General features: G+C 49.6%; 4 protein-coding genes across 22 annotated transcripts; 3 read left to right on the plus strand and 1 right to left on the minus strand.

The window, feature by feature from the left end:
- Positions 1-2954: 2954 nt before the first annotated feature.
- GNG7 (G protein subunit gamma 7) lies at positions 2955-131514 on the plus strand. Of its 18 annotated transcripts, none has more exons than XM_084614585.1 (7): positions 2962-3163; positions 29001-29077; positions 78526-78551; positions 109777-109960; positions 116307-116346; positions 121153-121271; positions 125444-131514. In XM_084614585.1, the coding sequence occupies exons 6-7, from the start codon at positions 121191-121193 to the stop codon at positions 125567-125569; spliced, it is 207 nt and encodes a 68-aa protein (XP_084470711.1). In that variant the 5' UTR covers positions 2962-3163; positions 29001-29077; positions 78526-78551; positions 109777-109960; positions 116307-116346; positions 121153-121190; the 3' UTR covers positions 125570-131514. The 18 variants fall into 18 exon arrangements, 13 of the variants coding, with proteins under 13 accessions (XP_084470706.1, XP_084470704.1, XP_084470703.1 ...); XM_084614582.1 differs by lacking the exon at positions 109777-109960 and adding an exon at positions 56727-56854 and having other exon boundaries at positions 2965-3163; XM_084614581.1 differs by lacking the exon at positions 109777-109960 and adding an exon at positions 13929-13980 and having other exon boundaries at positions 2966-3163.
- Positions 131515-187415: 55901 nt separating this feature from the next.
- GADD45B (growth arrest and DNA damage inducible beta) lies at positions 187416-189499 on the minus strand. The gene is made up of 4 exons (XM_084614573.1): positions 189226-189499; positions 188988-189089; positions 188501-188717; positions 187416-188220 (listed from the first exon to the last, which is right to left on the minus strand). Exons 1-4 carry the CDS (start codon positions 189267-189269, stop codon positions 188107-188109), a joined length of 477 nt encoding a protein of 158 aa, XP_084470699.1. The 5' UTR covers positions 189270-189499; the 3' UTR covers positions 187416-188106.
- A 13699-nt stretch (positions 189500-203198) lies between these two features.
- Positions 203199-210082, plus strand: LOC311513021 (uncharacterized protein). Of its 2 annotated transcripts, none has more exons than XM_084614556.1 (10): positions 203199-203376; positions 204908-204979; positions 205343-205462; positions 205646-205843; positions 206356-206550; positions 207060-207185; positions 208039-208107; positions 208732-208854; positions 209258-209347; positions 209792-210082. In XM_084614556.1, the coding sequence occupies exons 1-9, from the start codon at positions 203329-203331 to the stop codon at positions 209339-209341; spliced, it is 1035 nt and encodes a 344-aa protein (XP_084470682.1). In that variant the 5' UTR covers positions 203199-203328; the 3' UTR covers positions 209342-209347; positions 209792-210082. The 2 variants fall into 2 exon arrangements, with proteins under 2 accessions (XP_084470682.1, XP_084470683.1); XM_084614557.1 differs by having other exon boundaries at positions 209258-209343.
- A 6135-nt stretch (positions 210083-216217) lies between these two features.
- Positions 216218-220691, plus strand: LOC311513030 (cocaine- and amphetamine-regulated transcript protein-like). The gene is made up of 3 exons (XM_084614574.1): positions 216218-216475; positions 219370-219453; positions 220494-220691. Exons 1-3 carry the CDS (start codon positions 216353-216355, stop codon positions 220599-220601), a joined length of 315 nt encoding a protein of 104 aa, XP_084470700.1. The 5' UTR covers positions 216218-216352; the 3' UTR covers positions 220602-220691.
- The last annotated feature ends 3199 nt before the right edge of the window (positions 220692-223890 follow it).

The following is a 223890-nucleotide window of genomic DNA, read 5'->3' on the forward strand; positions in this document are numbered from 1 at the left end:
CCGTTCAGATTTCTCTCTGTGTGTGTGTAGCTGGCTTCCCACCTCCCAGGACATGCTCTCTAAGGGCAGACAGCCTCTCATGAGACCATTGCTTGATCCACGTCAGGGTTCCAGGGCGGGAATCACTATGCTCCTTAGCACTCAACCTTCCACAGTCCGAGGTCCAAATGTGACCCGTGAGTCAGGGAGACAAAGGAAGGATGCCACCCACCTAGTGACTCTGGATCTGCAGTGCCTCAGTCGCCCTCACTCAGTCATGATGTTGGCAACTGGCTGGGGGATGGGGGAATGTTATATAAAGCCTTGATTCATTCTCCAGCCTGGGAGCCCCAGGGAGCATGACTTCCTGCTCCTGAGCAGGCAGAGGAGACAGGCAGCTGAGTGATCCTCCCAGCCCCCAGTCTGATTCACAGGGCCAGATCCTCCCTCTCTCACCCAAAACAAGATCTGTTTCACTGGGGCCAATGAGGTGACACCTGTGTCCATGACCAAAGGGCCAGGCCCAAAGGAGAAAGTAAGCAGAGGTCTAAATAAGAACCAAGGGCCTGATTCTAAATTCCTTGGGTAGGTGCAGGGAGCCTTTAAGCCACATTTGTGCTCCTTATACACTGGGGCTGTGCAAGAGCCTACCTGAGCCTGGGTGTAAGTTAGAGCAGCCTCAGGGGCTGCTCTAAACTTACCTCTGTTTCCCCTGACCTTCGTAAGGAGTGTCCTTCCTGGGTTAGGATAAGGCACCTTGGTGGTGTGTCTTTGTCTGTGGGGCTGTGTGTGTGGGGGGCAAGCTTTGCCCTGCTATGCTTGTTCAGTGGATAATCAGAGGGCTTCAGCCTCTCTGGGGCTGTAAAAAGGGCATCTTCCACCAGCTCTCTGACTGCTGTCGATAACACCCCCCCTCGCCTAGCTAGAGAGCTAGACTAGGGAAGGGTGGAGGAGGAATAAAGGTTTTATTGGCACATGTGTGGGACGGTCCCTTTCCTCACCAACCACGGTGGGGCTATGTGTGGGTGAAATGCTGGTAAATTTCACACCAGCCATTGCTGATATTTAAAAGCACAAAGAAGTGAAATATCAAAAATCCTCCACTGAACCCTGAGCTCTTGCTCTATCCTGCTGGCTGTCTCTGAGAGAGCCTCTCAGACACTGGGGAAACAAAGCTGATGAGATGAGTGGATTCACAGAAAGGTACAGAAGCTGCAAGGCAGAGCCCAGGCATCTTGCTGTTGGAGAGGAACTAAGTCGGTTACAAACAAAGTTGCAGCCAGAAGGCTGGGATGCAAATGGGTTTGGTTTTCTGGTCTCCAGAGATGCTTTATAGCAGCATGAGCGCCTGTCTTCTAGTTGCATGAACCATGAGCACTTGCCAGGTGTCTCTGAAATGCCACCTTCTGGGCCCCTCCTTTGGAGGCAGCTGAGTCTAGTGGTTAGAGCAGGGGACTGGGAGTTAGGAAAGTCATTGTTCCCCACTCTGCTGCTGACTTTGGGTGTGAGGTTGGCTGTGTCACCTCAGCTCCCTGTCTTGGTTTCCCCAGTCTGTGGAGCGGGGTTATATTTATCTACCTTCATGGAGCGCTTGGAGAACCTCAACTGAAAAGCACAGCAATGCTAGGGCCAAGGATTTTAGTGGCACTGCTTTATTGTTCACTCCAGGAATCAGTGAGGGGCGTGTGGGGGGGTGTCTGTGCGGGTTTTCTTGTGCTGGGATATGTCACAGGGCAGGAGTCTGCCATCCACAGCGTTGGGTGGGGTGTCCAAAAAATAAATGAGTAAACTTCAAAATCAGTTATTTATTGGGGCTGAAATTCACCTCTGTGCATAGAGCCAGCACCCCAGACTACAAACCCTTTGTGCCCAGCCGGGACACAGTGAAATGTTCAACACAGACTTTCTAAATGAGCTATGTTTTCAGCAAAGGGACCACTAGAGGGAACAATGAGCACACTAGAGAGCAAGGGGCTGCACTACACTAACCTAAACTTTCTAATCTGTACTCTTGTCAAGCACTAGATGGTTTTCTCCTAAACAGGCACCGTAAGGAGAAGATCGGTTCATGGCCTGACACACCTGCATTCCTTTCGCACAGTCCGGTCACTGCAGGTGCAAGGGCCTCCTCCCCTGTAGCTTCTGACATCTGGGATAGATTTTAGGGACCTCCACCTCTTTTACTCTCCCTCTGACCCTGAAGCTCAGGCGGCATGTGTTTCCTCTCTTTCGCAAGCTCTTGCTACCTCTTTCCCCTCTGCTGTCACTCATTAGCGCTCTGCCTGCATGATTTCGCTCTGGAAAGGAGCTGGGGAGACAGATCGCATGAAAGATGGACAACAAAATAAAGGTGAATGTAGATTTTGGCTTCATGGCTGGATGTTTTTCTAATGGCCCAAATGACCTATTTCTAGGCGACTACAGCTGAACGCCGGTGGCCTTGCCCGGGGTCAGAGGCGGCATGGTTTGGGCCAGGCCTGCGCCGGCAGTCACGGCGTCAGGTCGTGGGCGAGGGACCTTTCCATCCCGGCAAAAGCCCCCGTGTAGACGCCGCGTTGTGCGGTTCTGGGGGGCCCTGCCGGAGAGGCCTTGGCCCTGTTGGGCAGGGGCGCGGAGCCCCCCCGGGGGCCAGGGGAGAGAACGATCCAGAACGGATCCCGGTGATTACTAAGAGCTCAAGCCAGGCTAACCAACAGATGTTAATTGCGTGAACCCTTAACAGTGAATAACTAATCAGGGCTCACATAGGGGCTCATTTAAATAAATGTAAATAACCCGCCCGCAAAAACACCAGTGAAATGATCACATGCCCTCCCCCCACCACCTTGCGGATCAATATTCATGAACTTCATTTGAATGCCCCGCCTTCTTTTGGCTCCTTGTGCTCTGATTGGCTAGTTCCTTTGTCACTCCCTGGCCCGCCGCCCGGCCCCTCCTCTCTTGCTCCCCGTTACTTGGAGGCCCCGCTAAGAAGGTTGCAGCCTAACCCGGCGGCTGTGCCGGGCCCCGCCTTCCCCGTTGGGGTGCTGGGCGCTGATTGGTCCTCCCGTGCTGTCAGTCACGCCGCGGGGCCCCCACCCCGTCCCCGGCTGGGGCTCGGCAGCAGGTTGGGTTGCGCGGCGGAGGTTGGTGTCTGAGGCGGCCGCGGGCTCCCCTCCTCCGCCCCCTCGGTGCCCCGCGCAGGGTGAGGAGGGGCCGGGCCCCGGGGCGGGTGGGGTTCTCGCCCAGCCCGGGGAGGGAGCGACGGGAAACCCCGGCGCAGGCCGCGGCCTGGCGGAGCCCCCGCCCCAGGGACCCCCTCGGGGCCCGGCCGGGCCGGAAGAGGGGCGGGCGTAAGGGGAGGGGTACGGGGGTGGGGAGGTTGGGGGAGGAGGGTACGGGGTTGGGGGGAGTGGGGTGGTGGGGGGGAGGAGGGTACGGGGATGGGGGGGTTGGGGGGAGTGGGGTGGTGGGGGAGGGGAGGAAGGAGGTGGGGGGGAGGAGGGGATGGGGAGGTTGGGGGGAGTGGGGTGGTGGGGGTTGGGGAGGGGAGGAGGGTACGGGGATGGGGGGGTTGGGGGGAGTGGGGTGGTGGGGGAGGGGAGGAGGGAGGTTGGGGGGAGTGGGGTGGTGGGGGTTGGGGAGGGGAGGAGGGAGGTGGGGGGGAGGAGGGTACGGGGATGGGGGGGTTGGGGGGAGTGGGGTGGTGGGGGTTGGGGAGGAGGGAGGTGGGGGGGAGGAGGGTATGGGGATGGGGGGGTTGGGGGGAGTGGGGTGGTGGGGGTTGGGGAGGAGGGTACGGGGATGGGGGGGTTGGGGGGAGTGGGGTGGTGGGGGTTGGGGAGGAGGGAGGTGGGGGGAGGAGGGTACGGGGATGGGGAGGTTGGGGGGAGTGGGGTGGTGGGGGATGGGGAGGGGAGGAGGGAGGTGGGGGGGAGGAGGGTACGGGGATGGGGAGGTTGGGGGGAGTGGGGTGGTGGGGGATACGGGGGTGGGGAGTGGAGTGGGCAGACAGGGTTGGGATGGCAGTTGGGGGTTAAGGGGTAACGGGGCATGTGTGGACATTGTGGGGATAAGAGGGTAACAAGGGGTACTGGGGTAATAAGGGAGTGACCATGTAGGGGGATAAGGGGACATGTGGAAGTCCTGGTTTAATGAGTGGAGGAATAGGGGGGTACTGGGTAATAAGGGTATATGCATCAGGGGAGAATGGAGGAGTAGGGGGCATGTGAGGATACTGGGGGAATAAAGGGGAGCAGAGGGTTGGGGAGCGGAGGGTAATGAGGGGCATGTTGGAATCCTGGGGGGAATAAGGGGGTGTTGGCATGTGGATGGGTGAGTTTGGGGTAATAAAGGGGCATGTGAGGGTTCTGGGGTAATAAGACAATAGGTCTGTGGAGTGGGGGAATAAAGAGGAATGTCAGGGTAATTAATGGAGGAATGTGGGGAGTTGGATAGGACCATTTTTAGATAACTGGGGAGAAGGTACTTGAGGATATAACATGGGTATCGGGGACAGCTGGAGAGCATGGGGGTAATATGAGTTGTATGTGGGACTGGTAACATGCGAATATATATGTATATGGTTATAGTGTGTTGGGAGGTAGCAAATGTGGCGTATTGGGGAGCTGTTAAAGATGTGGGTGGGGTATATCACAGGCAAGTAGTTGATGGCTGGTTGAAGGTGGTACTGGTAGCTTTCCTGTTCTTTTTGGAGAGTATTTTGGAGGGGTGTGTGATGGATTGTAAATCACAGGCTAGTTTAGGGAGGAGTAATTGTGCTGATCAAGGTTTTTCATTTTTATGAGGTGGGGGCTAGACAGGTAATGTCGGTGTTGCAGGCAACAAGGGAGGGAAATTCTCTTTCTCCATCTCCTTGTTGAATTTCAGGCTGAGGTGGTATAGAATTTGGTATGGAAGCCAAATACTAGCAGGTGTTCTGGGGGAGCAGGGGGGATTAGGAAGGGAAGAGTTTGTGGGAGGGGGGTGTTATGGCTCATTCTGGAGGCAGTGGATTTCCTCTCAAAGTTGTTTCATTAGGCTGTTTGTTGGAGGGTCTAAATACTCATGTTTTTTGTACTAGGCCATTGCTAGCAGATGTGATTTTAAAATGGAAACAAAGAGGGAAATAACTAATTAGGTTATAGTCTAGTGTTAGATTTATTCTGTTCTTTGTATCTTTTTATATTAGTGATTGTTTTGAATTATTCAAATTCCCTGTCAGTACAGCTTTTTAAAAAAATAGGGTGGAATTGCACTTGATGGATGGTTCTTGGTGAAATTGACAACCTAGAACTATTTGTTTATAGGTGTAGGTATTTAAAAAATGTACTCTGACAAATACAACTCTGGTGACTTTACCAGTAGAGGAGCTGACTTCCTCATAGGCCACAGGAAGCAGTAATTTGATATTTAATCTGAGTCCATCCAACTCTATAAGAGAACTTCAAGTAACTGTTCTTGTGTTTTTCTTTTGAAGCATATTAGCTTTCAGGACATTCTTAGCCTTACAACAGTATGGCAGTGAACTAACACTCATTCTGCAGATTTAAAGCATATATCTTAACTTTATGCACTGTGCGTAGTTCCAAGTGGGTATTTTTTTTTAGGTACTGGGGCCTAAATCTGTTTGCTTTATGAAGGTGTGCTATCTGCTGCAGTTTAACTTCATGGTGTTACCTAGATTACTTCAACCGTATTTATGGCCAATATAAAATATATTACACAAAATAACACTAGTTAAATACTAAAGTATAGCTTTTTGTGTTTAAGTTTCTCTCATGCATTTTGTAGCTCTAAACCAAACAGGAATAACACTTTCTTTGTTTGTGGTTTTCCAAGTGTTGTAACATGTTACAACTTCCATAGGAAGCAGTTTTTAAATGTATCTCGTGTTCCATTTGTAATGTTCCTTATTTTCCCCCTTGATGTAGTGTTTATACTCCATATAACTTCAAAATATTTTAAAAGCATTAACTAGATGCTCACAACATAGAGGGAGTTTTACAGGTGAGGAAACTGAGGCACACACTGACTTGTTCTAGTCTAGGACAAGCAGAAAGGATGAGTTGTTAGGCGCTAGCTTGGGACTTGGGAGACCCAGGGTCAGTTCCTTACCCTACACAGACTTCCTCTGTGACCTTGGGCAAATAATTTAATCTCTCTGGGTCATAGTTGCTCATCTGTAAAATGGAAATAGGGCAATGTTACTATCTCACAGGGGTACTGAGGATAAATACAGTAAAGATTATGAGGTGCTTAGATACTGCTGTAATGGGGGGCTGGATAAGATCTAAAGATATGGGAAAATAGTGTCAGGACTGAGAATTTGGGGAGTTCTAGCTCCTGACTCCCAAACTCATGCTCTAGCTACTAGACACTGTTCTCCTCAAACTTGAGCAGACTCTCTGGCCTTCAGAAAGTATTAAATGCCATTTTCCCCCCGCTGGTTAAAGTAGCCCACTACTTTGTAAAATGAAAATCACATAACTGAATTTGTCACTTTTAGTAATAGGGGGAATCATGATTCCTCATACTGAAAGACATCTTATTAGCACAGTGGCTGGTCCTTTGAGCCTTGGTGCTGGCAAAATGCCTCGGCTTAACTGGTTGTCATTAGAATAGTTTATGCTTTGTGCAAGGCTTGAAATAGTCACTTGTCCACTTACCAGTAACTAGTGGGAAGTTTTCCCTAATGTGTTCAGGAGGGGGTGGAGAGAAGCAGAATTTAAGCTGCCATTTAAAAAAAAATACCTTCTTGTCCTTTCAGTTGTGAAGAAATGTGGGCCTGTGTAGTGCTGTCTTACTGAATTTGCAGACCCTGGTGCTGTGTAGAATTGACAACTGATCAATTTCACTGCTGCTATCAGAACCCTGGGGGTAGCAGTAAAGCTGAAAAACAATCATGACAGTTTCACTGTCTTGCTGCTTGGAAAAAGGCAGGCTCTGGGGGAGAATGGCCCAAAAATGGTGGTTGCAAGAATTGTAGAGAAACAGTCCACAACAGATGAGGTATTCTGGGGTTAGGGCAGCTGAGGGGTAGGACGAGAACTCCTCTTTCAGAGCCGTAGGGGGACTTAATTTTATCAGACCCCTGCTAAGAAGATAGTGATATGAGAAGTGAACCCCTTGCAGAGTTTCAAGCGGGGTTCTAGGATAAGAAGCTATAAACAGCAGCTTGCTCCAGTCCATGTTTTTTTGCCTGTCAATGCTAAAGGTTTGCACCAATCTAACTAGAGTGGTGGCTAGCTATGAATGCTTGAAATCCTTTGTCTGCACAAGGTCTCGGTTTCCCCATCTCTAAAACAGATAAAAGGGTTGAGGCTTGACTGGCTACTGTTTGAACAGGTACTTTGAAGTGTAAAGTGTTAAATTATCATTTGCCTTGTCTAATGTGTTTTGACATGCTTTTTTTAAAATTGGGTGGTACCCTGACCAGTTGGTTGTCAGAAAGTGTTGAATTTGAAAATTGCTAGTATGACTGTTTTGTAACCCTCCTGATAGGTTGAGAGACCTAACAGGTGGTAAATACTATGTTGCCAAGGTGATGTGATGTTCTCCTCCTCCTTTGTGGGTCTGACATTTTGCACATCAAACTAAGAGAAGATATTAAAGGGGGGAGGGAAATGAAGATTAAGAAAAATGTAAGTAATGTTCCTTCCCACACTGCTCTGTGGTCTCACCTGGTTAATAACCTAAGCCTGTTAGAGGACTACCAGCAAAGCTGAAGAGGGCATAATTTTTACCCACGTCTTCATGCTGGTATCCTCCGCTTGTTAAAAAAATTATCCAAACTTTTGCAGCATAGATAAGATTCAAAGGGCCAAGTTCTGCCCTTGGATTCATGCATGAAACTTTTGACTCCAGTGGGAGTTGCATGTGCATTGCATATGCATATCTAATGGTAGAACTTGTACCAAATTACTCTGGGCTAGCCTACAATATTGAAGTGAGTGCTTTAGGTTTTATTGCTATCACGTAAGCATTTCACCTTTCTATTTGCTCCATCCAGGTCAGCTAAATAGGTAGCTGTGGGAGAGGTGCTGTGGTACTGCAGCAGCTGTGCCTCTGTTTACCCAATGAAGTCTTCAGGACACTTTGTTCATGGATGTGGCTTTGATATGGGGACTTCAGTACCTCTGAAGTCTAAGACCAACAAACAAAAAGAATCTTTGGGCCTGGTGGCTTCAACTTTCAGCCCCCTTCCTCTCAGGTGGTCCTCAGCTGCAGTGGCTTGGCTTAATGACTACCAGCCAGCTCCTGGTAACAAATCAAACTGTCTGACCTACCCTTCCGCAGGAAGGCTCTGGCAGACTGTAGTCTTCAGTCACCTCCGGGGCCCCACCCAGGCTTCTTTCTGAACGTGGGGACTGCCAGTCTGCTTTCCTTCCCAGTCAGGGCCAAACTGAGCTGTGCTCCCTCCTTTTAACACCTTCTTCCATGCCTGAGGCCCAGCACAGATGTAGGGGGCTGGTGGGGGCTCCATGCAGCTTATTAACCTGTTCCTGACCAGTGTGGGGTTTGTATATCCCATCAAGTAGCTTGACAAAATATACAAGAATAGACTGATAAACTTGGATGTATATGTTGCATTTTCTTTAAATACACCAGTTATGCACCTTTATTTCATGCATGAGTTTTTGAGGTTTCTAGTATTTAAACTTCTTATATTATGGGAAAGATTATCATGGGAAAGGGGTGTCTTTGTTTAGCCTTATTTTTAGTATTACCTGTATTTTGTAGGGTTTCAGACTAACAGCCGTGTTAGTCTGTATTCGCAAAGAGAAAAGGAGTACTAGTGGCACCTTAGAGACTAACCAATTTATTTGCGCATGAGCTTTCGTGAGCCACAGCTCACTTCATCGGATCTGATGAAGTGAGCTATGGCTCACGAAAGCTTATGTGCAAATAAATTGGTTAGTCTCTAAGATGCCACAAGTACTTCTTTTCTTTCTGTATTTTGTAAATCTTCTATTTCTTTATCCTCCAAAAAGATTAGAATCAAAGTTATTTTAAGTCAAGAGAAGAGACTACAAATGGTCAGGAAAATCAAGAGAAAATCTGCTTAATTTTGAAAAAGTTCAATATTCACTACACTGATTTATTTTAGTAAATAGAAATCTTAGAATTGTCTCTTGGCTTTCTTCAATGCAAATGTCTTGCTTGTGCAGAGTGGAAGCAATATTTAAAGCATGTGTGTTTTTGTTTTTTAACATGGAAACCAGATTATTTTTTTCCTGAATTGGGCTACATGTATGCTACTGATCTTAAATAAGTGTTTGTGACCGAAATAGCTCCAATAACTCATTATCATCTTTGGTCTAAACTTGTTCTAAATACTTTCTATGAACAGATTTTTAAAACTACTGTTTACAAAAAAAGAGGAAATTCAGGCAAACTGTTAGTGTTGAGACACAAACCAGGAAACTTAGTTAAGGCTGTCTCATAACTTGCCCTTCCCCCATCCACTCGAACAGACACAAGTGTGTCTGCCTTATCCTGACCTGTCCTATTATATATTGTTTTGCAAAATGTTAAGTGTTCAGACATGTACTTGGAAATAATTACTTCTGTTTAAAATATTAAAAGGTGTAAAATCTGAGAACTCTTGAGTCACCCATGTACTGTTTTACTTTGTCATTCCTATAGTAGGAGGAAAAAGGTAGAAAATGGATTTGTGTGAGTGTGTATTCTCTGAAAATAACCCACCCCTTTTAGTGTGAATATGACAGTAACTGAACCAGAGGTCTTAGTGCAAGCAGGATTTCCTTCATTTTCAGTCCTGAAGCTAGTGTTATGAATACAGGGCCTATGACAGTTGCAGGATGTGTTGTTCATCATACTCGATACCTTGCCCAGTCGTGCTCTGGTCGCTGTAGAGAAATGACAGCCCTCTCCTTTCCATTAGACCTCTTGGAACAATCAGCATTAGAAATTGGCATTCTATTAAAGTTCTTCAAATGGCTTTTCAACTTATCCCATTCAGAGGGCGTAAGGTCTATTTTTAAACATATAGAAGAGTTGATGGTGGTTTTTGTTTTTTTTAAATTTTTTTTCCCAAAGCCCTGCAGGATTTTTGTCCATTTCTGCTGGCTTTGCTCTTACAATTTAGTCCTTGGGTGTTTTCTGTTCTTTCCTCCTACTCTCTTCCCCTCCCCCCCCATGTGTTTTAACCTTTTCCCAGCTAAGTGCTTATTTTCTGATACTTTTCCTCTAAAATCAGACAAATGTTTCTCTTCAGATGTCATTCAGAAGTTGGTTTTACAGAAAGTAGTATTTTGTTCCTCGTTTGGTGGGTGATATCGTGATCCCTGCAATGTCCTGGTGGTGAAATTTCTGTTTTGGCTGGCAACAGAATGATGTTTTTGCTCTGTAGGTCATGACTGTTAGTGAAAACTAACTAGGATTACTGAAAACGAGAGCTGTGATACTGGCTGAGGTACACCACTTGAATATTCCCAAACACAAATTCTGTTAACTTTAAGATTACTATGTAATTCTTTATTTAAAAACAGTTTTGAGGGCAAATAGTTACAGAATTTAAATATAGAACCTTTTAAAAAATCCTTAGTTAAGGTTAATGAATACAATCCCTTCTCTGATAGTATTACTTTCTAAATTTAATAATAACATTTTCCTTTGGTAGTATCAACCACTCAAACAGGCAGTATTGCTTGGATGTTTAAGAGCAAATGTGTGTTTATTCCATTGAAGAGGACGATCAGTGGAGGTAGGATCAAACTTTCAAGAGGATCAGTGCTCCTTTCTTCCAGCCTCATCACAATAGGAAGTTCATAGTGTATCTAGAACAAAATGTTGGCAAATCGTTTTTCCTATGACCTATGAATGTACGGAGCGCCTCTGTGGGGGCATTCTACAGAAAGTTTTGTGCTAGGCTAATACAATCAGACAGATTTAATTGCCAGCTAATCCAGATTAAACATTGTCATCATTCCAGTCATTGAATCATATATGGATTTATGCTGTTAATCTTGACCCATAGCTTCCTATTGTTATAAAATTTTAAATCTTGAAACAAAAGGCTTTTTTTTTTCAGTGGGTTTTATATTAAAAAAGAGAACCATTGTACAGTACCTATTAGATCTAGGAAATAAAAGTGGAACAAATCTTTTGGCACTGGGGATGTTTTTTACTTGAGGAGAAGTAAAGCCATGTTGCTTGGAAATGGGGAAACAAGTGTTCTATAATTATAATTTGTTTATTTAAATGAAGTGGCGAAAAGCAAGTAGGGATCAGAAGAACATGCTGAACCAAAGGAATAATGGTTGAGCAGTTTTGGAGAGGGCTAGCCTAACAGGAATAGGAAAGACAATGGAGTCAAGTTTGGAAGGAAAGCTGTAGAACACTGAGACCACAACTGAAAACAAGTCCAATAGTTTGGAAGCTCATTTAATTCACGTGGTTTTGGGAATCTATCAATTTGGTTTTGTTGAAGTTTCTTATAACTTGCTTAAATTGTTGCTAACAGACAATGGCAGAAGTAGCCTTGGAAATCGTGATGAAATTAACATAGACATCATGTACTGTAAACTATGCAGACAGAAGCTTCTCTTGTATTCTGTATAAGGCCAGGTTTATGCTACAAAGATTTGTAGGTATAGCTATTGGCCAGGGGTGTGAAAAAACCATACCCCCAGCTGACACAGGTTATTTCTGCAAACCCCCCAGTTGTAAAAGCAGCTATGTTGACAGGGTGCTTCTGTTGGCATAACTAATGTGTATGGGAAGGTGGTGTTACTATAGTGGCAGAAACTCCTTGTATCAGCATATGCTGTCTACACTACGAGCCTCTGCCGATAGCCATGCTGATTAGCTATACTGGCAAAGCCTGTCTAGTGTAGACTAGACCTAAATCTGTCTTTTGTAATGTAAAAGTTATTGAGGGTGAGTGGGAAGAATGAGTGTTGAACATCATGAAGTGTAGTGAGGGTAAGGAAAAGTTCTGTCACACTGCTGTGAACCGAGCGTGAAGATTCAGGGTCTGAACTATGGTTCATTTAGTATGGAACCTTAATTCTAAATTTCTGGATTTCAAATAGTTTTTAATTGCAGTAATCTAATGTGTTGTGTTGATATGCTTAAAACTCTGTTTTTTGTCAAGGATGTATGTGTAGTAACTCAAGTTTCAATGACTCCATTTCTTCACGGTTCTTTAAAATCTTGATACTGTCTCTCTCTTTATGATAAGAAAGCCACTGGCTCTAATATCAGATAGCTCAGATGTTTCTCAGTAGGTTTCAGAGTAGCAGCCATGTTAGTCTGTGTCCGCAAAAAGAAAAGGAGGACTTGTGGCACCTTAGAGACCAACAAATTTATTTGAGCATAAGCTTTCGTGAGCTAGCTGTAGCTCATGAAAGCTTATGCTCAAATAAATTTGTTAGTTTCTAAGGTGTCACAAGTACTCCTTTTCTTTCTGTTTCTCAATGGTTTCTGTCAAACATTAAGTTGGAGCCTGGACAGACCTGGTACCAAAAAACCCAAACAAACAAACAAAGCCCTAATTGGCATTTGGCTTCTGGCTTTTCCCACACTCTTCCAGTTTACAAATCTGTTGCACTGTGTTTTACACTTTGCAAGCAGTTTCTATAAACTGCTATTTTGCAAAGTCAGGTGCCTCTCTCTCCATTGCTTAATCTCCAAAACCTCAAAAAGAAAAGGAGGACTTGTGGCACCTTAGAGACTAACAAATTTATTTGAGCATAAAACCTGTTAGTCTGGAGCAGTCATTATGCTTTCAGAAGAAAACACTTCTTTTCAGCCCCATGCCATTAGTTTGGAGGGTCTACTCTAGAGTGTCTCATGTATTTCTAAGAACATGCGTTGTTGTATTCTTTGCAGTATACTGCCATTTAGTTTGGGAAGTCAGGCAGCTGGCAGGCTCCAAGAATGCACTTTAGGGCACTAACTGTGCTGAAACCAGCGCTCTCCACTTAATCTCAATTTATCATAACCAAAATCCACCACATAACTGGATTTTTAACTAAGTCTTGGAGGGTAGGGCTTGGATCTAACCTTACATGAGAATAAACTAATGGCTCTCTGCAGCAAGGGCATGTATTAAAAGCGGCTGATGTGTTTTTAAAGAAGTGCATTGTTGCACAGGCTGAAGTACAAAAGGTCCTGTAATTCCTATATTTTTGTGGGGAAGGCAATTCTGTTGGTGGCTGCTGGTGAAATAGTAACTAGATTTATTTATTTATTTTTAATTCATGGCAAAGACATGCAGGGTGGGTGAGAGGAACCCTTTCTGGTAGATGCTTTAATTTTCATAAAAAGAAAAGGAGGACTTGTGGCACCTTAGAGACTAACACATTTATTTGAGCATAAGCTTTCGTGAGCTAGCTGTAGCTCACAAAAGCAAAACACTGCTGCTACTCTGAAACCTTTAATTTTCATGTAGATATTAGGTAAGGGTGTGAGAGCACAAATATTTGCTTTGAGTTAAGGAACAAAAGGGAGCATTAAAGCTTTACTTTAGTCAAAGGGAACAGAAAACACCAGTCCAGCCAGAAGGACTGCAGTAAATACCCAAGGGTTTCCTTTCCTTCATGAGCACAGTAGGTTGTCATTGATAGACTATACTCCCCCCTGTCTTTTGGAAGGAGGCATTCTAGGGTTGATGAACACAGCCTTTTGTCTGTGTTGCAAACCCTTTCTAAGCAGGGAAGGGGTTAGTCACATGTATCATTGCTCTAATGGAAAGCTGTTCCCTTGTCACATATAGGTAAGTACATCATGTAGATGCTTAATTTTATGATTTAGGGTTTTTTTGGGAGGTGGGGGTGTGATTGGGGAGAGGACCTGGGTAATCATTTTAAAGTTTGGTGGTGGTTTTTTTAAATCATTCTTTTACCTTTATGTGCTGGATGATAAATTTTGCTGATTGCTTCTCTTCCTCTTGTGATGAAACAGGTTTTAATTCTGTGTTTACTATGTTTGGACAAAATTAGGATTCCAGATCTAATTGCAACATGGTGTTTACCTTCTCCTGACACCCTTGAGGTAAAACAGTCTTTTTTGTGTATTCTGGTTTATTTTGCCTTTCACCCCAGAGCTTTCTAAAACTGGCAAGTTTGTATTTTCTTTTTTGTACTGTAACAATCTGAAATTACAGATGTTTAGGTACTAAGCAGTTTATATGCTGAGTTTTTTCTTGACATTGTCATTAGGTGGTTCTGATTTCTTTTGGCCCTCTTTAGGAGTTGGGCTGCTCTGACTGAATTTTCACTTTGTTAGTTCAGATTCAAGACCATGTATTTTGGCTTTTCAGCTGTTTTAAATCTAGTAGGCAGGGCTAGATACTGAGAAAAAGGGCATTCTGGGGTTTCAGTAGACAAAGTGAAGATCAAACCAAATTCTGTTTTCTCAGATACCCCACATTCAAATTTCCATGGAAGATGATCCGACTAGACTGAGGTCAGTCTGTAGGGCTATTATGTCCGTCACAAAGAATAGTGTCCCTCAGATTGTACTTCGTGTATCCTGCTCGTTTGTATGAAGACCTATGTTTGCTGCTGCTCCAGTGCCATGTATGTTTGCAAGTAAGCTGTAGAAAGAACGTCCAGAGTAGGAATTGCAACAGAATTTTTTTTTAAAGTTTTCATTTCAACTCCTCTGCAGCCTGTGCAATTGTGTGCCTCGTTTACTGAGGGTACGTAAATTCTGCATTCTGAATGAAGGGACTCACTTGCAGATGTTCTTCTGGGAAAGGTAACTCTTCTGCAGACATGTAGATGTGAGATCCTGATTTTGATAATGCTTTTGGCGCAGTGCCACATGGCATTCTCATAAGCAAACCAGAGAAATGTGGTCTAGATGAAATTACTACAGGGTGGGTGCACAACTGGTGAAAGACCATACTCCGAGTAGTTATCGAAGGTTTGTTGTCAAACACGGGAAATAACTAGTTAGGTCCCATAGGGCTCTGTACTGGGTCTAGTACTAGTCAATATTTTCATTAAGATCCTGGATAATGGAGTGGAGAATTTGATTATAAAATTTGTAGATGACACTAAGCTGAGAGGGGTTGCTTGCACTTGACGGACAGGATTGGAATTCAAAACGATCTTGACAAATTAGAGAATTGTTGCAATTCAGCAAGATGAAATTCAGTAAAGACAAGTGCAAAGTACTTCACTTCACTTAGGAAGAAAAATCAAATGCACAACTACAAAATGGGAAATAACTGGCTAGGCATAGTACTGCTGAAAAGGATCTCAGGGTTATAGTGGATCAGAAATTGAGTGAGTCAGCAATGTGATACAGTAGCAAAAAAGGTGAGTGTCATTCTGGAGTGTATTAATAAGAGTTTTTCTTGTAAGACATGAGAGGTAATTGTCCAGCTCTCATCGTCTTGATGGTGCCTCAGTTGGAATACTATGTCCAGTTCTTGGTATCACACTTTAGGAAAGATGTGGACAAATTGGAGAGAGTCCAAAGGAAAGCAACAAAAATGATAAAAGGTTTTAGCAAATCTGAACTTTGAGAAAATTTTTTAAAAAACAAAAAAAAAAACCTGGGCACATTTAGTCTTGAGAAGAGGAGACTGAGGTGGGACCTGATCAATCTTCAGATATGTTAAGGGCTGTTAGAGGACAGAGATCAATTGTTCTCCATGCCCACTGAAGGTAGGACTAGAAGTAATTGTGCTAATCTGATTTAGGTTAGATATTCGGAAAAACTTTCTAACTATAAGGGTAGTTGAGCTCTGGAATCCGCTTGCAAGGGAGGTTGTGGAATCGCTGTCATTGGAGGTTTTTAAGAACAGGGTAGGCAAACCTCTGTTGGGGTGGTCTAGGTATATTTGGTGCTGCCTTAGCGCGAGAGGCTGGACTAGATGACCTCTTGAGATCCCTTGTAGTCCTACATTCCTATGATTCTGTGCTTTCCAGTGGAAATACGCCACAGGGGTCCCATGCAGTTTTTTCAATAAATGTATGGCATTTGCCTAAATATACACCTATAATCAGGAATTTTGTAAAACCTGATTAAGGATTAGATTCTGTTTCTTAAACATGGGAATTATTTACAGGGGTCCTAGAAGCTGACAAACTTCTGTAAAAGGCAGCAGCAAGATTGAGTAACATGCAGGGTTTTGAGCATAGACTGCTGCGGTGAGTCCTAAAAAGGACACTACATTGGCTAGTACAGATAGAATAGGATCTAAGTGACAGCAGTGGCTCCATGCTTGCAACATACCAATGCAGATGAAACAAATGTTTGCCAAATGTTGTTCATATGGCAGACCTGCTCTGGAAAAGTGGCCTATGGGTTTAGAGTAGTAATTATTTTCTAACAGCCCTGTGGAGCAAAAGCTATTCAGAGAGTTTATGGAGGACAAGGAAAAGCTTGCTCCAGAATATTAGTATAAAAATGTTTGCATGTGAGCTGCAGTGGGTGACTGATTAGAATATAATTTGGCTCTGCAGAATTCTTTACACACACAGTGGAGGCTGCAGTCTTCCTGAATCTGAACCTGTATGCTGAAGAACCTATCTTTCTGGCTAAAAGTGTGGTGGAACTTGGGTCACGAGCAACTGCAGGGTGCAGTCTGCAAACCCTTGGTGCCACTAGGAACTGCCCATGTACAGAAGCAGCAAATTGCTTTGGAAAACTTCAGCCCTTGTTGTGGTGTCGTGGGTGATTTGGTAGAGCCCTTCTTCAAGAAGGGCGCTTTCTATAAATATATCAGAGGGGTAAATACCAGGGAGGGAGAGGAATTATTTAAGCTCAGTACCAATGTGGACACAAGAACAAATGGATATAAACTGGCCATCAGGAAGTTTAGACTTGTAATTAGATGAAGGTTTGTAACCCTTGGAGTGAAGTTCTGGAACAGTCTTCCAAGGGGAGTAGTAGGGGCAAAAGACACATCTGGCTTCAAGACTAAGCTTGATAAGTTTATGGAGGGGAGGGTATGATGGGATAGCCTAATTTTGGCAATTAATTGATCTTTTACCATTAGCGGTAAATATGCCCAATGGCCTGTGATGGGATGGGATCTGAGTTACTACAGAGAATTCTTTCGTGGATGTCTGGCTGGTGAGTCTTGACCACATGCTCAGGGTTTAGCTGATTGCCATATTTGGGGTCGGGAAGGAATTTTCCTCCAGGGCAGATTGGCAGAGGCCCTGGCGGGTTTTCACCTTGCTGGAGGATTCTCTGCACCTTGAAGTCTTCAAACCATGATTTGAGGGCTTCAGTAGCTCAGACATAGGCTAGGGGTTTATTACAGGAGTGGATAGTTGAGATTCTGTGGACTTCGTTGTGCAGGAGGTCAGACTAGACGATCATAATGGTCCCTTCTGACCTTAAAGTCTGTGCGTCTAAGAGCTCATTGCTACAGGATTTACAGGTTCTTCTCATTATGGACCCTAAACAAATCTATGGTTGGGAAGAGAAGAGGACCCTTATTTAATTGTGGTGTCTGTACTTGCCAAGAATGAATGTAAATAAGCAACTGTCTTCTGTGCTCTACCAAAAAGATCTGCACTTTGGACTAGGTGCTAATTAGGTATCTGACATCCATTGTCATATCACCACATGCTCTGCCTTTCTTTATAGGGATGGATCTAGGGCAAAAATTTCAAAAAGCTCCTAAGTCACTTGACAGGTTTCAGAGTAACAGCCGTGTTAGTCTGTATTCGCAAAAAGAAAAGGAGGACTTGTGGCACCTTAGAGACTAACCCATTTATTTGAGCATGAGCTTTCGCGAGCTACAGCTCACTTCATCTTGAGCTGTAGCTCACGAAAGCTCATGCTCAAATAAATTGGTTAGTCTCTAAGGTGCCACAAGTCCTCCTTTTCTTTTTAAGTCACTTGAGTGCTTTTGAAAACGTTACCCCTAGACTAACACAAGTGGTTCAGATTTCTAATGACCTTGGAGTTACATTAGAACCCTTGGAGTTACGAACACCAGAGTTACCAACTGACCAGTGAACCCCACACCTCATTTGAAATTGGAAGTACACAATTACGCAGCAGCAGAGACGAAAAAAGCAAATACAATATAGGACTGTGTTAAATGTAAACTACTAAAAAAATTAAGGGAAAGCAGAATTTTTCTTCTGCATAGTAAAGTTTCAAAGCTGTATTAAGTCGGTGTTCAGTTGTAAACTTTTGAAAGAACCACCATAATGTTTTGTTCAGAGTTACAAACATGTTAGAGTTACGAGCAACTTCTGCTCCCAAGGTGCTCATAACTCTGAGGTTCTACTGTACAAGTTCTGGATTTAATCAGAAAATTTTGTTTGAGAACATTTGATCTCCTCCCCTGTCGTCCCTGCACATCTCTCTGTTGAATCATATTGGTGCTTCCATAGTTCATTTGGTTAAACATCCTATGCTTATGAATATTTTTGGGGATAGGTCAAGTAGACTGATTAGACCTATGCCTTTTTGAAGCACATGATGGCCAATAGTATCTTCTTACATTTCAGTATGTGAAATAAACAAACAGTTTCATATGCCTCTCCCATTCTTTTTGTTTTGGAACTGGCACCCATTTCAGTATTAAACACTTAAGGGTTTATTTTAAAATAGGGTGGATAGCCACAAATTTTCTATTATTTTTTCCTCTGAACTAGGAAGGGAGGGCTTGGTGTTGCCTTGGGTAAGTTCATCAGTCTTTAACTGCTGGGGAAATGGGTTTGTGTTTTGGTAGTTTGTCCTAGTGCACATCTGAATATAATGCACAACTTCAGTACAACTTTGTCAGGTTCTGTTGGAGAGGCCCAGGACTTGGAATAGCAACAATTGTTATCGGCCAGGAGGGTGCTACATTGTGGGAATAGTTTACACAGTACCAGGGCCATGGTACCTGTAACTTAACTTTTTTCTAGAATCTCACTGATCTAGGAAAATAGGTGTATCACCTAATATCCTAAGAGATTAGTTGCTCTTAGGTTGCTTATTGCTGCTATAAGATGCTAAGTTACTCCACTCTCTAGTCTCTCATAAAAAGTTGCTGAGATTTAGCTTTAGTTTGAGGGTAACACCTGGGAGAGATTGTTTGGATAATACTGTATATGCTGTTACTTTGCAGGTGAAATATGATCTCTTTGCAGCTCAAGCCATTCCTTGCAGTTACCATGTTTAATACTATTAAAGAAAGTGCTTATTACCACACTTTCTAATGTTTTCAGATGGAAATTATGCTAGCATTAGAAAAATTAAAATCTCTCCACAATGACCAGGAAGACACAATCTGAAGAAAATTTGTTGGAGGACAGGAAATTTTGTTAAGCTTACCAAAAAGCCAACCGCTATAGGAAATTCAAAGTTGAAGTTGACACTGGCATGATATGAGGGTGCGGTTTCAGCTGAATCAGTAAGGCTGTGACTGACAAAAGTATTACAGTTCTGTGCCTTTCTAAATTTAACCATGTAGATTCTGATTACCACCGTTTCTGAAGAACTTTTGGCTCAAAGTATCCATACGAAGTTTTAGTTATATACACTAACTGCAGAAACAAGAGCTACAAAATGTATCCGAGAAGGCAGAGAATCTCTAGTGGAATTCTGGCTTTTCATGTGAACTTCCTGTTTTAGGTAACGTTATGTATTTAAGTGTTTGTTGTTGCACTACAGGGTCATTTTAGCTATTGTCCTCTATGTAAATAAGGCCTCAGTGCCGCAAGCTTTATGCGGGCTCAGACTTGTGGGATTGATGTCAGTGGGTTGGATTAACTCTCAGGAGCAGGGTGTAAATCAGGGGTGGGCAAACTATAGCCCACCAGCCGTTTTAATCTGGCCCTCGAGCTCCTGCTAGGGAGTGGAGTCTGAGGCTGGCCCTGCTCTGGCACTCCAGTCGGGGAACAGGATTGGGGGCCACTCCATGTGGCTCCTGGAAGCAGCAGCATGGCCTTCCTGTTATACCAATAAAATAAAAACCAGCAGGATCTTATTAAAGGGGAAAAGGCAAAATGCCACATTTATTGTGAATACAGAAAGAATCATAGTAAGCAGTTATCAGAGTAGCAGCCATGTTAGTCTGTATTCGCAAAAAGAAAAGGAGTACTTGTGGCACGTTAGAGACTAACAAATTTATTTGAGCATAAGCTTTCGTGAGCTACAGCTCACTTCATCGGATACATGCTGTGGAAAGTATCGAAGATCTTTTTATACACACAAAGCATGAAAAAATGGGTACTTACCACTACAAAAGGTTTTCTCCCCCCCCCCCACTCTCCTGCTGGTAGCTTATCTAAAGTGATCACTCTCCTTACAATGTGTATGATGATCAAGGTGGGCCTAACACAATTAGCAGCTTGCAAGTTTCACAGACAGAGGGAGAGAAACAGTACCAAAAACCAAGAGACCTCTTAATTAGTAATACCCTGGAATTTAAACTATGGGGAATCAAACTCATTTGTGATTTTAATACAGAACTTCTTTAATATGATCCAACACTTCTCTGGCTCCTACACATAGGGGAAGCCAAGGGGCTCCGCTTTCCATGTTGCCCCTGCCCCAAGCGCCACCCCTTCAGCTCCCATTGGCCAGGAATCACAGCCAATGGGAGCTGCAGGGGCAGCATCTGTGGACGGGGCAGTGTGCAGAGCTGCCTGGCCATGCCTCCGTGTAGGAGCTGGAGAATAGACATGCTGTTGCTTCCGGGACCCGCTTGAGGTAAGCGCCGCCCAGAGCCTGCATCCCTGAGTCTCCCCCTCGCCAGTCTGTGCATATCTTCAGTATATCCCTCCCTCTGTTTGGGATATTCAGGAGGCATGTACATGCAAATAATGTTTCATGAGAATTTACCTGTTCTCACTATTATCAAGCATTCAGAAATTGGGAGATTGACTTAAATCATGAGATTTTAATCTCCTAATTCCATGAGCTGGGCCTTTAAGAAAAAGCAGAGTATTTTGAGGGGCTGGCAACACTGTGATGCTTATTCCTCCTCTATAATGTCAGGGTACTGTCCCTTACATTCTGCTGTAGGTGATTGTTGTGGAAATGACTGACAAGGAGGAAAACCTAGGAGCAGGTGACCTTGTTACAAAACAAAACATTGTGTCTTAAATGTCCCTAATGTCTGCAAATCTTGTGATTTGTAACAGAAGAAATATGTACTATAAAGAATATGTAGCATTACCAGATTTGTTTCTAACTACTCTTTTCAAGATTTTCTGTGAGCTGTCGGTGTATTTTCTTACCAGATAACTTTGCCAGAAAAATCCTATTTATTTATAAATAGAAGAAAACTACTTGTGAATTTATAGCCCGTCTCTTGTCCTTGCTACCAGTATCCAAAAAATAAGCTTCATGTTCATAGAAAGATGTTTATTTGCAAAATTAGATTTACAAAGATCCATTGCTAAGCTGCTTTATAAATATTAGTTTACTTTGTCTGTAATCTGACATTGTAAACAGATCAAAATTAAGGAAGGAAATGCTTTCAAATGCTAGAGAAATCCCAGGTTGTTTTTTTTCCACAGTGGCAGCTGTTGCTCCTATTTTTTATGGGGATTGTGAAGTTAATTCCAGTTTTATTTGCCAGTATATGTGATTACTGTAATGTTATCCTAGTGAGATGGACAGAGTTGAAGAAGAAATAGCTTGCCCATAATCATCTGGTTTCTTGGGGTATTGCAGACTAACCATTATCTGTTCAGAATCTAGACTGACTGTAGCACACAGTTTTGGTTCTTGGCATCAGGCTGAAGGCTAACATAGATCATGGGCCCCTTCTGAAAGGGGAAAACCTGTAGCCAGGTGACATCTGGTTATTGTCCTGCAATGTTCCCCAAACTACTGCAATGTGAGTGGTCATTCTAGAAAAGGTGTCCAATGAAAGTGTTGCTATCAGTAGGTAGTTTGGCATGGGGAGCAATGATTTCAGAAATAATCCCAGTACCTCTGCAGGTCAACTGGAGCTCCTAGCAAAGGCAAGTGAAAACACAAGAGAAATACTAAACAAACAGCTGAACTCCAGTTTATGTAGGGAGTGGGGAAATGCCTGTGTGGTGGGGGGGGGGGTTAAGTATTTTGGGCAAATGCTGCAGAAGAGACACCAGTAAAGTTTCTAACAGGCTAGCTTTTATTAGAAGATGGCTTTGGAAAGCAGAGTTCTTTTAATTCTCTGGGTGAAGTATATGGCTTTCTTCTCAAGACCGTCACTAAGATTACAGGAAAAAATCTTCTTTGTTAAATATTTAACAGTTCTAGGGATTTCTGTTGTTAAATGGTGGTGTTATAACTTGCATTGCCACCAGATCCTATTGCTAGAGCTCTTGTCAACATACTGATTTGTTCACCCCAGCCACCTCAGTAGTTTTTTTTAATACCGTCAGTGGTTCTGATAAAGAAATAGACTCTTAATGCTTCTGTTTCATTGTACTGCAAGGGTCCTCATTTCACACCTGTGGATGGAGTAAAAAGATGCTAAAACCTGTCTGTTGCTTGTTGTACTTTATAGTTCAAGTTGTTCAAGAATTTCTATAGCAGGGGTTCTCAAACTGGGGGTCGTGAGGTTATTACCTGGGTGGTTGTGAGCTGTCAGCCTCCACCCGAAACCGTGCTTCCCCTCCAGCATTTATAATAGTGCTAAATATTTTTAAAAAGTGTTTTTAATTTATAAGGGGGGGTTGCCATCCAAGGTTTGATGTGTGAAAGGGGTCATCACTACAGATGTTGTTTGAGAACCACTTTGCTATAGGATTCTGTCACAAAGGCAACTAATTTCAAGAGCTGCCTTAAGCTCTGATTCTCTTCCAAGTTCTTCCTGGGCCCTCACTTATAGATGCATTTCTACTACACCATTCACTGATCATAATGATCAATATAATATCTGTTTATGATCACTAAAACTTGGTTGGATCGTCAGGCAGCTGAGACTTCCAAAACCCAGAACCGTGGGGAGAACAGTGATTACTTAATGTGTAAAGAGCTTGAGAGCCTTGGATGAAAAATACTGTCGAAGGGCAGGGTATAACTATTTTATAAATAGGCTTTTTGCATGTTCAGAAAGGGTCATTAGCCAGTTTATTTCTACAAGGCTCTCACACACAATGCAGGTTTATTTTTATCCAGGTATTTTCACTACATATACAAGACTTAGATTATGTGATCACTTTAAATGCAGTTCATATATATCTGCTTTAACAATGCATTATATGGTAATATCCTCTAATGCTGTGTGATTTATCCTTTAATATTACAAGGAGTGAAATACTGGAATAACCTGGGATGCCTAAGTCAGTGCTCTGTAGTTGTCAGTGACATTTCATTGCACAGGACTGTAAATCGAATGGAAATGGATAGTGCTGTGGTATGCCTTACTGCATTATATAGGCTTTTGTTATTGCATTAAAGAAAATAAAGCAGGTTCTTTATGGCCAAGGAAAGATGCTCAGTACTCTAGAGGCATCTCCTGGCAAATAATAATATGTTTACAGATGAATGAAGGGCCTTGGCCAGTGAGTTTCTTAGTTTATTGTTTAATGGCCAGAATGAGGCTAGTTGTACAGTGTTTCATTTTCTGGAAGTGAACCTGAGTTGGGTTATTATCATGTTACTTTTCTGTGTTTTATTAAAGAGATTTTACACTTCTGTTGGGTTAATGCTCCTTTAATTCATTTCGTGGCTGCTTTTAGTGATCATTAAGTCAGTTTTTGCTCCCGTTTGGAAGTAAAGTCATAAAGGGAGTCAAGTGGAAAAACCAAAGGAGGATGATACATGTGGTGCTCCGGACGCAACTTCCGTTCCTCTGCCTATTACATGAAACTTTATGGATTTTCCATATATTCTTGGAGGCATAGAGCAGCAGTTTACTGTGAGCAAAATTACATTGTTAGCTTGTTAGCTCTGTTCCAGTTCATGCTTTGTTGTTTTTGCAATCTCCAACAGCAATTTGCCTCCCCTCCGATTACCTATAGCAGTATCCTTTTGAAGATCCCAAAGTAGAGAGTTCAACATAAGTACCCATTCTTTCCTTCCAGATATTTGGGAGTCAACTTGAAGCTCCTGCTTACCTCAGGATTCCATATGATCTTTGGTGGATTTTACTTTTGATTTATCTCTAGACCATAATTTTAAGAGATTAGGATACAGATGAAAGGATACAAAAACCCTATTTTTCGATTTTAGTACAGTGGTTTGTTGACTCCTTTTCCTCCAAAGCTTCTCTGGAATTACTTTCCCTTGGACCTCAGATAACTGTTAATGACATGTGACCATGTTTACCTTAGCACCCTGAGGAAAGCAGTATTCTTGTAATGTCCTCTCTCCATTTTAAACCATGGCAGTGATCTCTGTCCAGACCTGTGACTGTTTCCAACTCTTGAAATTGTTTCCGGAGAACCTTCCTCCCTTGCAGTAGAAACATGGAAGATTCATAACAGGAATAAGTAAACTTCCTTAGCTTCCTGGTGATTATCACTAATGACTCCTCTGACTTTCTAAAACTTGAAATGCATCACTGTTTTACTATGTCCAGCCACCTCACTGGCTGCACATTGAGAGGTGATTTTTTTGTTTTTTTAAACTGTTAATGATTAAAGTCGTAAACAAGGCGTCTGTCTAGGAGGCAGGAGCTGTAGTACTTGCTATCGCATGAGCTCACAGCATCTGTATTTTCTGAACTGTTGCCATGAAGACTGAGAGCCTAACCATAAAGAATGGTATTGTTACATTGTGGCCTAGCAGGCCATTGATAATGTGGGTTGTTTTTTTTTTTTTTTTTTTTTTGAGCCAGGACAACAGAAAGCAAAACTTGAAGAGACTTGAGAAACTCAGAGTTTTGTCCTCTGCTCTCCCCCTTCCCCCCAATAAAATGAGTTTGGCACTCCACTGTACTCTCCTTTGGCTACAGTTAACATGTGTTTTAACTAGTAGATATCTCTCTCCTTTGTATGTCTGATATTCCTCCTCTTCTCTCCTTCCAGCCACCAAAACCTCCCCACAACTATAGGAGTTTTAGAGGGGGCTCAAAGTCACCAGCATTTTTTGTCACCATGTTCTCTAGACCTGCTCAGAGTAAGCATAGTCTAGATGTCTAAAGTGGTAAAAATGCAATTGCCCTGTTAACATGAGCATTCCCACCTATGTCACCCCTGGTGGAGCAGCATCAAGACCAGTGTAAAAGGAGACTTGCTGACACAGCCTTGGTGGAGCAGACAACTACACTTTAATTCATTTGTTCACACATGTAATAGGGTGCCCCTCTTCAGCAGAGGGTGTCGGTTTAGTTGACAAACATTGAACTGCATTACCCCAGGGAGGAGGACATATTAGCACCTATTTTACAGAGGAGATGAATTGAGGTCACAGGTCACACAAATCAGCAGCACAACTGGGAACAGAGCCTGGGAGTCAGAATGGCTGACCCTGTTTTATTACAGCAGATTCCCTCCCCTCCCTTTAAATTATCACACACAGCTTCCTGGCTTCTTGACTCAGGCCCTGTTGTGCTTAGATGTGTCAGCCATGAGACCTGGCCAATCAGGCTGCAATACTGAGACATGGGTGAGGAGGGCTGAGTTGAGAATACGTTCAGCAAATGCCCTCCATGATGCAACAAAGAAGCAGATCGGCAGAGCCCCCTCCAACCAAGACACCGCCAGCTTCATGAGTGGTTCCCTGGATGGCGAATTCGGGTGGGATGGGCGCGACATCCCTTCACTGTGGTCTCATGCTCACAATGCCATGCGTCGCCTGGGGAAGCGCATCGGCTGCTGCTGGGAGTGGCGCAAGGAGCGGCAGGAGCTGGGAGTCCTGGTGCCACAGATCAGGTCTGATGACAACACCATCGTCACCCCAAGCGCCAGGGGCATGCTGGAGAGGACCCTGAAGGCAGCCATCCACTCGCTGTACATGGAAATCCTGAAGCGTAAACCGGACGAGGCTAAAGCCTTCGAACTGACCAGCAAGTGGGATGCCAGCAACCACTTCTTCGCCGGGGGTGGCTTCACCTGTTTCACCGACTGGCGGTTCATCCACCGTGCCCGGCTCAACTGCGTCCCGTTCAACAGAGCCGTCCGCCACGGGAACCGAGACAAGTGTTACAGGAAGTGTGGCTACTCCGAGACCCTGCCCCATGTCCTGTGCAGCTGCAAGCCCCACTCCAGAGCCGGGCAGCTGCGCCACAACGCCATCCAGAACTGCCTAGCGAAAGCCATCGCACTGCGCCTGGGGGAGGTCGCTGTGAACTGCGCCATTCCTGGGACTGACAGCCAGTTGCAACCTGATGTGGTAGTCACTGACGAGGCCCAGAAAAAGATCATCCTTGTCGACATCACGATCTCCTTCGAGAACAGGATCCCGGCCTTCTGCGAAGCCTGAGCTCGTAAGCTGGAAAAATACACCCCTTTGGCCGACACCCTGAGAGCAAAGGGCTACAAGGTGCAGATGGATGCCCTGATCGTCGGAGTCCTGGGTGCTTGGGACCCCCGCAACGAGCGTGTGCTGCAGACCTGTGGGATCGGTCGACGCTACACACGGCTCATGCGACGCCTCATGGTCTCAGACACCATCTGATGGTCCAGGGACATCTACATTGAACACATCACCAGCCACCAACAGTACCAGGAGGTGTGAGCCGGTACAACATCGTGCATCCACTATGGGATAGGGACTGAGAGACTTTTTCCATTGGACCATATGAACTGGAACCATAAACTTACTGAACATTCGCAAAGAGAAAAGGAGTACTAGTGGCACCTTAGAGACTAACCAATTTATTTGAGCGTGAGCTACAGCTCACTTCATTGGATGCTCAAATAAATTGGTTAGTCTCTAAGGTGCCACTAGTATTCCTTTTTGCGAATACAGACTAACACAGCTGCTACTCTGAAACCTGTCACTGAACATTAAATCCCACCAAATGAGGGTAGAACCATCCCTATCATTGTATCCACTCATTATACTCCACACCTGAACATAGCCATTATATGGACGACATACCCCCATATCTCAATGTCTGTACTTTGACCGGTTAAACTTTCACCCCCAATCGGGGAGATTGCAGATTATGTATTCCTTACGCCACCCGTTCCTAAACCGAATTTCGCACCCTTTGATAATCTGTACCTTATTCCCTGATAACCAGAACCTTCTATGCTTAAACCCTGTACCATTTTCTTTTTACTTCAACATTATCCTAATAAAATTATTACTCTCCCTGACTTCTCTCCGTTTTAGATATTTCATTTAAGATGGTGGATAGTTTAAAGCCACACTGTCCAGAGTGGTAAGGCTAAAAATAGCATCTTCTGTTAAATGCTTTTCTTCATTCACGAATCCAGTTTCAGTGTCTTGTTCTCCCTTTGCCTCTCAATATCTCAGAAAATTTAACCTCTCCGGAGGGCTCCAGCCCAGGAGTAATCTTGTTGGCTAACCATTCCCTGGGAACATAGGGCTGTCATGAAAATGTTGAGGCAACTTCCTGTCATCATGTATTAAACGACTTCAATAACACTTGAAGCTGTGGACACAGTGTAAATGCAAGGAATGAAGTTCTGGCCCCATTGAAGGCAATGACACAACTCCTGTTGACTACAAAAGAGCCAGGATTTTGCTAAAGGTTTTTCATTGTAGTAGGTAATAAATTAAACACTGTTAACCTCATTTCTTGTGCAAAAACTTTTTTTCTCCTGCAAAAGCAGATATGGAGCTAAATGTTTGTAAAATATTAAACATATCTGATTTATATTACTAATAATTCTGGGGTCTCCGCTTCGCTGGCTGTATTTTGAAAACATGGTAGACATAGTGTTGCCTCAACCAGTCTGATTTGCGTTTGAGAAGTACGTAGACAGCTCACTTTATAGGGTATGCTATATTTCTTTGTCATACTGAATCAAAGAACCATAGGGGTCGAAGGGATGCAAGGGTCATCTAGTCTAACCCCCTTGCAAGATGCAGGATTTGTTGTGTCTAAACCACCCAAGACAAATGGCTATCGAGCCTCTTTTTGAAAACCTCCAGTGAAGGAGCTTTCACAACTTCCCTAGGCAATTTGTTCTATTGTTCTACTGTTCTTTCAATTTGATTAAATCTCAGGAAAAACCTATCTGCTATACTGTAGTTTGAACCCATTGCTTCTTGTCCTGCCCTCTGTGGCAAGAGAACAACAAAAGAGACATGCATTTCAGCAACTTTCCCTACCTGAAAACGTTCTGAAAGGTTTTATTTGCAAGTTCTTTTCTGTGATTTATTAGGCTTAAATCAAATATGCACTTACTATGTTTGCTCTGGTGAGGAAGCAAACAGGAATACTGCTGTAGGCGTGGCCTGTGACTAAATCTTTCTAAATTATTTTTCTCTTTTTAGGACAGTGTTTGTCTTCATGACAGGCTTTGCATTAATAGTTTTGGCTGATTTCTCTGAAATCTTCTGTCTTACGTCTTTAGAAAAGCATAATGTGTACATGACCAATTCCATAATTCCATTCTATATCACTTTTGTCAGCAGGAGAGAAGTTCTCTGTGATACCTCAGTTAATGGCTGACTATAAGCACTTGGAATATTTCTTCATTCCTTACATGCCTAACAATAGATTTAAACAACAAACAAACCCTGTATTTATGCATGATAGTTGTTTTGGTGAGGTAGCCATCTGCAGGCATAAGTGAGAATTACTTTGTCACAGAGCTCCAGCCTGCATTGATGCCAATGATCAAAGTCTCAGCCAATCACCATGAAACAGTAAGCTAAAATGTACATCATAGTTATTTAAATATTTTTGCATCATCGAAACTTAAAATGGTTTAATAGAGGGGGAAAATATCATCTATCCCACACAATCTCTGCTCTATCTATGCAAAGAGGCGCTCTCTTACCCACTTGGCTAGTAGCTAATCTGTTTGTGTCCTTCATATAATAAATGCCTGCCAAGTAGGAAATACAGTATCTGGTTGGGCTCAGCATCTTTATGCTTTTTAGTACTGCACAGGACATCCACTGTTCAGGGAGCAATGACAGCTACAAAGTGTATTCAGTGCAAATGATGTTTCTTGTCAAACAGAGTAACCATGTCTTGATCATTGTAAATTCTCTTCTGTTTTTTTTTGTTTTTAAAGGAAAAGTGTCTTCAGTCAAGCCAGAGAAATCAGCTATCTTGGTGCTGAAAACTGTAGTTTTGGCATCCTCTAAACAGGTACATTTTGTGTTACAGTACATCACAACACACTCCTAACATAACTGCTGTGCCTCTTAATGACTTGTCAGTTTCTTTAATCTGTGGATCCTGGAGTTTCAAAAACTGAGTAGCTGTTTTAATTACTCCTCCCAGTGGCTTGAGGAGAGTGGTAGCGATATGCTTAGAATCCAATCAGGGAGACCACCAGGGCTGATAGGACTTGCCGCAGGTTTGTCAAACGGTGATCGTATGTTCTGTTCTGGATTTTGTTCTTTTCCCTATAAAGGATATGGGTTTAGATGGAAAGATGCTAGGGGATATGGGGCAGGGAGGAGCTGGGGAGGAATGTATGTGTGAGATTGGGTAATGCCAGTTCCCTTAAAGGGTTATTTGCCTGCTGCCCTAATCCAGATGCTCTGTGAGACACTTGTTGCAAACTTTACATAGTTGTGTATCCAGCCGATTGTTGCAGCATCTTTGTTGCAGAAAGCTGTATCTATCCCTAAAAGTAAATTTTTCAATACTCTGCACAGCGGTTTATTTGAACAACTACCTTTTGTGCTAATAGCAGTTAAACACTAAATCTTCATGCATTGTGCTCGGGCTGCACCCTACAATGCTGGAGCAGCCATCTGCTGACGTCCTACAAAATGCATCATCCAAAGATGCGTTGTGACTGCACTTCAGGCATCTTTTAGTCAGAAAGGATTGTTACAATTTTCTAACTTTTGGATAATAGTATGACTATGATAGATATTGGGTCTTCTAGAGAACACCAAGGAGCAGCCTGAATTTAGCGTCACAAGGATAATTGATTGATCAGTATAAATGTTTAGGTCACATCTACAAATTTAGAATTTGTTGTCTCTGGAGCCTATAAGAATAGAGTGTAGAGACTTGTTGAAGGGCACAGTGCACAAACAGCCCCTTAATGTGAAACATGACAAAAAGGCCAACTTCTGTCTCTACAAGGTGTCTACATGGCCCCCTTGACCATTGTATCTGAATGCCTCACCACACTGTTGCAAGCAGGGAAACGTTGCTACCTGGGTTTTACAGACAGGAAACTGAGGCATGAAAAGACTCAGTAACTTTCCCAAGATCACACAAAAGAGTCTGGTAGAGCAGGAAGTCAAAACAAGGTTTCGCAAATCCCACGCTAGTGCCCTAACCCCTGCACCATCCTTCCCCTTATTGTTCCATAGAAAATGAAAAATGATGGTTCATAAAACAGTAATATTTTCCCATACCTGACTGCTTGCTTGCTTAAGTCATCTAGTCCATACCCAAGAGACAATGCAGGATTGTTGAACCCTTTCTCGTGCTTTGTACAGTCTAGTGTTAAAATCTCTGTTTATGGGGTGATTTCTCTGGCAGATTGTTCAACAGGCTACTGGATTGTGCTTTCAGATTATTTTCCTGTTCAGCCTAAATTTTCCACTGTATTTTATCCCATTGTGCTTGGTTGTGACCCCTGGGGGTTGTATCCTCCTAAATTCCTCTTCCTCCTTGATGTTCATGTGTCCCCTTTGCCTTCCACGCATTTTTTTCATCGCTTAGCCAAGCTTTGTAGTGCTCCCTCAGAAGCCAATCTATCCATTCTCTGGTGGGTTTTTGTTGGGAAATACAGGGAAGACTGTTTTCAAATACTAAATATTTGATTTGCCTTTCTTGATGTGTACCCGCTTCAAATATTTCTATATAGATTACTCGTTCATGGTCACTTTCTCAAGCAATGAATGTTTTTATCCCTTGGATCATAAAGTAGTGATATGGTGACTTAAAATACTGTTAAGGTTATTAAGTAAAATTGACCTGCCTTGTGGGTGATTCCTCTTTAAACCTGTCCCCTTCATTCAGGTGACCTATTGTCATACATTCTTTCTTTCTTCCAAACTAAGTCCTCATGGAACTGAAAGCCAAACATAAACTAGAAATCAAACAGATTGAGCTTGTCAGCAAGGAAGTTGGAGAGGCACTTTCACAAAACAGTTTGCTGGTTCTGACTTGCACATTTCAATACTTTTTAAGAGAACAATGCCATCGGTGGGGACAAGCACACTGTCTGTTCCTGCCACTGGTAATAGATTCTGGCTTAAGACTTCTTGAATTGCCACAAGAGGGCAGTGTGTCCATGAGACTTGTGCTTTGCAGCATACAGGAAAGCTTCTGTTTAGTGCTTTTAAACTAGCAGAATCAGTCATTTGCCAATTATCTAAGAAAGATCATTGGTCCCTGGATATGTTAGCAGGCATTTGCTCACTAAAATGAGGCCCAAGTGATGGTTGTACCAACTAAGTTTGGTTAGAGCTGTCCACGTTTGTATGACTGGCAATTCCCCCTGCTTTCTCCAAATGGTAGCAGAAATGGAGTAACTTCCTGTTGCTGTGTATTAACAACCAAAATGTCCCCCTAACCTGCTTCACTTCAAGGGCAGAATGTAAATCAACACTTTTTTCTTTTTTGTTTTCCCCCCTCCATTTCTCTATTGGCCACCTACTGTGCTAGAACTGATTTTGCTGTGCAGAAAATGTATCCCATGCAGCATTCACAGAATTGGAGGAGAGTGCCCTCCTGTGAGCCATAATGAAATGCTTGATTGAGTCAAAGCATAATGAAACTAAAAAAATGTAATGAAAACATTCATGGATTAATTTTCTGTTAATCACTGCATGTTGCATTAGTATCGGCTTGTCTGGCTCAGAGGTTAACATATTGTTAACTGGTAATCTCCCTAGTAGGTGCTAATTTTATAATTCCAAATGAGAAGTATATTTCAATGTATAGACACTGTCTGTGTTAAACCCCTGCACAATGAAATAAAAATTACGTATTCACTAGAGTGGTGAGTTTGGGCGGGGGGCGGGGGGGCTCATACGCTTTCTGTAGCTTAGATTCCTACCTCTGCTGTGTGGCGTTTTTTTCCCCCTCTTGAATTTATTCCTGAAGTAGGGCACATGTTTGAAATGTCACTGCTAGATTTGGCTTCTGTTTTCAGGATGCATTTAAGAGAACCCTTTTGTTCCATTCATCTCTCCTAGATGAATAACCAGTGCTTCATCAATGGACTCATTCAGAGCGCTCTGTACTATGAGTAGGTCTTTAAAATATAACCTTTTTTTTTTTTTTTTTTTAAATTCTGGTGATTCTTGTCCTCTTCCTGGAGTTAAATGAAGATTGCTCTGTTGCTGACCTAGATCCAGCAGAAATTATGTTGCCCTGTTCCAGTTATCACTGTTGTATCTGGAGTATTATGTGTTCCCAAGATTCATTAAGGCATTTATCTAGTTTCCTTATTAATTGACTCTCTGAAATAGCTCATTGACTTCAGATCAGTCTCTAGAATTTAGGGCACCTGAATAATATGAAAGCACATTGAAATGAAACCTCAGAAGCCCTGTCCTGGGAGAAACATGCAAATCTAATACAATACTGTTAACCTTGTTTCCATGTCTTTCCCTATTTGCTAAAGTTATTGTTTTTTCCTTCTCAATCTCTCTTGTAATCCCTCAATTCTATATTAAAGACTGAATTTTTAGTTTCTCTAATGATGGACTAAGGTCCATTCTGAAAGTATAGCTTGGGAAGGGAGGAGCGCCTTACTTTAGGCATAGTTTGATAATGGTTTGGAGGCAAAACAGACTTACCTCTGGTTCATTAATTTCATTACAGGAACCTGTGTGCCTTTCCATTTGGCCTAATATTTGCCAGTCTTAGTCTGGAGTGGTCACAATGCAGAGCACTGTATATACAGCCAGTCATTAGATGAGATCTAAAACCTGACCACTTGTAAGTAAAGATCACATGGTGCTTTAAGAATTGTTAACTTCATTGTCCCATCTAGGTTTCAGCCCTGGAATTTACAGTGTATCTTTTAAAAAGAAAAGGAGGACTTGTGGCACCTTAGAGACTAACACATTTATTTGAGCATGAGCTTTCATGAGCTACAGCTCTCCATCAGATGCATGATCACGAAAGCTTATGCTCAAATTTATTAGTCTCTAAGGTGCCACAAGTCCTCCTTTTCTTTCTGAAGTATGTATTATGCATAAAATTTTAATTTAAATCTCATCCATTACACAGCAGACATTTTTTCACTCTATTAATGAAAAGCTAAATAGACATAAAATTAAGTAGTTGAAAACGCACTCTGAGCTTGAACGTGTGCCAAATACAATGGTGAGTTAAACACTTTTTTTATGATGGAAATTGCAAAAGACCTTAGACTGAAGCTATTTTGCCAAATAGTGGACTGTCTTACTGTTTTATAACCTGGGCATGTTTTTAGTGTGTTTCTATCTTCTCTCCTCCCCACAACCCACTTTTCCCCTAAAACGGGAAAGAAAAAGGTTGCTTTTGATGATGATGTTAGAGACTGAAAAGATCTGGAAATCATCTAGTACATCTCTTAGCCAAGGAAAGGAGTATTGCTGTAACACACTTCTTCCCCTAGTTAGTTTTCCAACCAATTTGAGGAAACTGGCATCCCTGTTAATGTTTCCGAAAATAGTTTTCAGCGTTACCAGTGAAACATAAGTTCTGTTCTGTTCTTTCCATGGATGCTGTGCTCTCCTGAGTGATCTGCAGTGTTAGCTATTTAAAGCCTTGGGAAAGAGCGTAACAAGATATTATTAAGCAGGGTATATAACTCCAAGTATTTACCATGGAATTAGCTTGTCTTGTTTCTTTAAAGAATGAACTCTTGCAGATAGAATGTGGCTGTCTGCAGGGTTTATTATGTGTAAACTTTTTTCCCTGTTGCTCATTAATAGAAAGACACAGCCTAGGAGCATGGTTTCATGGTTGTATGCTGTCTCTCATTCTCAGTATCTCAGAATGCTTTACAAAGAAACTACTAAGATACTAGCAGTGAAATGACTGAGTAAGCAAATGTGGTTGCCATCATGTGCTTGCCTTGAACATCAGAGAGGGTGGTCTTTCTGAAGGGGTATGCTGGCTATCTCTTTTTTTTCACCTCTTCTCCTTTCTGCAGGAGCTCCAGGCTACTTAAATCCCTCTTTCCCCATAGCTATTCAGTCTCCGGGCAACTTCTTTATAGCTTCTGTTACCTGTTACTCTGTGCACCTTCCCACTAGGACCCCTGTTGGAACCACTATGCATGCAGAGATCCCTTTCTCCTAGATGCAGGGAGCACAGGCTCATCAGGCTGCTCTCCCTGTCTTCCAGCAGCTGCCCTATTTAGAATGTTTCCCACTGGCTTGCTGAGAAGCCCACAAGCAGCTGAGTGAGTCTACAGAAGCAGGTGTGACTGGAGCTTAGTAGCATGTTTCCTGGTGGTTTTGGTTCCTGCAGATTTCCATTTCTGAATATTGATCCCTTGATGTATGGATTACTACAAAGCAGTAGAAGAGGAGAGAGAAGGCCGCCTTTTTGTTTTCCTCAATCCCTAAGCCTTCCGTTTTCAGGAATCCGTTATCGTCCGAGCCAGTTCCCAGAACAAGCTTCCTAACAACTTCACAAATGGCAACTTGCTCTAGGATCTGACGCGTGCAGAATGGCTGTGGCAGCTGCTGCTTACTGAGAATTCTGGGTCACACGCTTGGCTTTGGAAAATGTGAAGACTTCTGGGGATGAGGAGAGATTCAAAAGTTGCTGCTCTTTTGGGGAATGTGGCGGTGGGCGGTTCAGCTCCCCTGTAATCAGGGTAAGCGCACTAGCCACGCAGTGTTGGCTGCCCGTCCAAACCTGTCTGACACTGCTGATTTTAATCGACTGGGCTGCTTAGAAAAGGGACATGATTTGTAACTTGGTTGGCCCCTAGATTGCTATCCACTACATACCAGGATTAAAAAGGCACTACATACCAGGATTAAAAAGGCACTACATACCAGGATTAAAAAGGGCATTCTTACTGTCCAATTAAGACAATTGTACATGGAATATCTCTCCTGAGCAACTACTCCTTCAGTAATGCATCCCCCGCCTTTAGGCTTACGTAATGCTGATGTAACCATGGAGTACAAAGTCCTGGTATGGGCCTTGGGCTAGTGACCTTCTAGCCTAGAAGTGAATATTCCAAGGTGAGCCATACTGACATCCAAATGGTTACCTCACATACAAAATTGCAGTATTACCGTGAATCAAAATCATGTGAGAATGTGTCCTGGTGTCTGAGTCAATTAATTACTATTAGTGGTGCTTTAATTAGCCTATTGGTACACTATGTAACATGTCCCTAAGTTACTTGATTAGTGATGTAGCAAGTGAATCCTATTTGCAACTAACAAGTAAACCTCTTGCCATCTGACATCTTCATCTTCCCTGAGCTGGTAACTGTTACATCTCAATGCCTGCAGCATTGTCCAGTGGCTGGAGCACTAGGGAGACCTAAGTTCCATTTCCTGCTGTGAACTTGGGGAAGTTACTTCACCCCTGTTTCCCCTCCACTCTGTCTATTGTAAATTCTTTGGGGGCACGTACTGTGCCTAGTGCAGTGGGGCTTTGATTTGGATTGGTACTTGATGCGATTGTGGTGCAAATAATAAACTGATTCACCATCTGTGCAAATGGCCGTTGTATACAATCTGAATTTGCATTAAAACATAAGCACTAAAACTTCAATTCATAATACTGCTGTCGAGCTGTTTTGCTGTTGTGAAACAAGCTGTCCTGCCACGGGGCTGGGTGGAGTGCCTGTAGCTGGAGTCAGTGCAAAGGATATATTACCAATTTCGCATGGTCAAAAAGCATGTCAGCCCTATTTTCCCCTCCCCTCCAATTGTGAGATGTAAAAATAAAAGGGGATGGTGGGAGGTTTTTTTTCCTGTTGGCCTTTTTGGTCTTTTAGGTTACGTTCAGGCCCATTTTCAAGCTTTTTTTTGAATCCACAAGGGCTAGAAACTTAAACCAAACCCCCAAGATTCTTTCATCACAAGATTCCAGAAGGCTGAGGCTTTAAAAAATAAATAAATGGCAAATATTGAGGCTTAACAAAATCCCAAGATAAAAATCAATAAAATCGCAAGACTTTGCAACAGAGATCTCCTGCTAATCTCCCTCCCAAGAGCTCTCGTAATGTGGCATTAGGGGTCTTTCAAAGCCTACTGGTAACAAGTGAAAGATGGAATGTCTATTCCATGCATTCAGTGTGAGGGCTGTGATAAGCAGTGACTGCTGCAGTTCATATACTGGTGGTCCATTTGCCTTCCTGCCTCCCTTTCACCAGCTAAGAAATGATGAGAACAACCAACATAGCCTGACGAACTAAAGCAGGAGTGCACCCAATGCAGTTCATCCTCTTCGCTCTGGGATTTTTGTTTTTTCCTGCAGGGATATTGGCAATAAACAGGATTTCTTGCTGTCATTTATTCTGTTCTCAATCAGCTTGGTCACATTGCATGATGTCTTGTGCTTTTTTTACCTTTGCACTGGGAGTGATGGTGTGGGGAGGGAGGGAGCAGTTTTTGTTTCAGCAATCCGAGGTCAGGCTTGTTTTCTCTCTGAGCAGGAACAGGCTAGCCCCGGGAGTGGAATTCTGCAAGCCCTGTAAACAAAAGGCTTATTTCTGTGGAAAACCCCAAAGGTGGCGCTCTGCTTATCAGGAAGATTTGAAGAGGGGTTAGTATTTCTGAGAATTGTTCCAAATTATGCTAACTCTCACCCCTAGATTTTTGTGTAGGCTTTTGGACTGAATATGCATGAAGATCACAGCAGCCACACATGTTATTAATCAGCCCTGTGTTTAGTATCTGACAGTGCTTGCACTGTTTACAAGCCAGTGAGCGAGCTTTTATTTAGAGTAAACAAAATAGCAGTTTGTGACTCTTAAGGCCCACTTACAAGAATTTGACTTTGCTAGATGTGTTACCTGGTTGAAGTATCTTGAAAGGACATATGAAGCTAGTAGTCCAAACATATGATTTGCCAGCTGATTGTAGGCATGTGCTGCCTTCCCTCTTCCTCATGAATAATGAATATAACCTCTATACTGGGGAGCCCAGTGGCTTCAGTCACGTTTGGGACCCCACAGTGCTAGCTGCTGTATAAATGGTACCAGCCCTGAAGAGCTCACAATCTAAGGGACTAATTTTAAACCCTTACAAAAGCATTTGAAAATATTGCCAAGAATCTGACCCTGTTCCTTTTTAAACTACAATAGGGAAATATTAACCAAATCTTTCCACTGCCCCTCTTCTCTCAATATGGCTTGCTGCAATTGATATGTAATAAGAGGTTTAACATTTTTTGGAAGGCTCTGGATTTTGGAAATGTATTTTCTGGGACTGGAAACTGGAGCTAGAGCAGCTGATTTAAAACCCTTAACATGCCACTTAGTGTATGGGGGAGGTTGTTACAGTTGAACTATTCCCTACATTGAGCCAGCTGGTCCAATAAGTGAATCCATACCACAATTGCATCTGCCTGCTTTGCCCTTCCTGTGTAAACTTTGGGGTCATCTCCCTTCTGCCAGCCAAAGATTTCTGAATAGCTTATGCATCTGCTGTTCACTAGATTAGTGGAAAGTAAGTAACAATTATACTTATCCAAAAGATGGACTGCAGAAAGGAACAGCCTCTGAAATTGCTCTAGGGCTTTTGTAATAAGCTGGCCTAGTACTCCATTATGGTGGAGAACATGGACCTGGTGATTGTAAAATAAATGAGCTTTATAACTGTTAAAAGATTACGGGTGCCTGTTGGAATCTTAAGAGTTTTGTGAGCTGGGTAATGCTGTTCATTCTGATGTGCGCTCCTTATGCCTGAACTGTTCATCAGCCTTGGGGTAAGGTACGTTTCTTTTCAAAATGGCACGTTAAGGAAGCTCTGATGATCACTGATAGAAGAGTAAACCTTAGGTGAACACTCGTTTATATCACTTCAGTTTTTCCATTAATTAGGTGTAAACATTTTAGGAAGTTGGTGTTTGGTGTTCATAACTTGAATGCAAACATATGTGCTTTATTTAACATACCTGCAGAGGGGGGTACAGTGCTTGTTCACATTCACTTGTTGAAATTTCAAAAAAGTCACTGCACAGGGAGCCTCACATCTCTTGTTATGGTCACATCCCATGCGGGGACCAGTTGGTTCTACTCAGCACAGCTTCATCTAGCCAAAAGGTAGATGTGTTCCGCTGAGAGAGTTAAGTCGTCCAATAAACCAACCCTTGCGCTTCCTTCTGCAGTTTGAAAATTGTGGTTGACTCCTTCAGCAGCTTGCTATTTATCACTTCACTATTTATCACCTCTTACTGAACACCAGAAGCATTTAAACAACTGTGCATACTTTTCAGGGTCCAAGTAACTTACTATTTAAATCTGTTTGCAGATTAGAAGCCCCTAATGTTCTCTGCTATTCCATGGCATGGTAAAACTGCATGCAGTAGTTCTGAGCCAGCTTTGAAATGGATGCTAATTTTTTCATTTCAATCTCCTCAGGAAAAGCTGAAAAGCAGTGCCTTGCTGTGGCCCTATATTACCGTGAACCAAACTCTGTGGTACAGTTATAAAAGATTGGGTAGGTTGGGAGCCTAGTGAGAGTTTTCTAGGAATCCAGGTATTGAATTATGATATTGTCCCTCTGGTGCTTTGTTCTTGGAGGGATGGCTGAAGTCTGTATCTCTGCTGACTGAGCTGCTTTGACTGTTATCACTTCAAATGTATTGTGCTGTTGGACTGGGCCTTAGAGAGATGGTAGTTTGGTTTTTGCTTAGGGAAGTGGCGGTTCATAGTAGTGGGCTGCTTAAAAGCTTTGCAGTTTGGGGTGGGCAGTACAAGTGAACTCTGACTCTAGTATAGCCTGAGAGTTAAGAGAGTAAGTTCTTTGACTTCATGTTGTACAGAGACATTAACTAGTAAGAGCTGGCAGGACATCTGGGAAAGCAGTTCATGCCCTTCCCTTATGAAACAACAACAACCACCCACTAGTTATTTCATAGAAATAGCCTAAGTACATAGTTGCTTATTGATATACTAGTTTACTGTAGTTTAAACTAACACCCTCTCTCCCTTTATAGTGATTTTAATTAAAGTTTAATTAAAGGTGTGTTTAGGTCTGCAGCCCTCGGTACTGGATGTTGAAATTGCCTCTCTAATGGTAATGCACAATGATTAGTAGATAGCACTGTCTTCAAGAACTTGTTTCTCAACATCCTAAATGGGTGAAGACACTTCTTGAGTCTCTGATCTTTAACTTGGTCTTTCCTGGAAGTAGAGGCAGTGCAGAGGTAGCAGGCAGCTCCTGCATAGTTGAATTAGTGTGCTGTGTTACACAACCCATTGCCTCTGTCACTCTCTCTCCTTGGCTTTGACGTAAGTGCTCACCTGACATTGCGAAGGAAGCTTCTTGAAACTCAATCGTTGGTGCATATTCATAGCTGAGATTTGAACTTGCATCAAATCAAGCAAGTCCTTGTTGCTTCAGTGAGAATCTGATGCACCAGCCAGCTCAAACGTTGCCATCTGTTCTGAAGAAGGAAGAATGAGGGGAATTCTAACCACCTGTTCTCCCCCTGCTAGCATTACTCTGGTTAATTCTTCGGAGGGTCACTGAGTCCAAGGTTGCCTCAGAAAGGAACGCATGGCCAATGTTACAGAAAGTTTAATTGAGTAAGAAATGTGGGTACAAGTGGAGCACATGAAAGTGACAAGATGGTGTCTTGACCTTGTACTCTGAAGAATGTCTAGGTCCCCAGTGGTGGTCCAAAAACAAGGCTTTTGAGAGGAGCCAATGTAATATCTTAACTACTGCCGTTTGCCCTTTACCTACAATAGCTGTCCTGGTGGTAGCATTCAGTTATATCCCATCTCTCTGCTGGATCTCCCAGTCTCTGTGACCCTGATCTCTACAAGCAAGCTTTTTGTGTTGTGACATGACCTTTGTCTCAGCTTTGTCTAAAGCCTAATTGGCCTTGCTTAGTACTTAGTGGTTTGGGGCCTGATTTCCTGAGTCTGCCTCTTCTCCTGTCATAGGTTACACCGTTATCAGTGGCGGTGCTGAGCTGGAATTCCTTCTCTAAAAGGGCAGAGGAGCTGTCTGTAACAATGAGAACCCTCTGTTCTAAACTTGCTCTCCTGACCCCTGAGTCATCCAGAACCTGGTTTTGTTAATCTTTCAGGTCTAATGCAAGGTTCTTTTTGAGGAAGGCATGGTCTGAGGACTGGAGTTCTTTCTGGGGCTTGAGGATTTTATGTTTACTTTGCACATAAACAGATTTTCCTGCAATGAATAATTAAGTGTCCAGAGAACAGGAAGGGGAACCTATTGATCATTGACATACATGCAAATGTGCCTATTAATAGCAAAAAGGTGACTGCATTTAATTCTAAAGGAGCTTTTCTACAAGCTCACAAACAGTACTAAACTGTTACAGTAGTTCTCTGAACAATTATCAAAGTCTCAAGTTTTTCTCTTCATCCCTACTTTAACTTAGAATTCAAGCAAGCAAAAGGGGAGGTAATACATATTATTTAGGCACATGCAAAGTTCTTTGCTATTCCTAAGTATCTGTAGTGATAGCTGGCAGTTTTGCCTGTGATAAAGAACTTGCAGCAATTACTATTGCATCACAAAATGACATTTGATTAGAACACTTCCCTCCAGCCAGAGTACAGAAGGTATGTCGCATTGACCAAGGTTTAAATAAATCGGAGGAAAATATTGGTGAAAGGAGCCAGGCACTCATGGGCCCAGATCCCAGTAGAGAGATAAGCATAAGTGACATGTTTTTCACTCCACAAAACAGTTTTGTTTGTGTTCAAACAGTAAGTGGGGGAAACAAGCTGACTTAGATTTCAGCTCAGCTGGATTCTTGGAATTTATCCAGAACACACACACATCACCTTTGTGTTTAGTGCAGTAAGCAGGGTTGACCGGAAAAAGATTGAGCAATGTCTTACTGGTAAGCAGGAAGTCTCTTCCTGAGGAGAGTCGGAAGGTGATGCAGGAGGGGAGCTTCTACATATAAAAACTAATTGTGCCTTTAATGCTTCCTCTCTGACTTTTAATGTTCTGTTAAAATACAAGTTGCTTCCAGGCCTAGAACGTCTTTTGTCCTTGCTGCTTGAGAAAGTTAGACTTGCCACCAGAGCTGTTTTTAGCCATCGTGACTAAAGATACTAAGGGGCTTCAATGTAAAAGCGCTTTTGTGTAGAATTCCCCTATCAGCATTATGTGGGTGCAAATTCTTCTATTATTTGTTTGGATTCCCTTGTAATGGGGACGGGACAGTGTCGGTGCTTCACCGAGCCTGATGATGGTGCACAAATAACTTAATCAGCCATTGAATGTGATCAGCTAACCAGACTGCAGAGAATTTGTGAGCAGATTGCTATTTCTAACTGAACTCACTCATCCAGTAGTTGAAATTGGAGATGACTGATTTGATGTTTCAGATGCTGCCAAGTCAGACTGAGCATCACAAGAACACAGCTTGAGCTCTAGGGCATGCACGTACATTATGTATTTTTTTAAAAAAAAATCCCTTGCCAATGTTTTTCTGGCATATTCAACAGGAGCCCTGATCAGAAATACTTAAACATTCAAATGAATCAACATGTACCTCGGTATACAAACTTCATATTCGTTGTGAACAAGCTGTTTTCATTGTTGTAATAAACAAGGCCCTACATTCACTTTGGTTGAAGTACGACTACAATAAAATCACTGTGTAAATAGGGCAAAATATATTGCCCCAGTTTGTAACATCTAATAATGCATTAAATGGATGATGCATTAAGTGACTGAAGCCTGTGAATTCCAATTCATTTTACAAAGTGAATCATAACTTTGAGCTCACAAACATTGACACCTGCTGTGCCGCAGGAAAGCTGGAAGAGGTTTATTGTTACCTGGATGACAAACAGGGGGACTCTCTAATCTTTCAAACCTCTGAGTGGCTATTTAGCTGTATTCTAGATTGCATTGGCACTAAGGTTTTGTCTGCTTGCAGTTGAAGGTGCTTCAGCATGCAGGTGTGCTGTCCGCTCTAGCATTGCCAGCCTTTTAGTCATGTTCTGAGCAGTTCTTGACTCTTGTGTCTACTGCTTGACTTTTCCAGCATCCTTCAAGCTGGGATTGCTGCTGACTTGAGACAGCACTGTTGGCTCATGTGGAATTGTGCAACAGTGATCACGCTGATTGATTAGGGATCAAGCTGGATAGGCTCCAAAGGATGTTCATCCCTCTTAGCCAGAAGTCTTACTTCACGGGGTGTAAAAGAGCTCTATGCTTCCATGCAGGAGCAAAGGGAGATGGGGAATTCTTCAATACTGGAGGTTTGCAGCCTTGGTAGTTTTTTTTTTTTTTTAAATGGTCCTTTTGCTAATCTTTTTGTGGATGAGTATAGTCATTTTGATCCATCCAGGATACCACAGCATCCATCCGAGGTTGCTTTCTGCCTTTTTTTCCCTCTCAGTGCTTGTAAATGTGCATTGCCGGCTGCCGCTCTCAAAATGTGCCCTGCATATTGGATCTTTTTTACTAAGATGTCTAAGTAACACTTACAGAGTTCAATCGTCTCCAGTGCTTTTGGGGAATTACTGTAACTGGGTAGCAGGGACACTTTAAAAAAAAAAATCAATCTAATCCAGTCCTCTTTGGAACCTGGTATTTGATTAACCAGTAGTACTGGAACAGCAACTATTGAGCACAGTGACTTTCAGCTTTAGTGTTGCAGGATTCATTACTCTGCACTAGACTACATGAGACGAACTGGAAATACCAGACCTTCCCCATCACTTTTAATTAAGCAGAATGGCTGCAGCTGAGGCAGCACCTCAATAAATGATTTAAGTGCTGAGCTTCTCTGAACATCGATGGTATCGCACTTAAGTCTCTCTGGGAAGTGTCTAGCAAAGCAAACTGCCATTTGTTCCATTGTTCTCCTCCAGTTGAGCATGGCATTAGCACCATATATTCTGTCAAAATTATTAAACCACCAATTCCAATCTTCTGTGTACACATTCAGCGTTAAAGTATTGTCTTGTTGTGCTGACTAATCCTGAAATAAGCAAACTCCAATTAATATAATGAAGCACTGTTGTAATTAAAATCCCATGCCTTTTATATAAGGTGGAATAACAAGTTATGTATCAGTAACATTGTTGAATCCTCCTGTAATTTGGTATGATGGTGGTGGTCTGGGATCACTCTACTCAATTTTACAGCCTCTGCAGTCTCACTCAAGCTCTTCAGACTCTGACATGGCTTTTCTTGCAGAGAGTTTTCCCTCTTCAAAATAAAATCTTTCTTGTGTTTTTAACTCTTAAACTGGAACAGTGTCTACAGCTGCAATTTATTCCTGGTGCTAAACTACCAATGAGAATTCATTACATTGAGAGACTGGCAGAACTAGGTGAGTGAATTTGCAGCCACTTTAAAGGAGATAAGAGATTAAGCATTGGGCTCACACTATATAGATTCCCTGGAGTCAGTTGAATCCCAACAGGATAGACTTGGGCTGTCTATCCCCCTGAAGTAGATCAGCTGAGTTTCATGCAGTCCTGTCCTGTGTGGATCTCTCCACCAAGACCCAAGAGGCTCTGTCTATTTTGTGTGGGTGCTGAAGATTCCCTGGGACTCAGCATGTCAAGTATCCAGGCCAAAATCATCTCTCCTCCCCCCGGCCCACATACCCACAGCTGCAGTACTGTACATCTAGATGTCATGACCTTTCATTGGTGTTTGCCTGTACAAATAAAGTGCTGAGATCCCTTTGGGGATGATAGGCTCTATGTAAATGTCAAATACTACTACTCTGGGGGCCACCTAATATGGAATTTGTGGCTATTAAGAGTTCTACAGCAGGGTAACTGACTGCAATGTGCAAGTGGAACTCCAGTAGTGTCCTGTTCCTTTCGTTATGGGCTAAGGTGTGCTCTCTTGTTTGGATCAATGTTTTAATACTTTGCATTTAACTAGATAGCTCCTTCTATATAGGAGTCAAAGGACTTTTCAGATATTACTTAAGCCTGGCATTAGCTCTGAAAGAGGCAAGTGTTCCCCCTTCTTACTGAGGCACAAGTGAAGGGACTTATGTAAGCTTAGACAGGGAACCTGTGGGAGAGCAGGGAATAGAGACTAGCTTTCCCAGTCCTATCCCTTAAGCAGACTGGTTTGCTTTTAATCAGCAATGTAGTGTTGGGGTAACCCACTGGTATCCTCTGAGCACCAGTCCACTTTTCTTGTAGGTACGTCCAATGAAACTGAAGCATTTGAGAAATTCATGCATGAAACATGCAGAGCACCATAAAATCGTTTGTAAGGTGTTCAGAGTCCATAGAGCTACATGAGATGGACCATAAAATGTACCACGGGGGAGAATTTCAAAGACACACATGGCAGCCAGGCACCCAGGTTTCTCTCGTGCCTTTGAAAATTTCCTGTCTTTACACACAACTCCTTTAGGTAGGAAAGAAGGAAAAGGCAGCTGCATGCAGTGTACCTATTTGATCTGCAGATGTCGCTGTTAAACCACTTTACTGGTTTCAGGGGTAGAAATGCTGCTCTTTTGAATTCAAAAACTATTGATACCGGCATTTTATCTAACCTTAAGTAAAGTATGCAAGCTTTTAAAAAAATATAAACCTAACCTGCTTTTGACTTGAGGTGCAAATTGCATCAGATGTTGCCACTGTGCACTGAATCTAATTGGCATGTGTGGGAGTTGCTTTATAACTGTTTGGATGCCAGAATGAATATGAATGAAGCAATATATTTAGACTTAAATTTTCAATAAAATGAGGAAGCCACCAGGTGGCAGTTCTTTGTTCTGGTGCATCTCAGCTGTTGTGGTGTTTCTGGCCCACAGATTCCAGAATCCCATGGACTGAACACCACAGTCTAGACTAACTGACAGACAGAATTCCTCTCCTGTTAGGTAAGCAAGGAGTAGACACCAATTATGCAGATTCTCAGCCATAGTCTTCCTTTTTAAATTTACATTTTTCAAACTGTCTAAATAAGGAAGCTGCCTTCTCATACAGTGAAATTCAGACCCAGAAACTAGAGTAGCTCGCAGCTGCACTGCCTTTGTGGGTTGGTTATGTTTTAAAGGTGTCTTAGTCACTGCATGCTGGGCATTTTTGCTCTTGGTGTTGAGTGTCTGCTGAGAAGGAGGTGGGATTGAAAAATGGGTAGCAATATAATACAGCAATTAGTTTAAGAAAACCCTCATAGCTAATGGATTTTATGTAATGCTGATTAGCTGTGCAGTGATGCTGAAGTATACATAGGGATGCTATTAAATACTAAAGCGTTATTCACATACTTGATAATGAATAGACATAGTATTGTTTGTGCTCTTCTATACTAATACTGGGAGTGACTCAGGAACAGTGTGCAGAGCTTTTTACATCTAGGCTACTGAGTCTGTACTGAGAAAATCTTCAGTTAGTATTTGACTATTCTGTGGCCTCTGTGAAATGAGTTTCTTTGTGTGTGTGTGTGTGGGGAACCTATTGCAGTTGATTAGTCTAGAGTAACCACGAACACTTAATTCACTTATTTGCTCTTGAGCAGGGGTGGGCAAACTACGGCCCACGGGCAGGATTCGGCTCGCCAGCCATTTTAATCAGGCCCTCGAGCTCCCACTGGGGAGCGGGGACTGGGGCTTGCCCTGCTCCAGTCATGGAGCAGGGTTGCGGGCTGCACCACATGGCTCCCAGAAGCAGCAGTATTTGCCCTCTCCCCCCCCTGCACTCCAGCCAGGGAGCAGGATCAGGGGACACTCCACACGGCGCTCTCGGAAGCAGCGGCATGGTCCTTCTCTGGCTCCTATGCACAGGGACGGCCAGGGGGCTCCACTTTGCATGCTGCCCCAGCCCCAAGTGCCACCCCCGCAGCTCCCATTGGCCAGGAATTGCAGCCAATGGGAGCTGCAGGGGCAGTGTCTGTGGACGGAGCAGCGTGGAGAGCCGTCTGGCCCTGTGTTTGTGTAGGAGCCAGAGAAGGACAATGCTGCTGCTTCTGGGAGCTGCTTGAAGTAAACACCGCCTGAAGCCTGCACCCCTGAGCCTCCCCTCACGCCCCAACCCCCTCCTCAGCCAGATCCCCCTCCAAACCCCTCGATCCCAGCCTGGAACACCCTCCTGCACCCCAAACCTCTCATCCCTAGCCTCACCCCAGAGTCCGCACCCCCAGCCAGAGCCTGCACCCCTTCCCACACCCCAGCCCTCTGCCTCAGCCCTAATCCCCCTCTCGTCCTCTGAACCCCTTGGTCCCAGCCCGGAGCCCCCTCCTACACCCAGGAGCCCTCACCCCCGCCCCAGACCAGAGCCCCCTCCTGCACCCTGAACTTCTCATTTCTGTCTCCACCCTGGAATCCACACCCCCAACCAGAGCCCTCACCCCCTCCCTCCTCCCAACCCCAATTATGTGAGTATTCATGGCCCACCATACAATTTCTATTCCTGGATGTGGCCCTTGGGCCAAAAAGTTTGCCTATCCCGCTCTAGAGGAATAAAATTGGCCCCCTAGGGCTGAGCCGCTCTGAGTATTTCTGTTCTTGTACGTGGAAATCTATCACGCCACTTAGTTCGTTCACCACACTTCTCCAGCACTCATTTTTAAACTTTCTGCCTCACTTGTCCCCTGTAGCGCATTCCCTATGTCTGCTCTTTGATTAAATCTTAATATTTCCTCATAAATTGAATCCTTCAGATGTTTGCCTTTTTTATCTAAGGAAGTTTTTCTTGCAGTACAAAGACTGTTATGTGCGTTGTCTAGTTCGGTGATTTTCAACCTTTTTTTCTCGTGACCCCATTGAAGAAACTTGTTGATGCTCCCGACCTAACAGAGCGGGGGATGAGGGCTTTGGGGTGCAGGAGGGGATCAGGGCTGGGACAGAGGGTTGGGGTGCAGGGCTGAGGTCAGGAATGAGGGTCAGGGCTCTGGGCTAGGGATGCAGGAAGGGGCTCTGGGTTTGGGGGGGCTCAGGGTTGGGGCGCAGGCTTACCTCGGGCAGCTCCCAGTCAGCGATGTAGTGGGGGTGCTAAGGCAGGCTTTCTGCCTCCCTTGGCACCGCGGACCGCGCTGCGCCCCAGAAGCAGCCAGCAGCAGGTCCGCCTCCTAGGCAGAGGTGCGCAAGCAGTGTCCGAGAAGGTAGGGACTAGCCTGCCTTAGCTGGGCAGCACTGCCGACGGGACTCTTAACAGCCTGGGCAGCAGTGCTGACCAGAGCCGCCACCACCCAGTGCCTCATGTTCTGTGACCCGCTACGGGGTTGCGACCCACCTTTTGAAAACCACTGATTTAGTTAACTGTTAGATGGATCTCTCTATGCCACTCTCTTAAAAGTCAACATCATTGAATCTAAAAGTTTATGCCACACTTGTGTGGTATAGAGGTGCAGCACCTGCTTAAGCGTCAGAACCGAAACCTGATCGTTCCCATAGAAATTACTCCCAACTCTTGCTGAAGACCTTACAGCATTAACTTGATACAGTGAGCTGGAATGAGAGATAAGTGGAGATTTAATAAAACATTGCTTAACTGGTCAGTATTTGGCAGCTCTCCAACAAGGTGAAATGGTTGCTGCCATGTGATGATCAAGTCTCTTCCCAAGAAAAGATTGGGAAGAGTCTTGTAAACATATTAGATTCGCTATAGGTATGTGGAGCTCTCTTGGCCGCCTCTGCACCTAGGGGTCACAGGTATATGCTGGTCGCTTCTGGGAGCTGCGTGGAGCCAGGGCAGGCAGGGAGCCTGCCTTAGCCCTGCTGTGCCACTGACCGGACTTTTAACAGCCCCGTCAGTGGTGCTGACCAGAGCTGCTGGGCATTCTGGATGCCTGGCAACCCTAATCTCGGGTATACCACTATCTTATTTAGCCTTCCAAAATACCGTGTGGGAAGGATGTCTTTCAGTAGTCTGTAGCACTAAAACCCTGAAACAAGTAATGTGTGTGATATTGCTTATTAAATAAAGTGCCCCTGTTACACCCATGACTCGGAACACAATTTCTAATCACTCTGTGGTGCTGGCTTCCTAACATGACTGACATCTGCAGACACGACTGACATAAGTACTCTGTAAACTCTGCACACAGTAAAATATTTGTCCTATTCTAGACCTGTTATATAAACCATCTTCAGCTCATATTTTAATTTGCAAGTGTGTTTAATGTCTCCTCTTTGAGATCAAAGATAATGTGAGGGGATGAGCTGTCTGCTGAGTCAGTCTTTACTGCCTCTTGTTTTTGCCCTCCAGCCCTCCTACACACTCCACCTGCATGCTGGTCTAACCTTTAGCAGCTGAAATCTTGATGTGGTTTTTCTCTGTGCAATGGGTAACAGTCAAGTAATCTTTGTTTTCCTTTTGCCTAAACGATCATCCTCCCACCGCAAATACAGTTTGGTTTTTTTCACAAGGAGAAATGGCTTGCGCGCTTTTTTTTTTTTTGGAGGGGCTGCTGCCGATGGAGAGAAGAGTGTTCCTACTAACACGTGAGCAGTTAGCCTTCCGGGGTGTCTCTGTGTTGGCAAACAGCCAGAATAATCCAAACACATCTTTCCTTTGAAACATCTAAACTCCTTGCAAATGTGGATGCATTTATATTCCAGAGGCAACCTAATTACCAGGCTGATACTTCACTATCCTACAACATAATGTGCAGAGCTTACAGAATTGGGTCAGTGTTATCTAATGGACTTCAAGATAACTTAGCTCAGTAATACTAGGAGAGTCCTAGATCACTCTGGAATACATTTGATTTCCACTTTTCCTGTGGAACATTAATAGCAACTCATTTCTTACTTGCTTGAAATGATGTGTTGTGTGATGTTGGATGTACATATCTGAATTGTCCAAAAAATAAACGATCGGTCTGTTGGCATTGCTTCCAACACCACCATGCAGCTAGTACGCTGTTGAGTTGGCCTATATTAAAACAGATTTGATTTTTTTTTGTCCAAATGCCAATAAATTCCTTAATTCTTGTGGCATCGGAGTTCTCTAAAACCTGGTCCATGTTTGTATTGTGCAAAATGCAGACTTCAGGCGTAAACTAAGCCCATCGTTGCAAAGAGGGTTAGGAAACATGGCTGAGTTGCTCTCTTTCACCTAGTTTACAGTCCTGTCTGAACTTGTAGTCAAGACAAGAAGACTTTGTCCGGCTGTAAATTTTTGGTCTGTTTTAAAATGCAAATCTTCGGTGAGGTTTTGCTGGTGGATTTAACTGAATAATCTAGCCATTGCACTGTTTTTATATTTGTCCTAGTAATACCTGGTGTGAAAGCGCCCTATCAAATGTCATACTCTTATTTTTGTTTAAGTTGTAAACGGTAGTGCATAGAATACTCGAGTTTGACAGGGCCGCTTGCTTACATTCTCTAGGTGTTTGATTTCTCTAAATATAGATGCATGTAAAAATGCTTCAGCAGTGTTAACTTTGCATATTTTCAGTCTGTCTCAGATCTGTGTTCAGGGTGCATTATACAGCCTTCCCTCCAGCCCCCCCCCCCCCCCCCACCACTCCTGTCTCTACGCACTTGCATTCCACAACCCTTAGAATAGTATTCCTCCTTTCCTCTACACTGGATCATTTGTTTAGGATCTGTTTAAATTTTGAATCCTAGGAACAGTCTCCAAATCACTTAAACTACCAGACACCTTTGTTAGTTACATTCAAACTTTTTTCCCTGTGGCATTTTAAGTCTCCTTCCTACTTACTAAAAAAAAAAAGTTGATTTTTGGCAACTTTAAGTTGCTTGTTGCTATAGTTCAGTGTGTGGAATTAATTTTGAATCCCAAAATACCATCTGATTAAGTGCTGTTGCAGTTTGTTTATTAGGCATCCAGCTCTTTCAGTTAAAGGTCTCAAGGGAAAGTTACTTTTTTTTATGACCGATGGCAGCTTTGACTGGAGAAATCAACCATGTCTTGAATTTTTCCTCCTCATATTGTGTATACAAGACCTCATGCATGAGCTCTTCTTTCCTCTGAGAAGAACTTTGCTTCACAGCCAGTCCTAACCAGAGGAACTCACTATATTATTATTACATGCCTTGTAGCTGTGGAAGGTCACAAGAAAGGTGTGTGCAAGACCAGCTCTGTGATTAACACTTCACAGAAATTGTTTGAACAGTAGGCTTTTAAATCTCTGGGGCTCCTCAGTTTTCCACCAAGGACCAGTGTTTATCATTGCTGATAACTTGGGAGAAAAAAGTTGTCCTCTGGTACACATGTTGCTCTGAGGCCATATAAGTCCGAACAAATGCAACTCCTCTCCTGATTCAAAAGATTTCAGTACATCCTGTTCTGCCAGTCTTCCTTGATGTTCCTCCCAACATGCTGGTTTTTATTTTTTCAGTGGGTTTGAAGATTGATTTGTTTTTGTTTTTTAGTAGTTTATGTATTCAGTAGAAGCAAACTTTGTATTTTACCTCTCTCTTTGGGTGAGATAAGCCATTTGGTTCTGACTTTCTTTAATTGCATTTTCTAGCATTTCTCATTCTGAAGGACACCAAGTGGTCTACAAAATTAACTAATAAATGCAGCAGGTGTCTAATACAGCACAGCAACTCTCCTCTGTGACTTTAAATTGTCACAGGCGCCTTGAGCCCAAGGTGCGTACGCTTTTTTTTGGATCTAAACTGGGTAAAACACTGCACAACAGTTCACAGCAGGAGGTCAGTACAATGAGGCTTCAGAGAGCCATAATTACTTGAGCGGGAGCTTGACCAGCTCACTGGTGTTAACACCTTCTGCTCCTCTAAAAAGCACGAGGAGATGTTTTTAACGAGGGGGGTCACACACTTGGTCGCTTGTTGTTAGCCGAGCTCCTTGCACACTCCATTTCCCACCGCAAAAGCTCCCTGGGGTGCCACCTTCCCAACCCCCTCTTTTTCAGGGACTCCCTGCAACTCCCCAGTCTCCCCCAGCTAGGGGCTCTGTTTGCCCCTCATTCCCTCTCCTCCCCACAGTCTACTAAGGACCATTATGCCAGCCAGAGTGACACACCAGGGTCTCCCATTCTCTGCCATACCAGCACCATTGCAGAGGCTCTGTGGGGACTAGCTTATGGGGGGGAATGGGGGCACAATTTCCCCCATCAGGTGTTGTGTTCCCCATTCTCCCTCCATGCCAGAGCGCGCTCTGCTCCCTGTTCACACCTTCCCTCCCTCTTCTGTGCCCTATTCCCTCATCCCCATACCAGGGTCCCATATTCCAGCCCAATATGATGGTATATATGCATGCCCCCATTGCTCTTCGTTCAGAGTACCAACATGTTACACTCTGTTGGGAGGATGAGCAGGGATGAGATGAGGTATTGTTGTTGTGGAAGGTGTTCATGGGGCCATCAACCAGGTGTTTGATCTATAGACAGCTACAGAGGTGCTTGAGGCTCTGTGGCTGTGCTAAAGAGTTTGTTGCGACTTCATGTGTTCCTGATTGCCCCCATCCCCTTCTGTTTTTTCAGTTTTTCCCCAAAATCAAGAGGATTCTGGCCATTGATTCCTAGAATGTTTCCTGAAACTTTGGAATTGACTGACCTTCAAAAGTTACCGAGTTACAGACAGAGAAATGCTGTCAAGCAGACTATAAAGTCTCTGCAAGCTCAACCCATTCTCACAAGTAATCAGGACCCCTCTATTGAAGAAAGATGGCATTTCCTCAGTGTCGTTAATCCCTTGAGTGCCATGCTGGTCCTGATTCTGAGGAAGTAGTGCCTCCCACATGAGTGATGCTTCCTGCAGCACCTCACTTTCCTTGAAGGCTGCTTTGCCATGATCTACCTGGATAACAGCACTTGGTAGATTCCAACAGATTTCTGGCCATTAATAAACAAAGGTTGGTCAGAGTCTGGCTGCAGCCATGTTGATGACCTGTATCAGAGACTCTTGTGCCCCTTTACAAAAAGCAAAAATCCCCAGGTTTTGCCTGCTTTTCCTTTTCCTGTTAATTAGGGCAGTGGTTCTGCATTTATGAATGGCACATAGCAGAGACAAGAAGCATAACCCCCTCACTACCTCCCAACTCCCATCAAAGTGAATGGTGGGTGTAGCGCTGAGAACTGATCCTCAGAGGTGCTGGTTTGGATAAATATTTCTGCAAATTGTCCTCAGAAATGCTGACTAAAGTCACTTCATTAGAGAGCCTCTGACACAGAATGCAGAAAACTTAGCAACAGGAGCAGTAATCAGATCATCCAAGATATTTCCTTAAGTGTTGGTGGGGCTGCAGAACACTGCCAGCATGAGAGGTCCGTACTGCCAGTAATTCCCCCTCCTTTTTCCTTTCTCTGTGGCAGTAAAGACTTGGTTTACGTGAAATCCACACCCTTGGCAGTAAGGTTTGTGTGGAGATTGCTGAGATGTCTGCAAGATGCAGATTCTGTAACTGTCATGTCTACAAACTCAAGAATAACACCAGGATTTTGCAAAACAAAAATGTTTTATCAAAGGGTGCATGTCACCCACCATGTAGCCATTCAGAGCAGCAACAGAAGTAGCTTTTCAGACAGCCCTAAAACAAAGGACATGATTCCTGAGAACCTTTGAGGCAGCGTCTTTTAACACCCCTTTTGTTATCCTCAATATAAAGAAGCCTAGGATCACTTACATTGCAGAAGCAAAGGACTGTAAAAGCAAACTAAGGTATGCTTCTGTACTACTTAACTCTGTCTTTCACTAGTTGAGAAAAATGTCTCTAACAGTTCTTCTGATTGTAGGACAACCTAGCATCCAAGCAACTATCCCTTGAGCTCCAAAGAAATACATTTTTTTCTTTTACTGTTGAATCGTGTTGAGTACAAACCAGATGCAAGAACCAAAGGCACCAAAACGTAATTTACTTTGTTTAATGATTCTGGGATGAGGTTGATGTGAGCTTTGGGAAGTTTAGTTCTGCTTTGAATTCAGTGTTTCTAACCCCTCTTGGGATCTGGAGCTATGGGAGATTGGGCTCATCCCTTAGGCCACTACACAAAGGGATCTCACAAAACTGGGTGACTGGGCAACAAAATGGCAGATGAAATTCAATGTGGATAAGTGCAAAGAAATGCACATTGGAAAACATAATCCCAACTACCTACACACACACACACACACACACACACAAAGATCTGGTGTTACTGTGAATAGTTCTCTGAAAACATCTGCTCAATTTACAGCAGCAGTCAAAAAAGCTAGTCATGTTAGGAGCCGTTAGGAAAGGGATAGATAACGACAGAAAATATCATAGTACCACTATGTAAATCCATAGTACATGCACACCTTGAATACTGCTTGCAGTTCTTGTCACCCAATCTCAAAAAAGGGCATATTAGAATCGGAAAAAGTACAGCGAAGGGCAACAGAAATGATGAGGGGAATGGAAGAGCTTCCGTATGAGGAGAGATTCAAAAGACTGGGACTGTTCAGCTTAGAAGAGAGACGACTAAAGGGGGGAGATGATTTTATAGACATCTATAAAAATTGATTGGGGTGGAGAGAGTGAATAAGGACATGTTGTTTACCCCTTCACATAGCACAAGAACCAGGGGTCACCCAATGAAATTTACAGGCAGCAGGTTTAAAATAAATGTAGGGAGGTACTTGTCTGCTCTTATACTGGTATGTAGTGTATGTGTAACTGTGCACCGCAGTGAAAGGCGGGCTGTGTCCCCACTGCAGTGCAAGGCTCTGGCAGCAATGGGGAGGCTGCAGAGAAATGCTCTGCCAGTTCCCTGCTCCTGGAGTCTTTCCCTGTAGTGAGGAAAGGGGTCCTGCTGCTGGAGCTATGCTCCTAAAAATAGCAGTGTAGACATGGGAGGTGCTTCTTAGGCACGTAGAGAGCCGTGTAGAGTATATACAGTAGGTTCTGCTGTATCTCTACTCGCATAAGCAGGGCCTTAGCATCTAAACAGCTGTTTCCCCTTGCTAGGTGGGTGTACGGTGTCTGTACTCTACATGCTGGAACAGTTGTAGACCTGCTTTTCTATTGTAAGACCTTTCAGGCAGAGACCCATCTTCTGTGTGTGTGTTCTGTGAAGCACTTAGCACAACTGAACACTAATCAAAAATCTGTGTTATGGGGAAATCGGCAGACACAAAACCAGATGCTGGAAGGGTACTGAATTCCAGTGTTAAGGGTGTTTGTATTACACTGTTGGACTCTGTATGGGAAATCCATGCAGTGCATTTATTTGTACATGGGAATGTTTTCAAAGCTGGCATTTTTCTGGTGGGATCATTACCTTCTAGAACCTCCCAGAAGTGACGCCTTCCATCAGTCTATCCTTTTAATATGTGCAGGCCATCTACTCACCTCTTCAAATGAGTTTACACCTTTCTGTTTTCACTAGCTTTGGAAAATGGCCCTTCTTTCCCACAGGAAGGTGCTAAATTTGACAGTTCTCTTTTCACTGTAGCCATTTCCCAGCCCCTTACCATCATGAACTTTGCATCTGGAAAATGCATTAATGGGAAAGGGTTTACCCCCAGACTAAAACTAGCATAACCCTTGGCTAAAAGGGCCACTTCCAATCTATGTTATAAACAATCGTCTTTGCAGATTTTGGCTTCGTGTAGCACTTCAGTAGTGGGGTATCTTTAAAATGGTTACCAGTGTGCAGTGTAGACGTACTCTTCTTTTGGCAGTGTGTAGAGTACGTACACTAAACCGCCCCTCTTCCCCTCCACCCCTCCCCAGAAAAGGTGTGTATATATAGCAGTGTAGACACTGAGGCGCTGCTTTGGTGACTAGAGTAAGGACATTCCTAAACCTTGTGGGGATGTACCTCCGTATGGACCACACTCTGCCAAGCAGTGCCTCCCCCCTGCAGTGTAGCATCGTGCTGCAGGGGTCTTTCCCTGCCACAGAGGAAGATTCCTGCAGTGGGGAAAGACTGGCAGCAGGAAAGGTTACATACCGCAGTGTGGAACAACCAGCTTTTCGCTATGGCATGCAGCTACAGGTATCCTACACCCTGTTGTTAGCAGTATGCAGTGTAGACATAGAGTAAAAGACCTTCTCCATGGCCTTGTCTACACCACTTTTGAGGGAAATTGCCCATCATTGTGCCCCCACTGCTGCAGTTCCAGTAGCAATGACTAGGGAGGCCTTAAGCAGCCACCAGCATTTAACCACCATACTCACCAGACCTCTTCTGAGCGGGGTTAAATGATGTGCTGGTTATGAACACCTGTGCCTTGGCTATGCTATCACTCCTGACATGCCTTCTGCCAGTGGGGGGGTTGTAACAATGGGAGACTTCAACAAAGAAGTTTAGCATACAATTCTAGAGATCAGGCAGCTAGCAAAGTTGTGATGCAAGAGATTTTATGCGCAGAACTTCTGAAGGAGCAAAACTTTCTACAGTGAGTCTTGAGCTAGCACTCTTCCTTTAATGTGAAGCAACAAACTTTTGCTGCAATGTAAACATTTGGCCAGCGTGGCTTATTTTGTGAATGAGAAACACAAGATTTGACGTGTGCCAAAACATCTGAGTGTAAACCATGAGTCTCCTGGACTCTAAGAATGAATTCCAGGGGTGGAGCCTAATGTCACCACCGGTGGTGAAATGAATTTCTTTTACACCACCTACCGTAACACTCTATGGACTGAAAATACATTCAATGTTTTCAGTTTGAGGGGGAGCAAGTGTCTCCTCACAGTTCTTGCCTGGCTTCTGTTTTAGTTGCCTTTATGGAACATCCTTTCAGGGGAAGAGGATGCATAATTCAGAGAAAATATGGATTCTTTTTGTTAATCTCTGTGCTGTTAATTTGGCCTGTTGGGGTGGAGGGAAGAGAGCGTGTGGGTGGGGGTGGGGGTTTGCCAATTTCAATCATAGATACAACCATCTTGAGGAAGTATGGTTAACTGGCAAACTCTGATTCGATGTACATATATGAACAGGTGTTGAGCAGTCTAAAATTCCAGTGGTCTAGGAAGTGCAGTTGTGGAGGACTCGCCAGCATGATCACATGGCAAGCATTCTTAGAGAATGGGAGATAGAAATAGAAATGTACAGTACAGAACGAATATTGCTCAGTACACACAAACCTTCTGAAACAGAAGATAAACTTCTTATCTAGACATTTATAGGCACATCACTGCAGCTAAGGCCAGCCTCTGGTCTGTGTACTCTAGCCTCCTTACATCTGTCAGGCTAGCTATTGTTACCCTGAATGTGCCAATCGGGCCCTCCTGGTAAGAGCAGCCCCACAGAGCAGAACCTCTATGGCTATGAATTTGTGATTAGCCATTTGGGACATACAGAAAAATAGAATTGTCTAACCCTTTCTCCTCCCTCTTTTTGGTAGTTAAGTGACACCAATCTCTTAAGTGACTCAGTCATAATACCGATGCTCACTGTGCTGTCACTCACTAATTCTGGCTTATGCCCTCTCTTTTCAAGGTGCGGGTGTACAGAGCTGGGCTGGAGGAGCACACACAGATAGGCTTCTCAGGCAGTGGAGTGCTACTCTGAGTTTCTGGCAAGCTTGGGAATTGAAGACGAAATGCTGCCTGTCCTTATGATAGCTGAGAATATGCCACAACTGTCTTGGTTGAAAACTGTTCCACTGTGCAATTATCTTTGCTGTCAGTTTTTCCTAATCAAAGCAAATTTTACCCTGTTTGAACTTCGGCCAGTTGCTTCTGGCTTTAAAATTGGATCCAATGCTAATAGTTAGTTTTCCTTTCAGGTATTAGAGTATCCCTTCACCATGCTTTGGTCCACTGTGTTTAAAAGAAATAAGCTTACTGTTCGGTCTTTCCCACTAGGTAATGCCAGCAGCCTCTTCTCAGTACTCATAAAGTATGACATCTGTTCTCCAGAAATGCACTACTTGAGCTTTGCTTTCCACTGATGTCCCCTTTGTGCTGTCTAGTTCTTTCCTTTTAACAAGGAGGTAAGAAATTTAACAAGTAATAGAACTAATAAGGTTTGTGCATGATACAGTTCAGCTAATGTTACCTTTGTTTTAACCCTCATCCCTCTCTTCCTTTGTTACCTTGTTCTTAGTTTAGAATTACATTGTAAAGGTTCTTTTCAGGGCTTCACTTCTGTTGGAGTGGTATTGCTCTGAGCATGCTTTGTCTTAATACTTGGCAGTTGAATGGGCAGAGGATACCCAGGGATGGAGCTAATCAAGCACAGTAGTTGTCGTCCCCCCCCCCCCTTTTTAAACTTTTTTTCCTCCAGCTATTTCAGTAGCTAAATTAACATGTTGACAGCACTAAAATGCTAAGTTCATGCTTACAAGATTCTGTCTGCTGCTGGTCCCCATTCTCTGAAGAGTACACACCTGAGCAAAACTTGTAGCACTGAGCATCTCTGTGATTTGCAGAGACTGTCTTAATGCAAAAGAAGCCCATTGAATTTTTTTTTAGCCTGTGGCTTGTAAATAAATAAGCCACAAAGCTCTGTTTGTTGGAAAGATTATCCCTGTCCAGACCCAGAGCCTTGCAATAGTTTGTCTCCTGTCGCTCTTTCCTTTTGGTTCCTCTCCATAACCTTGGGTGCCTTCACCGTGTCTCGTGTCCTTCCAGCGACATTATGTGGTTATTTTCTAGACTGGGGTTTTTTTTTTGGTTTTTTTTTTGCATTCAGCATTGCTCTTGGGTCTTTGGGGGTGGAAAATCCTTCGGGTTTTCAAAAAGATGTTCAAGTCTATTCCCATCAGTGGTAACTCTGGGAACTGCAGGTACAAAAGGATTAATGGCAAACAAATATAGTACATGTGCAGTCCCAAGTGGAGCAAAAATATTCGGCATCACAGCCACTGCTGAACAGTTCAGAGCCAGGCCTGTATACATTGGCTGCTGTTCTCAGCTTAGCACCAACAAATAAAGCAAATGGATGGGCTTCCAAGAAGGGCCTGAGAAATGGCTTTCTGCTGTGGCCTGTTGCTTTTGCTGCTGACAAATGAAGTGCTAAGCATGTGACATCTGGATAACCATAGTCCTGTGCCAGTGTGTTCACATCTGCTCACAACCCAGTGGGTGTGAGGGAGAATAAATAAAATTCTTATTTCAACAAGGGCAGGTGCTGTTTTTGCCTTTTAATCAGCCTGAATGTAAGTTAGTTACACTAGTTCTGGTGGCAAGTTCCGAACTTAAGTGCAGCTTTTCTTCTAGTACTGCAAAAAGGCGCAGCTGATGTGTGTCCTCGCTTCCTGAAGGACTCTGAAGGCAGCTTTCCAGGAACCCAGATAGAGCGTGATGTTTGTTATATGCTCTCCAAACGTTGCCCTACTGTCTGCAGATTGGCATGCAAGAAATAGAACTACAGTGTACTGCTGAATGGTCAACTACAAACTAACTTACCTAAAATTTATAGGTCAGGCCTATTGAGGAAGGGGAGAAAATCATTTGCATTTGATTGCATGTTTTGGCACTGGTGTACCAGAAAGTACAAGGTTCTTTTCTGGTACTTGTATGAGTGGGGTGGCGGGGGGGGAGAGAAGAATTCCGATCATTTTGGGTAGGCAGAAGTGGTGCATGATCACCTTTTGGCTTTCCCAATACTGTGCTATGTGCTTTCACTTAAATCAGCCAAACAGATTCAAGGCTGCAAAGTTTTGCTTCTAGGTTTTTAATGTGAGGAGCTAGTGGATCATTAAGGCTGAGCAGCAGTAAGGGACTAGATAAAGCATTTTTGTTCTTGTTCATATAGATGGGCTTGCCTTCATAAATCCAGTCACTGTCTATGCAACAAGACAAGTCCATAGGGTATATTTTGGGAGCAGACTGCTGACCTAATCTGAACACACCTTTGTGTTTCTCAGGCTTGGAGCCAAACTAGCACCTTCCACATAAGGCAGGAGTCAGCTGGAAAGTTGCTTAGCACAGCCCCTTGTTGGGGTAGGCAAGAGTGGCTAATGACACCCAACACCTCATTTGTTCGTTTCTGGTAACGAGTTCCCCACATTGTTAGCAGGGCCATAAATTCGCAGAGGAGCTCAATTTACCAAAATCATGGAGTTATTTTGTAACAGAGAGAGAGATTTATTCTCCTGCCAGAGTCTGCAAAGAGAAATATGCATTAATGTAAGCTCATCGAGGCTGGGATCGTCTGTTGCTCTTTGTTAGACTTAGCACACTGGGGTCCCAATCCTGATGGGGTCTCTAGTTGTTCCCACAATCCAAGTGATAAAGTTTATAATTAGTCTGCTGCTGGGTTTTTTAAGTTTATCCATTTACACTAAGTTAAAGTCTCAGCTGTGCACACTTTCAAACAAGCGGTTAAGTTTCTGGATTTACAGCCCATCTCTCCAGTTAATTGCATGGATGAAAATTGTCCTGACCTTGGTCGGTCTGTCACAAAACTGCAAATCGGCTGTGGACTTCTTTGCATTCCTTGCTGCTGTGGGAGCTATAAAGGTCCTAGGGAGACTGTTTTCAGAGTAGCAGCCGGGTTAGTCTGTATTCGCAAAAAGAAAAGGAGTACTTGTGGCACCTTACAGACTAACAAATTTATTTGAGCATAAGCTTTCGTGAGCTACAGCTCACTTCATCGGATGCAAAGCATAGTCCAGTCCTTTATACACTGCAAGCGCAAACTGGGTTTTATCTATGTCCAAAGCAGTGGTTCTCAACCCGTGGGCTGCATGCGGCCTAGTAAGCGCACAGCATGCTTTTGCATGTCTTCCATGCTCCTTGCTACCTTTTTGTTAAGTTTTTGCCCCTTCCCTCATAGAACTCTTCTTTCAGGTATACTCCTTGCAACCCCCAATCAGAATAAATGTTTTAAAACTGTCAGGGCTAAATAAACTAGTGTTCGCAGACTTAGTGAAGTAACTTCCTGCAGTGATGCTATATGTGATCCTTCTTCACTAATCTGTGTATAAGATTTTTTTTGACTATTTCATGAGTAATGTTAATGCTATACAAAATATGGCTTTGCTGTAGAAGCAAAGCTTGTTGGGTTAGCAGTTGCTCATTGTGAACTGCCTGGCTATACTACAGCCCTACTCACAGCGTTGTGTGCCTGCAAAGGAAGACTTCCGTTCTGTCCTTGGTCAGAACACAGTCTGCTCTGCAGCTGTCTCTCTTCTGTACCAAAATAGACACGTTGTACTTCTCATTCAAAGTGGGTCATTCTGTCTGTCTGATTTACTAGAGGGACTCAAACACTTACAGCTCTGGAACATCTCTGGTCAAAAAGACACAGATCTATAAACCACATTAAAAACTGCCTGCACTGTATTGTCCAGTAGCTTAGAGAGGTGGCAGCTTCATTAAGAATCTGAATGTGTAAACACAGCTTGTGGCTGACTTTGATCATGCTAGTAGCCCCATTGAGCAAAATTACATGTGTGCTTAAGTGTTTGTGGGATTAAGCGGTAGGGTTGCTTCCAACTTAATTAAGAGCCACTTTTAAACTGTTTTTAAGAATATGCACGCAATGGCTTTGCACAGACTTAATCTATTTTTGTAAACAGATTTTTGCTAAATTGGTGCAAATTGTATAGAGACAACCTGCTACATTATTCTAGCTAGAAACTTGGACTCCCCATTGCACCTTATACAGTAACAATATTGGACTTTTGTAAGGTACAAATAACACCCCTTGTTCCACCACACACAGGACAAAGTCAGCCCAGTAAGTGTTAGATTAGAAGGCTAATTTTCTGTTACTAGGTCAAGCTTTCAACCTACTGACTCCTCAAAATTGGATGAAAGCCTTTTTTTTTTTTTGGTGAGTGTTCTACTTTTCTTAGCTGTTCTGTTTTTACTAGCTGTTCTGTTACGAATAAGTGACTTTTCCTTCCCCTGGAAAAAATCCGGTGGAGCAGTGTTGAGTAGGCTATTTAATATTGCTTAGGAGAAAAAAAGGAAAAGAGAAGAATTTAAATCTTACTTTTTCTGTTCACAATAACTACATGGGCTGAGCTGACAAGAACACAATTTAATGTCAAAGGTATTTCACAGCTTGCATTGCTGATGACCTTTAATTTTTGCTGGTGCTGCTTTAATGCACAGGAGTTTAGGAGTTAATCTGGAACAACTAGAAATTGATGTTTATGTGAAGATTAAAGCCAGTGACATTTACCAGACACTTACTGGAGAAGCTGATTGGGAGTCGATGGAGGTTTGGTTTGGTTTTTGAGCTGCCTCTTTGTTCTGCGGGGTTGCTAATATTCCCAAATGCAGTATGCTTTTATCAGTGGCATCTGTGGTGCACAGCCTCTGACTCATGTGCTCTTTGAGTGAGAATGACACAAGGAGAGCAAAGACAAACAACTCCCTTGGCTCAATGAGCACTCTACAGAGGGGGAAGGAGACAGTGGTCATCTTGGAAGGACCTTTTTAGCAGTACTCTTAATAATTACCACCCTGAAGTGGAGGAATTGTTTTTTCACTCATTTAGATTCTGCAGCCTGTGTGGTAGGGGACGGGAGTTGATGACGACCATCCTGTTCATTGATGGAAAACCCTATGTGGTTGAGGTCCCACTTAGTAGAGGCTGGTAGTTTGCAGAGGGGGAATTGGTCGGAAATTGGCCCAGGGACCTTTCTTTGAATGTTTGTGAAGCATCACATGTTCTTTTCAGCACCCTCTGAAATGTTCTTAGTGTAACTGAGGTTATCCTGTGTGCTCTGTGTCCTTACTTGGCTGATTCTCTCAGCTCAGAATTTTAATGTACCACACTGTAGCAAGTAGCACATCAAACGATTCAGCCCACAGACCATTCCTATTCTTCCAGCAGAGGTACTGACAGAAAGGGGAATACCCCTTTGGCACCAAACTACTTCAGTCAGTGGCACCAGGTCAGGTATAAATAGAAGATACAGATTGCTGATCTCTTAGATACGTTACTTCTGTTAAGAGGCTATAGAGAGTCTCTGCTTCCCAGCCCAATACATCAAAGATTGTCAATCAATTTATTAGCTGAAATTCCTGCAATGCACCTGCCCTGTGCAGTGCCTGTGTATTTTAACAGCATTTTAATTGCCGGATATCAAGTCAGATTCCATAGCAGTGCTATGGCTGGAGGGCTGTATTTCTCAGCTGTGATGCCTTAAGTGCAAGTGTCCTTTCTTTAAGTTGCTAGGACCTGGAGGCAGCTTTTCCATTATTGGGGTGAAGAGGCTTGCACTGGGCAAATGAGCCGCTAAATTACCTTTCAGGTGTATCAGTCCCACCACCCTGCAGTTGAGCTCTGTCTGTTCCAAAGATCAAACTAAAATCAGACCTTTTTGATGTCTGATATCCGAAGGGTGTTAAACCTCGCCTAGAAAATCTAAGCAAGGCTGGACATACTTCTCTGATATGACAAGTTTTGAAGTGTGGGGGTTCTTGAACCACACATCTTAATTACTTGCCTGGTGTCCTCCTTTAAGTGAGATGTATGATATTTTTACTCAAATATATTAATGTGTGGAATAGGCAAAATTTAATTCTGCTGATTCTAATCATGGCTTTACATCCTTGCAATTTGGTTACCCAGTCCTTTTGGTTAAATGTCTCTTCTTCTCCCATCACTTATCATGGTATGGGCGCTCGGAACACCTGACAGCAAAGGCCTGGAGCTGGTGATCTTGACATGTTTATGCTCTTGATGCATTGGAAATCTTCCTAAACATTCAGTTTGGTCTTAAATTGATCTTCTGTTCTACACACTGTGGCATAAATCTGAGACACTCTTCATACCTGTTGAGCAGAGGATTGTTGTTTAGCCTCTGCCAGAAAGTATAATGGCGGTTTGCCTTCTACTTTGAGTGGTAAACACACCAGTATGAGTCCTTAACTGACCCACATTGATGTTCCTCCATTGATGTCATGTATGTAGAGCTCTACAGATTTACACCAGCTGAGGATCTGGTGCATTGATCTTCGAGCTGTGATCTTTCAAAACAGAACACTGTGGAGCCGAAGTTTTCACTTTGGGAGAATTTTTATAGCCAACTTCCACATTGTGGAAATGTGGCCATGTTAAATACAACAGCATTCACAAATGCTGTTCTGCTTTCAGGTAGCTTTTATATTTGGGGGCTAGGAAGAATAGAACAACTTGGAAACAAGTTTTTTAATGCTATGATCTGAGATCTTGGCAAGATAACAGTATGTTACAAAGTCCCAATGCAGTGACTAATTATCCATGAATAAGATTTTATCACTTTGATCATCTCTGCACAGAAATTTTTTATCCAGTCTTCCACCATTGCACTAGCATTTTAATACTGCTCAGATTCCAGACAAATGGTAGAGAATTGCTGAAAATTCTCTGCAGACAGCCACTTTCCAGGTGAGCTCTTGTTGCCAAAGGAGTACAGTGAGTCTGCTGCAACAGTCTGTAGTTAGGCACATGGAGAGTACATCTTTGCCCCTACAGGAACCCATTGTGTTAAATAGCACTTAGGTGGCCAACTTTTGAAACTTAAAAGCCTCCAGAAGAGAATGGGGACAGATAGGGGAGTTTCCATATTGATTCATATTCTGAGCTGAAGTTGAGTATCTGACAGCCTTGTTGCATGTGGGTGGGGAATAAAGCACCAGAAGGGGGGTCTATAGTATGTTTCTGGGAAAGTGAAATATTAATTCTGGTGTTTGCTTAAGGGAGATTTACCCACAGGTGACCCTTCTAGGAATAGATAGCATGAAATCAAGCTATTCAGTTTCACTTTTGAAGATGTTGAATTTCAGTCTCTTTAGAATAGTTTTCTTTTATGAATTGTGGACTTTAATAGAAAGTCTTCTCTAGTCTTGTGTCTGAATATCACGCTGAGCAAGTGAAAACTTCTTTGGAATGTTGAATTCAAGAAATGCATGATGATATGGCTGTTAAACTTAAAAGCCACTAATGTGAAATTAGTTAATATTAGGACTCATATGAGTTAAGAATATACAAGCATTTGTGTGACTTCAGCAGAAGTGAAAACGGGGATTAAGTCTTTACAGTTGAATTGGATTTTCCAATCCATAAACCTGTTTTAGTGTCCATTTGGCTTCTATTCTAAGGCTTTGGGATATGAGAAATGTTCTCAAACCTTGTACCACTTTTCAGTGTCTTTGTTCCTCTGCTTCTGTAGAAGTAAGCAAGATAGTGACCAGTTTAATGTGCCTTAAAAAGGCCCAAGTTTTAAACCTGGGAGGGTGGGGTGAAGGTGGATTTGAAATTTAACTTTGACTAGTCTAATGGTCTGTCTTCACTGCGAAGTTAACCTGAATTATAATTCTGGAGTCCTGTCCTAACACACACACATTCTTCACTCGAGTGGTGCTGCTATTAACTCATGTTGGCTGGCCCATCAGGAGGCTTGGACTAAAAGCTTGAGTTAGCACAAGTCAGCTGCTAACATGACCACTCTGCAGTGTGGACGCAGGCCAGCTCTACTTGAGTGCCGCTAGTTCTCCAGTTCCTTCCAACAATTTCCCCTCTGTGCCCGGAATGTTCACAGTTTATCCCATAATTCACTGGGAAAGATAATTCCTAGAGGGGCTCAGTTTACCGCAGTGCAAAGAACCACTGGATATGCCCTTAGAAGTGTTGGCACCCACACATGAGTGGAAATCACTCCAGGATGGACACTGCAGCCCGAGTGTTGTTCACGGTGTGGGTGCTCTCACTTGAGCTAGGCTAACTCAACTTGAGTTCCTTCTCTTAACTCCAGTTAGCTACACTCTGCCATGAAGACATATCCTAACACATGTTTAAGTCATAGAGTTTAAGGCCAGAAGGGACCACCAGCTCATTGTCTAGTGGGCTGTGCTATATTGGAGGTCAAACGCCAGCCACTACCACACAACACCCAACAGCCAGAATCAGGCCAAACTATTACCAACCTCGGGAGACTAAACCAGACAATCCTCATCTAGAGAAAGCTGTCACTAACATGTTATCTCACGTTCATATCCTAGTCTAGACAAGGCCTTAGTGTTAACTAGAATCCCAGGGCAGCATTCTTTCCCCGCCCATATTCTGTACTAACTCCAGCATGGGACTATTTAGAAAAGCTGGACAAGCACAAGTCCGTGGGGCCGGACGTGCTGCATCGGAGAGTGCTAAAGGAGTTGGCGGATGTGATTGCAGAGCCATTGGCCATTATTGTTGAAAACTCATGGCGATCGGGGGAGGTCCTGGACGACTGGAAAAAGGCTAATGTAGTGCCCATCTTTAAAAAAGAGAAGAAGGATGATCCTGGGAACTACAGGCCAGTCAGCCTCACCTCAGTCCCTTGAAAAATCATGGAGCAGGTCCTCAAGGAATCCATTCTGAAGCACTTAGAGGAGAGGAAAGTGATCAGGAACAGTCAGCATGGATTCACCAAGGGCAAGTCATGCCTGACTAATCTAATTGCCTTCTATGACGAGATAACTGGCTCTGTGGATGAGGGGAAAGCAGTGGATATGTTGTTCCTTGACTTTAGCAAAGCTTTTGACATTGTCTCCCACAGTATCTTGCCAGTAAGTTAAAGTAGTATGGGCTGGATGAATGGACTATAAGGTGGATAGAAAGTTGGCTAGATTGTCGGGCTCAACGGGTAGTGATCAATGACTCCATGTCTAGTTGGCAGCTGGTATCAAGTGGAGTGCCCCAAGGATCGGTCCTTGGGCTGGTTTTGTTCAATATCTTCATAAATGATATGGAGGATGGTATGGATTGCATCCTCAGCAAGGATGCAGATGACACTAAACTGGGAGGAGAGGTAGATACGCTGGAGGGTAGGGATAGGATACAGAGGGCCCTAGACAAATTAGAGGATTGGGCCAAAAGAAATCTGATGAGGTTCAACAAGGACAAGTACAGAGTCCTGCACTTAGGACGGAAGAATCCCATGAACCGCTACAGACTAGGGACCGAATGGCTCAGCAGCAGTTCTGCAGAAAAGGAGCTAGGGGTTACAGTGAAAGAGAAGCTAGATATGAGTCAACAGTGTGCTCTTCTTGCTAAGAAGGCCAATGGCATTTTGGGATGTATAAGTAGGGGCATTGCCAGTAGATCGAGGGACGTGATCGTTCCCCTCTATTTGACATTGGTGAGGCCTCATCTGGAGTACTGTATCCAGTTTTGGGTCCCACACTACAAGAAGGATGTGGGAAAATTGGAAAGAGTCCAGCGGAGGGCAACAAAAATTATTAGGGGTCTGGAACACATGACTTATGAGGAGAGGCTGAGGGAACTGGGATTGTTTAGTCTGCGAAGAGAAGAATGAGGGGGGATTTGATAGCTGCTTTCAACTACCTGAAAGGGGGGTTCCAAAGAGGATGGGTCTAGACTGTTCTCAGTGGTAGCAGATGACAGAACGAGGAGTAATGGTCTCAAGTTGCAGTGGGGGAGGTTTAGTTTGGATATTAGGAAAAACTTTTTCACTAGGAGGGTGGTGAAACACTGGAATGCGTTACCTAGGGAGGTGGTGGAATCTCCTTCCTTAGATATTTTTAAGGTCAGGCTTGACAAAGCCCTGGCTGGGATGATTTAGTTGGGGATTGGTCCTGCTTTGAGCAGGGGGTTGGACTAGATGACCTCCTGAGGTCCCTTCCAACCCTGATATTCTATGATTCTATGACCTTAACATTGACAAACCATGCGCATGTCGTTAGCAACTCCTGCAAAGTTTCAGCTTTTAAGTGGCTTAGTACATTTTTATGTGCTAAAGATAGGCTTGGTGCGCCTGTGTATTGGCACTTTGTTTTAAAAGGGCTGAGTGCCTAGTCCTTTTGACACCATGCACACTGAACAGCACCGTGTTTATCTGGCTTGGAGGTGAGGGACTAGAGGCCTGAGAAACAGGACGTGCATGTTTCATTCCTCTGCCATTGACTTTCATGAGGCCTTGAGTAACTGGCCTCAGTTTTACCCCTTTGTGAAACAGTGATAATACCTAACCCAATGATGGTACAAGGCTTGATTAAAGCATTGTATATTAGACACTTTGCACTGAGTAGCACCTTAGCCCCAAGCATTCTGAAGGCTTTAAAAAAAAAAAATCGGTCTGTATAAATGCACATCTGAGCCTGCCACAATCTGAGTGTTAATTTCTTACCATTCACCAACAGTAGTCCTTTAATTGGAAAAAAATCTGAAAACAAAGGGAAGGCAGATTTGACTCTGGTTTTTTTTCCACCTTTAACAGTTACTATGGCCACCCTTTGTGTCAATTTTATTTTTACATGCTGGGGAATGGTTCAGTGGAATGTTCCATTTATTTTAATGGTCTGCAGTTGTCAAAGGAATGTGGAACACACTAAGGAAAACAAAGTTGTTGGAGCAGTGAACTCTGCTTCACTTTAGCAGCTCCAGCTATGAAGTGGCATAATTTTTTTTTCCCTACAGTAATTTCATAAGAATAAGAATGACAATAGTGGGTTCAACCAACGGGCCATGTAGTCTAGTATCCTGTTTTCTGACAGTGGCCTGTGCCAGATGCTTCAGAGGGAAGAAACAGAACAGGGCAATTATCGAGTGATCCATTCTCTTATCGCCCAGTCCCAGCTTCTGGCAGTTAGAGGTTTAGGGACCAAGAACATGAGATTGAGTCCCTGACCATCTTGGCTAATAGCTATTGATGGACCTATCCTCTGAACTTATTGAATTATTTTTTGAACCCAGTTATACTTTTGGCCTTTACAGCATCCCTTGGCAATGAGTTCCATGGGTTGATACTGCATTGTGTTAAGAAGGGCTTCCTTATGTTTGTTTTAAACCTGCTGCCTGTTAATTTCATTGGGTGACCCCTGGTTCTTGTGGTATGTGAAGGGGTAAATAACATGTCCTTATTCATTTTCTCCTCACCAGTCATGATTTTATTGACCTCTGTAAAAGTTATTCCCCCCCTTCCCCATCATCTCTTTTTTCCAAGATGTACAGTCCCAGTCTTTTGAATCTCTCCTTATACGGAGGCTGTTCCATTCCCCTCATCATTTTTGTTGCTCTTTGCTGTACTTTTTCCAATTCTAATATGCCCTTTTTTGAGATTGGGTGACCAGAACTGCAAGCAGTATTCAAGGTGTGCGTGTACCATGGATTTGCATAGTGGTGCTATATTTTCTGTCGTTATCTATCCCTTTCCTAATGGCTCCTAACATGATTAGCTTTTTTGACTGCTGCTGTAAATTGAGCAGATGTTTTCAGAGAACTATTCACAGTAACACCAGATCTTTCTGTGTGTGTGTAGTGGGGATTGTTTTCCAATGTGCATTTCTTTGCACTTATCCACATTGAATTTCATCTGCCATTTTGCTGCCCAGTCACCCAGTTTTGTGAGATCCGTTTGTAACTCTTTATAGTCAGCTTTGGCCTTAACTAGCTTGAATAATTTTGCATCATCTGCAAACATTGCCACCTCACTGTTTATCTCCTTTTTTAGATAATTTATGAATTTGTTGAACTACACTGGTCCCAGTATAGATCCTTGGGAGATGCCATTATTTATCTTTCCATTGTGAAAACTGACCATTTATTCCTACCCATTGTTTCCTGTCTTTTAACCCGTTTCTGATCAATGAGAGGACCTTCCCTCTTGTCCCATGGCTGCTCGCTCTCTTAATTAAATGTCTGGACTCTAACATGCTGTGTGGCAGGGGTGGGCAAACTATGGCCTGCAGCCTAGATCCAGCCCCTCAGGGTTTTGGATCTGGCCTGCAGGATTGCCCCCAGTAGTGCTGCAGATCCCGCACTGCTCTCAGAAGTGGCTGGCACCCGCGGCCCAGGGGGGCAGAAGGCTCTGTGCTTTGCCCTTGCCTCCAGGCACCACCCCCCGCAGCTCCCATTGGCTGGGAACGGGTAACTGCAGCCAATGGGAGCTTCAGGGGAGGTACCTGGAGGTGTGGCAAGGGCAGTGCGCGGAGCCCTGTGGCTCCTCACCCCACCACACCAGGGCTGTGCAGAGATGTGGTTCTGGCCGCTTCCCAGAGCAGGATGGGGGCAGGCAAGCAGGGAGCCTGCCCTGGCCCCAGTGCGTGCCGCTGCCACCCCAGAGCCGCTTTAGGTAAGCGGTGCCAGGCTGGATCCCAAACCCCTCCTGCACCCCACTCCCCAACTCCCTGCCCTAAGCCCCCTGCCTGCACCTCGCACCCCAATCCCCTGCCTTGAGCTCTCTGCCACACTCTGCATCCCAACCTCCTTCCCTGAGCCCCCTCATACACCCTTCACCCCTCCTCTGCCCCAATCCCTTGCCCTAAGCCCATTCCTGCACACCTCACTCACTCCCTCCCGCACCCCAACCCCCTACCCTGGCCTTGCATACAATTTCCCCACCCAGATGTTGCCCTTGGCCCAAAAAGGTTGCCCGCCCCTGTTGTAGACCATTTGGAAGCCCAGAGCTTCATGCAGTGCTTGGTTTTGCTTGGATGATTTTTGGCAACGGTGTGAGGAGATCTTCAGCTTCTATCAGATTTTTTTTTTAGCTTTGATTCACTCTGCCAGCAAGTGTATCGTATAAAGCTGAGTGTTTAGTCTTGCAGCAGAATATCTTTACTGCTGGTCTGCAGTTCTGAGCCACGGAGGTGTGGGTTTAAATATGCATCTTATTTTACTGTTGCAGTACAGGTCCTAAATTTCCCCCAATTTTAGTTGGCATCAGATCTTGACTTGTTTTTGGTGAGGAGTACAGAAGCGTTCTTCTGTTCTCAGTGATGATTCACTTCTTGCAGGTTTAAAGTACGCCCCATTTGAAGTGAGATACCTACCTCTAAAGTGACTTTTAAATAACTTTTTGTTTTTGTTTAATCTGCTGAGTTTGGGAGAGGGTGCCTGGGTCTAGTTCTGATTTTAGAGGGAGTGTGTGTATGGGGGAGGCATTGACAGGGTCCCCCCAGTAAAACCAAACCTGGACTCAGCTGTCCATTGCTACATTTCAGTGACTCAGTTTAGTTGTAGTATTTAAACAATCACTGCTGCTGCATGGTTTGCCATGAACTCCCCGTTGAAGCCTCCTCTGCACTATGTTTTTTCTGTTAAATCATGTTTTGAATTGACCTCTCAGCCAGTGGGTTGCTGATCTTTCAGTCATCTAGCCCCAGGCATCCCACTGGAATGGGGTTAGCTGATGCTTTCTGTCTTTTTCATAGCATGACAGAAAATAGTGTAGAACTGGACTTAAGGGAAGGTGTCTGCTTGCTTCTGGCTCCGAACAGTGCGTTGTGCCTTATTATGCTGTAACCAAATGAACTTTTATTTTTAACAAATCCTCTTTTAGAGACTAACAGAATCCTCACCCAGCCTCTAAATTTGGCATTGACTTGACTTACACATGGCACACTACCTCGCTTTTCTGACTATTCGAGTACTTGATGAGGCATTAATAAGCTTCAAACTCCTACTCTGACATTTCAGAAAATGAGATTTCTGCTGCATCGGAGTAGTCAGGGACTGAGCTGACTGACACTGATTCATCTGGTACTAATGGGTGTTTATTTGCAAATGGTGTGTATTTTCCCACAAGGTTCAGCTGTAGAACAATCCACAGCATAAAATGAGCTTGCAGGAGCATTGAGTCAGAAATCCTGCTATTCAGCTGTCCCCCTCGAACAGATCTTCAACAGGAGAAGCAATGCACTACAACTGGAGGCCACTTTAGATGTCACATGGCTCCTCCTGATTGCCCAGCTCAACATCCACTGCTTCCTAGCTATCTCACTGTGCTATGGTCTTGTGCCCAGTCTTGATCCCAGTCTGTCTCGTGCCCAAGCTTGTGATGCTACAGATGGACTAGCTTGTGGTATTTTTAAGTGTGGGGGATTGTGTAATTAGTCACTCTTGCAGAATCTGTAAACTAATGAGGCCAAAGAATGCACAATGCATAATGCTCTCTGAGCATTTGTAAGCAGCAAATTTGCTACTGTCAAAATTCTTTACAAATTACTAGCCATCACCTGTACCTCTCAGTAGCTAATGTTATGGGCAAGCACCCTAGAAATAGCTGCAGATGTTACCATAATTGGAGCAACTAGTATTCTACAGAGCCCTTGTATATGCTGGGAATTTTAGCCATAGCTTCTTCTGGGGCAAACCCTTGGTGTAGAAAAGCTAAGATGCTGTAGGCCACAATTTGCCTCAGAGGCAGTTTACCCCTACTTGAAACTGACATAAGCTTACTCTGGTGCTAATAAGTGGTTTATAGCCTCTCTATGGCCATGTCTACACTACCTGCCGGATTGGCAGGTAGTGATCAATCTATTGGCGATCGATTTATTGCGTCTAGTGTAGACGCGATAAATCAATCCGCACTCGCTCTGCCGTCGACTCCAGAACTCCACCACGGCGAGAGGTGGAAGCGGAGTCGACGGGGGAGCGGCAGCTGTTGATCCCACGCCGCGAGGACGTGAAGTAAGGGATTTTAAGTCGATCTAAGATGCGTCGACTTCAGCTACGCTATTCTCGTAGCTGAAGTTGCGTATCTTAGATCGATCCCCCCCCCCCCCCCCCCGTAGACCAGGCCTACATAAGAGAGCTGTACCAGTGTAAACCCAACTGTTGCTGTCCTTCACTGAGTGTAACAAAGGTAAATCCCCAGTATAGATAAGGCTGGAATTTCTGATCTTTTATTTGCCTAGAATTACTGAATGGGAAGAGGAGGGGGAGGTGCTCAAGCCTTTTTAATATAGTAACTTCTCTGCAGCTGGTGGTCTGGTGCATTTAGAATCTCTTTAAAGTATGGTTGAAAGGAGGCAGTTGGTGCATAGGGCACCTTTAGTCTAAATATCTGTTACAAGTGACAATTTGTTTTTGCAGAAAACTGAAGAGGAGGATTAAAAGCAGCCTTGTTAACCCTTCCAGGCTGGCCATTGAACTGTTGGCCTGGAACTAGTAGTAACTTCCCATGTTAGATGCCTTGAACTCTTTCGGGAGTTGAGCTGTGGATCTGATAATTGTGCTCAAAACCAATGTTCAAACCCAGAATATTTCTATGGGGAATGAAACATAGCTCACTTTTTCTTAGGAGGTTATGGAAGGATCTTCCTACTTGTAGTGTGGCAAGGGGAAACTGACCTTGCACAGAGGGAGCTTCAGGGGCTGTTTCGCCCATTAGTGGCAAAATTGAAGGATGTTTACATTTGATGACAAAACACTAGGGGTCAGAACAGACACATCTCATTACTACTGATTTTTGTAACTTGCCTTGTATTTCTGGCTAGGGCTTCCTTCCTTCTTGACAAATAAAAACACCAATATTCCTATCATTGGAGTTTAACCATTATTCCAGATTGAAAATTTTGTTTGCTGTGAGGCCATTATTCTCTTCCTACCATGCTGGGGAGCAGTTTCCTAGTGACCTGATCATCTGCCTTCATATTGTCAGTTCCATTCCATGGAAGCTGCTTGTCCGTTGTTAGAGCAATTACATTCTCCAGCAGAGAATTAGTTTTACTTCATTTACTTTAATGCTGGGCTGCTACGCACTTAATGTCTGTGGAATATTGAAATCCCTTGTGTGAGCATGGTGAAGGAGGGGGGTGAATGGATGCATGCACTAAATATATTTTGATTGTGTTTTAAGTCTTCAGTGACTAATCCCACCTGGCTTCTCATCCTAGCTTTCTGCGTCTCCTTTTACCTTTTCTACAAGCTAGTTGTGTAAGAGAAAGGAATGGTATCTGGGGCATTCACATTACATCCCCTCCATCGCAATTACCCACACTTTAAATTACAGCACGTGTTTCTATCCTAAATTAGGTGTTGACACAATGTGGAAGCAGGGAGGAGCTACAGCATCCTGCTGCGTTATCTGTCATCCCAGGCAAAGAATTTAACTAATCTTAAACGATTCCCTGAAAGATCATCAGTGTGTCTGAGTAATACTTAAACTTAATTGAAGGTTACCCCTTGCTGTGACCTATTCTGTTCTTTCAGGTAAAACCCTTTTGCTCTTTTAATCCAGAATTACCCTAAACTACCATACGCATAGCATCCTTTTTCTCCTTTTAACCTTTCTCCTCCACCCTGCTTGTAATTGTAATTAAAATCATTGGATGAGCCCAAAGGCCTGATCCTGTGAGATGCCAAGTACCCTCCTCCCACACTGACCTTAGCGGGAGTTGAAGGCACTCAGTGCCCCCACAGGATTTTGCCTCAAGTTTGGATGCTGAACCCTATAGTTCATAACCCACAACAGTTACAGCACTTTGTAAATGGTCAGAATACAGCATTCCCTGAAAAGACTTAAGTAGCTTTTTGTATGAACTTGCTCCTTCAGGATTCTGAGATCTGAATGAGTCTGATTTAAGAGAATAGCTTCATGGATTAAGATTAGATTTTCAAAGGCACCTAGTGGATTTAGAAGCACGTCCCAGTGGATTTTTTTAAATCTTCCCCTCAGCTCTGCCACGCACTTGTTGTCTGCGGGTATATTAAATATGAATCTCAGATGATGTATTTTCTTATTTCTCTGAACCTTTTGCTGCAAAAACAAAACCTCACGTGCAGTGGAGAGAGGTTTGTACACAGGGCACTGATTCCTCCAGGCCGGGGGAGTAGGCAGTGCGACTCACTAGCCTCAACTGCTCAGCTGACAAATGTAGGCAAAGTTTGACAAACAGCCCACTCTGAGTGGAATGTGTGGCAGTTTTACTCTGAAGTTGAACAGGATGGTGACTTTATAGAGGGGGTGGATAAAGTGGGAGGGTGGAGGAAGGGAGCAAGACACTGAAGACTTATGCATGTTCTTCCTGATGGTTTTTAGCCCTAGAAATACTTAATGTCAAAATAGCTGTCAGCCACCTCCAATGCACCTATATACAGGATCTTTTCAAAACACACAGTCTGCCCCTTTGCTGACCCTTTGTTTTAATTTTAATGTTGCAGACATTGGACGTTCAAGGTATAATCTAGTTAAGACTCAAATTGAGGTGAAATGTGAATGCCCATTTTTGCATCCAGTCTCAAATTGCAGTGTTATGATTGGTTCCTGTGCACTTACTTACTTTTTTTTTAAATGATGGCTCCTTTGTGTATTGTTGCTTCTGCAAGCTGCTGACCATAATCTCCACTCGGTACCGACAAGACGGCGCACCCCTAAGCTTTCACACATTCATAATTATTCTTATTTTGAAAAGATGGCTGTTCTCCAGAGACTGTTATGACTTTGTGACGGAGCAAATAACCACGGAGGCTGCCCTGCTTTTATCTCTAAATATAAAGGAATCCTTTCTTTCTGAGATGAACTACTGCTGCTAACAACTGTGCACTTCTCATTCTGGCATTCTATAAGCATGTCAGATATTATTAATCATGGTTACAGTAGTGCCTATGGATCAAGCATGATCAGGGCCAGCTTGTGCTAGGTACTGGGTAGAGCAATACACAGTCTCTACCCTGAAGAGCTCACTGTCTAAAGCTGTTTAAAAACACATGTTGAAGAGACCAGCTGATATTGCATTGTCTTCTCTAAACCAGTTCTAGTTAAAACAAGTGCAATCTGAATCTTATGAATAAACTTTCTTCAGTAGGACATTGCTAAGATTAGCCTGTTTGCAGGGTCCAAAATGTTTTATAAGCAGATACTTTCCCTAAACAGATGTCTCTTTAATCACTAAACATCAACGACCCACCCTACAGCAATAAACTACTGTGCAGCCAATAGAGAGGAAATTGTTTTAGTACAGTTTCCAATTACTATAGAAACAAAGTTCTTTGTTTTGAACTGTGGTAGGAAAAATACCTTAAATGTCCCTAAATTAAATTCAAGCTTTCTCTACTCTGGGGACTATTTTCAGAACTAATTATGCTATTTGTGCTGTAGATACCAACACTGATTCTAGCTTACTCTTGGGAACAAAACAGTGGCATAGCAGAGTCCATGTGCTTTCGGAGTTAAGCAATTCTGTTGTCAAGATCACATTTTTTTAATGTAAGGGATCTGTTGCATGAAACCAGTGGCCACACAGACAGACTAAAGTCATCTGTATGTTCACAGCAAAACTCCTTGAACGGATGTAAATAACTTGTGAATTTCTCAGTAATAATCTCTTATGGCACCATTTAGCAACCTCAGATTTTCTGGCCTATTGAAAAAAACGCCACTAACAAGTCAACATGGTCCATACTCTGGAATCGGATACATCGGATACGGGTACCTGTGGCAAATTAAGGTGCAGCAGTATTCTGAGTGGTGACACACTGCTTGTCTGAGTGGTTGCTCTTTCTCCTGCTGTTCTTCTTCATTTTCCCAGGATGAATAAGAAAAAAGTCTGTCCTGGAATGACTCAGTGTAAGTCATTACTGCATTATGACACTAGTGGGGTGAACTTTAGATCTGCGTCCACGAGGCTATCCCCAGACTCATTCTGGAGATCAGAAAGGGTTAAAAGAGAGGGAGGAAATGAGACTTAACTCCTGTTTTAACTAATTATTGAAATTTGAGGCACTGAGAATCAGTTTTCTGAGTAAAACATGATTGCTAGAAATTGCACTTCTGGTTTAGTTAAATCCTGTCTTTTTTGTATGCTTAAATTAAGTTCTGCAGACAGTCGGGAGCCAGTTGCAAAACAAGTCTCTAACAGGTAGTTAATGTCCTATAGTAAAATGAAATTGTATGGAAAAGCTTGGTGTTAAATCAAGTATTTATGCTGTAAATGTACTGCTCTGGCTTGCTCAGTTTGAATAGAAATAGTCACCTGTGAGTACAAGTTGGAGAAATCTCTGGTGGGGGACAGACCAGCATGAGGACCAAAATCATCCTGCCTAATTTTAACACACTAAACCAGGAGTCTCAACAAAGTTGCCACTGTATTGTGTAGACGCAGAAGGAGATGTGGGATTTGTTGTATCTTTTGTTCAGTGGCCACCCCTTGGGGGTCTCAAAGTGGAATTTAGAAGAACCTGTACGTAATGATAACTTGCAGTGTGTTCAATGTCTGTTTAACTTAGCATGTGACAGTTCAGTCCTTTGCAGTGTTACCTTTTTATTTAACCTTACAAACACACTGGTTTGCCTTATTACTCGTGTGTGTAAGTGTGTGAGTCAGTTTTGTCCTTTCACTCAAGTGAAAAGTGGTGCTTTGCTTTTGCTCTTCCTCCTCCTCCTCGCTGAGCCTATAGAACTGAGGACAAGAACAGTAAACTGAACTCACTGTGTGGGTAGTGATATACTGTAGGAGGGTTCCCCAACCCCAGAGCCTCAGCAGTGATGCAGCCCACTGACGTAGTTTTTCCTGCATCAGAGTGACTGTTGCCTAGGTGCCTCACTGAGCCTGCCTTTTTTTGTTTTAATGTTCAAGTACAGAGCTGTGAAAAGCCCACATGCTTTTTTACACTCTAAAGCAGTGTTGGCTAAATGCCTGAAAAACATTCTCTAGCAGTTGTGGGAAAAATTCCATTAATTTTTACAAATCTTTTTGTTCCCCCCTCCACCCTTCTCTTCAGAGATTTACAGTAGTTCTCCAGAGAACTGAAACCTCATCTCACTGGCAGAGGCTGAGCAATCTTGATCAACTAACTTCAGTGCTACAAATTAACTTTGACACTGAACCACACAGAAATTAAACATATATCTGGCTGTTTTTACCTATTGTAATACATTTTCCTCATCTCCAACCACTCTCAACTAGCTGAATTGTTGAAGGTGTATCCTCAAGAAATGAACAGGTGCTCTTCCTTGAAACTGGACTGCAGAGGGTTTTAAAATATTGAGTACTAGCACATGTACCTGACACTGCTGGCTGTTTCTCTCATATGCTTGTGCATCAGGTTTTAAGATGTAAGCTGCAATAGGGTGGGTGGGATTATAGTGTCAAAATTATTTTGAAGTTCCTGAGAAAATGCTGGACTGTCCATATCTTGTATTCTTGTAACAGCCGGTATTGATTGTATTTTCCATCAGCTGTAAGAACAGAGTTCATTACACTAGTTGAAATCAACTTGGCAGATGGCAGTAGTACTTCAGTTGTAAAAATGCACTGGTAACTTTTTGCATTGTAATTTGCTCTCCCGGATAAAAAAATTCCATAGCCAATGATCATGCTCATTTGTCTTGGAGTATTACAAAGCTAGGTGAATTCTGGGGAAGTTCGTGCCTTCCTCAGCAATTTACCCAACACTGGTTGCTCTTAGACACTGTTGTAGTAGATAGACCATTGGTTGTCTTCAGTTTGTCACTTTAGCAACACTGTGACAATTGCAAAATTCTGTTCCATGCGATAGAAACCTGTCTGTTTTGCTCTTCTTTTTTAACAAGTTAAATTAGAACTTCAAATTTCAAGAGTGCAAATTGGGGATTAAAGGGACATGGCCAGGTCAAATTTGGTCTCAAACTTTTTTCTTTTGAAATTAGGTGGGGTTTTTTTGCAAAGCCTACAGCCAATAGAAATCTTTCCATAACATGTTTTATATTGAAAAGGTTTTTTAAGTGACACTTGTGCCGCGTGTACGACCTAAACTTTATAGAATTCAGCTAGTGCATGAGACTGTGCAGCTCAGATGAAACTGACCAGTCAGTTAGATTTTCCTAATTTAAAAAAGAGACTGGTAAAAATGATGGAAAGATAAATTAGATACTTTAATGTAAGATGCACATATAAGGATGTACGAGAATGCATGGGTTATTAAACTTGCTCCTGCACCTACTGAACCTGTAGCAGGATGGCAAGCTAAGGTTTTCTGACATAAGTTCATAAGGTTCAGTAATACAGGTGTGTTTCTGACATGTATTTTGTGTAAATGATTTGAGTAAACGGGTAAAATTCCATTAAACCCTTCTAAGGCCACCCTTTTCCTAGGTCATGACAAGTGAGCTGATCGTGGGACATGAATTTCCTGTTGCCCTCATTGCCCCCATTACTCTCTGTGATAAAACAGCATGCCAGAAAATCAGGTGGTTTCCTGTCACTTGTTCCGTTTTCGGTTAATTTGCTTGATAGGGAGGTTATGGTTTTCCAGCTTTCAGCTTGCTTCAGGTCCTCTGCTCCTCCTTTTTTAACACTAGAGCCCAAAGTTGGAAGTACACAAAGCTTTTTAGCTTGTAAAGGTATCTGACACAGTCAATGTTGACAAGTGGAAATTTCTGGTTTAAAAGTTTTGCTTAGAAGTTATAGTACAGTCTCATTAAGCATCTTTAATGCCATGCAAAGCCAACCTGATTTTGCTTAAATATCTTACTCGGAGCTGTGGGTAAATAAACTTGATTCATTCTTCTCCCCCTTGTGTTTTTAAAACTATGAAGCAGAATACATTTTTAAAAAGACTGACTCCTTAAAGAATGCTGGTTATGTGAAAAATGTACAGTACTACAGAGCCATGCTGGTGACGTCCTTTATCTGCCCCCTTATCCCTGCCAACATGGAGTGCCTCAGGCATAGGCCCTGCTGTATGCCCAAATACCTTCTTGCCCTTGGATGTCTCATTGCGGCCTTCAGCTTTGGTCATCACTTCTATCATTTTGACTTTCAGCCCCTGGCTAGAAAGTGATTTACTGAATGCTGTACAACTGAAGTGACCCTTCTTCATGGAAGTTTTAGTTTGTGTCATCAGATACCATTAGGCTTCTATAACCTCAGGGACTTCCAGTATCTGATGTTGCAGACTGCAACATTTTGCAACATTCTGAGTTCCATTGTGAAGGGTGTAAGTGCGCACTAGATGCTAACAAGTGTTATCTTGAAATGATCACGCAGAACTAATGTCCAATGTTTTTTCTTTCAGGAATAATCCAGGAACAGTGAGGAAAGGTATGTGCACACTGGCCATTTTGAGCCCTTTTCTTAAAAACTATGTAACTAAAATTGGCATGCCATTCCATGGCATACAGCTCTGTCTGATAGGAATGGTTTCTGGTCTGTAGTACTGCTCAGCATTAACAACTCTGATAGTTCAAACAGAACTGAACCTTAAACTGACCATATCATTAGACCTATAGGACAAGGCTTCGCTGAATTGGTCTGTGCCCCATACACAGCTCTCTTCAAAAGAGGTCTTGAAAGGACTATTCTTAACAAGCAGAGCAGGTTACTGCTGAGTGGTTCTGCCTCACATGTAAACTGCATGGATCAGCTATTTTCCTCCTCCTGCAACAGGAAAGGGAGGCAGCTCACTGGCGCCCTGCTCTTGCTTGTGGCACATAATGTACATTGTGGGCCTGTGTCTAAATTTATTTGGCTCATATTTTATATTGCAGGGTATCTGCTTTCCTCTTATCTCCCTTCACATCCATAGCACCCCGGATGTGGCACTTCTGAGCCTTTATGACCAAGCTGTCTCTTATCTCCTTTCTGTCAAGTTACCTTTGTGGTTATGCCTGCTGAATTGCAAAAGATCCATATTGCACAAAATCTCTTATTGGCCACAGGCTGGCTAAATTCTTGTAGAAATCTTTAGAATTCATTAGGTTGCAGTAAGAAGTTGAGCAGGATGAGCAGTGCACACTGAAATAGCTTTTTTAGATCTTGCCAAATTCCCAGACATTGCAGTACATGCCAGAAAGCATAAATATAAGTAGTAGTGTGTCCTTGCCTGAAATACTGTGTGGGTATCTGATCTCCCTGCCTCAAAAAGAATACAGAAGAGCCTTAGGGTTGAATAAGAAGAATGATTAGAGGCATGGGAAAGCTCCATATGAAAAGAGAAGACTGGGATTCGGTGGGGGTAGTACACGATAGGTATACAAAATGAAGAAACGTAGAAAGTGCAAATAGGGGCTCCTAATTATCCTCTCCCACAAATTCACAAACAAGGAGATGTTCAAGAATGCTGAATGACCACAAACTTAAAACGAATGAAAGGAACTCCTTTTCTACACCACGCACTTCACCTGAAGAACTTGCTGCCCCTGGCTGTCACTGAAGCCAAGAGCATAGTACAGGGGAGGGCAAACTATGGCCCACAGGCCGGATCTGGCTCATCAGGGCTTTCAATCCGGCCTGTGGGATTGCCAGCCCTATGGTGCAGTGGGGCTAAGGCAGGCTCCCTGCCTGCCCTGGCCCCATGCCACTCCCGGAAGTGGCCAGCACCACGTCCCTGTGGCCCCTGGGGGGGTGGGGGCAGAGGGCTCAATGCACTGCCCTCACCTGCAGGCACCGCCCTCCCCCCCCCCCCCCCCTGCAGTTCCCATTGGCTGGGAACGGGCAACTGCGGTCAATGGGAGCTTCAGGCGTGGTACCCACAGGTGAGGGCAGCGTGCGGCAGAGCCGCTTGCCCCACCCCAAGGAGCCACTGCCAGACATGCTGGCCACTTCCGGGAGCAGTACAGGATCAGGGCAGGTAGGGAACCTGCCTTAGCCCTGCTGTGCACCTCTGCCACCCCGGAGCTGCTCGAGGTAAGCGGCGCCAGGCCACACCCCAACCCCCTGCCCTGAGCCCCCTCCTGCACCCTGCACTCCCTCCCATACCCAAGCCCCTGCCCCAGCCCTACATTCATGGCCCTGCATATAATTTACCCACCCAAATGTGGCCTTCAGGCCAAGAAGTTTGCCCATCCATGGCATAGTAGATTCAGAAAAAGATCTGATGAAAAGAACATATGCAGTCCCTTTGGAAAAAGGAAAAGAGATTTCAGAAAGGATAAATACACTCTTGTGTGTCAGCTCTTAAACCAATATTAAATTACAAGGATCAGTAAGAAACCTTCCCGCCCCGCGCCGCAAAAGCAGGTTATAAATCTTTCTTCCCTTCTACTTCTGAAGCACTGAAACATCTGGTACTGATAATTTTTATTTGATAAGCCACTAGCTTGCTGTGTATGGCAGTTTCCGTAGTTCTGTGTTCCACAGGCCATCGTGTAATTATGACGGGAAAGGCAGGTGGTGTAAGCCAGTGCTCTGTAGTACATGCGGTCCACACTGTGGAAGAATTTGAGTCCCTGTCCTAGGTGTCTTTGGAAGGTGGCACTAAGTTTAAAGTGCTCTACATACCAGAACTCTGACTCCTATTAGTGAAACCTAAAAACATCCTTGTCTTCCATTAGCAAACCAACCAACGTGAAAACACAAGCACTTCTCTTGCTCGGACTCTGTCATTAACACTGTAAGCATGCTAGCATACAGCATTCTCTGTGGCACAAAGCACAGAATTCTAATGGGATTGGTATTCCTGGCTCATGTAAATATGCCATTCAGAATATTCCTGGGTGTGATTTCGCATAAGGTTGTCCCCTAATAATTGATTTCTACACCTTGAAGTGCACGCTTTTTTTTTTTTTTTTTTTTTGGCTGGGCTTAGTTGCTAGAATTAGTGGTTTTTTTAAAAAAAAAAAAAAAAAAAAAAAAAAAAAGACCAATATGTTTGTATTTATACTTGAATAAAGCTTACATTTCTCTCAGGACAATTGCCAGACTTCAAAATATAAACCACTGTACAAAGAAGTGACTCTCCAACTTCGAATCAGGTTTATTGTGAAATCTAAAGAATTGGCGTTCCAAGTGCGGAACAGGGATGAGTAGAAACAGCATGATCAGTCATTTCCCTGTCTTAGAATGAATGATAGAGGCACTGAAACCCTTGAGAGAGGATGGAACACGACAGAAAAAGTAAATTACAAATACACTCAAAGTTTTCTAATACGAAGTGAATGAATGTGGATTGGTGATTGTAGGTTGCCCATCTTTAAATACTGATCATCCTTTGTATAAGATGTATTCTGTACATTTTTCAGTATCTTTTTTTAGCCATTCATTCATTATTTACAATTTCTGAAAATACATCTTCCACTGTGGTGTCCTGAAATGCGCCTGATCTCTTCAAGCCAACAAAGGGGCAGGTATCATGCCTTTATCATGATTTGCATATTTTGCTCAAACAGCAGAGGCATTTTATAAAGAAATAAGCTTCCTTAATCAACACAATATTGAATACATGAAAATTGGAACTTCCTTCCTTATTCCTAACAGGCAGGGCAAAGATCAAAAGAAAAGCTAACTTGCTTAAGGCTTTTTTAACCAGATTTTCCTTGCATTTTACATTCACATTTGTAACCTAATAAGATTCTGACATCCACCTCCAGAGATGTAGAGAAGTTCAATTATATATAAATAGTTTACAAAAATGCATCTTGCGTAGGAGGCCTGGTTAAAATTCAAACTGAAAAACCTTCTAGTAGTACATCCAAATGTGCACTCATCTGGGAAAATCCCTAGATAAGCACAGGATTCTGTGTGCACTGGGTGGTTACCCTACACTTGTACCAGTCTAAAGTGTCTGTTTTTGAAACTGGGGGCATTGATCATTATGTGAACCATACTCCCTGCAAACTAGATCAAGGTAACAATGCTATAAATGTGAGCCTGCAGCCTTGGAATTGGACCATTGTGGTAGGTTTTACTTAAACTGGAAGTGATTGCAACACAAATATGCAGAATTAATTGTTTTGCCTCAAGCCAGTCACTTGCTAGGCAAAGTAGGATCTACATTTGGTGGGTTTGTAGTAACTTCTTAAGAGAGCTATTTTAAATTTTTGGAACACATTTCAATCTACATCAGTCTGTTCTTATGTAAACTTTCTTTGGAGTTGAGGCAGTGGGACATAATTATTTTCAGCAGATTTAAGGATGGGTAGGCAGAGTCCAAGGGCTTAGCTAAATTTGAAAATTGTTTCTTACTAAGGTAGCATGTGAATTTAAAGTGAAATAGATTGATTGTGGAATAAATGTTTACACATGGGGTTAATCAGAAACAGTGAATCTGAAACAACTCCATGTTTAGACAAGCTTGTATTAATTAACTCATTTGCAGCTGATCAGTCTTATTTGTACTGAAAGGCTCACCTTTCCAAGGCAGAGGGCAGTCCTTTTTCTGGTAGTTTAACACTGAGTCTTCACTAGAAACCGTACTGTGGCACTGGGTTGTGACGCTGACATGAGGTCATGCATCACTGTTTCTTACCAAGGGCTAGACACATTGGTTGCCGTGACACTTACAGATGCCTAGACTGGATGCCTAGATTTTCTACAGTGGTTGTCACGTGAGTATGTATATTTGAGAGATACAGGTTTCCCAGAAAAGGTGTAGGAGGCTTGAAGTGTTTTGGTTCAAGGTGGATAAAAATCTGTTTAAATCAATCCGTGAGTTTTATTTGAATCAGATTTTTATTTAAATGAGAATAAAAAAAAAAGTAAACCTGTTTAAAGCTCTATTTGAAATTATGACAGCGCTGTTAAGGCCTAAATTTACTTCAACAAAATAATGTAAATGTGCTGCATCAGTGAGCCCTCCTAAAACAGCAGGTTTCAGGGTAGCAGCCGTGTTAGTCTGTATCCGCAAAAAGAACAGGAGGACTTGTAGCACCTTAGAGACGAACCGATTTATTTGAGCATGAGCTTTCATGAGTTTCATCGAAGTGAGCTGTAGCTCACAAAAGCTTATCCTCAAATAAATTTGTTAGTCTCTAAGGTGCCACAAGTCCTCCTTTTCTTTTTTCTGCTAAAATAAGTTAGTCTGCTGCTCCTCTATACAGAATATGTGCTTGGGGGGCATCATTAACTTTTGAGGTCAACTCAAGCATTGTAAATAATGTCACAATGTCACATACTGCATTAAGCATCTATAGCTTCAGTTGTTAAAATGGAGTGAACGCTGGTATTAACATTTTTTCAAACTTAAGTACTTTGAGTTTCTGAAGTGCAGAAAAGCTTTTATCTTAATTACTTTTGGCTGCATTCAGCTAATGGGTGTGGAGAGAATACTTCCTTCACTTGGACTAATTCATTCAAAGTTAAGAAACCGAGTGGGACTTGAAGCAGGAGAGCTCGTTTTCCCTCTTCAAATCTAGGAATTAAAATCAGGGGTGAGAGGAAGAGGTCTACTAATTCTAAGATCTTGAAGGACATTGGGGCCAGATTTTCAAAGGCACTTGAAGATGCAGAATAGGGACCTAGTGGGTTTTATAAAGTACCTATACTTAAGCGCTTTTAAAAATCCCACTAGGCCTCTATCTGCAGCTTTAGGCGCTTAAATACCTTTGAAAATCTGACCCCATGGGGAACAGAAACAATCTTCAGTTCACTTACTACAGTTAATATTTCTTTTCTTTAAATACAAGACATGTTTTGATAAACTTTTTATATATTCTGCACACTTAAAATAGATTTCTTTAACTAATTAATACAATTTTAAAAGGCCTGCTTTTGTACATTTTAATGGAATTCCAATTTCCATCCAAATGCAACTTGACACAAATCCCAAGTAAAATAATCTATGAAATAAGAAATGCATCATTTACTATTTACTAACATAATGTAAAAATTAAGAATCTGAATAAATGTATTAAGCTACATAAGAATAGCCATGCTGGGTCAGACCAATGGTCCATCTAGCCCAGTACCCAGTCTCCTGGCAGTGGCTAATGCCAGATGCTTCAAAAGGAATGAACAGAAAGAACAGGGCAGTAGTCAAGTGATCTATCACCTGTCCCAGCATCTGGCAGTTAGAGGCTTAGAGAGACAGAGCATGGGTTTGCATCCCTGACCATCTTAGTTAAGTCATTGGTGGGCCTATTCTCCATGAACTTACCTAATTCTTTTTTGAATCCAGATATAGTTTTGGCCTTCACAACATCCCCTGGCAATGAGTTCCACAGGTTGACTGTGTGTTGTGCGATGGAAATATTTTTTTGTTTGTTTTAAACCTGCTGCCTATTAATTTCATTGGGTAACCTCTGATTCTGGTGTGTTATGAAGGGGTAAATAACACTTCCTTATTTGCTGTCTTCACACCAGTCAAGATTTTACAGATATCTATCATATTCCCCCTTAGTTGTCTCTTCCTGCTGAGACGTCCTCGTATGGAAGCTCTTCCATACCCTTAATCATTTTTGTTGCCCTTCTCTGTACCTTTTCCATTTCTAAAATCTTTTTTGAGATGGGGCAACAAGAACTGCACGCAGTATTCAAGGTGTGGCCATAACATTGATTTATATAGTGGTACTATGATATTTTCTGTTTTATCTATCCCTTTCCTACCTGATTCCTAACAACGTTAGCTTTTTTGTTTGCTGCTGAATATTGAGCGGATGTTTTCAGAGAACTATCCATGATGACTCCAAGATCTTTCTTGACTAATAACAGCTAATTTAAAGCCCATTATTTTGTATGTAGAGTTGGGATTGTTTTCCAGTATACATTACTTTGCAGTAAAATGGCAGATGGAATTCAGTCATCTAGTTTTGTGAGATTCCTTTGTAACTCTTAGTTAAGTCCAAAGCAGACTGGAATCTCGAGTAATTTTGTATCATCTGCGAACTTTCCCACCTCTCTCTTCATCCCTTTTTGCAGATCATTTATGAATGTTTAACAAAACTGATCCCAGTACAGATTCCGAGGGGACGCTGCTATTTACATCTCTCCATTCTGAAACTGACCATTTATTGCTACCTCTCGTTTCCTGTCTTTTAACGAGATACTGATCTGTGAGAGGACCTTCCCTCTTATCCCATGACTACATAGTTTCCTTAATAGCCTTTGGTGAGGGACCTAGTCAAGGCTTTCTGACAGTCCAAGTACACTCTATCCACTGAATCATCTTTGTCCACATATTTGTTGACCCTCCTCAAAGAATTCTAATAGACTGGTGAGGTATGATTTCCTTTTTTAAAAGCTGTGTTGACTCTTCCCCCAACAAATCTTGTTCATCTGTGTCTGATGATTCTGTTCTTTACTATAGTTCCAACCAGTTTGCCTGGTACTGAAGTTAGGCTCACTGGCCTGTAATTACCAGGATCGCCTCTGGAACCTTTTTGAAAAAAATTAGCATCACATTAGCTACCCTCCAGTCATCTGGTATAGATGGTGATTTAAGTGATAGGTTACGTACCACAGCTAATAGTTCTACAATTTCATGTTTGAGTTCTTTCAGAACTCTTGGGTGAATATCATGGTCCTGGTGACCTATTCCAGGCATATAATTGATAAATGCATCAATTTATTCCAGGCATATAATTGCATAAATAAATGTGTATAGGCGGTGTCAGCAAAAAATACCAAATTTAGCTGGTTGCAAATAAAAACATGTTTTAATGACAGGTTTCAGAGTAGCAACTGTGTTAGTCTGTATTTGCAAAAAGAAAAGGAGGGCTTGTGGCACCTTAGAGACTAACAATTTTTTTTAATGGTACTGACCAATGGGAATGAGTCTTTATTTAGGAGAATTAAAAGTACAAATGCAGAACTAGATTGATTTTTTTATTTAAATCGGTAAACAGAAAACTGATTTAAATAATTTGATTTCAATCTACCCTGCTTTAGTCACCCTAGTTATTCCTTTATCTTCTCTCTCGCTCTCTTCCCCTCCCCCACCTTTTTTCTCTTTCTACCTGAAACTGAGCATTCACCTGAGTTAGATGCAATGCTGGGAAATAAGGAAATAGTGCTAATCTAGAGCATCCTATTAAGTGCTTTCAGGTTAGGTTGTGCGGGGGAGGAAATTGGGGGTGGGAGGGGGAATGAGGTCTGTTTGTTTCCAGGATAACATCCTGCTGGCCTTTTTATCATGCTGCTGCTGGCAGCTGTTCTATATCTAGTGCTGTATGAAACGTCTCCATTTGCGACATGCACTTCTGTATATACAGATAAATTGCTGAAGTCTAAGGCACAGTGTATTATAAAAGCAAATCTCTAAAACTACTAGTTTATAGGTCAGATCAATATGACTATTTCTGCATTTTTAGTTTTGTGGGACAAACTACTAAACCAGCATCTGTTACAACATGTGTTGTCTAAACTGGGAGAAATTTGAATGGATTTATATTCTAGTCTGTACTAATCGTCTAAAACGTGTAGCTCTACAAAAATTGGTAATTGTATAACCTGTTGTGTAATTCGTCAGTTACTTTTCTTTTTTGGTCTCCCTATCTTTCTAGCCTGGAACTCTTTCAAATTAGTAACAACTACCCAGTCCTTAGCTCAACTCCTGAACTTATTCCAAGCCAACGTGACTTGACTTCCTGTAAAAGAGACAAAAGAAAGCGACCTTCTGCTTCCTTTCCCTGCCTAACAGATTCCATGGCCCATGTGGGAGTCGCTCCTCAGTTGCAAATCCTCACATGATGTTGCAGTCATCAGCATTACCGAAAGACCCAGGCTTCCGTGAAAACATCTACACAGACACTGCAGTCACATGCTGGAGTGTAATCACTTTGATGGATGAAACAAGTGGAAAGTAGTCATCGAGTCAATCAAGCTGCATTTTAATCTGGTTTAGGGAACAAGTATCCTCATTTTTACTTGCATGCTGCTAACTTAATTAAGGGATCTTGGTTTCACTGCTAATCTATTTTGAGTCCCTTGTGGGCACCTCATTTTTTGCCCTCTGCAGACATAGCCCTAATGAAAACAAGGTTAGTGTATGGAAAGGGAGTGAGAGCGATAGTCACAAGACTGCTCTCATACCAGTATGTTTTGTTTTATATAACGTGAACAAAGCCATTAGCGCTCACTGTCCTCATGTGATGTGACCACTACAAAAGGTCAAGCACATTTATAGTGAAATTACCAGGAGCTATATGCATGGGAGTGAAGCAGTTTCAAAATATGAATGAGAAATCTTTTCTGCAGTCAATTTATGTTAGTAATTGAACCTGGCAGAGGAGTTAGCATGTGAAAGAGTTGTTTTATTCCGCTGGCAACTTATTGCCAGGCTTCTGGGGCATCTTGCTTAACCATTCATTGTAAACTTGCTTTTCCATTATTGAAGCAGTATTAATTGGGGCATGTCAAAACAATTTAGTGGCTAAGGCACTGGATTGGGATTCAGGAGACCTTGGGTTCTTTTCCCAGCTCTGCCACTGACCTGGTGGGTGACCATGGCCAGGTCACTCCCCCTCCATGTCCCCACCCACCTTTTCTTTTTTCATTTAAATTGTAAGCTGCTGGGGGCAGGGACTGTCATTTTAGTATGTTTGTAGAATAGTGGGGCCCTGGCATCAGCTTGGACCTGTAGGCACTACCGGAACACAAATATTAAAAGAAATCTCTTGGAATCCCTGTCATATGATTAGAGGGAGATGCCAACCACTGCTTCTCCTTAAAGATGTCATAGATACCATAAATCTCCAGCCACTTCCAAAGAAATAACGTGCATAGGAACTTAAGTTTATAGGTGATCTGGTTTTTCAGTGTCGTTAATAAATGCACTTTCCTATGACATGGGCAATTACTGCTATTATTATTATTGCTGTACTACCTACAGGCCAATGAAGAATGGCATCCAGCTGTGCAAGGTGCAGTACAAACAGAGTAGTAGATGGTCCCTGTCCCAAAGAGCCTGCAGTCTAAACAAGACAGATGCTGGGTGGGGGAAAGGTAAAACACAATCTGAACTGCATCTTTAGGGTAGGTGCTGCTCTCCTTTGCTTGGCTTTACTTATACAAGCTTCACTTTTTTCCTTGTAAGATCTTAATTTTAATATAAGGGCTTCAGGAATGTTGTGTTGGCCTGGAGTGGAATCAACTGTAGGAGGCTTAAGCATGGATTAAGAGGGAAGTCAGATCTGCAAGGGTGAAAAGAGGAACAAGAGGAACATAAAGGAACAAGAGCAGATGGATTGAAAAGGATATTTTAGTACATCTTGATTGCTGTTGCTGTGTGAACTTTACTCTAGTAGTGATTACTGCTGAGTGAGACTGAAACCTGATAAGCAAAGGTCACCTCGCAAAGATGGCATCACAAATGAAATATTTATAAAAAACTGGCATTAAGTCTTTCTTCCTTTCTGCTTCACTTGGTTCGGCTTACGAGCAATAAAAGGTTATTAGCGCTACTCAAACATGTCACTGTGTGGCTCTGCCTCACTGTAGGTAATAGTCATTGGTGTGCAAAAGTGCCCATTCAGTCATCCTTTGTCTTCCTTTTTATTTAAGTCTGTAGCCGTTTTAACATGTTCTCCTGCAAAATGATGTTTCCTCTCTGGCATGCTGGGCGCCACTCCTCCATTCCTAGCTTCTTTTGGGCAGACAGCTCTTGAATTCATACTGGGGAAGGTGTTTAGGAATTTTACTGTGCTATAGGTTGGGCTTTTCAAAAGCATCCATGGGGAATTATGGATCCTACTTTTCCCAGTGTAGACAAGGCCCCAGTCTCTCTGGTTTATGAAGACTCTCTCTCTTGCCTTTGTAAAGCCCTGTCAGCTGCACAAGTCAGGGAAATAGGTTAGCAAAAGAAGTATTCAAATATGGTTTGTTAGAGGTGCTAACACAGTTTCCCTGTCAGTGTGCACAGAGCCTTAATGATTTCCAGAGCAGGCTGGTTGCTTAATTCTCTTGAATCACTGTCTTCCTAATTAAGAGCTTTAAATAGTACTCTGCCACCAGATGAGATGCTGAATCTACCAGGGATTGCAATTGTCTTGACACAGGGTCACTGAGGGATTCTCAGGGTTAGGTTAGAAAGTAGAAACTGCCTAACTCACTGCTCGAAGTAATTTTAGTTGGTGTCCGGATGTCTTGCCCATGGCTTTGCAGTAATGTCTGGTATTTTACTTATTCTGTTTTGCAATATTTAGCTTTCTTTAGCAAACAGACTGTCTTGGTACCCTATTTTCAAGGACATGGTCACCTCAATTCATGCTGCATACATTGTCAATGGCACAGCAGTGTTCACAGAAAGAATATTGCTCTGGTATTCTCTTTTTTTTTTTTAATTGATTCTTATGGTTCCCTGAAGGTTAGTATGTTGCTCCTCTTGGAAATTGCTTGTCTAGAAATCTGCGAGAATTTCAGAGAATTTTTTGTGTGCTCACATATCCCCATCTTCTTTATTGTCTTTGCTTCACATAGATTGAAAAAGAGCTCGTGTCTACATGTCAAGGGGTGGGGGAGGGGGATGAGTGCACCCAAAGGGCACATGGGATATACGTGTCACTGTTCTGGCTTAAGCTAGAAGTCTCCATTAGTTGAGCAATTAGTCTTTTTTCTTAATGCCTTCTGCTATGATTCTACCACCCTCTTAGTTTAGTTTCACGGCCTGTGAAACGAACACCTGAAAATATGGGAGTGTCCCGTGTTGCATATGAGGTCAATATTAAGGAGACAGTCCATGTATTTTAACTGAGCAATGCTGTGAACTTAAACAAGCACAGCTGTCATAGAAACAGTGTGTTGTATGAAGAGACTGTTCTTAAGTTTGAAATCAGTGTCCTTCTGGAGAAATCAGTGACATTTGCTCTATGTGCTCTTCTAGGAAACTCTTCTGAAGCAGTCGATTTTATCAAAAGGATTCCTGTTAGGGCAGTTAACTCATGAGATTAACTCAAAAAAATTGTGATTCATCGTTGTTTTAATCGCACTGTTAAATAATAGAATACCAATTGAAATTAAATATTTTGGATGTTTTTCTACATTTCATATCTATTGATTTCGATTACAACAAGGAATACAAAGTGCATAGTGTTCACTTTACAAATATTTGCACTGTAAAAATGATAAACAAAAGAGTATTATTCGTGCAATCTCTTTATCATGAAAGAGCAAATTACAAATGTAAATTTTTTGTTACATAACTGCACTCAAACAAAACAATGTAAAACTTTAGAGCCTAAAAGACCACTCAGTCCTACTTCTTGTTAAGCCAATTGCTAAGACAAGCAAGTTTGTTTACATTTACAGGAGATAATGCTGCCCGCTGCTTATTTACAATGTCACCTGAAAGTGAGAATAGCTGTTCTCATGGTACTTTTGTAGCCAGTATTGCAAAGTATTTACATGCCAGATATGCTAAACATTTGTATGCATCTTCATGCTTCGGCCACCATTCCGGAAGACGTTCTTCCATGCTGATGATGCTCGTTTAAAAAAAAAAAATGTTAGTTAAATTTGTGACTGAACTCCTTGGGGGAGAACTGTATGTCCCCTTCTCTGTTTTACCCGAGTTCTGCCATACATTTCATGTTCTAGCAGTCTCGGATGATGACCCAGCATATGTTGTTCATTTTTAAGAACACTTTAACTGCAGATTTGACAAAATGCAAAGAAGGTACCAATGTGAGATTTCTAAAGGTAGATACAGCACTCGACCCAAGGTTTAAGAATCTGAAGTGCTGTCCAAAATCTGAGAGGGACAAGGTATGGAGCATGCTTTCAGAAGTCTTAAAGGAGCAACACTCTGATGTGGAAACTACAGAACCCAAACCACCAACAAAGAAAATCAGCCTTCTGCTGGTGGCATCTGACTCAGATGATGATAATGAACATGCGTCAGTCCGCACTGTTTTGGATAGTTATCGAACATAACCAGTCAACGTCATGGAAGCATGTCCTTTGGAATGGTGATTGAAGCATGAAGGGACATATGAATCTTTAGCATATCTGGCACGTTAATATCTTGCCATGCTGGCTACAACAGTGCTATGTGAATGCCTGTTTTATTTTTGAATGCAGGTTTTTTTGTACATAATTCTATATTTGTAAATTCAACTTTCATGATAGAGATTGCACTACAGTACTTGTAATGGGGGAATTGAGAAATACTATTTGTCTTTACAGTACAAATATTTGTAATTTTAAATCTAACGTGAGCACTGTACATTTTGTATTCTGTGTTGTAATTGAAATCAATATATTTGAAAATGTAGGAAACACCCAAAAATATTGAAATCAATGATATTCTATTGTTTAACGGTGTGATTAATCACACGATTAATCTTGATTAATTTTTTTAATGGCTTGACAGCCCTAATTCCTACGTATACTATATATGCTCTCCTTAGTTTCTCATACAAACCTCCTTTCAATGAACTCAAAATCCCGTAACATGGTAGTCTGGCCAGTGCCTAAACCTGGGGTTCTCAAACTGGGGGTCATGACCCCTCAGGGAGGTCACAACGTGGCTACATGGGGCTTGCAAGCTGTCGGCTCCATGGGGCTGACAGCCCTGAGCCCCCATTAAAATTAAATTCTCCCCCATTTTTATTTTATGGGGGATGCTCACACTTAGAGGCTTGCTGTGTGAAAAGGGTCACCAATACAAAAAGTTTGAGAACCGCTGGTCTAAAAGGTGTGATATTAAAGATACAGCATCAAGGTTTCTGGACCTAAAATCTTGCTTGCTTTTTTTTTTCCTGGTTTTCTTGACCAGAAAAAACACGTACTTATTTGTTGGGGAGGGAAAATCCTTCCTTGTTCTTTTCTTAGTGAAGTCAATGCCACACGCATGAGAGCAGCTCACAAGAACAAAGTAACCACACATGATGTAAGGGAACAGCTCACATTGCAAACGTCCAAGGAGTTGTAATTAACAGGGGAGGTGGTGTTAATGGAAGGGGAAATTACCTTAATTATACTATGCAGAGGTGCCCAAACATTGCAGGGCACAGGGACACGTGGCACCTTTCCAGAGCCCCGAGGACAGCACCGTTTTTTTTCTAGCTCCCCTCTTCTGAACGGGAAGTGTCACACCCTGTGTGAATGGATAAACCATACAGACAAAAAAGGAGGACTTGTGGCACCTTAGAGCTGATGCTCAAATAAATCGGTTAGTCTCTAAAGTGCCACAAGTCCTCCTTTCCTTTTGACAGATACAGACTAACACGGCTGCTACTCTGAAACCTGTACAGATAGAGAACGTTGTGTCCTGGCTTTAGTTTGCTTCTCCCACTTCAGTTCTTTACATGCCTTTACTTTCTATCCCCTCTTCTCTCCTTCCCCATGTCTGCACTCTTTCCTACCCTGATCCATTCTTAATTCCATTTCTTCTTCTCCCCATCTTTTATTCCAGGCGGCCATCAGCAGCCATGCATGGCTTAAGGCTGAATGGGGCTTGAATCCAGCAAAAGAGCTCATAGCACAGCTGGCTCCATACCTTGTCAATGCTTCCTTCTCCCCGGACCTCATGGTAGACCCAAAAGTGTCAAATGGTGGAGCTCATGGATCTTCCCTTAATCTACCCTGCCATCTACCAAATAGGAGGAGCAGCAGGGAGCATAGCATGCTGGGAAATGAAGTCCCAAAATCTCACAGGCCGCACTTCCTAGGCTAGCATTACCTTGGGTAGCAGGATGTGAGCTGGAGACAGTTACTTACCAATGGTAATGTCCTTCCTCCATCATGTCAAACATATTAAAATCCATAACTGCAATGCACAGTGGCATCAAAATCCCTGTGCCTACTCTTGTAGGAAGCATCAAATGCTAAGTGCTCACAATGTTCTGTTCTCCTTTTTGGTCCTGTAAGTGATCGTCTTACTAAAGTAGGACAATAAGACACAAGAACATAATGGCTGAGCAGTGATGGGACAAGAATCGGTGACATTTGTTCAATGACTTTTGTAATATAACTTGAGGCTGAGCACTTAGACTGTTCTAACCAGGCACTGCAGTCTGTGAGATGAAGAAAAAGGACCCTTTCTGTATGAGAAATCTAAGTCAAAGATTCTGAGAAAAGAAATATACTCCTGGTGGTTGTGTAAGTTTGACTGGTCAAAATGAAATCTACTTCTAAAAATAGAGGCTGTCAATATTAACTGTGAAACATTTGTCCTTTAGAATGTGAAGAAATGTGGGTGTCGACAAATTAAATCATGTAATCTATGGGCAAATATACACTCCGCATTTAAATTCATAGAAACTTCTTTGTGTGAGAATTCAGCCACCGTTCAATGGTTCAGTAGAGATTGTCATATCAGACACAACAAAAAGGATTTTGTCCTCTGTAGTTAGTCAGGTTTTTGTCCCACATTTCGTGTGAAGTGCATTCTGATGCATGCTCAGTGAAGAAGAGAAAAACACTCTGGGCTACTTGTCCCAGTAACAGCCTTTTGTTCTTTAACCCCCTGCAGTACTTGTGATGTAACTCCTAGAGGGGCCTGAGTGCATGGTCTGTTACTGCTGTCTCCCTCTCCTACTGACGTGGGTGAAAGTGCAGTTAGTCAGTGGCTTTCAGAACAACACACACACTTCTGCATCTAACTTGCTCACCCTGACTCAAGAGATTTCTCTAACAGTCAGTATTGCAAATTCAACCCTGGTTCTTCAAACCAAACTGGTCTCATTCTGCCTCTCACATTGTTACCAGTAATAAAGGTTCTCTAATGGGAATTTACCCATACACAAAGCTGTGAGCTAACAATAGAATTCAGCAGCTCATTCTTCCAAAACTGTAGTGGATCTGCAGCAAAACTTCGTATGCTTGGCAGTGCTGCTGGCAGACATGACCCAGACGCACATATAGCAGATATGATTAATAAGGAGGTGCCGTTTTTATAGTCACTTCTGACTACAGCTGCATTGTAAAGCAACAGAAAATGTTCTCATGAAGGGTCAGAGTTCAAACTTTAATATCTCTTGTATGAAACTGGAAAACTAGCTTTTCTGTGCTTGTGCCAGATTAAAGCAAATGCCAGTTCACACGAGCACATTAAATATTCTGTTCAATTGAAAGGTATTGGGAATTAATACCAAAAAGGCCCTTTTGGAAGATTGTCTGACTCCTAGGTACATCCGCCCACTATAGATATCTCTTAGTCTGGTAAAAATGTTGACATCAGATTACACTGATGTGCACTGGATTGCTTGGCAGCGAAGGGCCATAGCTGCACATTCCAAGACAGACATCTCCTTGGATTCTTCCTGTGAAGCAGAACAGGGGAAGCAATTCCAGTAATTCTGATAGTTCTGGGTTGGCTGGTCCCAGCTCTGCACTTTAGAGTCTGCTTTTATCTGCTGCAACTGACAAACATTTTCCGAAGAAGCAGTAAATGAGAAACCCCACTTGGTGTTAAAATGGAGTAGAGAGAAAACAAAAGGAAAAAGTTTCTAGCTGCTATGATTGTGCAAACCATGTTGGCTGGTTTGGCCGGTCTGACCTTCCACATCACTGTACTCCTGGCAAGCACTCTGTCATTAGGAGCAAAGTGTTCAGACTTCGTATTTTAAATGTAGTGCTGTGGTCATAAACACTCCTTACGAACATACAACGTGCAAAGGATTATCTGTGACCAGCAGAAAACATGCTGTGATTTATACTCTTCTCCCCCCCCCCCCCCAAAAAAAAAAGTCGGTTTAGAGCTGGTGTAGCTGACTGTATATCAGGTTTGTCAAAGCACATGGAAGAAGTTAGTGTATGTTTGGTACTCATGTTCTTGGAGAACTTTTTTATGGGCGTGTACTTCACCAAGGCACATCCAAGGGCTTGTCAGTATTTTTCTTGTTTGCTTAGCATCAGCTGAATGCTGGTTCCCAATAATATGAAGCTTGACTGAGAACAATTGAGTCAAGCTGGTAGTTTATTTTGCCCTAAACTGAGACATAGGGCTTTTCATATGAAATAAATATTTGTCATAACATCAATTTTTGAAAACTTTTTGCTGGTAGATGTCTAAGCCAGAAGCCTCCTTGCACAAGTATTTGTAAAAGACTGAATCTGTGATGTCCAAACCTTTTTATAGTGGATTATGTTTATCTAATCTGTGTACTGTATGGGATTGTCATGATTTTATAGAGGAGGCTGTTGCTTACATTTTTATTTTGGAAGCTGCAGAAAATGTGTTAAAGGGGGAAGACTCCACCCTGCACTGACTCTTTACTTACTAAAATATGTTCAATTGCACATCTCTGTGCACACTAGTCATGTGAGGGACAAGTCCCAGAGCAGGCTACCCTTAGATCACTTATAGACAAAAACCTGAAAAAAGACATGTCTTGAACTGTGCCCTAAAGGTTAACAAGTTAAAGCGGTGCTGGACCAGATGTGGCGAACTCCTCTGTGAAGAGTATCTCGTCACCAAGCATCTGTTTGCCTAATCTTAAAACTGGTAGATGGCCAACTTCTGGGACAACTCAGAGATGATGACTTCCTGGTTCTTAACCACTTAAGTCTTTATAGATCAGTTTGTAGACTTGCCTACAAAGTAAATGGAAAATATTCTTGTAGTAAGAAGTATCTGGCTCTGATTTCAAGTGAAGGCAACCAGCAGTCACGTGGCTTGTTCTTAAGTTTATGGGACCTGTCTTTTATTAAATGGTTAAGCCTCCACAGTTCCCACTGACTTCAACTGTGGATCTGTGGGTACTTCTGCAGATCAGGCTCCTGGTACCTTGTCCAGAGGAACCAGCCCTCCTAGATGCTTTGGAGGGCTGTATGTAGATGGTACCTACAGCTATCCAGTACCACATAGGGACTTTGGTTCAGCACTGATCTAGAGGGAACACTGTTGCTTACTAAGCCACCAGTATTGATTCATGTAGCACCCTGGATATCTCTAATCTCGGTACCGACCAAGCCTAATCCTGATTAGAGTGGGATATCCTAATGGATCACCACTGAAAGCACAATAACTTCAGGCTAGTAGAGAACAAATAAGCTTTTGTGTACTACTAACATTTTACTGTAACAGAGTAGTTGGAAAAAACATGTTTTTGCTACTTTGAAGTCTTTCTGAGAGGGTCAGCTATCCTGGGATTTCAGTAACATTTTATCACAGCTATGCTCCTCCTGAATTGATACTTAGGCCAGAAATACCCTTACTCTGTTTTCTAGTACCTGTAGTGCAATATAATACAGAAGCCAAGGTTTCTTCCAGTAAGTATTTAATAAAAAAAAAAAGCTTTTATAGGCATATTGTGCCAGTGAAAGTTTTAATGGTTCCGTTACCTCGAGTATTTACCAGTAGTCTTAGCATCTCACGTAGCAATGACTGAACAAAAGATTGTTATGCCTAATCATACAATGAGGATATTATAACTTGTGGTTCTGATGTCATTCCCAGCAAACTCACTTTCCACAGTCAACTTAAAATCCTATGAAACCAAACGCCTTAGCCTTTCCATTCCTCTCATACAGAGCTGTGCAAAGTTTCAGTAAATATGCCCCCTCCCTTTTTTTTTCTTGTGGTGTATTTATTCTCCAGAGCTCTGACTGTCCCAGTGCCATTTGTAAATCAGTGCTATAATAAGAATGATGCGCTCTGGTGTATTCCTCACAGTAGTTGCTTTGACTTATTTGAGTGTTGTACAGGGTATTTTTATATTCTCTCTTTAATATGTGGCTAACTTGCTTTGTAACAGTATGATCCTATTTCTAGGAGAGAATAAATTTGTGGAGCTTTTTTTTTTGTGAAAAGCAAAGCATTCAGCTTACAGATGCTGAGCAAAGATACTTGACACTTAATTCTTCAATGCCTACATACCATGTAAAATATTTTTTGCATAGATCTGCTATATATGAGGGTAGCTGCTTTTTCTGATAAGCCAAATTGGTTTGATGTAAGGAAAGATGTGTTTTACAGACCATAGATAACCTTTGTCTTCCAGCTACAGTGACATAAACAGATATAGCTTAGTTTTTGCTGTGTTACTATAAATGGCATGTTACTTACCTGGGTATTTCTCTTCACTCCTGCATCAAGTCCACCAAAAAAACACCTGAAGAACAGCAATCTCATTCAGTGTCTTGAATCACTGCCTTCATCCATACATTCCCTCTCCCCTCCAATTGGTAAAATGATGCCAAACTTTTCTTAATCTCCCAAACGCCAGCTACTCTAAGGGCTCACGAGTAATGATGTGTTGGCATCTAAAGAATAGTGCAGGCAGGCATTGCCCTTCTTCCACAAGGGTTTGGCTTCAAAATGTGATGTGCCGTCTTAGGCCATTTTGGATCCATCACGTTCTTGGTGGATAGAGAACGGTCTTGTTATGTTATGCCTGGTGTATGTTTCTGTCCAGTTTTACATTGTATGCAAGTTCAGGTGCAATGTAGTGCTAGGCTGCTGCTTGGCTGCTGAAGGTGAGAATTTTGCAAATGCATGACACTTAACATTGGCCTCCATTTAAGACCTTCCTTGTAGGGAAGAAAAACAAATGTGGCTACTACACTTGGCGGGGTTTTCCCCTCCTGGTGCACTTGCTCATCTTCAGAAAACAAGATTCATTTCAAAACCTCTCCACCCACTCGGAGCATGCACAGGAGCTGCAGAGCAGCGAAGGAAAGATGAAATTTTGTTTTTGAGCTGGTGCCAATTTAGATCTGGGACAAATGACTCTAAGAGCAGCGTGGAGCAGAATTATTAATTTTAGTAGGTGGTGGCAGCTTTGTATTTTTAATGGCTTTGTAAAATCTCCTACTTTTCTCTTTGCATAGTACACTTTTTTTAACTTGCCTCCCTTCTGTACAAATCACAGACCTCTTGATTCTCCTAATGTGTGTATACATGTTCAGTCCAGCACATTGTTCAAAGCTTTCTTCTTCCCACTTTTCTTTTAATGTCTCAGAGGTACTTCCACTATTTCCCAACTCAGGTCAAGTAGACTATGAAAAAGTCAAGGGAGGTTTCCTGATGTTCAGCCTAAACTTCCTTTTCCTTAATCTCGTCCTATAACTCTAGCAGCGCCCTCTTGTACCACTCTAAAAATTCCCAAATTCTCTGTCTCCCTGCTTAATGTTTACACATGACAGATAGTTGCAGAGTTACTATCAAGCGCCTCTCTCCTCTTCCCTCCCCTCCCTCCCCCAATTTTCAACCTCCATGGTGGCTGAGCCAAGCTGTACATATTCAGCTCTCAATCTGTCCACTTAAATCAGTCCCTCCTTTTGGGCTCCAATTCAGGACAGTATTTAAGCATGTGCATAATTACGATCTTGAACAGGGTTGCTTTCCTAAATCAAGGTATAATGACTTATGCAGGATCATTTTTGGAACTGTGGTGTATCAAAGTGAGAAGTCTGCTTGAATGTAATAGGCTAAATAGTATAGAGCTGCCTTTCTGGGATGCAGTACTATTTCTTCTTCCTAACATGGATTGTCGCCTTCTTCCTAAAATGGGTTCTTTTCTGTATATACTATTATCCACTTCTGTGTTTTGCTGTACCTCCAAATGTCATTGCAGAACACCAAGACTAAGTTTTTGTAGGACTTTCAAAGAAAGATCCTATACATCATTTAGTTATACCATTGTATAGAACTGTCCTAATAAAATGTTTTGCAACATGTATCTAGGACAGGTTATTAAAAAATCAACACTAATTCATTGTTACTTCCTGTTCAAAATATATTACAGCGTGGTAACTGGCTACTGCTAACACTCTGGTATCTGGCAAGTACTGCTCTTAACAATAGCATGAACACCTGTAGCTCACAAAAGCTTATGCTCAAATAAATTGGTTAGTCTCTAAGGTGCCACAAGTCGTCCTGTTCTTTTTGGGAATACAGACTAACGCGGCTGCTATTCTGAAACCTGTACAAATGTTCCTTTACTTAAAAATTACTGCTCCTCTTCAACATTTAAAAATAACTACCCAACCTTCTTTGTACAGTGTATCTATCTTCATAAAGACTATTACCCTTTTCCTTTAGGCAGTGTCACAGATTTCTTTGGTTACAGGTTACACATGCTGTTACTGTATGTATTGCTCAAAGGTCATAAATGTCCTTAGCTTTAAAAGCCCTTATGCAAAAGACGGTTTAATATTTAGCAGACAGAACTATTGAGCAGTTGTGCAGTTTATTATATCACATGAGCAAGTCTGCAAGCATAATTCAGGGAATTTACTGAATCAGAGGGAAAAGGAGGAACTATCCTGCTCCTCTCTGCAGTATGGATTCTTGAGCACCATGGATGAAATTCAGCCCTAGACGCTAATAAGCCCTCAAAATAGTACTTCTAAGTGGGACATAAGTGATTCATATTCCTTGTAATGGCCCTCTGCACATGGGTGAATTTCACCACAAAATTTGGTTGTATAAGGCACAGGGAAAGTAGCTGAGAATAAACCACAAGCGATCAAAAGTAGGAAAATTTAAAGCAAGTGTTACTCCGGTACTAGAGGGGAAGCATTTTTTATGTCTGGTTACACAGCATTGCAGACTGTGTGGCCATAGCAGTGTTGTAGTTTTGTCTCTGATTTGCAAGGCACCTGTTACTGCTGAGCTACCACATTATAGCCATTACTACTCAACTCACAGGCCTCTCTAGCATATTCCTTTTGCTCTTTTCCCTTCCCTCCCAGCCAAAAATGTAATGAATACTGACCAAGACCCTCTAGTTCTGCAGCTGTTCCAAAGGACAAGGAGAATGAGGAATGCTGTGGCCTGATTTTCAAAGGCTCTGAGCACATGCAGCTCCTATTAAAATTAGTGGGAGCTGCAGGTACTTAGCACTTCGTGCCCAAGTGGGCAGGTTTTCAGCATACATTATCCCTTGACTGAAATTAACTAAAATGCACACAAGGGAAGATGTTAATGTTGAAAGTCTTGCTCTGCTCTCAGATCCTGACTATACCTCCTTCCAAAATCCAGATCCTTCAACTTCTTGAAATCAAAGACTTTTAGCACAGGTTAGGTATTTAGTAGTCTAGCCTAAATTATGTAGTGGAGCATTTATAATATAACTAGCTCTTACACCGTGGACTAATATTAAAAACCCTGTGGGGTAGCTTCAGATCTTTAGAAAAACAATCAAATTTATCTACTCAGATGAGGGAGCTGTGTTGGCTGGTTTCAGGAAGGGAGTAGATATGTTAACCACTCTGATTGTTCACTTCATCCGATGAAGTGAGCTGTAGCTCACGAAAGCTTATGCTCAAATAAATTTGTAAGTCTCTATGGTGCCACAAATCCTCCTTTTTCTTTTTGTGAATATAGACGAACACGGCTGCTACTCTGAAACCTGTCACTCTAATTGTGTGGCTTTCATGCATGGGAGGACTTGTAGGTATCTGGGAGGTGGCTGAAATAGGCAGCCCATGTTGAACATGCATGCAAAACGGAAGCCAGCAGTTGCTTCTGTTCTTGCATTTACGTGATTAGTTACAAAAGAGCTCCTGGGTGGTGAAACCAGGTAGTGACTTGTGCACGTATTCAGCTTCATGCTTTTGCTGCTCCTGCTGATTTTAATATATATATATATTGGATAGACGTATAACTGCTGTAACACCTAAGTACCTGGTGGCACGGAGTTCAATAGTACAAACGTTATGATTGTGTGAAAATGCATTGTCACCAGAAGTCCCCACCTACCTGACACCAAGGGCTTTTTAATGATAAAATGAAAAGGGAGGGAGTGTTACTTTTAACGCCAGGCCTATCTGCAGTAGTATATGTGCATTAATCTTACTCTTTTCTGTGGAATCTTCAAGTTTACCATGTAATTTTGCAAATAATCATATTCTAGTACAATTCCAAATCTGTATTTTTTTTAATTCTTGTTTCAGAGTAGCAGCCGTGTTAGTCTGTATCCCCAAAAAGAAAAGGAGTCCTCCTTTTAATTCTTGTGTCTTAAGTGCCCTGATGCTGTCTTACAGAATTTCATATTCTTGCTAGCAAGTAACATCTTCTTTAATGGAAAGGAAATGGAGCTATAGACCTCTTAAGATGTAATGTCCTCCCAGAATCCTTTGCCAGTCTCTTGAACTGCTCCAGTTTCTAAACATTTATGCAAGTAATGGATCTTATAGATGGGGCAGTTGCTATTGATCCACATGGGCTTTTTCCATATATTATCACTTAAATTGATGCTAATGTGTAAATTAGTGCCCTGAAAGAGGAAAAAATCCACTGGATAGCTTAAAAGGAACTCCATGGAGCTGAAGCTAGAGAATAGGTCTGATTTGTGTAATTGTATTCCCCTCCCCATCTTGTAAATGTGCTAATCCCCCTTTTCTCCATGGGCAGTGTTGCCAGGAACAGAGCTTATACTGCTTCCCAGAAGAGGAGAGAAACACATGTTTTTGGGTAAATATTCTAGTGACCTTGCATAATGGCACTCAGTCCTGTATTTTTAGCATGACCTCACCTGTGCTTACTGGCTGATTAAATCAGGCAATGAGCATTCATTTCAGTCAGTAGCTACATTGAGATCTCTGATGTCAGCAGTAGACTAGCCTCTGATCTCTCATGTCAGACTGGGGTAGTGCCATTCGAACACTTTGGGCTTTATCTGTAAACGCCAATGCCCATCTGTACACCTTTCAACAGTCTTGTATCAATTAACGCTCCCTTTCCCTCAACACAGAAGCTCTTGTTTACATCAGAGAAAACTGCTTGGCGTTTTTACAGGGGTTGCACAGTTGTGACTTGGCAACCATGTTAGTACACACTTTCACTGCAAAGATGGGTCTACAAGCTCCTCTCCTGCTAGCCGCATGTTTACTGGGGAAGTGTATCAAATAGTCAGTTTGCTGTCTGCCCCTTATTCACTGAAGTCCTTGACTCCTCAGTTCAGAATTGCAAGCCCTTATTTGCTTTCTAGAATAACAGGAAATGATATTTTTCCAGCTTGCTATATGTGAAGTCACATATCTTCAGCATATTGACTAAATCCTTAGGATGAAAAAATAGCTTTCTATCTATCCTAAAAGTCACTTGCTTATTTTATTTTGCTGATCTACTAATCGAAATCATAACTAAACCCAAAAAATCAAACTCAAAGCAACAAAATAAATGATGTCTGAAATTCACTAGTGTCTGGATCTGGGGGACCATGATGGAAAGCAAATACCAAAGGCAGGGGTCCTCAAACTATAGTCCGGGTTCTAGCCTCTATTTTAATCCAAGAACTGTGCATCAGACCATATACCCATCAACCCCAAAAGGAAAAGTGATAGCCAGCCTCAGATACTCAGTTATTGCTTGGATTCCACTCATCTTGAAACTCTTTTTGGTCAGGGGTGTAAAAAAACACACCCCTGACTGACATACTTTTTACCAGCAAAAGTGCTGGTGTGGACAGTGCTATGTCAGCAGGAGATCTCTCTCCTGCCAGCAAAGAGCAGCTACACAGGAGACCTTACAGGGGCACAGCAGGGCCTAAATTCAATAGCCGAGCCACAGGAGATCTTACAGGGGCTCTGCTATTGAATTTAGGCCCTGCTGTGCCCCTGTAAGGTCTCCTGTGTAGCTGCTCTTAATTGCGAGTCCTAAATTGCAAGCCCTCTGGGATGGGATTCTCTAGGACAGTGGTTCTCAAACTTTGGTATTGGTGACCCCTTTCACAAAGCAAGCCTCTCAGTGCGACCCCCCCCTTATAAATGAAAAACACATTTTAATATATTTAACACCATTATAAATGCTGGAGGAAAAGCAGGGTTTGGGGTGGAGGCTGACAGCTCGTGACCCCCCCCCCCATGTAATAACCTCATGACCCCATGAGGGGTCCCGACCCTCAGTTTGAGAACCTGTGCTCTAGGAGGTGTTCAGTGCCATGGAGCCCTAACCCTAGATGAAAAGGAGGACTTGTGGCACCTTAGAGACTAACCAATTTATTTGAAGAGCTGTAGCTCATGAAACTTATGCTCAAATAAATTGGTTAGTCTCTAAGGTGCCACAAGTCCTCCTTTTCTTTCTGCAGATACAGACTAACCCGGCTGCTACTCTGAAACCTCACCCTAGATGAAACACTTGGTTAGAATATAAAATATTTGCTATTAGGAAAATAGACTAGGTTAATTTCACTTGCTGGTCCTCATGCATGAGCACTGTGCTGCAGCGTTTGGGCTGTAAACGCTGCGGGGAAATGTTTAAGCCCAAACCAAAATGCAGGCACGTCTCTTGCGTTTGTTAAATCCTCTTAAACAAAAGTGAAATGGGGGTGAGGTGGGGCTTATCTTTACCTGACGCTGTCCCTTTAAGTCTGTGTGCCCCAACCCGAAATATGGCTCTGTCTGCAGAGATTCTTGCAGTGCTCTCACCGTGTATTGTTTGTCACACCATAGAAATTTGGAGGTTTAAAAAAAATTACAGCACTCAGGAAAAATTTCAATAGCTCATTCAGCTGCTGAGCTACTGATGCAGGAAGTGTAAAAGAAAAATGGAGCCTGCTTTGTTCTCCCGAGACAAGAAGTAAAAGCCATCAGCCAACAGCCACTCTCTGTTCCAAAAAAGCATGAGGTCATTGTTAAAAGAAATAACCACCAAATGAGTGTACACTCAGTTACCAGTCTCCGTCCCCCTCCTCCTTTCCTGAAGCACCAGCCTTGCTTTGGGTTAAGACTGGTGCTAAGAATCAGTTCAGTAACATGTGCATTACCTCATGTCAAGTCCCGCTCTGCTTCTCTAGTTGCTGCCAGTGCACTCCTGGCTGTCATCCAGGAGCAGTGTGGGAAGAGCACTTTTTTCCTCCAGGGTCAGTGCAGGTCAGTGATCTACAAGCAAGGATTTTCTTTGGAGACCTGTCCTCACTTTTTTAAAAAAAAAAACATGTTAGGAGACACTGTGATTTAAAAATAGTTTTAACATGTATAAGAAAAGCAGATTGAATCCCTATTGTTATTAGAGAGACGAGGTAGGTGAGGTAATACCTTTTACTGAACCAACTTCTGTTGGTGAGAGAGACAAGCTTTCAAGCTACATAGAGCTCTTCGTCAGGTCAGGCAAGACCTGAGTAAGAGAGTCACAGCTAAAGACAAGTTCAAACAGATCGTTTAGCATAAGAAGTTAGCACATATTCTAAGTTTCAGAGTAACAGCCGTGTTAGTCTGTCTTTGCAAAAAGAAAAGGAGGACTTGTGGCACCTTAGAGACTAACCAATTTATTTGAGCATGAGCTTTCATGAGCTACAGCATCGGATGACGTGAGCTGTAGCTCACGAAAGCTCATGCTCAAATAAATTGGTTAGTCTCTAAGGTGCCACAAGTCCTCCTTTTCTTTTTGCACATATTCTAAGGGACCATTTAGGGTGAAGTGGTTTGTTAACACCTCTGTAGTCCTAGGACAAAAGGGGGGTTAGTGGGTTATAGATGGTTGTAATAAGACATAAATCCAGTGTCTTTCTTAAGACCATGATTTTTAGTGTCTAGCAAAGTTATGAATTTAAGCTTCCAGGCTCATCTTTTGAAAGTGTTTCAGAGTAACAGCCATGTTAGTCTGTATTCGCAAAAAGAAAAGGAGGACTTGTGACACTTTAGAGACTAACAAATTTATTTGAGCATAAGCTTTCGTGAGCTACAGCTCACTTCGCCGGATGCATACTTTCCACAGTATGCATCTGATGAAGTGAGCTGTAGCTCACGAAAGCTTATGCTCAAATAAATTGGTTCGTTTCTAAGGTGCCACAAGTACTCCTTTCCTTTTGAAAGTGTTGCGCAGGTTTTCTTTGAGGATGGGTAGGTCAGATACAGAGTGATAGCTTTGTGAAAAGTGCTCACCCACAGGTGATACGGTGTTTGTCTTTTATCATCTTCCTGTGTTAGGATTATTCGAGAGAGCGTTGTGATTGTCTGGTTTCACCCACATAGTTGTTGGGGCAGTTAGTGCACTGTATGAGGTACGCCACATGTTGACAGGCATGTGTAGGACCCATGGATCTTGAAAGGAATGCTGATCATTGTAGCAGTGGAGATATGTCCGCAGGTTTTGCATCTGTTCTGGCGGGGTCTGGTGCTGCTATGAGTTGGTGTGTCCTGGTCTGTGGGGAGCTTGTTTCTGATGATGAGGTTGGGGGGTTATTTGAAGCCCAGAAGAGGGGATTCAGGAAAGATTTTGTTCAGGATGGGGTCCCCATCGAGTATGGATTGTAATTGTTTGATACCCTGTATGGGTTCCAGTGTAGGGTGGTAAATGACAACTAGGGGTGAAGGCGGTTTTGAGTGTGTTAAGGTGTATATCCGAGACCTTCTCCTCAGAGCATATTCTGTGGTATCATGTGTGGCTGTAGATAACAGATTTCTTGGTGTGTTTGTGGCGGTTACTGGATCTATGAAGGTAGGTGTGGTGATCAGTGGGTTTCTTGTGTATATAGTTGTCTGTAGTGTTCCATTGCTGAAGCTGATCATGATGTCCAGGAAGTTGATGCTGGTGTGGGAGTGTTCTAGAGAGAGTTTAATGGACAGGTGGTGGTAGTTGAAGTTGTGGTGAAAATCTATGAGAGTTTAACACCTGTGAAGAGGATGTATCTCAGATATATAATTGGTTTTGTGGTGCATTTGGCGAGAAATTCCTATTCAAGGTGGCCCAGGAAGAGGCTGGTATATTGGGGAACCATCCTAGTGCCGGTGGCTGTTCCCATGGTTTGGACAAAGTGTTTTGTTGTTGAATTTAAAATGGTTATGGGCAAGGATGAAATGGATGAGTTTGGCAGTGTGTTTGGGGTAGATATCTGAGGGCTGTCCATTGTCTTGTAAATATTTGAGGCAGGTAGCTATGCTGTCACTCTGAGTGGTGGTGGTGTATAGGGAAGGATTGGTGGATAACCTACTGCTTTGGCCATCTTTCAAGAGATGCAGGACACAGTATCTACACTGTTAGTCTCCAAGGTGCCACAAGTACTCCTTGTTCTAGTATCTACACTGAACTACAGGAACTTCAGAATCCAGGGATTCAGTATGCTCTTCCTGAACCACAGATCTGTGGATTGTTTTGTTTTTGTCTGGAAGGAGCGTTGTGTTCACTCTATGTGCTACCCTTCTCCTAGCTTGAATTGTAGGTAGGAGTAATGTGCTCTAAACAATGTTCTGAGGAAGCCATTCCTAGATGTGAGAGGATTTTCAAATTCCCCAGAGTAGTCCCAGCAAGCAGCAATCAGGGCCAGACTTTCAAGTGCCCCATATCCTCAACTATGGGGCAGATTTTCCAGAGTTAAACTCCTGTTTGGCCCTTAATAAGGGTCAAATTTTCAAGAGCTCAACTAATCTATCCACTTATATTTGTATCTAAATAGAAGCTGAGCTCTTGAAAATCTGGCCCTGGTTGTGGGGACTCTGCTATTGAAAAGCTTGGCCCTAAGAATGTGTTAAGAAGGTAAAAGTGGGTGGGTGTATGTACATACTGTAGCATTATTTGATGGTGCCTCATCTCAGACTTGTTCTGAGCTATAAAACTGGCCTGTCCCCTCTATTGAACACTGCAAAATTAAGATGTTTTAAAATGAGAATGTGTCTTTTCAGGGTGTTAATCCTAACTAGCCACTGAGTCAGGCTTCCCCATCCTAGCTTTTAAACTACATGCTTCCCTATAGTCTTGATGCCTTTTTAGCTTGTGCCCTTTGTATCTGCAATTAGAATGTGAGAGGGGAAAGGGAGGGAACAAGGCTGAATTTGCAGGTACCCTTTTTCTGTAATTCCCTGATGGTTGTCCCCTGCTGGGCACAAATGAAGTATAGAACCTACTTCAGACTGCCAGACAAGATTGCTTTTATAGTGTAGTGCTGATGATGAAAGCAGTGCTAGGTCATTGATGCAAAAAGATGTTCACATGGGGGACTGGCTTTTATGTCTGAGTGTGTGAGTGTGCACACTTCTACACAGCTCCACAACTTGCGAATAGTGTCTTACCTGTACTAAACAGGTTTCAGAGTAGCAGCCGTGTTAGTCTGTATTCGCAAAAAGAAAAGGAGGACTTGTGGCACCTTAGAGACTAACCAATTTATTTGAGCATAAGGTTTCGTGAGCTACAGCTCACTTCATCGGATGCATTATGCTCAAATAAATTGGTTAGTCTCTAAGGTGCCACAAGTCCTCCTTTTCTTCGTACTAAAGAGTTTTCCTGTCCTGAGGTGGAATTACACTCTGCTGTAATACTTACATGCAGCCCCTGGCTTACAAATTGCAGTAAATTAGAGGCAGTAGCCAAAGGAGATCCTGAAGGAGCGATATGTTCTTCTCTCTCAAACCTCTTTCTCTAGACATCTACTTCATAAATAGACTCCCCAGGGTGCAAATGCTGAGCTTATGCCCTGGCCAGTTCCATCAGCTCTTGATGGTAGGATGTGTGGGAGACAGTTCAGTCAGTTTCAGAGATTTGGGATGTGAAACCAAAGCAAAGCTTCCTCAGCATCACAAAGTGCATTCTTGAGATGCTTTTCATGTAGCATGTTGAACTCCGTGACATCCAGAAACATCTATCAGAATTAAGTTATTTTTATTTAATATTTAAAAAAAACAAAACCCCAACATAGCTTCAGCAGTTAACTCAGATGTTAACTTGTTTATGTAGCCAGCTAGGAGTGGCTACTTCCCAGCTATGAGAAGTATGGGAAGAATTCTGAAACCAGAGGGATCAATGCATATTTATTTCCTACTGTAATACTTCCTGTCCTTAAGCTTGAGAGCACCCTGTGGGTGGGAGGGTGGAGGTGGCACTGATTGCATAGAAGAGAAAGGGATTTGTTGTTGAGCATTCCATTTTATACAAGGTAAAAGATTAAACTGCTTTGAATGTCACCTCATACCTTGCAGACAAAAACATGTCAGGACAAGTCAGGTTTCTCTGTAGTTTTTCCGTGTATGCTTCTGAGTGTTGCAGCTTCATCCTCTTAATTTGGATGCTGTATATTAAACACTGCACTACATCAAGAGAACGCCAGGAGGATTGGCAGGAGGATCATGCATCACTTTGCATGCTCTTGATGTTGGGGGAAGAATGGAAAAACTAGACTCCAAGATATGCAGAAAAATTTGCCACTTAACGCATTTGCCACCACAGTGATGTTACAGTACTGAACAGAGAACTGAACTCAGGTCTCTTGCTCCTGAGCTAATTTTGAAGACTATATTCAGACAGGCAGGGTGTTTTGATGGAAAGGAGTCGGGGGTATGAAAGTGGGCAAATAATCCTTAAAAGCCAAATTAAGATGGAGTCCGAGGGTGTTTTTTTGAACCTTGTTTTCCACTCCAGTACTCTAATGTACTGAGTCACGATTTCTCACAGCTGAATGCAATAATCACTGGTATCCCTGCATTGTTTGTGACTCAGCAAAGCAATCATTCTGCTATAAACTCTGAAATCATTAGAATTGTAAACTACCTTGGGCATGAAAAATTGCTTTGGGAATAGGGAAACTGTAGTGAGAAACTCAGAGGATTCTCTATAGTTCATGGGAATAACAAACCAAACAAATTTGAAATGATCCCAGGCTTTGGGGACTCTTGTTTTTTCATGACTAAATATCATTTTTCAGATGTTTGTTGCATTGCAACTTATGGATCACAAATCAACATGTATGTTGGTGTGTAAGCAGTAATAAACATTGTGCTAAGCATTTGATCAGAACTTAAACTCTGAACAAACTGTTAGGTTTTTGAACCCTTTAAAGGGAATTTATGTATTTTAAATAGAGAAACCTGCTTTTAGATCAGCCTTATTTTGAGCCTTTACTTTGTTTGATTTATTGATGGAACTTGATTTTCTGTCACAATTACATGGGAACGTTTCTGCAAGGATTTCTCCAGCTAACTGCTAGCCAGTCATTAGATCAAAAGAACTGGTTTGTGGGGCAGTGGTGTCAGACTATCACATGCCTCTATACACCAATGAGATTGTTTTATATCCTGTGTGAGAGATGGGTTTCAAGTTAACTGATCTGCATATTTTGTTAATTGAAAACAGTGGATTCTGGCCTTCACACAACTCAATCTAGCTTTGCTGTTGGGACTTGCTCTTTGTTTTTCATATCAGTTTTGCTGTTATCTTTTGCCTGGAATTCATGCAACCCTCCCCATATCAAAATTCTTTCTGCTTGCCTGCTCTGTTCCTGCTTCTTATTTATTGCTGCTCTGTCCCTCACCCCCATTCTCAATTTACTGCCTGGTTGCTGCAAGACTGTACAGTCCTTCCTCACTGCTTTCAACACTTGTTTCCTTAAAGAGATTCCAAACATTGCCAGTTAGTACAATACCTGTGTTGTATTTGCGTACACATTCTTAATTTCGTTGATCGCCTTCTCTCCCAGCAGCTGCCTTCGTAGTATTTTGCTTGCATTCAGGAGTGTGCAGCAATGCTGTTCTTTCCACAGGTCTGTCCTGCTGCTGCTATGTGGGAAGTGTTATTACCTTGTTGCTGTAGCATGTGTCCTATGCTTACATCACCTCTTCAACATGGAGTTTTCAATGACCGGGGTGATCATGACCTGTAGTTTGTTCCCTTTCTCACATCTTCAGAGTGCTGTGCTGTTGGAGATAGGCAGAGAACTTCAAGGCTGCCTAACTTTCTGAAGCTTATGACTCTAATCATGCTGTAATTGCTCACATGACCACGTGAATATACATATAGGAGTGTTTTAACTTTGCATGTACTAATGCAACGTTTCTGAAACTCAGGCTGTTTTCCCTGCAGAAGCACTGTCTTCCGACTCCATCTCTCCCTTCTCTGACCCAGGACTCCAAAGAGTTAAAACCTGCCTAGGCAAAGGTGGAATGAGGCAAGAGATTTCTTTCCAATTGCATCGCTTTGCTGAGTCATGAATGGAAAGCAGTTTGCAGTGTTGTAGCCTTGTTGGTCCCAGGTTATCAAAAACAAGGTAGGTGAGGTCATATCTTCTATTGGTGCAATACTTACATTGTATTTACATACACGTTATTAATTGTATTGATTGCCATCTCTCTCAATGGCTGCCTTTTTAGTAGTAATAAGATATATTACCTCACCTACCTTGTGTGTGTCATATCCTGGGACCGACACAGCTACAGTGCTGCAAACATGAAAGATACTGAATTTTGCTGTTTAAAATGGAAACTTCACAACATGAAGAAGGAAGTCAGAGTAAACAGAAACATCTGCTTCCTGATGCAAGAAACAAAACATCATCCCCAGAGGACTTACCGTCTTTATCCCTCTGACCACTCGATATAACTTCAAATATGCTGAACAGCTCTGCAGGAGGACTTCAGAAAAACTGAGGAACCATCTCCTGCACCTTACATACTTCAGAAGGTACCCCTTCAAATAAGAAATCACCACATGCTCCCATACACGGGAAATCAGAAAACCTGATACAGAAGTTGGTCCAATAAAAGATATTCCCTCCTCTACCTTGTTTCTCAGCAAAAGCAGAACAGTCTATGGAATGTGAACAGTCTTCAGTTCTGTTCTGCCTTTGCAGAGTCATGAATAGAGATGACACAGAAAGGAAAGGTCTTCCTAGACAGAAGTCTAAATATTCTTTCGTGCCTCTATCTATATTCTTGTAATGTATCATCCCTGACTTACAGGTGAGGAACGTTGGGTGGGAGAATTATTTGCCCAAGGTCATACCACAAATCAGTGGCAGAGATCTGAGAACAGCCCAGGTGTCCTGACTGTTTTGTGTTCCCTTTATTCTCTTTAAAATTGTATTCCCAAGTACACAACACTTTAAAAATGTTCTCCTTGGGGAAAAAGAGGGAGGATCAGATGTGGCCTAAACCTCATTCCGATATGAACTATCTTAGGATCAAAAGTGCTTTGCTCAAACATACTTCCATAAGGTCTTCTTCCAAAGGATTTCACGCTGGGAGTTTACATATCCATTATAAATCTACGGATGACATCTTTAAAAGTTTATTTGGGCTTCTTAAAGGTCCTGAAACAGTAATCCAAGCCTTTCATGTGCTATGCAGCAAGCTGCTGGATCTTTTGTGTTCATGGTTTCCAGTTGCTAATGACGCGTTTAGTCAATTATTTACCAGGGTAACGGAAATCTTTTTTTCAATACTTGTCTGGCAAAGCAGTCCTGGAATGTGACCGGTATTATAGCTTGGCTACCTGAAACTTTCCAGCAATCTCAATTTGAGAGGCAATTTAACTATCCTCCACCTTTTCAAAGAAACTAATTGAGATGTTCTTAAAGCCTGGGAACACACTGCTACCATGCAGCTCAGACTGGAAGTATGCATGACCAGATCTGTAGTTATAGCAGCCTTTTTAGCTTGCTTAACAAGAGGGGACTGCTATCGGTGGGTGCAATGTGTGTGTTGAATGGGGTGCATGTTGGGGCAATGGAAGAGCAGCACATATGCATTGTAATAATCTGAGTTGCATAACTGCTTTATGCTCCAGTAGCTGAGGGATTTTGTATTTGGCTAAATCTCCAATGTAAGTCTACCTGATGTGGAAATAAATACTAGCTTTCTCATTGAATTGTTTACAATGCTGTACTAGAAATTGGGCTTGGAAGCCATGCAGTGCAGCTGAGGAAATGCACCCAGCTGCAGTGCTTGTTTCTTAGGCCGCCTGTTTTCCCTCCAAAGCTGCTTTTTCGTTTAACTTCCAGTGCTGCTGCTGCTTCTCCAGCAGTTGTAGTTGTTCCTGCAGAGGAGCCCAGGTGAGCAGCTGCTGGCTGACTGACCATAGAGTCTGGAAGCAAATGACGAATGTCTAAGCAGTTATTTCTTCCCTACACTTAGAATGAATCAGCAGTAAGAAATCATTGGCCTTCTCTACAGCACCTTTTCTCCATAGCGCTGAGGACTTTACGGAGGTGGGTTAATATGACTTTAATATCCTAGTGTATTAAAAAAATTTAACTAACCCTCAATATCCCTATGAGATGGGCAGGTATTTCCATTTCCACTTTATAGATGAAGAAACAGGCCTGAGCAGGTTAAGTGACTTGCCTGTGGTCCCACCAAGTTCTTTCTAATCGTAGAGGAGAGTCCATACAAGCTCCCCGCCCCAGCAGCTACGCTATTTGGTAACGTTGGCTGGTGGGAGTGCTACTGTCAACTGGGGCTGCTGGCCTTCTAACAACTGTCCTCTAACCCTCCCCAGAGCAGGTCTAGACAACATGCTGACTGCCAGCACCTTGTCTATGCTCTCATCAGTGCCACGTCCAGTGGTAGCAATGATAGGAAATAAGAAAAATCGGTCTAGTGTACACAACCCCTAAATATCTTGATCTACAGCATAGCTCCCAGAGTTCCAGTTCTTCCATAGGCTGTGTTGAATTTTTGCATTTGTCAGCCTTTTCATGTAAAGCATCCTAGATTATAACAAGGCATGTAGTTCCCTTGACGAGAGAAGCAAGGTATTCAGTTTCATAACTCCATATCTTAACAATGGCTTGGTGCACCTGCACTGAAATGCCGTCCAGGCTTAGAATACCGGCTGGGTCTTTGAGATGAAGTTTCATCATCCTGTCCCCATGACTCCAATTGCTAGGTTAGAAATGAAAATGAAGTTAATTTAGAAGGAAGCTAAATGCAGGATAACTGATAATGGTCAGTGAAATTTAACTTTCCCTTTCATCTGGCTGTGAAAGTAAAATGTAGAGGGGCCTTTACTTCTCAAGTGTACTTCAAATGTACCTTCTTGAGTGAACCAGAACATATTGAGCTTTCAGGTGAGGCTGATCTGAACATTTTATTCAGATACAGTACAGGTATTAAGTGCACTTGGAAACGTTCGATGCATGTTGTGCACGAAGGCCAGAGGTAGCATCTGAAGTAGTTTTATATAGTAGAAATATTCAGTGGTTACTCTTTTGAGGGATGGGGAGGAGACTCTGATGGTAGAAATGTGTATTTTTAAAACAAAAAGAATCTGGGCTTTGAAGAATTACACAATTAACACTCAAAGGCATGAACAATGCCTGTCTCCCTTTGTTATGCATGTCAGAGCTCCAGTTGGTGTGTTTGTTCCAAGTAGTGATGTCAAACCCCAGAAACTGGCAAAAGTTAACAGAAATTAGGATGGCACATAGCTTCAAAAAGTCCCTTTGCATACTCGTATTAAGGAAACCTAGCTGGGTTTCTACAAACTGGAGCCCATGCTCATAAAATGGGAGTTGCGGGCTCTTGACCCTTTGCAGAGTTGGGTCCTAAATGTTCTGCACTGATCTGATGAGAATTACAAAGCAACTCTTTGGTCAGATTATCTGTAGATAATCCCAAGTGAAACTAGGATTTTTCACCCATGGTCCTACTAGATATAATAACTATCTGTGTGTATGGGGGTGGGGGGATGTGAGAACCTGGATTTATGCAGGAAATAGCCCAGCTTGATTGTCATGCACATTGTGTAAAGAGTTGTCACTTTGGATGGGCTATCACCAGCAGGAGAGTGAATTTGTGTGGGGGGGTGGAGGGTGAGAAAACCTGGATTTGTGCTGGAAATCACTTTAGATAAGCTATTACCAGCAGGACAGTGGGGTGGGAATAGGTATTGTTTCATATTCTCTGTGTATATATAAAGCCTGCTGCAGTTTCCACGATATGCATCTGAGGAAGTGAGCTGTAGCTCACGAAAGCTTATGCTCTAATAAATTGGTTAGTCTCTAAGGTGCCACAAGTCCTCCTTTTCTTTTTGCGAATACAGACTAACACGGCTGCTACTCTGAAACCTATCTACACCTTCTTTGTTAATACATGACCGCAGTGCATTAACAGATACGGGGGGCATCAGTCTGGGGGGTTCAAAGCTCAGTCACTGCACTGTCAACCTGTGGTGATGAGTTTAGTGCAACTCTGTTGTAAACGTGTGAAAACTTCAGTTTACTAAGGTCCAAAACTCAAGCTAAACCAAACATAGTTTTGTATGTAAAGGTGGTCTGTATGGCGGTGATGGGGGAGGGGAACAATTATTTGAATGCCCTCTATAAAAACTATGGGCCAGTCTTGCACCCTTATCTACCTGATATTCCCATTGTGCATACACAGTTCCTGCAGACTTCAATGATTTCAGGATCAGGCTTTAATGACTGTAGAACACAGAGACTGTGTTCTTTCACTTTTCATGCCATGTTCCTAGCCAGAAGTAGCCACTCTGTTCTCCAGAAAACAAAAGATAAAGGGACAGATTCAAGTGACAAAATCATAGTTGAAGCCCATTTTCTACCTAATTTTAGTATTCAAGCTACAGAAGAACATCACAACTTTTAAAAATCTAACTTGTTTTTCACTATGCATGTGGCTTACACGTGTGTGTTCGTTCTCAGCTTGGACAGTCAAACTAGCTGAGTCACTTTCTGGTTCTCATGCAGTAGCTCAGCACTGTAGTGTTTGGGTTGCAAATGCTGCTCGGGAAAGGTAGTTCTTACTATTCCTACTTGGTGAATGTCACCAACGTTTTTTATGTTTACAGCACCTCCATTTCGGATGGAGCTTCATATGACGTGTCCAACTACTATAAGAACTGCTCTGTAACAAGGCAAAGGTTTTATCTCCTTTACTGTGCAACTGTAAGCTCCCATACCCTTATGCGTGGACATATTTCCTTCACTACTATCATTTGACAAGACAGGCTGCTTCTCAGTCTGTTTAAACAATACAACAATCATAAGTACCTGGAATACTCTTTGAAGCTACTAAAGTAATCAGACTGGTCCTTGGCATTTTGTGGGTAGGTTTTCTTCCTTAGACAAGTGCTAGCTTTCTCAAGAGACCATTATTTTGACTTAAGAGCGCTGCTTGACTTGCACACCTTGTCAGTACAAAGAGCATCAAGATCTATTACACTAATTCACAATCTGTCCCACTGCATATTAGGCCTGGACTTCCTTGCTGTATATAAATTTCACTGTCATCTTGTCCAGACAGTTGTGAATCATTGATCTGCACTGTCAAGCAACTGCCACATTCCATTGCAGAGAATTTCAGTGGTAGATTGTAATCCCTATATATTAAGGCAGTGAACTGTACTCAGGACTGGGAACCAGGGAACGTCAGATTTCTAATCCATGCTCTGTCACTTTGTGTGTGACCTTGGACAAGTCCCTTTTCTGTACATCAGTTTCCCCATCTGAAACATGGGGCTATCATCTATTTGACCAAGACCTGAGCAACATTGGTCTGGTCTGGTGTAGTTGCTTTGCCAGCACTTCTCTGGGCCCCGCTAGTTTGTGCAGAATTTAAGCTTTCATTTAAAAAAACTTCCCAGCTTCTATGACCGTGAAGAAAACTCTCCAAATGTGACCTCATGCAATACTTGTCATTTTGACTCTGCAGATGATAAAGCAAGACAATTAATCTCAGTTAACACTGAAGCCTCATTATGACAAATGTACAGTATCTATCAACTGTGCTACCTTGATCATTTTAGCAGAACCATTCAGCCATTCTGGAATTATTTTAGGTAGAGAAGTTGTCCCACTCCTCCCCCCCCCCCCAGTTTGACTCTTGGACGACAGTCCTCTTATGAGGTCTAGTTGATATTTTCATAGCACTTTTTGTTTCCAAAGTACTCTAGTCATGGTAAGCGTTTATTTTATTATGCACTTTGGAAGCCTTTATGCTGAAAAGCTGTATAGAAATGTAGTTTTGATCTGTAAACATTTTATCACTGGTGGCATATAGTGCATCGTCTCTACTCTGACTTATGTTTCTTGCGCACTGAATTGTTGCTATTCGTGGTTATTGCTGTTGGAATCATGTTAGTTCTGTCATATACATTTCACAATACAAAGACACTGTACCCCCCTCCCCCCAAAACAGAGCAGATTATATCTCAGCATCCTCCTTTCAGCCCTGAAGCTGCACAATCCCGGTTGAGATGGCAATTGTATCCCATTACAATAGGCAACTGGTTTCATTGCACGTAGAGAGCCATATGGATTTACTTTCATTCACAGGAATGCAGTTAGACTATGAAAAAACTGGTGAAGCAGAAAAGACGCAAAATAAAAAGGTGGTGTAAAGTGACTTGCAAAAATGATCTTTCTACCATGATAACTGTAAACCGGGCTTGTCATTTAAACATGGGTTAACTTGGTTCAAATGCCAGTCTGTTTCTGAGCTTGCATTCCTGGGTGTACCGAGGCAACGTGGACCGTTTCACAGCCCAGCCATAAGAACGCTGCAGGGTGCCATCACAGCGCAGAAATCTACAGGGTCCTTTTGTTGTATGCATTGTATTGATCTTCAAGATGCTTGATCTTTATTTTTCTTTTGCAGTGTTGTAGCTGTGTTGGTCCCAGGATACTAGAGTGACAAGGTGGGTGAAATAACGTCTTCTATTGAACCAATTTCTGTGGGTGAGAGAGACAAGCTTTCGAGCAACACAGAGCTCTTCTTCAGGTCTTTTATTTTTTCATGTCCTTTTCTAGTTATTATTTCAGTGTCTTTATTGCTTGAATAAGCAAAGCAAGGGTTACCATATTCATTAGGGTGTTCTCCATCTTTAGCAATTGTTCCTCTACTTGGGACTTACCAGAAGAACATTCCTAGGGAAATATGATCTTCAGCATCAGTTTCTCAACAGTGTTACAGTAATATAGTTCATGCCTAGCCTGCTGCCTTCTGGTGTTGAATAGTTTCAAAGATGGGTTTATATTGCTCTCCATTCTTTATTTTAAGGGAACCTTTAGGCTGCACTTTCTCAAACCATTAAATCGCAGAAGCATGCAGATGTTGGTGTGGGCCAGTACTTCATGCACTTATCTAAGCAGAATATCCTTATGATTGTATTCCTTCCTCCCTTCTTGGTGTCTCATCTAAAACTTAGATTGGAAACTCTAGGGCAGGGCTGTTTTGCCTACCTCATCTTTTTGTTGCAATAAAACTAATAAACATACTAGCAATGGCTCTTAGTGGTGGTCTGCTTTGAAATTGGTAGGACGTGGAGTATGTTGCTCTCTAATGTTTGTTTGGTATGTCCTATTACTATACCCATCAGTTGGGGGAGTTTTTTGTCACAAAATAGTATAGTGCAGTGGAAGGAAATCTGCCTACCTTCAAAAGAATGAGTTATTTGTGGGCTTTTCCCAAATTAACCATTAGAGGGATTTCTTCTGCACTTCCTAAAGTGACTAAATGAAACATCACCTATGGGTTAAAAGTGAAGGACATACACTCATTAGTTCTGTGTTGCAAACTGTTGCTGGACAGTGTGTACCTGCAGATAGACCCTCTTAAGCCAGGGCGAGGGAGGAGTAAGGACTCTTACCCTTTGCAAAAGGTTTAGACTTTTGGCTTAAGAATTGTAAAGCTAGCATGAGAGGCAGATAACTGTGCGGTGCGGTGCATCTGTCCTTTGCTGTGTCAGATTTATGTCCCTCATCTGGAAACTAAGCTGAATGTTATGTAAATAAGCTCAAATTTGTGCATGATCTTGCACTTCTTAATACAATGCACTGCTCAGGGTATTGCTATAATTTCATTAAACAGGCTTTGGCTGATTCACCAGTGGTGTTCCATAAACAGAAAGCTGTAAAGATACAAGCAGGTGACTTGTGCTATTGCAAACGTAAAAGGCATCTGATTGCTTGTATTTCCCCCCTCCAACTCTGTGATAAGTCCTATCCGGATGAACAATTAATATTTTAACAATGACTCTTTGGCTACTTTATTTGCAATAAGGTCTTGCCAGTTCTCTTCCCTGGTCCTAATACCACTGCATATGCTGTAGGAAGTACTCCGCTGTAGCTGCCTTTTTAATAATGGTCCTGCTGCCTAATAGGCTATTTCACCAGGCTATAACTTACTTTCTTTAGATATGTAAATGAGACATCACTGATCCAGACACACTGTTGGCTGCACTAAAACCAGCAAGGGGCAGGGGAAAACTAGCCTGCCTTTTGCACTGTTAATGCCACAGACACGTTGGCAGTCTACTAATTAATACCTAACTCTGGCTTAATTTCCTATAAGAGCTCAGTGCTAAATAAGTTTGCTTCCTATAAATGATACAAGGTTGCATCACAGGCCACTGGCATTCCTATTCTGAATTTGTCAGTATTTGTTAGGGAGACTAGCAGTTCTTGTGTAGCTCTTCACATGACAATAGCAAACTTTGTTCAAGGTAAGCTGCCCTTTGCAGCTACCAGCTTATGCTGGTACAATCTAGAAACGCTACTTTTTAAAGCAACTATTTTCAAAACTCTGTATGTGTGAGCGGGTGGTGGATCTGTGGTTGCTTTATCATGGGAAAAGATCAAATCTTGGAGCGTCCTACGCACGCGCTCTCCCTAGTCAGACTGGGTCTAGAAAAGTGCTGAGTCATAGAAGTTAAAGCTGTGCCAAGCACCCTTAGAGGCAATCTCAAGCAGGCAGATTGTACTGCGGGGAAGCAAAGGTTTTAAGATTGTGACATTTGGGTCTTGTGAGGGTAGTGTGCTGAGACAGCTGATTAAGATTTTTGTAGGATCCCACCCCTTTTTAATTCCAGATACCATTATGCTCTGATCTGCAGAGTTTTGAGTTTGGATTTGAGTAGTTGCAGGAGCCACCAGTTTGGGGCAAGACCTACTTTCTGTTGTAAACCACCTGGATTTTCTCTCTGTGGCTTTTTCTTTTCTTGAGAAACCAGAAATTCTCCATGAGCTGACTTGCCTCCACCAGCTTAAAAAAAAAAAATAGCTTTGCCTGCCCTTTTAAAATGTTGTTGACTACAGATCCTCCAGTAACCGTATGTTAAGGGTTGGTACCTTGCCCTGATAATGATAACATGTTCCAGTGTATAGGGAAGGAAACTTCCAAATAAATTCCTCCCTACTGCGTTAGGGAGTAGTCTAATAATAGAATTAGTAATGTTGGCTGAAACACCATTTGTTTTTCTTCAGCGTTGGATGTTACAAAACAAAATTCATGAGTAGAATTTGTCATGGATCTAAAAGTTCAGTGTGGATTGCACAATTCTGCCAAACAAAACATGCCCAGAGCATGCCATTCTGGTCTAGAATACACCCTTTTAATGTCTATATTTAGACTGAGAGAGATATTTTTAAGCAGGACAGATGCCTGTTTTTCCCTCTTAAAAAGAGCACTTTAGTGTCTGCTTTGAAGCTGTCTGAGTTGGAAAAATTGTGGATTAAAGCTAGCACACCAGGATTCCCGTACGTGGCTGACTAGAGATCTGGGAGTGTGGTTCATCTCCAGCCTGGTGTTTGGTCTGATTTTAAGTTCAATTGCAATTATCGGGGGTTTGGCAATCGGCATGGGAGTTGTAAGAGAGGAGGCAGTGTTGACACCATCCTTCCCTCTTGTCTCAGTTCTCTACAGTTTCCTTCAGGTCATGGGTAAGTCACGGTCAGGAGATGCCCAGGAGGCTCTTTTGGATGACCCCTCTGTAATACAAATGTAGCAGCACCCTGTGGGACTGTTCAGTGGCTGGTATCAGGGAGCAGAATTTGCCAAATGGGTCAGGCTGAAACTGTAGCAGAGGGTAACACTACTGGATATCGCATACTGCGTCCATGAGCGTACACCAGGGGACTGCCAAGTTGCTCATCAGCAACAGACGTGGAAGGCAGTAGCAGAGGTTTATTTTAATTTGAATAAACCTGCTGATAAGTAGATCGCACCCAACATTGTTTTTGTTACTTTCTGGCCATTAAGAAGGGGTATTCAGTTACTCTGCTTTGATTGCCCTGAATTTTACTGGCCTCTGCTCTGCAAATTCATTCACGGGACGAATGTAGTAGTCCTGGACAGTGTTAAATTGTTGCCTCTGCTTTGCTGTGCAGCCCCTTGGAACCATGTTTGTTCTGAGCCAGGCTACAGCCTTCTTAAAATCCAAGGCGGTCATATGGTTGGAACCTTGCTTGTGTCTGCACTGCACAGCTAAACACTGTGAGCTGTGGTGGAGCCTCACCATGTCATAAGAGTCCCCCAGTGCATTTGACTTTCTGCAGCATTGATGGTACCCAGGTCTCAATCCCTTCTGCGCTGGACCCTCCATCCAGGGCAGCTGAGCAGGTCATACTTCAGAAAACGGATAATAATTTTGTTCATGTTGCTGTCTGTGACTCTGAACCATGCTGCCACCTTTTCTGAAACATGTCACCTCCACTGGCACTGTTCTTGTGCACTTGGCTTTCACGTGCACTCATGTCCTTATTTTGCAAGACCTCATCTGAGACACATGCTCTAAATATCCCTGTAATTGCCTTGCATCAGCTCATCTGACTGACTTCTCTGCTCCTTGTCTAGCACTGGCCTCCTTTCTGGTGTGAGAGCCTTTTCTTTTGTTGTTCCTGCAATCTGGAGGAACCTCCTTGGGTCTCCTCCGCTCCTTGACTATCCATCTAAATTCAGATCCCACTGGAGACTTCTCCCTTATGGAGCCATTTGAGCATCTTACTCTGCTTTTCAAAGACACCCATTTAAAAATTGCAGGGGGTGAGGTGGTGGTGGTGGTAATGTATGTTGTTTTGTATTGTGCTAGTGCCGAGGGGCCCTAATCATGGATCAGGGCCCCACTGTGTAAGGCACCATACACACTGAGCAGAGAAACAGTTACTTAGACTGGAAGCTCTGAGGCAGTGTGAGATGAGACAACTGGTAAATACAACAGACAGACAAGAGGAGTGGGAACCTCAGGAAACAATGAGACTCATCTAACTAAAAATGTTTCACCTAAGATAACAGAAAAATATTCCTGTTAATTTTTCAGTCTGTTTAATTTGTGCATCTGGCAGCACTTTCTCTATAGTCTTCTCACTTTCCTCTGTAGTTAGTAAGCTTCTCCCTTGCTGAAAAGACCCTTATAATATATAAATAGGAGCACAGGAATTACGTTTTGAATAAAAGGTATCGAAGAAAGGGAACTTGGGAAAAAATCAGAGCGTATTACATGGGATCTCTTCCAGAGTGATTATATGGGTGTCTTGTTGCACTTCTGAAGAATGACATCTTATGTGTTGCATTAGGGTCAGTGTGAAGAAGACAAGAAGTGGACAAGAAGGTGAAATTCTGCTGTTTTAGGACTCTCCCTGTCCAGCTTTCCGAGAGGATGTAGCGCAGAGTGAACCTTTCGATTCTTAAATCCACCCTTTCTCTCTCTCGTTTTGCTTTGTTGTAGCGTTCTCAAGTGCTGCGGGCTAGAACTGATGGCAGACAATGTCAACGACTAACAACATAGCACAGGCCCGGAAGTTGGTGGAGCAACTCCGTATCGAGGCTGGAATTGAGAGGATCAAGGTGAGAAGGGGATCAGGAGTAGCACGCACGAGTAACTTTTCTCTCCATGGTTATGAGGAGGGGAAGAGAGGGCCTCTATGTACAATGCTTGTTCACCTGTGCCGGAATGGGCTACGAAAACATAAATTAGGCCCTCTCCATGTTGCTATTGAATCATGGCCTTTTGCTATCAAGCTTCCTTTAACTCCTGTGGACAGACACTGTTTCGGAACGGCTGCATATTGCCCCTCTGGATAAAGTGCTGTATGCTTTATAGACTGCTCTGTTCATGCTTGTTTGGAAAAACGTTCAGTCACCTTTACAGTCATGCAGTGGGCAGAACCAGTTCTCTCAACTCTGCACTAAAAGTACCCTGTAGCAGAGGCACATGCTGCTGTAACCTCTCTAGTGGACTTGGGTTTTGCAGCACCTGTTAAGTGAATTTTGCTTCCTAATGAGTACCCCGCAAACCATCTCAACTTTTATTTCTCCCTACCCTGCCTGAACACCGTTCACAACCTCTGCAAAAGGGTCTCTGGTGTACTGCTGCTTCTCTGTCGTTGCTGTGTCTTAGAATACAAAATAAATGCAACATCTCTGTACACACACGCACGTTACGCTCTGATTTGAGGCATTTTATCCTGGCATTCTTGAAGAGTTTGTTTTGGGCACAGGGAATATGTCCTTTGCGCCCTCTTTCACGCCCACCATGCCTCCTGAAAATTGGAGAGTGGATCCTTAAGGATTTTACTCTGTTTTGGGATCCATGCTCCTCTCAGCCCTCCAGGAGGCTGCAGTATCTCCACTGAGCATGTGATTTCCAGTGGGCAGCTTTTGCTGAAGGGTACAGGTGCTAGTTTGTGCATTAGCATCTTGTACTAACTGGCCCCACTGGGCAGTCATTCTGTCTCGTTGCCTACAAACTCAGTCATCTCCTGTGACTTTCCTGACCTTTCCACCCCGAAGAACAAGACACGCAAGATCATTCTTAGAACCCTGGTCTTTTGTGCCCTGGAAGAACTGCACTTGGCCAGAAGGCCAGCAGTGTTGCTCTAATCTGGAAAATGATTTGCTTTGTATGCACTGGTTTTTAGGGGCAGGAAGGTTGTAATGTTTCTGCTGTCGGTGGCTTGAAGTGAAGCTCCCTGGGAGCAGAGGGAAGGGGGTGGGTGGCTGGGTAACTGCAGAGAAGTGTTCATGAAAAATCACTTCCTGTCAGCAAGCAGAGCAAAAAAAGCCTTTACTGTGTCTTTCATCACCATCCAAAAACTAAAATATTGGTTAAATATACATTAATTCCTCCTGGTTTAAGATTTAAATGCTTCCTGGTTGAAGAATGTTTTCTTTGACTGTCAGGTTCAGCAACTCTTGCAGGGATAGATTCATCATCTTGAGCTTTTGATGGGCGGGGGGAGCTGCTACTGCTTTGGAATTTCTTTTTTAAATCCAGCCTGAGGTTTTGTAGCTGTTTTTAGGGGCACCACTTTCCAGACTACAGTGATGCACTGATCTGAGAGACCAGTTTGGGGAAGACTCAACAAATTACAGGTCTCCCTGGCACAGACATTGCTGAGTCTCCAAGTATTACTAAGCATCTCTAACTTTCAGATCCAAAACCATGTGTGGTGAAGAGCAAGAAGGGTGTGGGTGTAGTTACCTATCTTTGTGCTTATTGTAGAGCCTTTGCTGGGGGAAAGAACAACAACGGCGGGACTGCAACATACCACTGTGTAACATGTATGGAGAAGATGTGCTGTCTAGGTCAGCTTTGGTTTGTTTGGTTTTTAAAGCCACGAGCCAAGCCTTGTCCAAGCAGTCGATCTGCTGGTCCTGTGAGATAGTGGGTCAGATGTCTCCCCCATGTCTTTTTTTTTTTTTTCTTCTACATCCTCCGTTTTCTTCTCTGGATGTTTCACAGCTAAAATGAGTGAAATGTCTCTCTGCATTGCAAATAAACGTGGGTGAACTCCTGTTTCTATTATGGGAGAAAAAGGTGGGCTTCCTAGAGGAGTGACTACTAAAACGTCAGCTGTGAAAATAAATGCAAATCCTATGCCAGTCCTCTGATGCTCCACTGCCAACGTTTTGTTGAACAAGTTGGGAGAGGAGAATGGCAGGATGGAGGATTAGGTACTCAGAGAATTGGGCAATGAATGACTTCAGCTGGACCTGACACTGCAAGTTTTATGCTCCACCAGTGCATCACAATGCTGATTGACTGCACACGTCTCTCCTGTTCATGAATAACTCACTGAGGCATCCAGCCGCAATAGTTTGCACACCTCTAGTACAGAATATCACACAGCATCATAGAACTGGAAGGGACCTCGAGAGGTCATCTAGTCCAGTCCCCTGTACTCGTGGCAGGACTAAGTATTATCCCCGTTGTCTCTCTTCCTCCTCCTTATTCAGTTCACTTAAACTGTTTATAGATCAGCTGAAAGGTTTAGGATCACTGCCAGGACTTTCAAGCCACCTACTGTCAGACTCCTGTCAAGATAATCTCTCTCCCCTCCGTTTGCTCTGGAATTAGGAGTCATTACTGTTCCTTAGGGCTTCATGTGTGAGTAGTTGGTTTCAGCTGGAGGTTTGACCTTATCACTGATTGCAGAAGAGAGTTACTGTCCCCTCCACATATTTGGTCAGGGTGGCTAGTGACAGTTGGTGTTAGAAACCTGCCATGACTCCTAGGGTTTCAGTACTTTTTGTATTATTGCACTAGTCTCTGAGACTCCAGCCAGAGCTGGGTACTGGCGCTGTGCAAATAAACAGTGATGGTCCCTGCCCTCAAGAGCTTATAGTAAGACAGAGGGCGGGAGAAAGTATAGCTGGAGAAGTGAGGCACAGATTCAGTGAGTTGCCCAAAGTCCCAGTCTGTGGCAGAGCCCGGAACTGAACCCAGATCTCCCGAATCCCAGCCCAGTGCCTCCAGCACCAGGCCAGCCTTCCTCTGGCTCTTTGTACACTGCGTTGTTGCTAGAAGGTTCAGAAACTGAAATGCACCAAATTGCTGAATCTTCCAATGTAAGCTCTCCTTCTGCAGGCTGTACTAGGATCCTGACTGCATCCTGGAGTGAGGGTATCGTGTAGGCTGTCTTCCTCCTCCTCCTCCTCCTCATTATTTACTTTAATAGATCTCACTGGTAGGAGTAATTGACTGAAATCTTTTCTCAAGGGCAATAGTGGAAGCCCCTTTGCTTAGGTCAATTGTACATGGTGTGGACAAAGCACTAGAAAGCAAATTAAAGGACCATTCTGTGCTACCCAAGGGTGTGGAATGGAATTAAATTGAATAGGTCTCTTCATTCTTAAGTCTGTGATTGTAGGTAGGGTTTGCAGTGGCAGGATCTGATGCTGAAATAGAAACCTAGAATAAAACTATTAAATATGAATAATTCACATCTGGACCAGAAGAGACCTCCCTGTGATATGAGGATTCTGTATGTTGTGTGTTAGCCCTTATGTACAACCAGCTGTTAAATCAGTAGCAAAGGATACAGCGTTAAGTACAGTCTCCAAAGCTAGCAAAACCTCCCTGACTTAAACCTAACCTAACCATGTATCCCAGGCTTCTAATTACTAAAAGGTGCATCCAAGTTAGCCTCCCCTTCCATCTAGTGTCTTGGTTGGGTTGTTACTCTGGGTTCCAAGTTCTCAGAATAAATCTTTGAACTAAAATAAGCAGGACTCTAAGTTAACAGCTTCTAATGCTTTCAGTGCTGTGGTTTTCAAAACCTCCATTTTTAGCAGCAGAGAATCACCACTTCCAGACATGCATTCTCTCCTAAAGGTCTGAAAGATGACAGAAATTACTTATGGGGTGGGGGACTATAATTTTAAAAGTGCTCTCGTTCTAGTAAAGAGAGAGCAAGAGAGTTTTCCCTTGCGCTTCAGTTTATTTTTATACCTGAGTCTTAAGCATTTCTTTCCACGCTCATTTCCCCTTTTTATTTCTGGTGATCAGTTTTGTAGAGTTCCCATTGTGAAACATTGGACTTGTAACTTCACCACCCCTAAAATTCCAGTCTCTGTCCCCTCCTTAGAACACTTGCTGCACATCTGTATAACTCAAAAACGTTTAAAAGCAGCTGGTCTGGTGCAGGCTGCGTGGGTTGAGTGCTGGCCATGAGGGGAATTTGTGGGGATATCCAAGGCATTTTCACTAAACCTGTTCTTTCTCTCTGAACATTTAGGTCTCCAAAGCATCTTCTGAACTAATGAATTACTGTGAGCAAAATGCCAGGAATGACCCACTGCTGGTTGGAGTACCCGCCTCGGAGAATCCTTTTAAGGACAAAAAGCCTTGTATCATCCTATAGCTTTCTTCGCTCTCGCGTGCACACCCTCTCTCAGGCAGGGCACCGTTCTGTATCGATTTAAACCAAGTCCCAAACTTAAAACTGCGCAGAGGGATAAACACTAAATGTTGGATTCAAATAGAACTTAAAATCTCAAATTGGAAGTGTTCAGAAAGGGGCTCGGGTGCTTCTGGGTGGTTTGCATACTGAGTGGGGTTCCAATTTACAAAACCATCGGGGGGGGCGGGCGCATTATTAATACTAATTCTGTTTTCAAGGGTGGTGGGAGAAACAAGAATTTAGCTGCATTTGCCAATGGGATTCATGGCCTTTTAAAAAGATGGAGTTTTGACCTTTTAAAGTATTTGGGCAAAGCTTTGGGTGTGCTTTTGATTCAATTAGTTATTCCAGTTGACGTATTCAAAGAATTTCAGACTGATTGCTCTGTTTCTTGGGGAGGGGTGGTGGTGGTGGCTGTTTGTTTAAAAAAAACAAACAAACAAAAAAACATTAAAAGTGGATATTACAAATTACTAAATTCAGAATTAGTGGTGGGGGAGGGAGAGCAAAGTGTTTGGCAGCTGCATTGTAATGTGTAACGAAATCATGAAACTTTCTCTCTCCATGAAATGTGGCATGTGGTTCTGAAGCATCATATGATCTTACGGTATTTGTTACAAATGAATCCCATTGTGGGGAGTATACTTCATAGAGTAACCCATCAGCCATGAAAACTGAAATGACTGTCCTTAAGTCGTGCTTGGCCCAAGGCAAAGGAGGTGTGGGTGTCTACACCCTCCGGTCACAATTTGGATTTTTAGTTCTGTGTGGTGTTACCACTATTTTCCTAGCAGAATTGCGATGTTGAGTGCATCGAGTTGGGTTTATTCTGCCTTTTTCTGATGGGTGGTGGGATTTGCTCTGTTCTGCAGTATCCTGTTGACACTTTTCTATCCTGGCCTTTCCGAGATTCTAGGTCCAAAACACTAGAACTGGCCACCATTAACCTCCCAGCTCTCCTTCCCTCTCATTAGTCATTAACGCGGATCTGTTGCATTCAAACCTATTCATTGGGAGTGGGGGGTGGTTTAAGGCTGTTAGAAAGAAGTATTAACTCCCAACAGTTCCCATCCCTTGGAAATAAGAAAATTAACTAATTTTTCATTTACCAACATAACTACGGGCACTGCACATTTGGGAACAAACTTGACACACAGCAGCAGGCAAGGGGGAAGGGAGGTAGTCGCTTCTCCTTTGCCTGTCACCTGCTGCAGGATGTAAGCGACAGTAATAACAGCTCCTAGGTGGACTGAAGGTAGTGCAGGGCCTTTTAATCTACTTTGTGGATCCTTGCTGCAGCATGCAGGTTCTGAGCACCCCCTCCCCTGCAATGCAACCCAAATGGTGCTTGGGAGAAAGATCAGAGCTCAGGGAAGTACTGCTGCCTCTCCCTGGTAGTTAGATCTATTACCATGAGGTGCATCCTGGGAACATTTTATAAGAACGCAGAATTCTGAACAGTCCTCTGGCACCGCCGCAGATTTGCGTACCAGCTTATAAGAGAACCTGTCCAATACTGTCCACTTGATCTAAACAGTCAGGCCTAGATTTCTTCCTACAAGAGAATACCCAGCTTTCTACGGAGAACATGGAGAAGCCGGGGGGTGGCCCACTTCTGAGGGATGAGCAAGCTTCTGAGGCAGCAGAACAGTTACTAATTTCTCATTTCTGAGGTAAAATGGGAGTTGAATACTGGCAAATTCAAGGTGCAAGTACTAATCGTTTTCACTTGACACACAGGGTGTCCATTTGTACATATTCTTGCCACGTTAGGGTCCAGATTGTCTTCAGGATGAGAAGGACAAAAGCCTCCAATATGGAATCCTAGGAAGCCTGCCACACTGAGCCATTTCCCCAGTTTTTTGGGTCTGTTTGAAATGTCTAGGCCTTTAATAGAAGCCCAGTGCTTTGCGCTTTTGGCACTCTCAAAGCCAGAGAATGCTTCCTGTCCCCAGGTCGATCTCTGTGCTGTAGACAAGAAAAGCTAGAGGAGAACCTGGGTTTGAGCTTTCATGGGAACTCTGAGGATTTGGGCTCTTTTGAGGTGCAGTTTGCGGGAGGGAAGACTTGCATATCAATAAGGGAGACTGTACACACCTTTTAATAGTAAAATGAGCAACCGGGCATCTGCCTTGAGCCCAGCCTAGGCAGGCACTGCTCCCCGGTTATGTTCCTGGCCCTCCTGTAAGGGAAAAGTGTTGCAGCATGACACTCTCGAAGGCGGTTCTGGAGCCCAGGCTGTGCTCTCTGTCCAGATTCATGATCCTGGCGTGCTATCCAACAGCAGTTACTTTGAGTGAAATGAAGGGTGGGGGAAGGGGGAGTTAGTGCCACAATACAGGGATAATAGCTGAGTCATTGACACCGGCCCTTTGCCAGAAACCTGGCTTCCATTCTTTCCAACTCAGTGCCTACACAGCGCCCATCTGCTTGGGGAGTAACACTCAATCTTGGTCCATTCAGCGTGAGATTTATTACTGGGGTGGCAGATGGAGGGTGGGGAGGGGACCTAATAATCTGAGTCTGCCTCTCTTAGATGCCACTCCACTCTACCTGCTCATGCAGCTGATTGACCGGGCTGGCTTTTGACAGGACGAGAGTGCCTCTTATGCAGGAGGGACACGCTCTGTTGATCTCGTGGGTTCCAGATATTTTGCCGGCAGCTTTTTATTACATGATCATTTGCCTTTTTAAACCATTTTTTAAAACAATCACATTTGTAAACACTACTGCAAACTGCCGCACATACCATACGTCGGGCTGCCGCTTTCACCTGGCTTTCTGGGGCCCTGTGCTGAGCCCTGCGCTGAGCTTCGACCTTCCACTGGCCTTTCCAAGGGCCCTGGGTTCCAATCCTGAAATCAGCCAGCAGCCTCATAACTAGTTGCCAACTCCCTTTCCTGCCCTGCCTTTGCTTGTGCGCCACAGGAAGTGGGTGGCAAAGGAGAGAGTGTTGCTTCCCTCTGCGATGAGCCTTCCCCAGGGCATGCTCATTAAACGCCTCTGGGCCAGCACGGCATTCCCGTTCCTCTCCTTTGCACTGTGAACTGCTGGCTTGCTGTAGGCCATCTAGTGCACAGTGTTAAACTTAATCTGTCAGCCAAGAAACCCAATGGGCCTCTCCTGGGGCAGCTAGCTGCCTTTGGGGTTTCCTGTAGGCTGAGCTATTCCCATAAAATTGGCGAGCAATGCCTTTGTTCTCTTTTGTCCAATGTGATTTAAAACTCTGTCGAAAGTTACTCCTGTCGTGGGAAATTAACGCTGTCCCAAGGGGTGTCTGGGTTTCTCCCCAGTGGGGCTTTCTCTTGTAGATTAAGGATTCCTTCTGTTCTTAACCTAGTGTGGTTCCAGCCTTATTTTTCTACTCCACATTGCTGATTCTTCCTTTACATTAGAGAACAGTGCATGGTGCTATGGTGGGCAATCTAGGCAGATGCATGAATTTCCAGGTCAGCTAGCAGACCTGGGTTCTTCATGTGCATAGGAGAAAGCTAGTGGCAGAGGTTACTGCAGTAGCTATCCACTTCTACTCCACTCCAGACCCAAGCGAAGGACAGGCCAGTGTCATTAGCTCGCACAGCCTAAGGAGTCTCCCAAAACCTACCCCTCTGAGGTTGATGCCATCCCTCTCTCTACTTCCAGCAGCCCTTTCGTGTCCCACACCAACTGCCATCTCCTGCCCAAAGCTCTTTCGAATTGTCCCTGGGTCAAGCTCTCACGCCCTGTACCATGTCTGCAGGGTTAGTCTTTAGTAATCATATAAACTCCAGACACTTGGTTCCCCCACAGGTCATTCTATTGTTGAATTCCACCAGCCGGTCACTTAATAGTTCAGCAAATTGGTGTCGATCTTCCTTTTCTTTTTCTCTGCCTGGCATATCCAGTTCGGCACCTTCACCTAATCTCTCTCTGTCTGAATCCCTCTAACATGCCAGCTGGTTTGATAACCGGGGAGGGTAGTCCTTTACACTATGAACCTGTAGTGGAGTTTAGACTGTGCCATATTATCCAACATGTGGAGAGGGGCTGGGGGTGGAATGGTCTTCTGGTGCAGGACACAATTTGAGAAGGTTAGGGGAGAGGGGACAGGACCCGTGTGCCAAGCAAGAGCCAATTCCTTTGATTCATACAGTTGATGTTTTTGTGGTTTCCCCACAAGAGCTATGCAAAGAATATGGGGAGGAGGGAAGCTGGGGGCAGCTGGCAGCTCAGGCCCCACTGATCCAGACCACGTTTTCATGAACCTTTCACAAATGCATGTCATGTGCTGTCTGGAGTCCCTGCCTCTCCTTGGTCTCCACGGATGCTGATAGAGGCGAATGGAAGTCCTTGGCACTATATAAGGGGAATGGGTGGGGCGAAGGCAGCTGGGTCTGAACAGCTATTTCCAAGTGGGGCGGGAGAATTGGAAGGAGCCTTGCCACTTGGGTATCTGATGTATCTTCAACTGGTGACTTGCCTCTAGGTGGAAAAATCCTCAACCTTTTTTAGTTTTTCCTTGTCTGAGTAAATGGGTGATCATATTGTAGACGTTTTTGTATAGCATAAATATAAGTGCAAATTACAGTAGCTGCTTGTATTTTGTTAGTGCATTTGCCCAAAAAAAAAAAAAAAAGACACTTTCAGGACTTTTTAAGTGCTCCAAAATGTAAAGGGGGGAGGAAGGTAGTGGTGCCTCTATTATGAGCTGAATCGGTGGCCAGACAGCCAGTGCCAGCTCAGCATTTACTCCACAAAGACCTTTTTGGGTGGCAAACGCATGTCCAAATTTGTCTGAGGTTTCTTTAGCATGTGGTGAAGCTGTTGCCCAAAATAGAAAGGTGAGGGATGTAATCTGTAGGCCAGCCCATTCCCCCTGCTCTTGGAGGGCTTCCAGCTGGGCTAGCAAGTAGCCAGGAGGCTACCCTGCTGTGTGCCAAGTATCTGGGCCCCAACAAACAGGTTACACAAGGACAAAGGCTGCATGATGCCTCTAGCTGGAAAGATCACGTTACTTACAGCCTTCCCCATAGATGGTCTCTGTACTTGAAACCAGGTATATGGTTGCCTAGGATTTGGGAGTATTTCCCATCCAACCCCCTTAAACAGCCCCCTCGTTATAAACGTAACTCCAGTGCTCTGCCTCTCCAGGAGGCATCTTTGGTCCTGTTCCTCTTAGAATAAAGGCAGCTTTCCTTACCTAGCTCCGACCAGCATCCTTACCTGTTTGAGCCAGGCTTATCTATTAGGAGAGCAGGGCAGCTGAGCACGTGGCAACAAGACCGTGCTTGCTTCCGTGCCCCCTTTGCACTCTGGTGCACTGGCATGCAGCAGCCCCAGTGACCAACAAGAGCACTGTGCTCTAGGTGCTTCTAAAAAGCCAACCCCTTTGATACTGCAGTGATCTCTGGGCCTCAAGCACTGTGTCCATATCCTTCAATTCACCTTCCAGCTGTGTGAGGAGGGGCTTTAAGGGTGTTCCGCGTTGCTCTTTGGAAGTGCTAATGGGGAACTCATCACTCTTTGCCCAGTTCTGAGAAACAAAAGTCCCTCTTCCTTTTACGAGAACTTAAAAAGTCAACTTTATTTAACTAGAGTAAAAATAACGCATTTCCGTCATCAAAACGGGAAGCCACGCGTCTGGCACTTTGCGCTCTTCATTTTTCTCTCTGGTTTCTTCTTCTGATTAATTTTTTTGCCAAACTCTGATATTGTTGCCAAATGCAAATCAAGAGTTGTAAAAACTGTATTTTAGGAAGTAATCAGTGTCTGTAATGTAGGTTCTTCAGAATGTCTGCATTTTTGGATCTCTGGTTTTTATTTCTGGTGTGCCATAGACCAATTTCTTGCACAGTGTTTAATATTTTGTGGAATTGTTGTTAAAAAGTGAATTGATAACACAATAAAGAGGCTCACTTTTCATTTTACCTGGCATGCTGTTTATCCTTCGTACAGCCACCTGCACTGAGAAGCCATTTCTGCTAGCCAGCTGCAGTTCCTGAAGACTGAGCAGAGTATTATCTTGAATGCCCGAGGGCCAGCAACTAAACACAGCCGGCTAGATCTGCAACTGGTGAAAATTAGAGCAGCTCCATTGACTTCAGTCCCAGTTTTTGCCAGCCGAGGATCTGGCCCAGTATGAACAAAATTGAAGAGAGGGCTACTATTGGCTATGGCTAGCCAGCACGATTTTGCATTTGTATTGTGGTGGTTTTAGCCCCAACTTCCCAAAGTGCTTTTACATGCAGGAATCTCTTCCCCTGCTGTGGAATCGCAGTGGCTCTGGGCGGAAGTGAAACCACATCTTCTAACTGAAATGGCAGGAGAAATGTGGGTTGGCAATAGCCTAGAAAGTGCAGCGGTAGGTTCCTCAGACCCTGCTGCGTCCCTGCACTCCGGTGCTGAGCTCCCTGCAGCAACCCTCTGCTGCACTATTCCTAGAATCCCTGAAACTGGAGAGAGCAAAGGTGACCTGAACTCCATCATCTAGTTCATCTCCCCCCCACCCCTGCAGCTAGTGCAATCTTGGATCACAGCGCCCTTGCCCTGATTTCCAATACCTCTTCCTGTTCTAGTCCAGAGATCCAAGAACCAGTGTGACACTGCATCTCAATCCCTTGCTATTCCAGCCCCCAGTTTTCTCTGGGAAGGCTACGTTGTGCCGAATGCTCTGGTGTGGGTGTATCCCCAGGAGAGACTTCAACTACCAGGCTAGTGCTTGTTTGTGGTGCGAGCCAGGATTTGAATCAGTTTCTCTAGAGAAAAATAACCGGGTTTTATTTCTGGTTAAGCACCTTCCCCGCAGCAAATGCCTTAAAAACCAAATAGTGTCAGGCATTTCCTTCTCTTATAAATGCTGGTTCCTACTCTGCAGCCCTCCCAGGATTGTCCAGAGGGGTCCAGCACAGCCTGCAATGACTTGTAAGTTTTCCAAAGCCACTGCAGCTAATCAGACTTACTTGGGATTCTCCAATAACCAGGCATTACTGAGATGAGACATTCCCAAAAGGGGCTGACACTAGGCCAGATCTTCTGCAGTCATTTACACTAGAGCAAAATGTTTGGATGCTGCTAAATGCAGGTTTTAACATACTTCTAATTGGTCTGGGCTTCCTTCTTTTATAAAGTCACTTGTCAGATTATCGTCGAACGACGTAATCCACACCAAGTGTTTATTTCCCTGGGGGAGAAACAGCTGGAGCATGGTAGCCAACCCATCCAACTTGTGCCCAGTTCTGAAGTCAGGGTTATTCAAGAGTTGGAGCATTTGGAGAGTATATTCAGTAACTGCAAATCAAAGCCATTGAGTCCCGTTACTGATTGACTTCCTTGCAGAATATGCCTGACTTGTGCTTAGCACCTTTCACGCAGGGAGCCTCAAACCACTTCCCACCCAGGAACCCTGCCCAGTTTCTGGGAGGCAGTGATCAGTTGAACCCACTTCTTACCCCCGTGGAAATGGAAAGTTACAGCGAAGTGACTTGCCCTAGCAATGCGTCTCTGGAACGGGGGTGAGAACACCGCCAGGCTGTTGCCCCCTTACTTTAAGTTTACACCTTGCCCCTCTCAGAGCTGGGAGCACACCCCCAAGAATCCTGATTCCCAGCCCCCACTTGGTCTGCTAGGCAAAGCTCGTTTCCCAGAAGCGGCGGTAGGACCCAGGAGTCCTGACTCTCCCTAGATTATACTGCATCTGAGTAAGAATTCTCGAAGATCTCCTACGTTCACTTGCACCTCTCAATGTTGTAACCTGTAAGGGAGAAATTGCCCTTATGAGGCAATTACAAAGGGAGCAGATTTCTAGTGTGCAGGTTACAGAGCACTTAAGGGAGGTAATACAGCGGAAACCGTGTCCCAGGGGTGACGCATCACCAGGGTGAATCCCAGCTGCTTTGCTCCAGCAGAGCAGGGTGGCGGTTTGTTCAGCTGGCAAGGATGGCTAAAGCTTTGAAGTGTCCCATCTTCCACCGCCCCCCGACCCTTTCCTAAGTAAAGATGGATCAGAGCTGGAGCAGGGATGCCACTGAGCCAGTGAACGCAGGGCAGTTCTTCCTGCCGTCTTCTCCGCTGGCTAATCACCGGCTGCTGCAGTCGAGTTCTACCTCCCCCTGGTCCCAGACAGGTGCCCTCTGGGAATCGCGGCTGCACCAAGGTCCCAGTGGGTGGCCGAGCCGGAGCACCCAGCCAGCAGAAGGCTAAAGCTGAGCTGCAAGTAGGGAAAGCTCCTGCAAACGAAGGGTCCCACCCACGGATCTCTGGTGAGCCTCGGGGGCCTTAGCTCTGGGGTGAGTCTGGGCTCCGAAAGCTGCCCTGCCCGTTGCTCCTCTCCCTCTCTGTCACTGCCACTCTGTGCTCCCTAGGACCGGCTGTCTTGGCACCTTTCCTGGCGTCCAGGTATAGCCACATGCCATATGCCAGCTCTGGAAATCCCCCCCCCCCCCCGCGTGTTGTTTCACTCCTCAAGCTTCAGAATTCCCAGCACATGATATGGAAAATCCCCCTCGTGCCGGCCATCCAAGTCCGGGAAGGGCTAGGTTGGGAGGGGCAGCCTGGCTCTGGCCTGGACCTGCAGTCTGCGCCTGCCTTTGCTGTGGCCTTCCAGCAAAACTCCCTGGGCCTCAGCAGTCACATGGGGATGAGGATCCTTCCTGGCTCGTCTCTTTCCATTGCACACCCTCAGGGCAGGCCCCCCACCCCGATCTTGGGGCACGGCTCTCATGCTGCTATAGTGCAAAGGACGTGGCCTGTGTTAGTCCCCGCCGGCTCCAGCCAGCGTAACCAGCGATGGTCCCTTTCTCTTGCCATGGAGGTGGGGATGGCTGCATGAAGCTCTGGTGTGCAGCTCTCCTGCAGTGACAAGACTCACCAATTATCACATCTGCCCCCCCCCCCACACACACACACAAACATCCACACCACCAGGGTGGGTGACTAGGCCATGGGTGCAAAGGGCTTGTGTTCTGCTCCATTTGCAGCCACGGGCCAGGGGTCGAGGGTGGTTTGGTGGTGGGGCAGCCTGGAAGAGAGCCCCATGGTGGCCGAGTCAGATAAAAGCCTCGTGCTGCCTGCCGCTTGCACCAGCTGAGTTGGATTCGTTCCTGGGAAGCTGGGGCCAGGAGGCTGCAGGCAGAGCCCTGCGTGAGCCAGAGTGGAAGCGAGAGCCTTGTTTCTTCCCAGGGCTGACGCGGTTCCTTTCCTCTTCTCCGAAAGGGGAAGTGGACTCTGGGCTGAGCTCCCCCTTCCTGTTAGCACCAGCTGCATTTACCGGCAGGCTCCAATCTCCGCCTGACCATGCCTGGCTGCCGCACCGGAAGTATGTGTTGGCTTTAAACCCGCCTAGCCAGGCTTGGGGTGCAGCGGGTGCTGCCTCCTGGGGGTGCAGGCTGCAGGGAACTTGCTTGGGCACGGGCGGCTGCTAGGCCTTGTCTCCCTTGGCAGAGCCTCCAGCTGCAGCCCCCTCAGCTTGCTGGGGCAAGCCATGCGGAGGAGCTCCAGGGCACAGCTAGGCCTCCCCTGCATGGGTCTCCCCCACCTTCAGCAGCACCGCCCGAGCAGGGGGCGCCCTCTGCCCTGCCAGGGTGTGTCTACGCTGCACAACCAACCAGCCCCAGGTCAGCAGCTCTCAGGGCCTGGGGTACAGACCTGCCTGCCCGGGCGGTGCCCGGTGACGGGGGTGGGTCCCCTACATGGCTGTTTTCAGTCCAGTACCATGAGCCCCACCAGCCCCAGCCAGATGAGCCAGGCTCGGGACTTGCTGCTGAGGTTTGCAGCAGGGACGGACCCTAAGTGGCAGTCAGACCCCAGGGGCTGCTTCGCTCATTGGTGCCTCCTTAAACAAGCCTCTGTCTGGAACACTGGCAGCCCCGTGCACTGCAACCTCCCCCCGACGGTGAGTGCTAAGGCCCCCCCACCCCGAGCACTGGCTCATCTCATTGAGTGCAATGCTGGTACCCCGAGGAGGAGAGGGCCATTGCCTGCTGCTTCCCGACGCCTTCCCCCTTTGCCTTCACTGTGTGCGCTCGGCTCCGCTCAGGATCAGGCCTCCTGGAGCCAGTGGGGGCGCTGGCCCCAGCTCTGCCCCGGGGCTCCCTGTGTGTCCCCGCTCGCTAAAGTCAAAGCGAGATGCCTGCAGCTGTCTCACGGTGGGCCTGGCTTGTGGGCTGCATCGCGTACAAACCACCCAGCTGCGTGCGGTTTCGGCTTGTAGGCAGGTTTGTACATCTCGCCCCGAGTGGGGCTGGGAAGGGGGAGACCCCCCCCCAGCTGTTGAGCCACGGTGGGGCTGGCCTTTGGGGTGATGCAGTGCAGCCCGCTACCGCCACTGGCTTCCTTGGTCTCAGAGCTCCCCTTAGCACCTCTCCCCGGCCTGTGCCGGCTGCTCTGTGCACCGTGGGGCCGCTTGCTGGGCGTGTGATGCTCCCTGGCCTGGCTCTGCATTCGGTTCCCCTTTGCTGCTCCTCTGGCCAATCGCCCCTTGTGTGGCAGGAGGCCTCCTGCTGGTGACGCCCGCCAAGATGAAGCCAGGTTGAGTTCCTGGAAGGAAGCCAAGTCTCAGCCGGCGGGTGTGGGGGAAAAACTTGGAGCGGATTCCCGCCCGCCCGGCCCAGGCAGGAATGTGTCTTGCGAACAGGCAGTCTGGGGCTGGAGCTTCCTGCAGATGCTTGGAATAGCTGGGATTTTTCAGTGTCTGCCCGGAACTGCTGAGCTGGAAACGGAGCAGGGAGGGTTGGAGGGAGAGCTGGAGCCAATCGCCCGCTGCATGACAAAGCAAAGGTCTCAAATGCAGCCGGGCTTGAGAGGGACCCACCTGCTGGAGCCCAGATGCACAGACAGGGCCACTGCATCCATGCCAGGTTTAGCTGCATCACCCCCGGCCCATGTCCAGCTAAACCTGCCTGTCTGCTTATCCGAAACCTAGCTTGGAAGGGGGGAGTCCCCCGAGGCTTGCCCCACTTCCCCACAGAGGGCTGGCCCAGGCTGGGCAGAGCAGGGTTCGGGGCCCTGTCATTGCTTTCCAAGCCTGGCTGAACAGCGAGCGTGAAGATGTGCTCGGAGCCTGGTTGCGGTCGTCCCCCTGCGTCTGTGGCCGAGGGCTTCAGCATCCACCCTGGATTGCATGAACCGGAGCCAAGCCTAGGGGGGTGGGGGGGTTTCTTTGCACAGTGGGATGCCCCTGTCCCCCCATCTGCACAGCAGGCCCAAAGGCTGGTGGATGGGGGTGACTGTCTGGTGCTGCTCTCTCTTCTGGGCGCTCACCAGCACCGGCAGGAATTCAGGCCCCGAGCCAGGGGCGTTTGGGAAGCCGTTTGCCTCATTTAACAAGCTTGTTTCCCCAGCTCCCGCGCGCGGGATGCCATCAAGCAGCGCCTGGCAGTGATTCAGTGGGGCCGGAGCAGCTTGCAGCCGCTCAGTCAATGCAGCCTGGCCCTTTCCTGGATCTAGTGTGAAACGGTGGAGCTCCTCCCAGGCGAGGCTAGAGGCCTGCTGGCTGCAAGCACCAGTCGGCAGGGGCACCTCTGCAGTGGCTCCAGCCAGGGTCGCAGCAGCCGTGACCTGCTCTCGCCTAGCAAGGGCCGTGTCCTGGTGCAAATCACAGGCAGCTGGGCTAGCTCTGGGGCCAGCTGTGACTGCATCTGCTCCCCCTCCCGCCCCCTCCCGGGGGAGCCCGGCACAAAGCTCAGCACTGGGGGGGAAGAGGGGGCTCACAAAGGCTATTTTGACGCCCAGGCTTTGACCCTTAGGGCGGCAGAGGCTCTGGGGAGGGTTGATCTGGCAGAGCTGGCCCCAGGGAGCTGGGCGCAGTGGGTTTGGGTATGAATAAAATGACCCAGTTGGTGGGGCAGGGGCCAGCTAGGAAGTACCTGATGTGAGAGAGAAGCTGGGGCATTGGTTGTGTCCCGTACCCAGGGCCCTGACGAACTGGCCATAAGTGGCGCAGGCCCCTGAATCTCTCTGAGCATCTGGCCCCGCCCCTGGGGTGCTGTGCAGGTTTTTCTCTCCCGCACACACAACACCCAGGAATTCCAGCGAAGCCGCGCTGGGGCCTGGCCAGCAGGAGGCGCTCACACTGCCCGGCGGCCCGCAGGAGGGAGCCCTGGCAGGGAGCCCATGGGTTTGGAACAGGCTCCTTGTGTGACCGGTGTCTTTGTGGCCAAGCCCGGCAGCGATGCATTATTGCTGAGTAACAAGTGGGCAATGGGGACTGGGTTTGGTTCTGCGGGAGTCAGCATCTTTACCCGCCTGGCCGTCTCCCTAGGGCCTTTCTAAAAATAGCAGCTGGGCTACCAGCATCTGCTAAGTGGCTAGTGCTCACCAAGATCCCTGGGCTGGGACTTGCTGGCCAAGGAGCCACCAGCTGGTCCAGGCTGCCATGGAGCAACCAGCAGGAGCCTCAGCTCATCTGCCCCCGTGGGGCTTCCCGGGGCTAAGGAGCTGCTGACCCTCAGTAGGTCTGGGGGGAGCCTCAACTGACCCCTAGGGCTACGCTGAGACAGCCGAGGGGCCGGGGCCCTGCCAGGGGCCACGCAGGGGAAAGGCGCAGGAAGGGCCCAACCCAAGTGTCTGCCAGCGGCCCTGTGCCCATGGCTGGTGCTGCTTCTGCCCTGCTGCTGGGAGGGGCTGTGCCCACACCTGGGAGGGAGAGGGAGGCCTGAGAGCCAGAGGATGCTACAAATAACCAGGAAAAGGCATGGGGTACAATCAACTCCATGCTCTACACAGGTAAACTGAGTGAGAACAAAGAATAGAACCCAGGAATCCTGTCTCCGTCCACTAGACTCCACTCCCAGAACCGGGGTGAGAACCCAGGAGTCCCAGCCGCATCCCACCCTGCTCCAACAGACCCCGCTCCCGGAACTGGGGTGAGAACCCAGGAGTCCTGGCTCTCAGTCCCACTAGACCCCCTCCCGCTCAACCCTCCTTCTTTTTTTGTTCTGAAAAACACTTCAAATGAAAAAATCTTTCTCCGATAAAACCCAGACTGGCCCCGGGGGCCGACCCTGCTGCTTTTATCCCCCTCCTCCCCCGGCCCCGGCTCAGCTCCCGGATTCCTGGAACCCCTCTTCAAAGGAAACCGCAAGGCAAGGCAAAAAAAGCCACAGCCCGAGCTGGCAAAGTATGACAGAAACTCTGGCCCCCCTCCCGCCCCGCGGGGCGCCAGGGGAACCCAGCTTGGGGGAGCTGGGTGGCTCAGGGATCCCAGCCCCATGCCCGGGTGGCTCAGCTGGGTGCCGTGTGGCCAGGAGCGAGGGGCCAGGCGGGCCCACCTGGCAGCCGCCCCAGCACCGGCCGCTGCGTGGTCGGGAAAGTTGCTGATGGAAAAAACCTCTGAGCTGCTGCTAAAAATAACCCTCCCTTTCCCCCCAGGAGGTATTTTTAGCCCAGCTGGGGCTAGAGTGATCGGCCCTTGGCGTCAGAGGCCAGGAAACTCTGGGCACCCCGGCCTGCCCAAGGCAGGAGCCTCGACACACCCCGGGCTGCTCTGCAACTAGCCGCGCCCCGGGCTGCAGAGGGACGGGGATGGGGGGCACGTGCAGGGAGCCCTGCCAGCAACCGCCCGCTTATTTCCCAGCCCTGCTGGGTTGTGGGGAGCACCTGGTCACCTCCTAGAAGGGGCCAAATCCCGCTCTGCTGCCTCAGGGCTGATGGGGGAAAGAAACGTGGGCAAACGGCTCCCCTTCCTCCAGCTCTGTGCCTGGCCCCCAGGTATTGTCCTCTGCCCTTCCAGCCCTGCCCCCCAGCTCTGTGCCTGGCCCACAGCCCCCTGCCCTTCCAGCCCTGCCCCCCAGCTCTGTGCCTGGCCCACAGCCCCCTGCCCTTCCAGCCCTGCCCCCCAGCTCTGTGCATGGCCCATGGCCCACAGCCCCCTGCCCTTCCAGCCCCCTGCCCTTCCAGCCCTGCCCCCCCAGCTCTGTGCCTGGCCCACGGCCCCCTGCCCTTTCAGCCCTGGCCCCCCAGCTCTGTGCCTGGCCCACAGCCCCCTGCCCTTCCAGCCCTGCCCCCCTGCCCCCACCAGCTCTGTGCCTGGCCCTCAGTTCCCAGGCATAGTCCTCTGCCGTTCCAGCCCCCCTTCCGCACCTGTCCCCAGTCACTCCCCCTGCTTGCTATTCCAGCCCTGGGATTTCTACCTGCCCCCCACCCACAAGCGCTGCTGATGCTCCCTAATCCCAGATATTTGTCCACAGCTGCCGGTGTCCATGTTTAGCACATGACTGTATGTGTGTGTGTGTGTGTGCGTGTGCGCATGTGTGTGTGTGCGTGTGCGTGCGTGTGCGTGTGTGTGTGTGCACATGCGTATGTGTGCATGCATGTGTTTGTGTGTGCATGTGTGTGAGTGTGCATGTGTGTGCGCATGTGTGCGTGTGTGAGCGTGCGTGTGCGCACATGTGTGTGTGTGCGTGTGTGTGTGCGTTTGTGTGTGCGCGTGTGTGCATGTGTGTGTGCGCACATGTGTGTGCGTGCGTATGTGCATTTGTGTGCGCGCGCGTGCGTGTGTGCGTGTGTGCGTGCATGCGTGCATGTGTGTGTGCGTATGTGCGTTTGTGTGCATGTGTGTGTGTGCGTATGTGCGTTTGTGTGCGTGTGTGCGTATGTGTGTGTTTGTGTGCGTGTGTGCGTGCACGTGTGTGTGTGCGCGTGTATGCGTGTGTGCGTGTGTGTGCATGTGTGCATATGTGTGTTTGTGTGTGTGTGCGTGCGTGTGTGCATGCATGCGTGCATGTGCGTGTGTGCATATGTGCGTTTGTGTGCGTGTGTGTGTGTGCGTGTGTGCGTTTGTGTGCGTGTGTGCGTATGTGTGCGTTTGTGCGTGCGCGTGTGTGTGCGCGCATGTATGCGTGTGTGCGTGCGTGTGCGTATGTGCGTTTGTGTGCGCGCGCGTGTGCGTGTGTGTGCGTGCATGTGTGCGTGTGCATGCGTGCGTATGTGCGTTTGTGTGTGCACATGTGTGTGTGCGGGTGTGTGTGCGCACGTGCGGGTGTGTGTGCGTGCGTGCATGTGTGCATGTGCGTGTGTGCGTATGTGCGTTTGTGTGTGCACATGTGTGTGTGCGGGTGTGTGTGCGTGTGTGCATATGTGCGGGTGTGTGCGGGTGTGTGTGTGCGCGGGTGTGTGTGTGCGGGTGTGTGTGTGCACGCACACACGCGCTGCCTGGGCAGGTGTATTTCTGTACCTGCATCAGCATGTCCTGGTGTGTGCGTGTGCGTATCTGCAGCCCTGGGCAGACGGGTTTGTGTTTGGGCAGGTCTGGGTGCGGCATGTGCAGTCTTTTAACACACAGGCACCCCAGGCTGCGGCCTTGTCTCTCGGGCACGTGCCCTGCATTGCAGACAATCTGCCCTCTGTGCCCTGCATTGCCCAGCGGGCGAGAGGCCACCAGCTGGGCGGAGGCACGGCGCACACGGGCAGGCACCGGGGCTGCTGCAGGCTCCTGGGCCCGGCTCGGCAGAGGAACAGGGGGCTGTGCGGGGGGGGGATCGCCAGCACACATGTTGCCATCTCCACCAGCTTCCTGCAGCTTGTTAAGGAGAGTTGGGCACACATCTGGTGCCACGGGGCTGGCAGCATGTTACTCGGGGCCATTTCTTTGCAAGAAGGATCAGGCTTTATTGGGGGCGGGATGGGGGCATCTCCAGAGCTCGGGAGGGGTGAGATCCTCGGGGGTGGGGCCTCGCCTGCCCTTGCAGGGGGGGCAGCATATCTTGATCCACCTTCTTTTTCTGGGCAATCCCTTCTCCTCCCCTGGTATCCCCGAGGGACGGGAGCTTGTGAATCACCCACATGCTGCGGAAAGGGGGATCCCTGGGGCCCGGGAACCACCCATGGGTGTGGGGGAGGCCGCGGTCGGAGCTGCCCCCAGCTGTGGTGAGGGGGATCACGTCCGTTCCCCCGGGGTGACGCTGTGTGGCCGCCAGGGGCCAGGTCTCCTCGGCGTGAGGCTGCTCCCACGACGCACTGGAACAGCTCAGGGCTGGTGCAACCCATGACGCCACCGAAGGCTGGGGACTTCCAGTTGTCACCCCCCCTCCCCGTGCGCACTGTACTTCCTGCTGGGGGTGGGGAGGGCTCAGTGGGCGTGTGACAGCGACAGTCATCCTGCAGAGAGACACCCACCTGGGGCCTGATCCTGCCCAGTTCACCCCCACCTGGGATCGGGGCAATTAACAGCCCCCTTCTACCCCTAAACACACCACCCACCAATCTGTGTCCACGCCCCCCCAGGCTGGGCAGCATGGGGCCCGAGCGCTTGGGTGGAAGGAGCTCTCAGGCTGGTTGCTGAGTGAAGCGTGTGTGTCTGCCCACTCAGCAGCAGCGTGGGCTAGTGGTCAGAGCAGAGGACTGGGAGCCAGGATCCCTGGGTTCCTCCCATACCGAGGTACCAAATGCCCCTCATTTGAATGGCTGCTCTATGAAAAAAGAAAAGGAGGACTTGTGGCACCTTAGAGACTAACCAATTTATTTGAGCATAAGCTTTCGTGAGCTACAGCTCACTTCATCGGATGCATGCCGTGGAAACTGCAGCAGACTTTATATACACACAGAGACCATGAAACAATACCTCCTCCCACCCCACTGTCCTGCTGGTAATAGCTTATCTAAAGTGATCATCAAGTTGGGCCATTTCCAGCACAAATCCAGGTTTTCTCACCCTCCCCCTCCCCCACAAACTCACTCTCCTGCTGGTAATAGCCCATCCAAAGTGACCACTCTCTTCGCAATGTGTATGATAATCAAGGTGGGCCATTTCCTGCACAAATCCAGGTTCTCTCACTCCCTCACCCCCCTCCAAAAGCCACACACACAAACTCACTCTCCTGCTGGTAATAGCTTATCCAAAGTGGCCACTCTCCCTACAATGTGCATGATAATCAAGGTGGGCCATTTCCAGCACAAATCCAGGTTTTCATGGTCTCTGTGTATATAATGTCTTCTGCAGTTTCCACGGTATGCATCCGATGAAGTGAGCTGTAGCTCAGGAAAGCTCATGCTCAGATAAATTGGTTAGTCTCTAAGGTGCCACAAGTCCTCCTTTTCTTTTTGCGAATACAGACTAACATGGCTGCTACTCTGAAACCTGCTCTGTGAAAATGACCAGTCCCAAAGAAGGCATCAGGGTGCAGGCTGGTGGGGTCCTAGTCACAGTGCCCTGGGCATCTGAGGCTGCAGTGGCCAGAGGTGGGTGTCGGGGTCCCCCCATCAGGGCTGATTAAAGGAACTTCCCCGCCTCAAGTTCTGGGCTCTCCCTCCTTCCAGAAACCCCCCGGGGGGAAGTCCTTTGCAGTGCTGGCCCTTGGGAGCTGTGCCGGGGAGGTTTCTGCTGAGCTCATTTCTAGCCCAGGGCCTGAGCTCTCCCTGGGGCAGATAGGGAGAGACCCCCCGCCCCCATGGGGGAAGCCCCAGGAGATGGGCCCTGGCCAGGGAATCCCCTAAGGCTAAGTCTGTAGCTCAGTGCCTGAGCTGCCAAGCCAGTCCAGGGCAAGTGCATGGACGGGAGGCTGCCGGCCACGCCAGGTGCTGCAGGGAGTGATGTGGGTGACTCCTCTGGGACCGCTCAGCATCGGTGCTGAGCCGCGAGGGGTGTGGGGTGCTGTGCGGCTGCAGGGACCCTCTCCAATGTGGGGCAAAGCCCCCGAGGCCCTGCCTTGTGGGGAAAGCTGGGATTCCCACCAGGGCAGGAGCAGTTGCTGTAACCCTCATGTCCCAGCCTGCTGTTACAACCAGCACACTGCTCTCCTTCCCAGCCTGGCCCACACTGCCCTGGTCACTGCCGTGCCCTGGACCTGTGCCCTGTTAAACAGCTGCCGTGCTGCACCCCAGAGACTGCTGCATTTCCGCACCCCTATAAACAGCCTCTGCTCCCTACCCCAGAGAGCTGCATTTCAGCACTGCACAAGGGATTTTGGTATAAACAGCCTCCAGGCCTTACCCCAGAGACAGCTGCATTTCAGCAATGGGCAAGGGAGCCCAGTAGAAGCAGTTGCCATGTGCTGCCCCAGAGGTGGCTGCATTTCAGTGGCGGTTATTTTGGGCATGAGCTTGGTAATTAGATGAGTTTGTAATCTCCCTGCCCGAGAAGAAATGCCAGGCAGAGCTACAAACATTGCTAGACTGGGCCTGGGGGGAGGTTAACTGATTAGCCAGGGCAGCGTGGGGCAAATCGGGGGGAGGATTAGGGGCCTGGTTTGCAAAGGTGCTGCCCAACTCCCCTGAGGCCAAGCTCCCATCGCCTTCTCCTGGCCTTGCAGATGCTCAGGTCCACAAAAGCCAGCACGTTTGGGTTTGCTCTCTGCCTGCCCGGGGCGAGGGGATCCAAACATCGCAAACCTCCCCTCCTGTAGGACGAGCAAACCCTTCTGAGCCCTGCTGCCTCCCATCCCCTTCTTCCCCCCCTCTGACACCCTGTCGCTGCGGGAAGGCTGGGCCTACTCAGCCCCCAGGGAGGGAGCTGCCCTTAGCCCCCCAGCCCATGGCTCTGTGTTTAGGGAATGGGGGAGGGGGGCAGGTTGTGACCACACATCCCCATGTTGCCTTTTGTGTCTCCATTGCACACATCTGCTCCCCCGCCAGCGTGTGCCAAATCTCCATCTTAATGGGCCAGACGGGCGCCTCTCACCAGCAGCCGGGAGAACCCCCACCCCCAGCCCGGCTGGGGTGCAGGAATGCCAGTGGTCCCCCTCCTGCTCCGGCCTGTGAAGGGAGCCCTGGGGGAATCTGCCAGCCCCTGTGTGCTCCCAGGGACGTGCCCCCCCCCCCGGAGCCACGTATTCTAGTGGCCTGGTGGATAGAACAGGGGACAGGGAGTCAGGAGGTCTGGCTCTGAGATGGGAGTAGCCTCTGGACGAGGGCGTAAGAACTGGGTGTCAGGAGTCCTGCGTTCAGAACAAGGGGGTTTTTTAATCTAAAATCTACAGGTTTATTCATAAAGGGAAAAAGACGTGGCTGAAAGCGGGAACTGGTTAAATGGAATCGATTACATCCAGAAATGGCCACGTTCTTGGTTCAGGCTTGTGGCAGTGATGGCATAAACGGTAGGTTCAAATCCCATCTCTGGAGTCCATCCGCAGCTGGGAGGGGTCTTTCAGCCCTTGGTTCAAAGCTTCAGTGTAGCAAAGTCCCCCCAGAGGTCTGAAGCAGGACTGGTGTTTGGAACAGGGGACTGGGAGTCAGGACGCCTGGGTTCACTTTCTACCTCTGCCACGTCGCCTTGGGCCAGGCTCTTCACCTCCCTTGTAAGTGGAGAGAACAGCCCAGATCTGCTCCCCCGGCCTGGCAAGGGGCCTGGAGAGCCATTGAAGGCCGGAGCTGGAGCTGCGGGAAGGGGGAGGGCAGATGTCTGCCAGCCAATGAAACCCGCCCAAAGCGCACCAGGTAGGACGGGGGGGACGGGGGGGACGGGGGGTGGGGGGGGGACACTCAAATGCTGAAAGGGTAGAGCCAGGGTAGAGCTGGAGCAGCAGCCGGACACTCCAGAGCAGCAAAGAGATTCCTACTCAGCATGTGAGATTTGGGGCAGGGACCATCTCTGCGTTCGTACAGCATCGAGCACAATGGGGGCTGGGCCATGGCTCTACCCACCCAATGGCAGCTGCAGCGCCCTGGCTCCCAGCATCCCCTTCCATTTCCCTAGACCCCACTCCCCTCACAGAGCCGTGGACAGAACCCAGGGGTCCTGGCTCCCAACCCCCGCCCCCAACTCACTAGACCCCACTCCCCTCACAGAGCCGTGGACAGAACCCAGGGGTCCTGGCTCCCAACCCCCGCCCCCAACTCACTAGACCCCACTCCCCTCACAGAGCCGTGGACAGAACCCAGGGGTCCTGGCTCCCAACCCCCGCCCCCAACTCACTAGACCCCACTCCCCTCACAGAGCCGTGGACAGAACCCAGGGGTCCTGGCTCCCAACCCCCGCCCCCAACTCACTAGACCCCACTCCCCTCACAGAGCCGTGGACAGAACCCAGGGGTCCTGGCTCCCAACCCCCGCCCCCAACTCACTAGACCCCACTCCCCTCACAGAGCCGTGGACAGAACCCAGGGGTCCTGGCTCCCAACCCCCGCCCCCAACTCACTAGACCCCACTCCCCTCACAGAGCCGTGGACAGAACCCAGGGGTCCTGGCTCCCAACCCCCGCCCCCAACTCACTAGACCCCACTTCCCTCACAGAGCCGTGGACAGAACCCAGGGGTCCTGGCTCCCAACCCCCGCCCCCAACTCACTAGACCCCACTTCCCTCACAGAGCCGTGGACAGAACCCAGGGGTCCTGGCTCCCAACCCCCGCCCCCAACTCACTAGACCCCACTCCCCTCACAGAGCCGTGGACAGAACCCAGGGGTCCTGGCTCCCAACCCCCGCCCCCAACTCACTAGACCCCACTCCCCTCACAGAGCCGTGGACAGAACCCAGGGGTCCTGGCTCCCAACCCCCGCCCCCAACTCACTAGACCCCACTCCCCTCACAGAGCCGTGGACAGAACCCAGGGGTCCTGGCTCCCAACCCCCGCCCCCAACTCACTAGACCCCACTCCCCTCACAGAGCCGTGGACAGAACCCAGGGGTCCTGGCTCCCAACCCCCGCCCCCAACTCACTAGACCCCACTTCCCTCACAGAGCCGTGGACAGAACCCAGGGGTCCTGGCTCCCAACCCCCGCCCCCAACTCACTAGACCCCACTCCCCTCACAGAGCCGTGGACAGAACCCAGGGGTCCTGGCTCCCAACCCCCGCCCCCAACTCACTAGACCCCACTCCCCTCACAGAGCCGTGGACAGAACCCAGGGGTCCTGGCTCCCAACCCCCGCCCCCAACTCACTAGACCCCACTTCCCTCACAGAGCCGTGGACAGAACCCAGGGGTCCTGGCTCCCAACCCCCGCCCCCAACTCACTAGACCCCACTCCCCTCACAGAGCCGTGCATAGAACTTAGGAGTCCTACCTCTCAGCCTTCCTGGTGTAACAACTAGCCAATACCCACTGTTAATGGTGGGGAGCAGGGGTGAAGCCAGGGCACAGCCCCCCCATCTCCCAAGGCTCCTACAAAGGCTCCTGTTTCCAGCCAGGATAGGTCCTTCACCTCTTGCTTCAGTTTATTTTGTATGTTTTAATCCATCATTTGCTTCTGTCCCCAGTGCCCCAATCTTCCCCCAGACCTGGCCCCGCTCAGCCCGGGACCCAGGGAGCAGCACCTGTGCCCTGCGCTCCTGGCCGGCAGGGGATGGGAGAACAGAGCCTCGGTACAGCGGGATGCGACAAGCCCTAATCGAGCCCCAGGCCCTGAGGAATGTGGTGAGTAAATCTGCCCAGGGAGCCGCCATTGGGGAGCCAGGGTTCAATCACCCCGTGAGACACCCCGTGGAGCCGGCCCTGCGGGGATAGGGGGTGGGGTGTGAGCTGAGAGGGGGAGGGCAGAGGGGTGGGAGAGCGAGAGCCTCAAGGCCACCTCGCACTGAGACCCAGGGAATTTAGGCACCTGAACTGAGCCTCTGGGCCTCAGAGCCTGAGATCTAGCCCTGCTCAGTGCTTCTCCGCCTCCTTTGGCCTCCAGTGGCTCAGAGCAGGGCCTGGGGGGCTCCGGACACCTGGGTTCCCATACTGGTGCTGTCCCGCCGTTTCCCCTTCTGTTCTCTTTGGGCAGGCACAACAGGGAGTCACTAGGCACGACCGTAATGACAACATGCTTTGCGATCTATTAGACAGGGAAACTGAGGCACGGCGCGTGGCCATGACGAGCTCCGGCTCACCCAGCAACTTAGCATCAGAGCCAGGAATGGGACCCAGGAGTCCTAGCTCCCAGCCTTAGGTCCTAGCCACCCGCCCTCGTTTCCCTGGCTGGGAATGGAGATGTGCCAGCCCAGTGTGGCTCCAGCCTGGCCCCTGCCCGTTCCTGGGACGAGTGGGAGCCACGGCTCGTGGCGAGGGGAGTCCCTGGCCCAGCTGCTGCGCCTGCCATTTCAGCTGCAGCTGGGGGTGTTTGCAAGGCAGGTCACGGCTCCCATTGTCCCGCTGCCTGCAGCCATCTGCCCAGCGCCCTGGGCCGGGTGGCCTGTGCTGCCGTCTCCATGAGAATGAGCCCCTGGGTCCTCCCGCTGCCGCCAGGCACTGGGCCCCCTGACCCCGTACAGCTGGCGCCCCGGGCTGGAAGCACATTAAACGCTGCACACGCCAGATGGGGGTGGGGTGGGGAGACATCTGTGTGATTGCGGGGGGGGGGGGTCCTCAACAGGGCCTTTATGTCTGGCCAGATCAGTCCTTTGCAGTGGAAATAAGCCAGGGACCCGGCTCCCCATCTCCCCCCACCCCATGGGCCAAGGCCCAGGCTTCTGGACCGGTTCTGATCCCGTCCCTGCCCCCCCCCCATTGCCTCTCTGTGTCTGGCGGGGCTGCCCACTCCCAGATGGGCGTCTCTCTCTAGCCCCCAAGTGCCCTGGGCAGGGCGGGTCTGGACCTGCAGGGACCCCGCCTGGTCCCGAGCAACGAGAAAAGATCATAGAATCATAGAATATCAGGGTTGGAAGGGACCTCAGGAGATCATCAAGTCCAACCCCCTGCTCAAAGCAGGCACAATCCCCAATTTCTTTTTTTTTTTTTCTTTTGCCCCAGATCCCTAAATGGCCCCCTCAAGGATTGAACTCACAACCATGGGTTCAGCAGGCTAATGCTCAAACCACTGAGCTATCCCCTCCCCCCACCCGCACAATGGGCTCTGTTTGGGGGGTCCCCCCACGCTGGGCACTGTCCCCCTGAGCCCTTTGTCACTTCACTCACTCCCCATGAATTCCCTGTGATATGCCCCCTCCCCCCACCCATGACCCAGGGAGATCCCAGCCCATCCAAAGCAGCTTGTGCCTTGCCCCCCCGCATTGTCATACAAAAGGCAGCTACCCACTACCCCGCCCCCACCCTGCTCCCCACTCTGACAGCTGTTTGTGGGGCCTGCATTGTGCAGGGCAACTCAGCCCGGCCCCAGCACACGCGCCAGCCCCCGGAACCCCTCCGCCCTTCTCTTGGCTGAAGAGAAAGGAAAGGGAGTTTAAAAAGGGGAGAAAACATGACTATAAACAATTGTTATAACCCCTATCCCCATCCTCGTGGGCATGACTGAGCAGTTGCAGGGTGGGGGGTCCGTGCCAGTCAGGAGGACAGGGGACTTGGGATTTTCCAACAGGAATGTAGCTGCATAGCTTGTATGTGCAATGGCCGTGCATGTGTGTACACATGTAGATGCATGTCTGTGGATGTGCACATTTGTGTGTGTGTGTGAGCGCACACCATTGCCCTCTGCAGGATGTAATCAGAAGTGCTCAGCTATGTGTCATATGCCCTATACTGCTGACAGCTAATGAGGATTCTCTTCTAACACTACTCGCAGAGGTCTCTGTGTGTGTGTGTGTGTGTGGTGAGAATGTACAAAGGGCTCTGGGTTTGCATTAGTGGAGACCCCATATACCTTCTCTGCTGTGCCAATCCGGCCTGTGAGCCACACTCTAACAGCCTCTCTGGTCTGGGGGCCGGGGGGGCAGAAGCAGCAGCAAAAGTGACCCCAGTTAAAAACAAATAAGACACTTTCTGAACCCCCTGAACATTTCATTTGGGTTTGGTTCATGGGGTGTTTCTATTTGCATCCACAATGGTTTATGTGGGAGAGAGAATATAATCGGATGTAGTCGCTTGAACAGCAAGCTGGGAGTCAAGACGCCTGTGATCTAACAGAGGGGGCTGGGAGCCAGGACTAGCCCCAGCACTGGCAGGGGAGTGGGCTCTGCCCCAAAGAGCTCCCAGTCTAAGCAGATGCAGGAAGGATCTTTCTCTCCCATCCTACAGCTGGAGAAGTGAGGCCCAGAGAGACTTGACCAAGGTCACATGAGTCAGTGGCAGAACCAGGATCTGTGCCCAGGTCACCTGAGTCCCAGCTTAGTGCCCTTAGCCCCACGGTCTCCCTTCCAGCCAAGACATTGCCTCAGTGCTGTTAACACTTTGCATCCTGGGTGGAATTTGGCAGTGCAGGAGCAGCCTCGTCATCCCTGCAGCTTAGGTCTGGTTTGTTGTGCTCATTGGCTGTTGTTTCTACTGTAGTTTGGCCACCCCCCAAGTGCCCGGGAATGACCCCAGCAGGCCTTCCCCTGAGCGTGACTTAGATATCCTGAGAACATGACTGTCGAGTCCTCCTTGGAGCCGCTCGAGCTCGCAGTCCTGGTTTTGTTGGTGTCGGTTTTTAAACGCAAGCTGAGAGTCTCACATATTCACCTGACTTAGAGGAAAAAATCCCCAAAAGCCTGAGAGTTGGCTACTGCCCCGGTGTGTGTGGTCCCTTTAAGGGGAGCTGTGGCCCCAGTCCACCTGTGAGGGGCTGTGTTAAGGACAAGGAGCCCATCTCTGTCCACCTGTAAGCAATTAACTGTGTAGGTGGCTGCTTGGCAGCTAATTGATGGAGAGCCCCTGGGCCAGGGTGGCATTGGAGGAGATGCCTGTAGAGGGGGTTGGTGGGTGGCTCCGAGGTTATTGTGGCCCTGCCAAGCTTTTGGGAGAAAGGAGTGAGTGGAAAGGGGCTGGCCTGGCAGAAGCTAGCTAAGGGCTACCACTGGCCCTGCCCTAGCAGGACAGCTGGGGGCTCCTGCTCTGAGGCATGTGAGTTTGTTTTGCCTGAGAATCTGGGGCTCTGCCTGTGGGAGAGGACTCTCGGCATTGCGCTGGGGCCAGAAGATGGGTGGGCTGGAGGGGCTGATCGGGGGGTAGGGGGTTGTACCCTGTGAAAGGAGCCAGTAAATGAGATGTGCCCCCTCCCCAAAGGGGGCAGGGGGAGATCTCTTGTTCTTGGTGGCTAATGCAAGCCCCAGGAGGGAGCTGAAGGCTCTTTGCAGGGCCCCGAGGGTGCATGCCTGGGGGCGAGGCCCCCTCCCAGTGCCCAGCTATTGGCTTTGCTGTTCCTGTCCCAGTCTCAGCCCCCTGGCGCACCACCCCAGTGGGCCATGTGGGGTCGCAGCACCTGCCTGGGCAGAGCAGAGGTGACATGGGAGCGGGCCCAGCCAGCCACCCCTGCCCCCAGGGGGTTTCGTAGGATCAGGGCTCAGCCGGCCGCTGCTGTGGTCTTAGGGTGCAGCGCTGGGCCTGTGCCCTGAGCCCCAGGGCCGGTGGGGGCAGCTGGGCCTGGGCAGTGAAATACGGTCCCTGCGGCTGGAAGCAGCTTTCCAGAGCCAGGGTCGGGAATGGCTCATCCTGCGCTCCCAGGCAGGAAAGAGCCCAGCCTCCCAAGCGCACGGGCCCCCAGGTCCCCCGTCTCTCTCACCCCGCAGCCCCCTCCAGCAGCGGGCTGCTCTGACCCCAGCGGGACTGATGGGGTTCATGAGGGGGGTGCAGGTCCCGCCCAGCGCTGCTCAAAGCTGGCACGTGCTCTCGCATCACCCGGGCCGAGGGGTCGGATGTTTTCAGTGGAAACTCCCTCCCCAAACACGCCTGCCCCTGGGCGACCCGGGATGGACAGGATGGGAAAGGCAGGAGGGGCCCTGCGCTCTGGTAGGTGGGTCAGCCCCTGTGAGGTGTGGCGGGGCAGTCGGAGATGAAAACAGGCAGTTAGATCACAGCCTGTCTCCGAACAGGGCAGGGCACCCGTGGCCCGCCCTTCCCTGACACTACAACCCTTCTCTTTGAACCTGAGCGGGCTGGAGCGGCTGGAAAAATCCTGGCCCCAGCCCCGCGGGCTCTGTGTGTGCTGAGGGGCTGGCGGCCGGGAATTGTGGCTCCACGCCACAGCCTGAGGGGCTGGCAGAGCTGCTTGCATGGTTCCCCTCCCCTTCTCCCTGGTGACGCCGGCGTGGGTCTGGAGACGCCAGCCCTGGAGCGGGGGCAATGGGCAGGCTGCACTCGTGCAGTGCCAGGGGCTGGGGCTGGGAATCTCTCTGAGGTCCTCTGCCAGATTTGGATTCAGTTTCCCCCTGAGAGTCCAGGCTGAGGAGTGGCTACCCTGTGGCACCAACGCCTGCCAGCCTGCTCTGGGTCACCCTATGCCTCTCCCCGGGGGTTGGCACTGTAGGGATCTCCCCAGGCCTTGCGTGGGTGCAGCCGTCAGGCCTGGCCGTGGCTCGGGGCAAGGGAATGGCAGCACTGCAGGGAGGGGCAATTGGGGTCAGGAAGTTTTCCAACAGTGCAAAAGCTGCTTGCAGCCCAAGCACTGAATGATACACCCCCCCATAGTCCCCGCAGACGTGGCCCAGGCCTGGTAGCTCATTCTCCAGCCCCGTCCCCCCACCCCATAATCCCTGGAGCTGTTGCCCAGACGTACTGTACAGCCAGGTTGTCTGTCACCCCAATCCCTGGGATGCCCAGATTCAGGGCTGCGTGCCCCTGGGGAAACTTCCCAAAGACAGAACTTCTGTCACCCCACTGCTCCGTGATCCCACCTGCGGTGCCCACCCCCCAGCTTGCCCATAGCTGGAGCAGCCTCTGGTTGTCAGGTCCAATTAGATGTAGCAAAGAAGGCTGGTGCAGTGGTTCTTGCCAGGTAAAGCCCTGTGCCATTTTTACCAGCTCTGCCTAGGGTCCATGGGGAACAGAGTGTGAATTAGAACAGCACCGGGGCAGCTCTAACTTACACCAGTGACAAAGCAGGTCCCTGCATAAAGGGGGCTTAAAGCCACCTTAGCTCACTGCCATCTCTGCCCCCTAGCCAGGAATGGGGTCACCGAGGCTCAGGCCCCTGCACTCTTTGGGGCTGTCAAGGGGCCTCCCCCTCTTTGAAAACCAGAGAGAAAACTCAGCCAAAACCTGCTAGCGTCTTAGTTCGTCATTCTTTGGCACCAGCCCCTCGCAGACAGAACAACGCTAACCCAAGGCATGGGCAGCACCACGCTGATACATGCGGCTTCCCCAGCCCCGGGAACAACCCTGCAACGTGCCAGCATGCACGGGGGAGGGGAGTGCGGAGTGGGAGGCGGCTCAGGCTGCAGTTCTGCAGAGGGATGCGGACCCCGGAGTCCTGCCTGCCTTGTGCCCCTTCTTCAAAGGTCTCTTGCCCTGGGCTGAGCTGCCACTGTAAATCCTGCTCTTTGGGGGTGCTACTCTGGGGATTTTTTTCAGCCTTGGGAGAGATTAAACCCTCCAGGACCTTAAACTTTCCCTTCCTCTGGGGCCAGGATCTACCTTTCTTCACTGTTGTTGTGCGTTGTTAAGCAGCTCCACCCCAGAGGCGGCTGCATTGCAGAGGCTGGGAGGAAGTGGTTTTCCTGTACCTGGCCGGAGAGAGGCCTTGGGTTAAAAGATGCCCTGGGCAGCTCAGCAGAAGCTGCTATTTGATATTATCTTGACTAATAACAATGCAAATCAGTCCGCCTTGGTGAAAGGGGTTTTAATGGGGTGGGGGAGGGTTGGGATGAATTCACTATGAGACCTGCAAATGGGGGAAGAGAGTTAGCCTGTCCCATCTCATTAGCAGGGAATGATCAGTCCCTTTTCCAGAGGGGCGGCCCGGCCAGGCTGGAGGGGCGAGGGAGGCGACCCCAAATAAAGCAGGTTGCCTTGAGCAGTCCCAGTTGATGGGCTTAGGTGTCATGGCCCTGCTTTCTGTCCCCTCCTCGCTCGCTACGAGCAGAAGCCTCTGCGCTGGGCACGGTCTGAGGTAGGGCCTGTCTTTTCAGTCCGTCTGTACAGCAGCCAGCACTGCTCCGGGGGCAAAGGCGAGGGAGCTGTTAATTCCCACTGTGCCCCAAGGGCCGTGCCAGAAGCGCACATTCTTACCATTCAGCTAAACTGCCGGTGGTCGTTCATTGTTTCCTGTTCACCAGCTGCTTTGTTACAAGCCAGAGGTGGCTGCACTCCAGTGGCAGGCAGAAGCCCTCCCTATGGATATTGGGTATTGCAGTCTACGTTTGGGATCCTTCAGGGGCAGAAGCTACCCAAGGAAGCTGGGGGCCGTTAGACCAGGTGAACGCAGGGGCCTGGCACTCCAGGGCTGTTGCCAACCCAAAGCTCTGTCATGGAGAGTGATTCTTGGCTGGGCCCCCGGAGCTGACCCTTTCCGCCTGCCCCCTGAGCTGCCTGGTTTGAGTTGGCCTGCGCCCCCGTGCAGCGTGCCCGCACAATGCGCCAGCCCGGACCTGTCCCTGCTTGTGCCTGGGGCCACAGTAACCTGAAGTCTCTGCTTCTCCCCACTGCTGGGGAAGTGGCCTGCCAAGGAAGGCTTTCACCAGCCCTCTGGGTTGGGGCAGGCCTGGCCCTGGGCTCCCAGCCCAAGCGGTGCATGGTTGGCACCTGGTTTGCTTCGCTCCTGCTCCAACCACCAGCCGGACTCGGTGCTGAGTGGCCGAGTCACTCCGGAAGCCAGCTTTTGCTGTGTGCTGTTGTTGATGTGAGCACAGCCCCCGCCCACTGCTTCCGCCACAGCCCGGGTGTGATGCCAGGCATGGGTGGGCCGGGGAGAGGGGTTGTTTTCCAAGCGCTGCGTTCTGGGAAGCGGGGCCCTTTCATCCCAGCCCTGCTCCGCTCCAGTCGCAGCTGCAAAAGGACAAATAAACAAGCAGCTGGGCTGGACCAGCCAGGGCCTGGGAGCAGCCTCTGGCCTGCCGAAGCCAGCCTGGGCTGCCAGGAAAGGCTCAGCGCTCCCCCCGGTGCTGGCTGGCCCACTTCCTCCGATAGGAGCAACCTGCAGGAGCAGGCGGGATGGTCCAGAGAGATCCTGGTTCCTGCAGCATCTCTCAGGCCGGAAGCTCCAAGTCCCCAGAGCGTTGGCGGGGGGCGGGAATTTGTGGTCCTGGTTTAGCCCCATTCCAGAGACTGGATCACATCTGAACTTTGTGTGTGTGTGTGTGTGTGTCTGTAGCTGGAGAATGAACCCAGAGCTGGGAGGAGAACCCAGGTGTCCTGGCTCCCAGTGTTCTTTTGCTCTAACCACTAGACCCTCCTTCCCTGCCAGAGCTGGACATGGAGCCCAGGGGTCCTGACTCCTAGTCCTTCCCAGAGTGCATGGCCTCTGCTACGTGACACTCTGAACAGGAATCACCTGCTGATGTCGCATCCAACCAGGGAGCTCAGATACCGGCCCGGCTTTGAGTGGGACGGGGACTCAGCGGGGGTGGGAGAGTTGAGGAAAGGCCGGTGCGGTGCACACGTACACACACATGCAGGCTCAGGGGCACAGTGCTGGGAATGCCCCAGCGAGTCTCCAAACCCGCAGCAGGCTTGGCCCACCCCTCCCAGCTGGGGGGTGCACGAGAGGGTGAAACAATGTGTTTCTGTGGGGCCTACTAAAAACATGGTGAACTTCTCAGACAGGTTGAGGGAGGGGTGGTGTCTAAACTTTCTGTCTGTCCATCCCTAGATCCTGTCTGTCTCCAGCCTCAGATGTCTGTCTATTGCTCCCTGTCTAACAACCCCTTGTCCGTCCCCCCTCCCAACCCCGAAATCCAGATCCTGGTCCCTGGCCAGCATGCACAGCGTTTCCAGGTGACGTCCCCTTAATCTGTTTTCCATTCTCTAGGCCACTCCTGCCCCTATCTCTGCTGGACCTTGTGCCAGGGGCCCGCGCCAAGCTGCTGCCAGGATGCCGCTGTCCTTTGACCTGTACTGCCCTGGGTGCAGCTGATCTCCGTGACCCGCATTCTTGTTAATCTCCGGCCAGCCTGGCGCCTGCGGCGAAGCCGGCTCCATGTTCCAAGGCCGCTGCGCTGGCTCTCGGGGCAGTGGGCAGTCGAGGGGGCCCAGGTCCCCCTGTAGCAGCATCTCCCGCAGCGGGATGGGATGGGCCGCCTGGCCAAGGGCACACAGAGAGCGTGATGGGACTGGGGCAGCCTGATCTCAGGGAGAACCAGGCTTGTCTAATCTCTGCCCCAAGGCCTCTTTCCTGGTACCCAGGGCTGAGAGCCAGAGGCCAAGCCTCGAAGGGAATGCCAAGGCACCAGCTGAGTCTGGGCCGCTCAAGTCGCCTCTGGGAGAGGAGTAGGGTCTAGTAGTAAGAGCAGGGGAGGGTGGGGGTTCAGGACTCCGGCCCCAGTTCTGGCAGGGGAGTGATGGCTAGAGCAAGGGAGGCTGGTCCCAGCTTGGGGAGAAGGTGGGGTCTAGTGGTTAGAGCAGGGTGGGACGCTGGGAGTCAGGTCTCTTGGCTGTGTCCCCAGCTCTGTCATTGGTGGTTTGACCTTTGGGGAAGTCTTTTTCCTCTGCCTCAGTTTCCCTGCCTGTGGCATGGGCATACTTAGCACTCACTTCCCCAGCTGGCAGGGGGGTGATGAGGCTCCGTTAACAAGATAAAACACTGGGGTGGGTGCCCAATGGCTGATGCCCACCATGATTGCTGCACATCCCCCAGCTCGGGAGGAGCCAGCCCCGTGGCTTGCTGGGATGCCGAGAGTGCCCCGGGACACACGCCAGCCGGGCCACTGACTCAGCAGGTTTCAGGGAAGCCGGGTTCCCTCCCACCAGACATTCCTGCACCTGCTCAGCAGGGTGAGGCCCTCTGCTCAAGGCAGCCACCTTGCACCCAGCTAGAGAGACAAACAGCCCTGCCCCGATCTGTGCCCCTGCACTGGGCACCGCTGCCTTCCTGCTGCACGCCACTGGGATAGGGTGTTCTACAGGGCGCCCTGGGGCAACCGGCAGAGCTGGAGCCGTGGTGCCCAAGGGGCTGGGAGCATGAGTCAGAGTCACGAGCACGTTACTAAAGAGCCGCCTTCTGCGGTGTGTGGCCCAGACCTGGGCCAATAGCTCCTGCTCCAGGTGGAAACTGCTCCCTGCTGCAGGCCGAGGCTGCCCATGGGATCTCCTGCCTGGGCCACAAACTCTGCTGCGTGCCCCAAGGCTGCAGCTGGCCGTGCTGGCCCAGGTTCTAGCCACTGCCCCTTGGGCAAGTTGCTTCCTGGCTTTGTGCCTCAGTTTCTCTGCCTGGATGGTGGCAGGAAAGCCCCTACAGCTGCTGTGGGTCAGAGCAGGGGCCCTTCTGGTCGCTGTCCTGGTTATGGGACTAGCTGTTCTCTGGGTGCCCCCAATGCCCACCACATTAACCCAGTGCAGTAAGGGTTGATATGCCCGGGGGTATAGATCAGGGTGAACTTGTGCCTGCAAAGATAGTGGGGTTAGAGTGGGGCTGGGAGCCAGGACTCCTGGGTTCTAGTCCTGCTCTGGAAGGTGTGGAGGGGGAGAGGGGTCTAGGTTAGAGCAGGGAGCCCTAGGAGTTGTGGGGGGCCCTGACTTCTATTCACGAGTGTGCCCTTGATTTTCTGTCAAGTCCCTTCCCCAGTCTGTGCCTTTGTTTCCCCTCTTGTGGACGGGGCCAGGTACCACCTTTGGCATGTCGCTGGGAGCCACAGGAAGTTGGCACCTGCGGGTGGGGCGGGGCTCTGAATCGAAAGCCTCTGGAAGAGGGCAGAGGAGTCTTGTGAGAATTCAGGAGGCTGTGGCTGGGAACCAGCAGGGTGCCTGCCCCTGGCAAGGTCTGGCATGAGTCTAGGGATGGGACGGTGCCCGCTTTCCCCGCCCGCTGTTCCCATTTCTCCCTGCTCTTGTTGCTAAGTTTCCCATTTCCTCTGTCGTAACCGGCCGCACCCTCCTGCCCCCAGGCCATGCCCCAGAATCGAGTGGCCACCGGGATGGCTCAACCCATCCCCTAGCGCTGAGCCCTGGAAAGCAGCTGGGCCCTGCCCTGGGCTGTCACGCGAGCGGGGCTGGCTCCCGATGTTTACTGTTCTCGCTAACACGCTCTCCGTAGGGCGTGTGCTTCCCCCAGCCCTGCTCCTGGCCGGAGCTGTCCTAGGAAGGTGGGTCCCTGAGGAGACAAAGGCAGCTGCTTCCCTTTGCCTCCGCAGTGGGCACCTAGAGCACCCACAGCGTTGTAGGGACGCTAATTGGGGCGCACTGGAGTGAGCTCAGGACTGGGAGCCAGGACTCCTGGGTTCCATTTCCCAGTTCTAGGGGGGTAACATGGTTTAAGGGAGAGAGCTGAGGCCTGGGGGTCAGGGCGCCTGGGGCCAGCACTCAGAGGGGCGTATGGGCTGAGGATTGGCAGCCAGGGTGCCTGGCGTCTGGTGCCCCCTCTGTGAGCACTGTGCGGTTGAGTGGAGAAATCCAAGGACAGGGAGGCAGGATGCCTGGGTTCTCTTCCTGCCTCTGTGACTGACTCACTGGGTGTGACCTCAGCTGAGTCAAGCCCCTGCTCCGTGCCTCAGTTTCCCCATGTATGAAAGGGGGGATCATGAGACTCGTGCACTTTGGCAAGGTGATTGGGGATGCACATGTGACTGTCGCTGTGCATGACCGTGATGGGCTTCGGAAAGCTTGGCCTGCAGCTGCTCTTGGGGTGGGAGGCTCAGCCTGGGGGTCGATGGAGCGGAGGCAGGGCTCCCAGCTGTCCTTTGGGGTGGGCGCCTTGTCCTGATCCTCTCCAGGACAGAACTGGACTGGGGCTGCTACCCATGAGGTACAGAACGCCGGGCCACCTTGAGCCCATCACCCTGGCCAGCGGGCAGCAGGGCCTGAGCATCCGGACAGATTTCCCAGGACGCTTCCCTCCAAAGAGGGACCATCCTGGGGAATTCTAGACAGGTGGCAACCCAGCCGGCTAGCAGGCTGGTCCCTGCGCAGCCTCCCAGGCCTGGAGGGAGCCGCTACAGGACGGTGCCATGGAGATGGAGTGTCTTGCTGGGGCAGGGACACCCCTGCCCCCCCCCAGCTCTCGGCGTCCGCATTGGCCTGAGCTGCACTGGGAGCGGGGTGGGGGGAACCGATCGTCCTGGTTAGGGGTAATGCCAGCCCTCCCCTCCTGCCCCAAAGCTGGGCTGGCCCAGGGGGGGTCCTGTGCCGGAGCAGATGCTCTTCATTCTCCCCTCCCTTCTCCCACCCCCGCCCAGTGTGTGTGTGTGTGGGGGGGGGGAACTGAGCCCCATAACATCTGGGTCCCAGATGAGGCCCCCTCCCCACAGGGGACACTCGCCTGGCTGTGCTGGCTTCCACTGGGACAGGGGCATGGGCAGGGGTCACACAGCCGGGGGGGAAAAGGGGGCATTCCCAGCTGAGGCCTCTCTACTCTGGACCCCCCCATCTCCTCCCCAGCGGCAGCAGGATCGGACCCGGGGGCCAGGGCCCCTCTGACTAGAGCAGGACAACCAGACGCTGCAGCTGGGACTGCACCAGACGCCCCCCTGCCCCAGGGTCACCTAGTGAGTCGGGCGGTTCTTAGACTGGAACCCGGGATCCTCCCGTCTGCTGGACTTTTGCTTCCCCACTGACAGATGGAGACGGGCGGGGAGCAACATCCAGGCCCCCCCCATATCCTTCCCCCCCCCCCCGAGAGAGTGGGAGGTCCCAGCCTGGAGCTGGGAGTGGGGGATGGAGCCGGTGCTGCGGGGTCGGGGACGGGACTGCGTGTTCAGGGCCCGGGCTCAGGGGCTTTGTGCCTGCCCAGCTGGGGCACCGTCCCGCCTGTGAAATGACTCAGTGGGCGGGTTGGCTCATCCCAGGAGAACCCCCACCAGGGCACCGGCTCCCCAGACGCTGCGGGAAGGGGCAGGCCGGCTCGGTGAGTAATCCTGGCAGTTGCCCGGCTGTGGGATGCAGGCGGCACCCGGAGTTACCTGTTGGGGCCTTCGCAGCACGCGTGGGAGTGGGGGGGAGAAGCCACCTGGCAATGGGGTGGTGACGACAGGGAGGTTCACCGGCGTGGGCAGGGCCCTGACAACAGAGAGATGTGCTCCAAGGAGAGGGGAGGGGGTGTGCGCACTGTGGGTGTGACCCTACTCACAAGCATGTGTGCGCATGGGCACTGTAGGTGTGAACCAACGTGCATGGGGGGGTGCAGGGGTGTGTGTGTGCGCACTGTGGGTGTGACCCTACTCACAGGCATGTGTGCACATGGGCACTGTAGGTGTGAACCGACGTGCATGGGGGGGTGCAGATGGGGGGTGGTGTGTGCACTGTGGGTGTGACCCTACTCACAGGCATGTGTGCGCATGGGCACTGTAGGTGTGAACCGATGTGCATGGGGGTGTGTGTGCAGGGGTGTGTGTGTGTGCACTGTGGCTGTGACCCTACTCACAGGCATGTGTGCGCATGGGCACTGTAGGTGTGAACCGACGTGCATGGGGGGGTGTGCAGATGGGGGGTGGTGTGTGCACTGTGGGTGTGACCCTACTCACAGGCATGTGTGCGCATGGGCACTGTAGGTGTGAACCGATGTGCATGGGGGTGTGTGTGCAGGGGTGTGTGTGTGCGCACTGTGGGTGTGACCCTACTCACAGGCATGTGTGCGCATGGGCACTGTAGGTGTGAACCGATGTGCATGGGGGTGTGTGTGCAGGGGTGTGTGTGTGCGCACTGTGGGTGTGACCCTACTCACAGGCATGTGTGCGCATGGGCACTGTAGGTGTGAACCGACGTGCATGGGGGGGTGCAGAGGGGTGTGTGTGCGCACTGTGGGTGTGACCCTACTCACAGGCATGTGTGCGCATGGGCACTGTAGGTGTGAACCGACGTGCATGGGGGGGTGTGCAGATGGGGGGTGGTGTGTGCACTGTGGGTGTGACCCTACTCACAGGCATGTGTGCGCATGGGCACTGTAGGTGTGAACCGACGTGCATGGGGGGTGTGCAGAGCGGGGGTGTGTGCGCACTGTGGGTGTGACCCTACTCACAGGCATGTGTGCGCATGGGCACTGTAGGTGTGAACCGACGTGCATGGGGGGGGGTGCAGGTGTCGGTTCATATGTGCTTCTGCCCGGTTACCCGTGCGTGCATATCAAGCCCTGTGTCGGGACGGGTGTGTGCACTTAGCTCTGAACGCGTGTGCGTGTGGTTACATGTATCTGTGCTCCATGGTACGATTCAGGTTCCCGTGTGGAAACGGGCATGCCTGTCACTGATGTGCCCCCCGCGCGTATGTATTCGTAAACCCAGCTTTAGCTGTGTGGCCTGCATTTGTGTGGTGCAGGTGAGCGCAGGTATCCGCGGCACGCGTGTGTTCCCAGGCCCGTGTGCGCGGACACGCCAGTGTTGGCATGCACCCGTGTGAGCACGTGCAATAGAATTGTCGGTGCTGGTGTGACATTCCCCTCCCCCACCTCTGAGAGATTAACCAGCCAGGGCCTGACTCTCAGCGGAGACACTCCTGATTTACCCAGAATAAGGGAGGGCAGAATCCGCTCCTTACTGCCTGGGCTTTGCCCCTTCCCCTCTGTTCTCCTGCCCGAGCTGGGACCACAAGAGCCGAACCCCGCTCCTCTGCTGGGGGTGGGGTGGGGGGGTGGATCAGTGCCGGAGGCGCCCTCCAGGCCAGGAGCCCTGGCAGTACGTGCAAAGCCCAGCACAGCGGGCCCCGATCCTGGCTGACTTGGGTCCCCGAGGGCCTACCGCCACGTAACTGTCACCGAGCGCGACCGACGCCTGGCGGCTGCTCTGCAGCTGGCTCGGCTCCCGGCGTCGGAGCGGGAGGTGCAGACAGTGGGCCTCTGTGAGCCGCGCTGTTTATAAAAGGTGTGTGTCTGCAACCGGCTCCTTCCAACCGCCCCGCGTCTGGGCCAGGAAAGACATGGAAAGACTGGAAAGGCCAGGAGAGGAGATCCTGAGGGGGCGGGCGGGAGCTGCCTGTGTGCTTCAGACACGGGGCTTTTCGGCAGCCTTCCTCCGCCTGGGGATGTGAGAGAGAGAGAGAGGAGGGTGGGCTGCCAAGCCTGTCTGGAGGGATCCTCCCCTCCCCTGACTGCTCCAGGGGTGTCCTTTGCACATGGAGTCCCCACACGAGCTGCTGCCCTCAGGAGCCTGGTGGCGTCCCAGGGCTGACCCCCCCATTGCGATGGCTCTCAGCAGACAGGGGGTGGGCCAGGAGGAGGATGGGGGTTTGCATGAGGCTTGGTGGGGAGCAGCGGGAGCCAGCTGACCTACCCCAGGCTGAGCTCCCCCCGTCCAGGAAGCTGAAACGGAGCGGGCAGCCCCGCCATGAGGCGTTAGACCTTCTCGCCCGGCTGCAGTCGGTGGGGTAGGCAAAGCTTCCCCTCCTTGCTGGCGGGCAGTGAAGGCGTTAACACTGCTGCCCAAGAATGCAGGGTCCACACTGACGCCCACGGAAAGGAGGAGGCCGGAGCCCATCGCTCGGCGCTATCCGTGCAGCTCTCGCAGCCCCAGGCAGGGCCCACCCGCTGCGCTCTGCAATCAGAACAGCTGGAGATGTTTCACCGTGAAAGTGGAGACTAAGGGCAGCGTGGGGGGGGTGTCTCTGTGCCCCCGGCTAGTGCTCCCCCCCCCCAGCAGCAGGGCATGCCCCACCACTTGGCAAACGCTGCTATAAGCTATGTCGCCCAAAGCCTTTCAACGGCTGCCCAGTCCAGTGTGCGCTGGGGTCACCGTCCTGCTGCCCGGGCCGCCACCTCTCCCCGGTGAGCCCCTTGCCCGTGGTACGGTGCCCCATTGCATCAGGCTGAGCTGAGATTCCAGCCTGGTGCCCTCTGCTTGTGGGAACTGGAGTGGTGCCAGGAGCACTGGGCCCGGGCAACCCCAGGCGAGGCCCTTCCCCTGCTCCGCCCCCCCCAGCCCTGTCAGCCAGCCTGGCCGGGGAGTGAATTTCGAGCATGCACTGGTTTCCTGAGTACCAGGAAGCTCTGACTCAGCACTGGCTGGCTGGAGGAGTCAGTGGCCACGCGGTGGGAGGGGTGTGGGGTCAGGTGAGCCATGTGTGGGTCAGGCATGTTCTCTTGGCCCGGGGGACATCGGTTACGGGGTGGGCAGCGCTGTGGCTGGGACAGTCACTGAGCCATCTGTCTGGCGTTCACTGGAGCGGCGCTCCAGGGCTGGCTGGGGCTCCTGTGGTTATGATTAGGGATGGAGCCAACCAGTTCAGACAGAGCATCACCCAGTCTGAACCTGCTCCTCCCAGCTCTTCACTGAACCCCCCAAAGCTTTGAGATCCTCAAAGGAAAGGCATAAAGCACAGGGGTCACAACAGGCACCGTGCATGGGCTCCCCGGCTGGGGGTCACAAGCACTCTGTCCTGCCCAGGTTGCTGAGTGGGGCAGGGGTCACAGGCAGATCAGGGGGATCCCAAGTATAGGGGATCCCTGCATGGGAAAGGGAACAGTCTGTAAACCGCTGGGTTGCCCCAGGGTTGGGAGCTGGGGTTCTGGTTCCAGCACGTTGTGTAGTCTGTTTGCAAATTTCCCCATCTGCCCCTCAGCTGGCCCCAGGCAAGGGCCCCCCTCCCCTGCCCAGCGCCTGGCAGAGGGTGCAGCAGGACTGGCAGGGGAACTGCATGTCTTGATGTGCACATATGGCGTTTGCACTGGCATGGCTGTGTGTATGTGTGTACGGCACAGGGCTCTGGCATGGCTGTGTGTGGGACATGGGAACTGGCATTGCCTCTCACTCCATCCCCTCTATTTCACTCTCCTCTCTCTTCCTCTGCCATCTGTTTTCCATCCCTCCGCTGCTGAGCCACCGGCCCCGCTCCCTTTCTCCAGCCTGGGGTGAGCTCCGGGCCCGGTGGGGTGTGCATGGACCCAGAGGGGAGGGGGAATCCATGCAGGGAAGATCTGGCTAACGTGCCCCAGACCAGAAAAGCCTCCAGACAAGCCATGAAGCAGAATCACTGTCTGGGCCAGCAGGCCCTGCTTGGAAAATCCAGCTCACAGGCCAGCAGGGATACCCTCCGTGTCCCGCCCCACCGCCTGGCAAGGACCCACCAAAAGCTGCTGAGTCAGATGCTTCCAAGCCAGATGGCAAGGGAGACAGCAGGGACCAGCCGGAGGTGGGGGGGAAGGGGCATGTCTGAGGGATGGCCCAGGAGGGGGCCCCCTCCTGAGCTGCGGTGAACACCCCCAGAGCAGCCCCCCTGTGTACTGTACAGAGCTGGAGTGAGGGACTCAGGGCTGGGTGCCCACTACTGAATCGGGGGCTGGAGCTATTTTGGGGGGCAGGGCAGGCGTCTACCACCTCACCCTGCTATTGAGTGGGGGCCTGGGAGGGTGCGTGGCTTGTCGGGCTGGCTCATCCCCCCCTTCCCCTGAGCCCTGTGATTCTGCAGGAGGGAATTGTCCCCCTTTAACATCCCTGTGTGTGAAGACCAGCCTGCACCAGGGTCCCAGTCCCCCTTCCTATCTCTTTCCTGACCCCCCCACCCTCCTTCCAGCCTGGGGGAGCATCAGTCACCCAGTGCAGGGGGCTGGTTGGGGGGCTCACATCCCAGACCAGAGGCCAAGGCCAAGAGCATCAGGGAGCCCCCCTGAAAGGAGGGCAATGAATCCCATTCCCCCCACCCCGGAGACTCCCATGGGGAACCAGGACAGGACTCAGGACTCCTGGATCCCATGTGCCATTAGATCATTTCCTGCCCCTCCAACCTCTGGAGGATGAGGGCAGCTGCCGTTTCCCACGTCCCTGCCGAGCACTCCCCTGTCCCGTGGGGCCCGCAGGGAACATGTGGGGGATCCCACCTGATGTCACTTTCTCATGTGGTTTCCCCACCGGAGAGGAGGGGCAAGGCCCAGCCGGGAGTGGGGAAGGGGGGCTCTGCTCTGCTGCTGCTGGCCAAGCCACACGCAGCCTCCACCCTGGGAAACGGCTGCGTTCTCACAGCATCTGTCTGCACGCCCGGCTGGCTCAGGGCAGGCTGCCACGGCCCTGGGATCCGAGAGGCTGAGCCACTTCCCGGGCAGGGCTGGGGCTGGGCACTGGGTCAGGACCGGGGGATGCAGCCATTGCGGGCCGGCTGTTTCATCTGATCTAGGGCTAAGAAGTACTGTCTAAATGCTGAGGGTTTTATCTACCTGTCTATCCCCAGACACACCTACCTACCTATCTCGCTCACCCTGGCAGCCGAGCTCACCCGGCCCATCGGGCCGTGAGCCTGGCTAGTTAATGCGTCCAGAAACCACCTTTTGTCCTAGTCTAGACAAAACCTTAATGAACCAACCCGCCTTCCCCCCACCCCCTCCGCAAGGATGACTTAGGGTCCAGATCCCCTCTTCCTCCAGGTGGAGTAACTCAGGCTGTTGCTCCTGATTTACGCCAAAGGGAGCGATTGGAGGATCAGACCCCGCAGGGGCTGCTGGGACTTCCCAACCTCCCCCCTACTCCTCTACCATCCAGGGCAGCCAGTGCAGGCTGGCTGGCTGCAGCCCCTGGCGTTCAAAATCCAAAGGGTGCGTGTGCAGGGACAGGTTAGGGAGAGGGTTATTTTTGGCCTGGTTCCTCAGGGGTTGGGATGGTGGGGCGGGGGGATAAGGAACAATGAACAATTAAAAAAGAAGAAAGGATGGTGGTTACCAACCCTAAGAGGAGGGAGACGAGATCACAGAGCGGCTCTGCAGACCCTGGGAAAGTAAGTGTGTGTGTGTGAGTGAGTGTGTGTGTGTGAAATGAACAATGCATGGTCCTGTGGGGGGATGTAGAGGAGCTTTGAGGGCTGTGATTGATTTTGTGTGTGAGTGAAAATCATGATTGTGGCTGTGTGTGTGTGACGATTGAGGATACGTTCGCATGGTCATGTCTATAATTAGGCTTGTGTGTCTGTGTTATAACTGTGGGGGTCTGTGAGCGTGTTACATTCTGCGCCTGGCTGTACCGGTGACTGTGTGCAATAGGCTAGGCGTTTGTTGCATGCGTTGTCGAATTGCACGGGTGTGTGCGTCTAACAATGCGTGTGCGTGCGTGCAACACCATGCATCCCGTTGTGCTTGTCTGTGGTGTGAGTGCGTGTGCACGAGCCCATGTGGGTCGTCATGCCTGTCTGTAATTGGGGCGCGGGGGGGGGCGGGGGGAGGTGTTTGCAATGCCCTGTACCCAGCTGTGCTTCTATTCAGGGCTGCCCGTGTTTCAGCGATGGTGAGATTTTTCCCTGCGTGTGTTACTGGATGGGGACCATGGTAACGCTGCACACACGGTCCGCCTGGGGGTGTACAGCTGGCACGCTGCTTGGCATGTGCCCACCAGCCTGAGTGCGGCTCCCGGCGCCATCCGAGATGCCCATATGTAGCCTCGGCGCCCTCCTCCCACTGAGCTCCAAGCTGTTGCAGCTGGGGCCTTGGTGCTGCTATTCAGAGGGGTTTCAGTGACAGGCTCCCCTCTCATGCCCCGTGAGGGGAAGGGGAGCTGGGCGGGGCTTGGCTGCCAGTGCGGGAGGGTTGCTTTGACAGGGGCCCAGAGATGCAGCCAGGGCCCACCTGTTTAATCCCTGCGGGCGGGAGAGGTGGGTCGGTATCATCATCCCTGTTCTATAGAGGGGGGGAAACTGAGGCAAATGGCAAGTCAGTGACAGTGCCAAGTATAGACCCCAGCCAACCCCCACAACCACTAGTCCCCACTCCCCTCCCAAAGGAGGGAATAGACAACTTGTACCCAGGAGTCCTGACTTCTGGCTCCCACCCCACCCGCCTGCTCTGAACTACTAGATGCTGTTCCCCTCCCACACCTAGAGCCAGGAACAGAACCCAGGAGTCCTGGCTCCCAGCCCACTGCTCTAAGCCACCAGACCCCCCTCTCCTCCCTGGACCAGGGCTAGAACCCAGGAGTCCTGGCTCCCAGCCTCTCTGCTCTAACTCACCAGACTCCCCTCCCCGGGTCAGGGGTAGAACCCAGGAGTCCTGGCTCCCAGCCCCCTGCTCTCTCACAGGAGCAGCTTATCATTTGCCCCCAGTCCCACAGGCTCTGTGCTGCCCCTTACACTCCAGGTGCTATCAAGCCAGAGCCCGGCGGGCCAGCCCAGCTAAGGCAGGGGCTGAGAACAAACCCCGGTGCTCTTCCTGCATGGGAGGGCAGCAGGACAGGAAATCCAGAGCCCTTCCCAGCACAGCGGCTGCGGTGGGATCCTCCATGGCCCCGGCCCCCTCCCCTCCTGCTCCTTTCCTCCTCGGCCCAGGCTTGGCCTTGGCAGGGCCAGGGCGTTCCTCATTGTGTCTGGATTTCAATGCTCAGCAGCCCCCGGTGAGCTTTCCCAGGAGCCTTGCGGGTCCCTGCACAATGGGACAGCTGATAATGCCTTTGGCAAGGGGCTGCTCCGCCAGCCGGGGGCACTGCTCCGGAGGGGGGAGGAGCAGGGGAGCGAGGGGCTGCACAGGGGAGAGGGAGGGTGTGAGGCTGCAGGGGGGGGGCACTCAGAGACGTGGTGGGGGAGGGGAAGGGGGCACCCAGAGTTGGGGTGGGGAAGAGAGGGGGTGTGGGGTTGAGAGGACACATGGGGGGGGAGGGCCCAATGCTTGGGAGCCACAGCGGGCCTGATCCTGCAAACGCTGACTCATCCTCGTTAATGCCCTCGGGCTTTGTAGGGTGAGGCGGTGAACGGGGCTTGGCAGGATCAGGGCCTGAGGTCAGACCCCAGCCTGTGTCTGGCCCCTTCTGCAGCCCACCCGGTTCCAGGGCTTCCCAGACCCTACCCCCTTCCGGGCCCTGGACTGTAATAACCCTGGACTCAGCAGGATTTCACCAGGACCACAACAGCCATGATGCAACCCCATGCAACTCTGCTTTCTATTTAGATTCCTTTGCACCAGTCAGAGGTTTCCACCCCTCCCCCAGGCTATTTCAAGGATGAGGCGGATCAAAGTCAGCTGAGGAATTTAAGAAGGGCTGTGGATGAGAGAGCATGACCGAGGCTGGAATTTGAACCCCACTGAAATGTAGGCACCTGATCACACTCAGATCTAGTGGCCAAAGCATGCGATGGGGCATCAGGACTCCTGGGTTCTCCTGCCACCGAGCGCCATCAGCCAAACCGCCTCCCCTCGCTGGGTCTTGGGCTGTATTCTGGGAGATGATCAAACTGGCTGGATGACCCTCGCAAAGCCCCTTTGAGATCCAGTCGCCCCCGAAGCTGGTTATTACTGGGGGAAAAAATAAAAAATCCGTCTGAAGAGCTTCAAAATCCTACATGGCTTGTGATGGTTGGTTTGTTTTTTTCAAAAAAGGTCCAGTTTCATGGAGGGGGAAGGTGCCGGCCAGGTCTGGAGTGAAACCGAGTCCGATTCCCTCTCACGAGCCGCGCTAGTTTGTCAGGACATTTTTAAGAATAATCTCTTTGGGTTTGGGGCTGACAATCCTGGGAGCGCTGGCGGGCTTTGGAAAGCCACCAGTTTCTGCAAGACAGGTGGCTGTTTTGGGGCCAGTGCCGCAAAAAATTCTGCATTGAGAAACGGCCTGAAGTAGAAACGTATGGGAATTTTCATGCAAAATCTGGAGCAAACATTTGCTTGAGACCTGCCTCTGATGCTGACCAATATGATCTCATTGTTTCCTTTTACTCTCCCATCTGATTGGCTCCATCTGTAGCCTCGTGTCTTAAATTGGAAGTGCTCTGGGGCAGGGACTGGCTTTTGGTCTGTGTTTCTGCAGCAGCTGGCACAGTGGGCCATTAATAGGTCTGCCGGCTGCTCCTGTGCTAGAAATAATAAATAGTAATTGTCCTAATGAATAATCTGTCCAGTTTGTTCTTATTGAATCCGACATCCCCCCCACCGCCCGTGTTAACATCATCAGCCTGGGTGGTTTCTCTGTGATTTCCGGGCAGGTCCCTCCAGACAGGTTTTCTCCTTAGCCACCAGAGCCGGAAACGTCCTGAGCTGCGTGCGGCATTGCCCAACTCCAGAACAGGAGCTTTCCGGAAAATGCCGACCACCAAACCCCAAGAGACTAACGAGCTGGCAGCGCCGCTGGACTTCTGCTGCCGTTTCCTGGGATCAGCCTTGCTGTGCTTGGCCAGGTCTAGCCCTGACACACAGGAACCCAACTTTCCTAGACCTTTGAAGTGCTGTAACTAAGAGGCAACTTAGTCCAGTAGACATGGCTCTGGGACAGGAGGCAGCAGCTCTGGGTTCTAGTCCTACCTCTGCTCTGTGCCTCGGTTTCCCCTCCCACCTTTTGTCTGTTCTGCCTGTGAGCATTTTGGGGCAGGGTCTGGCTCTTATTGTGCATGTGCAGCGCCCGGCACAATGGGGGCCCTGATCTCAGTTGGGGGTCTCCAGATGTTACTGGACTATAATTAATAGCAATGAAGTTTGAGGGTTGGTTAGAGCTTTGGTCAAAGATTCAGCCCCAGGCTCCTCCACTCCTGTGTGGTTCATGGGGAATTAAGTGCATCACCTACTAAACCTGACCTGGCCTTCCAAGAGTCCAGCTGGCAGCAGGCGGGTTGTTATTATTTATGTAACGCCCTGACAGCTTGGGAACCAGGTGTTCTGAGCCAGCCGCAGCAATGAGTCATTCATGCCTGACGAGCTCATCACACAGGTGAATTTTCCAGCTGTTACATCCATCCACAGCTCAGCGCTAGCACAGAATGTTCTCGCCACCTTGGGGCATGATGCGGCCGGCAGGAATGACTGAGTGAATGCACCAGATCACAAGTGAAGCGAGTTGGGTGGCCTTAGCCCACTGTGCCCGCATCTCCTCATGCCATGGGCATGGGGCAGCAGGTGGGCACTGGGTGAGGGCGTGTGAATTCAGTGAAGGTTCTGTTAACCCTTCCCTCCCCCCGGTCTCCTCCCTCGCCTGGTCCCATTGGGCTCAATAAAGGAGGCACTGGGTGACTGTCCATGACCTGTGTTCTGCAGCAGGTCAGAATGGGCCCTTGTGGGGTTAATCATCTGGGGCCCAATTGCCCTGCCCCTCACCAGGGCAAACGCCACTGACCCAGCAGTGACGATTCACATCATTCTGCACTGGTGTCGATGACAGCAGGACACTGGAGGATCCGCCCCGCCAAGCCCCTGCCCTGGGGACCCGGATCCCTGCCTGTTTGCACCACGGAGCTTTGAGAACCCCCCATCAGGCCTTTGCAGCTGCTCTCACTGAGGCCTACATGGGACCTGCATCCGGGTTCAAAGACAAGCTTGGCTCCGGGCCAGACAGATTCCCATGATAATGTCAAAAAACGGCTGATTTAAGGCAATGTCCTGGGGAGATCACAGCTCTCCGGAGAGGGGAATAAATTAGCCCCTGCTAGCAGCAGGTGTCGTATTTTTTCCCCTCTTTGCACGGAGTGATGTTCTCACCCTTCCTTCCCTGCTTGCTCTTATGAAACTGGGTTAAAGCAACATCACAGTGATGCAGCTAGCCCTGGGCTGTAGAGTTCGGGGGTAGATCCAGAGGACTGGAGGGCAGCGGGGTTAGCAAAGCCACAAGAGCCGGCCACTGCACTCCTACAGGCAGAGTCGCTCTCACTGGGGATCTGCCCTGCAGAGGTCACTCGAGTGAGACCAGCCACACAGCGAAATGGCAGGTCACGTTCGAGCGAAGGAGTCGTGTGCGGACAGGACTCGAGTTTGGGCCAGCACGAGTTATAACAGTTACCTCTGCAGTAAGAGAAGCTGTTAGACTGGGGCTTTGTAGCCAGTGTTATGGGACACTGGGGGCAGGAACGAGCCTGGAGCCAGCCAGGGCACTGGGGATCACAGAATCCCAGAAGTCTGATCTGGCTTAGTGCAGAACAATTTGAATTGGCTTTCAGGCTAGGGCTGTGAGCTGGGCCTCAAGTCAGGGTTCAGTTCCTGGCTCCGCTACAGAATACCCATGTGACCTCAGACAAGTCACTTAATCACTCTCTGCCTCAGTTTCCCTACCTGTAGGATGGGGTTAATAATCCTCCCAGTCCTTGTCTGTATAGAGCTCTTTGGAGCACCTGGTACAACGGGGCCCTGATTTGAGTTACCATGTGCGGGCATCACCTGGAACGACTGGGCCCTGATCTCGGTTACCATATGTGGGCAGCACCTGGCACAATGGGGCCCTGATCTCAGCTGGGGTCTCTAAGAATTGTTGTAATGTAAATAACAATGGTGCCATGTGTCTCCAACCAGCTGTCTTCCCTGCCAGGCAACTGGCTAGGACAGGGCCATCTGACTGGCGTTGGATCCTGAAGCCCACAGAGCGAGAGAGGCGGCTATCTGTGCAGAAGACAGCGTGGGGCGGGGAGTGGAGGCGCTGGCCAACAGCAGAGCCTCAGGACAGGGTGGCAGGGAGGTTATGCTAGGGCAGCCTGGGGGCTCATGAGTCTCTGCATCTCCAGGCAGGCACCTCCCAAATACGCCAGGAACCAGCTTAGCTCTGACAGCCCATCCTGCCACCGGGCCGAGGCTGTCAGCAGGGAGAGCTCTGGAGAGGAGCAGGCCTGTGTCCCCAGGGGGCTCTGGAGCAGAGGAGAGCAGCGGGGACCTCACCGGGCCGCTGGCGGGAGCAGGGAGAAGCACCAGGGAACCGCCTGCCAGGGCAGAGTGGGAGGCAGCGAAGCTGCTGCACGGCACTAGCTGGGCAGCCTGGGCACCGCTGGTGTGTCTAGCAGGGCTCGGCTCAGGATGCTGCCACGCCCATTCTGGCTGCACAGCACAGACGGGGGAGACCAAGAGGGGGCGAACTTGGCCTTTGGGCCTGATCCTGCATGGCACCAGTGCCCCATGCCATCAGCACCCGACGAGGGCCTGGAGCACAGATCACAACACAGCCCCAGCATTGGCATACCAGGTGTCCTTTCTTTAACGGGTCCCCCAGAGAGCCCCAAACCAGAGCCCCAGCCCCAGCAACAGCCCCCAAGAGACGTTCTGCAACAGGAATGTCGGATCTGAATCAATCTCCATGCATTCCCCTCCTATACCTATCCCCATACACCCCCTCTATCTATCTATCTATCTATCTATCTATCTATCTATCTATCTATCTATGTACCCCATATACCCCCTCTATCTATCTATCTATTTATCCCCATATACCTCTTCTATCTATCTATCTATCTATCTATCTATCTATCTATCTATCTATCTATCTACCCCATATACCCCCTCTATCTATCTATCTATCTACCCCCATACACCCCCTCTATCTATCTATCTATCTATCTATCTATCTACCCCCATATATCCCCTCTATCTATCTATCTATCTATCTATCTATCCCAGACCTAGTTCCGAGTGCTCGCTCTCTCTGTCTCTTTACTCCACAAAGGGCAAAGACATATCCAACTCTTAACCAAAATGAAATGCAAGGAAATTGCACCATCCTTTGCATCTTTTCTTTTCTTTCTTTCTTTTCATTTTCGCAGGGCCTGGTGTCTGGCTGTGGGGCAGGGGAGGGTCCATCTCTCTCTCTCTGTTTGTTTGTATTTTGGAGGGGCGGCTCCAGCTGACGTTCAACGTGGTTTTTTCAGCCGATTTTTTTTTTAAAAAAAGCAAAACAGAAAGTGTCTGGCTGGCTCCTGTGCTGGGTGAGCTGAGTGGGGGATGGGAGAATGCTGAGTAGGATGCAGGGGGCTGAGTGGCAGAAAGGGGGGGTCTGCACTAGGGATGGGGTGCTACGTAGAGCAGGGGGAGCTGCACCAGGGATGGGAGCTGGGGGCCCCGAGCGAGGGGGGAGGCGGAGAGACCCCCAGAGCTTGCGGGGTCCTCAGCAGCCCAGGGCACGTCCCCGTGGAGATGCCCAGCCAGGCAGCCTCCTTGTACAGGTGGAGCCAGCCAGTTTCCCACGCTGCACCAGGGAAGCAGGCGAGGGCCCTTCCCAAGGTCACTGGCAGGGCACTGGGAATGCTGCAGAGTCTTGTTTACACTGCAATTCCCAGCAGGTCAGGGGCATGTGCCGGAGCAGGCCAGGCCTGGATGCGGGTTCCCAGCAGTGAAGGGGGGACCCGGGGTAGCTCCCTCCATGGGAAGGAACTCGCTGTGTTCTCAGTGCACGGACCCCAGCCCTGTGCAGTTGACCAGGCCTTGCCAAGAAAGCCTCGCTCCATTCCCCATTGGTCCGGCTGCAGGGCTCTGACCTCCAGCCTGTTCTCTGACAGCGGGGAGGGCGGCCGTGACGCCAGAGGGAGAGGATCGACGTCCCCAGCTGGGTGCTGCTTGCCAGATGGCTCTTGGGTTTCCTTGTAACTTACCAGGAATCAGCTGACGGTTTCATGTTTACACAGAAGGACTGAACTGAGCAACACTTGATCCGTGCGGGACGACTGGGGCTGGGGGGGTGGGAAAAGTCGAGGTTGAGCTGGGTTTGTTGTTGCCATCAGAAGCTGGGGCACAGTGGCTTTATAGTCAGTGAGAAATGAATAATACTTAGGGCTTGCACAGTGCTTTTCATCCATAGATCTCAAAGCGCTTTCCAGCCTCCTTCGCCTCAGATGGGGAAACTGAGGCAGAGGGCAGGGCAGTGGCTTGCCCAGAGTTCCCCAGCAATGCAAGGAGCACAGATGCAGGTAGAAGCCAGGTGTCCTGTATCCAGCACTCCATCCCCTAGGCTACACTGCCTCTTTGCCTAGTTAAGGCAGGGAACTCGCCCGGGGAGCGGAGAGGGACCCTCATGGCCAGTTCAGCCCTCACCTCCTCTGCTGAGGTTGCCAGTGAGGGGCCACTTCATGCCATCAGCGATGGGTGCCCGTCTCGGTGGAAAGAATCTGGTCAGGTTTTGTTAACTTCTGAGCTCTTGCCTTTTCCATTTAGGATGGGGACGGCCATGACCCCACAAGACCGAGGCACGTGGACAGAACCTTTCCAACGCGTGTCCTAGAACGGCAGCAGAGGGCTTGTGTTTGGCTTCTGCGGCTGGGAACGCTGCAGAACTGGGGAGTTTAGATGAAACAGCGTCAAGAAAACCCTACTTGGGTGGAGCGCTGCTCGGGTGGAATAAGTGAGAATTCGTCATTTGCCTCCCGGTGGCAAAGAACTCACTGCTCAGGGCCCATCTGAAATTTGGGGAAGCTGCCACCTGTTGGCCTCCCAGCTTCACACCAGCTTGGACCCCCACTAGCATTTCATTCTCAGGAAGGAGGTAATTTTCCCTGCTCCCTAAGCCTCCAATGTTTCACATAGTTCTTCTTATTACAGTAGCATCTAGTGACCCCCTTTGTGTCAGGTGCTGCACAGACACATGGTGAGACACAGACCTCACTCTGACAAACTCCGTCTAAATAGAGTGGGAGGGGAAACCGAGGCATGGCCTGGGGAAACAATTGCCCACAGTCAGCCGGCAGAGCTGGGATTAGAACTCAGGTCTTGTGAGTCCCCACGTGGTGCTCTAGGAGACAACACTGTGTCCCCGAGGACGTAATTCTCTTTTGGGAAAGCCTTCCTACTGCTGCATTGCTGAACAATAACCAGGCTGTTCGCAAAGGCTGCGGTTCGTTTGCACAAGCCCCTTGGCGGGCCCCAGGGTGCTGGATTACGCAACTCACTCACGGCTAAATTACCAATCTGCAGTTGGGTTTGCAGCACAGTCTAATTGGCTCCCACTGGTGTTTTGTAAGGACCCCCCCTCTCCCCTCCACCCCAGCCTGCAGACACTTAGCATGGGGTAGCTTTATGGGCCGAGTAGCGTGTAAATAGGATGTGGGGGAATGGGAATAACTGAAAAGGCAGATTTTTCAAGGCGAGCCTCCGCTCAGGGCCAGAGGTTTCTCAAGCGTTCACCACCCAATTTTATTCTAGTTATTTTACTGAGAGTCTTGCAATGCTTGGGTGTTTTCTCTTAAATCACCAGCCCCTGGAGTCCTGGGATGATGGATGACCTGACTCTCAGCATCCACTGAGAACCAAAAAAAAAAAAAGTTTCTAGCCATCTTGGGCGTGGAGAAATGCAGCCCTAAAGGCGCAGGAACCAGAAGGCAAAGAACGTGAAACCCGAATCTGTGACTCTTTTTAAGATCTCGTGATTTTTAAGCCAATCTTGTGATTTTTGTTGGCTGTATTTGTGAGTTTTGACTGCATGGGGGTGGGGAGAAGCAGAAGTGCAAGGTGCTGAGCTCCTGTGAAAACCAGGTGACCTATTTCAAAGTCTAATTATTCCTTTCCGCTTTAAACACAGCGCAGTCCCTCTGCCACCTCCACCAGGCTGAGTGTCTTCATGCCCTTCTCAACCACAAGCAGTGTCATTACCGTTCCTGCCCCAGACTTAGCCGCCAAGGCTATTTACCCAGTCCCTTTGCGTGGTGGACAGCAGCTCAAGGACAATGAATTCCTCACTGGGGCTTCCTTAGCACCTTTTGTCTTGGGACCTCACAGGGCTTATGTGGAGGATCTGGCCCATTGATTGGAGTGGCTGAGTAAAGCATCAGGCCGGAACATGCCTCGTGCTCTTGGCCCAGGTAAACAAGCGAGCAGCCCCAGCGCCCCGGGTGCAGCTGGGAGAGGCTGTCAACAAGTGCCCATGTGCTGCACCAGCTGACGGGCCGTGGCCACGCCGGGAGCTTGCTGATCTGCAGCCCCAGCTGGTTCCGTTGCGCCTGGCAGCTGCTCAGAGCCGGGGCAAGGAAACCAGGAGTAACGCTGCAGAGAATAACACCCCACCCCTCCCATGGCTCTGCCCACGGCTGCCGGGATTGGCCCGTACGCCTCTGCACGTTCCCACTGCGGCCGGAAATCCGGCAGCCCACCGTTGCCCCCGGCATCCTCCGGCTAATGGGCCTCCCCACCCCTGGGAGGTGCCGCTTCAAAGGGACGAGGCCACAGAACCTGTCAGCCGGGGCGCGTGGCTGCCAGCTCCCCAGCCGAGCGTCACGTGGCCCCGGGCTCGGACACAGGCTCTGCTCCCCCTTTCGCCGCAGCCCCTGGCCCCTTTTAACCCCTTCACTGCTGAGCCCCTTCTTTCAGCAACACCCTACAAACCCTGGGTCGTGACCTGTCTGGTACCAAGGGCTGCCGTGGGGGAGGGGGTGTAGATTTTGTTGGCAGGTACCTGGTACGTGAGTCAGCACCCAAGTGATGTGTTCCAGCCCCAGGGTTTTAAGAACATGTTGGAGCCGATAGGGCTGGGAGTCAGGACTCCTGCGTCTATCCCCAGCTCTGGGAGGGGAGTGGGGCCCAGTGGTTAGAGCGGGTTCAGCTGGATTTTAGTTCACCGAGTGAGCTTGGGCATGTCGCAGCCCTTCTCTGCCTCAGTTTCCCCCCTTTGTAAGGTCCCATAGAAATGATGGCTGCTGCCTGTAGGGACGGGGCACGCCTTGTGCCAGGGATGAGCTTAGCAAGGCGACCTCAGGGAATGGCATCCCAAGAGTAGCAGCCGGGTGGGGTCTTACGTGCTGGCTTCACAGCCCAGCCCCCTCCTCAGCGGCCTGGAGGTATGAAGCAGGGAGTGAGCTCACGCAGCTACCATGCAGGGGGGGTCATTGCGACATACATGGGGGCTGCGAAGGCTGTCAAGTGAGAAGTGTGCTTTGCACCAATGGGGAGTGGTTCATACTCACTTTGCACAAGTGTGTATGACGATACGAGGCCGGGCGGTGGAAATTCAGGCCCTCTGGCCTAGGTCAGCGCGTTGGCTAAAGGGACCCGGCTCTCCCGCTCTTTGCCCCCTGTGGCGAAATTGCCGCTCCCGTTCAGTGGTGTTTCACACCCACCCTGGGCTCACTGTGCACCGGTGCAACAGCAGGAGGTGCAGGGTGCTGGAGACTCAGGCCCAGAGGCGGGACGGATTCGTGGGCCTGACTGTGGCAGTGCAAATCAGGAGCATTTCCACGCAAGTCGGCGTCAGGCCCAGCACATCCAGGTCCCCTGCCGCCTGCCCCAGACCTGCGTGGTGTGGCTGCAGGGCCCTGCACCGGGTGCAGTCGGTTGCACTAGTGTGAAACGGGGCTGCCTCCGGCATTTCACACTCACTTTGCACCAGCGTCCGTGGCTCAGCAAGGGGCAGGAGGAAGGCGATTCCTCCCTGGGGCGAGCTGTGCCCCGCAGCTCAGAGCCCCATGCTTTGGAAACATCTCAGGAGGAGCTGCCCCAAGCGCCTCGCCAGCTGCGGCCCCCTCGCTCCTGAGAGGCTGAGATAAGGACGGAGACATTGTCAGGGACAGGAAGAGGCAGATCTGGCCCGGCATTCCTGCCCTTTTTTGGTTTATCTGGAGCCCACCTTACTGCTCCCCTCCTCCCCCCCACCGTGACCTGATCTCACGCCTGCTGGGCTGGAGCCCTGTCTCCCCTGCCCGTTGGGCGGATCCAGCGGGGCAGCAGAGGACAGGGGCACCGCGTGGGGTGGGGGAGGGAAGGGGGTTCCTCATTTTTTAAATAAATGGGAATTTTCAGCCCCAGAAGGCGGGGGAGGGCTACTTGCTGGTTTGTCATTGACTAGAATTCCAGTGGCCAGGGCCCCTTTCTGGCTGTCGGTGGCCAGGCCAGGCCCCTGCCCCCCTGTTATTCTGGAAGCACAAAGAGGCCCCAGCCAAAGTCACGATCCCATTGTGTCAGGGGCTGCACAGACACAGTCAGAGCCAGGCCTTGCCTCAAAGAGCTGCCAGTCTAAACAGACAAAGGGCAGGAGGGGAAACTGAGGCATGGTGGGGGAAAAAAGCTCAGGTGTCCTGAGTCCTGGCCTGGCGCCCTACCCACCAGTCCACGCTGTCTCTGAGCTGACTTCTGCAAGAGCCAGCGTGCTCTCCCTTTACGCAGGCTGGGCTGACCCTCCCGCACTGACCCGCTTTTCCTGCAGCATGAAACAGCCAGCGCGGGCGTGCTCATGCACCCTGGCTTTCTGGCTCTCTTCTCACACGCCCCATGATGTGAATCAGCAGTGGTTCCCTGCAGGCGCTGGGGGCCTGGCTCCCCCCCTCCCTGCCACGGCAGATCCGAACGGTGGCGTTTACCCCTGCTTTGGACTGGTGAAAAGCCCCCAGCTGAGCCAGGACGGGCTTGGTTTCTCACTGCCCTGCAGCTGGCACCCCCGGGCACTCCTGTGCAGTGTCCGAGCCGCTTCGTGCCTGGGTTCTACGCCTGGCTCTGGGAGCGGGGTGGGGTCTAGTGGTTGGAGCAGGGGCCTGGGAGTCAGGACTCCTGGGTTCTGCTTCCAGCTCAGCAAGGAGTGTGTGGCTAGTGCTTGGGGGTGGGAAGGGGTAGTGAGTCAGGTTTCCTAGTGTAAGCGGGAGGAGAAGCAGGCCCTCTCTCCCCACCCCCACTCGACTCCCCCCCCCCACCGGCTGCCGGGTCACTGCTTCTGGGGTAACTGAGGCAGCCGGTCACGAGCAGCCCCTCCCATGCACTCCTGCCCGGCTCTGACTCCATGGTCCGGGGCCTCCCTAGCAATCAGCCAGGGCAATAGCCCCCGATCCCTGCTCCATCGCCCCATCACAGAGGGCAGGGCCGGGCAGCCGGAAGTGCCTGTGGCCCGTGAAGCCCTTTTCTGTCTGTGCTGGGTGCGAGTCGCCCGCTTGGTCAGGAGCCAAGTAGGGCTGAGTAATGGCTGAGCCAGCACGGCGCCCCGCCTTTCCAAACGGCACCGAGGCACGATGCAGCCTAATTACAGGGGAGTGCCAACCTGCCATGCCCAGGGAGGGTTTGGCGGGCCAGGGACGGGACGCTGGCGGCAGGGCTGCAGGGGATGTGCGGCGGGGGATCCAGATATCAATAGTGTGTACACAGGTTGTGCCCATGGATGCATGGACGTATGTGTGTGCAGCATGGTTCACTGGCAGACAGGACACGGTGTTTTCTTCTCCGTGCCGGTCCCCCTCTTTCCCTGAGGCACCTGTCCCTGCACAGCACGTGCAGCCACTCCCCTTCTTCACCCCACACAACCCCAGCTACGTGCACCCCGCCTCTGTCCTCCTGGCAGCCGGGGGGGCTGCTGCGGGTTTGGTGAGCCCTCAGTGTTTGTGTTCCCGCTGGGCTGTTTGCAGAGCCCGTCTCACAGGGACGCCAGCCCCTAGCCTCTCAGACAAAGAAGAAATCACAGCTGGGTTTAACTTGGCAGTGGGCCGGGGATGGTTCCAACCCGCCGCGCCTGGCATGGGGAGGACGGGGAGTTTGTAGCCACCTGGAACGGTTGCAAACTGGGCTAGATACAAGATGTGGAACCATGTGGGACCCTGCTCGGGGCCGGAACGCGAACAGGCTGAGGCTGGCAGCCAGGGCTGCCGAGGTGGGGGGAAAGAGGGGGCAATTCTACTATGCGGAGGGATCCCCCAGAATGTCTGTAATCATGGGGTAACTAAAGTGAAACGTGCGAGAGCACTAAACTCATCTGGTGGGTAGAGCGAGGGGCTGGGATTCAGGCCTCCCGGGTTCTGGCCCCAGTTCTGGGAGGACAGTAGGGTCTAGGGGTTAGCACAGGGGGGAACTGGGAGACAAAGTCCAGTCCAGGTCCTGCTGACTGGCCCCTCCGTCTCCCGAAGCCCTTTCTCCTCAGCTGGCTCTGGGGCAGTGTGAGAGCCTGGAGAGTGAAGGGCACAAGGCAGCATCCCCCGGGCTCTGTGACCTCCTCGGGATTCCTCCACCTCCGTGGCAACTTGGGACATCCAGGCCAGGCCCCAGAACATTGCCTCAGGCTTGGCAGAGCTGACATGCTACCTCCTGTCCCAGACGAATCACCCTGCTGCTATCTATTTATCTGTCCCAGGGCCAGCCTCTTACCCTTGTATGGGAAAGGATCCGTCCCAGGGCAGGAAAAGCAGCAGCCACAACAAGGCACTCAGGGCTGCATCCGTCTGCTGGGGCCGAGGCCCGGGGAGGGGACCCCAGAGCCGGTCTCCGGGGCGCTGCCAATGGGTTGGCCTCTCTGGCCGCGGAGCTTCTGCAGCTGAGTGGTGGGCAGGCACTGTCCAGGCCTGAGCCCTGGCGCTCAGGGGAACAAACTGTGCGGTGGGCCCTGAGAGGCACAGAGGGGTGCACACGCCCGGGAAGCTCCAGGGTCCAGGCAGCAAGCAGAGTCCTGGGCTGTGGGTTAGCAGCGTGGCTGCAGCACCCGGGGGTGTCAGAGCCCAGGCGTGCCAGGGTTTGAGCGTGACCAGGAGCCAGCCACATTCAGGTAGGCGCAGGCCGTGCAGTGTGGAATGGGCCCAAGCCAAGCTGCCGGGTCAGACTCCAGGACGAGCTGAGGATGCAGCCCTCAGTTTTCAGGGACCTCAGAGCTGAACCCACGGGCCAGGAAGGTGTTTTCCTCCCACTGACACGACTGCAGACCAGTTCCTCCCCCCACTGAGGGGCTGTATTGTGCATGTGGCCTGGTGGGGCTGCTGCAGAGAGGTGCCATGGGCCTGTGAGCAAGTGCAGGTGCAAAGCTGCCTCTGCTCCCAGCCCAGCCCTGGGGTGAAGCTGGAACAGAGCAGCCGGTTAAATCAGGTCAGGGCGCCAACAGCGTCTCCGTCTCTGCTGCTTGAACTGGGAGCTGAGCTCGTGGAGAGCAATGGAGGCTCAGGGCTTGAGCTAGCCAAGATGTGCAACCCCCGTGCACACACGCATACGCAAACCCGTGCACGCACAGACACACCCAGAGCCCAGCACAACCATGTACGTGCAAAAACCATGGACCCCTCCCCTCCAACAGAGTCCCAAGGTGCCCAGCACCCTGCAGGCTCCCCCTGTTCTTGTTGGAGCCAGGGGGGGAATTCTCCATTGTTCTCTGCTGGGGGGGGTCCTCTATTCTGGGGGTGGGGCTGCTCAGCTCTGTGCCCAGGCAGCCAGGAATTCCATGCAAACAGCCGCTGCCCGCTCTGCCAGGCCGCGGGGTGACCAGGTCTTTGCCGTTGCCCTGTGCTGGGAGCAGGATCACACTCTCCTCTCCACCAACCTTCTTGCTAAGGTCACGGGCTGGGCCAGAAGTCCTGGGTCCCACCTGGCGGGGCTCTGGGGACGACGCTGTGCCGGGGCCCATCCACTTTGCACCAAGCCTGGTGACCAGATTTTTCCTTTTCCTTTGGCAGGCTATGGCCTGCCAAGGCTGCTTGCATCCCGGCCCCAGGACGTGCCCGTCGCCCGCCACCGGGACCCCTCCTGGCTGGCTTGAACCTGGCAGAGGCAGCTTCTGTGCTGAACAGTGAACCGAGAAGGGGGAGGAACGGGACAAGCAGGACCAACACCTTACCAGTGCGTAACTAATCATTAACCGGCAGCGAGACAGGGAGCCTCATGAACAGCGAGCGCTCGCTGCAGGGCCTGTGTGCCGTGGCGCTTAGCCACTGGAAGTGAAATTCACCCAAGAGTTCCTGCAGCCCTTCTGTCCTCAAAACAGGGCTAAGGAGGGGGGCATACTGATCAGCTGGGACTAACTCCCTGCCCCTGGGTGAAACTGACATGCACCGCATGGCCTATCCTAGCAGCACCAGCTTCACCCCCCACCCCAAAAACAAGGTCCTGGGGGAAGCCAGAGCTGGTTCCATGCGGCTCCGAGAGGCCCAACCAGCAGAGCTCTTTGCAAGCTCCTAGATTCGCCCCTCTGCTTTGGTGAAAGCTGATTGCAGCAGCTTGCAGGGTGTGAGTCCTTATCAGCACTCCAGCCCCTGCCTTTGGAAGCTGCAGAGATGCTAGTTAGTGCCGCCTTTGGAATACATGTTCTTCCATCCCAAGGGCCCGGGGTCATCACGGGTCGGTGTGGCGGTGACAGAGGCAGTGAGTGTGGTGGAAGCGAGGAGCGGCAGGTGGCGGAGAGCAGGCTGGCTGTGGAACATGGTGCACAGTGGAGGGATGCAGAGAGAAAGCTGGCTCTGTTTCCGGGCGTTCAGTGAAATCCTGCATCACCAAGGAGCTGTGCACCGGGAGTGAGGAGCCCAAAGTGTTTTGCAAAATAAATGCACCCCCACAGCGCTGAAATGCAGCCACATCTGGGGCGGCTGGAGGGGGAGACTGGGAGTCCGAACTCCTGAGTTCTATGCCCAGCTCTGCTTCTCTGTGTGGCCTTGTGCACGTCACTGCTCTGAGCCTCAGTTTCCCCATCTGCAAAAAAAAGGTGAAATACTTCTTGAGTGGTGCTGTGAGGCTTCATTTGTTGCTATTGGGGAAGTGCTTGGAGATCCTTGGCTGGAAGGTGCTAGGGGTGGGGGTGTCATTAACGAACATGCCTCGTCAGTATCTGTCGGACCTCGCTCTCTCTCCTCCCACATCAAACTTTCACGCTGTTTGCTAATGAGGGTTATTGTCATCAGCAGCACTGAGGGTGGCAAGACAGCGTTCCAAGCAAGGAAGGGAAGGTGTGAGTGTGAGTGTGTGTGTGGTGGGGGGGGTGGGGGGGTGGGCAGGGAAGCTGTGCATGCAGGAGTGAAACCAAGGAAGAGGAAGTGCTGACCTCGCGTGCTACACTTTAGAGCCAGCTCAGAGCTGGAGCTGGGCAGGGTTTTTAAGCTGCGTGTTTCCTGCAGGTGGACAAGTGGCAAACGGGCCGTTATAGCTCAGACACCTAGTCTAATAACTAGCGCGGGGAGGGGTGGGCTTCAGGACACCTGGGTTCTGGTAGAAGAATGAGCGTGAATAGTTAGAGCAGGGGGGCTAGAATTCATGATTCCCATGTGCTATTCCTGGCTCTCAGAAGGAGAGCAGGGGATGGGGAGCCAGGAATCCTGGGTTCGCCCCCGGATGCTGGGAGGATGATGTTGCCTAGAGATTGGAGCAGGGAGAGTTCTCTTCCTGGCTTTCCTACTGACTCCTTGTGTGATGTTGGACAAATCCTACCCCATGCCTCAGTTTCCCCATTTGGAAGTTAAGGCTAATGGCACCTTTGTTAGTTGCTCTGAGAGCCATGGTGCAAATGTGTGACATGTTGTTGCTCGTGCAAGCTGTTACTGCCTTTGCAAATGCGAACATGCCATTAAGTGCACAACTGCTCCCTAAGGAAGACTGGTGTTTGGAATACCCCAGGAAACCGACCTTGGGGCCCGAACCGCAGATGGGGTAAATCGGCCCAGCTCCATTGGAGTCAATGATCACCAGGGAACAAAATCGGTGTCGCTCCACTGACTGCTTCAAAGCTTTGGATACCTCTGTTCCTGTGAAATAAGGGGACGTGGCTCAAGGGTTGTTAGGTTATTTAACCCATCTCTTTCTGCAGGGTGTTGACAACAGGGGCTGGCTTGATGCCCCAGCAATGGGCAGCCAGTAACCTGCAGTCCCTGTTAGTATGGGCGGCAGCAGGGAGAGGTTGCCCTCTACCCCTGCCCTGGAAGGACTAGAGGTGAAAAGGGACTTCAGCCTCCATGGCCCAGTCAGTCCCCAGGGTCTCTGCCAAGGCTGCCAGTGACGGGGGCCAAAGTGGTGACAAGGCTCAATGACATGGCTGCTCGGACTTGGGCTGAGACCCAACCAAACTCATGTCATCCAAGCTGCCGATCTCCCTACCCCCCGGAAATGTCAGCGGCATTTGTTCGCTGCCATCCCCTGCAGGAGGGGACAGCCTCAGGGGCAAAGGCAGAAGCCTACACACACACACACACACACTCGTGCATGCAACCTGCACAGGTGTGCAAGCCCTTGAGGCTTGTGCACAAACTGGGGATGCACATGCATGTTCTGTGCATGTGCAAGGTGAGACGGCAGGTGGAGGTGCACGTGAAAATGTGTGCACGCCTAGGCTCGTGCCTCTGCACACTACCACCTGCTCTCGCCCCCCCATCTCAGTCCACCAGGGCTCTCTGAGGTGGTATGTGACGAGCCGGCCACCCTGTGCCCTGCTCCAAAGGAGAGTGGGGTCCCAGGGGCAAGGACACCCCATGAATAGGAGATGACCCTCCCTTTAGCAGGGCTAGGAGCGTGCGTGAGCAGCACTATCAGATTTGCTAGCTGTGGGGCCACTGGGCCTCCCCAGAGACCTAGCTTCTGAGCTGCTATCCTAGGCCTCACCCTGGGCTTCCCACCCCACCCTGGGATTGTCCAGTCCCAGGCTCCCCACTGCACCACACTCCTGATCCACAGCACCCACCCCTGCTCCCAGGATAGTCCCCGGGGGGAACTGGCTAATCAGGCCAGTTGCTGTGGACATGTGTCCACCAGGGGGGATAGGCTGAGACCCACCAAACCTAGTTACATGTCTGAGTGAGGATTTAAGGTCTGAACAGAAAGAGTGGGGCTGGAACCCAGAAGGGCCTCCCGGGTGAGAGCTAAGCTGGAATCACCTGCGTCACTTCCTCATTGGCTTGTTTGGCCACCTGGCTTTATTTGCATAGCCCTTTCCACCTGTTCGGCAGCGGCTGGCAGGCCAGACGCAGAATGCTTCATGGCTGTTGCGTTCTCCCAGGGGAATCCCCAGCTCTTCCCCCTTCCTGAATGCTTCCAGGCCGGCCTTGGCCATGGAGTTTGTTCTGGGAAACCGGCAGCCCTGGTGGCTGAGTCATTAAATAGCTACACTGCCCGGGCTGCCAGCGCCTTGCGCTTGAGGCTCTCCGAGCAGCGAGCAGCTTTTGCTCCTTCCCCAGCAAGAAGGGAGGGTGTATGGGTTAGGTAGGGTTATCACTCCCATGTCAGATATGGGGAAACTGAGGCACGGAGCAGGGCTGGGATGTCCCCAAAGGTTACACAGTGAGTCAGTGGCAGAGCTGAGCCTGGAACCCAGGATTCCTGACCCCCAGGCCCCTGCTCTGACCACTAGAAAATACTTCCCCCTCCCCCCAAATCCTCTCTTTAGGCCCAGAATGGGTGTGGCACGCGCAGTGATGGGTCAGATATCCCTCATAGCCTGCTCGGTGCTGGTGGATCTCAGCCCTGCATGCCAGCACCCACACCCCCCCCACGCCCCGCCGTAGGGCCAAGGCAGGGGGGAGGGGCTCTGGCTCCAGAGCTCAGCTCCCCACCCCACAACACAGCTCCCCGCCCTGTTTCTAACAAGACTCCGGGCAGAGCTGGAGGATGCGCAGCTCCTGAGTGGCTGCTTCCCTTAGGGGGCCTGATCCCGGGTGGAAAGATTCCTGTCGGCTGCCGTGATGGGTTTTGGGTCAGGTGCCTAGGGCGGGCATAAGGCTGCGGGGATGTGTCTCTCGTAAGGGGGGTGCCGAATCCCCCTCTCCTCCGTCCCTCCCTCGCTTGGCCCCTGGGGATCAGATGGAGCCTGGGTGTCAGCCCCCGGCCTCCGCTCTGTCCCTCTGGGTTGTGAGCATCACTCACTGCTCAGCTGCCTCCTGTGTGGTTGGTGGTTGTGGTGACTTCATCACGGAGACACTGGGCTCCGAGTCCCTCCAGCTGGAGGCGGCTCAGGGGATTTCTGTTGAGCCCGTGTGGCTGTGAGAAGCCCCCACCCCAGCACAGAGCGTGGGCGTGGAGGGGGTGGGCATGTGGCTGCCCAGCAGACAGTAGGTCTGCCAGGAGCGCGGGGGGTTCCCTAGCCAGGGAGGCTGAGGCAGCCTGCTCCTGGCAAGGCTAAAGAACCCCCCCGCCCCCGCAGCCTGGGGAAGGGGGGAGGGGTTGTGCTCAAAGGGCAGCTTCCTACATGGCAGCGAAATCCCCAGCAGCGCCCATCATGCCACCCCCTCATTCTCCACACCCACGAGCCGGGGCTGCCCAGCCAGGACCATGGGCAGCTCTCTGGTGGGGGGTTGGTGACAGCTTGGGAGGTCACCCTCTGGCTGGATTCTAACCAGCAGGCTAAGAGCGGGGCAAGGCCCCATCTCCCATTCCCAATCCTCCCAGCCCCCAGGGGAGGGGGTGGAGCTGGGAGAACAGAATGGGGCCTTAGTAACAGGAGTGCAGGGGCAGTGGAGACTGAAGGCCAATGACACACAAGGTGAGCCCACCCCCATGGACACCCACCCACACGTGTGCCCACAGGAACATGCATGTGCCAGCACACACAGGGACACACACATACAGGATGGGCCCCCTCTCTGGCCGCAAACAGGTGCATCATGGACACTTGCCACTGCTGTGTGTGTGTGTGTGCAATGAAACCCCCCCCCCTGCCCTGGCTATCTGCATGTGCAATTTATACACCTGCCCTTTTTCCCCAAACAGCCCCCTCCTTCTTCCATATTATTTATTTACATTCTTCCAGTTTGGGGAGATTCATCAGTTTCATGTTTGTTTCTTGTAGTTCCCACTCAGCTGCATTTCCAGATTTGCAAGCTCCGGCACAAAGCTGCAAGGATGGGGGGCTGCAAATCTTGCAGGTTGCAGCGGGGCGGGGAGGGGGAGCTGCAGGGAGCATATTATTTGTGCAGAAGAACCCTGACTCCATTAGATTCTCTCATGTCGGCTTCCCTCCTCTTGTCTTAGGTCTCCACAGACGCTTTGCTCCCTGCAGAAACAACAGGATTTCCCATCAAGCCCACAGCCGGCACCTGACTCCCTGCCGCAGGGCTCTCGGGGAGCCCTGACCACAGGAAATCAGCTGTTCAGCCTCTATTTTGCTTTCGGGATGCAGGTCACCCTCCAGAATTGAAAGCGAGAGCTCTGCGCGGGTCGGCTTCACCGCAATAGGAGATAGGACTTGGGAATTGAAAGCAGCTCTCAGCAGCAGGGGCTCTGCACCTTCCACCAGGTGTGGAGTGTCCAAGGCATGGGCTCCCTACCCCCATGGGAAGAATCAGGCCTCCCTCTCCATACTTGCGTATTTTCTGCAGCCCCAGGAGCGCTTGCAAGTGCAAAGCCGCTGACTGGCAGCCAAGGGGATTAGCTGCAAGGCGGATGCCACCGGGCAGCCAACCCTCGTGTCTCCTCCACCCCACTAACCCCTGGGTCAAACAAGCCCCCAAGCCATGGGGCAGGTCACTCCTGATCAATTACCTCACCCAGTCAGGAGGAGCTAGCATGAGGCTCAGGAGACTAAGGCTCCACTTGCCACAGTCTTGCTGTGCGACCTTGGGCAAGCCCCTTTCTGCGCCTCAGTTTCCCCCCTTCTCGCTCTGTAAAATGGGGACACCGGCAATCCGGCAGTGGACTAGATTTAAAGCAGTAGAGTGATCTTGAATGGGTAGGATGCCCCCCCCATTACGCTGACGCAGCCGGTGATGTTAGGCAAGATCTCGCATTAGCTGAGCCTGTGTGCATGGCTGGTTTGAATTAAAGGCTACTTTTGCCAGCCAGTCATTGCTGGCTGTAGCCCACAATTGTGGCTCATGTCCTTTTAAATACCTGGCATCTAAAAAAAAAAACCCCATGTCTAGTTCACCGTTTATACTACACAGGCAGAGGCTGGTTTAGCACAGAACAGCTGATGCCCCCACCCTACAGCAGGGCCATGGGGGGGCTTTTCTGCCCACAAGGCTCAGAAGAGGAAGAGATGCATGCAGATTGGAGGGGAAAATACACTTCGATCCCAGCCTAGGAAAGCCTCAGCCGTAAGGACTCTGGATACCTCAGGGGGGTTGGGGAAGTGGGTTGGATGCAGGGGAATGGTCTTGCCCTAGAACCAACCCTGCCCCCCTGACACTTGGGGCCCCATCTAGGCCCAGAGCACGGTGTGGACCTGCTGCCACACCCCAGCTAGCCTGTGCTAAGCCAGCACTCGCCCCCGTAGTGCTACGCGCAGGGTAAGCCGCCCTGATAGGCTCAACAGAAAGGGGCTAGCATGAGTCAGGGGCTTGTTCCCTAGGTGCTCCCTGCTTCTCGGAGTCGGGGCAGAACCAGGCTCCTGCCAAAAGAACTTGTAGGTGGAAATGGGTCTGCAGCAGCAGCTGTGCTGGCGAACGCTGCCCAGGGGCAGCTAGGCCCAGGAAACGTGCACCCAACAAGGGGTGCTTTCAGCTCAGCCTTGTGGGGGGCACCACCATTGAGAGGGAGGGGCTGGGAGATGCCAGGAAAAAAAACAAAAAACTTTATGCACTTCAGTAAGTCTAATCAAACCTACACACTGATTATCCATGATCCTGAAGGGGGGGGGGCTATGAGTGAGTCAATTTAAGGACCTAATTAGCACTTCTCTTTAGCCCCCCACTCTCCAAACTTGGCCCACGCTCCTTCCTCCACACCCCGAAACCAGACAAAATCCTGTTTAGCTGCAAGTAGGCAGGAGGCTGCACCAGCCAGCAGCTCACATGGCATTTTGCAACAGGCCAGCCCTTAATTGCTGCTTGTTTAAGCCTCTTTGTCAATTTACAGAAGTGGTGGCGCCATGGAGCCAGAAAGCCACAGTGTTTTGCAAAGAGCGAGAACAGGGCTGGCTCCTGGAAGCTGGTTTAAGAACACAGCTACATCCTGAGCCGCTCACAGAGTACAGGACGTGCCGTGAGGCAACATGCAGGGACCAGGAAGCGTCACAGCTTGACGGGAAAAAAAAAAAAAAAAAAGGATGCAAGAGGAAGCGATATTTAGCGTTCAGAAATTTATTGCAAGTTCATTGTACAAGAATATATAGAATCACTTAGTGGCTTGAGTGCAAAGAAAAAAAATTGCAATCTTGAGCTTATAAATATAAGACATTCTGTCCATTAAAAAATAAAGAGTTCATTTGCAACTGTCCTTTTCAGTCCTCGCATCTTCCATCCACAACACAAAGCAGATGCAAAAAATGGAATAAAAATCCAGTCTCTTCCCCACCCTGCCACATTAAGTCCTTAGCAAAATGTGGTCATGCCCCCTCCCGCTGCAGAGAAAGGGAGCGGAGGGAAATCCAGTCTTTTGCCATGGATCAGTGGCATCCACACCCCACGCAGACAGAGAAACACGTCAGAGAAACACGTCGTGCCTTGCGTACAGGATTCGAGCACTCTTCACGTTCCAGGAGTCAGTCGCCTTGACTCAGCCATTCCCCCAAGCATGTCTCCTGCCCGCCTGCTCCTCCTTTAACGGTCTCCACGCTGTCACAGCCCCTTTGCCATCGCCAGTCCCCTGGCGCTCCTCCCTTTCCACGCACACTGTCGTTGCCGGCCCAGGCTCTCTCCTCTCCGTTACTCCTTAGCTTTTATTTTGATGGGGTGGTTTTTTATTTTTTTAAAATGTTGTCGTTTTTTTTGTTAAAAAACATGAATTCAGCACAAAACGAGAAGGCAGTGCCCGGCTCAACGCTCCAGCAGCGAGACATAGGGGACCCACTGGTTGTTACAGCGACTTTCTTCACAGTAACTGGCTACTTCCTCCAACCCTTGGCTCTTCCAGGAATCGGTGTGGGGATTCTGGTGGGAGAGGACACACAGATCCAACCGTTAGCAACAACAAAACGCAAGCCTCTTGGACGTCACCCCCGCCCATTCAGGAGACATACTTGAGCGGTGACCCACACCAGGCTGTTCGGTAACATACACATCACTGAAGCACCTTGGCTCAGCCCCAGGTCACATGGCCCTGCATCAGCACCACTGAACAATACAAGCTCCCCTCTACAGGGATGGGATTGACTCCCAGGTGATGGACACCCTCCCCAACCCCTGGCACCCAGCACCACAGGGGACTTACCGTCACTAGGATGCAGTGCAGGTCCCGGGGTTCGCTGTTGTCCTCCAAACTCTCCCCGAGGACCTTGGCCAGCCGCTGCATGCCGGACACCCGCAGGATGTTGATGTCGTTGTCGCAGCAGAAAGCCTGGATGAGGGTGAAGTGGATTTGCAAGGCGATGTCACCCTCATCTTCTTCATCAATGGCAAGGAGGCAAAGCACCACGCTGTCGGGATCCCTGAAGGGCAGGGGGAGGAAGCAGACCGGTCAGGATCAGGGGGGAAGACAGGCCCCACAAATCGACTCTCCATCTAAGGAAATGAGTCTCAGCCCTACCCCCCCCCCCCAGCTGCTCCTGAGCAAACTGCCAATGCCGGAGTGCGTCTCTCTTGCATCTGTCCCCCCCAGCTCCCCATCACCCCCCCCCCAGCTCCAGCGGAGCTAAATGAGCTGAGCACCCCCCCGCCCCATCAGCTGATCAGACCCTGCACACGCCACGGCCACTTACACATTCATGAGCTTGGCCGACTCATAGACGCCGACGGTCAGGCAGTCCTGCCTCTGAGCCGCCACCAGCAGCTGCTCCACCGCTCCGCTGACGGTCTGCATCCTTTGGGAGAGGGCACAAGGGGGGGGGGCGGCGTTAATGCGGAGCCGCTTTGGAAAGCCCGGCCGGCGCAGGGCCAGCGGGGAGCGCCGGGACCGCCGCATGCTCCTGCAGCGCCGCCAAGGAGGGGGACACTTACTTTTGGGCAGCGTTGTCGCAAGCCACCAGCTCTTCCAGGGTCATGTTGCAATTATAATCCACAGCGGCTTGGAGTCAGGAGGAGACGGGGGGGGGGAGAAGCAGCAACCCTCAGCCCAAGGGCCTCAGCAGCAGCGCAGAGGGCCGGCGGGAGCCGTGCAATAATCCACTGGAGAAACAAGGCTCGCTCCTCCCGGCGGCAATCTCCCCGCGACGACAGACGCTCCAGCTGCGGGTCAATCCGGCGCCACTCCGAATCCAACAGCCCGGCTCCTCCAAACAGTCTCAGGGACACTGGTCGCTGCGGGCGCCTTTTATAGCCTTGCAGAAGGGGCGGGGCGTCTCCTTTCCTATTGGTTCCTCGGCCACAAAGGGAAAAAATCCGGTGCCAGCTGATTGGTTCTCCCGCTGGGGGAAAATAGCGAGTAGCCCCACGTGGGGCGGGGGAAGTTTTCCAAGGGAGGGATTTGCTTAAAAAAAAACACACACACAAAACACGAGCGAGAGTTTCGATAGACATTTCTCAGCAGGTTTTGTTCCTGTGCTGGGCAGAGGCGTGGGATTTCCACAGAGCCCTGGGCTTGCAGCCGTGGGGGCAGGGCTGGAAGCCGTGCTATGTTCAGAGGAGATAACTATCCCAAGAATTTACATGGAAATGCATGCCCCTGGAAATTCCCCCCCCCCCCCCGCGCCGTTTTCCCAGGAAGCCCCCGGCCACCCTGACCCGGGCTGAGTCTGTTCAGGGACCAAAAAGCCACGTCCAGGCGAGGATGCATTTGGCAAAGGAAAAGCAGGGACATTATGCAAAGGGAAAACAAGTATTCTCTTCCACTCCGGAGCAAATTCCGAGATGCGGGGGGGTGGGAGGGGAGGAGGTGTCTATATTCCCAGGACTGAGCTCTGGAGCTGCAAAAAGCAAACTTGTCTGGTGAATTCCCTGCTATGCAGGGGTACGTTGCCTCCCCGCACCCCCATTTGATCAGGGCGATACCCATTCCACCTCGCTGGCAGAAAACGAAGAGCACCAAGTCTATAATGCTGTGTAGGCGGCGGAGGGGAAAGGGTGAGTTAATCATGAGGTTTTAGAGCCAGTCATGGTTTCTGCAGCTTGCAAAAACTTGGTGACTTGTTTCACAACAACCCCTGTAGCGTGCATCATGTTTCCTTGGCTTGGACCTTCTAGGGGTCCTCTCTTTTCTTCTTTTGCAACGCTCCTTAGACCCCGGGGGTGTGTGTGGGGGTGGGGTGGGGAGGCGTACAGTCTTTACTGGGGTACACACGCTGCTGGCTGCAGACAATACTCGCTTCAGGCTCGCGCTCACGATGGGAGCTGCCTGGGTGGCAAGATTGATTTCAGGCCGAGAATTAACCAACCTCCAAATCTCCGGGTCCCTCACAAACCTGGGAACGCAAACAAGACACCGTGTACTTTCCCGAGCAGCGGAGCTGCCAGGGGACTTGCAGGGAGCGCTGCTGGGCTGGCCTTCAGTTTGTATTTGAATGAGGGGCGGGGGGGGGAGCTGCAAGGTTCGCATAACGCCCCGCTCTGCAAAGCACGTGGGAGGTCGAGCTTGGAGCCTGAACTTTTGCAGAGGTAAAAGGTCCCCGGTGCAAAGCAGGGCGTGTTGCAATAGGCTTGCTCGAGGCTCACGTTTCGGGGGAGATTAGCCCCAGGTGGATTTGCAAAAAAACAGAAAGTGCAACGGGCAGCTTGCTGCCCGGCTGGTCTCTCTGGAGACGCAGGCACAGGGCAGGGGGGCGCCCCCAGCTCAGCGCCGAGGGGGGTGCAATGAATGACATTTCTGCATTGCAGGGGGCGGTGCTCAGGACCTGGGGTTCAGGCTGCAGGGGGCCGAGTTTCTCCCCCCTCTGACCCTTCCTGCCCGGGGCGCTCGGGCGTGGCGGCTTTGCACCCTGCGGTCGTGTGTTGTCGTCGCAAACCCGGCCGGTAGCTGCCGGGAGGCGCCCAGCAGCGCCGGGCAGGCCAGCTGCCACACCAGCCGGCGGAGGCCGCTCGCGGCGGGCAAGGCCGCCGCCTAGCGGGCCCGGCGTGCACAGCAGGCTGGCGGCTCGGCGTGTGACCTGAAGTGCAAACCCCCTCCCTTGATCTCAGTGGGAGTCAGAGCCCCCAGGCTGGGGAGGCCCCTAAATACCTTGGAGGCTCTGGGCCTGAGAGACAGCTGGGATGGGAACTCTAGACCTATGCTGGAGGGATAAGAGGGTGTGTGGATGGGTGTGGGGGGATAGATAGAGGCGTGTGTATGGAGATCAGTGGATAGACAAAGGGTGTGCATAGGGATAGATACGTAGAGGGGTGTATATGGAGATGGATGGATACATACACAGAGGGGTGTATATGGGGATCAATGGGTGCATATGGGATTCTGGGTGGACGGATAGATAGCTGGGTGTGTATGGAGATCAATGGATAGACAAAGGGTGTGAATGGGGATAGATACGTAGATGTGTGTATATGGAGGTGGATGGATGGATACATAGACGGAGGGGAGTATATGGGGATAGATGGGTGCGTATGGGGTTATGGATGGATGGACAGATAGAGGGGTGTGAAAAGGAATAGATAGAGGGGTGCGTATGGGGTTATGGATGGATGGATAGATAGATGGGGGTGTGTATAGGGCTGGATGGATAGACAGAGGGAAGTATATGGGATGGATAGATAAGGTAGCTAAATACGGTGATGGAGCCAGACTCCGTAGTAACCCTACTGCAGCAATTATAACAATAAGTTAATCACATGTAGCCCTTACATGGTGCTTTTATTCTGAAAGTGCCTTAGAGACATTGACTAATCAACCCCTCCCCCAGTGGGGTAAGTACTGCTGCCCTCGGGGAAACTGAGGCTGTGAGATCCTAAGCGGTAGGGAGTGGCCCTAGCTGAAGGCTGTAGCGTTTTGGGTTATGTGAATAAGGAGGTTGCAAGGATAGGAGCTAACAGCAGGTCCCAAGGGGCTCACGCTGGCCATCCCCGGCCCTGCAGACAGCCCCACTGGTATGCCGGGCTGTAGTGGGCATAGGGGGAGGTCACTCTAAATCCTAGCTCGGGGATGGCTGCCCCTGCTGATGAGCCATGCTTCTCGTTAGCATTCTTCCTCTGCTTTCCTGAGCCGGGCCGCTGTTGCGCTAGGCACTGGGCAGACACAGAGTACCGCCATCCCCAAGCTTTCCAAAATCGGAGTCACCCCCCACAAATCACGAGGTTAACTTAAAAATCACAAGATCCTTTTCGTTTGGCTCCTGGTCTGGGAGCCTCCAGAGGCCACGTGTTTAAGTTTTTCTCTGGGCTACAAAGGTCCAAGCTGAGACTCTCAGGTGATCAGGTGGCTCCTGCCGATGGGAGCTTTCGGAACGCTCCCCCTGCCCTGAGCACGACAAGCCTCCTTCCTGTGGCTAAGGGGTGACTTGATCACAGTCTGCGAGTACCGACCCGGGGAACAAACCTTTGCTAATGGGCTTTCCCCTCTCGCAGACAATGGTATTGCGAGGTCGCATGGCTGTCAGGTGTAGCCGGATAGAGCTGGCCTGGACATAAGACATGCATCTTGTACTGGGAGCGTAGCCATCGGGGCAATTCGCAAAGCATCATGGTGGGTTTTCCATCGCTGGCCATTTTAAAATCCACACAGTCTGTTTTCCTAAAAGATCTGCTCTGGTTCCAACGGGAGTTATTTGAGGGCGGTTCCAGGTGTGGGCTGGGGAGGTTCTGTGCCCTGCGATGTGCAGGAGGTCAGATTAGCTGATCATGCCGGTCCCTCCTCACCTTGGGATCTGTGCATCCCTGAGTCTTCAAGCCCCAGGTCTATTAAACGGCGAAGGCTCTAGGCCGTGTTCCAGTTTAAACCTCCTGTTGTTTCCATGTATTGTTAGTTTGCCACGCATCTCCGTGTGTCGGTCCCGACCCCCACCCCGACAGCGCCATCCTCTGCAGTGGGGGGGCTGGGTGCCCGGGTAGGGCATTTCACCGGGATGGAACTGTGGTCGGTTGCTGCCACCCGCTGACCTAGTTTGGTGACAGCTCACAGACGGTCACGGCAAGATAGGGTGACAGAAAGAGGGTGCTGATTGTGGGGGTGCAACTTGAGACAGCTGAAAGGGGCCTGATTTTCAGAGGTGCTCCTCTTCCAGGTGTCTTGAGGTGTGACCCTCAGAACTGCGGGACTCAAAAAGCCTCCCGTGTTGGCCTCATCTTTGCTCTCGGTGCAGTTCTCTTCTGTGTAGGTCTGGGTACCGCACTGCCTGCCGGAGTATCCGAGGGCTTCCCCCTCTGTGCAATGGGGTGGATGAAACTGGCTCTGCAAAGCACGCTGGGATCTGGTGGTGGAACCATCGAAGGGCTGGGCTCGAGCCGTGTCCGGGTGTTTGTATTATCTGGTTAATACGAGCTGCAGGCAGGCAGAGACCCACCGAAACTGCCTCTACTTGCATGCCCCAGGCGGATCCGATTTCCCTCTCCGCTCGGCTTGTTTTTAAGGCCCAGCCTCCCCATCCTGTTGTTCTCTGTTCCCTCCGGCTGCAGTCAGAGAACGTTCTGTGTCGGCCCAGGGTAGGAGCAGGGCACCCCGCCAGGTCCCTGCTCCCTGCCACAGGCCAGCCGTGCTCTGGCTTGGCCAGCACAGTGGTTTTCTGTACACTGATTGGGATTTATCCTGCAGCAAACTCGGCCCGGGAGCTGCAGAGACGGGGCTGGGGACGCAGTTTGCAGCTGGCGTGTTTCTGGGGCTGCAGGAAGTGCGTGTGTCTGACGTCAGCCAAAGGTTCCCCAGGATGCCAGGGGTGCAGCCTGGCCTTGTGGCTAGGGCGTTGGGCTGGGACCCGGTGTTGGGTGCAGAGGGATGGCGGGGGGCAGGGTAGTGGTGGGTGCAGGCATGCTGCAGTGGGCCTGCTGGGTCCGTGGGCACTGGGACGTCAGCGCATGCAGCTGCCATCAACAGCCAGGTGGGGACCACGTGAGCGGGGGACTTTGGCCGCGGCAGTAGGCCCTCAGCCCTCCCTGGGAGGTGCTGTCTGGAGCCAGAGCCCAGCTCCTGCGAGGAGGCAGCTCCGGGCAGCTGCTTCCACAGGCTTGGGGTGCTGCGACAGACTCTGATCCCCCAAACCCTTCGCTCCTCCCAGGCCTTGGCCTGGCTCCCACCAGCCCTGCGTGGGGCCTGCTCTGCAGGGCCTGCTCCCTGCATGCGGCGTTCAGGTGGCATCTGGGGCTCCTACCTGGTTGCCAGGGCGACAGAGTTTCCATTCACCTGTGTTCCGTGGGAGGCTGCCACTTGGTCTGGGCAGCCAGATGGGGCTGGAGGCAGCTACTGCCATGGCAATGCTGTGGAAGGGGGGTAATTGCTGAGACACCCCCAGCTCCAGCCATGTCCTCTGCAAGTCAGGACAGAGGCTGGAGCATGTCACCCCTCCCTTTATCCCTGTCCACCCCCCCCATCTACTCTCCGTATACACCCCACCCTCTCTCTGGCCCCCACATTTCTCGCTATCTCTGATCGCTGCAGTACGTGAAACTAGCGACCCCCAGTCACCTGGCCCTCGCCTGCAAGAGACGCACACATGCAAAAGCCCCCGAGCTTCGCCAGCCAGGCAGCTCTGGCTCCATTGCCTGGCTGGCAAGTGAGGGTGGGCTGGACCCCAGGGCAGCCTTTGCCCAGCTCAGCCAGGGGGGCAGCCCAGGGCTGGCTCTGCTGTAGCTGCAGGGGGGGCTTGGCGAGGGAAGAGGTGCCCTGGAACCTGTCAGTTCCCTGCGTGGGAAGCTGGGGTGCACCAGGGAGAGGTGCGGCTGTTTCCTGGCTTGCCCAGAGCAGCAAACACCTTCGAGCCAGTGGCCCTGGGGTATTAACAGAGGGGACTTCAGAGCCAGCAGCTGGGAACATCTCGGGGATCGGAGTGAGGCTGGCTGACCCCAGCGGTGGATCCAGCCCCGGGGCCATTCACTTGGCTTTGTTCCAGCTGCAGGGGCTGATTAGCAGCATGCGTGTCTGGCTGAGTGGCAGCTGGAGTGACTGCATCGTGCTGGGCATATGTCAGTCCCAGCTGCGGCATGTGTTGGGACCAGGTGATGTGTGGGGCATGTGGGGGAAGACCCCCGCTCTCCTCTTGATCCCGCCCAGATTTTCTAGGCAACCGGCTCTGCTGTGGCTGCTTCATTCTTGTTCTTAATCCCTGGATTTGAGGTGCCTGCCGGAAACAGTGTCTCTGGGCTGCCAGGTGGCGCCCATGTGGGCTGCCAGGGCCAGGGACTGAGGGGCTGATCTGGCGATTGGTCAGGGAGGTGGGGGGCAGGCAGTGTTTACATGCATGCACGTGGGTGGGTGGGGGAGCGTGCATGCAGGTGTGTTGGTGTGGGCAGTTGCCGAGTAGGCACGCGTGTGTGTGTTCTGTGTACTCGGGGCTGTGTACACATTGGGTGGGCAGCTGTGTGCGGGGTGCACATGGGTGGAGGCAGGTGTATGTGTTGTGTGCGCTCTGGGTGTTGTCTGTGCAGGCTGTGTGTGTTGTGGGTGTGCATGGGCGTATGTGTTGTTTGTGGGTCAGGGTGCAGCTGTGTGTGTTGTGGGTGTGCATGGGCGTATGTGGTGTTTGTGGGTCAGGGTGCAGCTGTGTGTGTTGCGTCTGCTCTTGCATGTGTACATGCCTCTTGTATTCCTGGATGTCCACGTGTTACATGTCTGCAGATCCTGGCATCAGAGAAACACCTTCACCTGGGTGTCTGACCCTGGCTGCCCGGCTTGGCACTGAGATGAGCTGCTGTAGTGGCCATCCTGATGAGGAGGAGTCACGGGCCAGCCAGGCCCCGCACGGATCCTATTCGCCAGCTCAGCGCGGCTCCTATCAGCCAGACCCCGCGGGCACCAGCTCAGCCTTGCTGACAGTAACCTTGGGCTGGGAGATCAGGCCCGGCCCATTTAGCTGGTGTAAGAGGAAGAGGAGTTCGGCAGAAACAGATGCTAGCCCCGGAAGGAACTTGTGTCTGCCACCCCACAACCTGGAGCGAAAGGCCACCAGTCTGCTCGGCACCCCAGCCAAGTGAGGTGCAGGAATGAAACAAGCCGCTCCCAGCAGGCTGCCCCCATCTTGACACCAGGTGGATCGTGACTTTCAGCCCCATGCTGTCGCTTTCACCTGTGGAACTCGCTGCTGCAGGGGTTGAGCCAGGCAAACAGCCCTGGAGAAGAGGGGACCTTGGCTGGGGGCCAGAATGTTTGCAGCTGTGGGCTCTCGGTGCTCACCAGTCAGGGTGTGATATGGGGGCGGGCAGGGTCAGGAAGGAACCTCCTCCCGCCCATCAGCATATGGAGCTGCGGAATTAGGGGCATTACAGGGAGGAGAGCTTTGGAGATGGGATTCCAGGCCAGAGGGCTCCCGGGGCTGGTTGGTTGGAGATGGGATTGGGAGCAGCTGCATGGACCCCGCTACCTCTTGCTATGGAGACAGAGAGCATGTCCCCCCCACCTGAGTCCTTTGCTCTGAGCTAGGCCTCCGACCTGGGGGAGGGGGCAGGGGGGCTGCTGGGGTCACGTGGCCAGCCATGCTTGCTGCCATGTGCCAGAAGGGACAAACGAGCACATGGGCTCCACGGGCAGCGACAGGCAGCTGCTCACTCCCCAGCGCATCCAAGGAGCAGCGTGGCAGGAGTGTGAGCAGCTGCGGGGAAGGGGGGAGGCTGTGATGACAAGGCTGCCGGGCTGGGTGTGTGCGTCCAGCACGGACACGAGGCACAGACGTGCTCCATTGTGCGGGAAGCACCTGCTGGCAAAGCACAGGTTATGAGCCGTGGGTATTTATAGGTGCCTGGGGGAGGCGGCAGGGCTGGTTCTCTCTCCGGTTACATGTATGTGTGTGGTGACGGTGTGCAAGGGGAGAGCTTGCGGTGGAGGATGGGGGGGTGCGAGTGTGCACGGGTGTGCTGTGTGAGGGCATGGAGGGTGCATGTGAGAAGGTGCGAGAATCGGAGGACTGAGGGTGGGAGGATTGTAGATGTGTTTCTGCAGCGTGTGGATGTGTCAGGAGGGTGTGCTGTGCAGTGGTGCATAGCATGCATGTGCGAGGGGCTGTGCCGGGCCAGGCTGCACAGGGTGAGTGTGTGCGGTGTGGTGGTGCACAGAGTGAGTGTGCCAGGGGACAGTGCACACCGCGAGTGTACAAGGGAGTGTGGTGTGTATGTGGCAGGAAGGCACATCGTTTTGACCGTTATATTTATTTCATTTACACATCACAAAGGTCCCCGCTGGGTAAGAAGGGACCAGTTTTACAGCCACTTTTCTGACTGCAGCTCCACCTTAACGTCTCTTCTTGTAACCACGTCTCTCCCTCTCAGCCCCCGGCTCCTCTCTCTCAGCCCCCGGCTCCTCCACATGAGCATTCTCCATGCTTTGTCCCCATCTCCGGGTGCTCAGGATGCTGCACGGTACACGCTGCCATTCATAAAGCTGTCCCAAGGCCGGACTAGAAGATAAATCTTGGGCCCAGAAGAACTCATGAATGGAAAAACACCGGCACCTTAAAAAAGACTAGAGTTGAGGGGTTTTCCAGGTTCTCAGACTTATTTGCTTCATTTTTGACTTTGGTTTCCAAGGGAAAGGGAATTTCTGACTCATAAGAACATAAGAGCTGCCGTACTAGGTCAGACCCATGGTCCATCTAGCCCGGTTTCCTGTTCCCTAGAGCGGCCAGTACCAGAGCTTCCTGGGGAGTGTACAGAACAGGGCAATTTTGGAGAGATCCACCCCTGAATTCCCCTCCTGATTTCGGGCACTCAGAGGTTGAGGGTCACCCCCAGCATGGGATCATCCCTGACCCCCGGGGCTAATAGCCATTGATGGAGCTCTTGTTTTAACCCAGTAATACTTTAATCATCACAATATCCCACAGGCAGTTTGTTCCATGCAAATGGGAAAGGGCATCCCAATTATGCTGAGGGCTGTGATAAAGAGGGTGGGGATCAACCGTTCTCTATGTCCGCCGAGAGCAGGACAAGAAGTCATTCGTTTATTTTGCAGCAAGGGAGATTTAGGTTAGGTATTAGGAAAATCTTTCTAGCTAGAAGGCTAGTTAAGCGTTAGAGAGGTTGTGGAATCCCCATCATTGGAGGATTTTAAGACCAGGTTGGACAAACACCCTCAAGGATGGTCTGGGTTTCCGGTCCTGCCTCAGTGCAGGGGGCTGGATTTGATGATGCCTTGAGGTCCCTTCCAGCCCTGCATGTCTATGATTCTCTTCTGTGATGTGGATGCAAATCATTTCCATCTGGTTGCAAGGGCAGCTGGGGAAATGGACCAATCAGTGCAAACCACCAGCATAGCAACATTGACACCCCCAGAGCGCTGGCGAATTCCTCCCGCTGTGGACCCTGCCCAGGATTTTTAAAAGCAGCAGCTGGTCTCTTGTATTTTGCGAGAGCTGATTGGGATCCACATTTCCAAGCTTCTCACCCTAAGCTTTTCAGGTGGGCCTGAAATCCAGCAGAACTGACGTCTCCCTCCCCTGGGTGTGGATTGTGGAACGGGCCAGTGCCCCAGATGGCATTTTCAGTACGTGTCAAAGTTTCAGTCATTATTGTTTGTCTTGGAGCCGGGTGGAGAGGCCCTGATTGGGATCAGGGCCCCGGTGTGCCTGGCCCTACACAGATCCATGGTAAGAGACAGTTTCTGCCCTGAGGAGTTTGTGATCTAACTAGCCAAGACGGACAAAGCGTGGGGGGAAAGGACGGATTATTATCCCCAGTTCCAAGAAAGGAAGTGGAGACAAAGGGATTTGGCCAAAGTCATGCAGGCAGAACCAGGAAGGGAACCCAGCTACCCTGGGTCCCAGCCTAGAGCCAGAGCCACCCTCTTTTCATTGCCTTCAGCTTTGCTAAATTGGCACAAAGAACGATCTGCCTGCAGCATGAGGCTGCCTCAGTTCCAGTTTCCGAGTGTGTCTGGCAGAAAGCGTCCTCTTGTCTCCAGGAAAGTAGGGCTGGTTCCACACCTCTTCCAGGCCCTCCTGAGCCGAACAGTCATTGTTCAGAGAGGAACTGAAAATATCATTCACGGCTCGCATGGCAGCTTGGTAAAGGGCCGGAGGTTGATCTCAGTTACAATGGTGCAAAGCCAGAGTCACCCCACTGACCCCCCTGGAGGGAGTCCAGCCTAACTGAGATTAGCATCTGGCCCAAAGGACTGAACGACTGGAGAGCAAATCAGTGTGGCCGTCTGCGGATTCCATTTCAAAGCCAGACGGGCACAGCCAGCTGTGAGACCACTGGGAGCAACCTGTAGCTGCCTGGGGAAGATCATGCTGAGGACCTTGGGCGGCACTCCAGGAACTTCAGTGAGTCCTTGGAACATGGGGACAATCTAGCTCCTGCCAGTCGGTTGAAAACTAGAGACACCGAGGCACTGGGCAGTATTGCTGATCTGGGGAGGGGGGTGAGACTGGAATCAAGGTGTCTCATGCAAAGGCCGTGGGGGCAGCTCAGCTGATGGGTTGGGATTTCAGAAACCATCACTTCAAAAGGTGCCTAAAATGAATAGGCACTTAAGGCTGGGGTTTTCCGAAAGGAGTTGGGTGCCCAGATCCCCCTGGGGGCTGAGTAGCAAATTCCCTTAGGCGCCTTTGAGACTAGATTTAGGGATTGAGATAAGTCGGCTGCTCACCAGGATTTCCACTGAGGTCGCTTCTAAAGGGCCTCGGCAGATCTGACCATTTATTCAGGTGGCCAAATATGGACTTAGAAACTTCCCGCATTTGAAAAACCGTCACTTTTCAGTCCTTGTGTCTTGTTCTTTTCAGGGTGAAAGACTGGGACAGCACCATGTGCTCCATAAGCTGTCTCCTGGCTGTATCCGCAGTTATTCTCATTGCTCAGAACCTGGCAGGCAAGGATAAAATCATGACTCTAATCAATTACACTTGAAATAAATATTTATGACTTATTATTTTTTGGCAGGGAAGAGTGAAAAACTTGTCCCCGGCTCGTTAAAGGAAATTAGTTGTTGACTAGCACATGGAGCGGAGTTTAATGAGGAGCAGTTGTTTCAAATTTTGCAGTTTCTGTGTGTGTCTGGAAAGCTCATCTAAAATATGGGCTCCTGTGGAGACAGGAGACCAAACAAATCAGAGCTATTGGGCCTGGTTCTCCGATGACCTGCACCGTGGGCGAGTATTTACACGATTGCAAAACGGAGGTGACACGCTGGCAGTGAGCCAGTTTGCACTAATGTAAGTGACTACATAAGGTGTAAGGAAATTGAGAAAGAGGCCCCAATCTAGCTAGTGATCCCCAAATGTCCCCATCATCTCATCATCCATCAGTGTGAGACAGGCAAGGCGTCGGTAATGTGATGGGGTAATTACTCTCTAGAGCTCTGGGTTCAGATCCTCTCTGGGTCACAAGTGCAATGAGTTTAGTGGGTCACATTTTAGGCCGGTCTTTAGTGTACAAGTACAGAGACATTTTTGTTTGCTGATTTCAGGGAGCCTTACTTGAGACACCGTTCCTCCCACCAGTCCTGGGTTTTGAGGGATTGTCCCACTTTGACCCCCACAACCCTCTCTCTTGGTTGAAGCAGAACATTTCCTGCATTAAGCTTGCTATGTTACAGTAGCATCAGTTACTATGACTGAACGAAAATACAATTAAAACTGAGTGTGCAATCGTAGCCGCAAAGCAGTATTTCGCTTGCGCAAAGTCACAACTCCACGTGTTTCTACTGGGTGGTTACGCTCATGTTTCTTTTTATGACTCTCACCCTCCCTGTGTCATTAGACCCCCCACTTCCGCCAGGAATGCCATGCCCAGGAGGAGTTGAGTTGTAATGTGAGAAGGAGTTCAGAGAGCCTCAGCTGGCCACACCGCGTGAGTGTTAAAATGAGTCAGAGCCAGGATTGGGTTATCGTATCGGTAGCAGAGTCTCGCACGATTAAAACTGAAACTTGAGCATAGGCCAGAAATTGCAGGATTATCAAACAAATAAATAAAAATAAAATTACCCCCCAAAAGACTCAGCAACAGCCATAACTGATGAAGACACTGAGGGTTGGCCCAAGACAAAAGTGAAAGTCTATGTCTGTTTAAAGACACTTGGCAGTCCCGGCACCCTTTTCTACAAAAATCTAGGTGAGGGCGAACGTCTGCTTTTCGTGAGCGTTGCAGATCTGATTTGTCTGCTAGTCATGGCGAATACAAAGATACTTCAAGACATATTGCTGTGGAGAAACATGCGACCGGTGCCAAGGCTGTGACAATCAAAATCATGGGCAACTTTGCTCCCATCTGCTGGGTCAAAAACGAGTGATCGCATCACCAATGCTGAAATTTGATTTACAGAATGTCTTTTGGAGCATAACGTCCCTCGTGCTAGCAGTGACCATGTTAGTCCTTTCTTTAAAACCATGCTCCCAGACTCCCCAATTGCTGAGAGCTAGGCATGTGCTTCCACAAAAGCGACCCCTGTTATACAAGGGACAGTCGCACCTAGAGCACTTGCAAATGAACCTTGTGCGATCGAAGGCCTTGAACGATATGGTGCTTTGGATGCTAGTTCGGATGAGGGTGAGACGTATTTTCCATTCGGTGCTAAACCAAATATCTTTTCCCACCTGGAGTGCCAGCAGCATTAGCCTTCACCCAAGCTGCAAAACCTGCTGCATGGATCAGTTTGTCCCCCCGCCGGGAACACTCTGCAGAGGAACAGGAGCTGCTCTTTTGCTGGGGTGAACACTTACTTTTGTTCCAGCCAAAACTGGCTGTAAAATTCATTAACAAAATCAATCTGGGGGCTGACGGTCGTTTCAGAATTTGCCAGGAGTGAAGACAGACAGACAGACAGACAGACCGACAGACACTTTCTTGGGCTTAGTTTCTTTTGTTATTTTGAGCATGCTGTTATAATAGCTGCTCTACCAACCCTTCTCCAGAATGGAATTACTCGATTGATTTTTTTTTTTAAAGGCGCCCCCCCCTGCTTTAGCCACTCGCACGGTGGGAAGCGCTGAGGTACCTGGGGCCTGATTTTCATCAGGGCTGCGGACCTTTCACTCCTGGTGAATTCAGAGCTCGGTGGTCGCTCGGAAGGACAGGCCACCAAGAGGGTCAGTGCTACAGCCGTCTGTCTGGGAGCCCCGTCCGTGGCCCGCCAATAGCAGGCGGTGCTGCTCAGACAAGGAGAAAGGCACAAACCATCCCAGGGAGCAGTGGACTGAAGGCCACACAGAGGTGCCTTAGCTTCCTGGAGAAATTGTCCGTGTAGCCTTGGGTGTTGCAGAGTTTTGGCAGCTTTAACCGTTGTTTGCCAGAGCTTTTCCTTCTCCTTGCAGAGGGGCTGCAGTGGTCACAGCTGCATGGTATTAAATAGTTGTCCTGTTTCACGGCAGCTAGAATTTGTTTAGTATTTTTATTTCCGTTTCCAGGAGGGTCTAGAGAGCTCACCGGTGCCCCATCGTGTGGGGTGCTGCACAGACACGGAGTGAGTGAGAATCTCTGCCCCAAAGAGGTTGCTATCTACCTAGACAGGACAGGGTCATGATCCCCGCTTCACAGAGGGGGAACTGAGGCACAAAGAGAGGCAGTGACTTGCCCAGGAAATCTGGAGCAGACCTGGGCTCCAGTCTCTTGGGTTCTGTCTAGTCTCCGAACCACAAGGGAGCCTGCATCCCAGGGGGAACTCTGTTTGTCAGCCTCCCTGTGTGGAGCCTGAGATCACGTCCTAATCCGCCTAACCCAGCCTGAGCTGAGCCCCGACACAGCTCGTCACACCGGGGGACCCTCTCCCCGCGGCCCAGCCTGTGAAGATTGGCCATCCGTAGGCGGCGCCGTGTACCTCCTACCCGCAGAGGGCGCTGTGCAGAGCAGACCGGCGCGCCGCCTGCCAGCCCCCGCCACTCTGTGGCGGGAGAGCAATGCCCTCTGGGGGCTGTAGTCCAAGCCTCCCCCCCGGCTGCGCTGCAGAACGCAGCCAGGGGGTGAGGGCGAAGAAAACTACATTTCCCAGGGAGCCTGGAGACGGGCCCCGCGTGCGTGCCTGGGCTCGGTGCAAGAAGCTGTGTGCGGGGAGCGGGCGGCGCCTGCCCTGCGATGGCGCCTTAGGGGCTGCGGGCTCCGCGTGCAATGGCCGAGTGTGCGGGGGAGATCGTGTACCAGAAGGAGGGGCACCAGGTAAGCCGTGGGGGGCAGGTTGCAACCCGAATGCATCAGGCTCTGGACCCCACTGGGCCTCTAAAATCCCGGGGGGGGGCTTCCTCCCCAGGCCTTTTTTTGGGGGGGACTCACAGATAGGACTCAGTGTGGCTCCCCCCCCCCACTTGCAAACCAAGGTGAAGAAGCTGCACTTAAAGCCAAAGCTGGAGTCGTTCATTTCCCTGCTTTACACTAAGTTCAAAGGGGGGACACGAGAGCGCGGGGGCTGCCCCCTGGGGGTGTTAGCCGGGGGGGGGGCTAGAATACCCTGCAATCCAGCCCCAGCTGCGGGGTGGTAGCAGCCCCTGGGAAACCAGCGGCTGCGGAAGCCTGGTGGCTTTTATGAGTGTCATGGTAGGGTTTAGTTCCCACCCCCAGGATTGGGTACCACGTAGGCACGCCCGGATACTTTTTGGGGGTTTTCATACTACAGCAGAGACGCTGATGGGTTTGTTACACAGGTTTCAACAGCGCCAAACCTTCTTACTTGCGGGGTTTTCCCTGTCTTGGGTTTTAGAGGGGTGAATGAGCCCCGGCCCCGTATTATGGGGTAGGGGTGGGGGGCGACTGCTGCTCTGCTTGCTTTGTGAGTTGTTTACAGGAGGCCCTGATCCTGCACAGAACTAAGCAGGTGCTTAACTTTAAGCCTGTGAGTAGCCCCTGCTGAGTTCGGGCAGCACTCGTATTTACCTTGATTGGGAAACAGCATGGCCTAGTGGGAAGAGCAGCGGACTGGGTTTTTGTTCCTAGCTCTACCGGTTTCACGCTGTGTGACTTTGGACTTTTCCCATCTGTAAAAGGGGAAACACAGCCCTGCCTTGTACCGCATGGGAAAGCGTGAGGGGTCATTAATCCACTTCCGGCTGTGGATCAGAGTTTCTCCAGGGGGGGATGGTTTAATATGTCCAGGCTAATCAGGACTGTAGCTTTTCAGGGTAAGAACTCGGGGAGGTGCCGGCTGGTCTGGGTGAACTTCCACTGGCATGCCTTTACTTTCTTATCTCAGCATCGCCAACCCCAAGCATGCACAATCATGGGTCAGAAAGCGTGTGATTGCCTTAAAAAGAATAAGATTTGGGGTCCTCTTTTTTTGGGGGTTTCTGAGGCTTGAGATTTCTAGGGTCATGTTTTCAAGCTTTCTTCTGTAACTCAGTGGGCTAGAAACTGTTTGGATTTTTAAATAGAAGCCAAGATGCTCCTGTGATCCCAGGATCTCAAGAGCTTGGGAGCTTTCAAACCAATCATGCGAATTGGCCGGACGGTTACGCCCGAGCAGCATGCCAGGGAACAAAGAGAACGTCCCTACTTGCTAGTGCTAAGGGCCCTATTCTGCGTGGGTCGGCGTGACCAGCTCCCGGTACAGGATCGGGGCTCGCAGTTGCCCCTCTGCCTGCCAGCGTGTGTCATGCTCTCGGGGTAGCTGATTCTGGTGGCTGGGCTCAGCTGAAGGATGCAGCCCCATGTCGTGTGTGTAGACGACCCTCCGTGACGGGGTGCGTGCTGTTTGCAGAATGCCGACTGCACAGCGTCCGATGACTGCGCTCTGATCCGCTCCTACGACCGAGCCGTCCGCTCCTGTAAGGTGAGGCACGCGGGGGGGCTGTGCTGAACTTCTGGGGATGCTTCCCCCTGTGTCTCTGCCTGTTGGATGTGCCCCATGAACTACCTGCTCCAGGTCTTGCTGACCCCAGCCCCCTGGGGATTGGGGCAGAGGCTGCAGTCTGTGCTGCCTATGGGGCAGTGACCTGGCTGCTTGCACAGGTCTGAGAGCTGCCTTCGCCCTCCTGCTCTGGGATGTCCCCTCCCTCTCCATGTCTGATGCTCCCCCAGCCCTGTAGGGAAAGGTTGGTCCTTCCAGCCTGTCTCAGCGGGGCGGGGGGACAGCAGCTGCTCCTCCCAAATTCCCCTCCTTCTCTCAGCTGCCTCAGTATCTCCAACATTGCAGGACACCCTGGGAGCTGGCGACAAGGACCAGGCATCCAAGAGCTCTGAGTCTTCAGCCTCCAGCGGGGCCGAGAGTGAAGGAGATGTGGAGGAGGAGGAGGAAGAGGAGGAAGGCTCCCAGGTGAGTACAGAGCAAGAAGAGATCTGCAGGATCCAACGCTGGAGTCAGGGCGGCGCGTGGAATAGTGCAAATGCCGCACTAGCACGTGCGTTGCACAATGATGGTTCATGCTGGGTAGCGTGGGCTACGGCCCGTCCAGTGACGCCGCTGCAGCCCTGAGGCCCTGTTCCTCTGTCTCCGCAGTGGAAGGTGGGTGACACGTGCTGCGCCGTCTGGTCCGGAGACGGGCTTCTCTACCCGGCTCACATCATCTCCCTGAGCGAGGAGGGGGACGCCTGCGTGGTGGAGTACGAGCTCTACGGCAATCGGGAGGAGCAGAGGCTGCGGGACCTCTTCCCCCCCGACGAGAGCCCAGACGACTCGCTGGAGCCCCGGAGAATGGTGAGATGCTGTGGGGTGGGGCTGCGCGGGGGGGGTGCTGGCAGGGTTAGCCAGAGGGGCCTGGCTCACTCCCCTTAACCTGGGCACTGGGCCCGCCCTACGGGGGAACTGTCTGCTCTCAGATTCACCCATCTCAATGGGAGGTGGTGTGGTGGTTAGTGCACAGGACTGGGAGCCAGGATTGTTCTCGGGTGGGGGGAGTGTGGTTGAATGGTTAGAGCAGGGGAGAGCGTCAGGATGCCTGGGTTCTGTTCCCAGTGTGGGAAGGGGAACGGGGCCTCATGACCAGAGCCCGGGTCTGGGATTCAGGACACCTGGGTCCGATATCCGACACACAGCAGAGCTCTGCCTCCCTCTGATGCTGCAGGGGGAGGTGGAAGGTGCTGTCCCGAGCTGGGGTTTGGTCGGGATCCCGAGGCAGACACAGACTCTGGGGCCTCGTGGGGTCCCTAGCAGCCAGGCTCTCTGTGTGATGGGCTCTTGTGTGAGCCACGGTTGGTGCCGCTCCCCAGTGGAAGGCGGGCGATGCCTGCAGCGCCATCTGGTCGGAGGACGGGCTGCTCTACCCGGCCACTGTGCGGTCGGTGGACGCCACGGCGGGGACGTGCCTGGTGGAGTTTGTCGGCTACGGGAACAAGGAACAGCAAGTGCTGGAGGAGCTGCTGTCCCCGTGCGGGGCCGTGGATGGGGACCTGGGCAGCTGGAGGGTGAGTGGCCCCCCATGGGACGGGGAGTGAGGGCCATTAAAGGAGCCCCCACCCCAAGACTGAGTGGCTGGGGGGGCAACGGGGGCTCTGTTAGTGAGGGACTGATTTGGGGGAGGGGAGATCTTGGCTGTAATCATTGCAGAAGCCCCGAATCCCTCATTAACTTCCCTTCCCCTTAACTCTGCCCATTGATCCGCCCTCCCCCACCCCGTTTTTCTCTTCACTTCCCTTTGTCCCCCCTGATTACCCCCAAAGCTCAATGCTAGGGGGCGGTGTGCTGCGGGTGTGGGGGGGCTCAGTAGGGGGCGCTCTCCCCGGCAGTTAGTGTCCCCTCTTCTCTCCCTTGTCTGATCCCCTGCCAGCTCTGTGCCTCCCCCCTTCTCTGTGGGGTCCCCTGGGGCAGGCGAGGGGGGTTGCAGGTCCCTGCTGCGTGCTGGTGGAAGTGCAAGGCCTGGTGCGGGGCACGCCAGAGGCACGCTCTGCTCTGATCCTTGTGTCTCCTTGGCAAGGCTGAAGCGGACGCCCCTGGAGTGCCCAGGGGATGCAGCCCCAGCTTCCCCCGCGAGCCGCCCCACAGCTGGAGGAGGCCGAGCACGAAAGGGGAGTGGGCGCATTACTTCCCCCCGCCGCCCAAGGTGAGTGCCTGGGCTTGCCCCAGCGGGACAGTGACCTGGGGGAGCTTCAACCGCAGCCCCCACTCCACGTGTCGTCCCGTCGTGTCCCCCCCGCGTCGCAGGGAGAAGAACGCAAGCTGCGCTTCACAGCCCTGAAGCTAAGCAGGGTTTGGTCTGCTCAGGCCTTGAATGGGAGACTGTGGGGGAGTCTGTGGGGAAAGCCCTGGCTGCTGCATGGGAACGAGGTGTCTCAGAGGGGGGAGCTCTCCCCCGGGGGTCAGCGCTGACCCCACTACCCCAGGGTGGTGCTAGGGGGCACTGGCCTGCAGGAAGGGGGCATGGTCCCTTTGGAGTGGGTGCTGACTCCAGTGCCCAACATGGCACTAGGGGGCGCTCTCCCCTGGCAGTCAGGGTGGAGCTGGGGGGTGCTGTGCTGGTGGTAGGTGGGCGGGGGGGGGTCACTGTCCCTGGGAGTCATTCCTGTACCCGTGCAGTAGGGGGCGCTGTGTCACTGTTGCCCTCACAGAGGAGCAGCGCGATGGAGGGCCTGGGCCCATGGCCCTTCAAGCGGGGACTAGTGGGATTAGCCCTTTCGAGTGCCCTGGTTCCCCTTTAAATGTCATGGCCCTGTAACAGGGCCCCCTCCCCACTTAGCCCAGACCCAGGGGAGTGGGGGGAGGGGAGGGGAAGGACAGGGGCAGCCCATTAAGGTCTGGGGGCTAGTGACCCATGCCCTGCTGGGGTTTTGGAACAGCTGGCGGGAGATGCTGGGATCACACCATGGGGCTGTCTCCATCCCTGGCTCACTGGGGTCAGATCCCCATCCTCTCTCTGGGCTCATGCCCGCTGGGCGCTCTCTCTGCCTCCCTTTCAGAGCGGCTCCTGGTGGCCTGGTCCCTTGCTGCCCTTCGGCCCCCGGCCCCGCAGATCCGCCTGCCCCCCGGTGAGTGTACACGCTCCTCGTCAGAGACCTGTTTCTACGGCAAACCCAGAGCCTCTGCGACTCCCGCCCTGCGGGAAAGGGCCCTGGCTGTTGATCTCCTGCCCCAGCCCTCCCCCCGGGGCCGGAGGAGGGGGCAAACCAGTGCAGAACCCAAAGCCTGGTGGCTGTTAAAGGGCAGTATTGATAGCCCACTGCCATCTCTGGTAGCTCATGCTCTGGCCAGACTTCCAGGGCGAGCTGCCATCCTGCAGCGTCCGATCTTGGGGTTGCCAGCCCCATGAGCTATGGAGCCAGAGCCCACCCCCCTGAGCCTGGCATAGGAGCCCAGCGCTGGGGCACCCCCAGCTTTGCCCAGGCTCTCCCTGCCCTCTCTGGGAGGCAAGGGGGGCAGGGAGCCCCCACAGGCTGGAGCATAAAGAAGCCACTAGGTGGCGCCAGCGGGCTGTTGATTTGTGTATCACTGTAGGAAGGACTGGGGGGTGTGTGTGTCATGTAAAGCTCCTGGGTCCCTGTGCATCCCGGGTGAGTTGTTCCCCCCCCCCCCCCCGGGGAGGGGGGATCTCTGTAAGCATCTTTATTGCTAGGGAAGGTCCCTGACCAGGAACTCTGCTGCTGCTTTTCCAGGTCGTCCCTCCCCCTCCACCGCTGCTTCTGGACCCGCTGTGCGCGGAGGACGATGAGGGGGGCGCCCTGGCCTGCATGCTCCTGGCCTGGTACATGAGTGGGTACCACACTGGCTTCTACATGGTAAGGCCTGGCCGGGTGGGGATCTGCCCCCTAGACAGTGGGGCTGTCTTGCCCGTCTCCCCGGTGCTGCCGGGTGGGGGCCAGGCTGCACCGGCCACTTGCGGTACCACCCCCCCCTCGCTGCAGAGGGTGGCTGGCGGTGCTGGGCGTGAGCCGTGCTGCTTGCAGCTCTGCGTTTAGCCTCCTGGGACGGAGCTAAATGGGGGAGCGGCTTGCTGGGACACGGGCTGGATGCCCTTAGGGGCTCCCCTCACTGTAGGGGGTTTTTTGGGGTGGGGGTGGGTGTGGGGCTGGTGGGCAGAGGAACGGGGGTGCGTCCAGGTGCTGAGCTGGCACGTGCCTAGGGCTGGATTCGAACTGGCAGCCTTTGAGTGCTACACATTAACCCTTTTATGCCTTGCAGGGACTCAGACAAGGCCGGGCGGAGGCGGCAGTCCCCCCTGCAAAGCAGGGACCACGGTGGAAGAAGTCGTCCCCGCGCAGTTAGGGGCAGGTTGGGTTTGCACTGTGCGGACATTGGGGGGGGAGCTGAGATGCTGGGGGTGTTTACCGGGCACTGGCTCCTGGCTGTGGGGCAGGAAGTGAGCAGGTCCATGTGGCACAGGGCTCTTCCTTGCCCCCAGATCTGCCAGTGCCCCTCAGTCTTTATCCCTCCCCCCCAGCCGGCTATTCCACCAGGTGCCTGCGGACGTGGCCAGTTGTGCCAAGCTGCGCCGTGATGTGGATAAACCTCCCCTGGGAGCGGATGAGTCCTTGTGGCCCGCTCTGCCCCACGCACGGCAGCCCCTGCACCCCAGGGATCTCTAGGGCAATCCATCCCTCTGCTGCCTTCACAGGCTCCTCCCGTCAGCGGGGAAGCTTTGGGGGAGCCCCCCAGCAGGAGGTAGGAGCGTCACCTCGTCTCCTCCCCCTCATCCCTCCCCGTTCCTCCTTGCAGCTGGGTCTGGCTCCTTGCTCCGCCCCGGCAGGCTGGAGACAGCGGCACCGTCGGCCAGAGGTTTCCATGCTGGTGCCGGTGCTCATGCTTAGAGGACTGGGACTCTGCAGTGCTGGGTACCAGCTCACCGTGCACCCCGGGGAGGGAGAGGACGGAGGCAGCCTTGGTCCCGCGCTGGCTCCGAGCCTGGCTGGCGTCCTGGGTGTGGAGGCATCGCTCCCCAGCGGCAGGCGTGTGTAGACGGGAGGGCTGGTGCCCGTCGGTGGTTTCCAATAAAAGGTGTTTGTCAGACCCTGGGCTCCAGGGAGGTTATTGCTCTGGACGGGTGGAGGGAGAGGGGTTTTCCCATCAGCTGGACCCGGAGGGGGGGATGTCAGTGGGCTCCCGCGTTTGAAACACGCTCACTGTGACCGAGATGGGCTAAGGTGCTGGGCTGTGCCCTACGCCCATAGGAGTTCGCCCCCCTCCAAGGCTGGGTGGCTTTTCGGGGGAGAGGCCATGGGGGGGTCACTGGGTACAAGTTCTTGAGCCTGTGACACACAAAAGGAGCAGGCTAGACGATCAGATGGTCCCTATGAGTCCTGGGTTCGAGTCCTGGCTCTGCCACAAACTCCCTGGGTGGCCATGGGCAAGTCACTACATCTCTCCGGGCCTCTGTAAAATGGGCAGAATGCTCCTGCCTTTGTGTCCCTCCCGCCCCGCGCGTCTGTCTCGTCTTTGCACCTGGGGCTCGGGCCTGTGTCTGGGCAGCTCCCAACGCCACAGTGCCTCAAGGAGGTGCCGTGGTGCGACTCCGCATCAGCACAGGGTCAGATCCGGGCCCCTCGCCCTGCTAGGGCCTGTGAGCCTAGGCCTGGGCCGCACTCTCTCTGTGCCTGGCTTGGAGGTGAAACCAAAGTCCCTGTCCTGCCTGTACAGTCATGAGCCCTTAGAAAATGCAAGGATTTGCCCTGGTGCCTTAAATCTCCCTGTTTCCAGATTTGCCTGTTACTTTGGGGTATGCTCATTTATGAGGGTTACTCTTCTGGAGGGTGGCGGGGTTCTGTAATTCTATCAGTGTCCTACTTGTGTTTTTGTATGGAGCTCTGCTTCTTCTTGCTGCAAGTTCCCTCCCAATGGAGGTATCCTGCAGGACCTAGGGCCCCCAGGGCTGGGTCCTGCAGCCCCAAATCAGACGAACACACACACACATTTACAGCGCGTGTCTGACTGACCCCTTATATGTCCCTGAACTCAGCAGGCTCCTCCGAGCAGCTCTTCCAAGCTGCTGCCCTCCTATGCCCCAGGTTCAGCACGTCCCTATCCCCACTTCCACGTTACAGTTGTTTTGGTCATAACCCACTGATGAGCAAACCCCACAGGAGTTTTGGGCGCTGCAGGGATCTTAGTTTAGGTACGAGGAGAGTTGCTGAAGAGCAAATGGGGAAGCCAAAAACACAAGAGGGAGGGAGGGAGGGAGGGAAGCAACCAGTTTAACCATAAAAGTTATTTATTGCCAGGTGATAACCCTACAAGGGGAGCCAAACAAACAAAACAGTTACAATAGTAAATCTAGCTGAAATTTGATTACAAAATCAGGTTTAGAAAGCTATAACTGATCACACAAGTCAAGGTCAGAAGGCTGCACCAAGAGAGAGCTGGGTTCTCATCGCTCCGTGAAGCTGGAATCGGTCGAGGGTCCAAGTTGGTGGCGGTAGCTGAGGGTCCGGAGGGGTGGAGCCAGGCAGAGCCCCTGGCACGATCACTCAGGAGAAGATGAAGTCCCAATGGAACTGATGCAGATTTTGGATCCAGGCATCAGAGAACTTGAGCGTAGGTCAGGGTTTTTGTCGGGAAAGAACAATGGTTCAAGGGAGAACACTTGATTTGTTTGTGGGTAAACTGATGGCTCAAGGGAGAATACCAAAGTTTTGTTCAGGCTAGACAATAGGAACTGCTCATTCCTGGCTATGGGCGGTGTTCCTTCCAGGGAGCTCACAATGCAATTTGGCAGCTTAAGTATTCTGGATGCCAGTAAAGGACTTATTGCTCGAATTGGTCTGATAACTACAGAGCTGGGTGTGTGCAGAGGTGGGTTCGTTAACATCTGGAGCAGAGATTCCCCCATCATGCACTGCTTCCCTGCCTTTCTGGTCCCTGAGTTCCATGCGGTTCTTGCCTTGAAATCTCTGTTCTCCAGTCTGTGCGCTAATGGAGATGCCTCCCTGTCCCATCTTCGATGCAGATGAGGCTAGGGGAGTTCCCTTAATTCTGTCACCCTTGTCCCAGGGGTTTAGGTGTCTCCCACGGCCTTGTCATTGCTTTTTGTAAGTCTTTCTTCTGATGGGTTTTGGTTCAAGAGGCTGGGGAGGGAGGTGTCCTTCATGAGTCAGACAGGCTGGATACTGCGCCCTGGTTCCCCAAGTCACAGAGCTGACAGGTAACGTCCTCCGCACTCCCAGCCTCGCATCCTCACCAGCAAGCAGCAGCCTTGGGTCGCCCCCCTTCAATGCTGCTCTAGCTTGCGGGCCCAGCAGGGAATCTGCCCTCAGCCCCTGCTTGCTCCCTCTGCTCCTGATCCTCACTTCAGCCACAACACGGGGGCTGGAGCCGTGAGAGGCTGATGGAGCCGCCCCCCTTTGGGGGTGGCCAGTTGATTCCTCCAGCGCTCAGCGGCTACCTGCTGTTATTCCTGCTGCCAGGATTTATGGCTCGGGGCCCGGCTGCAGGTGCCATTAAGGACTCAGCAAAACAAATCGTGTTTACAGCCGGCCGGGGGGCTGGGCATGCCTGCCCATGACTCACGGGGCCTGGCCCTGCAGGAGCCTGTTCTCCCTGCTCCCCAGCCGCTAGTGCCCCACCCCTGCCCCCAAAGAGTGAAACAAAATATCATCAAATCTATTGCAAAGGAACTGAAACCCGCAGCTGCTTGAGTCTCAGCAGCTCCCCCTTGGAAGGCGCCCACCCAGGCCCACTTGCAAAGTAACTGTCCTAGCTACACAAAGGGCTGCCTTGCTCTCCAGCTGGCCTTCCCCGAACACTGGCCCGGGTGAAACCAGCTGGGTGTGGGGAACTCCTTGCCACTAGATTGGGCTGATCTGCCCAGCCAGAGCAGAGGGCCGAGCGCGGCTCTCGGCACAGGTCTCCCTGGGGCAGGGGAGAAGAGGCAGCGCTGCCAGAATCTGACAAACACAGTTACTCAGCTGAGGTCTCCCTAGCCGCAGCGTGGCTGAAGCTTGCAGCCATCTGCTGTTTGCGGGGACCTGCTGGGCTCAGCTCTGTGCCTGGTTGGGGAGGGGACAGGAGGCTGAGACGTCGTGTGTTGGGGAGGGGGGAGTAATGTTGGCTCAGTGAATTGGCTGCCCCTGCCCTGGGAGGGTGACGGTGGCTGAGGGGCTGTGCGCAGACCTAGCTGCTCCCGTGGCTGCCGGCTGCGCAGAAAGCCTGCCTCACTGTTTGCTCAGTCCCAGGTGCGGGTCGGATGCTGCTCGCTTCTTGCGGGATGTCCTGGGGCGGGGGAGCCTGGCTGGTTAATTTCATTGCAGCACCAGGGCCCTTTGCGGGGTGACCGGCTCGGTGGCCGCGCACGGGCTGTTTACGTACCTCCTCAGCGCCCGCGAGTTGTGATAGGAACCCGGGACTCAGCCTGGAGCAGAGCCCAGCGCCAGCCGGCACCAGCCGCCTCGGAGGAATGTTCCTCCTCCCGCTGGGCTGCTGGGCCTTGTCTTCACCCGTGGGAACTACACAGGGCAAAATCCTAGTGAGGCCTGATACGTTTGTAGTTCCTCAGTTAGCAGGTCTGGCTGTAGCCCACGAAAGCTTATATTCAAATAAATTTGTTAGTCTCTAAGGTGCCACAAGTCCTCCTTGTTCTTTCTGCAGGTCTAGGCTGATGCTCGGCTCCCTGGCAGCCCCAGCTCAAGCCCCGTGTGCACAGAACCGATTCCCCGGCCTGCACCTTCTTGGGGCTTCCCTGGTCTCACCCTTGGCCCAGGTGGCTCAGGCTCCATCTACGCTACGGCGTGATCCCTCTGCTCGTGTGTGGGTGCACTCGTGGAGCAAACAGGAGTATAAGTCGCAGTGTAGCCATGGTAGTGCCCTGGGGGCACGGCTGAGCCATGCCAGGGACAGGTCCACCTGGCACCGGTAGATACACGCTCAGCATGGCTCACCGCAGCTACAAGGTTATTTATACTCACGCTAGCTTGTCAGCTTGTGTGATCAGCATGGAGAGAGCATGTGCCCCTGAGCAGGGGATTCACCCCTCACTCGTTGTGTAGAAGGAGCATTGTAGTACCTGGAAGGGATGGACTGTCTAGCTCCCAAAGCAAACCCCGACTTTGCCATTAGTCCACAGTCAACAAACCAAAGGTCTTTTGGCCCTCCTGGGCTCAGCTCATGGGTCTTGCTCCGTGTGGGGCTCTGACTCCCTGGGCTTTTCCCCGCTGGGACACCAAGTACAACATGGACCATGACGGTCTCTCTCCTCCTGGGGACACCGAGCGCTGGCCTGGCCCCTTCTTGGAGGGCCTTGCCCAGGAGTTAGTGCCACTCTGGCAGCTCAGCCCTCCAGCCAAATCCAGCCCCATGGCTCCCCTCTGCCGCCAGCCCGTACTACCGGGCTTCCTCCTGAGGCCTCTGCCCAGCAGAGGTGGCAGGCTGGGCTGACTAAACAGGACTGGCTGGCCCTGAGCCCTTAAAGGGACAGGCCTTGCACTCCCCCAGTGTCTGCACTTCAACCTACTAATTCATGTAAAAACTATAGCTTGCCATATCGGCCCTCGGATTTTACTTTGCAGGTGTTAATGTGAGTCCTGCAAGCCCTTCCCCCCCAGTGAAGACGCACCTATTGTGGTCCAAGCAGGAGTATGTCTAGCCCGCGGGGACAGGATGTCCTAGCCCTTTCACAGTTTCCCCCTAGATCCTGGTCTGATGGGACAGCCTACAATGGCGTGTAGCCAATCAGCGACTGCTAGCAGCAAATATCTCCAATGGTCGGAGATGAGACACTAGCTGGGGAGGGCTCTGAGTTACTACAGAGAATTCTCTCCCAGGTGTCTGGCTGGTGGGACTTGCCCATATGCTCATGGTCTAACTAATCGCCATATGTGGGGTTGGGAAGGAATTTTCCCCAGGTCATATTGGCAGAGACCCTGGGGGTTTTTTCGCCTTCCTCCGCAGCATGGGACATGGGTCACTTGCAGGTTTAAACCAGTGTAAATGGTGGATTCTCTGTAACTTGACGTCTTTAAACTGTGATTTGAGGACGTCAGTGACTCAACCAGAGGTCAGGGGTCTATTACAGCAGTGGGTGGGTGAGGTTCTGTGGCTTGCGATGTGCAGGAGGTCAGACTAGATGATCACAATGGTCCCTTCTGACCTTAACGTCTGTGAGCCCCTGAAGGGTGACGTCACACAGCCAGAGCCCCATCACTCTGCACTGAGGGATGAGCCAGGATGTAGCCTTCAAAGAGAAATCCCTTCACCGGCCTGTCTGACACTTTCCAGCCCCCACCATGCACTGAGGAAATCCCGTGCTCTGGCCTCATATGGCCGCCCAGAGGCTGGCTGGTCCCCACAGGCCCATTAATGTGTGTGGGCTGGACAGTTCCAGTGATTTACTGGCAGGGACACAGCGTCCTGGCGGATCAGCCCTGATGCTTCTTGACAAGGCGGAATTGCTTTGTGATGAGGCTCTCAGGGTCCCAACCCTGCCCCGTTTCATCCATTGATTTTCCACCCTTTGGAGTTAAGCTGCTAAGTGCAGCTCTTGGGCCTTGTCTCCACCTACTTAAGACTCTCTGAGCCAGGCAGCCTGAGTTATTGCCTGTCTCTCAAGCAGCCTTTGCCCCTTCCGCTCGGTTCTCTGTCGAGCTGGGTTCCTTGCAGAGCTTAGGGCCTAAATGAAACAGGGGTTTTGCCTCCCCCACAACTGGCTCCAGCGCTCGGGGTTCCCGGCCGCAGGGCTCCAGCTCTTCGCAAAGGCAGCTCAAGCATCATTAACTATTGTACAGACTGGGGAAACTGAGGCAGGAAAAGTGGGACTGGCTCAGTTACCTGGTGGTAACGGGATTAGAACCCAGCTGGTTCAGAGCCCCTTGGCTTGTGCTGCTCCCGCTGAGCCAGGCCTAATTACCCTGCTGCCAGGGCTAGCTTTAGCCCCCGGAAGGGCCCCTGCCTGGCGGTGTGCTGGCAGCCCAGGGCCGGGCCCGGGGCCCAGGGGCACTGCGGTGTTGCTGCCTTTCAGCCCTTGGCAGGGTGCTCCTGGCACTCAGGGTCACTGCGCCCTGCGGGGAGCTGGCTGGTGGCAGGCGAAGGGGGGGGGGGCGCCCTGGGACCAGGAGGCTAAAATCCATCACAGGAGGCCTGGTGCTACCAGCCAGCTCCAGCTCCCCGGCCAGCCCCCCAAGGCCGCCCCCGCCCGTCTCCACCAATCCGGCGCCTGCGGAGGTGTCGCTCCGCATTCAAAGAGCTGGCGACACGCTGCATAAAGCCGGCCGCCCCCCGCGCGGAGCCGACGGAGCAGCCGGCGAGCTGCCGCAGCGGGGCGAGCCAAGGGGGTCACGCCTGAACTTCAGGACCATGGCCAGCTCCCGGCTCTGTCTGCTCTGCTCCCTGCTCTCCCTGCTGGCCGCCGGCCAGGAGACCCTGGGGCCCAGGGCTGCGGGCAGCCCGGCGAGCAAGAGCCAAGAAGAAAGGGAGCTGGTAAGGGGGGAAGGACGCTGTGACTGGGGGCAGCGTGCAAGGGGCTGCCCGTCTCCTCAAGGGCTAGGTGGGAGGGTGGGCGCGTGGCTCAGACACTCAGCTGGGCCTCTGGGCTCATTGCCCGGCTCTGCCACGGACACCGTGTGTCCTTGGGCAAGTCACTTAGGCTGAGATTTTTTTCCTGCGGCCCTGCCCAGCTCCCACTGAAAACCCCTGGCAGCGGGTCCCGCCGCCGCCACCCCTGGAGGTGTTATTTCCAGCTCACGCGGCCCTAGGCCGCTAGCTCTGAGCGAGCCAGCTGCCCCGAGCACCGCCCTGCCTGGGACCCGAGGTAGATATCTGTGGCAACCCCCCTGGTTTTAGCATACTAGTTCCGTCGGTGCTCGCCTGCGCACCTCTACCCCCGCTGGCAATCACAGCTCCCGCTTCAAGGGTAGCTGTACTCTGGTCTCTTTCACGCCCCAGGTCAATCGCATGGGCGCAAGTCCTTTGCTGAGCCAGGGTGACGCTTGGGTATTGCAAGGATAAAGTCACCGGTGCTCGGGAGGCGCTGGCATGCCCTGAAATCAGCTCAGCTAGCTAGAAAGGGGCTTCCTGCGTCCAGAACAAACAGGCCAGCAAGAGTCTAGGAAGCGGGTCTAGCCAAGTAACAGTGACAACTAGACTCCGCTCTCGCCCAGCCAGAGATCAGTCATGGCTGTTGGTTTGCTAAAGGTTTGTCCAATGAGAACCAGGCACTTTCTTTAAAAAGCTGATTGGTTTTTATGGCACGGATTCAGAGATGTTGTTTGGTTAAAAGCGACATGAAACAAACCCTAAATATGCCGCTATGATTAGATTAAAACACACCCAGCCTCTGCGTACAGATTGCTGCATAAAGAAACGGAATGGATCCCACAATGGATCCTTTCATTTCTTGACCTGGATGCAAATGTATCGGAGTGGGTGATTTTTTTCTGGGTCTGGTATTTTAATGAATGTTTTAAACTTTTTAACTAGCAGTCCAGTGCTGGAGGTGGGCTATTGGAACAAGAAATATGGACCAGGGCTCTGAATTTCTGAGCTTTCACGCTGTTTGTCGGGTCTCCCTTTTTAAAGTTTGTCAGCAAACGGCTGTTCTAGTGCATATGAATCTAATGCTCCTTTTTGGGCCGCCTTTTATCCAGGGTTGCAGAAGCAAGAGGCGGTCGAGCTTCAAGGAGTTACCGTAACAATAGTGGACAGGGCTGGAAAGCTACAAAGATCCCTTCTCACCACCTGAGAGAGCTCTACAGAGGTCCCTGCTTGTCCTGGGTAGTAGAATGGGAAATACGACTTCAAGAGGCACTTGGATACTGCAGTAATAGGGACCGTCAAAGTACTGAGTGCGAGGGAGGGTACTTACTGTGTTGTCACAGCATCTAGAATCCTGAACGAAGGTCAGGGCCCCATTGTGCCACACGCCGCACAGATGTGCCCTGAGAACGGTCCTCGCTCGAAAGGGCTCCCAGTCTAAGCAGCCAAGACAGAGAACGGGGAGGTGAAAAGACAATTCATCCTCTCCCTTTCACAAAGTGAGGCCCAGCTTTGTAAAGGTGCAGACAGGTGACTAGTGGGGTTTTCAAGATCACCTGTAACTCCATCCTTAGCTGCCTAAGTGGCTCTTAAAATCTGGGCCTTGCCACGCGACTCGCCCAAGGTTGCACAGATACATGAGATGCCCAGCCGGTGTTTAAAGTGAAGGGGTCGCAGAGGGTGGAAGATGGAACTGGGCAAGAGAACAACCTCTCTCCATAAAAGACCCCAGAAGGCATTCCGATTACATGCCCTTCACTGTCCTCCTCTGTGGAGCGATGGCTAAAATCCTAAGCGACAGGAAAACGCCGGTGGACCTGCAGAATAAATGTGCCTCCCTGCTGGGACGGGGGGTTGAGGCTAAAGCACCAAGAGAACGCAGGCAGCACCAGTCCTGGTTTGTTGGTGCCACTGGCTGCTCCAGCCACCCAAACGATCCCCTCGAGACACTGATTCAGGGACTTTGCAAGTAAAGCGGTCGGGCTTGTGGCCACGGCGCAGGGCTGGCACTTTGGGGTCAGTCCCTCGGGGGACTCACTGAATCTCTCAGGGTGCAAATATTCTTTGGGGCAGGGACCATCCCTCACTCAGCGTCCATCCACACTGCCAAGGAAATGGGATTACAGCCAGGTCGGCACACCCGGACTAGCCTTGATCTAGCTAGGGTGGGTAACAACAGGAGGGTAGCCGGGGCAGCTAGACTACCCAGGCTCCCCTGTGGGCTTGTACTCCAGTTGCCAGCCCGTGCTGCCATGTCCACACTACCATTGTTACCAGCACGAGCTAGATTTAGGCTGGCACTGGTATGCCAAGCCATGCTGTTCATGCAGATGTCCCGTGTGTATCTATGCAGCCCCATGCGGGGTGAAGCTTTCCAGCCCACCTCAGTGACTGGAGGCTCCTAAGCCCCCTTGACTTTCACAGTGGCTACACAGACAATTCTTAGCACCCTAGCTCCGTCGCTCAGTCGTGAGAAATTCACACCTGAGTGATGGAGTTAAGACAACCTTCCCCCCCACCCCCAATCCCCCTGTATCGACGCTGCTAGGGTAATGGGCGAATTCTTCCATCAACCGGCCTACTGCGGCTCGGGGAGGTGGAATGGAAACCCCTTCAGCCACGGCAGGAAATATCTACACTATGGCACCAATAAGCGTAGCCGTGGCTGAAGACTCCGGTGCTTGTGACAAGCTGATCCTCTTGCCACGCTAATAGCTGGTGCGACCAATCTCAGCTCCCCACTGCACGGCGGGCTGCAGTGCTGGCTGTGGATGGAGAAGGACCCTGGCGCCCTGCTCACCCGACTGGTGCCCGCCCGACTCGCTCTTTCTCACCCACAGATTGAAGCTCTCCAAGAGGTGCTGGAGAAACTGAAGACGGAGAGGCTGCCCTCCATAGAGAAGAAGCTGAGCTCAGTGCCTTCGGTAAGGAGCCTTTATTTCGGGCCCTTGCAGCTTGCTCCGCCCATGTCTGGCTCAGGGCCGAGGCTTTAACGAAGGCCTGGGGTAAACGTGACCTGGCCGCTTTGCCCTGGGGAGGTGGTGAGTAAATCTCCCTGCAGCTGCGAGTGCCACCTCGGCACGGCCACCGCCAGATTGCTGCGCTCAGCTCCCACTTGGGAGCCTGAATGACGAGGCCAAATCTTCTGTAGGGCCCAGCCCCCAGCAGCTCCCATGGCGACCAATGGAGACTTCCCGTGTGCCTCTGCCAGTGAGAGCAAGGGGGGGGCTCCCCCGGCCCCCCGTGTTCCCCCACCAGTATGAGCAATGGGGGCTCCCCCAGCCCCATGTCCCCCGGTATTTGGCTCCTTGAAAGATACGGTTAACCCCCTCCCCCCCACACACACATTCTGCCCTTGCCTGCGGTTATGCAGGCAGGTCTCTCATGCTCTGGAACCAGGCCAGCCATCTCCCAGCTCTCTGCAAACACACTCCACAGTCCAGAGGGCCCCCCTCACTTCTTAAAGGGACAACGCCCAGTAACCCAAATGCAAACAATGCAACATCCAACGTGGCTCCCCGAGACAAGGTTTTGCCATATAAACTCCTTGTTCGGCAGCCTTAGATTTGTACTTTCTCAGGCCAGCAGGGTCCCTCGTGATCCTCTAGTCTCACGATTCCGTTTACTCCAAGGTCCTTACCCGACAGCCTCAGCTGCAGTGTTACTGGGAGGTTTCAGAGTAACAGCATCCGATGAAGTGAGCTGTAGCTCACCAAAGCTCATGCTCAAATAAATTGGTTAGTCTCTAAGGTGCCACAAGTCCTCCTTTTCTTTTTAGTGTTACAGGGAGTTGATTGTGAGCTCTCGGGGTGGGGGCCGTGTACCATGCACATCTGCAGCGCTGTGTAAGCCCTGACAGGACAGATCGGTGCCTGGGAATGGCTTGTCAGCCAGGCGGGCGGCAGCTTTGAGCCAGGGGCATCTGACCAGCTGTTCCAACCCAAGTGGCCCTTCTCTCTCCTAGTGCGATGCTGGCGAGCCGTGTGCCGTGAGGAAAGGAGCCCGGATCGGGAGACTCTGCAAGTGCCCCCGCGGGACAGCCTGCAACTTCTACATCCTCAAGTGCTTGTGAGGAGGACAGGAACACGAAGACAGGACGGGGTGGGGGGAAGGGGCCTTGGGGAGCAGCTTCTGGTCCTAATATCTCCACCTTGCCTGTTTCAGGAGGTGGGTTTGGTTTTTCTCCTGTGCTAGGAAATGTAGCTTGTCACTTCCCTCACAGCCCTTAAGGCTCCCCCCTCATTCCAGTGCCTGCGATGGAAGGAGCTCTCTGTGCACAGTTTGTAATTGCTTTGATCCCTTGCTGCCCCGCAAGGTGCTAGGAGAAGCCAGCCTGGCTTGCTTTTCCGAGGTGTCAAGCCCCTGATCTCAGTGGGGCCAGCAGGGGCTCAGCAGCTCTGAGAATCAGCCTCCAGCCTCACTTACATTTCCCACATCCCTTCTTCCCGCTTTCCCTGCCTGGAGACGCGTGACCAAAGATTCTCTGCTCAGTGCAGAGGGGGAGGTTGCTGGCTGCAGCCTCTCGTGTCTCTGCTTGGTCCCTGGCTGTCGGTAGAGTAGCCTGGGGGTTGCTCTAACATGGCACCGAGGTACCAGCCACGAGCACGCTGCTCTCCTGCCCCATCTCACCCTGCCGTGGCTCCTGCACAAGAGGCCGTGAGGAAGCTAGCATAGGAGCCAGCTATGGAGACTTCAGTGCCTTCTGGGAATCCCTCATGCCAGGGGAGGGGAAGCAGGCGAAGGAGCTTTGCTCCCAGGGGCTGGCTGCTGAGGCATGGTCTCCGAGTTCTCTGTTATCTGAGCACCAGAGGCATCCCTGCAGCGTCAGTAGGGGTGGTTTTGGATTGTCTCTCCAGGGGAGGAAGGAGCAGCAGGAAGAGGGGACCTGAGCAAACCATGCTGCATGCAAACACTGGAGATCCACAGACCCCCAAGGAACGTCCCCCACACGCATGTCTAAAACCTCCCCCCAGCCAACCATGCTCCCTGCTCCCCAGCTGCTGCACGAAACCCGCTCACCCTGACACTAGGCAAAGAGCCAGGCTGTGCAGCATGGCAGCAAATGGGGTGGGGGAAGGGGGAGAGCTGGAGGCAATAGGTAACGAGAGGAAGGCTGGCCTGGGAGGTTAAGGCACAGGGCTGGGATCCAGGTTCAAGCCCCAGTTCTGCTATTGACTCCTGGTGTGACCGGGGCAAATCACTCAACCTCACGGACCCCCGGTAACATGGATAACAACGCTTCCTTGGCCCATCATGTCTGTTTAGACTGTGAGCTCTGTTTAGACTCTGTGTTTGCACAGCACCCAGAAAACAGGGCCCCCATCCCTGTTTAGAGAATCAGTCTTGGTTCCAGGTAATCTGCTAGCATTCCCCAAAGGCAGCAGTCAATGCATGTGCAGATTTTGTTTTGCTTCCAGATCTTAACTGCTTTAGCCCGTCTCTGCAATTCAAACGGACACTGGGAAATAAACAGAGCCCAAGACATGCCACATCAGCAGCATGCACCATGGAGATACAGGGGGCAGCTGCCCTGTCTGTGCTCTCTGCCTGTAGCGGCAGCAACGAAACCTGCCCCCCGGCCCCCTCCCCAGACACAATATGAAGTGTGCACATAGACCCGCCCATTGCAATGACCATCAGAGCTCCCAGTGCCGGAGCAGAAGGGAAACCGTCACACTGAAGGCCCTGATTCACCAGGTGTTTATTAGCCCCGGTGCCAGCTGGGTATGAGAAACGTTCCCAAAGCAGCCTGGTAAAACAGCTGCTGTGCACGTCGCCTGGTTGTGTGAATGGCCAAACAAGGGGCAGGTCGAGGGAGGGGCAGGCCACAAAGGGACTGGAGCGCAAAGGGGGAATGGGAAAGAAATAGTGAGTGGCCCTTAAAGGGGTCAGTTTATTTCAAAAGCTGCATCTGCCCTGAAATTCCAGCCCGCTCCCCATTCGTTTTCCAGAGCACATTGAGCCTGTGGGAAGCCCAAACAGTAATGGACAAGGATGGGGGTTCCTATTAAATGATTTGTATTCAAGCCCCTGCCTCAAGCCTCCTCTTTTCAGTGATGCGCCGTTTCCACTTCCCTGCCTGCCAACCTCCCAGGGCTTCAGGGGACCCTGTTCCTGCTCTGAAGGATTCCCCGTCCTCCCGGGCCTGCTCTACACAGAGTTTGTACCAGTGGAAGCGTATCGGTCAGGGTAAAACCAACAGTTCTAGCAGAGACAAGGTGGGGCCGACCCAGCATACAACGTAGACCTTGTTCCCATAAAGGTCTACAGGTACAAGCCCCACTTCCACCCTGGGGTGTCTACAAACGGCACCAAAGCAGGACAGCGTGTATTTAAACCAGCCCCAGGGGCACTGCTTCACGTTGTCAGCCCTGGAGGCACGGTGAGGAGCTTTTCAGAGGCATTGACTCACAGTGGGCCCATAATACCTACATGCCCCTTGAAAGCTTCTGTCTAGCTCTTCCTAGGTCAGCTGGTATTTACAGCAGTACCTCCTACAGGGACTGCTCAGGATCAGGGCCTTGTTGGCCAGGGCAAACCCTGCCACAGGTCCGGCCCGTGGAGAATTTCCAAGTGACCCCTGCAGGATGGGGAGGATCTAGCCCCATCAACACAGGGCTGCGTGTCCAGTCAGACTCCAGCCACACGCTGGGAAACACCGTGAGAGGAACAGGGAGCTTGGCAGAACCTAGCCTGGGAGGGGAGCGGGGGCAACAAACAGGGTTCAGACCCAGAGCGGCCTGCAGCCAGCTGGCTTTGGGGGGAGTGTAGGCCCTGGCAGTATACACCCCACAGCGGCTGGCACAGACCTGCCCTGCTCAGTGGCTAGGCACCAGCTGGTCTGGACAGCCGGAGGAGGAAATGCTAATGATCCTCTCTCCCCCCAGGCTCTCTGCAACTCGTTAGGGATCTGCCACTTTGAGAGGCAGGGGACCCTGCCCTCACCAGCTGTGTTCCATTACAGAGGGAAGATTCCACACAAATACCAGATGCACAGGGCCAGCCTCCTGCTCCGGCCCTAGGCTATTAGATTGGGCTCAGGAGAAGGAAGGTTCTCTCTCCCCTGCCTCGCTCCTGAGCCCCAAGATGGGGTTCAGAATCAGCACCAGCAGCAAAGGGTATTCACGCTAAAGAAAAATCCCCACACTGCTCCTGTGGGAATGTCACATCAGCCTTCAGGCCTCTCTGGGAGCAGCCATTTCTGGCCATCTTCTCCTCCCTCTTCAGCCCAGGCCCTGCTGTCTGGCATACCCCAAGAGGGCCCAGCACACCCCACGGTGGTTGTTAGCCCTAGAGGGGAAAGGGTGTTTCCTCACACTGGCATGACACAGCTGACCTAATCCCCCCCAGGGGAAGAAACA

Source organism: Lepidochelys olivacea, assembly GCF_965140295.1.
Source record: "Lepidochelys olivacea isolate rLepOli2 genome assembly, chromosome: 25".
Taxonomy (NCBI): domain Eukaryota; kingdom Metazoa; phylum Chordata; order Testudines; family Cheloniidae; genus Lepidochelys; species Lepidochelys olivacea.

Bases quoted from the DNA above. Each gene is read 5' to 3' on its own strand.
- GNG7 (XM_084614578.1), top strand. From the start codon at position 121,191: ATGTCAACGACTAACAACATAGCACAGGCCCGGAAGTTGGTGGAGCAA. The intron at 121,272-125,443 runs GTGAGAAGGGGA...CTGAACATTTAG, and splicing joins CTGGAATTGAGAGGATCAAG to GTCTCCAAAGCATCTTCTGA.
- GADD45B (XM_084614573.1), bottom strand. From the start codon at position 189,269: ATGACCCTGGAAGAGCTGGTGGCTTGCGACAACGCTGCCCAAAA. The intron at 188,718-188,987 runs GTAAGTGGCCGT...CCTGCCCTTCAG, and splicing joins TCGGCCAAGCTCATGAATGT to GGATCCCGACAGCGTGGTGC. The intron at 188,221-188,500 runs GTAAGTCCCCTG...CTCTCCCACCAG, and splicing joins TGCACTGCATCCTAGTGACG to AATCCCCACACCGATTCCTG.
- LOC311513021 (XM_084614556.1), top strand. From the start codon at position 203,329: ATGGCCGAGTGTGCGGGGGAGATCGTGTACCAGAAGGAGGGGCACCAG. The intron at 207,186-208,038 runs GTGAGTGCCTGG...CCTCCCTTTCAG, and splicing joins ACTTCCCCCCGCCGCCCAAG to AGCGGCTCCTGGTGGCCTGG. The intron at 208,855-209,257 runs GTAAGGCCTGGC...TATGCCTTGCAG, and splicing joins ACCACACTGGCTTCTACATG to GGACTCAGACAAGGCCGGGC.
- LOC311513030 (XM_084614574.1), top strand. From the start codon at position 216,353: ATGGCCAGCTCCCGGCTCTGTCTGCTCTGCTCCCTGCTCTCCCTGCTG. The intron at 216,476-219,369 runs GTAAGGGGGGAA...TCTCACCCACAG, and splicing joins GCCAAGAAGAAAGGGAGCTG to ATTGAAGCTCTCCAAGAGGT. The intron at 219,454-220,493 runs GTAAGGAGCCTT...TCTCTCTCCTAG, and splicing joins AGCTGAGCTCAGTGCCTTCG to TGCGATGCTGGCGAGCCGTG.